The sequence below is a fragment of the Gopherus evgoodei genome, chromosome 5 (assembly GCF_007399415.2).
Source record: "Gopherus evgoodei ecotype Sinaloan lineage chromosome 5, rGopEvg1_v1.p, whole genome shotgun sequence".
NCBI classification, from domain to species: Eukaryota; Metazoa; Chordata; order Testudines; family Testudinidae; genus Gopherus; species Gopherus evgoodei.
The window spans coordinates 70664277-70897791 of NC_044326.1; the positions used below are offsets into that span (position 1 = coordinate 70664277).

Sequence of the window (233515 nt, forward strand, 5' to 3'; positions counted from 1 at the left end):
GCAAGGGCCACATAAACTCTTTATGCTCTGAAGAGATGGATAAGGTAGTGGGAATTGCCTGGCACGTAGTGGAATGGTAGATCAATGGTATCTTTTCTAGAGATGGAATATAAGAGGTGTTCCTCTTAGTCTTTCTCACTGTAAGTGTGTCAGTAGCTGAAGTGTTTAGATCCCAAGGCCGGAAGGGACCATTGAGAGAGTTGGGGAGAGTTCATGTCTGTGTTGGAGGCCAGAATGTGATAGGTGAGATTTGAATAGATATGTGTTTCAGAATAAGGGTGAGGGTGTGTGTGGTTTATTTTAGAAATGCAGAACATATACAGAACACTGAGAAGTCACAAAATAGTTATAGAACTAGGTCATTCACTGTGGAATCTGAGCACGTTACACAATTTACTGTAATCCACAAAACTAGAACAGGCCAACCAAGTAGCATGCATCAGACATGAAAGGAATGCATTTGGCAGGCGTGTCATGCATTCATGCAGCCCAGCTGGATCTTTGCACATCCGGCATGGGTGCAGGAACAAAGTAGAGTTTTCACTATAATTAGTCCTTCCTGATACAAGGTGACAGCACTGAGGACAGAAGGCACTGTCTCTCCTCTGCTCATAATACTCCCTCTGCTGGCACCCAGCCAACCTAGCACTGGCAGCATGAGAAAGAAAGAGCGAGCTGGTTCCAATTGTGATTCACCTGAGGAACTAGAAGAGGATAAGAGTTGAAAAAGGAGAGGCACAGACTGTGGGATGGGCAAACAGAGGAACAAAAGGGGCAGCCAGCGGGAGGATAGGGGAATGAGACAAGGACAATGTGGAAGTAGAGGCTCAAGGAGGGGTGAGCTAGAGATCTGTGGATAAATTCGGGAATGAGAAGTAGGGAAAGACATGGGATGCCCGTTCCATGCCTCACTCTTCCCCTAACAATCCTCCCAATGCTCCAGACTCTCTGCTCCCCACTCCAACCATCTCACTCTCTGGCCTGGTCTACACTACGTGTTTAAATCAATTTTAGCAGCATTAAACCGATTTAACACCGCACCCGTCCACACTACGAGGCCCTTTATATCGATATAAAGGGATCTTTAAATCGGTTTCTGTACTCCTCCCCAACAAGAGGAGTAATGCTAAAATCGGTATTACTGTATCAGATTAGGGTTAGTGTGGCCGCAAATGGATGGTATTGGCCTCTGGGTGGTATCCCACAGGCACCATTGTGACCACTGTGGACAGCAATCTGAACTCAGATTCAGTGGCCAGGTAGACAGGAAAAGCCCCGCAAACTTTTGAATTTCATTTCCTGTTTGCCCAGCATGGAGCTCTGATCAGCACGGGTGGTGATGCAGTCCCAAATCCAAAAAGAACTCCAGCATGGACCGTACAGGAGACACTGGATCTGATCGCTGTATGGGGAGACAAATCTGTTCTATCAGAGCTCCGTTACAGAAGATGAAATGCCAAAGAGTTTGAAAAAAATCTTCAAGCTACACAGTGCTGCATGACAAGCGTAACAGAAAGCCAAAGAATCAAATGGACGCTCATGAAGGGAGAGAGGGGTACTGAGGACTCCAGCTATCCCACAGTCCACCGCAGTCTCCGAAAAGTATTTGTGTTCTTGGCTGAGCTCCCAATGCCTGTAGGTTCAAACACATTGTCCGGCGTGGTTCAGGGAATAGATCGTCAATTTACTCCCTCCCCCCCCACGTGAAAGAAAAGGGAAAAAAATCATTTTGTGACTTCTTTGAATGTCACCCTATGTCTACTGAATGCTGCTGGTAGACGCAATGCTGCAACAGTAAAGAGCAGTATCCGCTCCTCTTCCCTCTCTGGTGGCAGATAGTACAATATGCTTGATAGCTGCTGAATACTCCTGGCTGGCCTCAGGTGAGGCTGGCAGGGGGCGCCTGGGTGAAAATAGGAATGATTCCTGGTCATTCCCAGTAGATGGTACAGAACGGTTGATAACCGTCTTCATCATAGCAACTGGGGGCTGAGCTCCATCAGCCCCCTTTCTTTCATGTGCAAAGAAAAGATTCTGTACTGCCTGGACTATCATAGCAGTGGGATGCTGGGCTCCTCTCCCCCACACCGCTTAATGTCCTGCCTGGACTATCATAGCAGCTGGAGGCTGCCTCCCCCTCATTTTATCTCACTAAAAAGTCAGTGTTTCTTATTCCTGCATTCTTTATAACTTCATGACACAAATGGAGGGGGGACACTGCCATGGTAGCCCAGGAAGGTTGGGGGAGGAGGGAAGCAATGGGTGGGGTTGTTGCAGGGACACCCCCCATGAATGGCATGCTGCTCATCATTTCTGAGGGATCTGACACAGAGCATCTGTGCTCTCTGGTTCTCTGATACATTGGTTCTCTAGTACACTTGCCCCATATTCTAGGCAGGATTGACTCTATTTTTAGATACCATAAAGGAGGGATTGACTCAGGGAGTCATTCCCATTTTTGCCTTTGTGCCCCCAGCCAACCTCAGCCAGAGGCACCATAATATGGGCTACAGGATAAACATGGGGAATTCACTCTGTGGCAGACGGTACAGAACAAAAGATAACCACCATCTCATTGCCAATTTAGAATGGCAGCAGACGGTACAGAATGACTGATAACCATCTCTGCTATCATGCAAAAGCAAATTAATGCTGCTGTGTAGCACTGCAGTATCGCTTCTGTTAGCGGCATCCAGTACACATATGGTGACAGTGACAAAAGGCAAAACAGGCTCCATGGTTGCCATGCTATGGTGTCTGCCAGGGCAAGCCAGGGAAAAAGGGCGCAAAATGATTGTCTGCTGTTGCTTTCCCGCAGGAAGGAATGACTGACAACATTTACCCAGAACCACTCGTGACAATGATTTTTGCCCCATCAGGCACTGGGATCTCAACCCAGAATTCCAAGGGGTGGTGGCGACTGCGGGAACTATGGGATAGTTATGGAATAGCTAACCACAGTGCAACGCTTCAGAAATCGACGCTAGCCTCGGACCATGGACGCACACCACCGAATTAATGTGCTTAGTGTGGCCGCGTGCACTCGACTTTATACAATCTGTTTTACAAAACCGGTTTATGTAAAATTGGAATAATCCCATAGTGCAGACGTACCCTCAGTTTAACTGCCTGCTCTACTGCCCCTCCCCAAACAAAGGCTCAGAGCTTCACCTCCCTCCCACCCCCCGCCAATCTGCCCTGACTCACTCCAATACTCTGCTCCCTATTGCCCTTTCCAGGTTCTCCAGAGCCCCTGCTTTCCTCAGCCCCCTACGCTGCTGCAGGCTGAGCTTTGCCCGCTTCCCACCCCACCGCTCTGGGGCACGATGAAGAGTAATAAGTGATCATTTCTTAATAACAGGCAATGTCACACATGGAGCTATGCAAAACTTAGCAGCTATGCTACAACTTTCTTTTCTCTTTCCCATTCATAACCCTATTGTGAACCAGACACTACTTGGCAAAGAGTCATCGGTTCTTTGCAAAGCATGCTCACCTCAGACCAGACAAATTGCCTGCACCCAACAGGTCTTACAGGATATTTATCCATAAATAACATGTAACACGTAAGGTATCTGCAGAAAGCTCGTAACTTGCCAAGATGCATAATTTTGTGAGTTGTACATACAAGTAAAACTTAAGGAATATGACATTTATATTGAAAGTAAGCTTTATGAATTTGGAATAGAAATTGGTCACCAGGGATAATATCCATTTAGGCAGGGGGGATGATGGCCCTTTTGGATTGGGGGGCAGCTGTCATGCCGCCCTGTTTAGCCAGTGATGCAATGCAAGTCTCAATTGTTTAGCCATGCTCAGTTCCAAGTTTTTCAATAGAAAACCATCAGAGGCAACTGCAAACAATCAAATGACTTGAAGGTAAGAGAGTATGTTCCAGAAGTTTGGACCCTCCTTTGAGAACATACTGCTACCAACACAAGAGAACTGAACCCCAGAAATGGAGCAAAAAGATCTCATTACATTTTTATTTCTTGTGAGAGCACATCAGAAAACGAGGTGCTCTCTTTCAAAATGAAACCATTCATAACAAAATTACTCCAACTGCACATAGAAGTGACTAGGCAGTCAGTGTGCAACAATGGCATTATGTGCACATACAAGATCTTATTCTCTTCTCAATGCAGTATTACTGCTATATAATTCCAATGACTTTAGTGGTGTTCCTGTTGATTTATAGCAATGTAAGGGAGAGTCAGGTCCATAACATCTCACTGCATTAAAAAGAGACAGGTTGGTGCATGCTACATTTGCTGACACTAGCAGAGCACTGGGAGGGTAGCCTCAAATAGAGTGCATTACAATAATCTAGTTTAGTGGCATCGAACACTGTGATGAGCTCCACATCAGAAAATAAAAGAAATGTTGTAACCTCTGGGCTAGTAGTAGATGAAGAAAACCCACTGACACCTAAAGCTCAAAAACAATACTAGAGCTAAAATGGAAAGACTAAAACATGAAATGGCTAAGGTGGATTAGAAACCTTTAGCAGAAGGCACACTCATACCTGCCTGTGAGCACCAATTCCATCTTATCTACCCTAAGCTGACACCCAGCCAGCGTCAAACAGCTAGAAGACAGAAATTACAGTGGCAGGATTTGATGAAACCACAAAGAAGAGCCAAGATGTCCATAGAAGCTGATTTGGGACTAGAATACAGGAGTCTTGACTTAAAGCTAGAAATCTATTCCCTAAATTAGTTATTATTAGATGATAACGTAAATTGTATGTAAATCTCTTTCCATTTAAATTAACTACTCACCTGAATACCTCAATTAAAGGGTTTTAAGGGCACCATTGCACTATTCCACAATATGCTTTTCTGAAATATTGGCTAAGTAGTTGTTTCACCATTACGATGTGATTAAATGTTTTGCCAGTAGCAAACTCAATACAATGAAGGTGTGGCAGTGCATCTATTACCAAAAATCCAGTTAAAATAATTACCACGGTTCTCAGTCAGTTCAATTTCAGAACAAACAGAACTCTGAAGTCAAAGGATGACCCAAGCTATTTCATGTGAACGTTGCATAGGTTTCCATTGCTGGGTATTCCTGCCTCATCATCAGTGCTGTTTATGAAACTTCTCCCAGAGGGAATTTTTATGACACAATGAGAGAAACAAGAGAAGGGCAACTAGAAAATATGCTAGGACAATGCATTCGTTCACCAAACTACGCTCTCCTACCAATCCAGATGATCTTGGCAGCTTCGCTCACCCCACCTCTCTATACACTCTCTCTCTCTCTCTCGCTCGCTCTCACTTACTTACTTTTCCAATCATACTTTACTATCACAGAGAGGAAAAACACTTTCCAAGAAGTATTTTTTTTCCTGCAGGTATTTTACTCCCTGAGGAGGCTTCCTCTCTTTGAATCCTGTATGGACTAGTTGTTTCCAGCCGGAAAGGAGCTGTTCATTTCTTTCTTGTCTGGGTTGGAGTTAGCTGAAAGAGGTAGTCCTTGAAGCCCACCCCCGGGTCCCTGGCTGGATAAAAGAGACTGTCACTCACAGACAGGAGCCAGGGCAGACAAAGGGGTATTTGTACAGCACCTCCCTTCAGCCCTCCCTCTCCTCATCTCCTTTAGCTCCAACTCTCAATTTGTACATTTAAAAGGATACAGCTACCAAGAAAGTGAGAAAGAGAGAGAGAGAAGCAAAAGAGAAAGGTATGTCTTGCTCCTGCAATTATCCTCATTTATTTGTTCCCCTTCATGCTCGTTACAGGATGCAAAGCTAGATAAATTACATAAGATGAATGGCATGTACAGGAGGCACTTTGGGAAGGTTGACATTCACTGTGAGCAAATGATGCGTTGCAGGACAGATGTGAGGAGATAAATCCAGTTTAATTAATTCAGCTAAAGAAAAAAAACAATACTTTTTAACATGTTACTCTTCCTTGTAAAGTTGGATGTTACCACAGTTCATAGTAAGTTTTCCACTATCACCCACTATTTACATGCATTCAACCTTATTGCAAAAACTGGTGGATGTGAAGAGAAGTGTTTTCACAATGAGCTGCTGTCTTTAGGGAAACTAAATGAGTCTTCATGAAAACCCAATTCCTGGAAAGAAACATGGTATTGATGGGTTTTACAAAGAGGTAATTCATTGAATTCATCCTCAGTGGAATAGCTGCGGTCCTTACCATGGTTCACAATGTTCTGACTGTTTAGGCAAAAAAAGTCAGTTTTTTTGTTTCTTGTTTTGTTTTTTTAATTTTGATAAACGCTTCTTCAAACTTCTTTAATTCTAAACCTCACACATATGTCATATATCAAGTGATACCCCAATTCGGCAAATGTTGTTTAATGTTTTCCTATGGCTGCATCTAACAAGTTGCAAATTTGAACAGTAAATGTCATCAGCTCAGCCTTTTGAAGGTATTTTGGACTAGGAAAGTTTGACAGATGACTGCTAAATGATGTGAAGGGAATTTTGTATTTTGAATGGTGTTACTAACAGAGTTACTTTTAAATCTTGAACTGTACACCCATTGTGAAGATATCTAAATATATTATCTGCAGAGTAATAAAACTATTATTGCACTTTGAACTTAATTGATTAGTCTGTTAATGTAGGATATACCTCCTGTATGACTGTAAAGGACCATAAGAAGACAGAGACCCACTTACAATGATGTATCTTTCATTTTCAAAATGAAGCAGCTAGAGACGCTATAGAATTCTTGACAACTATAAATATGTGTACATTTAAAGTTCAGTACATATATAGCTTACACATTTGTTTCCAAATATGAAAGGCCAAGGAACGGATTTAAAGGAAAAGATATTGAACTATATTTTTAGTTTCATTCACTCACACTTTTCCATATTGCTATTGCCTACCTGTAACACTAATGCTCATTACTGACAGCAGCTGCCTGCATGGAACTTACAGCAGTATGAATATTCTCAAGAAACATAGCTCTGTTTGTCTTGGCCATTGAGGCAGAGAATTAAAAAAAAAAAATCTCCCTGTGGATCTAACTATTCCAAAGAATATGCAGTGCCAAATTGCCTGGCAAAACAAAAATTTAGGAACTTCGCTGTTAACTTTAGCAATGATTCCTTACTCATCAGGGGATCTTCCCCTCAAACTGTCTATTTTCCAGTCATACAGAAAACTAAAGCTATTTTTGTGACACTGAAATTGTTTCCCCATCTTAACTTCTTTCACCAATGTCATGTCAAATGCCATCAATGGAGTATTTTATCAAAAAGGACCTATGCAAATGTGGGCAGTTTGCTTCAAATATTTTCAGGAGATTTTATCCCTGTTGGAACTTGAAACTGAATAGGCTTGATAGATTGCACCTATTTGAGCTTGGTGTGATTGACATTGGTGCCTTTTAATAAGGCAGGAAACACAAGTATCACAGAAAGAAAAGTTACTTACTGGTAACTGTTCTTCAGCTCATCTGTGTGACATTTGTTCAGCAGATTTCACTGGCTGGATAGGTATCAATGCAATTTTATCTGCACTTGGTGATGGCAGAGAAAACTTGAGTATCTATATTTTGTAAAATGCACACTCACACACACCCCACATACTTGTTCTCTCTCTCTCTCTCCATCCAGCAACTCTTCCTCAGCTAGGCAACTTTCCACCTTCATGGATATCTCAACAGTACTAGTTTAGTAGCATAAGGAAAGAGCTCATAGCAGTAGCTGGTGAGTCAGAATATATTCCATATATTGCGCTGCATAGAAGCTCCACCAAGCCACTACCTCTCTTCCCTTATCTCCACACAGTAGGAGTGCTATATTGACAAAGCTGTAGTCTCCATGATCTTGGACAGCCTTCAATCTGAAAATAGCCTTTCCTCTAGGACAAATCTTTTTTGAAGGAAGGTCTTTGATTATAAGTTTTATGTAAATTAATATCTGTGAAAATAGAAAGAGCATTTAAAGAGGACACACTTCAGTGCAAGAGAAACAATGGGCAAATGTTTGAATACTAGACATACCAGACAGGTTATAAAATAAATAAAATGAGGGCACTGGCACTGCATGACAATTCTAGTCCACTATTCTGTCTACAGTTGATCAGGATATTATGACCTTTCCTGAATGATGCTGAACTTGTCACAGTTATCCATGTCAGACTCCTCTCTATGCATTATTATAACAAACTGTAAAAGCAGCAAAGAATCCTATGGCACCTTATAGACTAACAGATCTTTTGGAGTGTGAGCTTTCGTGGGTGAATACCCACTTCGTCAGATGCATGTAGTGGAAATTTCCAGGGGCAGGTATATATATATGCAGGCAAGCTAGAGATAATGAGGTAGTTCAATCAGGGAGGATGAGGCCCTGTTCTAGCAGTTGAGGTGTGAAAACCAAGGGAGGAGAAACTGGTTTTGTAATTGGCAAGCCATTCACAATCTTTGTTTAATCCTAAGCTGATGGTGTCAAATTTGCAGATGAACTAAAGCTCAGCAGTTTCTCTTTGAAGTCTGGTCCTGAAGTTTTTTTGCTGCAGGATGGCCACCTTGAGGTCTGCTATAGTGTGGCCAGGGAGGTTGAAGTGTTCTTCTACAGATTTTTGTATATTGCCATTCCTAATATCTGATTTGTGTCCATTTATCCTTTTCCGTAGCGACTGTCCAGTTTGGCCAATGTACATAGCAGAGGGGCATTGCTGGCATATGATAGCGTATATTACATTGGTGGAGGTGCAGGTGAATGAACCGGTGATGGTGTGGCTGATCTGGTTAGGTCCTGTGATGGTGTCGCTGGGGTAGATATGTGGGCAGAGTTGGCATCGAGGTTTGTTGCATGGATTGGTTCCTGAGCTGGAATTACTATGGTGCAGTGTGCAGTTACTGGTGAGAATATGTTTCAGGTTGGCAGGTTGCCTGTGGGCAAGGACTAGCCTGCCATCCAAGGCCTGTGAAAGTGTGGGATCATTGTCCAGGATGGGTTGTAGATCCTTGATGATGCGTTGGAGAGGTTTTAGCTGGGGACTGTATGTGATGACCAGTGGAGTCCTGTTGGTTTCTTTCTTGGGTTTGTCTTGCAGTGGGAGGCTTCTGGGTACACCTCTGGGTCTGTTGATCTGTTTCCTTATTTCCTCATGCGGGTATTGTAGTTTTGAGAATGCTTGGTGGAGATTTTGTAGGTGTTGGTCTCTGTCTGAGGGGTTAGAGCAGATGCGGTTGTAGCTCAGTGCTTGGCTGTAGACAATGAGTCGTGTGATGTGCCCGGGATGGAAGCTGGAGGCATGAAGGTAGGTATAGCGGTCGGTAGGTTTTCGGGATAGAGTGGTGGTAATGTGCCCATCACTTATTTGCACCGTGGTGTCTAGGAAGTGGACCTCCCGTGTAGATTGGTCCAGGCTGAGGTTGATGGTGGGGTGGAAGCTGTTGAAATCGTGGTGGAATTTTTCCAGAGACTCCTTCCCATGGGTCCAGATGATGAAGATGTCATCAACGTAGCATAGGTAGAGAAGGGGCGTGAGTGGACGAGAGCTGAGGAAGCGTTGTTCCAGGTCGGCCATAAAAATATTGGCATATTGTGGGGCCATGCAGGTGCCCATAGCAGTTGATCTAGAGATATATATTATCATCAAATTTGAAATAGTTGTGTGTGAGGATAAAGGCACAGAGCTCAGCAGCCAGTTGTGCTGTGGCATCATCAGGGATACTGTTCCTCACAGCTTGTATTCCATCTGTGTGTGGGATGTTCGTGTAGAGAGCCTCTACATTCATGGTGGCTAGGATGGTGCTTTCTGGAAGGTCACCAATGCATTGTAGTTTCCTCAGGAAATTGGTGGTGTCACGGAGATAGCTGGGAGTGCTGGTGGCATAGGGTCTGAGTAGAGAGTCCACATATCCAGACAGTCCTTCAGTGAGAGTGCCAATGCCCGAGATGATGGGGTATCCAGGATTTCCAGGTTTGTGGATCTTGGGTAGTAGATAGAATAACCCTGGTCGGGGCTCTAAGGGTATGTTGATTTGTTCCGGTGTTAGTGTAGGGAGTGTCCTGAGTAGATGTTGCAGTTTCTTAGTGTATTCCTCAGTGGGATCTGAGGGAAGTGGCCTGTAGAATTTGGTGTTGGAGAGTTGTCTGGCAGCCTCCTTTTGGTAGTCAGACCTGTTCATGATGACAATAGCACCTCCTTTATCAGCCTCTTTGATGATAATGTCTGGGTGGTTTCTGAGGCTGTGGACAACATTGCGTTCTGCATGACTTAGGTTATGAGGCAAGTGATGTTGTTTTTCCACAATTTCTGCCTGTGCACGTAGGCGGAAGCATTCAATGTAGAGGCCCAGACTGTCATTTCGACCCTCAGGAGGAGTCCATGTGGAGTTCTTCTTCTTGTGCTGTTGGTGGGAGGGTACCTGTGTATCAGTGCGCTGTTCAGTTTTATCCTGAAAGTATTCTTTGAGTCGGAGATGGCAAAAGTAGGCTTTCAGATCGCCGCAGAACTGTATCATGTTTGTGGGGGTGACAGGGCAGAAAGAGAGTCCCCGAGATAGGACAGACTTTTCTTCTGGGTTGAGTGTGTAGTTGGATAGATTGACAATATTGCTGGGTGGGTTGGGGGTACCACGGTTGTGGCCCAATGAGGCAGGTAGGAGTTTAGACAGCTTACAGTCCTTTTTCCTTTGTAGAGAGTTGAAGTGAGTAATGTAGATCTCCTGTTTTATTTTAGCGAAGTCCGTTTGTATGGAAGTTTGGTTATTGATGAGAGTGTCCAGGTTGGAGAGCTCTTTTTTGATGTTTTCCTGTTTGCTGTATAGGATGCTATGTACATCGGCCAAACTGGACAGTCGCTACAGAAAAGGATAAATGGACACAAATCAGATATTAGGAATGGCAATATACAAAAACCTATAGGAGAACATTTCAACCTCCCTGGTTACACTATAGCAGACCTTAAGGTGGCCATCCTGCAGCAAAAAAACTTCAGGACCAGACTTCAAAGAGAAACTGCTGAGCTTCAGTTCATCTGCAAATTTGACACCATCAGCTCAGGATTAAACAAAGACTGTGAATGGCTTGCCAATTACAAAACCAGTTTCTCTTCCCTTGGTTTTCACACCTCAACTGCTAGAACAGGGCCTCATCCTCCCTGATTGAACTACCTCATTATCTCTAGCTTGCCTGCATATATATATACCTGCCCCTGGAAATTTCCACTACATGCATCTGACGAAATGGGTATTCACCCACGAAAGCTCACGCTCCAAAACGTCTGTTAGTCTATAAGGTGCCACAGGATTCTTTGCTGCTTTTACAGATCCAAACTAACACGGCTACCCCTCTGATATATAACAAACTTTAAGGGATGGCTTTGTAGGCCATTAGCTGATTCAGGCCCTCCCACACACTTCTGCTTTATAATCTGAACAGGCTGCCCATTCAATTCTGCAATTCAAGATGTAGTTATCTTTGAAATTTTAAAAGACCTGGGACCAATTTACCTGAGACCTCTTGCCATGTGTCCTGTGGCAGTTGAGAGACAGTAAAGCATTCTTGATACCCATACCTGGAAGTGTGAGCTAACTCTCCAGGATCAGCAACAGGGTATTTTCAGCTGACGTCCTCGGCCTTTGGAATCTGCTATCTTTAGCAGTCTAGCGACAGAGTCTGACAGAGTTTAGGACCCAGCATAAGGATTTCTTTAATAAGTTAGTCATACTTTTAATGGAGCTATAAAATACATTGTTTTTGAGTTGCACGCTGTCATAAGGGCCTAATTTTCACTCAGGATTTGGTCTAACTCCTCTTGCTGCAGGGGCAATTTTGCACAACATATAGCAGACTTATGTACCTGACTTACAGTAGAGTGACCAAACAGCAAGTGTGAAAAATCAGGACGGGAGTGGAGAGTAATAGGAGCCTATTTAAGAAAAAGACCCAAAAATCAGGACTGTCCCTTAAAAACAGGACATCTGGTCACCCTAGACTTACAAACACACATAGTTCAATAGTTAAATATCTATTTGTGCCTGCAATTTATAACAGATACAAAACATGGCACAACTAGTTACATTGGGCCTAGAAAAACAGAGGCCAACTCTGAAAATCAGGTCCCATATTTTTTTAGGTGTAGTATCATGCACCATCATCACCTTTAACTCTTTTTTCTTTTATGAAATGCTTAAATTATATAGTCAATGGAAAAAAAACAACTTGTACTACTTTGAGACTGCCCTTCTTGTTAACCAGGGTAGACTGTGTCCACACCTGTCCTCCTTAGACTATAAACTCATTTAAGCAGGATTCACTTATGTACTGTTTAGTGCTGGGGAAACTGATTTAGAATAAGAACTGTCCTACAAACATACACCATACTTGAGTCCAAAATCTAACTTTAGGCAAAGATGGCTTGATGTTTACCTTATTTGAAGGAAAGGGGAATTTATTATTTGGCACATTGTATTATTTTCACTAGTTCTAGCCAATCTTTTAAATATTAGACATGCTCCCTGAGGTCTAATGAGCACATTTTATAAATTAAAAGAATAATTAAGGTGAGTTACTCATTAAGATAAACGTGCATGCAAAATTTCATGTAAACCAGAAAAATAGTTCATTGAATTTCACAACTGAAACAAAGATAAATAAGCATTTGCTTTTATTTTAACTAAGCATACCTGTAGCGGGGTGGTCACCCCGCTCATGCCCTGAAGGGCTTAAAACAGCCCTAGCAGAGGGCTGGGATGGGGGAAAAGGCTAGGCTGATTGGGGGAAAGCAGCCACAGGTGGGGACACGCCCCAATCAGGCCATGGCTGGCCCTATAAGAGGGATGAGGGCCAGAAACTGGGGAGAAAAAACACGTTCTCTCTCTAGCCTCTTGAAACAGAAGGATCTGGCTGCCTGGGAAGCTGAGGCAGGTACTTAGTGTGGAGCAGTGCTGGGGAAGGGCAGCAGGAACTGGGGAGCTCCAGCCTAGCAAAACCCCAGGCTGCAGGCCTAGTTAAAGGCCTACAAAAGGTACTAGGGCTGCAGAGTTGCAGCCCAGAGATAGGCAGAGGCAGCTGGTCCAACCCCCCTTGCCAATGATGAGTGGTTTACAGACTGCAGTCTGCCCCAGGGAGCAGGGGCTAGATGATGGCTGGCAGTAGCTACTGAGGCGAGGTGGGGATAAAGCGTGGGGATTCCCCTGGGAGGGGAGACCCAGACAGAGGAGGTACTGTGGTTGGCAGAACCCCTGGACAAAGGGACCGGAATCTGGGAGGGACATGGGGCCAGCAGCAGGCAAGCCATCAGCCGGTAGGTGTTCCGGAGTTGGAAAAGAGCTAATTCCCTGGACAACCAGCAGGAGGGACAGCGCTGCTGAATCATCGCCCTGCCACAGTACCCATAGCAAAACGTATAAACCAATTTTTTTTATACATAATGTTAGCATAAGCATGTAAGTTTGTGTAAAAGACCAGAATAATGAGGTGCCCATGATGAGTAGCAAACTAATAATGTCAGTTTTATCCCTATAATGTTCGTGCTTTTTCTAAATGGGCTTAAGTCTCCAGAAACTGATTTTCTTAGGCAGTTATCTTTGATGTTTTGTGCAGATAATTTGTCAAAATGGCTGAAGGACTGGAAGAGCAGCAGGGTGGAAATATCAATGTAACTGTCTATGAAAATTAATTGAATCAAGAACGTGGTAAAGCAGTATGTGTGTCCGACAATGTTTTGTGTTTTAACATATGGTCCTTCTCTGAAAAGTGACTGTAAAAAAATGGCGTGGCAGGGTTACATGTTTAAGTGATTTCCATATCAAGCATGCTTAGTTTACAAAAGACTTCCCCTCCCCCACTTGCCTGCTATCAATCCTGCAACCTCGACCTGAGATCTGGGAGTCAAAATGGGATTTTTCTTTGATCATCATCATCATCATCCATTATAAATATTCTATTCTATTCAAATTGCATCCCCATTCCTCCCACAGTATTCAGGTTATGCATTCAATTCTCCAGCTTAGGGTGACCAGACAGCAAATGTGAAAAATTGGGATGGGGTGGGGAGTAATAGGAACCTATATAAGAAAAAGACCCAAAAATAGGACTGTCCCTATAAAATCAGGACATCTGGTCTCCCTACTCCAGCTACACAAGAAAGCCTAGAATCCAGCTCATAGTCTCTTAGCTGAGTTGGGTCTATAATGTTAAGACCAAAAAGCAACTAAATCCTATTTGACTGTAGAGCAGCTATAAGTAGGAATACATACAAAAATACAAATACAAATAAATACATATCTGTTGAATGAAAAGATGCAGTATTTGTCTAGGCTGGTTATCAGAGTAGAGCAACTCTTTGAATCTAGAGAGGGATTGGAATCTTTGTATCAAGCTAAAAGAAATGTAAACAAACATTGTCCCTCTACCCTTGAATATTCTGCTGCTAAAACCAAGCTGAGAAACAGCTCAGATCCTGGCCTAATTTATACATGAATGCAAGTTGGATGCTCTTCTCCAACACCCTCTGAGTAACACATTCAACAGTCTGTTTCATGGAAGTGCTGGATTAGAATAGCAGGCAGTGTTGGAAGTCAGGACAGAGGTGCACTGTTAATGCTGTGAAGAGCCTGAACTCCCACTGCTATGCTTGGCCCTTCACTTTCTTGAAAAGTAAAACCAGTCATGTCCAGAAGTCTGCACTTGGACTAAGGGTTTGGCTACACTTGCAGCTGTACAGCGCTGGGAGTTAAAGCTGTCTTTGAGTAGGGAAAGCGCTGCAGTGTGGCCACCCTGACAGCTACTAGCGCACTGTCGTGGCCACATTTGCAGCGGTGCTGGGAGTGGTGCATTATGGGCAGCTATCCCAGCGTTCAAGTGGCTGCAACGTGCTTTTCAAAAGAGGGGGGTGGGGTGGAGTGGAGTGTGACAGGGAGCGTGGGGGAGAGAGAGAGAGAGAGAGAGAGAGGGAGGATTTTTGGAGCTGACACTGTGTCAGCTCCCTGCCTTGCAAGTTCCGATCCCTTCCCCCATCCCCTCTCATTCACTAAATGCAAACAGCCTTCTTTGGTTTTTTCCCCTCACAGACCAGATGAGCAGCTGCTCTGAAGCGGACCCCCCCCCCACTGCCCACTGTGCTGCTTCTCTCCTCAAGCAAACACTAGCTGTGGACATTCCAAAGGGATTCCCCTGCCTGCCTCATTCACAGCAAACAGGAGATGTGTTTGTTTTTTAGATAAGCAGCCCCGGGAGCCCCGAGTTCACAACAAAACAAACAGAGGCATCACAACAAAACAAAGTGTTATCTTTCCTTAAAAGCATTATGGGAAGGTTCCGGAGGTCAGTTACAGCATAGTAAGATTAATCACTGTTTACACTGGCACTCCAGCGCTGCAACAGCAGTGCTGTTCTCTTTATTCCTCTCTTCGAGGTGGAGTACATGCAGCGCTGTAGCCAGGGCGATACAGCCCTGTATGTGCCTTGCCAATGTGGACGGGGAGTGAGTTACAGTGCTGGAAAGCCACCACCAGTGCTGTAACTCTGAAGTGTAGCCAAGGCCTAAGTCAACAAAATTCCTGTTCCCCTTCTGCACTTAGGACGGAAGAATTCCAATCATTGCTCCAGGCTGGGAACAGACTGGCTAAGTGGCAGTTCAGTAGAAAAGGACCTGGGGATTACAGTGGAAAAGAAGCTAGATATGAGTCAGCAGAGTGCCTTTGTTGCCAAGAAGGCTAATGGCATATTGGACTTCATTAGTAGGAGCATTAACAGCAGATCGAGGGAAGTGATTATTCCCTTCTATTTGGCACTGGTGAGGCCACAGCTGGAGTAGTGTGTCCAGTTTTGGGACCCCTACTACAGAAAGGATGTGGACAAATTGGAGAGAGTCCAGTGGAGGGCAACGAAAATAATTAAGGAGCTGGGGCACATGACTTATGACGGAGGCTGAGGGAACTGGGCTTATTTAGTCTGCAGAAGAGAAGCATGAAGGGGGATTTGATAGCAGCCATCAACTACCTGAAGGGGGGTTTCAAAGAGGATGGAGCTAGGCTGTTTGCAGTGGTGGCAGATGACGAACAAGGAGCAATGGTCAGGCCCTCTCAGAGGTCCAGAGAGGCCCAGGCTACTTCCAGCTTTTGAGGCCCCTAGTCATAATAAAAATAAAAAATGATGACACATGAAAACAAAATAGAGCACCAAAAAAAGAGAGACATAATCTGAATATTTTTTTATTTAACAAGTACTTTTCTAGCCTCTCTCTGTGCAACTGCACTAATTATTGAAGAAAAATCTAACTTTCATGCAATGTCACAGTTGATATTAAGCATGGAGAACCCATTCAAACGCTCTTGTCCCGTAGATAAACAGTGATAGTTCTTCATCTGCTTCAACATGTTGAAGTTGTGTTCACCAGGCAAACTGACAAAAGTATGCAATGCAATTGTGATAATAGGAAACACCTCAGAGAGTCCTAGTTCAATTCCTTTGGCTTGCAATCTAATTTAAAGTTAATGGAATATATTTGTTTGAAGAAGATGACCTTGTCACTGAGTTCTTTTGAGATTTCTTTGTTGTACTGTTGCTGAAATTGTTCAGCTGCAGAAAGTAGATCTTCATTATTCAGTCTGTTGAACTGCAAAAGAAACCCAAAAAAGTACAAATTACTCACAGTTACTCAAATTGACAAATAAGACTTGAGTGAGTAGAATCAATGATAACAAGGAAGACACTGACCCTATAATGCTGCTCGGCATCAGATTCAGTAGGTAAGTAGCAACTGGTGGAGAACTCAGCTGAAATGCCAATATTCTGTGCTACTAATTTGGACTCAGTCAGGATCGCATCCTATTGTCCACGAATCTGTTGACTGTCATTGATAAGACTTTCAGTGTTATCCGTCTCAACATCAAGTGTAGTATTGCGTACTTCAAATATCAGATTAGTTTGGTGGATCATTTTAAATAGCTTCATCCACAAAGATGACATCAGAATGCATTCAGATTTGGACGTGTGCTTCTGAATAGACTGAAATTCAGTTCGAGCCTGTGCAGTGAGATTCACACAAATGCTGTATGGTACACAAATGCTGAAAAGATTTAAAAAGAAGGAATACTAATTAAGAACACAAAATGAAACAAACAGTCAGACAGGTTATTATCGTTATCACTGAATCAAAACTCAAGCACACAAATTATAATATAACAGGCTGAGCTGAAGTCAAAGGGATGACATTTTTATAAACACAGACATGGATACAGACAGAGGGATAATGTCCAAAAATTTCAAACATGTGTCCTCAAGAAACTCACTGTACAAGATAGTCCTCTCAAATTTTCACCTTGAATCTGTGCCTATAGACTCCGAAAGCCTATGATGATAGCCAAGCTACCAACCTAGGGCTCACCAGCCAGTCACCTCTTTTAGCTACCATATGAAGATGATAATGAGGAATTCTCATACATAAATAATTCCTTAGTCAACTAGACATAAACTATAAAGATACTAAATGTAATAGTTCTCTACATTTCAACATGCACTTGATCCAGCATCAGCCATTAATAGTGGTTTGTTTATATAATCAGCTGATCTGAGAGGACATGTTCATCACAGTCTAATCTTGTGCCATCAGAACCAATATATTTTTATTAGTACTTATGAACATTTTTAAACACTTTAATATAGACTCATAGACTCATAGACTCATAGGTCAGAAGGGACCAATCTGATCATCTAGTCTGACCTCCTGCACACGGCAGGCCACAGAACCCCACCCATCCAATTTTATAACAACCCCTAACCCAGGACAGAGTTATTGAAATCCTCAAAATTGGTTTGAAGACCTCAAGCTGCAGAGAAACCACCAAAATCTATATCACAGTTAACAAAAAAAATTGTCTTTTACCAAATCACATCTCTTATTTGCTTAAATTTGCAGCGCTAAGCTGAGAGAGTCACATTTTGGTCCAATAGGGACGTGCATAAAAACAAGTTGTGAAAACTTATCAAATGCCAAAAAATTAACAAAGGTCTACATTTGAGGCCCTCTTTGAGCTTGAGGCCCAGGCCAGATGGCCCTCCACCCCCACCCCCCAATTGGCCCAGGCAATGGTCTCGTTGCAGTGGTGGAGGTCTAGGTTGGACATTAGGAAAAACTATTTCACTAGGAGGGTGGTGAAGCACTGGGATGGGTTACTAGGGAGGTGGTGGAATCTCCATCCTTAGAGGTTTTTAAGGGCCAGCTTGACAAAGCCCTGGCTGGGATGATTTAGTTGGGGTTGGGGTTGGTCTGCTTTGAACAGGGGACTGGACTAGATGACCTCCTGAGGTCTCTTCCAATCCTAATCTTCTATGATTATAATACATTAGTAGGTCATGCTAGCATGTAATTTCTACCAAATTTGGGAGACATAGGATGAAACAACTTCAGTAGAGTCATCATAATTTTGTAATGATTTAAAAGAGCCAAAAAGCATCAAGAAACTGGGGAAATGTATCTGAACATTTCCACACTGCTTTGTTAATGTTATTATGCTCCAAACATATACAACTACATGAAAGTAGACATTCATACCAGTGAGCTGGTCAAATTCTCTCAAAGCAATTTCCTGAAGGAGAAAAGCTAAAAAAACATCAAAACTGCCAGCAATAAAAGGCTCTATTATTGAGAAATAAGAATAGGGTGCAGAGAGGGCAGTGAAAGTTAACTCCGCAACGGTGAAGTAGCAATACCTTCTATCTCCTGGGAAATAATCCTCTCCAGCACAGTGGTCCAACTCCCAAAAATCCTCAGGATAAATTGGATGGAAGCTAGAGAAATGAGTTAATCAACCTGCACAAAAACTGATCTATTCAGCATTAATACATGTCTAATGTGCCTCTTTTCTCATTAGCACTCCTGCCAAAAGCAAGCTTTGGAATGATGAAAATGAAGATTCTATCAGCTCTTGTTTTGCTGAGCATGCTGCTTGGTACTAACATGATGCCTTTCAGTCGACTTTCTTGTTACAAGAAAGTGCTAAAAGATCGCAACTGTCACAGCATCCCAGAAGGCGTGGCCAGTCTTCAAGGCATTGATGGAAATCTTCAAGACCACTTCTGGGAAGGGAAAAGCTGTGAGGTGATCTGTTACTGCAATTTTAGTGAATTGCTCTGCTGCCCAAAGTAAGGCAACTTTCTGTTACACAGAATTTTACATATTTCTATGGATATAACAAGTGCTCATTACATTTCACTGTAGTATGGACTACTGCTTAAGGGACCAGCTTTCCTTTCAAATAAATGAAATATTTTATCAAGCTTAGAAGTTAGACCAAGACTTGGCCATTTTTCTTATAATTTCATTTGCTTTTTTAAAGTAAAGGGGAAGATTGACATTGTGTTTGCTTAAAGTATTAAATCACACATCCCACTACAGACCTGATGTAACATTATTTACTTCAGTGAGTTTATAGTAGGCTGAATTTTGTCCCTTGTTCTTTACTTAATTGACCCAGGACATATAAAAATTAGGCTCTTTGAACTAATCCCTTGATTTTTCAGCCAATAATTTCAGTACCCATTAGTGAAGACCAGTTTTTCAAAAAAGATGAGAAAGACCTAAGGTTCTTGCTGCATGGCAAAATATGTCATTGCCTCTCTATATTAGTGGGTGCAGATATTTCATCTAAATAAGTTGAACTACTGTAAAAGAGACATTTACAATAAAAAGTCTGCAGAAAAGTGAATGGGGAAAAAAACTGAATTGAAAAGGATTCAGAATTCACCTAAAAAACCCAACATTTCCCCCACCTCTATTTGTAGTGTCATAGACCATGTTGTACATTAACAGTGAAGGATAGTGACAAATACTCTCAATGTTCATTAGCAGAGTTTGTTGGAAAAACTTTAGTGCAACAATTCAGTCAAAATCTAAATGATTTGTAAAATCATGTCAATTTCCCCAAAACTTCATTTCAGGGAAAAATTCTGAAAATTTCCAAACATGCTGCTTCACCATTTTTGGAATGAAACATTTTATTTTTTTTTTGTTTGTTTTGAAATTACTTTGTTTCAAAATCTTTATTTTTTATACTATATAATAAAAATTTAAAAAGCCAAAATGGAAACAATTTTCCCCCTGAATTTTCTTTTGGGAGAATGTCACAGTTTTCAGACTGCCCCCCCCTCCCCAATTTTGAATGAAGCCAAATTTCAAAGTCCTTTTTTACACAGAATTTCCATCCTCCACTCAACTCTATTCATTAGGTTTATAATGGCATATTTTCCCTTACACTACCCGTACCCAATTTCATTGCTTTGTAAGAGTACTTCCTAACAAATATTTATTTCATTCAACGTTAAAGACCATACCCTTTGCTCCAGGTGCTCTAAGATAACTAAAACCTACAAAGAATAAAATCATATTAGCCTGTCCTTACTATGCCACAGTAACCTGGATGATCCCTGCATTGATCACCTGTATTACTCAAACTCACCCACTCCTGAAATGTCCTGAAGAGGAGCTTTTCAGCATGTCTGAAGGGTTAATTAATCAGGCTATGTGGGAATGAATTCCAAAGTCACTGTGCCAGCAACCCACTTCCTTTTAAACTAGGGGGTATGGTTAATAGCAACTTTCATAAATAAATAAGAGCAACGATTCGTATTTCCCATTCCCTCCAAAATCACTGCAGGTACCTAGATAAGGCACAATATTTGCTTGCTAACTCACAATAAGTCTTCTAAATCTTAGATAAAGAAAGATTTTACTAGACTACAATGCAAAAGATCTCTTTGCATACCACAAAAGACCCTCACCTTGGAGTTCAGTACAAAAGCCTCACTTAACTGTGTATATGCACATTTCCTATGCATTTTTTTTAGAATTTATCTCAATAAAACTGAAATTATGCATTCTAGCCCCACTGTGGTGCTTGGCAGTTTTGCCATTGACTTCACTGGAACTAGGATTTCCACCTGTCAGAAGTTTAGTTTCTGCTGACACTGAAGCTTGTGCACTTCAGGTTTGTATTTAAAAACAAAACAAAGCAACAGCAAAGCAGTTGTAGATGGGTTTCATTTTAGAGTTTCTGATAACTTATGATGACCTTACAACTGAAATACCTGATAATTTCTTTCAGAGATATTTTCTTTGGACCAAAGATCTCTTTTTTGATCCCTTGCAACAATCAATTATGAGCATCACGTGTACCAGTGAGAAGACACACACAGGACTTCACAACAGGAGATAAACAATGTTGTCATAGAAAATCTATTCCTTTCTACAGCATTAGAGTGCAGAGCCTTGCTATACCAAGTAGTATATGTTTCCTTTTCTGTATATAGAAGGAACCATGGTTTGAAGCTTTAATGGTAAAGCTCTCCTTTCTAACTTGGTAGCTACATTAGCTTTCATTAGAAGGATTTAAGAAGGGTTCAGTAAAACCTCCTTAATTCATTGTGCAACCCAGACAGTCTCAAAAAATCTGCTGTTGTCATTCCACCTCTCAAAGATCTAGGGTCAAATTCTCAACTGCTATAAGGCAGTATAGCACCTCACTACACTGTTTTACACTCATTGAAGCCCTTAGCAGCAGTTCACTGTACTGCAGTTTCACATCAATAAGTCTTCATCACTTTAACAAAAAGTAACATTGAAATCGGTGGGAGCTGCTGTGCATTCAGCACTTTTGAAAATCAGGTCACTTATTTAGGTGCCTAAATAAGGTTTGAGGATCCTAACTTTTACATCTATTTTTGAAAATCTTGGTCTAAAAAGCTTGTTAATCCCCCTGAGGTCAATAGCAAGACTCTCACTAGCTGCCATGGAAACAAAATTGAACTCTAAATTCGCAAAATAGTTATCCATAATAGGCCCTTATTTAAACTCCTCTTTGCACTTTTGGTGTTTAGTACACAGCTGCTATAATGTATATATTCAGTAAAACAGCTACTGGTGATGATCCTCATTCAAATACTTTGGAAGACAACAGGCCCTGAATCAGGCCTCGTTTGAACTATAGCGCAACTCAATAGTAACTTAAAATGCTAGTTCCCTATCTTTAATATAGCCTGTCATAAACAGATAGCTAAGGGTTAATGTCTCTTTCACCTGGAGCACCTGACCAGAGGATCAATCAGGAAACCGGATTTTTTCAACTTTGGGTGGAGGGAATTGTGTGTCTGAGGTCTTTGTTTTCTGGCTGCCTGCTTCTCTGAGCTTTGGAGAAGTAGTTATGTTTTCTAATCTTTTGTTTCTAAGTGTAAGGACAAAGAGATCAGATAGTAAGTTATATGGTTTCTTTTCTTTGGTATTTGCATGAATATAAGTGCTGGAGTGCTTTGATTTGTATTCTTTTTGAATAAGGCTGTTTATTCAATATTCTTTTAAGAAATTGCCCTGTATTGTGTCATCTTAATACAGAGAGACCATTTGTATTTTTTCTTTCTTTTTATATAAAGCTTTCTTTTAAGACCTGTTGGAGTTTTCTTTACTTCAGGGAAATTGAGTCTGTACTCACCAGGGAATTGGTGGGAGGAAGAAATCAGGGGAGATCTGTGTGTGTTGAAGTGGCTAGCCTGATTTTGCATTCCCTCTGGGTGAAGAGGAAAGTACTTTTGTTCCAGGACTGGGAACAGAGAGGGGGAGTCACTCTGTTTGGATTCACAGAGCTTGTGTCTGTGTATCTCTCCAGGAGCACCTGGAGGGGGGAAGGGAAAAAGGATTATTTCCCTTTGTTGTGAGACTCAAGGGATTTGGGTCTTGGGGTCCCCAGGGAAGGTTTTTCAGGGGGACCAGAGTGCCCCAAAACACTCTAATTTTTTGGGTGGTGGCAGCAAGTACCAGGTCCAAGCTGGTAGCTAAGCTTGGAGGTTTTCATGCTAACCCCCATATTTTGGACGCTAAGGTCCAGATCTGGGACTAAGGTTATGATATAGCCCTTTAGGAGAAAACAGGTATGTAATTAGACACAGAGACTAGCCTTCTAAGCATGTACACCAATGAAAGCTGTATGCCATAAGTATTAAATGTTTCTTTTTTTTAACATACGGTAATTCCTAGAGCTACAAAGTTAATCAGATGGAAAAGTGTGAAAATATCTACTGCAAAATATGAAACTTCAATATAGCTATCTTGTGCTATTCTTTTTCAATGACACTTTCTGCAGTAGTCATTTTATGTAAGCTACATAGCATTAAAAAAATCACTATTGCCTAACAGACAACCATATTTCACTTACATGACAACTTTGTATCAAATACAAAATATGTTCAGAAACTTTGTCATCTATAATGGTTGGATTATTGTAATCTTGTACCTAGTTGGTCAGAGTGTTTGCTGGACTATATGCAAATGATAATAAATGTGTATTCAGTTAATCATGTATGTATGTTAAGTGACTTGCACCAAATAGTTTCACAATGACCAGCTGCAGGACAGATGCAATTTTTTAGAAAGTCTCAGTTTACCTGTTCCTCATTCACTGGTTTTCCCAGAGCCTGATCAAACTATGCAAAAGAGAAGCTCTGAGCAGAGTCCAGAGCCAAAAAACTGTTAATCTCTGCAGATGCAAATAAGACCTGCTGAAACCTAGGGATTTCTGGAAAGCTTGAAGGCCTTGTCCTGCCATCTATCAGCAAGGTGTGGAGAGACAAGCTGTCTCCTTCCTCTTTCAGGTTCTACCTGAATTACACTATGCTTGCCTCTGCTGCTCACAACTTTCCAAAGAAGTAGCAGCAAAACTGACAATTGTCACCTTCACATTGCCATACAGCATTCTGAATGTGGCAGTAAAATTGACCAGTTCTGTGAAATTCACCAATTTCCTTCTTCTACTGCTGGTTGGGAAAGGCTCTGCAAGCTGCAGATTCAAAAAGACAGCACCACATTCTCTCTCATGCAGGAGGTTATAATTGACACAGTATTAAGAGCCAGAAACAATGTTTTGTTTTTTAAGAGAAGCTTAAGACTGAAAGTTTAGATTCTGTCAAAACTTGGGCTTTTGGCTCCCTCTTGCACCAAGGAAAGTTTCCACTCACCCCTGTCAAGTATCCAAGAGGATATTTCATGCCCTGTCATGTGTAATGTGATTAAGAAGCAATAGAAGCTTAAATACATCCACATTTTGGGCATCCTACTTATTATCTTACTGAATTTAACTTACTCTATTTCCATCAGTAGGATGGTGCCACTCAAGGTAATACTTAGTTTTCAAAGCACTTTACAAACATTACAATGAACGCTCACATTAGAAGAGAAGGTCCATGAGTATGAGTACTGAATTCAGGCAAATAGCTATGTCTGATTGTACAGTGGTGACCGAAGTTTGATCACAAGTGTGAAAATTCATGGGACATTGCAAATGCAAAAGAAATTCCGTGGCTGCTAATTACTGGGAAAACAGCCAGTTTGAGCGTGGGGATTATTTCCATCAACGAAGGGCTACATGTAAGGAAAAACAAAGAACCACACAGGAATAAAAGCAAGTTTTTGAGGACAGCGAGAACCTGCTAAATCACCACATCTAGAAGCATGTGGGACAGGGTAAACAATGATAATATTTCTTTCACACATTTTTCTTAAAGTGAAGGTAGCTCATCATTGATCAAAAAGTAATGTTCAGAGTTTTAAATCAACCATGCCTCAGTGAACATAGAGAGATGCTGCATTCTTCTCAGTTTTAAGATGCCATCTCACTTGTTTCTCCTCACAGCTCAGAAGACAAAGCAGAAAATTGCATGTTATTCAGAACTTCATTGTTCTGGTAAGGGTTCAGTGGAAATACAGGAGGTTTTGTGTTGTATCATAGCTGTCACTCAAATGTTGTAAATTTTACTAAAATATATACATTTAGATGCAAGTGCTATATGTAAAAGTAACAATTCTTTAAATTAATGATCTTTATGCATTTTCCAGCCATAAGTTAATGCAGACCTCACCAGAGCAAAACATAGTATGTTTATTAAATAATATTGAAACACAGCATGAGTTCCGCAGCCTTCCTTTTTCCAATGTGATTTCTGGATAGTAGCATACATAGATCAATAGAGAATCATTGTTCAAAGAAACAGAAGTTTTCTATTATAAATGGTGATAGTCTTTTCATCTTCATGTGGATATTTGAGCACTAAATAGCTGCCATCATTTTTATGTAGTAGCATGATGGTCCTGAGGCATTAGCAGTGCATATCCCAGAAGTGAAGAAACTAGAGATCTCAAAAAACCCTCTATTAAGATCTTTGCATACCAGAATTCTAAAAGAAAATATAAGTGCAGCCATTTGTACTTATGACTTATAACTACAAGTGTCATTGCTATTCAGGAAGCCAAGAGCAATTCTATTATGGCCCTTCAGTTTGGAGCAACTATGTTTAGAATTTATCACAGCAAAATTTTATACTATATAGAACTCATGTTGTAGTGTGATGATTTCAAAACACATTTCACAAACTAATCCTTAGCATACTTCTATAATTGAAAAAAATACATTTTTTATAACTTTAAATATATGTAGGTAAAACCCCAAACTATTATTAAGTACAAATAACTCACTAAATAAGGTACAAACAAACACACATGAACACTTGAGCAACAGTATTAATAATATTTATTTAAAATACTTTTGCTGAGGAAATTTCATTTTAGAGGAAGTTGTTTTTCAGTGAGTCAGCAAGACCATGAAAAATAAAATCAGAGACAAGTTCTCTGAAAAAAAAGTTACAAAGAAAGCTTCTGCATGTCAAAAACAGTCTTTAGATCTGCAACTTGAGTATTAGTCCCATTTTTTCCGTCCTAGTGAACACCACTGTCCATCTTTAGATCTGGTTTGTTCTTGTCATTCTTCACTGAGTAGATGAAATATGTTAAGGTATCCTTTTCATTCACTGGAATAGTCCTGAAATGGCAACCAATTATCTATAAAGAGAAAGTTTAGGAAATTAAATAGCCATTTGGTTATATACAATGAACAAGTTCACATTTTGTAGATAAGGGAACTAAAATTCAGAATAAACACCGAGTTGACCTCTATTCCTTTTTTAAAGATTTGATCGAACAGATCAATACTAGCAGGGGTTAAGACATTTGCCTCCATCCAACAGTCTGGATCACAGAAGGATTAGGCATTGAATCATTTCAATACTCTAAAGTATGAATTGCAGCAGATTGACCTAATCCAGTGAAATCCATGGGTTTCTCAGCTACACAAAACTGACCTTTCAGAAGAGAGGTAAGAGTCCACAAAAGGTATTGGGGAGTTTGTACAGTGCTTGAGTGTAGAATATAATAGTAGAAATAGGAAATCCCAGATCATTATTATATTGGAAGGGCCCTGCATTTGATCATTTTTGGAGGGGTTAATGAGCTTGTCCATGGGTTTTTTAACCTGATTATAAAGAGGAAGACGTAATAACTGAGCAGTCAGCCAAGGTGAATTTCAGCTTTGGTCATGGCCATTTAAACTGGTCAAATTTTTCAAAAAGGCTCCTACATCACTTAATTGCTTTTGAATGTTTTTTTTACCTTTTATGAATTTAAGACTGTTGGTTAGAAGATGTACCTAAGTAGGGAGCAATGGTAGTACCTGAAACAATTCCCCCTGCCAGTTACTGTGGATTTGTAATATCACTCTCTCCCTTGTTGCTGTGAAAAACACCTACATGTGCTGGGGAGGAGGAGGAGGAGGAGGAAATGACTACACAGTTTAGTCAAAGGCACAAAGTAAACCAAAAAAAAATCCCCCCTAATCTCTTTTAGTTACAGTAATCTTAACAGTTACTTGTGAAGACAGTAAATGAACCATTTAGAGAGGTGATTTTTTTAAGTGCTAGTGTACCTTTAAAGTTCAATTCTAGCTGACCAACTAAAGCATCCATACTGCATTAGGACATTTGGGGACTCAATGAACATGCTCAGAATTTCCTGGCATCATTCCCAAGAACCAAGTCTGCTATAAATGGTGATCACCTGGGGAAATCACAGATGACATCTCTGGGAAGAAGGTGGTTCTAAAACACTGAATCTGGCACTTCATGGCCACTGGATAAGCAACAAAAGCTAGTTTTAGCTTGCACTGTTCTTCCCAGAAGTCTGGCAACACAGAACAGTACAAGTTGGTTGTAGACTAGCTAGAGTTTTATAGTAGCCTATAGTTTTATTCTTCCCGTATAAAGTATTTTATACTATGCAACTAAATCAGTTATTTCAAGTCACATATCTGCCAATTTAATAAGTGCTCACACTTTGTCTGAAGTCGCATATAAAGAGAAAAAACAGTGCTGATTTTAAACTCATACTTGCAGTTGCAAAAATGTTGGCAACATACTGTTCTTTTACAGACCAGCCTCTTGCATACATTTAAGAATTTTGGCTTTAATCCACACTGATTAGCTGAGAGAGCTACAAAATGCCTACACACAAATGCAATTCACCATAACATTTCATAAAACTAGACACAACACAATGAAGATTCAGATAGCATTCCAAATCTGTGTGTTTGCAATGCAAAATGGAGTCCATTTTTTAAAAAAAAGTAAAAGCTGTGCCACATTATAAATGATTTGTTTTGACTAAAATACTGACCTTTTACCAAGTAAATTATATTTTCAGAAGACCGAAATTTGCAAAAATGCTAGCATTCTGCCGTACCTACAGATATTTCTGTATTTTTATGGCTCTTAGTTTGGCAAATTTACACACTTACAAGAAGAGACATGAAATCAGATACCTAGATTTTACATTGTTACTATTACTTGTGCCCATATTTCTATTAATTGCACTTTTAAAACTATACTAGAACTTTACTGCAAAAATAAAAGACTTAATTCTGCCTTTAGCTGCAAAGGTGCAGTGTCATTGAAACCTATAGTTTTGCAGTGAGGTAACTGAGTGTAGATTTAGGCCCATTGTTTGTCTTCAGCTACATGTTTCTGAATAGCAGTGTTGCAATTCTATAAATTACTTCAGGATTCTTTCAGAGTACATACTTCTAAACCTGACTTCCTTCCTCTAACCTGAGCTTTTACTTTTGATTTTCTTTCTTAACTGAGTGCTCCTGGCTCAGGAGTTGGGGACAGAAAGACTGGATAATTGAGGGTAAACTAGATAAATAAACTTCATTTTATTTTCCAATCCAATCCACATGCTTCCTTTATGCAAAGAGAAGAGTTTGTGGCGCAGAATACAATCTGATTATAATGCAGTGGTATATTAACTGTGGCAATTATAGATAACTTTTATAGTTGACTAAAGACAAGAATATGCTACTAATGCTAATATGTTGGTAAGGATCACATTTTCCAGAGCCACAAGTAATAGTAAAATTACATTGTTTGCTACTGAACAGACATTCATACGTACTTCAACAAGCTGTGCTTTGTTAAGTCCTGGTCTGGTCTGTAACTTGAAGTGTCTTTTGTATCTTCGAAGTGTGTTTACTTGCAACTGATATAAGTCAACCTAGAAAGGAAGAAGAATATCATTAAAGGTATCTGGGCTAAAGAGAGGATTAATTTGTTATTAATCGTAATGTACTTGTGATTTAAAAGGTGAAGTACTAAACAAGTATGGAAACGAAGTTGAAGGCAGAAGCCTAGTTTCTTCACTTCAGGGATATGCATATGATAAATACTATCCTGCTGACCCAGCCAGCTGTTAGTAGACATTCAGCATAGAATAATGTTTTGAATTCATCTTCCCTCCTCTACCCTAAAGATACTTAAAAGTACAGTTATGGCTTATTTCTGTGCTGAATGTCCACCACACCTTTTCTCCCTCTTAGGGGGGAAGAGTCGTATTTGGCACTAATTTGTGAACTCAGCTCAGTTTCATTCATAGTTCGACTTTAATATGACCAAGCAAAGGCATAATACTAGTCAATCATTAATGCAAGGTCAAGAACTGTGCTCACAGGATGCCCTATAGTAGTATTTCAATAGTCAAAACTTTGCAGAGAGGATGTACAAGAAATAGTACAGCTGTGCCATAACATCTGTGCAATAGGAGGCTGAAGAAACCTAGCATGCTACAAGTTTCTTTAGTTTTGAGTGGCAGAAGAGAACAGTTGCTCATGATCTGTGAATATATTGCCTCCGCACAGCCACAATGCAAGAGCTATGTGCATAGCCAGAGCCCCACAGAACTATTGTCCATCAAGAGGTAGCATCTCCTTAAGTCCTACATTTCACAGGCCACAGATACAAATACCCACACCTCATCCCAATTCTCCCTCAGTTTCTCTATTCCCAGGTCTATTTAGAGGGCACCACCTGGAGAACAAACATTACTATTAAGAAACCCCTTTTTCCTCTTTTCTGACTTGATCACCACACAGCCCCACTGTAAGAGATTAAGTAGCAGTGACCTCCCTGAGATGGTTTGACTGAGAAGACCTAGGTGAACAGTGATTGCAACACTGCCCTTCCAAAACCAACATCTTGATGTCATGAGGATTGTGAAGTGATTATTTTAATACTATGAAGCAATGTTAATGATAGTTTTTAGGTGAAGTAGGCAAGCTATTGCACACTTGGAAACCTGGCCAAGCCTGGAATGGTGCCAGCCTCACAGCTCCTCCATAACCAAAGAATGGTGAAGAGGTGTATCATTTGCCCTGTCTTCCCAGAATCAGATGCCTGTGTGTTATATCTAGGGCCCTACCAAATTAACGGCCATGAAAAACATGTCACAGCCCATGAAATATGGTCTTCTGTGTGTTTTTACCCTATACTATACAGATTTCACAGGTGAGACCAGCGTTTCTCAAGTTGGGGGTCCTGACCCAAAAGGGAGTTGTGGGAGGGTTGCAAAGTTATTTTTTGGGGGGGGTCGCGGTATTCCCACCCTTACTTGGCCAAACGCCCAGTTCTGCAGGCAGCAGCGCAATAGTGTACCATGCTATCCTTACTTCTGTACTGCTACTGGCGGTGGCTCTGCCTTCAGAGCTGGGCTTCCAGACAATTACACCACCATGAAATTGCAGATTTAAATATATGAAATAATGAAATTTACAATTTTTAAAATCCTGTGACCATGAAACTAACCGAAATGGATCATGAATTTGGTAGGTCCCTAGATATATCTGATTTTCTCGGGGAATCCCATTCCCCAAACCAGTATTTCATTTGAGAAGCCTTTACTCCACCTGAGTAGAAAGGCAGATTAAACTTTCCACAAGGTTCCAGAAGCTTCAAGTGCTGAGGATACCTTTTCCATCAGTGAGAATGTGCAGAAGCCACTTCAAAGAAATACTGGTCCTGAGAACTCAGATGGAGGCCAAGCATCCTTGCAGGACCCTTCTTCTTCGAAGGAGACCTTGATCTCATATTCAAGAGGCCACTGATGCAACAAATGGAGCAACATACAGCCACACACATCTAAGATGCATGATAACCACATGGAGGAAAACCTGGGTAAGAAACTCTGGTGTTATCAAGAGTTGACAACTGAGGCTCTTCCTGAGCTAGGCTTCTTTTGGAAGTGCAGCTGCAGCAGTCTGGCAAGGGTCTTGCTTTTTTATGATCCAGAGAAATCTATAGCACAAGATCAGTTGCATCAAGAACTGCAGATCCCACAAGAAAAAAAATATCAAGTTTCTGAGTATATCAATTCTATGGTTCCATAAGCACTGTGGGGTCATCTATGTGATGCAGGAGTGTGGCTGGAAAGGCAATTTTAGATAAAATTTTCTATTAACTGATAAATGGATCTTACGAGGAAGAGAAACAGGACTCAGCAAAAATGACTATTCTGAGACCTCAGACATCCTCTCCATCAGAGCCTTCAAAAGGGAGCTGCCCTCTCCCAGTCTAAGGTTTTTGCCATACTACTAATGCCTGAAGACACCTTGGGTATGTCTACACTGCTATTAAACACCTGCAGCTGAACCATGTCAGCTGACTTGGGCTTGCAGGGCTCGGGCTATGGGGGTTGTTTAACTGCAGTATGGATGTTGGGGCCCGGGCTGGAACCTGGGCTCTGGGACTCTCCCCTGAGCCCAAATGTTTACATTGCAATTAAACAGCTCTGTTTAAGTGAGGGCCAGCCACAGGGGTTTAATTGCAGTGTAGACATACCCCCTCAGGACATATGGAATGCCAACAACACTTGAAGGAACAAGTTCTGAAGCAGAGTCTTAAAAGTGCTTTTGGGGGCCTTTTGGAGAAAGTCTCACAGGCATCACAGCCTCCAGCTGAGTGCATTTTCCCAGGTAATGCCCATCTAAAGGATAGCCAGGGGAAAAAGGGAGAAGGTGTTGCCTTATATATTAATAATGTACACACTTGGACTGAGGTGGAGATGGACATAGGAGACAGAAATGTTGAGAGTCTCTGGGTTAGGCTAAAAGGGGTAAAAAAAACAAGGGTGATGTCATGCTAGGAGTCTATTACAGGCCACCTAACTAGGTGGAAGAAGTGGATGAGGCTATTTTTAAACAACTAACAAAATCATCCAAAGTCCAAGATTTGGTGGTGATGGGGGACTTCAACTATCCAGATATATTTTGGGAAAATAAAACAAAGGGGCACAGACTATCCAATGAGTTCTTGGACTGCATTGCAGACAACTTTTTATTTCAGTAGGGGGGAAGCTGTTCTAGATTTGATTTTAACAAATAGGGAGGAACTCACTGAGAATTTTAAAAAGTGGAAGGCAGCTTGGGTGAAAGTGATCATGAAATCATAGAGTTCACAATTCTAAGAAAGGGTAGAAGGGACTACAGCAAAATAGAGACAATGGATTTCAGGAAGGCAGATTTTGGTTAGCTCAGAGAGCTGATAGGAAGGTCCCGTGGGAATCAAGGAAAAACAACTGAGGAGAGTTGGCAGTATTTCAAAGAGACACTATTAAGGACCCAAAAGCAAGTTATTCCACTGGGCAGAAAAGATAGAAAATGTGGCAAAAGACCAGCTTGGCTTAACCACGAGACCTTGCATGATCTAAAAAATAAAAAGGAGTCAGATAAAAAAATGGAAACTAGGACAAATTACAAAGGATGAATGTAGGCAAACAACACAGGAATGCAGAGGCAAGATTAGAAAGGGAAAGGCACAAAATGAGCTCAAACTAGCTATAGGAATAAAGGGAAACCAGAAGACTTTTTATCAATACATTAGAAGCAAGAGGAAGATCAAGGACAGGGTAGGCCCATTGCTCAGTGAGGAGGGAGAAACAACAGGAAACTCGGAAATGGCAGAGATGCTCAATGACTTCTTTGTTTTGGTCTTCATTGAGAAGTCTCAAGGAATGCCTAAAGTGAATGCTAATGGGAAGGGGGTAGGTTTCGAAAATAAACTAAAAAACAAAAACAAAAATGAACAAGTTAAGAATCACTTAGAAAAATTAGATGCCTGCAAGTCATCAGGGCCTGATAAAATGCATCCTAGAATACTCAGGGAGCTAATAGGAGGTATCTGAACCTCCAGCTATTATCTTTGGAAAACCATGGGAGACAGGAGAGATTCCAGAAGCCTGGAAAAGGGCAAATATAGTGCTGATCTATAAAAAGGGAAATAAGAACAACCCAGGAAACTACAGACCACTGAGTTTAACTTCTGTGCCAGGGAAGATAATGGAGCAAGTAATTAAGGAAATCATCTGCAAACACTTGAAAGGTGGTAAGATGATAGGGAATAGTCAGCATGGATTTGTAAAGAACAAATCATGTCAAACCAATCTGATAGCTTTCTTTGACAGGATAATGAGTCTTGTGGATAAGGGAGAAGCGGTGGATGTGGTATACCTAGACTTTAGTAAAGTATTTGATACAGTCTTGCATGATATTCTTATCCATAAACTAGGCAAATACAACTTAGATGGGGCTACTATACGGTGGGTGCATAACTGGCTGGATAACTGCACTCAGAGAGTAGTTATTAATGGTTCCCAATCCTGCTGGAAAGGTATAACAAGTGGGGCTCCGCAGGGGTCTGTTTTGGGACCGGCTCTGTTCAATATCATCATCAACGACTTAGATATTGGCATAGAAAGTACGCTTATTAAGTCTGCAGATGATACCAAACTGGGAAGGATTGCAACTGCTTTAGAGGATAAGGTCATAATTCAAAATGATCTGAACAAATTGGAAAAATGATCTGAGGTAAACAGGATGAAGTTTAATAAAGACAAATGCAAAGTGCTCCACTTAGGAAGGAACAATTTCACACATACAGAATGGGAAGAGACTGTCTAGGAAGGAGTATGGCAGAAAGGGATCTAGGGGTTATAGTGGAGCACAAGCTAAATATGAGTCAACAGTGTGATGCTGTTGCAAAAAAAATCAAACATGATTCCAGGATGCATTATCAGGTGGGTTGTGAGCAAGACATGAGAAATCATTCTTCGCTCTACTCTGCACTGGTTAGGCCTCAACTGGAGTATTGTGTCCAGTTCTGGGCACCGCATTTCAAGAAAGATGTGGAGAAATTGGAGAGGGTCCAGAGAAGAGCAACAAGAATGATTAAAGGTCTAGAGAACATGACCTATGAAGGAAGGCTGAAAGAATTGGGTTTGTTTAGTTTGGAAAAGAGAAGACTGAGAGGGGACATGATAGCAGTTTTCAGGCATCTAAAAGGGTGTCATAAGAAAGAGGGAGAAAACTTGTTCATCTTAGCCTCTAAGGATAGAGCAAGAAGCAATGGGCTTAAACTGCAGCAAGGGAGGTTTAGGTTGGACATTAGGAAAAAGTTCCTGTCAGGATGGTTAAACACTGGAATAAACTGCCTAGGGAGGTTGCGGAATCTCTATCTCTGGAGATATTTAAGAGTAGGTTAGATAAATGTCTATAAGGGATAGTCTAGACAGTATTTGGTCCTGCCATGAGGGCAGGGGACTGGACTCGATGACCTCTCGAGGTCCCTTCCAGCCCTAGAATCTATGAAATGAAGAACATAGCAAGTCAAGATGAATGCCTTTTAAATTCTATTTTCCTATATTAATCTGCCATCTCCTGCAATGTTAGGAATCACAGGAATTAAGTATGCCTTCTAACTGCCAATTCCTACTCAAAAATAGTTCTGCTACTGCATGGCTAAGCACATGGCTCCTACACTGGGAATCTGTGGAAAAAATTTCATGAAGGAGAAATCTTTATCAAAGTTAAAATTGGTGTGTGTATATATATATGTATATATATATATATATATATATAATTCCAACTTTCCTTTCTGGGAAAAATACTGTGTGTAAAACAAAATGAAAACATATCTATCAATTAAATTATATATGATAATTATATATCCTCAGTTATTAAATTGCAACTAATACAGAAACACTAAAATATTACATAAATATTAATAAAGTGAGTGAAACAGGAGCTCTCTCTCACCCTTTGAACAAATTAACATTGGAAAAAATTGCATTAACACAGACTTGGTAGCAATTAAGAACAAGCTTTACATGACAATAGCCAGGACAACTATTCAGCTACCTCTGGAGTGTCGATGTCTTGCACTGGTGAGTCACCATCATCATCACTGCCTTTTCTCTTTCTTCTGTTTCGCACACTCTGAATTAAGTTTTTGTGGAAGTCACAAATATAAAGATGCCTTGCCTAAAAAAGTAGCAACGCATATTTTAAACACAATTCCACACTAGTCTAACATCCAGGAAATACATGATAATGCAAATTACACATTGATGGATATACTTCATGGTAAATTACTGCAAGAGGTTCTGGTGACATTAACTATGAGTTTAAGAATTCTGCTTCTACCAGAACCCACAAGATAAAATTTGGTATGCTGTAACTTACTGCATCCCATTTCGCCTAGAAAACTCCTTGTATCACTGTACTGCTGCTGTGAGCCAATTCAAAATTGATATTAACAGGCTGTAGAGAGAGCCAAGTACAGCCCTCTTACATTACTCATCAGAATGCAGGGAATGGGGTATGAAAATTACTTTGCAGTTCAGTTAAACGGACAAAAACAAAAGCAAGATTTCACCGATCTCACTTCACAGCTCTTTTCCTTAGTTTTACTTCCACTGTCCATGAAAAGTCATTGTAAATAAAGGACTTATACATCTATATTTTGAAATTTCCTTTTTCTAGGAATCAGCTCATTTTGAGATTAGAGGCCAGTAGTTAAGTGCCTAAATACCTGAAAAAATCTGGCAAGAAGTTCTTTTATAGAGGAAATGTATACATACACATAGGGCTACTGTGCACCAGTAGCCCCCATTGGCTTCAACTGGAGCTGTGGGTGCACAGGGTGGGGGTGGGAATCAAGAACTTAGAAAGTTAAATTTGAGAGGCCTAAATGAAATTGGAGGCATAAATGAAAATCTCTTTACACATATAAACCCAAACATTGGAGTCCTAAGCTTTCCTTTTGTTAATGCAAAAAAGAGTTCTCTTTGCCCATTTAGAGTTCGCTTAAGTTTACTTCACAAGAGCTCTCTCATAAACCAGGATTCAAAGAGAAAGCTCACAACGACCAACAGAAGCACAAATACAAATTAGCAACCATTTTTCCCACGAGTTTACACAATCTATTGAGGGTGGAAACTGTAACAAGCATATTAGAAGCCCCTCTTTGGGCCAGCATCCCCTAACACTTCTGCTGTGTCAGGTAAAAATAAATCGCCTTTTCCAATACTCGTGCATTTCTCTTCTGAAGAAACAAGTATTCCTTCGGGAAGGAAACCGGCAGACATTTGCTCTGCAGATTAACACTGCTCCGAATCTTAGAAACGTATCTGCTACCAAAGGGTGTTTCTGTCTCAGCAGACTGGGGAAGGGAGACAGGGGCTCGACCTGCCTGCGCACAGTGACACAAGCTTGTGGCGATTTCTCGGACAGACAGAGGAGCACTGCGAAGAGCCTGATGGCTGCCAAGCGGAAGACACGGTGGCAAAGAGAGACGCGCAGCATTACAACACGCGGCGGAGCGGCCAAGTGTGCTGCCCTCACTAGAGTCAGCCACACAAACATGCAGAGTCCCTGCTCTGGAAGGGCGGCGGGGGGGGGGGGCGTGCAGCCCCCAGCTTCTCCTGCAGTAGGTGGGCAGCCGGACAAACAGCCTCCCGCTGGACTACCAGCCTGACTTTTATGGAGGGAGAAGAAGGGAAGAGGAAGGAAGAGCAGGAGTCTCCCCCATTACACTGAGCAGAAGCAGTTTAAGCTTCACTCACTCTTCCAGCGTCCGCCGACCGTACCAAGGGCAAAGCCCAACCCCGTTTAACGCAGAAGTCTCACACTCGCTGCGGCGCGGAAGGGGGAAGTAGCTGAAGCCTCTGTGGGGGTGACTCTTGAGGCCAGAGTAAGGCTCCGGGGAGGGGGTGAGCGATGGTGCAGTGCGCCCTGCGCGGAGAGCTGCAACGCGGCGCCTCAGACACATTATCCCGTCAGTAGCGACTACAGAAACTCCAAGGCGCTTCCCCGATACCCCCACACGGGAGGCTCCCATCAGCCGCTGATCTCCTTGCCTTGGGGGCGCTCGGGGCCAGTGACCCCGCAGGAGTAGCCGTGACCGCCTGGCACGGTGAGCGCACTGCAGGGAGAGCGGACTCACTCACCGGCCGGCCCTCCCCGACTGCCCCTCACGCCCGCCCCCGGGCACCCTCCCTCTGCCCCGGGGCGCGCAGCGGCTTTGGGGAGGGGGTTTCCCGTCACTTACGCTCTTGTCCAGCTCGATCTTCACTTTCTTCTGCGAGATGCTCTTCTGGATCCTCTTGCTGAAGCTGGCGTTACCGGCGGCTCGGCTGCACCTCTCACCTTCCTCTCGCAGACAGCACAGCTGCCCAGCCCCAGGGCCAGCGCCACCGGGGGGCCCTGCGGAACTGGCGGCGGCGGCACCTGCGGCAGCGCCGGGACCTAACCCCGGCGCCGGCACCTCCACGGTGGCAGCTGCATTGGCCACAACAGCAGCAACAACGGTGGCAGCAACAGCATCCCCCCCTCTCTGGGTCACCTCTTCGGGGGCGAACCCGTTCATTGCCCTAGCAGAGTCCCGATCCCAGCAGAGGAAGCCACCGACCCGCCCGGGCTCCTCACCCGCCTGCGCCGCCCCTTTGTCCGGCAGAGGAGCAGGATCCGTCCCTGCCGCCCGGACTGAATCAAACTTCCCCGCTGTCTGTGCGCTTGGCTGCAAGGGAGGGATTTAAATCTGCCCCATCAGCAGCCGCTCCTGAGAGAGGCAGCGTCCCCTGCAGGGGCACGATCCCCCCCTTGAGGGTCACCTCCGTGCCTCTGGCCCCCGGCAGACAGAACCCCCGCAACAGGGGGCACAACCCCTCCCCCAAAGGCAAACAAGGGCTCCTTCAAGGGGCACAGCGAGATCCTCGCTCGGCCCCCCTCCACTCGAGTCGGGGCCCGAGGCTGCTGGGGGACTCCCTGAAGCGGCCAAGCGCCTCACTCTGTAAAAGCCACGTCCATTCCCCGGGTCACCCCGATTCCTCCTTCCCCCACTGTCATGTGGGGACTTTTCAGCTGTTTCCTATGTAACAACAGCAGCACCCAGCCTGCGGCTCTGCTCCGCAATGCGCATGCGGGCTCCCGCCGCAGGGGGCTCATGGGAGCTGTAGTTTCTATCATTGCAGCGTCAGCAAAGGCGGGGAGGGCTGGAAAACTACAGCCCCCGACATGCACCGCGCGAGTAGGGCTTGCGGTCGGCCTGGAAGGCCGCTGTAGACGGTTATGAGGCCGCCCCCCTCCCGCTCTGATGGCGGGACAAGATTAGTAACTGCGTTCTCCTTCGCTGCACAGGCAAGAGTCCCCTCCTCGGTCCCCGTCAGAAGGGGGCGCAGCGCTAGGCCCTGCTCCTGCTCCGCTTCCTCATTCAAAAACTGGCCGAGCAGCAGCCGTTAAGATTTGAAACACGTCTGTGTGCAGAAGCTGAAGCGGAGCCGTTAGCTGCCTTCCCAGCCCCTCCTGTAACGCCACTTCTCAGCGGCGCTGGCTGAGAGCGCTGCTGCTGCCAAGGCGGCTCAGCCCAGTCCGGCCCGCCCCATCTCTGCCCGGGGGTGTGCGCGGCGGGTTATTGGGGGGCGGGGGTGAGGGCTTGCGTAAGGCGGGGAAATGACCCCTGAGCCCCGTGGCGGCTGCCGCTTGGTACCATCAAGCAACAGGCAGGCAGCTCTGTCCTTCGGGGGCGTCTCTTCACCTCCCCGCGCCGAAGGCGTTTCCCTGGCCAGCCACGGCCATGTTTGAGGCGGCCGCCGCAGCGGGCTGCAGAGCTGCCTGCTGTGTGCGCGGTGACTAGCTCCGTGTGGAAAGGGGCTCGCTTGAGTGAGGCAGCCCTTGCTGCAGCGCCGCGGCGCGTAGTTATTCCCGGAAAAGGCAGGAGCGCTTTTGTCTCCCAAACGACACAGCACTCGCGTGCCAGGCCAGCGGCGCACACAGCAACTGCAAACCCGAGAGCGCGATTCCCATGTCTCAGCGCCTTTTTCTCTGGTCCTGCCGTCGCGCACAGATGTCATGGAGGGGTCGCGCCAGGGACGGGTTTTAGAGCTTTTTTCTGCAAAACCCTTTTCCCGACCTGTCTTCCGCTCGCCTTTAATTTTTTTCTCTCCCCTCCCTACCCCGAGGTCTCGGGGGATAAAGGCTGGAGTATGTCTGGTTTGGGCGGTGGCGGTAGAACTAAGGAAGTTGCAGTGTCACTTCTTGAAATGAGATCAAGCTGACAGCTCTAAACTTAGCCTATGATTTTGCCTGTGTTGATGGAGAATTATTGGTCCTTGCTCTTTGTGGCTGATAGCTTTAAACTATATGTAATTTTAGTTAATTTAGAGAGCAATTAGATAACACTATTTAAGATGAGGAATAAGGGTCAATGTAGTTTTTATAATTAAAAGAGACTTTAATTAAAGAAGATTTTAACAACAAACGTAGTCCATTTCTTGGCCTGTCATTTTCCTAGCTCTCCCTTGCCGCTAGTAGGAACATTTTTATTGCAGCAACAGTTTTCTCTATCAGTACATAGTTTCTCTTTCCAGAACTTACAATTAAATTAAAATTTTATGCTAAGTGTATTGTCAAGCATGATGGAGAGGTCAAAATTCAAGACTGACTTCAAAAGGAGGAACAATTAAAATGGAGGTAATGAGCAGTAAGGGTAAAAGCATTTGTTCAAAACAAATCTAATATCAAAACTGTACAAAAGTACATAAAGGTTAACTAACACATAAGCATATAATAGTTCAGTTTTCCTTGGCTAAGGGATAGAGTGAAGGGTCGGACTTTGACCTACCGTTTTTCTTCATGTGTTTGCATAGCCCATGGTAATGGAGTTTTCCTCTCAACAAAATGGGGATTTATATTGACCATAGTTAAAGAAGTGTGAGTTTAGTCATTGAAACATTAATTCAGTTGTATTAATTACAGAGTATTCAATAGTTACCAAATCAAAACAAGTAGAGGGGATCGAGAGGTCAGAGAGTGATTTGAAGAAACAGGTCTTGTGTACACTACAATTCTGAGTCAGGGAACCTGACTATAACTATTCCAATCTATAGTACAGATGGGATTTTAATCTGATTATATAACCTGGTATTATAGAACATGGCTAAGGTCCCCCCTAGACTGGAATTTTAAACTGTTGTAATAATCACATAACTGATATTCAGTTGGGCATGCAGACATGTCAATTACATGGAAGAGATGTGTCAAAGACTGAAGGTGAGTTAATAGAAAGCAGTTAGGAAGCTATGGTTTAGTCAGGCTAGTGGGCTGATATAAGGCTGGAAGTCAAAAGACCTGGGCTTTATTCTATACTCTGCCACTCTATGGACTTGGGCAAGTCACTTAACTTTTCTGTGCATCAGTTAGCTTATCTGTAGTATTGGATAATAAAGGTAACATTTGTAAAGTTGGAGCACAGAGAGCCCCTTATTAAGGAAAAAAAAGTAGGAATGTATAGGATAGCAAGCATATAAGGATACAGGTGGGTTCCAGGAATCCTCCCTTAGCAAATTTTGGGATATTAATTGCAATTTCCTGCATTTTAGACTGTGTTCAGCAATAAGTGGCCAATATGCCATTGTGCTGAACTCATTTACTTCATGAGCATGGAGAGGTTCAGTCAGGTTCAACAGTGGTTGAGGTACTCTCTGGCACCAGTTCTGAGACATGGTGGAAAAAAATCAAATCTAGCATAGTCATTATTACTCGACATGGTTTTGCCTATGTTAATTGCCAAACCATATCTGAAACTGATTTAGCTGTAACAGTGTTTAAAATTACTTCAACTTGGAGTCCCAATCCAGTAGTAAGCTCTATATGACTGGACTCATGAGCCTGCGCGGAGCTCACTTACTCTCGACTGATGACCCTCAACCGAATGCTGTCATACAGAAGCCACCTGAGCAAGATAGCTGCAAAGGTCAAGACACGCAACAACCTTCTCAGCAAACTGTCTGCTTCTTTATGGGGAGAAAGTGCTCCAACACTGAGGACCTCAGCCCTTGCCATCTGGTATTTAGTAGCGGAGTACTGTACACCAGTATGGGGTCAGTTGACACACCAAGCTTGTTGATGTGCAGCTCAACTCAACAAGGTGCATTATCACAACTCTCCGACCAACTCATCTTCCATGACTTCCAGTTCTGAGGCACATTACTCCCCCTTACATCAGGAGAGATTGCAACTGGCGAGCTGCTTGAGAATGTATGTTCAATGACGTTTTTAACCCACCAGCTACACGTCTTTCATTGCAACACCATGGTGGTTGAGGCTGCCATTAAAGGATGTGACAGCAGAGTCCCTGTGGTGGGAAGACTGGTGCTTAACACCAACCACCAATCAGTTCCTCATCATAGACCCTACTGCTCACCTTCCAGCTTTGACCTGCCATATCATCAATGGGTCCTTCTTAACTGATTCCAAACTGGGCAAGGATTTTGTGCAGCCAGCCAACACCACTGGGGTCTTTGAGACAATCCACACTGTAGCTGTGATGCAGATCAAATGATGCACATTGTTGAGGAATGCCCGCTAACCAAATTCAATGATGGTTTCTGAGAGCTCCATTTGGCCTCTAAGAATGCTATTGCTTGACTCTGTGAATATGCAAATGCTAAATAAATAAATCAGTGAAGCTCGCTGCAGGATTAGGGCTTTGGTTTTCAAAACAGTTCAGAGTTTAGCATTGTGTCAAGAGGGATTCCATTAGATAAAAGTTGGTCCAAAATTTTATAAAATTATGATCTTTTGCAATACTTGAGACTAGTAGTAATATTTCCATGTAATTTAAAAAAATTCTGTGGAAATTTTTTAAAATAAGCATCCGTAACAAATTATACATATCAAACACTGCAGCAATCTGCTAATGCATAGAAATTGAATAGAAACAAGACTGAACTGGATGAGCCTGATTGGATAGTTCACCGCTCATAGTTACACTGCGGCACCTGCACCCCACCCCTCTGAGTTCAGTGTTGTTCTGCAGGGCAGCAGGAGCAAGGTGAGTTGCAGGGCTGAATCTTAAGATGATACTGCTATCACAGGCAAGGAAATTTGTTTTTGTAAAAATATATTATTTTTAACCTGACAGGTTATCCTTTTAAACAACTAGAGATTAATGTCTTCCCTTTTTAGGTCCTGAAAAGTTTATTTTTTGGAAGCCCACTCATACATTATGCTGTACCTAAGGGTGCCACAGAATGTTACTGGAGGGTGAAACCAGCCTATTGGAGAGTGGTTAGGATAGGAAGGGAAATCAAGAGAAGTTTATTTTTGCATATATTTATTGCATTCGTTATTTTCTAGTATTGAGATTATAAAATTGATTTTTTTAAACCCCACTCAAAAAAAAAATGCAGGGTCCTATGGTGACCTGTGGTAAGTAACATGACAACATTGAGTGGAGTGTCAGGTGTAGTCTAGTCTTAATGGGCTCTAAAACAAAAAAGTAAGTTTATAGACTGAATTCCCTTTTGATATAGGACATTCAGTACCCAACACAACTTTTGCTGAAGTAGTTTTAAAATATTAAGTGTCATCCCTTCTATGCCATCACATTCCCTTCCTCCTTCCCATCCCATCCCTCCTCAGTGGGCTCTCCTTCTTCTAACTTTTGAGCTCCTGATCTTTCTCCCAAGTGAGCCTGACCCCTATGGGGTGGGGATTTACCCTGGCCAAGTTAGAGACCCCAAGTTGAAATAACCCTTAGCATTTGTCTACACACAGTTTTTGTGCCACTTTCACTATATCGGTTTGAAACCAGTATAGTTAAAGCTGTACAACCTTCCAGTGTGAAAAATTTAGCATATACAGGTGCAGATACCAATATATCTTATTCCAGTATAATTTAGCTATTATTGTTAAAATAACCCACATCCTTATCTAAAATAGTTAAATGGTTACAATAAAAATGTGTGTAAACCAGGGCTTTGTGAGTGATCCAGTTGATCTGATGTGTTCCTTTTTGTTAATCCTCTGCCTTATATTTTGTAAGTTAACAGTGTTTATGTAAGATATGGTTTTATTAAAAAAGATTGAAAGCTGTAAACAAAGTCTAAAAATCAACATTTTAAGAATAATCTACGTGTTAGAGGATTAAAACTGATAAGCCTGAGTACTGTAAAACCTTGGAAGATTTGTGTACATACCCATTACTATTTGTAGCAATTCAGTCTTTGAATGTGCCATTATATTTTGTCAAAACAGTCTCCAAGGTCCTTCTAGTAAATGGCTTCATTTTTATGTGCACAGAAAAGTAAAATAGTTACCAGTTGATGTGGGGAAAAAAAAAAAAAAGGAATAGTCACTTGCAAGCAAAATAAGACTCTTCTCCTTTATTCTTGTTTGGAAACTAATTGAATGCAAAAGTGTCAATTAAATTTTGTATTAATAAAGGATGACAAATTACTTTGCTTTATGAAGCAGAAATAGAAGCTAAGGGGTGTATTTTCAAACATAACACCACAGAAATGTGGGCAAACCTCCAAATTTCCATAGAGTGTCCAGGCTAAATTTGATATATTCTCACCCTAAGAGCCTTCAAAGTGAAAGATTACTTGATGCACATCAATTGATATTATAGTGCAGGACTTTGAGGTTACTATTTCAATGGTCATTTGCCTATCCATTTTCCTTGACATTTTGTTACATGCTGTTATGTTCTTCCTAAGGCCATGTAGAGTCACAGAAGAATACCAGAGAAGACTATTATCTCCATTTCTTTCAATTACAGGGAAACACTATCTGGAGCATATGGTGAAAATACTACTATAAGTTTCGTTACACAATATAATTTGGCTGTTAATATTCAATATAAGGTACAACAAAGTCTCTGTCCAGCAATCTTCTTTTTTCATTCCCTTTTTTCCAAAAAAGTTTATCTCCCAGCTATTTTGCTAGTAATGGAAACCCTACCATATCTTCCCAGCAAATATTTGCAGGTCTTGACTTGGATGTGTTTTCAAACACTGCAAAAACTAGCTGTGCTTCACAAAATTTAATTTAGCTGCCAATAATCTACAATGTGGATTTTGTTCTTTTGAAACCAAGAGATAAATTCACAACTGACACACTGTCCTTAGCTTACCCACTCTGGTTAGGTGTTTCCTCAGACTAATGCATGATGTTCCACCTTTGCAATTTTATCCTAGAGGTCACAAAAAAAAGATGATCCTCTGTACCTTCATTACATCTTGAAATGTAGATTTTCCTTGCCCAAAATAAAGTGGGAAACTTTTGCATCCTTCAATGTAAGTATTACAAGATAAATAACTGTATTGCAGAAATTGAGATGATTGCATCTCTATATCTGATCGTACTCATACTGAAGTTAATGGCAATATCCATGGACTTCAACAGGAAGTCCATTCCCCTTCTCTGCCTAGGCATAGTAGAATTTATTAAGTACAGAATATTACATTTAGCAATTAATTTACTTAAAGGTAATTTAGGCCCCAAATTTAGGTTCTGTTTATGAAAAGCTTAACAAAACACAATATTTGTTGAAATAGTTTCATGAAATTAAGATAAAGTGATTAAAATTTTGTTTTGTTTAGTTTTAAATATTTCCCTGTAGTGTTTTGCTGCAGTGGGAGTTCTGGATGAATAAGAGGTGCTAGATTGGACCCTAATCCAAAGAGAATGACATGCAAAAAGTAATGTTTTTATAAAATGATTTCAGCTTTAATGTTCTAATCTATAAGTAACTGATAAAATTTTCTTTTTAAAGTATGGTTTCTATTGTGGCGATAACCTTTAAAATGAAAGGGTTAGGGTAGGGGGAAGATGATGGAAGGCTTTGCACATTTACAACAAAAGTCCAGAGTCCAATAATATTTACGGAGCATTGATAGGGGACCATGTCTTCATATGTTTATTAGCTACACAGAGTTGCCAGTTCTCATGAGCTGTATCTTAAAGCCCCACCTCACATAGACAGGTGATTATGTAAGTCTCTGTTCTCTCTCTTTTTAAAGTAAGTTTCTAGCCCTCATGATTGCAAAGGAAAGCAGGGCCAAAGATTACACCGATGGCTCAAAAACAAGAAAGCAAACAAAAATAAATCCATTTTTTTTTAAGTCATGTATCTCAAGATGCTTGGGTTAGTAATACTGCTACTATAGACAACATGTTTGGGACCTGGTCTTGCAGATCAGATCAGTGGGGCTCTGCAGACGCACAGAGATCCACCTACATGAATCTGTAGGATCTGGCCTTAGGAGGCATTCAAATACATTTAAGGATATATATTTTGTATTTGTTTTATATTTATTAGCATAACTAAAACAATAAAATGCAGCATTATATTCTCTTCTGTTATGTATATTTACTATTTGTGATGGACTTTTATCTTTACTGAATGTAGTCTTTACTACTACGATTTGGTAATGGCAAATAGGGTAGTCATGGGTCCCGTGCCACCAACAGTTAATATTTCCAAAGCTCTTTGAACATAGTGTTGAGGTGCTAATTATCATCAATATAAAATTCATAGCCAGGAAAATCATAAAATCCAGTCTAAACCTATTAAACAGATAATACCCGATCCAACAATTAAAAAAAAAACTATTCATCAAGACAGTTTCTCTCTTAAAGGTTTAAGTCCCACAGGTTGTACAATCTAGTTCTTTAACTACTGGGTCTATACGTAGAGGTGAGCAAAGAGTTTACTCCCTGCTTGCTGTGTTCAGCTAGGGCTTCTGTCCAATGTAACATACATGGTCAGATTCTCTTTGTGCAAGCCTGGCCCTATGGGGTGGGGATTAACCCTGAAGGTGTTTATTGTCACGCTTGGTTAAGATTTTCCATCAGAGCCTGGGGGGTAAGCTATGGATTGCTACCGAAGCTTCATAGTAACCACATCGGCAGTGGTCGCTAAGACGTTGTGATGAAGGTGCGGCTCCCCCAGTTGTCTTGGGCACACCCTCTTCTCAGCTAACACTGCCACATTTCAGGCTGAATTGGTCCGTTGGAGTCTAGGTACACTTCAACTCCACAAACTCACCCTGATGGCCTTCTGCCTGGGGATCTCCAGCACCTGGCTTTATCTGGGCTACATCTGGCCCCCAGTGTCCACAATATCAAGGGGTGGTATTTTCAGAAGACCCTAAATCACTTAAGACTGCACAACACATATTAAAAGTCAGAGGGATTTGTGCTCCTAAGCCACTTTGTTCTTTTGAATATCTAATCTAAACTATTTGTTGGGCTAGCTGTCAACCACCTGTTTTCACATGGAAGGGAGATGTTATATGTGGTGTATAGTTTAAAAAAAAATGTATGATACAAATAAAATAGCATCTCTACAGAATGTTATGGACACAGAAGTTCTGGTCCTTTAAAACTGCCAATTCAGTTACTTTACTGTAGTAAGAAGAACAGGAGTACTTGTGGCACCTTAGAGACTAACACATTTATTTGAGCATAAGCTTTTGTGGGCTAAAGCCCACTTCATCGGATGCACGTAGTGGAAAGTGCAGCAGGAAGATATATATATACACACAGAGAACATGAAACAATGGGTGTTACCATACACGCTATAAGGAGAGTGATCAGTCAAGGTGAGCTATTATCAGCAGGAGAGAAAAAGAACTATTGGTAATGAAAATGGCCCATATCCAGCAGTTGACAAGGAGATGTAAGGAACTGTGTGTGGGGGGAGGGAGGGAATAAGCATGGGGAAATGGATGGACAAAGTAAAACTACTTCCAGTCTTTATTCAAGCCTAGTCTGATGATGTGCAATTTGCAAATTAATTCCAATTCAGCAGTCTCTTGTTGAAGTCTGTTTTTGAAGTTTTTTTGTTGTAATATTGCGACTTTTAGGTCTGTAATCAAGTGGCTAGGGAGATTCAAGTGTTCTCCAACTGGTTTTTGAATGTTATAATTCTTTATGTCTGATTTGTGTCCATTTATTCTTTTACGTAGAGACTGTCCAGTTTGGCCAATGTACATTGTACTGTAGTACACAGCACAGCAAAACAATATTAAAATTGTAAAAAAGTGACCACTGATTTGATTTTTCCTCCTTCCACGTAGAAGATCAAGATGTCATCAGGCATTATAAACTCTGTTCCAAGCTCCTTGAGATGACACGAAGTGATAACATGGTACAGGCAGTACAGTCAGCCAGCGGGGGAGTGAGAATTGCATGTCATTCTCCAATGCCCTCCTCTGGCTGACTCAACGAGTGGCAAGGGTAGTGTCCAGAAGGAGAAGTTGGCATCTCTGTTCATTAGGGGACAGTCACTGTTATGTACTAGAGCTGAGAGAGAAAATCAGGACCAAAAAAACCCCATACTAAATACATAAACCAACATTACAGTAATGTTAGCTCACTAACTATTCATGTACTGTATTATAGCTAAGACATGGGCAATGGCTACACAACAGTATGAAAACAATTACTAGACCCCTATTAATCTATGGATTGAGCCTACCAGCCAGGGTGAAAGATACCTGTGCTGTCATATACCAAGCCATTCCTCAACCGGGCCCCTTTATGCTTCTCTACTGAGAGTGTCTATACACTATTTTTTATGTAGAATAGAGTCCTACCTCATTCAACATACACTTCAGGAGATGTATACATTCACTATGTGCATAAATGCACCTTTGGGCATTTATCCCTGCAGAAAAATTTTAATCAGTAAAGATGAAAGCACTTTGTCCAGAAAAGGATGATGATAAAAACATTTAGGCAACCTTAACCATAGCTAGGATCAACCTAGGGTAAAGAACAAATAACTATAGCCTGGAATAAAACTGGGGAATGTCCATATCAGCCATTACAAATATATTAAGGTTCAAAAAAGGGGGCGGCTAGTGAAGACAAGTTTCAGATAGAATGGATACACTGGGTATGTCTTTACTGGACAGTTAGCCTGAGCTCTTTCCATGATGATGCCCTTAACCCCCACCTCCACTCCCATCCACACACAGAATTCTCTCATCTAAGTTTAGTGGTACTTTGAAGCCATGCCAGCTGGCTCAGCTGAGCAAAAGGGTTAGAGTCTAGCTTTCATGGTCACTTGGGCTGATAACCCACTCACTCTGCAGTGATGACAAAGGTTAAATCACTCAAATGCTAATAGTCTTCCAGTGCCTTTCCACAGTTCCTTCTTTGTGCCTAGAAGGACAAAAAAGTTCTCCTACAATTAAATGAGGAAGACTCAGAGCGGCTCAGTTTATTGCAGCACCTAGAACCATGGGATATTCCACCCAGAACTCCTAGAGACATGTGGAAGTACAGCACCAGTGAGGCCAGAGTAATTCAGGTATGGCATTGCAATGTTACAGCTCACCCCAGGCTAGGCTAACCTGGGTGCCGATCACCCAGGCTAATCCTACAGTTAAGACATAAGAAATATAGGAAATGCTATATAGAGTGAGTGGTTACAGACCCTTGGCTTTGCTATACTCATGGTGAGAGTGTATTCTGCTGTAACTACACTTTCTTATGTTATTGCTCACTTATTAAAGGTCAGGTAATCCCATTAAAATTATTAAATCAAGCATATGCTTTCTTACCTTTCATCATACATGTTATTTTAGGGTTGGTCTACATTAGTTAGGTCGTTGTAAAGCAGCTTACATGGACCTAATTATCAGTGTACACACTACAGCTTTGTTCCAGCTCTTATAAGGGCTTATCTACACTACCGCATAGGGTCGATCTAAGATACGCAACTTCAGCTATGTGAATAATGTACCTGAAATCAATATACTTAGATCTACTTACTGCGCTGTCTTCACTGCAGTAAGTTGACAGCGGACACTTTCTCGTCGAGTCCACTTACACTCCTCATTCTGGTGGAGTACCAAAGTTGAAGCGAGAACATTCAGCAGTCAATTTATTGCATCTATACTAGATGCGATAAATGGATCCCCGGTGGATCGATCGCTGCCCGCCAATCCAGCAGGTATAGAATCAGAAGGTTAGAAGGGACCACAAGGGTCCTCTAATCTAACCCTTGTATGGGCAACAAAGGCCCATTCCAGCAATTATTTGCAACTGATGACAACCTCTGCCAGATCTAAATGGTTTAAGGACTTTACACCACTAAGGAACAGGTCAGTACTGAGCCCAACAACTCCAAGAGAATTACATGCTTTAACAGGGAACAGCATGGGAAGCTCACCAAACCAGCTCAGCTATTTTGGCTGGAGTGAAAGTAGATGGTTCTCTCCCTTTTTCTGGTTACTAGCAGTTAACATTGCCAATTCACACAGTGTTCCTTTTCTTAAAGTCCCAGGTCTTGGAGTCATGTCATTATTCAAGAATCTCAGTTTTCATTTAAAAAAAAGAAGGGCAGTTTCTAGCCCTCCCCATTTTAAAGAAAGGCTTGAAAACATGAACCCTTTAAGGCTTTAAATCAGAAGGCAATCCTTCCCCTCGCCCGTTTTTAAACTTTCATCACTTGTAAGCCAATCACGATTTGGGGTGGTCGTGAGGTATGATTTTTTGAACACGGGTTTGGCAAAACTGTGCACCGGTACTAGTCTATCCAGGTGCTCAAGCTACAGAAGGGCTGGGATTGTGACGAGAGTCTCCTTGCCTCCCTCTCAGTATTAGAACAATAATAAAGAGCCCTAGTAGAATAAATGAGAATCAGGCCCTACAGAGAAAAATCAGAAGAAAAATTGTAAACAGTGTAAATAGCAAAACTACTATTTTCTTGTTGAATGGAATTTGAAAGAAGTTCAGTTAAATATAGATAGAACAATCATTGTGACCAAGAACAGCTGGTGTTCCTAATATTATCTGTGTTAGCACGAATATAGATTTGTTGTATTCATTTCCCATCATATGACCACTTCAGTTTCACTCTGCTCTGCAGCTGTCCTTAAGAGTGTCTACTGTAGGTTGTCTTTATTTCAGATATTTGGTACACAGCAAAGTCAAAACAACTCACTAAACTTTATAACTCCCAGTGTGACAACTATACCTCTGTTTTAAGATAGAGCCACAGTAAGAGCGGCTTAACTAGTTATGCAGGCTTTACATAGCATGTGCAGTAAGCATGTGATTTTGTGAAGGAGAACATTGTTTGTTCAGAATAATACATTAAAAATAGAGAGATGTTCCTGTTTTACAGAGTGGGTCAAAAATGGAATAGTTTTCACAATTTTTTTTTTAAGTCTTTCCTTCAAAAGTTTGACAATTTTTTTCCCGAAAATTAGGAGTTTTTAAAATTGAGCAGCTGTACTATATTACCTAATTTTATCAAACTCAAATACAGAGAAAGTACATACTTACAATTTCAAGGGTACAGTAAATTATTCAGTTTTTTAAATTCATTGCATCAACTGTTAAGATAGCTCTGCTTTTTAAAAATGATGATGTCCCAAACATAGTTAATACCACAGATCTGGTATGGAATAGGTCAAAATTATATATGGTTTCTTCCTTCTGTTGTAGAATTTTTAAGTCATAGTCTAATAAGGAGGTATCATGGGATGCACAGCTGGCCCCCCTTCTTCAAGGTCCAGTTGCCCTCCCAAATAAGTCCAGGGAGACTTCAGCTCTGTGCAACACCTTTGTCCGTTATTCTTTAAGTGTTTTCCCACCACCAGTATCCAACTATATACAATCCTTACAAGTTTCTCGCCTACCGCGGGCTAGGTCAATAACCAGCTAGAGAGTTTCTACCTCCCTCCCAGACTGACCTCTCTCTCTCTCTCTCTCTCTGGCTGTCTCCCTCCTTCTCAGCCTTTGTAGCTCCTGCCTATCAGGCTGGTAGGTGTTGCCAATTGCCAGGCAGACATAAGAGTTTTCAGCCAGCCCCAATCTATCTACCTTGATTGGGGCTGGCATGGTAGGGGTTGATTAAGTGTGTTTACAGCAGCACCCTGCCACAGCGCAAGTAGAGGAGGAGTGTTAGGGGATGAAAGCTGAGGAAGCACTACGCTGATGACATCATCATCTGGACCCATGGAAAAGAAGCCCTCGGGAGGCAGGCCAGTCCTCGCTTACAGACAACCTGAAGCAAATACTCACCAGCAACCACACAACAAAAACAGGAACCCAGGAAACTATCCTTGCAACAAAGCCCATTGCCAACTCTGTCCACATATCTATTCAAGGGACACCATCATAGGACCTAATCACATCAGCCACACCATCAGAGGCTTGTTCACCTGCACATCTACCAACGTGATATATACCATCATGTTCCAGCAATGCCCCTCTGCCATGTACATTGGCCAACCCAAACAGTCTCTACGCAAAAAAAATAAATGGACACAAATCAGACGTCAAGAATTATAACATTCAAAAACCAGTCGGAGAACACTTCAACCTCCCTGGTCACTCAGTTTCAGACCTAAAAGTTGCAATTCTTCAACAAAACTTCAAAAACAGACTAACAAGAAACTGAAGAACTGGAATTAATTTGCAAACTGGACACCATTAAATTAGGTTTGAATAAAGACTGGGAGTGGATGGGTCATTACACAAAGTAAAAACTATTTCCCCAGGCTAATTTTTCCCCTACTGTTACTCACACCTTCTTGTCAACTGTTTGAAATGGGCCATCCTGATTATCACTACAAAGGTTTTTTTTATTCCTCCTGATAATAGCCCACTTTAATTGATTAGTCTCCTTAGAGTTGGTATGGCAACACCCATTTTATATGTTCTCTGTGTGTATAGATCTTCCTACTGTATTTTCCACTGCATGCATCCAATGAAGTGGGTTTTAGCCCACGAAAGCTTATGCCCAAATAAATGTGTTAGTCTCTAAGGTTCCACAAGTAGTATTCGTTCTTTTTACAAAAATTGTTGTTAGAGTTAAGTTTGCTCAAGTGCATTTCCTTTCAATGCAATCAACAAAAATCAAGTTAAGGCAACATTTTTCAACTGTAACATATAACAAACCGATGAACTGCAATACACATTGAATCAATCACAATCACTCTGAAATGCATAACCTTAACTCCAGCTACAGCTACATTAAGATATATTCCCTAGTGGTAAACACATAATGGTAAAGTCTATGGGGAATATGTTGGCCCCATTGAAGTATATACCAAAACTCCCATTGACTTTAACATGGCCAGCATTTCACCCTACACTGTGATATTTGAATAATTTTGAGGTCAGGGTTAAGGTCAGGCATGAGTATTTAGGATGTTTGTATGATTATTGATGTGAGCTGAGGTTGGTCTGGATTTTATTGTGGCCTTAACTGGGGATTTTGTCATTTTTTTATGATTATGCTTAAAAGGAAATTCACTAGAGCAATCTTAAATCTAAGATAAACAGGGTTTTTGTGTGTGAATTTCCCTGTTTTTCCCCCACTTTTAAAACATCAGTACTGATCAAGAGCAGTGTTTAGATGTGGAATAAGGGAGCAGGATTGGGAAATTGATTAGCTGAGCTGGTATGGACAGTAGGGCTTGAAAAGTAGGCTTGGAAAACAGATTACTCAATCTAGAACCATTTTTTTCTGGCCCACTGTGCACCTTTCTTTAGACCAGTTCTCCAGCTCAGGCTGGCTCCTTTGTTCTACGCCCTCCCCTCTCCTCAATATTCCCTGTATTCTACTGTTTTTTCTTTTCTTCTTAATTTATATTTTACTGACGATTTTAATCAACATTAGCAAAAAAAAAACGTTTAATTGTGGTGTGGATTAGGGACTAAGAGAGGGGCATGGAACTAGGGAGCCATACAATTTAAACAATAACTTCATGACCTAAATTGTACTTGATCCTCTCATGCTGTACAGTAAAAAGTAAGTATGAAGTCCTGGGATCTACACACCCTCAACTGATGTAGTCCATGTGTTGCTTGCAAGCTGAGCATGGACTGATAGACACTGATGCTAGAAGTATTGCATAGGAGAAGAGTGCTATGGAGCTTCTAAGTTCTATAATTCAGCTTTAGGAAAAGCAAGGACTAGATCCCTGGGAGGGAATATGGATCAGAACACAAAGCTTCTTTTTTATAGTTTCCTCTGGAGAGAGGAGTAGCTGCATCGAGGAAAGGGAGGACAGTCACAGTTTAGTGGAATGTTTGGTAAAGTCCAATTTTGTAGGAGTCAAACTCACTCAGAAAATGTTTCCTTTACCTTAGCATGCTGGCAGGGAAAGATTTACACACTAGAGTTTTGAAGCAGAACATTTTCCACACACGAATGCTCATATTGAAAATGTTTAGCATCAACACTGCCATGGAAAGTTTTCAGCATCAATATTCAGGCATAGAAAATTTTCAGTACTGGTTTTCTATGTTATGTTGGAGGATATAGTGGAAGTTAATGACTACAAATGTTTGGGTTTGAATGCTGTCTGATGCACAAGAATATAATATAGCCATCCACAAACAAATTTAAGTGTGTAAACCTATTCTGAAGTTAGAAGGGGCTGAAAAAATATTGTTCAGACTTGCAGAGGCAAATTTGTAACCAACTGTAATTTCTAAACTACCTAATGAAACTACTTGATGCTTATGCAAAACACAATTCTACTCTAATAAATAAATAAATAATAATAATAATAATAAGATGATTAAAGTTTCATTTCGGTTTTTTGGTGTTAGAGCAGGGGGAAAAAAAAAAAAAGAAAAAAAAAAAGCATGTAATGGACCCTGGTTGAAATTGTAACTATGATAGAGTGCAGTGTCTCTTAACCTTTCCAGGTTCACAACACCTTATTCAAAGTCAAATTTTTTCATGCCTTGCCTTACATTTAATATAAAATTAAAAGTAAAACAAAAGTATCAGTGCTAACGATAAGCCTATATAAAGTGTGTGTGTGTGTGTGTGTTTCTTGAGAAGTCAGCAAAGAATATTTGACTTTGAAGGGTAAGGGTCGGCAGGAAGTGGGGGAGGGACTTTTTCTTTGCTTTAGATTGTAATAAATTTTTCAACACCTCATGACCACCTTGGTTGCCTTTTGTAACCTCCCTTGGGGTCAACAATCCACTAGTTGAGAAACACTCATATAGCAAGCCGCCTTTATAAGCCAAATTCTGCTTTCAGTTACATCAAAGTAAAACTTGATTTCAGCGGTGTTACTCCACATTTACATTGGTGTAAACTGAGCAGAATGGGCCCCTCCAAAGTCATAATTTGAATGGCCTAGATGTGAGGCCTGCAATGCTTGTGATACCTCTAGTGACCCAGGTAACAGTCTTACAGGAGACGTACTGCTGGTTATATTATTATTGATGATCTGCAACCGGACAGCTAAAGGCTCCATCTCTAGCAAGCGTGGTAGAGAAGGAACTGAGGATAGTTAGCTTGTGTGTGCTGGATAACCTAGCGGCATAGCATGAGGGGAGAAAGCACATGTGCAGGCCCAACGGATACTGCTACCGAAGTTCTCCGATCAGCAGCCCAGGGATGCAGACACACCTACAGTGGAGCACCCATGGGGACACTACTCAAAGAAGAAAACATCCTTAGGGAAACTATCACATAGGAATGTCTCATCTCATCAGTCAATCAGATTCCCAAAACAAGATAATTGTGCTTTACAAATAAATATGTATAAATAATAACAGCAAAGCAAGGTAAAATCAACTTCTAAAAATGCGTAAGGATTAAGAAAACACTCCTAACAAAATAAATTAATAGCTCCTCACAGCACTATTAAAAGTCAGAAACCTGATTTGCTAGTCAGAAGGAAATGGTTTATAATAATAAGCCTACCTTAGGGCACTATAAAATATCCACAATTTAGACTTAAAAACCATAAACTGAGTAAGTGTGCCAACATTTTGAATAGGCACAGCCATGGAGGTTAGGCAACACAGAAGATTTTGACTACTGAGGTTTCTTTTAGGACTTGTCTGTGCAGGGAAGCTTTCTGGAAGAACTACTGAGATTGTAAGTAGGGCAGGGACTGTCTTTTTGTCTTGTGTTTGTACAGCACCTCGCATAATGGGGAACAGATCCATGACTAGTGCTCCTATGGTAGCATGACTAGTGCTCCTATGGTAATCCAAATAATAAGCCAGTATAACTCTTTGTGGACACTGTTGGGATCTAGGGTCCCTTTTTTCAGTTCAACTTACATCTGTTTGGAAGTAGCTCAAACTAAACTTAAAAAAAAGCAGTCAATCCTGAAAAAGTGTCCACAAGGGGATTTCACCATACAGATCTGCCAGTAAATTTCCCTGTGTAGACAAGCCCTTGGTACAGGGTCAAAGTGAAGTTGAGAGACTAGGCAGCATACTCCTTGATGGATATGTCTTTTGGGTGCTTGGAAATGTCTGGGCAGGAATGAATAGGAGGATCTCTTGTGAAAAAATTGTAGAACACCTGACCAATTATACATGTACTATCTGCCACTGACTGCAGGCCTTGTCTAAACTAGGAAAAAGCATCAAGGTAGCTTAACTCAATTGAAAACTGCAATGTAGACACAGTTTAAGATCTTGTCCCTGTTGAGTTATTACTTACGTCTTGCCTATGTTATAACATAACCTGCTAAAATCCCATGAACCTAAGCAACCATCTTTGCTGTCCACCATCTCCAACAGAAGCAAGAAACCTGCCCAGCTCTGCACTATTGCCATGAGTGTTGCAGAGCTGCAAAAAGAACCAAATCAGTAGGGAACACGACAGTTTAATGTAGGACAGATTGCAGAGGGACATAAAAACCAATTGAAGGCTGTTGGGGGCATTCACAGAACAACTGCAGCTGGTGGAATGCCACTTCTGGGCCCTAGAAATGAACGCTGACTAGTGGGATTGCATTATAATGCAGATTGGGACTACGAGCAGTGGCTATAGATCTTCTGGATGTGAAAGGCCACATTCCTTGGTCTGTGGCTCGAGTTCAACCAAGCCAGCACCGGGACACCAGAATGCTGCACTGAAAGTGGAGAAACAGAGGCCACTGCACTGTGGAAACTTGCAAAACTGGATTGCTACTGGACAGTGGGAAATCATTTTAGAACTGGCAAATCCACAGTAGGAGCTATTGTCATTCAAGCATGTAGGGCTAATAATTGTCTTTTGCTGTGCAAGGCAGTGATACTCAGCAATGTGCAGAACATAGTGATTGGATTTCCAGCAATGGGGTTCCCGAACTGTGGTGGAGTGATAGATGGTAATGCATATCTGTATTTTGGCACCTTGTCCCAGAGTACTTCAACACTGGGAATGCTTCACCAACGTTAATGGTGGCTGGTCAGGAAAGGAATATGATGCATACATCTTTGAGAACACAGAACTGTTCAGAAAGCTTAAAGCAGGGACTTTCCCAACCCCCCCTTACCATTGACAATAATGCCAATAATGACCTAAGGGAACCCAGCCTGCCCTTTGCTACCCTGGCTCATGAAGCCATAATCTGGTCACCTTGACAGCAGCAAGTCAACTTCTGGTTTGGCAGATGCAGAATGAGGACTGACTGTGATTTTGGTAAATTGAAAGTTGTTTAGTCACATGACTGGATGCTGAAAGAAAAATATGACAACTGCCTCCCACGTTCTGCATAATCTGTGAGGCAAAAGTTACCATGGTGGTGGAAGCAGAGTGGCTCTCTGCTGAGCGTGAGTAGCCAGAAACAAGAGCCATTAGAAGAGTTCAATGCAGAGTTATGCTGCTGAGGGAGGCCTTGAGAAAGCACTGTACCTGGCCTTGCAGTTTTGGGACCGGTTTGGAATTGTGTGATGCTTGGTATACATCTATGAATATACTACTATCAATGCACCTATTGATTTTGTGGTGTCTGCTTTACATTATCATTACACTGCATTTGTCACTGATCCTATGATTTGTGTCACACTGTACAGTAACAAGTAAGTGAATGCTTTCAGTACTGCTAGGCATTCTGCAGGACATAGTGGGAATTAATAAAGATGAATGATTTCCCCCAAATTATAGTTTAATTTAACAAGACTAATGCAAAAAAAAAAATCAGTTAAATTTAAGAATACATTAAAAACTTAATAAATTCATGGAACAGAAATTAACAAGCGGGGGGAGGGGCGCCTATCTGTCTATTTTGGCTACACGTACAGCAACAGTGACTCTCAAGGTAAGGGTATGTGAAACTGTGATTGTACTTACTGTCCCCTGGTGTGGAGTGGGGAGTGTGGCCCCAATGCCACATGGAATGTTATGGGAAGATGGTGTAGTGAAGTGCTAAAACTAAGTTCTCCAGGAACTACAAAGAGAGGTGATGTTTATCCCTATGTGCATAAACAAACTACTCTGCATAAGCCCCACCTAACTACAGGGGAATGAAAAACAGATAACTCTTCAAGATAGTTAGTGCGATGCTGTGACTAGGAAATGGGAATCTTGGATGCATAAACGGGAATATCAAGCAAGAGTAGAGAAGTTATATTACCCCTGTATTTGACACTGATGAGACCATTTCTGGTATACCATATTGAGTTTTGGTGTACTGCTTGTACAAGTAAATTAATGAAAAGAGGATAGCCGTATCCTGCTAAGTTGTGAGTGCCATCAGTACATCCCTGTAACAGGGGACACATGTATATGTTTGAGCCAAGGTTTCTTCCCCTGCATCAGGCTTGTCCTTTCTAAACTGCCAGGACTGACTGGACTGCAGTGAAGTCTCAGACAGGTCATGGATTGCAACAAGCTGGCCCCCTAGAGGCATGTTTCCTCATCTTCCTCTTTCTCCTCACAGCAGGCCTCTGTCAACACCGCAGAGGTTTTCATGGAGATCTGTAGGGTGGCAGTGGGTCTCCACCAAGTATGGCATGCAGCTCTTTTTAAAAATAGCAGGTCAGCACTGGATCGACTGTTGGCTTCCCTGGCCTTTTGGTATACCTGCTGTAGTTTCTTTGCTTTCATGCGGCACTGCAGCTGATACCCCTTCTACAAGCAGGTTATACAGGAAAAGCAGGAAATGTCCACATTTCTATGGCTGGTCCACAGCTGTGCCTTCACAGCCTCTTCTCCCCATAGTCCCAGGAGATCCAATATCTCCTGTTTACTCCAGACCGGAGTGTCTGGAGCATATAGCCAGCATGGTCAGCTGGGCATTTGCATACAACAATAGCGAGCACAAACAGCAGTTCTCTAAGCTGGGCAATGAAGAAAATTAATTTCAAAAATTCAGTTTTATAAGGGTGGGGTGCAGTCTTCTAGTCTCCTTGATCCCACAGCGGTCAGCGTTGGGCATTGTGGGAAAGCTGCTTGAGAACTGTTAGGGTCAATATAGGTAACTGTCTACACATGCACTGTGTTGACCTCAGTACATTAACCATGGCTCAACACCACTGGGCAAGGTGGTGTTACCGCATCGCCATAACAAGGCACTTACACTGGTGGGAGACAAATCTATGAACATGTCTACGCCACAAAATTAAGTCAACTTAAGTCATCATACTGCCACCACAGTAACTAAGTTGATTGTCCACGTCCGCACTATGCTTCTTGCGTCAGCAGAGTGTGTCCATATTAGCAGCTTATATCAACACAGAGAGCAGCACACCATGAGTAGCTATCCCACTGTGCGTGTCTTGGGAAGGGGTTGCAAAATGCAAAGCACAGAGGAAAAGGAAGAGGATATCATTCTGAGATCATAGCAAGAGATACATTTGCAGAGGATAGCATGCAACTCCTTGTAAAAGTAGCATATCTGCAGCTCCACACTAGAATAACTGCTTTGGGCAGCAGAGTTGAAAATGGTGACCAGCGCGGTCATAATGGGCATTATTGGACAGCTCCTGGAGGCCAGTTCAATTAACATAAGTAATGCAGCGTCTGCAATGCCACTATGTTGACCTAGCTACATCAGCAGGAGAAATATTGTATTGTAGTATAGACATTGACATTATGTCGCTGTAAGATGCCTTACATCAACTTAACTCTTTAGAGTGTACCAGGTCTAAGTGCTGCTTTTACAGGTCTAAGTCTAGACCAGGGATAGGCAACCTATGGCACATGCGCCAAAGGTGGCACGCGAGCTGATTTTCAGCAGCACTCACACCGGCCGGGTCCTGGCCAACGGTCTGGGGAGACTCTGCATTTTAATTTAATTTAATTTTAAAACAAGCTTCTTAAACATTTATAAAACCTTATTTACTTTACATACAATAGTTTAGTTTAGTTATATATTATAGATTTATAGAAAGAGACCTTCTAAAAATGTTAAAATGTGTTACTGGCACGTGAAACCTTAAACTAGAGTGAATAAATAAAGACTCGGCACATCACTTCTGAAAGGTTGCCGACCCCTGGTGTAGACACACACACAACTAGGTTGATGCAAGGCTGCTTACGTCAACTGTACTTTGTAGTGTAAACCAGGCCTTAGTGACAACAAAACAGACTAAGCTAATTTCAAAATAAAAATGGATCTAGAGTAGGAAGAGGAGAACAGAAATAAATAAAAGAAAGTACAAGTTTTAGCACCTAAACGCTGAGGGCAAAATTTACCCCCTGGTATAACATGATGCTCTGATAAGTACTAACTATAAAAGTTAACAGTTTGTAGAAAGAGCAGATTTACTGTTACTGAATATGGTCTCTAGGCTTTTAACTACAGCTTTCTCTACAGGGAAGAAAACCACAACATAACAACCAGATGACCACTCTTTTTGTTGAAACTGGCTTCTTTTATCTTTGTGCAAGAGAAAGGGGAAGCCTACCAGCCTCTTCAATCACAGACTGCTGTCTTAAACTGGGATAGTTTATATGAGGATGATGATTAAAAAAAAGAGAAAAAAAAACCACACAAAAGTGAGAGATTGCAAATTCGTCATTGAAATATGTATTGTAAAAAGCATCCTACATTCCCAAAGGAAGGGGTTGTAAAAACTGTCTCACTTACCAAGGAAGGAGGCTCGCTCCAAATGAGAAGGAACTAGGCAGGTCAAAACTTCTAGCTACACAAGTTCCAGGCTTTGATTCCATGATGAAGTTGTTCAGCTATCACAGAAGAGTTGGGAAAGCACAAGAAGGAAACACATCATAAAGCAAAGCTTGAAAAGTAGTACGCACAAACATCACCCATGTTACCTTTAAGGACTAGCTGATGAGGGAGACTCGCTGTATGGAACCAGACCTATACAATTCAGAAAGCCTGAAAAGCCAGAATTACTGATACAGAGCAGCTCCTGGGCATTATAACCCCAATCAATTACTTTGGGGGGCGGGAAAGGCGGGAAGAAGGGGCGACTATCAGACATCACCACCCAGGAATAGCCATTAATCCTTCCTCCTGCTCCAAAGCAGGAGCTGCACCTTCCTTCTGATCTGTAAACTCTAACCCCTGCCACAGAGCAAAGCTAAGCGCATCCCGCTTTCAGCTTCATTTAACAATGAAGACAGTGAGAGGGGACTTGTGAGGGTTTGAGGAGATGTAGAAGTGAAAGTTAAAACATGATTTTGCTATTTACCACACGTTGTTAGCTGGATCAGCAAAACATAATCGACCTCTGGCCCTGCTGCTGCCAGCCCCCACACACATGCTCTGGGGAGGAGAGCAGGCTGGCTCTCGGAGCTGCTGTTTAAGGCAGTGTTTACAGTCACTCTCGCTCAGGGTGTATGCCGCGTGCATTTCAATGAGAGGTTTCCACAGTTCTCTGAAGTTTACCCGAGTCGAACTGCCCAAGCTTGACAAACAGCCCTGCAGCTCCTCGCTCCCCACCAAGCCATTGAGCCTGAACTTCCTGCATCCCCAATCCTTCCCTCCAGCTATACCCTGACTCACACCAACCCTCAGCCAGCCCCTTCGCCACTCTTCACATCTCCCATCCCTCAAGGCAGGGCCAAACACACTCGCCATTGAAATCCGCCCCCACTGATACCATGCGCAGCGTGAAAAGCCGGGGGGAGAAGGGAGCCGGGTAAGCAGCCGCAGCCAGTCACTGGGAAAAGCCCTTTTCCTTTAACACTGGGAGGGAGGGAAAAGGAAGGCGAATCAGAGAGAAATATCACAAGAGGGGAAGGAGGAGGGACAGGGATCTTAGATTTTCCAGGTTACAAAAGCTGCGCCTGTTCCCCGCGCCACTCACTCCCAACAACGCCTAGGTGTGAAAGAAATCCCCGACCCTCCTAGGGGACGCTTCAAGACAGGTGCCGACTGCTGAGCACATTCTCTCAATAGAGACCTACAACTCCCAGCACGCTCTACCCTCTCTTGCACCGAGCTGCCGCCTTAGAGACGGAGCAAGGCATACTGGGAGCAGTAGTCCCCAGGAGCCACCCCGGGCTCCACACGTCCCCGACAGACTGCAGCCCCTAATGCCAGCCCGCGTTACCCATACGAACGTGATGTGCGTTCATAAACCCCGCTGGCTTTTAACGGCCTGTAGGCTGTAAATAAGAAGTTTCGCAACAAACCCGCCCGCCCTAGTTCCTTTCCTCAAGCCACAGCCGTCTCTACTTTCAGACTGCCAATCCTGTCCGCCTCCCGCACCTTTTTCAGACTCCTCTTGTTTTTCTCACTTAACATCCCTCCCCCTCCCTTTGTATTTTTAAACCACGCTACTCCGCCCCGCTCTATCCAATCGCAGCTCGAGTATTCCATTACACCCAATGGCAAACATCCCCGCGTTTTTTTAAACTATTGCTCGCCTCCAATCGGCGCCGTAGCTCTTAGTCCCGCCCCCGTCCTCTCCCTAACCGGTTCCAACGAGTACAGCAGCCAACGAACCCCTGGGACTCGACCTAACTTAAGCACTGCTCTTTGGATGACGTCAGGAGAGCGAGGAACCAATCCATTGTACTTGCAAGCGTAGGGGCGTGACCGTATCGGTTCAAAAGGGTGTGATAGCCAATCGGATGACGCGGTAGGCGGGACCGTAGGTGCTGTGGGTCAAGTTGCTGTGCCGGGTAGGACTGTGGAAAACAAGAGACTGTAAGTGCGTCGGAGAGAAACCATTTGGCTGTGGCAGACGGAGCAGATCCCAGCACCAGAGCCCGACACCCCGCAGCCGCCGTCTCCCACCGCACCAGGCAAGGCCCCAACAACTGCAGCCTGCCCTGAGGAGTGTCCGCGCCGCTCCGTGCTGGTGACGGTGCCAGTGGGAGTTGGGACGGGACCAGCCATAAGTTGGGGCGCGGCGGCGGCTCCTGGGCGCAGTGGGTGGACGGCCCCGCGGCGGGGGCGGTGGTTTTGTGGGGACTTCTTGGCTCTCCAGGCCGGCTGGGCAGGACCGCGTCCGCGGGTTGGGGCGCGGTGCCATCGGGAGAGCGCGAGCGCGGTGGCATTTCGGGAGGGGGGTTTGTGGCTTCGCTGGGGCCGCTGGTGCGGTGGAGGCGCCTGTTGGGCCCGGGGAGGCCGCGCCGCCCCGCCCCGTGGAAGTTTACTCGGAGTCGGATGCCGCTTGGCTCCTCGGGAGAGGGAGGGGTCGGGCCCGGGGGATGGTTAGGCGGGAAGCCGCCGCTAGGGGATAGGCGGGAGTGGCTTCAGCCGCAGCCCCGCCCGGCAGGCGCCGCCGTCCCTTTCTCACTCCGCCTCCTCCCCAAGGGCCCCGTGACCGCTCCCGCCATGGGCAAAGGCGACCCCAACAAGCCGCGGGGCAAGATGTCCTCGTACGCGTACTTCGTGCAGACCTGCCGCGAGGAGCACAAGAAGAAGCACCCGGACTCCTCAGTCAACTTCGCTGAGTTTTCCCGGAAGTGCTCGGAGAGATGGAAGGTGAGAGGGGGCCCGGGCCCGCCCACTGGCCAGGCCGCACCTCGGGGCGGGCGGGGCTTCCCTGCTAGCTCAGTGGAGAACGGTGCGGGGTCTCGTGTCTGGGAATCGTGACTCCCCTCCCCCACCGCCTCGTCAGCCTGTTTCATGGGTTTATGGGAAAGAAAAGGATCCTCGGGTGCAGCTGCTGTTAGCTGTTAATGAGTCACCAGGCCTTTTAGCTGATCTAACGCCTCTTTTTGCAATGTGTCTGCAGACAATGTCTGCAAAAGAAAAATCAAAGTTTGAAGATCTGGCGAAAGGAGATAAAGCTCGTTATGACAGAGAGATGAAAAATTATATTCCTCCTAAAGGCGAGAAGAAGGGAAAGAAAAAGGATCCCAATGCTCCTAAAAGGCCACCGTAAGTGTCTTCATCATGGAATGAAAAGTATATTTTCAGTTTTGGTCAGTGTGACACCTTTTATTGTTCTTTTTTTCTTCCTGATCAGATCTGCGTTCTTTCTCTTTTGTTCTGAACATCGTCCAAAGATCAAAAGTGACCATCCTGGCTTGTCTATTGGGGATACTGCAAAAAAACTAGGCGAAATGTGGTCTGAGCAGTCAGCCAAAGATAAACAGCCATTTGAACAGAAGGCAGCAAAACTAAAGGAGAAATATGAAAAGGTACAGTGAAAACATCCAAGAATGTATATGTGGTCCAAAGTTTGAGCAGTTACAAATGAAATAGTGGTGGCATGCTCTATGCTTTACACAAGGGGAAAAAAACCATCGCTGCCTCACAATCCTGAATAGACTACACAATGTGATGGAAAACTGAAGAACATTCAATTTCTATAGAGATAGGATAGACAAGGCCTTACTGTGTAGGAAAACACACCAATGTAAAAATATTCAGGCCGGATATTGCAGTGATTCTCAGTTTGCTCCATACCAAAGTTGCATCTTAAAATAGGACAGAAAAAGCAGGAAGGCTATAAGCCCCTGAAATCTGATCTGGGGATTCCTATGGGGTGGGTCATAAGTACCAGGTTGAGACCCTTTCTCTTAAAGCATCTAATCTGTATGTTCAGCTCAGTATAACGCAAACAATTGTTAAATTAACGTTAGTCTCAGGATTTACAGGGATGTAATTCATTACTTGAAACTTAATGACATCACTCTTTCAGGATGTTGCAGCATACCGTGCCAAGGGCAAGAGTGATGCAGGAAAGAAAGGTCCTGGTAGGCCCACAGGATCTAAGAAGAAGGCAGAACCTGAAGAGGATGAAGATGAGGACGATGAAGAGGAGGAAGAAGATGAAGAGGAGGAGGATGAAGATGAAGAGTAAATGGATATCCTGCTGTAAAGATTTGTGCTCGAAGTCCAATATTTTGCTAAGAATGTGAACTCAAGTGCAGCTCATTGTTAGCTTCAGTATAAAAAAAAAACTGTACAGAATTGTGTATAGGTAATGTGATTCTTTGTAGGGAGACCTATATTTTTTAATGTAAGTAGTAGCTGAGGGCCGCTACAGTTAGGTTCTTAAAAACAAAAAACGGATGTTGTGGAATGTTTTTGCATATTTAATGGTTTCTTTAAAATTCAGTGACTGATAGTTTGATGTTTTTAGCAGAGTAAAACATAGGAAGTAGCAAAATAGTTGATCTTATATTTTGTAGAATATTGCATTGTATTACTTTTTTAACAATTTTGTAATAAAATGATGTACATTACTGTGTTCTGTTGTTACTGTCTTGGAGCATCTTCTAAAATACTCTTTATGATCATAAAGCAATAAATGGATACACTTAGGTATTTATAATTTGACACTTTAAACTTTCTTTACTTGTAAGCTCTTTTTGGGGTAGGACTGCCTAATCTAAATACATTATAATAATGGGGCCCTGATTCTAAATAGTGATTGTGGATACTTCTGAAATGCTAATAAGTGGCACGACTAGAATTCAGATTTTTCTCACGAGTTGATTACATCTTACATCATTGCTTGCTTGAAACTGGCTTCCTATTCTGTTTCTATTTATAAGTTAACAACTTTGGCAAAGTAAAATCCCTGAATGGAGATTGGTAAATATTTTGTTTCCAAAGGATGTCTTTGCTGCCAAAATATATATTTTTGTAAGATAAAATAAAAGCCTTCTTCTGATGAAGACATAGCTTTAAAGTTAACATGCATCCTTGTTAATGAGGATTTATGATTTTTTTAATCACTTTGAAATAGGCCCTCCTTAACGAATACTATTAAATTACATTTAACAGTGAATTCTGCTAGCATAGGAGAGGTGGTGTGTTGTTTAAAGGAAGGATTGAGGTCAGGGCCTAAAGCTTTGTCTCAAGATGTTCTGTAGTTGCCAATAGGTACAGTGATAACAGCTTTGCCTTACAATTTTGCTTCTGTACACAATCTTAAACCCTCTCTCTATGCTTTCACTTATATAGGTTTGACTATACTAGTGCTTAACTGGTGATCTGATCCCTTCCCCTTAACAAAAGGGAATTTTACAAAGTAATTTTGATGGTACTGGGAGCTGTTAGGACACTGATTCAAACAAATGAGACTCTGCTTTAAATAATCAGGTCCTTGATCCTCCTGTCAGTCTACATAGGCTTAGAAACCTTTTTAAAGCATATACCTTAATATCTGTTTTTAGGGTTCTAGTTTTCCAGTTCAGTATTCAAGAGGGCTTGTAGGTGAACCCTATGCACTAGGTCAGCAGTTCTCAAACTTTGTTGCCTTGTGGCCCTCTTCTGACAACAAAAATTACACAACCCCATGAGAGAGACTGAAGACAGCCACCGGCAGGGGCCATGTTACCTTATCCTTGATGGTAGGGCTTGGGCTTCCAACTTGCTGGGGCACAGGGCAAACACCACCCTTGGTGACCCCATTAAAATGGGGATCATGACCCACTTGGGGGTCCCAAGCTACAGTTGGAGAACCCCACTGAAATTTGGTGCTGGCACCCCTTTATTAGACAGTGGGGACAGATAGGCTAAATTTCAGTGAGTGGCAGTGTGACCAGGCACTTGTGGTTCCACTGCCACAGAAACCTAGCCTGGCTGGGAGCAGCTGGGGCAAATCTCAGTAAGTGGTAATGCATCCTGTTGCATGGGATTGCCCACTAGTGTTCAATGCTGAAATTGTGGTATATGGCCCTGAAAACAATTATTTAAAACACTGATTCCAATAAATGGGATTCTGTATTGATAGACCCAGTTCCATCAAGATTACATTGGAAAGTCTCATTTTGTTAAAGGGGAGGGGTAGGTAGGAGCCACTTTTTTTTTTTTAAATGAAAATGGATGTGAGTGAAGGTTGAGAGCCCATGGTCTAAAGCGGGTGGGCAAACTATGGCCCATGGACTGCTTCTGGCCTGTCAGATGCTTTTATCTGGCCCTCGAGTTCCTGCTGGGGAGTGAAATTGGGCTCTTGCCCTACTCCAGCCACCCAGTGATCCCCAGTCCCCACCCCATCTCTCAATTTCATTGATGAGCACCATCTTTTGACATGCAGAGCCACACTTCACTGTGCTGTTTCTGGGATTGGAACCCCATCCCTATGCAGCAGGCTTGGCCTCCCTATGCAGCAGAGCACCTAATGCCCACCCAGTCTACAGCCTGACCCTCAAGAGCCTCAAAACCACCCTGAGGCTACACCAGTCTCAGCTAGGGTATTGCTGCCCATGCCAGTGCCTGGTATGCCTCCCCCCTTCGAGTCACTGCTGGCAGGGACCCTGCGAGTCTCCAGTACTGCCCCTGTAGAGCTCCACAGAGTCCCTCTCCCCCACCAGGCATTCATGCCTGCCCTACAGTTTTCATACCCAGATGCTGCCATCAGGCCAAAAAGTTTGCCCACCCCTGCTCTAAACCTTTAACTCCCCAGGCAACTAACCCACTTAAGCCCTAATCAACACAGGGGCCTAGTCACTTTATAGCATAGCTGCAGCACAGTTAACTATGGACATTCTTTTACAGTGCACTCCCATTTAGAAGAATCATTGCTGTAAGAATCAAGGGCATATAGTGATCAAAACAGACAAAAATCATTCGTATAGGCTAAATATACTCTGCTTATAAGAATCAAATAATCTAGGAGGGATGTTAGGCTTATAAAAGACATTTACTGTAGCTACAATCCAAAATTGGTAGTTTGGGTGGGGGGGTGTAAAAATCACCCCTTTCCCCTAAATTGGGGCAAATTCTTTTTACTCTGTGCCCCCCCCCCTCCATTTGACAACTTGTAAAATGCCAAGTTTGTACATGCACATCAACCTTGGTGACATTACTGTCCAAAAATGGAAATGATGGGTATTGTGTTAAAAGTGGAGTAATAGCCCAGTGAGGGAACTAGTTGTCATAACCATTTTACATGGAGGCATACCGTTAGCTACTGGAAAAGATGTGTAGGTAACACCACAACTGAGCACTATAGCAGCAGTCTCATCAAGTACATACAGTAACTCCTCACTTAAAGTTGTCGTGGTTAACATTGTTTCGTTACATTTCTGATCAATTTGGGAACATGCTCATTTAAAGTTCTGCAATGCTCCCTTATAATGTCATTTGGCAGCTGCCTGCTTTATCCATTGCTTGCAGGAAGAGCAGCCAGCTGGTGGGGGCTTTGGACTGGCAGCCCCCCCATCAGCTCCATCAGCTCTTCGCTCCCCTAATTTCCCTGTGCAGCAGCTGCCCACCAGGCTACCAATTGCCAGCAGTTCCGCTGTCCCTCCCCCCACTGCCATGTGTTGCTCCTGCCCTCTGCCTTGGAGCTGCTCCCCTGAGCCTCCTGCTTAATCTGTGGGGGAGGAGAGGGGCTAATGTCAGGATGTCCCCCTGCACCCCACTTACCCCATCTTCCACAGAGCATGGGGGACACATGACAGGGCTCAGGATGGAGGGAGCTTCCTGGCAGCAGCTGCCACTTCAGCTTGCGGATCTACTTAACAAGGCAATGTACTTAGAGTGGGGTCAGCATAGAATCATAGACTATTAGGGTTGGAAGGGACCTCAGGAGGTCATCTAGTCCAACCCCCTGCTCCAAGCAGGACCAATCCCCAGATTTTTACCCCAGTTCCCTTAATGGCCCCCTCAGGGATTGAACTCCCAACCCTGGGTTTAGTAGGCCAATGCTCAAACCCCTGAGCTATCCCTCCCCCAATACTTAAAGGGGCAATGTGCATCTCTCTCTCACACACAGAGTGCATGCCTCTTTTTGCCATGCTCTCCCCTCCCCTCCATTCGTGCTGCCTTGTAGAGTGTGAGGCTACATTAACAATGAGTTAATCCTGGAGGGCTCATCCAACTGCTAGTTCATCATTCAGCACTAAGGCAGTCCCTGGGAAATATCCTACCCTCTAACTTAATCATCTCAACCAAGCCTCACAATCAACATCGCTGTGTACCAGTATTAAATTGTTTGTTTAAAACCTATACTGTGTGTATATTAAATATATGTCTTTTGTCTGATGAAAAAAATTTCCTTGGAACCTAATCCCCTCTCCTATTTACATTAATTTTTATGGGGCAATTGGATTCACTTAACATGGTTTCGCTTAAAGTCATGTTTTTCAGGAACATAACTACAACATTAAGTGAGGAGTTACTGTACTTTGCTGAGGAAAAAATACTGAAGCTTTAGTATTGTGATGTGGTAAGTTTAGGACTAAATCCTGCATCCTCCTCCCCTTAAAGTCCAGTAGCTATATTCCTACACAAACAGAAGAAGGTGAGCTTATTAAAAAAAGAACTAGCTTGGTAATGTAATGTTGTTAACACCAGGTACATTTTCATGGCTGCTGTAGGTGAATACATACTACTGTTTAATTCTGGGGAACAACGTTTTACATTGTAGTTCAGAGATTCAAGTGACAGCATAGCCAACTGGGCTAAGGCAGTGGATGGAAGGGGCCAGTGATTAGGGTGCGAGTCTGGGATTTGGCCTGGCTCAGGTTGAATGCCTTGCTTATCATAGCCATTCTGTTCAATATCTTCATCAATGATTTAGAGAATACACTTATAAAGTTTGTGGACAATGTCAAGCTGGGAGGGGTTGCAAGTGCTTTGGACAATAAAAGTGTAGCAAACCCACAAGTTAAAATATTTGTTTTAATTTTCCTCACCTAGAAAACACGCAATCCAGCATTAAGATGCACATCGGCTCCCCAAATATTATCCCTAATAAAACTTTTGAAGATTTATACAATTTCTACAGAAACATAGTGTATCAAAATCTGCATAAATCAAATTTATAAAATGTGTAGAAATGCATAGTGATATCAGTTTACAAAGCAAGATATGGGACATTTTTCCCCCCCAAGCAGGCTACAATAGGAAAAGTCATTACAGCAACAGCTTCTGATGTTCTCATGTTTTGCAGTTCGCAGTTTCAGATACAGATTCATATGCACATACAGTATCTTTTAATGAATTGCACAAAATACCCATTTAAAATACACATCTGCACAATTTATATGCCACCTTTCTTTCACTAATGCATAGTAACATGATTAATCTACCCAACACAAAAAATGGAGTCAGTTTTCATACACACAAATAATAAAGTTACCTATACTCTTATTCTCCTTTTTCCAGTTTCTCCCTCTTTATTTTCTAATTCTATTTTTCACACCTTTTAAAGGACAGCTGAGAAATTTAAAGAAGCCAGAGGAGATCCCAAATCATTGCCAAAATATGCATAGATAGATAGCTTTATAAAGGTCAAATTCTGCCTTTAGATATGACACACAACCCTTTCTAACTTCAATGGACGTTACATGGAACACTAATCTGCATTTGAGGGCAAAATTTGGTTCTAACACAAATACTTTCAGGGTCTGATCCTGTGAGGTGCAAGGGCTCAACTTTTGTTGGTGAAACTTATGTAAGCCGAGGTGGGATTTTTTTTCACTCATTGGACTAACTAAAGTGCTAGTGTAGACAAAGCCTAATATAGCAGGTGTATCCAAGTGCTACTCAGCATACCTGGTTCAGCTTACTTAAAGTTCCAATGAAATTACAGCACCTAGCTGCAAAAGGGACATTTTGCAATATTTTTGGAACCCCCTACAGCATTTCTGGTGTGGTCTGTACCTTTATTTGCCTTACCAGTATGTAGTAAATACAGAAGTCAGATTGGCAAAACAGACTTGTCTTCAGTAATTATGGGGGTGGTACAACTAATCCTTGTCAATATGACTTATCAACATATCCATACTGTACATTCCATCAAAATGTTTTTCTTGTAAAATATATAGAGAAATGAAGGAGGCACTAATGTTGAAATCTACCTTTCCAAAAAAGCAGCATGACTGTGAAAGAAGGCCACTCTGGCTAATAACCCGTGGCAGTGCTTGGTAGGATGTAAAATAAAATAAAAAGATACAACAGGTTGATAATCACCACATTATATGAAAGTCTGGGTACTCCAACCTTTTCAAGTGTGTGTAAAAAAACTGCCTTCAGACCCCTGAGTGAAATCCCAAAGAAGACCACAGTGCCTTTAACTTTGTTCCTATAAAACATAGCTAAGAGCACATTAAACCCCCAACATCTTAAAACAAAAAGATGTAAACATCTACAAAGTTTAAGGTAAAAGCAGTTTTGTAAACATTAACTGCAGATGATAATGTTATTGTAAAATCACAGTTCATCTATGTCCTTCATCCAAGTCAGGAGATTTCAGGCTTGCAGCTGTACAAAGTTAATAGTTGCAGCAGTTTTCAGGTTATTTTCAGTCCTGTACAAATTAATGTTTCAGTAGGCCAGGTTTTTGTTTGTTTTGTCTATACACTAAGAATGTTGTTCATTTCCCATTTTTGTGTTGCTTTACTGGAGTCACATTCAGTGATGAAGACTTGGTGTAAGACCTCTGAGCGATCTAAGCACTTCCCTGAAGGAATATGGGTAAATCTATGTAGATTCTGGAAAACAAAACAATCAGAAATAGATTTAAGATCTTCCCCATCTAATATGTGTAGCTGTCTGAAAACAAATTACCCAGGGTCCCTGTGAAAGTCTCATTTCTACATTAATAATTTTATCACTTATTAGGCCTATATTTTCACATCTTGAAATGTTACATTATAAAAATGTAAATAGAGGCACTTGGTCCGTTTGAAAAACCTACACTTATTCCTCATAGGAAACAGGCTACTTCTGCATAACTGATCCTAAACTATGTTTAATAAAAAAAATTGTCTAGCCTAGTTATTTTTTTTTTAAAGACAAATAAATGCTTGAAAACAAGACCTTTCCTTTTTAGGATTGCCATCTAATCTGGCTGTTTATGCTTCACCTAAAGTTATAATCATAATGCCGACATTACAGCAATGCAAATATTTGGGGTGAAAGTGATGATTTGCCTCAGCTCTTCTCCCACATCATCTTTTTCCAGTGGTAGCAGGGAGAAGTGGGGTTATGACATAGCCATTGTCCCCCAAATCAACAAGTCAGCAAAAGACAAAGGGAATATTCTGACCAGATCTGGCTATACTCTCTCTCTGGGATACCTGAGTGCCTGCCTATAGGAGCACTGCTACTGAATCCCTATAGTCACATAACTGATTCACTAGAGTAGGCCAAATCTTGTGACTGTTTGACCGACACTGAAACACTCCTCAAAAAATGTTGCTGTTCACGTCTGCACTGGGCATCACATTTCTTGTACTGGTTATAACTGTTATATTCTTACTGATGGGGTTGGACTGGGGGAAGATATTTTAAAATGGGTTGCACAGTAATTAAACACTGAAAATCTGTCTCACAAGTGCACCAAGTTTCCAGTGTTTGTTTGCTTACCCACCTTCAATAGTCTTTTATCATATTTATTTGGAAATAAACCAAATGTTTTGGTCCACATTCTGTGCTGTGCCTACTGGGCCATGCTCTTCTAACTTCTAGTAACAGAAACATTGAAGCAAACAATTGCGCAATTGGCACAGCTACTGTGGAAAGGGATTTAACTTGTGTAAAAACAAAACCTAATGAAATGGCAAGTAACATGCTGAGCCACATTAGAATTGGTGGAGACCAAACAAGTTGTACATATACACTACAGAACAAAATAGACACCAAAACAGTGTGTATTGATTTTTATCTACATTGCTGAGATTTAATGGTCTTGTCTGTCTCTTCCCAGCTTTTTAGCTCCATACAAACAGCTTTTTGTTATTCAGGACTTCACAGCTGTATGCAAATATTACAAAAACTTGCGTGTCAGTGGAAGGTAAATAGACTTTCACCACATAATGCTTAACAAAGAATCTAGCTGCTTCAGGCAAATAGAATCCAGATACCAACAGACTAATGAGTGAATTGATAAATGCACAACAAGCTAGATGGTAATGATTCAGAAAACAAGTGGGTAATAGCAATCTGGCATTCAACCCTGTTAGACCACATTATGCCCTCAAATACATAATTGAGGTGTGTGCGCGCGCGTATGTATTTAAAGCCAAATTTCCTTATTGGTGTATTCTATCTTTATCTCTTTTTACTGGAACAAAAGTGTAAGCTGACTCATTAAATATAATAGAGAAGTAGGATAAAAATGTTTTCAAAGTTAGTACTTATTCCAAAATACATATTTACTTAATAGCTGTTACAAGCTATGAAATCAATACTTCATTTAAAGATTCAGATCTTTCACAACAGCATCACACAGTGGCCACATGCATCATTTAGAAAACACAAGACAATATTTACCGAGAGAATAGGTAGCTAACTCAAAAAAGAACAAAACCAAATGCTGAACAAGACATAGGACAACACATATAAATTACTAAATTTAGCAGAAATAGAACTAGCATTGCTGTACTTCCCCTCCCCTCTCTCAGTACTGCTGAAAAATGTAATTTACATGGAGCACTATTTCAGTATAGATATGCAATGTAATCAAGTTACATTATTTGAGCTGCTAAATTCACCCTAGCATCTGTGCCAGCTTCTGGCAGTACAGACATTGTGGAAGACTCTCTTGGTGGGAAGGGCATTAGCAGGAAGGTTGCTGTGAGCAAAAGCTGCTGCAACCTTCACTGGGGTGTGCATGCCACCACAGTGCGAAAAAGGGGGCAGCGGGAATGTGCTGATTCAGCACATACCCATAGAATCATAGGACTTGAAGGGACCTTGAGGGGTCATTTAATCCAGTCCCTTGTACTCATGGCAGGACTAAGTACTATCTAAATCATCCCTGAGAGGTGTTTGTCTAACTTGCTCTTAAAATCTCCAGTGATGGAGATTCCACAACCTCCCTAGGCAATTTATTCCAGTATTTAACCACACTAACAGTTGGGAATTTTTTCCTAATGTCTAACTGAAACCACCCTTGCTGCAATTTAAGCCCATTGCTTCTTGTCCTAGCCTCAGAGGTTAAGGAGAACAATTTTTCTCCTTCTTCCTTGGCAGCAGCTCTCCTGGTGGAATTTAAAGCTGCTTTTCTGCAGTGGAAATCCTGGGAGAGGGTGGGTAGTGCCAACAAAATCCATCTTCCCTCAGAGTGAATTCCTCCCATAAAGCAAGAGGAGAGCCTGGTACAGGAAAGTGAAATTTACATTTTGCCACACCAAGTTCACTGAATCTGGTCCTACAGCTTTACTTCCAGATGTATGCACAATAAAAAAAGTCTTAACAAAATGGGGTGTAAAAAAAATCTTAACAAATCATCTATCCTTGCACCATATGCTGTCACATACCTTGAAGTATTGCCATTCCTTGTATTCATTTAGATTACAGTGCGTAATCATAACTTTTGATCCATCAGGTCCTTTAGTCAAACACTGGTCATACTGCATTAGTTGATTAGCTTCATTTATTCGAAAAAGCTAAAAGAAAAATATTGAGGCACCTTTTTGTTACTGTAGACACAAAGGGTGAACTTTATAAGGTAACTGAAATTTCAGAAGCAATACTATAACAATTAATTTACATCATATGGAATATTCTTTTGAAATTATCATCACACCTACCTTTGCTTAAATAGGACTGATTTATTTTAGGTGATGCAATATATTAGCTTTTCACTATCAGACTTAGCATACGAAGTACTTTCTTTCTGAGCTCAGAAAACTAAATATATACAACTACTAAATTAAGTTAAGAACACAGGGGATAAATGCAAAAGATTTTATTTGGAGAGGCTCCTGAGAACAGCTGGATAAATCAATCGGTGGGTTGATGGCTATATAATCACTGTCTTTCAAAGAGCTGGAAACCAGTGAATTTTTGTCCTCACCAGTATTTTCAAATGAAGACCATAATAAATTTAAGAACTACAGAGCACTCGGCCAGAGGGAAAACTACCAAATTGAAATACAAACAGATAATTTCTGCTACTTCTTAGATCGGCATTTAATTAAGGTAAGATTTTACAACGGAAAAAGAATGATTTTTTCAGAGGCTTTCTAGAGTACTGTATGCTGAAAATGTATTTTCACAGGGTACTGTATTATATTTTAAAACTACAGTTACAATAATGACATTTTTACTTAAAAAATCATATTCAGTTGGCTCTTAAACAGGGACACCATCCTGTATGACTGCATAAGATTAAGTCCTATATCTATCTATCTATCTATCGAGAGAGAAAAGATAATTTTTTGTTAATCTCTTCATTCTGCTTTGAGCCATTTTTCAGTTTACAGACTTTCAAAACTTTAAGTATCAAATTCAAGAAGATAAAGCTGACTGCCTGAAGTAGGTCTGTCTTTGTGGTGGTGAGATGGCAAAATTGTGAAGACTTGGGCCAAATTGTGCAATAGTTTTATTACAATTATCTGTTAGGAACTAAGCTTTTTCCAATTTAACTCAGCTTCTCTTATGAATTAATTTGTATTTTATTCCTTGCTTCTGGTAGTGGAAAGCCATTTACTGCATCAGTGCATTGCACACCTATATCACAATTCTGAAAAGTAGTAACTAAGGCATCACAGTGAGTAAAAGGAATATTTCCTGAGTGGAAACAAATCCCAAATTCCCACCTATAAAAGCTGGCACAGTCAACAACTTTTTCCCCACATTTAATCTACTTTTTGGTAACCACAGTAGTTTTAGGGACTTTATCAGAGAACAGCTTTATGATTATTCATTGCATCAACTGTCTCTTTCAAATGTCTTGCCTCAAGGTTACTTACCTGATTACCTCCCATTCTGTGGCATGGTCCAAGTTCTACAAAGCCGCCATTGGTGTGCCCCATGCTATCTATGCAGTAAGCAGTTTCAAAGCCTCTGATCTGTGGGGATAGAAGGAGAAAAGGGCTTTTTCCACTTCAGTTTAGACTTTGGGAAAATATGATCTCTAGTGCAAAGAAGTTAAGTAATATCCTACTTATCGTCTTCCAACGAATAATATACACGGATATTTGAAGCAAGACTGCAAGAAATTTGAATCAAATGAGATAAGGTTGTTAAATTCTCAGGAGAAAGTTTTATGAATCCAACTGTCCATACTAATTTGAGAGCTATTGTGAGATAACAGACATAAATATGCTAGTGAATATACTGTATGGAAGTTTGATTTCAAATTTACCATATTCATACAGAACAGGGGCTCTTTCAGATGTAGGCCTGGTTTCTTATGCAGTTAATCCCCCATGAAAGGATTCTTCACGTTCCTGAATGGTGTGCAGCAGGGGCTTGCAATTAGGGTTGATCGGGCTTCCCACCTAGGAGAGGATCTGAGGGATGAGATAGGTGGTTGTTTTGTTCAGACTTAAAATGAAATGGAGCTTGACCTGAATGTCAGAAAATTACTATGATAAAGCTTCAACATTGTAGAATTCTGGTGTCCACATTTTAAAAAGGATTGTGAAAAGAACCACAAAAATGATTTGAGGTATGGAGAAAAAGCCTTACACATTGAGAGACTTAAAGAGCTCAATCAAAAAGAAAACTGAGAGCTTATTTGATATAGTATATAGGTACCATGGGTGGGGGTGGGGGGCGGGAAATACCGAGTACTAAATGATTACTGATTGGCAGCTAAAGTCAGACATATACAAATGGGAAATAAGGGGCGGAGGGGAACCAAACAAACAATGAAGGTGATTAACCATTGGAAAAAAATGTCTCTCTTGTATCTTCAAATCAAGACTGGATGCCTGTCTGGAAAGTATGGTTTAGTCAAACAAGTTATTGAGCTAAATGCAAGGGTAACTGGGTGAACTGTAAGAGCCTGTCATATACATATCGTTCAGCTAGTTAATTGTCACAGGATGAATGGCCAAAAAATCCCTTTTATGGGAGTTGGGCCTAGTTTCACATATGAGCTCTGGGAGGTAGCTGAGCTGAAACATATCAGCAAAGGATCAGGTGATTATTAAAAGCCAGAAAGTGACTCAGCTGGAACAGAGCTGCCAAGAGCCTGAAGGCAGTAACAGGAAGGAGAGCCAGAGCTAACAGTAAGTAGTTGGACTCCTGTAGGAGGAAGCAGGGTATGGCTGTCAAGCAAGTGGCCTGTAGAATGGAAACCTGTAGTGAATAGATAAGCCCCTACAGAACACTCCAGGTTAGGGCAGGGAAGGAGTGCTCAATGTGCTGCACTAATTTTATGTGGAAGAAATAAAACTGAAGCCCTGAGAAGAGGGTCTGAACCAGATTCTGAATATGGTGTCACTCCTTCCTGGGTTGAGGGGACTGGCCAGTAGTCTATAGTGATCTGGCCCTAAATTCTATGAATCTATGGGTATTTATCACAGCTGTCTTCCCAAATAGATAGAGTTTATCACCAATCTTTACACATCATGAACAGCAGTGATTAATGAAGTTTCCAGTGAAATATTAACCCAGTTGTAGTAGAAAGAGAGAGCCTGAGTCACGAGCCCTTGTATAAAAGGCCTGAACTAAAGCAGTGGTCAAGCCTTGCTAATATAAAGCAAAGTTAGCAAAAAAGTCAGGCTGTGAGCAGAAGTCAGGTCCTGTTATAAAACATGCCTGCTTGCAGGTTTGCAGAGCCTGGCAAGAATAGGCCTGGTACTGCAAAAATACACACCTTCTTGAGAAGTACTAGGCACAGGACACTCATGAAAACACCTTCCAGAAGGGTGGTACCAGTACACCCTGATACCAAGTATGACACAAACACGCTTCCCAAAGATGATACAAGGACACACTGACCTCCCCTTAAAGATAAGGTCAGGATGACAGGGTGATGAATAGAGATGTTTTGATTGATAAGCCCAACATGTACAAGGTGAAAGGGTGGTAACTAAACATGTCACAGGGGCAATATGTAACTTTTTTGTATAAAGAGGAGTCTCAGCAGGTGTGTCTTTGACTGGCCTGGGGGCAGGAAATCGAGAATCCCGCCATACACTGAGCTGGTCCATTGTTACAGGCATACATGTGCTAGCGTAACTAGACACTGGTCCGGAGAGCTAGAACTGTGCTTCATCAACAATAAACCTGGCCGGGTGTTTTTGCTACTAAACCAAGTCTTGTGGTCTTATTGAGCAGTTCAATCGGAGCCTAATGTACAGGCTATCTGGCCAGAGCCAATGCAGCACGTAGAGAAAAAACACACACGCAGAGCCAATGACTAACTGCATCAGTGACATGGTTGTTCACCAGCATTCTATTCTAGTAATTCCACTAAGAAGCAAACAAGGAGGGAGAACCTACCAGCAAGTTAGGGTGTTTTAAACAGCTGGAAATTAGTGGAGGGTTGACATGAACACTAATCCAAGAAGCTACAATAAAAAGCAGCCATCCACTTAGTGACGGAATCCTTTAAATATGAGAAAAATAGGACTGGAAAGAACTTTGTATCCAAATAGTAGAGACAAAAAGGTTTTGGCCATCCAGAAATACAACTGAGGCAATGTTATTAAAAGTGCAACAAAGGAGCATTAAAATCCTGTAAACATTGTGTAATGACTGCTGGCCATTGTTTAAGAGAGATCAAAAACATTTCAGAGAAACCTGAGGACATAGCACTCTGATTCATGCCACACTACTTCAAGCTTCCCTGTCACTTCATCCAAGGGGCTGCTGGCTTCAATTCCTTTTTTCAAGGATGCTCCCTGCCTTTTTTCCAGACACTATTATAGTGATTCTAACAGCTCAGTCAGGAGCTAGATGTTGACATATTTTCCCCACCTTAGGTGGACTTCGGAACAGTTCTAAAGCTGATCAACTAACTTACTGCTTTGTATTAACTCTTGGACAAGAAATCTGCCTTGATGGAGATAGTCTTGTTTCCCTGGGCTCCCAGATGCAGGACTGTTTGTCCATCTTCACATGCACTTTGTACAACCAGGTCCAAAGGCCTCATAATAGAGCCTGACAGATTCCCAACATGCCTGTTGTGCACTGGACAACTCTGTACTCCACCACAGCTCTCTGGAGGTCACATAAGTAGATCCTTCATACCTATAGAAGAGTAAGTTCTTAAAACTACTCCCTTGCACATCTAATGGATTAGCCAATTGACTAAGAAGTAGAATGGAATACAGGGCTTATTATTCTGCCAGTTAGAACACTCACTATCTCTGCCTCCAGGTTCTGCAGAAGTAGGTTCAGTACACTCATAGCGGAGATCAGGCAGAGCTTCTGGGGGACTAAAACAATCTTCATAAGCCAAGGCATTTCCCTGGCTTAGCAGGGAATCCTACAAAGGAGTATGTAAAAAACCCAGCGAGGATTGTCTATGAAAGAGAATTCAGTTCCTGTAAATCATGCACTGAATTTAAACCCTGCCAAGTTGTTTTTCCTGCAGTTAAATGAGAATGCTGAATCTGTGATGTCCCAGTAATTTTAAGTCTTCAAAGTCACATTCAAATGCAAATATCTTGATTATTCTGCATAATTGTCTCCCGATATGCCTTTTCTACATACACCAGTGTTCTTCATTGCAAGGCCTGCAAGCCAGTGGCAGCTCCCATCGACCCTAAGTGTGGCTCCCTAAGTTCCCTCTAAGCTGTGCAGCTGCACAGCAGGCTATTAATAGCCCTGCAGCAGCTCTAAAGGGCCATGCAGAGGAGAGGAGAGAGGTAGTGGGTGGGTGGGAACCAGGGAGGGGAGCAAGTTGGGACTTTCAGGGCTGCTCTGGGCCTCGGCCCCAGAGCTCCCTGCAGATAGAGGGCCCCTTCCCTCATTGCTCCTGTACTGCTTGCCAGCACCCAGCCCTGGGGCAGCCTGCCTGTATCCCAAACTCCTCATCCCTGCACCGCCAGCCAGAGCCCTCACTCCTGCCCTGTATCCCACCCCTCCACTCCTAGCCCTGAGTCCCCTCCTGCACCCTGAACCCCTCACCACCGCATCCCCTCTGCCCGGGCCCCCTCCTGCACGCCTCACCCCCGCATCCCAACCCTCTGCCCGGGCCCCCTCCTGCACCCCTCACCCCCGCATCTCAACCCTCATCCACAGCTCCACCCTAGAGCCCTCAACCCCAGCCAGAGCCCTCACCCCCACACCCCACCCTGGATCATCTCTCACACTCCAAACCCCTCGGCCCCACCCCATGTGGCTCTCACATTGAAGTTTTTTTTTTTTGCCAAAGTGGCCCTCACTTCAAAAATAGTGAAGAGCACTGAACACCATATCGTGATTCCAAGTTTCTTCTCAAAATACATTCTCACTCTGAAAGGCGGACTCGGGATTATAATCATCGGTGAAGAAGAGTACACACAGACAAAAGAATTCTCAACAAAAATGCAGAAGCAATAAAAAACATGTTAAAACATCATGAGTTAGTTACTTACTGTTGCATTTGATCTCCTGTCGTTACTCTATAAATACAGTATTTTCATACCTGTCTGTCAAGTGTTATCCAGACCCGCTATTTAGTGTCATGGTTACTGGGTAAATTGTGCCTTAGAACACTAACTCCCTCTCACATTCACCCCATGAGACAGGCTTTGCTACCTTCCTCCCCTCTTGGTGGAAGCACATGGTTCTGCCACTTTTTAGACTGGATCTCTGGCCTGCAGCCTCCCTATTTACCAAATGGGTCAACCTGACAGACTCAAGTGGGTTTAGCACTTGAAAGCACATTATCTCTGGAAACCTGTGACCAGCAGCTAGTTAAAGTGACACAGAAAGTAGCTTATTCAAAACAAAGTAGTATGATTTGCCAAAAGGAACACAGCATCTAAGAAAATGGGTTAGAACAGGGGTAGGCAACCTGCGGCACGTAAGCTGATTTTTAGTGGCACTCACACTGCCTGGGTCCTGGCCACCAGTCCAGGGAGCTCTGTATTTTAATTTAATTTTAAATGAAGCTTCTTAAACATTTTAAAAACCGTTTTTACTTTACATACAACAATAGTTTAGTTATATATTACAGACTTATAGAAAGAGACCTTCTAAAAACGTTAAAATGTATTATTGGCACATGAAACCTTAAAATTAGAGTGAATAAATGAAGACTTGGCACACCACATCCGAAAGGTTGCCGACCCCTGGGTTAGAACAACTACATGTTGCATACACGTATTAGTCTGCCTAAGATTACTCTCTCTATTCATAGCTTGGGTAGGTTCAGTTTATTACCATCTCTGGAGAGCCAGCCTGCCTGCCGCATGTCTGTCTGCCAGAGCCTCACTATGGTTGCTGACAGCCCACTCATCCCCCTTCTTCTCTAGGACAGCATCTTGAAGGTTTAGGATCCTCTATGATCTTAGCCTTTTAGCCTTGAGAAGAGTAAAACATGCCAACTAGGCTGGAGCCCGGCAGAGACATTCCCCCAATTAATAGCTGCACCCATTGTTCACTTAAGGAGCCTTATCTTTGTCATTGTTTTGTTTGCATGCCACTTAACAGCCTCCTTGGATTTAACTCTCACACTCAGGCAGGATAATATTAAACATAAATTGAGGTGCATGCTATACATGTAAAAAAAAAAAATATACATATTCCCTCATTTTCCACATTTAAAAACAACAGTAACCAAAATAAATTCTTTGTTTTCTGTTTAAATATTAAAATATTTATCAGGTACAAGAAGTTACAGTGGCTTCATTGTGGACTCCCAACTTTAAAAACCTATCGCATGTGCTGATTTTAGATGCATTCACTGTACATACCTCTCCCCAGTCCACATTTTTAGATGGTAAGGGATAGTGTGAAGTTATATCATAGGCTATTTCTTCCATAAACCATTTAAAACTTTTGCAGTTGTGATCTTCACGGAACTTTTTCAGCTCAGATATATCCCCATATGGTAGTGCTTTCGTCTCTGGACGACTGGCATAGAAGTAATCTTTGTACTCATCCCACCAAACTTCCACCACTCTGACATAGTTCTGTAGGGAGGGAAAAACATCACTACTGCAAAATAAAACCAATATCTTGTATGTATGAGGAATTTAATCTCACAGATTTAAGAATTCTTAGAAACATGTTAATACGTGTTATACAGCCCTCAACTTGCCACCTTTACAGAAGATACAGCACAAAAATAGCCTTTTTATATATTTTGGGAGTAAGACTAGCATAATTAAGTGAGCTTAGTGAAGGTTGTAATTATAACTAAATCTAGGGAATTCTCTTTTTTGAAGAAAAAGTTGCCTTAGTTAGGAGTACAATGAAAACAGTGCTGTTCATTTGATTGCAATACTCTAGAAAATGTGATGTTTCATCTGGAGTTTATTTTCACCTTCTACACTTCGTAGCATTAAAATAGAGTGACACCTTTTAACCCCCAACTGGATTTCACAAGTGTAACTGATCTGGATCTTAGGGCTTTGTGTACACTACAGATGCCACTGCAGCACAGCTATGTCACTACACTGCTGTAGTGCAGACACTTGCTACAGCCAGGGCCGCCCGGAGCGGGGGGTGGGAGGCAAGTGGGGCAATTTGCCCCAGAGCCTCCATGAGAATAATATTGCAACTTTTTTTTAACGGAAGGGGCCCCCAAAATTGCTTTGCCCCAGGCCCCCTGAATCCTCTGGGCGGCCCTGGCTACAGCAACACAAGGAATTTTTCTGTCACTGTAGTTAATCCCCCCACCTAACCTCTTGGTAGCAGATAGGGTCACAGAAGAATTCTTCCACTGAATTAGTGGTTTTGATACTGGAACATAGGTTGGCTTAATGACATCTCTCAGGGGCATACATTTTTCAAACTGAGTTTTAAGTGTGGATCAGGCCTTAAACAGTTCAACAGATACAAAAGAGAGATTCTATCTCCTCTCCATGCCTGCATTGGCTCAGCAGTACTACCAGGAATTATGATTATAAACACACATAAATAAAATAAAAAGTGTAAAATGATCTTTAATTTCACACAATCTTATCACACACGGTCTTATTCCCCTCTTCCCCAGTCTTCATCTTCCTTGTAGTAAGCTGTCCAGCTCACATTTTTATCTAGATCTTTATATGGATCTCATCACTGTAGTATTTGAATGCATCTGCCACAGATGGTTCGTTCTTTCTTTCAGCATGGTACAGCCAGTGTTAACAGTATGCAATTAAAATATGCTTGTCATTGAAGCAAGCAGATATGACTGAATACACAAGGGAGTAGACCTGTTTAGTAAGAAGGTACCAATTTAACTTTGTCACTTTCAGAACAAAACTGTACTTTAAACTAGAACAGAATATTAGTATAGCACAGGAGTGCATTTACAAGTATAGTAGTGATGTATATTTTATTCAATAGGGAGAAAATGATTCCAGATGAGGAATTTTCATATAAACAAGTGCTTCAATCAGATTTATCAGACTAAGGCAGTTGGAATAAAGTACTTACTGACTATTCTTAAAGAAAAATGATGTTTCTTTAAATAAGGAGAGTACGGTTAATGTACAGTAACTTGATTTCTTCAAGATACTTTGTTTCTGTGGGTGCTCCACAGTGCCAGTGCCCTCTTGACCAGAGAATGCAAAGTGATGTCTCCGGGCTCACGCCTATTCACAGCAGTGCCTGTGGCTTCCAAACAAGGGCATATAAAGAGCCATGGACCTACTGTCATTCAGTTCCTTCTTGACTGTGAAGCAGAGCCTCCAGAGCAGAGAGAAAGGAGGACAGGAGGTGGAGCACCCATAGGAACAAAATATCTCCAAGGATTCCAGTTACTGTAAAGTAAGTAACGTCTCCTCCTGTAAGTATATATATTCCACTTTAGGAGACTCCCAAGCAGTAACTCAACCAGGAAGTTAGTGCTGAAGAGTCAAGTCCAAAATGTTTCAGAGGACTGTGTCACCAAAGGCAGTATAATCCTTGGAAGCAGATAAAATGGTGTAATACTTGGTTAAGGTGTGAATGGAAGGCCAAGTTGCTGTACTAAAAAAATCTGTTATAGGAACATCCTTCAACAGAGTACTGGTGTGGACTGAGCTCCAGTGGAACCAGCAGATTCATAGCAGGTTAAGATGCAACCCAAAACCCACTCTGACAGTCTGAGCGGAAACAGGCTGACCCTTCATCCCCTCTGCAAATGATACACATAGTTTAGGATTATCTTAATCCTGTCAACAGGGCTGGCTCTACAGTTTTCGCCGCCCCAAGCAGCGCACCAAATTGCCGCTGCGGACGCAGTCCATGTACCCTTAGGGCGGTAGGCGTGTTTCCGCAGCAGCGGCAATTCGGCAGCAGCTTCTATGTTCAGAATTGCCGCCACTGCGGAAACACGCCTGCCACCCTAAGGGTACACGGACTGCCCCCGCCGTCCGTGCCGGCAATTCGGCGCACTGCTTGGAGGCAAAACAACAGGGATTGCCACCTCTTGCAGAATGCCGCCCCAAGCACCAGCTTGGAATGCTGGTGCCTGGAGCCACCCCTGCCTGTCAAAGTAGAAGGCGAGGATCCTTCTGACATTTAGTCTATGTTGGCTGATCTGCTTCTCTAAAGGTATGAGGTTTTTGGGTAGAACACAGGCAGGTGTATCTCTTGCTTAATGTGGTATTCCAAAAAGACCTTCAAGAGGAAGCGAGGAGGGGGATGTAGTGTTACCTTATCTTTATAAAAGGTGGCAAATAGTGGGTCAGCCATAAGAGCACTGAGCTCTCCCATTCACTGCCTGAAGTGATGTCTATGAGGAATGAAGTCTTGGAGATGTGGAGAGGAAACAGGTCACCATTGGTTCAAAATGGAGGTTTCCTCAGTGCACTGAGAACTAATCTGAAGTCCTACTGGGGAGCTGGGTTCCGTAGGGGGGAAACAAATTGCATATGCCCTTGAGGGATCTAGCTGTAGTAAGGTGGGCAAAGACTGAAAAGCCTTCAACAGATGAGTGGATGGCTATTACAGCAGCCAAATGTACCCCAATTAAGCTCAATGACAGACTGTGCGTCTTTAAATCCAACAGGCAGTCCAGGATTTGGAAAGCAGAAGCTCTGAGGCTCAGGAAGAACCAAGGGGAACATCAGAAGAATTTTCACTTCTGAAAGAAAGTTTTGAGAGTACTAGATTTCCTGCTTGATAAGAGAACTGACTGGATCTCATCTGAAACAGGTTAGCTCCATGCTCAAGAACCATCCAGGAACCATGCTCTCAGGTTCGAGGAGGGGTTGAGATGGATCAGGGTCCCTGAGTTCTACATCAGGAGATCCTTCTTGACTGGAAGACAGAGAGGTGTTGTCACAGAGATGGCACAAGATTCTGCTCTATGCAGGCAAGTGCCTGCAGACACTGTTTTGCATTCTCTGGTTTTAAGAGCATGGGTGCATGTGCCTCCTATGGTGGAGCACTCCCTAGAGACATATACTCAAAGACCTGTAATAAAGAAGAAATGTTGTATGTGTACAAGCATTGTTATTTAAGTTAAACTACTCTGCAGTTTTAAGTAAAGCCTCACCTTCAGCGTAGGAGAGGACCCAACGTACACTGGGGGCGGATTTCCTTGCCAACCCTGGAGACGATAGATGTGTCCAACACGAGAACAAGGAACAAACAAGAGCTTCCCTCCACACTGCCAGATCTATAAGTTAAAGAAAAGAGTGGTGGAAAAGTTGATAATACACATGTAAATTAAACTTAAAACAACAAACAAAAAAAAACAATTACGAACTAATTTACAATAGATTAAAAAATTAAATTACTTTAATTGGATAACATGCTGAGATCATAAAATAAATTTATGCTTAAGCCTGAAGTAAAATTAACAATGAGAGCTTGAAATAAAAGTCCTGGGCTGTATCCAATACATTCTTCAGTTCTACAATGGACATGTTTACAAACACCATTTTATAAATCATGTTTGAGAGATCCTATTCCATGACTATTTGCAAAGACAGGAATAAATGGGTATACAGAAACTGGAGCTGGTCAGGATTTATTTTATTAAACATCAGCTCATATCTCATCATAATAGGCAGTGTTCTTGCATTTATACTCACCCCAAATATTTTTCCCAATGGAAGTTATGGGGACACAGAACCCTTGGGTAACTCACAGGACTACTCTATTCTGGATAGATTTGTTCATCCCAAAGTACAGTAGCAGTCATTGAGAGAGAATCTTAAGAAAATTGCACCAAAACTAGGAGATAATCCTAATCACACATTCATAGAATCATACAACTGGAAGGGACCTCAAGAGGTCATCTAGTCCAGTCCTCTGCACTCATTATCTAGACGAGGGGGTGGGCAAATTTTTTGGCTTGAGGGCCGCATCTGGGTATGGAAATTGTATGGTGGGCATGAATGCCTAGTAGGGGAGGAGGGCTCTATAAGAGATGGTAGTGAGGTGGGAGGAGGGTGGCATGAGGGGATGGGGCTCCACAGGGGCAGTACCAGGGACTTCTAGGGGCCCTGCCAACAGTGACTCCAAGAGGGCTGTACCTGGCACCATCATGGGCGGAGAAACTCTTGCTGGGATGGGTGTGGCCCCTGGGTGGTTTCAAGGCTCTCAAGTGTAGGGCTGTAGGAGACTGGAAGAAGATTGGGGGCCTGCCACATAGGCGTGGGGTTCCGATCCCGGAAACAGCACAGTGAAGTCGCATCTGCGCAGTGTGGCTCTGCATGCTGGAAGATGGTGCTCATCAAGGGAACTGTGAATCAGGGGCTGGGGAGCCACTGACCTCCCACCCCGGCTGCAGTGACAGAGTGGGACAAGCCCCCAACCCCCCTCCCTGGCTGGAGTGGCAGAGCAGGGCAAGCTCCCAACCCCACTCCCTGGCAGGAGCTTGAAGACTGGATAAAAATATCTGATGGTCCAGAAGCAGCCTGTGGGCCACAGTTTGCCCACCCTTGATCTAGACCATTCCTGACGGTGTCTTTTAATGGGGTTTGTTGACATCCTGAAGAGATCAAGCCTCCAGTTAATAGAAACCCATTTACCCATCAACATTACTGCTGTAACACTAAAACCAAAAAAAGAGGTGAAGAACACCAAAAGTGAAAAAGTAACGCTGAAACAACACCACACACCACTTTAGGGTCATCCATTAAATTTAAGAAAAAAGAAAGTTTAAATGTAGTCTAAATAATGCTGCTTTTAAATGTTTATAATTAAAGATGGGCCTGAACTATCACATGTGATCTGAACCCATTAAAACACTGGGGATGTTCCAAATCACATCTAATTCCAGATTAGGACTGCATGATTTGGGACCATCTATTCATAACAGATAGTAAAATATTACGAATAATACTTTCTTCACTATGGGGATCTTATTATCCTACTGGTTTTCTTTCAGCATTTTGTTTAAATGTTTACTAAAGAGGTTTTCTTCACAAATGTTGATATTACATAATACTTTTATATTTGTAAGCTTGAACACAACATCAGTTAAAGCGGCTTTCAGTTCTTCTGAAGAGTTGTGTTCAAGTTCTGGTTTTGTCCAGAAGTTAAACTAGTTTAAATGTTCATTACAGGACTATGGAATGACCTCCATCGTCATTTCAAAAATCACTACACAGAACATTGGTTACTTTCTAGACACAAAACTAGTCCTTGCTCAAGCAAGACCCAGGATTGGAAAAAGAAAGATAGATGTTGCAAATGAGGACTGAGGCTCATTAGGAGAGATCTGATTGCAACACCTGATTACAAATGTGCTCTGTTACTTTACTAAAACATAGCCCAAAATTTAAGGGTCATTGTTCAAGGATGTTCGATAGAAATTCTGTCTAAAACATTTGTTCCTGTTTTTGGGGACACAGCTCTTTGTTCTGCTCGTATCTGTGTCCTTTAGAGTCTAAAGGGGCATAAGAAACTAATTCTTATGATCTTAATGTCTTGCTAGATGGAAGAGCATGCATGTGTCTAGCAATCAAAACAAAATTCTGTGCCCTGGTTTTGCTGGTGATGAGTCACGTCACTGGGATTTTTCCATTTTTATAGTCCTTGTTTTGGGAAGCCTATTTTATTGTCCATAATTCTGAAGAACCACAGTGTCATTTTTCACCCAGAAGTGTGATAGGGAAGGGGGAAAAGTATCACCAGGTTAGTTTTCTTGACAGCATTCTTTAAAGTCACATCCATCTATGTTAGTATTTCTAGAACTAAGTTAATTTTTCATTTTAAAAGGCAGATCAATTTTGCTGTTACCTTGTAAGAAATTTCAAAGTTTTCACCACCCCAGATTTGAAGACCTGGGTCATAGAGACCCAGTTCAAAGAAGAAATCACGTTCAATGGCAAATAATCCACCAGCCATTGCAGGGGACCTAAGAGAAAGAACAAACAAAGTAATTCCTTTCACCAACAGAACGTGACTCCTCTGGGGAAAAAAAAAAAGTTACTCTTAATATAAGAAGCAATTTCTTGTTAATGCGTGAAAAAGATTAGACTGATGGCAATACATTTAGAAATTACTTGGCTTTATTATTGGTTCATTACAAGCTTTCAATGATTCTCTGAATTTGATACTTGTGTTAGTTTTAAAGAAGTCACTTATTCTGAATTACATAGAGCATTGGCCCACACTTTTCAGCCAATCTGCATCTGAAGTTACATGCCACTTATTGCCATGACAAGAACCATTGTGGAGACAAACAGAAAAGGTCTATTCATTTCGTGATGCATATGAGAGCATGTAAAGTGGACAAGACTCTACAGTACACAAATTGTGTTCTGAGAAGCTGCCACCTTGAAATCTCACTGTGCAACATTCTACTTATACAGGTTTAATCCATACTTAAAAAAATATTTTTATTAATGTGAAACCAGTGGGAGGGCCAGGCATGGAGGATAAATCATTTAGAATTCTTCTCAATAAAATTTTTTTAGATGGGCAGTGTACAGGCTTCAAAGCTAGGTTTTGTTTAATAGAACAGTTTTGTAAAACCTATATGCCAAAATTTTGATAACATTAAAAACGATTAAATGAAAAGATGTTCTAGTTTTGATTTAAGAATTTGACTGCAATGATTGCAAACAAAATTCTTTACCAATGTGCTAGGCACATGAAAGTGAAACTAGCTAGTCTATTTTCATTGGACTTGTACTGTATCGTCCACCTTGGGATCAAAAAGCACTACAGAAAAATTAATGAATTAAGCCTTATCCAACTCCTGTGAGGTAGGCAATTATTAAAAACAAACAAAACCCAACCCCACCAGATAAGGAAACCGGGCTATAGAGTGTCCTGGTCACCAAGATGATCTGTGGCAGAGAACAGGAACAGAACCAAAGTCTCCAGCCCAACCTTGCTGAGCTAAGTAAAATACAAACAAGTAAACTAGTAACATAAAATGTGAATAGATTTTAAAAATCTGCTTTGTTTCATGGTGGTGTCATTAGTAACATTAAGGACTCCTTTCATATATTGAATTTTGAACTTGATGATTTCCCTTTTAAATATTAATGGCTATATATTCCTGTCCTGCACAGAAATGCATGGAAGGGAACCATTTAAACTAAGTTGTAGAGTTAGCACATATTCTCTGAGCAACCCAGAAGAGTGGCAGGTGTGCAGAGAGGAAGGCCAACAAAAATCAATCAACACTGTGGATCTATCACTGTAAAAATCTCTGATCAGATGTATGGTGGGCTCTTTCTGCATGTTCCCCTTGACTACACTATTTAATGAAGTTGTTTTTGACATTCCCTTATTCCACATAGTTGTATTACATGGATCCTTTTCAGAGTCCAAAAAGCTGCATAATTCAGGGATGTGGAACATCATATGGAAAAAGCAAATATGCAGGAAGAACAAGCACCCCGAAACTAAAGGAGAGCACAAGCCTGAAACGTTCAATTTTCAATCTTGGCCTCTGACAAGAACAATGTAAAATCCACACAAGCTCAGCAGTTTATTTTACAAGGTCTGAGGTGGTGAGCACTAAGATTTCTGAGGATCTTTCCACATTACAAAATGTTTAAGAACTATTTTATTCTGCCTAGACTACTATTTTCAGCAAAATGATTAGCTAAATTTTAATTGTTTTAATATTACTGCAGTAAAACGTGTGTATAGCTTGGGCATAACGGGATATGGTCCTTTTTCAGAAAAAGAGCTAACGGTCAATAATTCAACTATTATAGCTGTCACCTAAACCATTTTTTAAAAATTTTGATTCTCAGAACTGTTCTGAAAACAGTTTATAACGTTGTGGACAAAGAATGTGATAGCAACCTTTGAAACAGCTTAACACTAAGTAGTTTAGTGCTGATAAAATTCCAATGTGGACAGCCTTCTTCTCTACGACAGGATATTGTCTATATTACATAAACTACTGAATAGACCAAAGCTTCATAATTTCCTTGAACATGTTTTGCCATTTTTGCAAAGAAGAATCACAGGGTGAGGGCTAAGTGAAGCATAACATCAGCTCCTGCAATTTGTTTAAACCACAAATAAAAAGTGATATGAAACACTATTTTTTAAATATGTGAAAGTGCTTTCAAGTAAAAAGTAATTGGTTACAAGATTATAGTAGTATAAGGGAAAATACAGAGCAGAACCACAGCCTCCCAAGTCCCAAAAAAAGTCCAGTAGCACTAATGTTTAAGCAAAAATTTGCATGTATTTTTGATAGAAAAGAAAACGTTCCATTCACAAAGCAAAAGAAATAGAATGGAATACATGAAATTCATTAAAGCCCTCCACCAAGACAGACTGGAATTCTTTTTAGTTAAGTACATTACAGAGAGCAAACTTAGAGCTAGTGGGTTATCTTCCTAAGATTTCAAAGTAGTGCACTTGTATTGGTCAGATGGGACTTTCCATAAAGCAAGTGAGAATGATCTGACACGAAAAAGAGGGCTAATATTGCTCTTGATACACTTGCATTGATCTATTAACAAGGAATTGTACACATGCATCCATGAGAGAAAACAGCCTGAACATTTTATGTATTATGAATTCTTTTGAACATCTGTAGCATGCTTATTATGGAACAGTTAAGTAAGCAATTTTTATTGTTCCCAAAACCATACCTGAAAAGAGCCCCCATTAATAGTTCCATGAATTTTGCTTGAAAACCAAATAAGAACATGTTTTTCCAAATGAAAATTATTATTCTGAAATACATCCTATATTTTGCTTGAAGCGTTAAGTACATAACAACAGAAATAGAGAGGCACAAGAAGTTAGTGAAGCTACATTAGCAGCGTTTGACCAAAATAATTAGTAATAGTAAGATACTTTTTCTTTTGGACAAAGTATCTTCAGTTGTTAGAGTATTAAAAATATGTGCAAGTATTTAGTAGATCAGTATCTCCTTCAGAAGAGAAATGGGTAAGTGATTTAGTGATTACCGATACGGCTCAGTTTGTGTCTTTCTCATTTCCTTCTCTCGCTTGGTCAAAGGCACCCTCTTCCATAGCATACTCCAATCCCATGCACCTCTAGCAAACCCATCTTCGTCACCACCCCCTTGGGGTATAATAGTGTAAGTGTTGCCATCTACGACATCTATGAGCGGCACAGTGCATGTGGTTCTGCAGGGTCGTGGATGGTGGCAGTGAGGATGAGGTTAGGTACAAGGAGCCACATGTCACATTTACACGGATCGTAGTTCATGGGAAAAGAGGGGGAAAAATGAGATGATTTAGATATGCATTCAAAACAATTCACAGAATAAAAACAGCACTCTTTACCGATAAGGCTCAGTTTTATGCTTTCTTTTGGCCTTTTCCTTGTGGCTTAACGGAATTCGTTTCCACAGCAAACTCCAGTCCCAGGCCCCTCTGGCAAAACCATCTTCATCCCCACCTTGCTGCGGCTCAATGGAATAATCATTCCCATCTATGTAATCTATTAGAGGCACAGTACATGTAGTTCTGAAACATTTTGGAAGGGGAAGAAGAGAGCAAAATATAATTTAAGAAAGATATGCTGTCTAATCTAATACATCTACCATTTTATTTTTTATTGAAATGTAACTTAAATGAAAGGTCAAATGTAAATATGTATCATCTCAAAAATTTAAAGCTCCATTCTAATGGAAGAAAAAAATATGTACTTTAACAGTCCACATGTCGATGCCAGAGCATCAAATTACACAATCCAATGGTCAGAAGTTAAAGCTAGCCAAATTCAGACAGGAAAGAAGGCATTAATTACTCTCACTGTTAAAAATTTACCACTGGAACAATTTACCAAGGGTCATGGTGGATTCTCCATTGCTGGCGATTTTTAAATAAATTGTTGTTTTTTCTAAAATATATGGTCTAAGAATTATTTTGGGAAAGTTTTCTGGCCTGTGCTATACAGGAGTTCATACTACATGATCACAATGGTCTCTTCTGGGCTTGGAATCTATGAAATGCATAGTGAAAGCAGACAAGTCAACATTTCTGTCATAACACACCAATCTTAACACTGGCCTTCTGATAAAATATTGCCTGGGGCAATGAGGGGGAAAAAATGGGAGACCTGAGAGGGTTAAAGGAAAGGGAAAGTGCAGATCTCACGATTTTATAATCTTTCCATAATTGCTGCTATTTATGTGGGATCTCAGTGGGTAAAAAAACAAAGTTTTAGCTCTTCCTGTTGCAAATGGAGCCTTTCACTATTCAAGTCTGTACAGTATACTGTTGTCCTATAAAGCCATTCTTTTGGGGTAAAAACAAACCAAACTTTGCTGCTGTTGGATCAGGCATTTCTTAGCACTGGTTTTAAACACAATGGCCAAACAGTCCATCAGAAGATTCTACATTTGCTTTTTACAAATACACTGTTTGCTGCGATCCATCAGACACAATATGTAATGAAGATAAACATTCTCTTGTTTTTTTCCCAGTGTTTTCATAATAGGCTCTGCTGATGCACTGACTGAATTGAAAGTGCAAGTTTTTCCTTAACACTTTCATTTTAGAGGCAAATGCTATATACAATGAGAAAATCAAAACAAGGGGAAATGACATCATAATCTTTACCTCCAAACAGGAGGCCAGAAAAGTAGCTCTTTCATCTAACTCTTTGCAAATTTCCATTTCAGGGCTTTGTACAATCGAGTAGCAACTATCAGCACCCCTCAATACTGTGGCCTTCAGCACCACTCTCTCTCCCTAAGTTTTGTCTTTGAAAATGTTTCTTCAATGTTCTCCACAATCTGCCTCCCCCAGGTAAAGGGATTGAACAGGAGCAAGAGAAGTGCCCCTATCCCAAACAACTGAAGCACCTGGAGACCTGGCCTATCACCAATGCAGTGGCCTTGCAGGACTTGTTTCCTGGCACTTTTTAAGCCTCTGACATACTTGTAGTTAAGACTCTTGTGGTACAATAGGCTGAGGGATTCAACAGCTTTAAAATAAAGATATGCCACACTTCCATACTCCTCCTTCAACTACTGAATAAGCCAAGGGTCAGCAACCTTTCAGAAGTGGTGTGCCGAGTCTTCATTTATTCACTTTAATTTAAGGTTTCATGTGCCAATAATATTTTTTAACCTTTTTAGAAGGTCTCTTTCTATAAGTCTAAAATATATAACTCAACTATGGTTGTATGTAAAGTAAATAAGGTATCAGAATGTTTAAGCAACTTCATTTAAAATTAAATTAAAATGCAGAGCCCCCTGGACTGGTGGCCAGGACCCAGGCAGTGTGAGTGGCACTGAAAATCAGCTCGCGTGCCGCCTTCGGCATCCATGCCATAGGTTGCCTACCCCTGGAATAAGCCAACTAAAGCTAAAACAACAGCAAAGAGCAACTGCAGCAGCCAGGTGGTTCAAAGGATCGGAGGCAGGTTGGGTCCATGCCCTCTTTATAGGCTCAAATGGAGTTTCGTGGACATAGTTGCTTGTGGTTCCAACATTAACTACTAGCACGTCTGGGCATGCAGATAAGGCACACACATCCCAAAGGCAAGGATTTGTTTGAAACAATTCTCTAACTTTAGAATTAAGAGAAACAAATACTTTTTTGTAGTACTACCATAATTATTGCAATCCTAAGATCACAGAGGCTTTAGTAGTCTGAAAATTTCCACTAAATCAAAGTTGAGGTCCTTCTCTCTCCCCAATTCCTACCTCCATTTAAAATATAATATTTCTGATTAATAATAATCTTGTTTAAGCAGGCTGCTCATTCACCTAGTAAGACATTTTCACAACAGGGGGCCTAGATAAAGTCATTGAAACAGACTGGATTGTCCTTAAATGTAATCCACATTTGAGTACCTTCATTAAAATAAACTAATTAGAGATTTATTTGCATGACTGTCACTTGTTACATGACCATATCTTCCACTCTGGGAGACGATACAATAGTTGTAATGTGAACAACACACTAAGTATGGTTTAAAACATGAAGATTGTTACTGTAACTATTTTTTCTTCTTAGGAGGCTTTCTGAGTTATAGAAAAACAGGATAGCGTTACCTGTCCTTAGATATAGGAGCTACAAGTGGTGCATACCAGTTAACTGCCACCTCACAATGGGCATCAAGGTAAATCAAAACCTTTAAAAACAAAAACAAAAAAAGGCAGGGAGATATAATATCATTTGAGATTTCTGTATACAAATCACACATTGATTGAATTATCATGTCTTAAATTTTGACACAAATATATACAAGTTTTTTTATTACACTATGGTGTAATACCTCACTATAGTGAGGTTTTAAGAATTTAAACCATTCTTATTTCAACAATGTTCATAATAAAATAACCATTTTAAGATTTGTTAAAAATATTTTAATGTAAAGAAAATACAAATGATTTTATTTATCAAACATTTTCTACCTGTCCAAGTTTAGCCTTCTGAGCTCCAATGCTTCTAGCTTGAATTAAACCTTCTCTCCTCTCATTTCGAAAAACCTTTACAAGGCCATTCCACTGCTTAATGTACTCGTCTAGTCTCTCTTTTAAATGCGCTATCAAATAATAATAAAAAAGAATTTTTTCCATGTTATAACAATTAGCATTACACTTTTAATGCAAACTAAATATAACTGACCAGATTTACTAAAGAAACATAGATGTTCAGAACTAAAAATTTCTCAAATACAACACTGCCTGATCTTTTATTGATAAAGTGCTCATAAGTGTGATGAAAGCTTGATTTGAAGTTCTCTGATTTCATAGCAAGAATTCTAGCTTTAATACAGAAAAAGTTAATAGCTGCACTATACTAAGGGATTGCAAAAGTAGATTCTGAACTACCTTTCAGCAAAGACCATAGTCAATGACACTTCACTAACATGCCTCATGATTTTGACTTGATATCAAATTATTTCGGGAAATTTGCATGATGTCTTTGTTAAGTTATCTGTTTTTGTCACCTAAAACTGCTGGGAACTTGAGGCAAAGTTCTGCCAGACCTGGATCCCTCTATCCCTTTCAACCCCCGCATCTCTGGGGTCAGTCAATGCTTCCCATCCATCTCCTCAATGAGTATGTCCTTATAGTGGCAGCTGTATTCACTAGAAGGAGAGACAAGGTAGGTGAGGTAATTTCCTTTATTGGATCAATTACTATTAGTGGAAGGTACAAGCTCTTGAGCTCTTCTTCAGGTCTGGGGAAGAAAGCAGAGCTAAATACAAGTTGGGACAGATTGTTAAGTAGAAGGGATAACATGTTGGAGGCGCTCACTTGAAATGAAGTGGTGTTAAGATTGTTATGCATAAAGGGTTTGAAATGGGCAATTAAGGGTAGCAGATAGCGTGTGTATTACAAATTGTTGTGATGAGCCATAAAACCAGCATGCCTGTAAAGTCTATGGACTTTGGTGTCTAGCAGAGTTACGAATTTAAGTTCTCAGGCTCGTCTTTTGAAGGTGTTGGCAGGTTTCCCTTTAGGGCAAGTACTGAAATATCAAAAATGGAGTGATCACTTTGTGAAAAGTGTTCATCCGCGGGTGATATGGTGTGGCAACATTTGGTACCACTTTGAGTTGGTGTGTCCTGGTCTGTGAGGAGCTTGCTTCTGATGATGAGCTTGGTGAGGCTGGGAGTTATTTGGACGCCAGAAGAAGAGGTTTGGGAAAAATTTCTTTCAGGATGAGGTCTCAATCAAATATGGGTTGTAATTGTTTGATGATACCTTGTATGGGTTCCAGTGTGGGGTGGTAGATGACAACTAGGAGAGTGCAGTCAGTAGGGAGGCCACTCATCTGGTACTAAACCGGAATGTCCTCTTTTTGAGAGGTTTGTCCCTGATATGGACCTGGGACAAAACCAGACATGTCTGGTTTGGTCCAGTATCGGATGGGGGATACCACTCCACCCTTCCGCACTTAAAAATAGCGTCCCCTGTGCAGCGTGACTTCATACGCGCCATGCCGAGAGTGACAGAGCAGGGTGCTTTAAAAAATGGCTCCCACTGTGCAGGGTGACCTCACATGAATGGTGTGTATGAGGTAATAATGCCAGTGGGGGTGCACCCAGGCTGTTCCTGGAAGTACTGGAATTTACAGTATTCCAGGAATATGTGAGTAGCCATGTAAGTGGTCAGTGGGTTTCCTTTTTCCTGTATTGAAGCAGGTTCTCCCAGGGCATTTGGATGGCTCTTTTCATGAAGCAATTCCAGGGAAATCTGCACACTTTGAAAAAGCAAACTTGGGAACTTATATTCATAATTCTGCTAGAACAAAAAGCCATGGATTACAGGGACATTGTTGTAATGAGCCATACAACTAATCTGCAATATACCACACTGCCTGCTATTCTTAATTGCCCACTTCAAATCCTTTATGCATAACAATGTAACCTCCAATTGCCCATTTCAAGTGACTGTCTCCAACATGTTACCTCTTTTACTTAACAATCTGTCTCAACAGCTCTATGAAACTCAAAAGATTGTACCTTCCACTGACGGAAGTTGATCCAATAAAAGAAATTATCTCATTTACATTGTCTCTCTCATATTCTGGGACCAACAGAGCTACAGCAACACCTCAATAAACAGAGCAGCTGAAGGACGATGACTGAGGGGCATGGACTGTGGTCCATCACCTGACGATCATATCACAAAGTAATACACAAAATGATAAAGATGGAGAATCACTGATATTAGGCAGAAAAACTCTGAGGCAGAGAGAAAGTTTCAGGGAGGATGGTAGGAGACAGGCTGGACCATACTTAAAGGGCTCAGTTACATATTTAGCAAAAATCAATCAATCGATTCAGGTATAAATATATTCTGATGTGGAAATCACATCCCAGTTATGGAAAAAGTGCTTCATTCTTGCAGAACAACTATGCACAAATGATTCAACTCAGAAAAGTCTGAACATGCACCAGAACAGGTATGTCTTGTCTCCATGAAGCTGCATTGATTTAAATAAAGGTGTTAATTTAAGATTTCCTTAAGCCAGTGCAAATCCCATTGTGGACTCCTATTTTGATTTAAGACTAACATATTTCAATTTAGCGTAAGTCAATTAAGAACAAGTTTAACCTACACCAAAATAACCCACTTAAACCAAAATAGGGGTCCACACACTAGTTTTCACCAGTTTATTTGAACCAGTACAAGTTTATATATAGAAAAGGCTTAAATTTTAGTCTCAAATTATTACAATTTTACCTCACCATTGACAAAACTACTAATAAGATGCCAACTTCAAAATATAAACTAATGAGCTTGTGCGTTACTCATTGAAATAAAAATGGATTTTTAAAAACCAAAAGACATCCAAATTTATTTCAGGAATCGTGCACCAAAAACCAGGAATTTTTGTTGAACCTGCTTTCTTCCAAAGCCACCTGAATACCAAATACTATTTAACCCTCCATTAAAAAAAAACAAACACAAAACAAAATAAAAAAATATGATTGTCAAAATCAGTAGGGACAAAATCTGATCTACCCTCTTCTCCCTTCCTTTACATATGTCGCAGGTTTGAAAACAATTATTTGAGGGTTACAAATATTTCACATATACCTAAAGACTAAGTTAGAAAAAGGACAATTATTTATATACGTCTTATGCATTATATAGAGGATACATGATAGATGCAGGATAGACATTTTACAAAATGGATTTAGTGTGGATTCATAACTACAAGAAAGTTATGAAGTCATCCCACACAAATGTCAATAAAAGCTTTACACAACACCATTACTTATATGCCTCATACATTACAAGAAGACTCAGCTGTCTGTAAAGCATTCCTGATTATTAAAAATTGAATATATTTCTAACACTTTCTGCCTAAAAAGGCAGGTGCTTTAGTTATTATAAAATTCACCTATGCAGGGCTCAGGCAGAAGTGGGCAAACATTTTGGCCTGAGGGTCACAGCTGGGTGGGGAAATTGTATGCAGGGCTGGGGCAGGGGGTTGAGGTGCAGGAGGGTGTATGGGGTGTGTGGAGGGGTGCGGTCTGCAGGAAGGGGCTCAGGAGGGGTGCGGGGTGCTGCAGGGGCTCAGGGCAGGGGCTGGGGTACAGGAGGGGTGTGCCAGGGGGCTCAGGGCAGGGAGTTGGGGTGCAGAAAGGGTTCGGGTTCCGGCTCGGTGCCACTTACCTGGAGTGGCTCCGGGGTGGCAGCAACGTGCACCAGGGCCAGGGCAGGCTCCCTGCCTGCCTGCTTGCCCTGGCCCTTCTCCCAGAAGTGGCCAGCACCACATCCCTGCGGCCCCGGGGGGGGGGACGGGACGGGACAAAGGGCTCTGCGTGCTGCCCTCGCCTGTGGGTACCTCCCCTGAAGCTCTTATTGGCCGGTTCCCAGTTCCTGCAGAGACATGGTGCTGTCCGCACTTGGGGCGGCAGGCCGGATACAAAGCCCTGAAGGGCTGGATCCATCCCGCGGGCTGTAGTTTACCTACCCTTGGCTCAGAGGGAATTATAAAAATCTCTAAAACTGATTATGGAATATTTTTCAATGGTAAGTATTTCAGAATTTTGAAGTCTATTATCTAAGGCCCTTCCAGGCCTAGGAAGTGAGTGCCTGTTCCCATTGGGAAGCTGTGGATTTCCCACTTCCCAACATTATACAGTTCCAAGGTCTAGCCTTGCAGGGATGTGAGACAACAGAATATAAAGCCCTGATATTTTATGTTTAGAAAATCCACCACTGGCCCAGTGCTGAATTTTGTGATATATTTTGTTTCTTAAAAAATATATATATTAATTTAAAAACAAACAAATCTTTCCTTTCAAACCACCTTTTATATTATATATATATATATATATATATATATATATATATATATAAACAAATCTTTCCTTTCAAACCACCTTTTATATTATATATATATATATATATATATATATATATATATATATATATAAAAGGTGGTTTGAAAGGAAAGATTTGTTTGTTTTTAAATTAATTTTAAATTAAGGGTGTAATTCCTGCTATTTAAAAAAAAAAAAAAACACCTTAGAAATATCAAGAATGGTTAGTCTGGTTTCTCTCGATTTTGCTGAAGAACCTCCTATATGTTTCTAAATAGTGAGTGCTATCAATTAATGTGATTAAATATTCCTGTGCCTCTCAACTGTTCAGATTTTACTTCTTTAGTTCCCAAGTTATCATAGGTCTTACCTACACCAGCCATTGTTGTGAGCACTCTCACGGTGATGCTATCAGTGATGCAGGTCTACTGGGGCCATCAATAGGAGTATAAGCATAGATACAGCAACAACATTAAGTGAGGTTTGTACCACTGTTTCATCTATATATGCTCTGAGCAGGGTTAGACAATATATTGATAAAAACAGTGGTATATGCTAGCTCTCCCTCTGCTGCTACCTCCTGTGGAGCTGCACCAGTGGCAGTAAAACAAGATTTAATAAAATAAAATAAAATAAAATAAAATAAAATAAAATAAAAATGGTCAGTGTAGACAAAGCCTATGATAACTTGAGAACTAGTGAAAAGCTGAGATCAGGAGCCCTTAGCTGATGTAAATCAGCATAACTCCTTTGGATTCAAACAGAATTGTGCCAATTTATACCAGATGAGGATCTGATCCCTTTTCTTTACGAAGGACATTAAGACTTCGGTTCAGCAAGGTATTTAAGCATTAGCCTAACTTTAACCACAAGTGGTCCCACTAACTTCAATGGAACGTCATAGCATTTTGCTGAGTCGAGGTCTAAATGCAAAAAACGTTAACGCAACATTAAAGTGTACAGTTAAAACAGAAGGATTCAGGAAATATAAAAAGTAAGGTACCTGCAGCAATATAAAGATGAGCTATACCCTCCTTATGTCTGATATTTGGCAAAATAAGAATATATATTAAAAGCTACACCTACACGAAACAAAAGGAAAGGAAATATTCTATATGCGCGCACAATGTGGCCAACTTGACATTGATATAGAAACTTTTGCATTCTTTAATTTTTGGATTTTAAACATCCTAGTAATGCACACTTTTCCATTTAAGATATCAGAATTGTGATGATTTTACTAACTTGGCACTGAATTCCTGTCATTGCTATTCTCCTGTGCTTCTGACAAAACAAGTTAACAACGAAACCCACTCTGGAAATTCTCTGTAACCAAATATTGTGCACAGTAGAGAGTGGAGGGAGAGAGAGAAATGTGCTGTTTATTATAAAATATTGTTTTGAAAATATGAAAGATGCATAAACAATGCCATTTCTTTCTAGTAACTAGAAGAGAATATTATTATTAATGAATACAAAAAAAGATATGCTAATAGATGCCCTTAATAACCTTTTAGCATTTTGAATCTGGCATTTAGGAGCACTGCCAACAGCAAAAACATCACCTTAACCTCAAGCTACTCAATCTGCTCTCATGTGGGGAATCAGAGCTCCATTCTTCACTACTAAGATGGCAGTGCAGCTAAGCACCTGAGCTGAGGCTCAAGCTTTTCAGGCAACATTGTCTGGTAGTTGCATTTAACCAGTTCCAGACACAGAAAAGGAGAAAATGCAAAATTAATTTTGATTTAACTGAACCTGTGAAAACTATATTACTGTATGCACATGCACACTAACAATGATAGCATGTGTGAAGCATGCAGCTAAGGATGGCAGAGTTGTACATATACCTGACAGCTTTGTAAGCACACTTCACAAAATGTTCATGTGCTAGGACTAGGGCCTCTCAGAAGCCTTGGCTTCACTACATGATGTATAATAGCTCCATGCACCTTGTAAGGAGCCCCATTCTGCCAGCCTGAAAGCAGGAGATTCCCAGCTTCTAAGGTTCACAGAGATGGGCCGCATAAGATGCTTGGGATATGGCACTCTGCTAGTTTCTAGCCAAATGGTGTCAGATTATGTTTTGGTTGGTTGATTTCCTCCCACCCATAAAAAACATAGGAAATGCCATACAAAAACTAACTATGTTAAAGTTGCATGCTTAAAAACACTGAAGAGAGTTAGGAAATATAATACCACCAAGTTCTATACAATGCTTTTCATCTGTAAACCTCAAAGTGCTTCACAAAATAAATAATATTGCCACCTCCTTTTTACAAATAGGGCAAATGAGGCAGAGAGAGATGAAGTGACTTGCTCAAGATCACCCAGCAGACCAGTGGCAGAGATGGGAATAGAACACAGATCATCTGAGTTCCAATCCAGCACACTATCCACTAGGATACATATTATATATGTAACAATCAGAGACTATAATTAAGAGTCTATATATTTTATATGACAATACTAATTGCATAGTTATGCTGTTTCTCAGGTAATAAAATTCACATTTTTCATTATAATCTTAGATACACATATACCAGAGGTGGCCAAACTTTCTGACCCTCCAAGCCACATACAACAATCTTCAGAAGTTGAAGAGCTGGGTGCACCTGCTCGTGCTCGGGGCTTTAGCCCTGTAGGAAGCACCTTACGGGACTTGGAGCTTCAGCCCTGTTCCTGATGAAACCCTGAGCCCCAGTATGCATGCGCCACAGGACTAAAGCCCTAAGACCCCTCTCTCCACTGGGCAGAAGCCCCTACCCCACCACCTTGCTGCAAGGCAGAGGTCTCAAGCTCCCCCCTCACCCAGTCTAGCAGACTAGGGGGATGGGAGGACTCCGCGAGCCTGTGAACCACAATTTGGCACCCCAACATATACTATTATATCCTGTAGTACAGGGGTTGACAACCTTTCAGAAGTGGTGTGCCGAGTCTTCATTTATTCACTCTAACTTAAGGTTTTGCATGCCAGAAATATGTTTTTAAAAGGTCTCGCTCTATAAGTCTATATTATATAACGAAACTATTGTTGTATGTAAAGTAAACAAGGTTTTCAAAATGTTTAAGAAGCTTAATTTAAAATTAAATTAAAATGCAGATATCAGTTCAGTGCAGTGGTTCTTAACCTGGGGTGCACACACCCCCTAGAGGTGCGAGACGCCCTTTGGGGGGTGCAAGACATGAGATTTGTTTAGAAGATAAACCAATGAAAACACAAATTAAGCACAGACACATAAGTACAACTACTTTGTTTCATCAAACCAATGTATTTATTAACATGATACATTTTTTAACGATTACTGTAATATACAAACCAAGTTTTTAATCTAATTGTAGTGTAATTTTTGATAAGGGGGGCGAGAACATATTCTGAGAACTCCAGACTGTCAGTGCGCTGAGCGGGGCCAGGTGTAGTGTATTAAATTGCTCCTCACAGGAATGTGCTACTTATGGTGTACTACTTAGGGCTGCCAGTCCTGATGCTCTGAGCGGCATGATAAGGGGAAAGGGAACAGGGGTGGCTGGATAAGTGTGGGAGTCCTGGGGGGCCTGGATAGGGGTCGGGGCAGTCAGGGGACAGTGGGGATTGGATGGGGGGGTCAGGGGACAAGGGCTAAGTCATATTTACAAATATGAACAGTCCTATTAATTCAGATTGGTAAAAGTTTGTTGGTATTTAAATAGGCTATCTAATTTTACAGTGATGTTAGCTTTTAACTGGGTCAGCAAGTCCTTGAATTGCACATGAACATAGCTGTGATGCCAGCTAAAAAGTCTAGTATATGGCTGCTGACTAAAGTATTTAAAAAAAAATCTCTCTTAGAGAAATATTTACATATAATACAAAAGTCTAAACCAGCTCCTCAGATGGTATGATTCCATTAGGAGTCAATAGGAATATAGTGGACCATTCTTTGACAGCACTACTGGTCTAATGGATGCAGGGAAACAGTACTTGTGAAACATCCTGATTTTAGTAAGGCTTCTGACACAGGTCTACATGGCATTCTTGTAAGCAAACTAGGGAAATGTGATTCAGATGAAATTACCATAAAACTGGATGCACAACTGGTTGAAAGACTATACTCCAACAATAGCTATCAATTATTCGCCGTTAAACTGGGAAGGCATATCTAGTGGAGTCCCATAGGGGGTCAAGTCCTGAGTCCAGTACTATTCCGGTCCTTAAATTTTCCTACCTCATAGGGATGTTGTGAAAATTAATGTTTATTTATCATTTTAATAATGCTTTACATGCAAAAAGTCTAACCTGCTTTTAATACAATCATTTCAGCTTTAAAATTAAAAATTCTAGGATTCATTCTTTATCAATATACCCCTGTGACATGGGGACAGGCAGAGGACAAGTATACTGTGTGCCAGACTGTTTAACAATACAAAAGGAGAACCACTTCAGTGCTGGATCCCCACACAGCCAGATGCCCTCCATATCTCCAAATTAAACTATTCAAAGGGAAAAAGGAGTGTAGGGAGAAGCATATCCCAGATTCCAGGAGCAGCTCAGACTCACCTACGATCAGCCATGCCTTGTCCTTGCTATATACCAATCCAAGGACAGACAGCATAGAAATGCTGTTGCATCAAGATTTGGTAATACTAGATTTGCATAGGAACTGCCATACTAAAAGCAGACCAAAGGTAATCTTCACACTCTCAGCTACCCATACCAGATGTTTCAGAGGAGCATGCAAAGATGCCACAATAATAATGTATACAACAACTTGCCTATAGAGGAAACTTCTTTCTAATCTCAGGTTTATGCACCTTATAAATGTTTATCTTATCTAACTTTTCTGTCTGAGTACTTATTTTGCCCCTCATCACTGTAGCATCTCAAAGCTGTCCCCCACATCCCCGTATTTCTGGATTTAGCTGCATGATAACCCCATGAGGTAGAGAAGTATTGTTATCTCCATTTTCAGATGAGGAACTGAGGCACAACGAGATTAACAATTTGCCTGAAGTCAGAACGGAAAAGGTACCGTAACTGAGCCTGGTACGCCTGAATCCAAGTCCAGTGCCATAACCAAAGATTATCCTTGCTGCAGAAGCAAATATTTTTTTATTCACACAAATGTCTAATCTCTTTCTGACCCTAACTAGGAATTCTGTCTCAACAACATCTTGTGGCAGTGAGTCTTTCAGATTAATTATGCATAGTATAAAACAAAGTATTTTCTTTGATTAGTTTTAAATTTAAAACAGACATCGGACTGACCCTCTCTCTCTATCATTCATTATCTTATTTACATGTACATTAACATGCCACCTCTTGCTATTCTCTTCTCAAATCAGCTTCCCTTTATATTGCCAATGAGCACTAGACCTGCAGATTTCAATATTAGGAAAACAGTCAGAGAGAGCGAGAGAGAGAGTGTTTTATAATGCAATTATATATTTAAAATCATACATATGTACACATGGCATTAAACATTCCCATCTTGGTTCACATCTGAGGAAAGGAAGAACAGGGATGATGAGCACAGGCAGGAAAGACTATAAACATCTGGAAGTTTTGATGACATGCAGCTGGAGCCCATATGCTACCATGAAATAAAGAAAATATTTCATGTAAAAATGTGTGGGTAAAATTGGAAGAAAAACTATGAAATATAAGCAATGATAAATGCAATACTGCAAAGAATCCTGTGGCACCTTATAGACTAACAGACGTTTTGGAGCATGAGCTTTCGTGGGTGAATACCCACTTCCTCAGATGCATGTAATGGAAATATCCAGGAGCAGGTATATATATGTGTGCTAGCAAGCAAGCTAGAGATAACGAGGTCAGTTCAATCAGGGAGGATGAGGCCCTGTTCTAGCAGTTGAGGTGTGAAAACCAAGAGCGGAGAAACTGGTTCTGTAATTGGCAAGCCATTCACAGTCTTTGTTCAATCCTGAGCTGATGGTGTCAAATTTGCAGATGAACTGAAGCTCAGCAGTTTCTCTTTGAAGTCTGGTCCTGAAGTTTTTTTGCTGCAGGATGGCCACCTTAAGGTCTGCTATAGTGTGGCCAGGGAGGTTGAAGTGCTCTCCTACAGGTTTTTGTATATTGCCATTCCTAATGTCTGATTTGTGTCCATTTATCCTTTTCCGTAGAGACTGTCCAGTCTGGCCGATGTACATAGCAGAAGGGCATTGCTGGCATATGATGGCGTATATTACATTGGTGGATGTGCAGGTGAATGAACCAGTGTGGCCAATCCTTGCCCACAGACAACCTGCCAACCTGAAACATTCTCACCAGTAACTGCACACCACACCATAATAACTCTAGCTCAGGAACCAATCCATGCAACAAACCTCGATGCCAACTCTGCCCACATATCTACACCAGCGACACCATCACAGGACCTAACCAGATCAGCCACACCATCACTGGTTCATTCACCTGCACATCCACCAATGTAATATACGCCATCATATGCCAGCAATGCCCTTCTGCTATGTACATCGGCCAAACTGGACAGTCTCTACGGAAAAGGATAAATGGACACAAATCAGACATTAGGAATGGCAATATACAAAAACCTGTAGGAGAGCACTTCAACCTCCCTGCCCACACTATAGCAGACCTTAAGGTGGCCATCCTGCAGCAAAAAAACTTCCGGACCAGACTTCAAAGAGAAACTGCTGAGCTTCAGTTCATCTGCAAATTTGACACCATCAGCTCAGGATTGAACAAAGACTGTGAATGGCTTGCCAATTACAGAACCAGTTTCTCTTCTCTTGGTTTTCACACCTCAACTGCTAGAACAGGGCCTCATCCTCCCTGATTGAACTGACCTCGTTATCTCTAGCTTGCTTGCTAGCACACATATATATACCTGCTCCTGGATATTTCCATTACATGCATCTGAGGAAGTGGGTATTCACCCATGAAAGCTCATGCTCCAAAACGTCTGTTAGTCTATAAGGTGCCACAGGATTCTTTGCTGCTTTTACAGATCCAGACTAACACGACTACCCTCTGATAAATGCAATATTGTGTTTTAAAGAATCATGGGTGGCTCCAAAAAACATTAAGACAGTGAAAAAAATAATATGGTTTACTGAACAGTTTTAGTCAAATTTCAACTATAGTCAGAATTAAGATAGGATTCCCTTGTGAGGGTAAGATGAAAGACACTTCTTACGTCAAATTTAGCAGTAACTCTTCAGTTAAAAGAAGAGAAGCAGTGAAAATACGAAGTTAGATAAGTACTTTGCTCATGGTCACTGGTTTGGCAGTTACTGATAGGGCATAGTGCTGGGTGCTGTTTCAATTTATCTCTAACCAGATTATCCTTTTAAAAATTCCTAATGACAAAATGTGCTAATTAACCGAGACATCCATACTAATGTGCTAACCAAACTGTGGGGAAAACCTGCCACTTATTCTATGCATAGAACAGAAATGTATGCATATAGACCAGTGTTTTCTTTTCACTACTGTCCATGGAGATGTAGCTTGTGTTTTACTGAAAGACGAAAATGACCATATAAATACCATTTTGTTTTTCTTGCACAGTTAAATACAATCCATATTGTATAAATAATAAAATAATAATAAATCCACGAAGCTAATTTTTAAAGTTATTTTAATACTCCCCCGCCCCTTTTCTACAGATTCAGTGTTAATAGCCTGTGTATTACCTTTGTTACTGAAATCATCAATCATCACAATTTCTGCCAAGTATTTCCTTGGTGTCCTTTTTATTACACTGTGAACTGTCCTCATGAGTGTGGACCATCCTTCATTATGGAAGACAATGACAACACTGGAGGTGAGCAGGTTCTCATCATAATGCCAATACTTGCACCTGCAAAAGATTTTATTTTGTTACTGTAAATTTGCCAGCGTCTCTCTTAATGTGTGTGAATGAAGTTTTACTTAATGTCTCTGCTTCACATTACAGATAAATAGCATTATCAAAAATAAAATACAGCATTACTATTTCATAAATTCATAGGATTTTAAGGTCAGGAGAGACCATTACGTGTCTGACCTCCTGCATTATACATTTATATTACTGATTTATAAAAAGCAGCAACCAGTTTGTAATGTTCCTGTAAACCACACTGTTACAAGTAAAAAGAATAGTTTATTAAATGTTTCCATTTGTGTCACATATTTAGGATACAAAACCTGCAAAATCTTGTAAGTTACTACTATAAACATTAGGTGGACTGTTTCTCACTGTGTCCCAAAGCCCTGGTTTATCAGTCCTTTCATATCTAAACACATTTTTAAGCACACAGATATTAAGTGATAGATGTGCAGAAGCTGCACACATATGCTCATTTGCCACTGATGCATATAAAACTTAATGTGCTATATAAAATCTGACAGAAAAGCATAGCTGCTTATGGAGAAGATTTTATCTTTACAAATTTTATTAATTGGTAAATCACTGATGCATAAACTTTCAGCTATGATGAATGAAGGCAAGAAGTGCCTTGACATCCATCCTCCCCCGCCCCCCTCCCCATAACAGTAAAAGCATTGTATCCAATCTACTGAGGATATATCTTTTTGCAAAATTCTGTGTAGATATACAATTTTTTAAAACAGATAAGTCAACAACGAAGCTCAGACTGCTGACAACAAATTTCAGCCACAGCCCAACTTCAAAGGCTTCCTATTAAAAAATTTATCAAACAAGAGACCAAACAAGAACTGCACACAAAATCCAAACAGCCTAAAAACGAACAGTATGAAATTTCACACTGATAGACCATCTACATTTAGGGGGGAAAAACCCCAAGAGCTGGTGGCCACTTTAGAACGTAAACTATCTACGATATTGCTACCAGGCATCACCATAATAAAAAAGTAATATTCAAAATTCTGAGCTGAGTAACCTTTAAATGGCTGCCATTCCCTCATACATGAACAGAAATTCAGCTAGGACAGTGGTTCTCAAACTTTTGTACTGGTGACCCCTTTCACATAGCAAGCCTCCAAGTGCGACCACCCCCCCCTTATAAATTAAAAACACTTTTATATTTAACACCATTATAAATGCTGGATGCAAAGTGGAGTTTGGGGCGGAGGCTGACAGCTCACAGCCCCCATATAATAACCTCATGACCCCCTGAGGGTCCTGACCCCCAGTTTGAGAACCCCTGAGCTAGGACCACAGGAGGTGGCACATCAATAACAGTATATCCAACTGGTAGTCCATACTTCTGACATAGGTCACACAAGATGGTGCAAAGTGCAAGGAGCCCCCTAGCAGACAACTTTGGAATACCCTCTTCAGAGAAAATTTTTAATTCCCAGTAAGTCCTTGTGACCTGAAGCATGCGGGTTTATATCCAATTTAATGTAATGATGGATGTTCTCATTATCCATATAAAAGGTTTAAATATTTTTAAAATACTACTAAGTTTTTGGGCTCTAACATCGTGTGGCAATGAGTTCCAGATGAGGGATGCTGTGTAAAAGTATTTTCTTTTATCAGTTTGAAACGTGTTACCTTTTAACTTCATGAATGTTCCCTTTATCTTCAACGGTTAAAAAAGGAAAACAGGATTTACTACAACTTTGCCCTTTATTATTTTTAATGCTTTATGTCCCCTTACCAAACTAAACATTTCCAATCTTTTCAGACTGTCCATGTCTCTAAAACCCTTCTATTAGATCGAGGTAGGCAACCTATGGAACGGGTGCCGAAGGCAGCACGCAAGCTGATTTTCAGTGGCACTCACACTGCCTGGATCCTGGCCACCGGTTCAGGGGGCTCTGCATTTTAATTTAATTTTAAATGAAGCTTCTTAAACATTTTAAAAACCCTATTTAGTTTACATATGACAACAGTTTAGTTATATATTATAGACATATAGAAAGAGGCCTTATAAAAATCTTAAAATGTATTACTGACACGCGAAACCTTAAAGTAGAGTGAATAAATGAAGACTTGGCACACCACTTCTGAAAGGTTGCTGACCCCTGTACTAGATCATATGAGATAAAGGGTGATGCAGTACATCAAAGTGCACTACAGAACTTTTAGTGCATGGTAACAGGATCCAAAGCAGCCAGTCAGTGTGCTACAGAGTCACACCCTGGCTTGCTATGCACTAAATCATTGTGCAGACAAGTCATTAGAAACCAGCAATGTGTTTAAGTAGTTCAAAATATTCCTTCCAATACATATTATGTCACATTTCTCAGTAGTGAATTTCATTTGCTATTGTGCTGCCCATTTACCTAATTGCATTAGATCCCTCTGAATTTGCTTAGTCACCTTACTTGTGACCAACCTAGGCAAGTTGTGTCAGCTTCAAATTTTATCACCTTACTGCTCACTCCCTGTAAGAATCTGCAGGATTGTAATTTGGGACAATGGAGGTTCTGGGCTGATGCTTCCGCATCCCTATTGGAAATATAGGCTGGGTTTCCACTGAGGGACTGCATAAGGCTAGACACTGCAGAAAGTACTGCTCAGGAGTGCCTGAGTGGTGACCCCCCTCCCCCCGCCTACTGATTGGCTCATGCTGGTATATAAAGCAGGAAGCCATCGTGGTGAGCTGTGTGAGCAACATAAAACACCTGCTTGCTTCTGCTCCAGACCTTGCCTTGTTGTGGACCCTAGACTCTGGCTTCTGAGCCTGGTTTGTCCCTGACAGCTACTTGCCTGCTGTTTGTAACCTGATGCCTGATCCTGACTCTCCAGTATCCTGACCTGGCTCAAACCCGAGTGTGCTACTTGTCTCCCATCTGCAACTTGGTGCCTGACCCTTACTTCCAGCTCAACTCCAACCCCACTATTTGTCTCCTGACTGCAACTGGGTAATTAACCAGTACACACAGGCCACCCACAGCCTGGCCCTGGCACTCCTTTTCCATAGAATCATAGAGTTAGAAGGGACCGCAAGTGTCATCTGGTCTAACCCTCTGCAAAGATGCAGTATTTGTTGGGTCTAAGCCATCCAAGACAGATGGCTATCCAGCCTCCTTTTCAAAACCTCCGTGAAGGAGCTTCCACAACCTACCTGATGGTATCCATACGATCAGTCCTACTACAGAAAATTGGAGGAACCTACTGTTAAGTTAATTTTCAACATGGCAATAGGTTAACTGTTAACTACAGGAATGTCTATAGAACAGGAGAGATTCTGATCTTGTTTTCCAGCATTATCTAACTTGTGTTTATTAGGTGTTAAAGAAAAACAAAGAAAGACAGAGCAAGCTCACACCTTATTCCTCATTTTTATATTTCCCTATATACTGTATCAGCAGTTATCTGTAAAGAATCCTGCATCTGACTGATAAACAGAACAATTATGTTCATCATGCCATTGGATGTTTCAAAAACAAAATTTAGAAAGCAAGCAGACATGCAAATAGTTGGAGTGTTGTGGATGACTACAGACATTTGTACAAAAGGAGGGAAGAGTTTTGCTCTTTTAAGAAGGAGATGTGATTCAGTGCTATTCTATATATCATCAAAGCAAAGCTGAAATCTGGTGGACATAAATTAGTCTCACATTCCAGAAACCAGTTTAGAATGTGACTGCAAAATCTATTAAGATTGTCCCTAATGAGGCCTCTACTCTCAAATGAGTTTGAAATACCACTTCTGAAATCAGAAGAGCTCTTTAAAAATATGGATTAGAGACTGTATATTTTGTATCTTGCTATTTTATAGCTGGAGATAGAAAGAATAAAAGACAATCACTTCTGACTATCAGCTAAGGACATGCAAGTATCTGTGGACAGATTTTCAATTAATCATACATTCAGACACTGGTTTTTCACCCAAAGTCTGTGTCACAAAAATTTTGTCTGATTTCAAATAGGAGTAACTCCAGTCTGAAGCAGAAACCTTTTCTGGTATTCCTCCACTATGATACGAGTTGTTGGCAATATAGGTACTATACTGTGTGCAGACTACACGCTTAGCTATTGTGTCCTTTTAAAGTTATTTATTAGAGGAAAGTTTTTCCACTACGTATTTACTCAAGGCAGGTTATGTATTTGAACTGTGTTCTGGTTTTAAATATGCATTTATCTGGATCAAGTTTGGAGTTTTAGTTACACTTATTTGGAAGTATTTCTACCACCCCATTATCATGCACTCTAATATATCATGTTCTAAGACAGAAAGGCAGCTGAAATCCATTCAAAAATTCAATTTAAAGGTCATGGAAAATATCTGTATGTTTGCCTTATGACAGAAGGAGGTATCTGATCTAGATTGTATTGCCAACTTTTGTCTTTACGAAGTTTAAGCACCGTTATCACATAACTTGTGTTCTTCAAATAGGGAAAGACATTGATAATTAATAAGATATAGAGATTGCATCCTGATCCCAAAAAAGCCACATAAATCACCCAAAAAATGGGAGTGACAGCCTTGTTTTAAAGCTAAAAAACAAATGTTCTGCTTGTTCCTTTGTTCCTGATGGTACAATTTTCAAGAGGAAAAAAAATCTAATAGTAAATCATGTTCTGTTCCTGTAATAGCTTTAAAAAATTCTTAAAAATCGGATTACAAAAGCCGACCATCATGAAACATCTGTGAGCAATTTAACAGCATGCTGTGCTCTAGTATATAACAGACCTATCCCATTGACATAAAACCAAGGAAGGCCTAGACTTTTTTTATTATACAAATCCAACCTAATCCCTGCAGATCTAACAGTCAGTAGACATTACACTTGTAGGTTGAAAGTCGTTTCTGGATAAATGTGCTATTTGTAAGCTATAACACTACAGCATCTATATGCCTAGTAAGAGCTTACTCCTAGCCATTTCCAGAGACCTGATCTAATTTCTTGGACAGTCAGTGTGGTGACTCATCACCAACAAGTCTGTGAATGGCACTCAGAGTTTACAATAATTGATGCATTCAGTCTGCTCTCAGAATTCTGCACTTGCCAATTGCAGTTTGAAACAATGTGTGCGTCTAATGGCTTCAAACGTATGCTATGAATCGTCAACGTGAGCTATAATGTGCTAATTTTTCTGAGAAGCGTTAAATTAAACAATTTCAAATAGTTTTAAGTGCCAAATGATTCTCCCTCCTACTTTCTCTCCCAACACTTGATAAATCCTTTTCCTGGCTGCATTTAGGTGGAACAGTGGTGACATCCAGTGGTAGACTAAATAAATACCAGGTACAAATTAATTCCAAGAAACAGCACTGAGTAAGTTTTCCCTATAGTTTAAACTGATTTTACATAATTTCACATTGAACTTAAAAATTATGACTGGCCAGACTAAAAATAAAATAATAGATTAGAATTTATTTTTATACAGCACCTTTCACACCTCAGGTATAAAGTTAACACAGACAAATACAGGAAGATCAGGCACAGCAGTTCCAATTTAAATTTGTCATCAAATTACACATATCCCACCTGTCCCCACAGGAAAGGCAATCCTTTTAGGGTGGGGGATGGGAGGGGAAGGGACAAGGTAAAGAAAGATTGATCATATTTGTTTTGTGAAGGATAAAAGACATTTTAACCCACTGATACCACAGTGAAACTAACATGCAGCTAGTCAGTTTCTCTTTAGGTTTTCTTCACTAGTCTACCCCGAACATTTTGTCTAAAAGCAGAACAAGTAGAATCTTCCACTACTGTGGGTGATCTATGTGAAATGAATTGATGATCTCAGTTTCTGGCAGCAGGTCTTCACATCAGACAACAATGGGTACTGCTGAGTGACCATCCTTAATACAAAAATTGAATGATTGTGGAAATAGATTTCAGAGTGGTAGCTGTGTTAGTCTGTTTCAGCAAAAACATGAGGACTCCTTGTGGCATCTTAGAGACTAACAAATTTACTTACTTGTCTACTGTATTTTCCACTCCATGCATCTGATGAAGTGAGTTTTAGCACACAAAAGCTTATGCCCAAGGACTCCTCGTTGTTTTTTATGGAAATAGAGTTAGTTTCTCACTCTGGTAGGTGTACGCACGCATTTCCCCTCCAGAAAACAGGCATTATCCTGACAACATGGAAAAATGCATATTCCGGATGAAGTACAGTATCTGTCCTGTGAATGCACGGCTATCGAGATGGCAACTTAATACTACCATAAATTCATAAAAATAATAAAGTTAGTATTCAGAAATGCATACCCACCACAATAGCTATTGTCCCTTCTGATGACTGCAGCTAAAAATAATCATTACAGACTTCCACAATATGTAACATTCATGGAACCTCTACAACAATCTGAGGATTAGAACATATCATTTGAGTTAGTGCTCAAATCACTGCTCAGAAACTACAACTCACAAAGCAGTAGGGGAAAAAAATACAGTGTAGGAAACAACCCTGAAGCAACAAAGAGACAAAACTAGATAATCTCATGGATCGTTTCCATTTTTACAACTCTTGAATACCAAAACCAGAAAGATATAGAATAGGTATTGTGGTCAAGTTGAGTTTCCCCCAATATAAGAGGGAGAGAAGCAATTATAATGGGCTATTTAATACTGGATATCTTAAGAATAAAGTTTTCATCTATATTTTAGTTTTTTAATTCTTAAGAAATCTGGTCTCTCTTGCTTAAGATATTATGTTTTCTATTTCGACCAGAAACAGGAATGTGGCCATTTTTTCTTGCACACAACTTTATCTATTTATATTGTAGTCATTTCGACCTATATTTTCAAAAAAGTTTCTACTCATTTAGAATGTCTTTTTTTCAGAGGTATTAAGTACTTATATTGACTTCTTTGAGAGCTGTGGTAGCTAAAAATTTCAGGCTCAGCAGAGAACCAAAAATTAAAGAACAATTTTGAAAATGGAGGCCTTACAAACTTAGCATTTACATTACTGAAACATATTCCAAGTGTCATTCAGACATTAAAAAATAACTAATTTACTGCTAAAATTATATTAAAAAAGAGATCAAATCAGTATCAAACCCTTCATAAACAAATTGCATTTTCAAGCTGATTCCAATTTCAAAAGATTTGTGATTCATCATGCCACCTAGTGGTAACTATTTTGTACTGCTCACTTTTCTGATGCTTTGCTCAAAAGTGATATGGTACTGATACAGTAACTGCAATAGTCTTTTCTTAAAAGCACATTTTTTTCATTCACAATCATCTTTTGCAGTCAGATCGGCTCATTACCTCCCTCCAACAGCCTTTCACTGACCAGCATACTGGTATCATAGTCAAATTTTGAATTCAAGCCTGCCAAGGACATATTTTTGTTATCAAGTTTTGTTAGGAAGAATAGTTAAAACAAAACATTTATTTTTAAGAGTTGCACTGCCATTTACAAAATATCCAACTAAAATCCCCACACAGCATTTTCAGATATTCTGCTGACAGCACTAAAATCCTAAATTTGTAACTGCAAGACTTTCTGCAAGTCAGAAAACATTGCATAGATTACTGTTGTCACCTCAAAAGAAAGAAAAAAGGTCCATGACCTTTTGGAAATAACCAACAGCCATTTAATACTGTGAAATCTTAACAGCTCACCCTCTTACCTGATATACCACGTCGACCTAAAATAATCCAGAAGTGGGCTTGAGGATTGCTACTATGATGCATCATTTTTGTTGTTAACTAGACGTGACCAAGTAAATTTAGCATTCCAATTTACATATGGAAAATATTCTATGCAGTTTATAGGCAATCCACATGTAAACGACAGTAATGTAAATATATATTAAAACAGGAAAATGATTGGAGAGGAGGTGAACAGACAGTCCCCAAACGGATCATTTCAGTCAATTGGGTTTACCACTTTTTCCATGACTTAATAGGGGATAGCATCCCAACAGCTATTTAGTCAAGCTAACAACTGGAGACTGCTGCAATGGCTAACACTCCACACCACATCCCAGCTTTGCCTACTTCCAGCCCTACTGTTGCCCTTCAGTCACCAAAGAACAAACTTTTTTCAAAGTAATGGCTATATTTATTAAAGCGCATGGAAGAACGGGTATCTCAGTCATATCTCTTAATCTGCCAGTACCCAGATGTGGAATACAATTTGTGCAAAAATCCCAAATATGGGATTAAATAAATAAAATAAAAAGGTTAATGCAGGAAAGTTAAAACAATGCAGAATTCATTATTTTTCATGTAAATAACTCTTGCTATAGCACCAGTTTTAAGATTATTTCTGATGTAAATAATTTTCAACAATAAAGGGGACACAAATTGTTATGAGATGGTGGTAATTTTGGGACAAAAATTGCCCTTGAAATAAGGTATTTTTCAGACTATGGTCCCAATAAATATTTTCTGTTTTACCACAAACAGTTTCATATTTCGGATTCTGTTGCAGTCGGTAATAATGCTGCTTTTTCACACTACGCTTTGATTTCTCTCATGCTACTCTGCTGTGATAAAAGGTGAAAATGTAATGTGCACTAGGGTGCCGATTTTATAGGGGCAGTCCCAATATTTGGAGCTTTGTCTTATATAGGCACTTATTACCCCCCATCCTCATCCCGATTTTTCATACTTGCTCTCTGGTCACCCTAATGTGCACTTACATCATGGACTTTATGCTGGAATTTTTCTGCTTTACATTGCTCTTCTATCTGTATTCCTAAAGATTTTGTAGTTAGTTTTGAAAAGGTTTTGACCTCCCAAATGCAAAAGGAGTAAAACAACCTCCCACTCTATTTGCCTGGTTGTCTGGAAAAAGAAGAAAAAATGATGTGAAAACGAGGATCATGAGACCTATATGAACTAAGGTATTTTTAAGCATGGTTATTTTATTATTATATATTGTTTTGCAATGGGGTGATTTTAAAAGTGTATCTGACTTTTGGAGAAGATTAATCTTAGCGTTAACATTTATTTATCTTATATGCATTATTGCCTAAGATTAAGAGGCTATATTAATAAATTTCATGCTGACTTGATTTCTTAATCATAACAGTTCTTGTGTACACCAAATGCTAACTTGTGTTTAACATCATATTGCTAACTTGTGTTCTAACATCATATTTTTCTCTGTAACAAGCCTGCTGTGGAAATGATACTGAGCAAATAGGGTCAATGATGGTACTGAGTTTCTTGTTTGTGCTACTGAACATCTGACATGGGTGAGCAACATTCCATTTGCCCAAAAGCATTTAGAACAAAAGAAAAAACACATGATGAAAGTGGACAGGTGAGGACTGGGAAGTCTTGCATACAGCAGATGGAAAAAAGCTGCAAGGTCTAGTGGAGAACTTGAATACAGAGCTCTGAAAGTGTTGTGCTATATTCCCATTTGATTTTTGGAATCTAATGTTCTGTTTACAGCTCAATCTCCCCATTTCGGACTAAGTACACGTACAAATAAATTCACTTACAAATACCTATGCCTGTGCCAATGTCTCTTTCCCCCCAGGAGGGGAATAACCCACATTTGGAGTGCATCTACAATGGGAAAATATATAATGGCAGCAGCACATAGTGTTAAAGCTCACTGGCTCAGTGTACACTCTTCTTCTGTTAGTGACACTGGTAGAGATGGACTGGTACAGAAAAATGCTTTCACATTTTCCTGCTACACACAAGACCTTGGAGGTCTGATCCACCAAACACTGCTAATTATATTTTAAAACAGCTATCTTTTCCCCCTCCTTCGGAGTCTTGCCAACAAAGCAGCTGAGGACATGCGGTAAAGAGTATAGCCTTCTTCAAGTCTGATCGCTATAATTCACTTGATTCTCATAAACTTAAGTCTCAGGAAAACACTGTTTTAGTATGCTTTTTGCATAATAAAACCTCTTTTTTGGTAGTTCATGGAATTATTATAGTGTGCCATATTACAAAAATTGATTTTTCCCTAGGCTTCGTGTATAATGAAAGCAAGTCCTTAATGCTTGGTTTCCAAGGAGACATATCAACTGTAATTTCTAAAAGCTTATTTAATTAAACAGTTATCATATGTGTAATTAGTACAACAATGCAATTAAGCAAATCACGACCTTTGTGAAGTAAGCAAGCTTTGGCATTGAGTCCTCCTGTGGAATCTCCTTTGTTATACAGTGGAGCTGACTGAAAAATTAACAGCTATTTAGAACAGGGATTCTCAACCTTCTTCTCTCTCTGAGGCCCCCCCTCAATATGCTATAAAAACTCCAGGGCCCCGCTGGAGGAGAGGGGCGACGGAAAGAGGGCTCGGGGCAGGGGCCTTCAGCATAGGCGAAGTCTGACTTCTATTTGGGGGGCGGGGAGCAGAGGCCACTGGTGCCACCTGATTCACCTCAGCAGGCCACCTGCCTATCTGGCTTTGGGGCGGGGGAGGGCACAATCAAAAATTACAACTCACAGGTGGGAGGCTTAGCTCAGAAAGTTTGAAAACAGCTTAGGGCACAAGAAGGTGGTAGCTAGGGGCTGTGTGCAGGCAGTGGGGTAGCTCAGGGAGGGTGTAGGGGGGGTAGCTGGGGACGTGTGCACACGAGGTGGCTGGGAGTGTAAGGAGGGGTGTTACTGGGGCTGTGTGTAGCTCAGGGTGCAGGGAGGGGGTAGCTGGGGCTGTATGCAGGCAGAGAGCAGCTCAGGGGGCAAAGAGAGCGGCACTAGGGGCTGTGTGCAGGCAGGGGGTAGCTCAGGGTGCAGGGAGAGGGGGTACTAGGGGCTGTGTGCTGGGAAGGCTCCCCTATAGTCCTTGTTCCCAGAGCCGAGTCTCCCAACCCAGACAGCTCTTACCGGCTACCTCTGCAGGAGCAAAGGGGCCTGGGACTTGGGAGATGAGGAGCAGAGGAGGGAACACTGCAGCTGCCTGCTCTATGGCACCAATCAGAGCATCAGCTGCCCTGCAATGCCCGGTGTAATGGCAAAAACAGCAATTGGCACATTTCCTCACCAATAGCAGTTACCTACTGAGCCTCAGTTTGGGTGAGCATGCTCAGTACAACCTAGATAGGAAGTTCTGCCAGGGAGCTGTTTGTACCACTACACCGGCGAAGTTTCGGCCCTGCACCTCCCAGGAGTCCCGACTTGAGCCCTGTGAGGGGCGCTAGGGCTCAGGGTCTGGGTTTCAGCTGCGGAGCCCCACAGCCCCCTTGAAAGGGCTCGTGGATCCCCAGGGGGCTGTGGACCCCGCATTGACCAGCTGATTTATAACATATTAAACTCGCTCTGTGTGCTCAGTTTAAATATTGTCCCTCTCTGGTTAGCAGCGGCTTCCTCACAAAATCTGTCATTGGCATTGGATGTTGATGTGATAGTTTCACATTATTATGATGACTCTGACCTAATAAAGGGCTATTTTTCACCAGATTGTTACAGGGAAGATGGATACTTATACTTCTATATTCCTACCAAAACAGGTTATTTTCTACCTTTAATAATCTAGGAATAAGGAGAACCTCCCTGCCCTCCAAAAACTATAGGATTTAAGGGGAAAAAACAAAAAAAAGTCTTTGCACTTCCACTTTTGAGACAACCATCAAAATGGTTGACGGTCTTGCTCTTATCAGTTCCTAAAATGTTAGGGAGCAGGGAAAAGGAGAACTCCACCCTATTGCTAAACCCTTATAAATTTAGAAACAATACTTTATTCCCTACAATTTTTCATAATTTGTCAAAGTATATTTTATTGTAAAAGTGGAATTATACACAATGCTGCAAAAATATATTGAAGGAAGTATTTTCTTCACTTTGGTACACAAATAAGTTGTGTTTGGCACATGATAAGCAACTGTGACACTTCTGAAGTGCAATTTTTAATTAAGATAAACAAGATCAAAATGGATTGATTGTTCATTTATAAAAACTGATCTTGAAAAAAATTAAACTATGTTATATTTAGGTGACCAAAAGAACAGGAGAAGAGAATCTTGATTTTTTTTCATTTCTGATTACTGAAAAGAAATTTAAAATCAGCAAAAAGTGTTTGTTTAATAAATTATCCATGATGACAGTACCCCTTCATTGAAAATATACAGCTGTATATAGTCAGAGGATATACCCTTTAAGGGCTATAAAGTAATTAAAGGTGGAAAAGGGAGGGGAGAAACCCTGAAAGAACTGGGAGGAAGAGCAACAATAAATTCAAAGGAGCAACATAATTAAACATCTGGGTCTTACTGGTTTAAAGATTACTGAGAACAAGTCTATGATAATTTTGTTTTATCTTCAACTAATAATACACACACAATTTGCTTTGATGGAAAGTCTTTTTTTTTTTAAGTTATATTACAATGAATATTTTGTTGCCAGCAAAATAGCCTTGCTCAGTTTATAACTTTAAAATGATAACATGCTGACCAAAGTCAGATTTTAAGAAGTGTAGCACTTACACAGCAGCATCTGAGGTACACAAGCCTCGGATCTATTATTATGTATGAGATGATTAACCTAATTCACTATGTTATGTCACAAACATTCACACAAATACTTTAATCTACCAGCCACCAAACTACTCAATTTTTTCTCCTATAACTGAAAAGTCATATATTGGTAAACAGTAGGGGAGAGGGAGAGAGAAAATCTAGCATAAATAAAATCCTAACAAAGCCATCACATTTGTAACCACGATTTCTATTGGTTATATAATAAAATGGCAACTAGAAGAACAATATGTTGAGTACTCATTCTTTCCTAGGGCCAACACAGTTAATTATCCCGGTTTATTATCCTGGCATATAATCTGATCAACAGTATGAACATCTCTGGCCTACAGGCTCTAACATAAGATAAAAATTAGTAAATAGGACAGACAGGGAGTTTCTAAGTATTATTTATTCACAGAAATAATTCACCCTAAGAGAAAATTTCTTGATTTAAGTTTCTAATACCACATACACATTTTACAGTGAACTCTCTCTACCAAAAGGAGACCACATATGGATTTAGGTTATTCTATCAAATATATCTTTTTAATAGGAGAACTTTTTTACCTCACTGACAATCACAAGAGTAAAAGTTGCAAGCAGTAAAATTACTGCTATACTTAATGCCGTGTGTACACAGCGTTCTTAAGGACATGAAATGTCGAAGTCCTGTTGTTTCGGTCTTGGATACATTTTGCTGTCTAGTTTTATATGCAGGACTGTTAGCATCACCTATTGTTAAGTTTGCCAGACATTTCCCATTATAAGATTTTGTATTCATTTGCTTATAACTTTTTTGCTGGAATTTTACATGCTGAATATATTTCTCTTTCAAACTTTTTTTTTCTTGGAAAAATTTCAGCCAAAGTGGTTCAGCCATTTCAGAGAACGAGGTTAGGGAAAAATACGTTGTTTTTCCCCATATTAAAAAATTCTGGCAACTTTCTCTAAGAACTCTAGCATCCCAATGCTTGGGAGCAGGGACTTGAAATTTCACAGAGGTTGTAGTCATTGTAGGATGTGGCTGGTATCCGTCACCATAAAAATCCACCTATATTTGGCCAAGTTATAAACTTTTTGGGAAAAAAATTGCAGTTCACATATGCTCAGTAGATATTACTTAGATTTTAACTGCTTTAATCTCTGAAGAATCCATCCTCACTAAGCATGCTTGAGCCTCTCTCAGCTCCTACATTGACAAGACTGCATACGCCATCCCCACAGAGTAACGGTGGATGCTTCCTCGAGACCAGGCAATCTTAATTCTGGGATGTCCTAACTTCTGAGCGCATGATTTTATAAGGTTAGTAATGTTTTTAATGTAGGTTTGTGTGTGTAATTGGAAATAAAACTAGAGCATGCAGCTCCAATTTCAATTGTTTCTTGGGGATTAAGACACAGTTAAAAAAAGTGTGCTTTATACTAAAAAAGCTAGAAAAGCCACACATTTGTTTTGCATGCGAGACACATCTGCATACTGAGTAGTTTTAGAAACAGCTCCTATTATACAGAAAATCACCATGTGAAGTAAGATGAAACAATGGTTTGCTTAACCCAGGTAATAGGAAAATTCATCCATGCTTACCTGAAATTTTTTTTCTTCAAGTACTAAGGTCCACAGATCTGTGACAATGGGTACTTCAGTCTGCTTTCAGTGTGGGGGCAGGAGAGACCTATCAGGCACTAGCAGCCCAAGAATGCCTCACATCCAAAAGCTCCCTCCAGTTGAGAAAACTTCCACCGCCAGCATAATTCAAATCTATCTTCCTAATTTACAGATTGGATTAAATATGCTTTAGGTAAAAAAGCACAACAACAATTTCTCCTACTTCAGGGCAAGGTGAATTCCATCTAATGACTGCAAACCTAAATCCTTGGATATCAGTTTCTGTAGCTATTCTGGATGATCCATTTGTTCTTAGAATGGACTGCATTTGTGGATCCTATTACTTGAAGAAAAATTTTGAGATAAGCACTGATAAAATTTTCCAATTCCTCTTCATGCTAAAGGTACACAGATCCATTACAATGGGATTTTCAGAGCACCATAGCTTCAGTTTGGGAAGCAGGATTATGCTTTAACCATGGACATCCAAAATGAGGCAGATTATCTATAAATATTGTATCCATTCTCTCATGCACTAAGGCATGAAGAAGACTTTTGCAAAAAAGAATGTAAATGGCATTGGTTAAGGCTCGATAACCAATATGCAGAATTTGGTGAATTTATGTATTGATAGCCATCTGCTGTCTAGCAGATTTCAATACTGGAGAGATGACTACTCTGCCCTGAGATTGTCAGTTCTTATAAGACCTTGAGTTTGATGCTTAATTGAAGGAAGACTATTTCTTGAATTTGCGTAGAGAACGAATGCAATGATTGTAGAAAGAACTACCTGCCAGAATTAAAAGTATAATATTGCCTTTCATTAGAGAAAGCTCCATTTCAAATACCCCTCCCCCCAACTTTGATTGGATTGGAGATAGGAGCCATCAGGAGGCCTTCATTAATGGATAGAAAGTAAAAAGAATCTTTCTGCAAGGGTTCAATCTGAGTACTGCTGCAAAGTGCAAAATTAGTTTCCAAACACTGATAGTTGAGTTTCTCTTTGGTACAGATACCAAGTTAAGTTTGATGTGTGCAAACCAGGCAACTTTCCAGCTTTATAAAATGGAGGCTGGTGAGAGAGTAGAGTAAAATGAAAGAAATGGTGAATCAAGCAGCTGCTTACAGCCTACCAGTTCTTTCACATCTGTACTGCTGTCCCTCTGATCACTTCATAGCCATCAGCTGAGAGGAAGTGGAGGTGATGGTGACACATGGCAACCTATAACTCAAGTTGGGAACAACAGCCTGGACCTTAGGGCATGTTGAACCACAGCAGCAGCTGGAGATGCAAGCCAGATACTTTCCGCATCTTCTGGGGGCAGTAGGAAACCTCTATCCCTCCACTACATTTTCCCAGGGTGCATGAGGAGGGATAGCTAGCTATAGCTTGTCTAAGACAACAGTAGACTTCCTAAATGTAAGTTGCACAATATTTAATACTCTCTTGCCTGAAAGAGGCTCAATTCTTTTTTTCATATTTTAAATATATTTTACTATTTGATTCTCAAACTCTGATTTTGGCACTTAGAAGGAAGAACTGCCTCTGTGGGATTGCATGTTTGCATGCCTAAAAGAATCAGCACATCTATAGCCTGTCCTTTCTGCACTGATCGACCATGCTGCACTCTGAAGTGAGCAGGAGAACCCAGCACTGATTCTATTACTCATTTAATTTCTGCCTTTGGGAGTTTGTCCCCATAATCCTGCTTCAGAGGGAGGATGAAGTTGGCCGCAGAGGAGAGGGAGCTGAACCAAAAGGCCCACTTACTGCATTCTCAAGTGTTGGTAGCATCTGTGTGATATCCAGTGTCTCCATCCCCAATCCAAGGGGACTGAGGATGGGGAAGGGAGAGGAGAGGACAGTTTGTGTGTGGATGGGGGACAACCAAACTCTACAGTCAGAGGTGTAGATGTTGGTGGGGGCTACTGGGACTCAAGTGCATTGCCATTCTGGCTTCACTCCCTTCATAGAGATGGGAGCTGCTTGCCCCGATGCCACCTTTTTTCCAGTCTCCTCAAATCCTTTCCCACACAGAGAGAGAGTCCAAGGTGACCCCACCCAACCTGGGCTGTGAAGGGAACTACACTCTTGCTCCCCAGCAAGACACTTAATGGCAGGGGTAGAGCAAGGAGATACAGACTCTTCCTTCTGCCTCCAACTTTTCTTGGTATAGCGCTTTCCCTGAAGCTTGCAGGGGGAGCAACTGCTGCAGACACCTCAGAAGGGGAAGTGAAGCTGATGGGTCAATCTCTGCATAAGTCAAAAGCAGGCCTGGGATATATCTGGGAATTAAACCAATTATTCAGCTGATCTTATAAACACTTGAAATAACAACATTTGGAAATTTCCTCAGAAAAGCTGTGTGGTAAGGAGGTCTGGCTGAGCTGCTGGCCACTGTGGAAGCAGAAAAAACTGCAGAGAACTGTCCCCAAGCTGCAAGCAGGCAGAAGTACCTATTGTACTGAATCTGTGGACCTCAGCACAAAAAAAAAAAAAAAAAAAAAAAAAAAAAGAATATAAGGGGAAAAAATGCTGTAGTGTCTAAGCGGTTAATTCAGAATATGCTCTTTTTCTTTTTTAACAAGCATGCAGCAGGCAGTAAATTCAAATAACAGAAGATATAAAAAGTATGAGTCAGGTTAGCAGATGGCTGATTGTGTCCCAGCTCCTGGAGTGGAAAACACTCATCAGAAAATACAGGGGTGGTGCTACAGTAACCAATCACTCAACCAATGATTCAAATGCCACAGCTGGAGACATACAATCTAGAGCTTGGCTTCAAGCCCTGTGGTTGGTACAGCTCCACATATGGGAATGGCAAGTGAATGAGATAGACAAGTACCATATTTCACATAGCAAACAGAAACAAATAAAATAAAATAAAATAAAATAAAATAAAATAAAATAATAGTGGCAAATGATTTAGCAGTGATCAATATATTGAATTCAGAGGAGCTTTTCTTAACAGAGATTTAAGAAGGAAAACGTGAAGATTGAACACAATCCAGCCTTCACAAGCTAATAGAAAGAGTATCTGTAGAGTAATTGAAAGAAATTGTTAAGAACTCTCAAGCCCCGTCAAAATATACCTCCAAACCCCCACATACTAGAGTAAGAAATTTAAATCTCTAAGGCGGTTTTCTTCACTACAACATGCAAGAAGCAAAGTGGTTAGGATTATGCTGATGTCAGCTTTCAGTTCTAAACATCTCTATGGCAGATAAATAGTTTTGTGGATGTAGGGAGGTAATCAGAGTTATAGGTGCATACGTCAAGGGAAAGAATATATTTCTTAGTTTTGCTTTTCTATTACAAAGAGCTCTCTTTAGAGGGCTTGCGGAGTGATGGGAAGAGGAAGTGTTGTAATGCTCTGCGCAAACTTTAAAAAGGACATAAAAAGGCTTATTCACAATATTAAAAAAATCTTGATGAGAGATTAAAAATAAAAAGGATAATTAAAGAAGTGGCTGACCCAAGACATCCTAATTCAAGTGACTGGGCAGGAGAATGGACTACTTCAGAGGGGCAAGCAATTGAGATTAATAGTCAAGAAAGGATTAAGTAAAATAAGAAGACAGGAAAAAGTGTTCGATATGATGCAACAGGCAGTCTGCTAACACAAGATATCTTATTTAGTTTCATCTATTCTTTAGTTTTAAAGATGTGGTTAAAACTTGTAAAAAAATTATGCAATCTTTCAACAACAAAACAAGAACAAAAAATAAGAAGTCTGCTTACTCTTCTTGACGCAAGTCATTAATGCTCCGATCTAGTGAGATCATATCACTTGCCACCATATTAAACCCAAACTCTTTAATGCTGGCTTGAATGGATTCTTTGTAGTCTGGTCCTAATACATATGCCTTGCCTTCCTCTCCAGGACCACCAGCAACTCCATGAGGCTCAGGTTCTTTGGGCTCAAAATTACCAAGGACTGCAGGTCGTAAAACAGGATCATGGTATGTAAATGTCTGAGGCTTAAATGTGAGATATTGCCTCTCCATGATGTTCTGCTGATTGTTATCACCAACATGATGTTCTAGTTCATTTTTGGCCTTATTTTTTCTTCGAATAGATTCTAAGTCCACTTCCATGCCTTCAACATGAGGCCAGGGTACCACAGGTTTGAATTTCTCATTTCCTGGAGCTAGTCCATGGTTTCCTTTGTCTGGCACGGGATTCTTAGCTTCTTTGTCCTCCTATATGTGTATTAAAAAAAAACCAAAAAAAACACACAGTAGGAAACCATTACAAGCTATGATAAATGTAGAATTCAGTTTTTTAATCCTAAACCTTATATGCTGATACTCAGTACTAAAGTAGTAAACAAGCAATAGCAAGCAAGTATTGTTTACAGATTGGACTCTAGGTTCTACTGTCAACCGCCACATGCTTGGAGAGAGTGTCACTGGGGACTTCTAACAGGACTAGTACTCCTAATTCTCTTAGGCACTTCCACAAATCCCACTTATTCTCTCTGGCTGAATTTCTCCCATTTATAAAATGGTTTGGTAAAGAACACCGAGTTATTTAATAATGCCTTACGATTCTAAAGCACCTTTTAAAAGGGTCTCAATGTTTACACTAGATACAAATAGCAGGATTTTCAAGAGTGTTCATCATTGACCTAACTCAATGAATTCAATGCGAGTACAATTAGGGTAATGTTGAGTGCATCTGAAAATCCCACAAAGGCCATTAATTTAGGACCTATTGTTAAGATTTCTTCAAATTGTGAAGAAAACAGGAGTAACGGTAAAGTTTAATTTTTTTTTTTAGAACACTGATGAAAGCATTTAAGCCAAGGTGACATCTGGCAAACAAAGTAGAAATTTTGATCAAGAGTCTGTTGAACCAGGGTATTTTAACGCTTGCAGAAATTATGAATGAACCAAGTTGCTAAAACAAGTTATGAGATTACTACATCCACACTTTCATCTATAACTGTTACTTTTTAGGAAATCTTGAAAGACCAAGAGAACAGGAAGTAGCTCAGCATGTGTTGGGGCACATTTTACAAGGAGGTAATAAGCTACCATGGAAGATAATAAAGCAAAACACAAATAGTAAACAAACAACACAGATACATACATACACCAGAGGGGACTGGTGAAAAGAGTAAGAGCTAACAGGAAAAATATCCTCTCACGACTACCACTGGAAATCAAGAGGGAGGTCCTACTGTAGACAGAAAAAAATTTCAGTGTATAACCAACCAATGAAGGACTGGTTCACAGAGTGAAGAAGCCTTCAAAAGTGACAAAACTACAAAAAAATTTAAAAATTCCTCCGTTAGTTAACAATGGTATAAAATATCTTACTCCTTTCACTGTATTTTGATCACCTTGTAAAACAGAAGTTCTAGGTGTTGATGTAGCAGGAACCTACATGATACTCTTCATATTCACTGCATTCTAGCCATTAAAAAAAAAAAAAAGGCTCATCATCTACCAAAGTTAATAATAATAGGAGATATACCAATCTCCTAGAACTGGAAGGGACTTTGACAGGCCATCAAGTCCAGCCCCCCCGCCTTCACTAGCAGGACCAATTTCTACCCCAGATCCCTAAGTGTCCCCCTCAAGGATTGAACTCACAACCCTGGGTTTAGCAGGCCAACGCTCAAACCACTGAGCTATCCCTTCCCCTCTTTAGTGGTCATCACCTACTAAAGTTGCTATTAAATTCCCAGATTTTGAGAGCAACAATTTGAGTGGTGCTGAGCTAAAGGATAGTCAAATCTGTTGTTAGAGATTAAGTACACCAATTGTTTCTAAAGGCAGTTTCTAAACTTCCACATGATTTATTGTCAGTCTAGGACATTCTTCATCTACTTGATCTAGTCTAAGACTTGGAAGCACGTTACAACTAGGGTGGATAAAAATCAATGATTTAAAATAAATAAATAAATAAAAATTGGATATTTTTCTTAAATTGGATTTTGAGGGAAAAGCCTACCTAAAGATAGTTTTAATTAAGATACATTATAGCTCAAAGATATCTCAACATTGAATAGGGATTATAAATTCTAGTTCTATAGTATTCATGTAATGTTTATGAAAAGTTTTGTAAATGAGTTCCAATAGTTCATGGATTAGGGACCCAATTTTATGGGGCTCCTGTATAGATTGTTTAGGTTAATCTTTCTATCTACCCTGTGGGACTCAGTGCTCCATCTAAAAGACAGTGAAAAATATAGTTGTTACTTTATGGTATTATCATTTTTGATGCAGTAGTGATAAAAAATAAATAGCTGAATCAGGCAGATCTTCCTTTTACAATTTCACCTTTAAAGTAGTACTGTCAGTGAATGCAATGAGTATTACTAAATGAGCAGTATGGTAATAATACTTAAATAACTGCACTGACTTATTTTGTTAGAGAATCTATCCTCAATATACATGATTCTGAAGACTATCCGCCTTCAAGAGCACCATCATTTTCTATAGTTTCAGAGTTATCTGCCAATGCTAGTGTCACATAGCCACAGTATATCATCCATAGCAAAAACAAAAACAACCAAAAAACTCCATCATCCAGAAACAACCATAGATAAGTTTGTGATGAGAACCAGAGGATTACAAAAAGAGGTAATTGATGAAAAAATTGCCCGGTTTGTTTATGCAACAAACTCTCCTTTCCATAGGATTGAGAACCCACACTTCATTAACATGGTTCAGTTATTAAGACCAGGATATAGTCTACCCAAGTGAGCAGCTGTCACAGGCAAACTGCTGGATAAAGTGTATGAAAGAGAAATTGAGCAGCATGTAAAAGGTCTGGGTGAAATTGTTAACCTAAGTCTTGATGGGTAGAGCAATGTCCACAATGATCCCGTTGTATGTGCTTGTGTGACAGAAGAAGGGACTGTCTTCCTTACAGAAACAACTGATACATCAGGAAATGCACACACAGCAGAATACTTACAAATAGCAGCAGTAAAAGCTATAACAAACTCTAGAAATAAAATTCAAATGTCTAGTATGCAGCTTGGTCACAGATAATGCTGCAAATGTATCCAAGATGAGAAGAAATTATTTAGAAGAGAGTCCCAAGCTAATAACATACAGTTGCAGTGCTCATTTGATACACCTCCTTGTCAAAGATGTCAGTGTTCCAGAAATAAAGGCTAATGTTGTTGAAATAGCAAAATACTTCTGCAACAACCACTTTACAGCAGCTTCTCTGAAAAAAGTGGGAGTAACCAAGCTAACTCTCCCACAAGACATGTGATGGAACTCAGTAGTGGGCTGTTTTGAGCACTATATCAAGAACTGGCTTAATCTGATGACAGCTTGTGAACAAAATCATGAAAAAAATAGATGGCACTGTCACAGTTAAAGTTATCAACATTGGTCTTAAGAGAAATGTTGAACACATGCCGAGTACCCTGAAGCCTATTTCTGTAGCCTTGAACAAAATGTGGGGAAATAGCTATTTTACTGCTGACGCAGTTGAAATTTGGAAGGAACTGAGTGTATATTTCTCTTCTTAAGATCTCAATGACAGAGTTAAACTACAAGCATTAGAAAAACGAATGGGACAAGCACTATCTCCTGCTCATTTTCTTGCAAATATTCTCAATACTTGGTACCAGGGTTAAACCTTAAACAGGAAACTGAAGGTGAAGGCGACTGAGTTAGCTGAGGAAGCCAATATTTTAAGTTTCTCAGGTTGACCTGGCTGACATAGTTGATTTAATTTTTGTTTTTTTTTAAAAAATGTTTCATTTAACTATTTTAGTTAAAAACAATTTTAACAAAAACAAACATTCAAGTTTTTTAAAATCAGGTTTAACTAAATTCAAAAATTCATATGTTTGTTTTGTTAACATATTATATGTTTGCTGGTGAAGAAAAAAATCCAGAATAAATAACGTTGTTGTTTTAGTAAATTAAAACAATTTAAATGTCTGTCTGGTGATATTCTCCTAATACAGCATAGCAAGAAAATCCTCCAAATATTAATGATTAATCTGTTGAACTGGAGATAGTTCACCTCTCAATGACTTCATAAATATCTGCTTCAATTATCTTTGGTAAATGAAATAAAACCAAACAATCAATCATTCATTTTCTGATATAGTTGTAAAACTAATCTGAAAAGTTTTCAAAATAAATCACTTAAAAATATATAGTGTGTACATTCTAAAAATGAAACCTACATCTCTCTCTTGAGTTGTGAAGAATATTTATTAAGGTTATAACAACCAACAAAAATTGCACTTTTAAGTAGAAATCCATGATTAAATTAAGTCTTCCTGACTAATGATTTAAATCAAATCCACCCTGATTACAACTAGTTTGAACTTTCCTAAATCCATACAGCGTAGTTTTGTTAAGTTGTAAATTAATTTAGTGATACACATATTGCTAAAATGAACCTCCAGATGTCAATGGAGTATGGTTGACTGAATAGGATACAAGTATGGTACAGGACCAAGGGAAAAACCAAGAGACAGTGTGTGTACGAGTACACAATTTGGGATTATTTAAAAAGGAATTGTTTTACAAAAGATATTTACAAGCAAGTACACAGGTTTTAGGTGGAACGCATCAGGTATCTGATGTACAATTCAACACAAGAAAATGCAAAAGTACATAGTGTGAAATTATATCACAACAATATGTTGCAATATTGTTACATTATAAACTAAAAGGTCAACTAATAGTTTGTATAGCATTTGCACAGTTGGCTATGCAAATATTTTGGCCATAATACAATAAAATACCAAGTATGTGCTTAACATATATGCTTAAGTCCCATTGACTTTGAGACTTAAGCACATGCTTACATGTTTTCACAAATCAGGGCCTTAATGCAGAGTTCTGTTTGGTTAGTAGATAGGTGTTACTTATTCAGAATGTACAATAAATAAGAAAAAGCTACCTTTCTAGATATAGTACAGAGCAGATACAGGTCAAAGTGATAGTGGTGTATTTATTGTGTTTTAGAATGAGTTCACAGGCTGAAGCACAACAATCTTCAAATCAGTTCTGGTTTATCATCAGAGCTGTTCCATATCTTGTATTTCATTTAGTCATATTGTAATTGGTGGGTTCTTTTATGAGAAAGTGTTGTAATGCATTTCCTTGATGCTTTTTCTAATATTCTAAATATTTTTGTACCTTTGGGGAGTACTATCTAGAATATAAATAGGCATGATTTAAACATAAACTTGGATTTCAAGTTTTTTCTAAGGATTTATGTATGCATGACAAAAATATATAGAATGTAAGTAGACTCAGAAGAGGTATGGAGCAAGTGTGATTTAAGAGAGGCTGGTTGTAAGGTAGCAAGCACTCTACTGGAATTATTTACGGTTATTCATATAAAAAGAGGGAATATTATCTACTGTGCATGCCACAGTCCAACCCAAATCAAGAAGTAATAGACTTGCCTTGATGCAACAGTTATGTAAGATTCCAAAATAGCAAAACACGTGTTAACTGAGTGACTACTTTTGGCTGTCATCTCAATAATTCCACCTTAGTTAGGAATTCTTCAGAGTTCAATTAATCTGATCAATGAATCTGGCTTGCCTGAACCAAAGAGAAATGTACTGTCAAAGTCACTTGAATGTTTTTTAAAGTGTTCATACCAAACTTGGAAGGCACAGCTGTGAGAAAGCATCTCTCTGTTTTTGAGTTATGAGTCTCTCTTCTCTTCCACATCAAAGGAGAAAAAAATTGAGGGAAAAGCCTGAGAAGAAAGGGAGGAAAGGCTACATTGTTAGCTCCCCTTCTGCAGCATCCTCTCTCCCTATTCCACAGAATTGATAAGAGGGCAGGTAAAAATCAGAACAGTCTCTGTGAACTGTAAAAACAATCGAACTCCATGCATTAGAACTCCATATCTGACAGCCACTCAGATGAAGAGTAGCACAGAGTTGTGGTCAAAGGGAAGAACAGCCAAAATGTGAAGTCACAGAACTCAGGCTCTTCAAATGCATGCCTCAAGAGGTGTAGGACTGGGGACCTGGATTCCTTGCTAATCCTGTGGCTCCACATGAATGCAAGCCCTTCATGTCTCTGCTGTTGTTTTCCTGATCCCCTTAAAGGGAATATGAATCAAGATTTCAGCAAGTTGAAACTGAGGAGTCTTTTTTTTTTTTAAACTTAGTTTTTCTCCTTCACATTCTTTCCCCACAAAAGGAGACTGTTTGGCTCAAAATTAGCAAAAACGACAGCCTAATGTCCTAACTGTAAACAAGACCCAAGATGCAACACAGAGGTGCTGGTATCCAACAGTAACCTGTGAAATCTACAAGTGGCTTTACTCACTACTAGAAGACTCTCTTTTACAAGCACTTTTATAAATCATCCATGGTAAAACAAACAAACAAAAAACCTGGCATGACTTTCATAAGGCTGAAAATTTAGCCAATTGGCTAAATGTGGCTTAATACGATGGCTGCAAATAAAGATATCAAAAATAGAAATGCTAACTAAGAAACAGAGTATGTAAGTCAGTCTGAGAATACAGACTACTTAGAGACTTCTGAATTAATGTCCGAAGTACTAATTTAATCTTAAACAAAACCAGAAGCCTTTTGTTTAAAAAGAGAGGAGAGGAAAGGTTTATGATATTTAAAAAAAAAACAAGGTTAATTGAAAAGAAAGTATAGCTAGATAAAATTCTTGAATGTGTAAAAATGAAAGGGAGAGCAAACTGAGAGGAAGAAATTAAAAGTGTGTCAGTTGGTACACTCAAACTCCAAGTTGTAGTGAGACAGTGTGGTTCCCTGCCGCCCGAGAGGAGCCCTTCTAGACACCAGAGTGGGCAGAGCCATGGAGCTCTGAGCCCACCCCGCAAGAAGGTCAGGCATTGCCCCGGAATTATAAAGGCCCAACCTCAGGACTCACTGGGAAAGCAGCTGCCGGGGAGGCCAGACGCATCCGGCCTAGCTTGCAACTGGGAAAGACCAGCGGCCTACGGAAAACCCAAGGACTGGCCCGACCTGCCCTGTGCCAGCTACCCAAAGGAGCTGCTGAGCCTGCCCTGCCCCAGCTACCTAGAGGAGTTGCTGAGCCTGCCCCTGGCCAGCTATCCCGAGGAAACCATGGTACTGGACCCCCTGAGGACACCACCCCAACCCAGGTACCTTAAGAGGGGGAGTCTGGAAGTAGTAGGGTGACCAGATGTCCCAATTGTATAGGGACAGTCCCTATTTTTAGGTCTTTTTCTTATATATGCTCCTATTACCCCCCACCCCCCTCCTGATTTTCCACACTTGCTGTCTGGTCACCCCAGGAAGTAGCCCGGGGGCAGCTGACCCTAGTCTGGCTGCAGCACTGCCAGAACCCATGTCAGTGTGTTGTGGCTAGGATCCCCACTGACTAAGCTGCGGGTCTTCTGCCTCTGCCAAGGCCCCGGGCTGGGATGCAGTAGAGAGGGAGGGCCTGTGTCGCGGGTGGCTGTCTCCCCCTCTCCCAGGCCCCTTGGAACCTAGGGCCTGGGCCTACTGTTTATATCCTGTTATTGCTCAGCCCCTGCCTGAGCACCTGACACACCAGTGACCCTAAACCCTGCCCCTAGGGCCTGGGCTCACTGTGTTTATTTGTACCTTCACTAAGGCCATAGAGGACGACTCCCATGGCTGGACTAATTCGCTGCAAGAGCTATTCCCAAAGGTAGTGAGGTGGTGTGGTTTCCTGCCACTCCAGAGAGAAATGAGCCCCAGCTAGCTTCTCTACACAAGTATACAAACTCACAATGTATAAAAATAGATTCATCCTTAACACACTGGAATTTATCTCAAATTCGTTAAGAGAAAATTACTAAGAGGAATATCTAGCAGATATTAAGGTTTTTGTTTTGTTTTTGTTGTGAAAACTTTGGAGGCTCCTCTGCTTTTTGTAGCGTAGTACCTGTGGAACCTATTTCTGATTTAGAGAGTTGGGAGCAAGGGAGTTTAACAAAATGTACTATCTTTGTCAGCCACTAATCCCTTAATTCTGGCTTCACCAGCCCATAGTGTTAAAGAACAATACACATGCTGCTTGATCTCAGTCTGTATATAGAATAGGACACATATGGAAAGGTTTTACAGTACAACTAAGCATGCACCAAGCAAACTGTAGCTCTCAAAGACCTACACACAATTCTACTACAAATTACAATATTTAAAAATAACCTCCCACACCCACCCCGGCTTCTTTATTAGTTTAGTTTATTAGTTTTTGAGGTTCTAAAAATGTGCGTCCATAAAGACCACCTCAGGATATCATCAGTTTGCTGAGTCAAGACACTTCACTACACACTTCAGCATGCATTTAACATATTAAAAGTTTAATTTTCCTACACTTGCCTATGCCACATACAGTCCAGATCTTAGTTCATGCAAAATACAATAGAGTAACAGATTAACTTGAAGCTGGGTGGGTGGTGTCAGGATGTAGCATATTGACAAATCTTGGGAAATGGTCAAAGATTTACTCTGTTTCCAGTGCAGGTGACTGGATAAAGTGAATTAATGTACATTATATATATACAGCCTTGTGGCTATACTTACAAGGCACACTTTGTTTTAAACTCCATTTCTTAACCATGTTTCCATTAGGATCTTGTTCTACCATCAAAAATTTTAACAATTTTCTTTTTAATTAACATATTTACATTTTATTATTCATGCAGCATGTTCTCATTTCGCATTTTTGTCTGTTTGCACAGTGAAATTGCACCAGTCTCTTACTATTTAAGTTTTACTTTTTGGTCTTTATTCACTAGTACAGGGCTATAGATTGCAGTGGAACGTTTAACCTTGAAACTATCAAAATAAGGACCTTCCATTGTGTTTGAATAGTAAAATATTAATAATTTGCTGCATAAGACTTTTTTGAATTTACATTTTGGGTCCCAGAGAGGAGACTGGTGCTGCTTGGATGAAAAATGAAATGAAATGATGCTCAAATAACCAAATCGAGCACAGGATACACACACACACACACACGCACGTTGGACCCGAACTACCAGACTGACATTCAAGAGATTAGGATTTTTTATATATTTCACTTGGCCATCAGCACACTGTACTCTGTAGAAAGTGCAACACAAGAAAAACAGTTATGACAAGAATATGGAAGACTGCTCAAGAGGTAGGCTCAAAACAGGCATAGGAGAGAACCAACTTACGTAACAACTCTGATATTTGGGGATAGATTTCATTGTAGACACCTATTAATTTCAGAGAAATAAAACTTATAAGCTCCTCAGCTACAGTGAAAGGGGGTAACCTGTGACAATCCAAAAATAACTTGTATGACTGCAGATCACTGGATTAATCATCATCATCATGAGATCCAGTATAAAAGCAGAATTTAAAGAAGTCTCCAGTATCTTCACAGAAACTCAACCCTGACAACCATTACATGCAAGCTCTTAAGAGTCAGTGGGATTGTACAGGGTGTAAAATCAAAGCAGAATTTTTAAGCAGAAATTAAGACTATTTCAACCAAAGAAGAACGTTGCCACTGCAACCTATCTAGGTTTTTCTATAGTTGTCCATCACCATGGTATCTGAGCAAACCCTGTCTGCACCTTTCACTCTCTTCCCATGATGTACATTGATAAAAATCTGCCAACTCTAAAAGCTAGATCTGTGACCTTTCAGAATTTCCACAGAAGACAGAATATACAAGCATTTGTGTTGACTAGATTCTTCTATAGCAGGGGTAGTCAATTATTTTTTGTCAAGATCCCAATTTCTTGGTCGAGGTATTATCAAAGTCCAGACTCCAGAGAAGAAAAAAACAATAATGATAAGTAAATAAAAAGATTTCTTGGTTCATTCAAAAGCGTCTGGCAGTCTGGATATGGCCTGCAGTCCGCCTATTGACTAAATCTGTTCACAAGTTCTAAGATTTACTATAGAAGCCTCATAACTATAGTTTTAAAAAACATGTATACATAATTGCAATTTTATTCTAATCTTGCCTGATGCTACACTGTGGTTTTTGTTAGCCAGAATTTAAGTTCAAGTTTACATGCCTATCAAAAACACACAGAATGCTGTCACTGTGCTAACTTGGTTACTTTGTGATGTGTGAAGCACAAGAAGTTAAACAATCCTTACAAAGAACTTTCTGGTGCTTACCCAAGTGAGAAACCTTAGTGTAAGAATCACAGAGCAACTATTTGTGAAACAAAAATGTGTTCACATAGAATATTTCAATTATATCTTTGCTGGAGAAAGTGCTTCACAAACACTCACAAAGATAGTCATCTTAGCCATGGCAATTAAAAATCTTAAATATTAAATCATATTAATTTCTTCACAACAACTTATACAGTTGGAGATGAATGAGATTCCTGTTGTAAAAATACAGCATACGATTCAAAAAAACCAAATCCACTAAATTTAAAGGATATAAACAATACATTACTTGTGTATACCATTGTGGAACCAAGAAAAATAGTTCTAGATCTACAGAAATGTAAATACCTTCTGTTCCTTCTAAAATATTTGCAACATGCCCCATATCCACACACAAGCGTTCTAGATGGTTTACAACTGTACAGTTTCAGAAGGCAGAATGGATCCAGCCTCAGTCTCGTTCCACAGATACATTTGTAACTGCCAAATTGCAAATTGTCCTCCTATTACTATCTCAAAGTAAGCTGGCTTCATTAGTCTACTACTTTCTACACTCCACTAGGATCAACTTGGTCAGAAGCTACTTCTACATACAAACATTACTACATTCACCATAGACAACAGTGAGCCATTTCCAGACTTTTAAAAAACAGATCTGCAACAACTTGTTGATAACTGAATTCTCCCCCTCTCACACTGAACAAAGAACATCTTATGAATGTCCCTCCAGTTGGGTAGAGACAGACATTGAAGCTCCAATCATGTTATATGGTGAGGCGGACATCCAAAAAGAGTGAGTGGACTCTATAAATATACTGGTGTATAACTGGATGCCCAAGCTGGTTGCTGAAGTTCTCCATAGTACAACGCATTGGTGAGAAACTTATAAGCTTAAAAAAGCTTTCAAAAATAAATCAAAAAAACAAAAAACACCCCCCATCCCCAAGAAGATCCAGGTCTGGGTAGGAAGCCTAACATTTCCACAATGTGCTAGACAAAATACTCAAGTATTTTCCCTCTGCCCGCAAGACCGTCCTGCCCGGCCCCTGAGTTCCCAGCTGGGGAGCCTAGTCCCCAGCCCCTCCCCCGCAGCCACGCGGGCAGCGCTCTGGCCTGCCGCGCCCACTGGGCAGCATAGGGAGCGCAGCTGGGTCTGGCTGAGTGTCACGGCTGCGAGCTCCTGCTGCTGGTAAGGGGGCAGGGGGCGGGTTGGGTAAGGGAGCAGCGGGTTCTGGGGGGCAGTTGGATAGGGCCAAGGTTCCGGGAAGTGGTGGTGGTCAGGGGATGAGGAACAGGGAGGGTTGGGAGTGGGAGTCCCGGGGGGCTGTCAGGGGTCAGGATAGGGGTCGGGGCAGTTAGGAGACAGGGGGTTGGATGGGAGTGGAGGTCCCAGGAGGGGGCAGTCAGGGGATAAGGAGCAGGGGGTTGGATGGGTTGGGGGTTCTGAGGGGGGCAGTCAGGGGGTGGAAAGTGGGAGGGGGTGGATAGGGGGCGGGGACCAGGCTGTTTGGAGAGGCAGAGCCTTCCCTACCTGGCCCTCCATACAGTTGCGCAACCACGATGTGGCCCTCAGGCCAAAAAGTTTGCCCACCCGTGTACTAGAGAGAGTCTGGCTAGCTGATCATCTAAAAGTACACCACAAATAGCTGAAAGGACCATGGGTGCAGGACCCTAGCCCAAAGATGCCAGGATTATAGTTCCCTTTGCAGAGAACCAAAGACGTAGAGAGCCAAAGACGGCCAGAGACTGAGCAATGGAGATGGGAGACCTTTGAGGCATGTAAGCAGCTTTTTAATGAAAAATTTCCAGCTGGGGCTGATTTGGTAGACTCAGGCAAATGAGATTTCTGGGTTCCTAGAGCTGCATTCATAGTTTATTATTGGGAAAATATTTATCTTCATTTAAGAATGGAAGTGTTGACCTCTCTCCCTGCTCTGCCAGTACCTGCCCTCTGCCATTCTGCATGCACCCTATCTCTGTAGTATGAAACGCAGTAGTTGCTTGACAATCCATCCAGCTGAGTTCCCCTATGATTCCCCTTGACACACATGCTCACTTTGGCTTCAGAGGCCCTATTCCAAGTCAAGGCTAAAGTGCCTTGCTCAGTGTTCACAGCAGTTGTCTATGTCATCCCATGTAATAATAAGCACAATAGCTGACTAGCAAAGGAAAATAAATTCTAGAGGTCACAAAAAATAAAAATATTCTACGAAAGATTATTGGTACTGTGGGCATACAATCTACATCACATTTTATCTGTTGCACATCGACCAGCCTGCAGTATATAAAAAGCAGGCTTATGCAATCATAGTATAGACCTGAAGAAGAGCTCTGTGTAAGCTCAAAAGCTCATCTCTTACCAACAGAAGTTGGTCCAATAAGAGATATTACCTCACCCACCTTGTCTAATATGCTGGGACCAATAAGGTTACAATACTGTACAGTACAGTCTAATTTTCTATTTAAGACAAAGAAAAACAGGTAGAATCATGACTTTCTGTGCAATGCATTTCAAACAACAGTATGGAAGCTGAGTTATATATCTGCAAACACATCCTGTCACACAATAAGCACAAATTTGGAAAGTAACTGGAGTGAAAGTACCACAGGCAGCCTAGTAGAATGACTTATTCTAACTGAGATTTTACATCACTACATTCAGCTACAATGCCTGAAAAATACTCTCATAGGTTTGGATGCTGGCTATTAAACAAGGAAGAGGGTTGTGTTTTTTTTAATTTAAATTAGATCTGTTTCTCTCAACTCTCACGGTAGCAAACAATGTCTGTCTAAATGAAAATAAATTTGTAGCACTGCTACCCAGCTTGCCTTTAACTCACTCAAATACTTTGTTTAATTCCCTGATGGATTCTATTTTCTCCAGTGTATGGTGGTTTATAATCAGTTGTGTCACTATATTGGCAATAGCCACCATACAGATTTTTCCTTCTCTCCCACCCACGTCCTGTGGGCATCTCTTCTTTTCCCAGCCTGGGGGGTATTTTGCCGCCCCAAGCACGACAGGCAGGCTGCCTTCAGCAGCTTGCCTGCGGGAGGTCCCCGGTCCCGCAGATTTGGCAGCACGCCTGCGGGAAGTCCCCGGTCCCGCGGATTCAGTGGCACGCCTGCGGGAGGTCCGCCGAAGCCGCGGGACCAGCGGACCCTCCACAGGCTACCTGCCTACTGCCCTCGCGGCACCTGCCTACTGCCCTCACGGCACCGGCAGAGTGCCCCCCGTGGCTTGCAGCCCCAGGCACACACTTGATATGCTGGTGCCTGGAGCCACCCCTGCCCCCAGCTTATCATGTAAGTAACATTCAGACTACTTCAGTCTACTTGGTTTTCAGGTATACATAAATCCTATTTATAACAATGTGCCAAGTAACCTTGCTCAGTGCACACCTAATCAATGCTCAAACAAAAGGGATCCCAAAGTTGCCAGTGCTGGTAGAGCTAAACCAATACTGGAAACGATAGCAAACGTCTATTCCATTTTTGAAAGTTGATCAGGGTGGAAGGCATTCTCTCTAAAACAGAGTTGGGCAAACTATGGCCCGGGTGCCGCATCTGGCCCTCCAGATGTTTTAATCCAGCCCTTGAGCTCCCGCTAGGGAGCAGGGTCCGGGGTTTGCCCTGCTCTGTGTGGCTCCCAGAAGCAGCAGTATGTCCTCCCTCCAGCTCTTACACTTAGGGGCAGCCAGAGGCCCCTGCTCATGCAGCTCCCATTGGCCAGGAACCGTGCGTGGCCAACGGGAGCTGCAGGGCAGTGCATGTGGACAGGGCAGTGCAAAAAGCCACGTGGCCGCGCCTCCATGTAGGAGCCGGAGAGGGGACATGCCACTGCTTCTGGGAGTGGCTTGAGGTAAGCGCTGCCGAGAACCTGCGCCCCTACCCCCTGCCCCAGCCCTAATCCCTCTCCCACCTGCCAAGCCCCTCAGTCCCAGCCCAGAGCACCCTCCTGTACTCACAAGCCCTCATCCACAGCCCCACCTCAGAGCCTGCACCCCCAGTCGGAGCCCTCCTCCCCACGACATCCCAACCCCCTGCCCTAGTCCGGAGCCCCCTCCCACATCCTGAACTCCTCATTTCTTGCCCCACCCCAGAGCTTGCGCACCCAGGTGGACCCCTCACGCCATCCAACACCCCAACCCTCAATTTCGTGAGCATTCATGGCCTGCCATACAATTTCCATACCCAGATGTGGCCCTTGGGCCAAAAAGTTTGCACATCCCTACCATAGATCCACTGAGAAACAAATAGCTTCTTTTGAAAATGGTCATGCCCCATGATCCCCTATTTTATTGTAAAGCAAGTTATTTTTCCTAAATACTATCTACATTTCACAATACTTGCATTATCATTTCAAATAGATTCCTGGTTGACCAGAAGTAAAATTTTCAAGAGTACTTAAGAGATAGACTCCTAAATCGTATTTTCAGAAAGGGCTTAGGCATTTAAGGTCTCTTGAAGAAGTTACCCACACTCCTCCAAGTCTTTTATAATGACATAGATAACTTGATTCTTCAAACGTTTGAATGCTGAACATCTTGCGATAGGGACTGACCTGGATGCCTACAGATCAGTCATCCAGAAATCCAACTTTCCGCAAACAAGATCTGCTTTTAACCAGCACTAGCAGTGCAACAAAGAAAATAGAGCAAAAGGATACTATAAAACTGAAAATAAAGTTGGATATTGTGTAAACAGGACTACTGTCAAAACACACACCCATCAGGAATTCATATATTCTGTCTATTCATACGGACAGATTCTTCAGGACTTCAAGATGGGTAAGGGTTTACCCGTCTGTCTTTCATTAAAGTTTCTCTGATTCCCCAGTTTTGCAGGAAACTGGTTACTCTTTTCTACTCCAGAAGTGGCTGCATTTTAGTAGTGCGGCATGAACACATATATTATATAAAGCTCTTTAGGGGCACAAAGTGCTTTATTTTACATCTTATCAAGACCAAACCTTGTATCAGGGCCTTGTGTGGACTAAGGAAGGAATGCATGTAATTTGAAAATTGAGAAACCAGCATTATCCTCTTTAAGACTTATCTATTTCAAACATTAATATTCTGTAGAATGTTAGGTTTTGGAGGTGTAAGGGTCAAAAACAGACAGATGTTTTTGCTTGAGTGGTAGGGAGCCATACTACAAATCAGACAGAACTTATATTTTGTGTTTTTTTGTTTACTTTCAATTACAACACATGAGATCCTTATATCCATCTGCATCTCTCTGAGAAACACCTCATGAAGTTTTCAAGATGAAATGAAACACTCCTATCTGCCAATATAATCTTTTTAATTGCATGATAAGCTGGTGCAGCTGCTCTGGCCCTCCAGGCTCGGAAATCAGTTAGCAACATAGTGCTGATAAAAGTAAATAGAGGACACTGGAGGAATAGGGATGAAGTCTCACAATCATCTGAAATACACGAAACTACTTAAAACCATACATCTGTACTCCAGCTATAAGAAATCAGAGCAAGGAACTAGTAGCTAGAATATACTAATTGGATCCATTGAGAGTGGTCTCAGATAGGTTTCTGGAGGGGAATGCAATTACACCTTGCATGTTTCAATATTCTTTAGATGAGCTTTGTCCATATTTATTACTATTAGGAGCTACGTGTACTGCAGACAATTATCAAGATAAACGAAAATGCACTGCTCTGTCTTTACACAGCCCTCCATGCATATGCTACATTTCAAGACTTTATCATCATTAAAGTTATGAAAGAGCATTGTAAAAAGCTTTGAGAAACTCTGCTTTGAAAAAAAAAATTACAAAATTTGCAGACTGTTTCAATGGATTTACCACAGAGTGCAAAACAAATCTGGGACAGTCACCTGAGTATTTGATATTCACTTGGTCACCTCAAGAAGTTATTTATTTTGATTTGCTAAACAGAAATAAATAATTCACTCTCTCTCCCAACCACTCCTCCATGCCTTTTTCTCTCTCTTTTTTTTTTTGGGGGGGGGGGAGGGGGACAGAAAGAAGGAGAAAAGTCTTCATGATATTCAGTGAAAATACACTGAGTATCATATTATAATACTGAGGAAAACAAACTTCTCATCTGTCCCTTTTAAAAAAAAATACTTTTTTCTTTAAAGTTAATGCAGTAAGAATATGCATTCCAAATAATACGTGAAAAAAGTGTTTAGCAACAAAAGTAAAGTGGTATTGTAGTTCCCATACTGAACATAGAAGGGACCTTAGCAACTTGCCTATTCACCTCATGACAAATAAAACAAGCCACACTTCAGCAGGCTTACTGCATTTTGCTATTAAGTATAGAAGCTGAAGCTCAGTGCATTTAATCGTTTTGTTATAGCAGAGCATGAGTTTTATTATGTCTTCTACAGCAGGGGTGGGCAAACTTTTTGGCCCGAGGGCCACATCTGGGTATGAAAATTGTATGGTGGGCCCATGAATGCTCACAAAATTGGGGTTAGGGTGCAGGAGGGGGCAAGGTCTCTGGTTGGGGGTGCAGGCTCTGGGATGAGGCCAGAAACGAAGAGTTCAGGGTGCATTTGGGGGCTCCAGGTTGGGGCAGGGGGTTGGAGTGCAGTTGGGGGGGGTGAGGGCTCCGGCTGGAGGTGAAGACTCCGAGATAGGGCTGGGAATGAGGGGGTTGGGCATGCAGGAGGCTGCTCTGGGCTGGGATCAAGGAGTTCAGAGGGCAGGACGGGATCAGGGGTGCAGGCTCGAGGCGACATTTACCTCAAGCAGATCCCAGAAGCAGTGGCATGTCCCCTCTCCAGCTCCTACACAGAGGCACAGTCAGGTGGCTCTGTGTGCTGCCCCGTCTGCAGGCACCACCCTGCAACTCCCATTAGCCCTGCAGTTCCCAGCCAACGGGAGCTGCGGGGGCAGTGCTTGGGGCAGGGGCAGCATGCGGAGCCCCCCTGGCTGCCCCAACACATAGCAGCCAGAGGGGGGACATTGCTGCTTCCGGGAGCCACGCGGAGCCCTGGCATGTGGAGCTGCCTCTGACCCAACTCCCCAGCTAAAGCACAGGAGCAGGGAAAGCCCCAGATCCCATTCCTCAGCAGGAGCCCAAGGGCTGGATTAAGTCGGCTGGTGGGCGTGACCTGCAGGCCACAGTTTGCTCACCCCTGCTCTATAGTTAGAGTCACCAAGCACATTACTGTTTGGTGCTCTATAGCCAATTCTACTGATGAAGTCTCTAAAAGACAATATTAACATACAAGGTGTGCAAATAACTCCCCCTCCACACATACTCTCCTCCATTCCCTGGTCCCCTCCCCCCCACCACTTCCCACATGATGATGGACTCCTTTATTGTCTTAAAAATAAAATTGAAGTTTTAAGCTTTTAGAATCTTTTCTGGCAATATCTGCAATGAGATAAAGAGGTATCCCCTTCACTATGAAGCCAGATTGCTCATAAGTCATGGAAAACAAGAACATGGGTGTGCACATCAGCAAACACTGGTATATAAAGTAAAGATGTCCACAATATTTTGGAATGATTTATTTATACAATTTGTACGATGATCAAATCTTTGAAGAAGATGTCAATAAATACAATACCAGACATTAGACATTTGGCAGGTAAAAAGCCTCTTAACCTTTGCTGAGCGTCTCATGTCTTAAAAGTGCTTAAAGGTTCTTATAGCCTTCAACAGGAGTTAGAATACAAGTCACTTTGCTAATGCCTGCTGGAAACGCTTGCATTTAATCAGTAGTACAGAACTTTAAGTCACTTACGCTGCTGCTTTCAAACTAATTTGAACAATAGACAAAAGCAAAGATGCATGGATTTTGCTTCAAGGAATGAATAAGAGTCAGGACTCTCAACAGCAGGTCTAACTGCATGATATACAAATTCTACAACTACATGGGAATAATTACTTGTATTAATACATATAATCTTACTAATAAAGTTTACTGCTTATAAATTTTTTTTCTTAAGAACTCAAATCTTTGAAGTTCAAAGCTCTTCACCTGAATAAGTGAGCTTTGAGGTTTGGTTAAAACCCATCCTCCAGAATTATTCAAGTCCTTTCCTGAATGGATCCATAAACTCATTAAGCCTATTTCTTCAAAGCCCACTTCTATCATGCTGCCTATTAAACATATATTTTTAAATCAGACAATTAAGTGGTTTCAGGGGCAGAGGACGACAGTGGGCACAAAGTAATTTTCAAAGTAAAAAATTGTAAATATATGTAAAAAAATCAGGGCTTTGGAGCAGAGCTGGAGCGTGGAACTGCAGGATTTTGCCCAGAGCTCGAGCAGAGCAGGAGCACAGAAAATCTTGACTGCTCCAGTTCCCCCCCCCTACCATTTTCAATCCAAAATGAACGCTATTTAGCAAGAAAGTTCTAAAAGTGCCAAAAAGTTTCAGATTATATAATAACTGATACTAACATCTAATTTACCACTTTATGCAATATGTCACAGTTATTCTCACTTCAGGCAAAATCAAGATTTAATGTACAGATGCAAAATTAGAAAATTTTTTGGAGACAGGTTTTATTAAAGAATCAGATAATCATCAGACATCTGGCAACAGTGCGGACTGCTCCCACCCCTGTGCCAAGGTTAGGCGAGTACGTACTCGCGTAGATTAATTAGATTAGTACGTGTTGATACTACTTTTGTAAGGGTTGATCAACAAGACGTGCTGAGTGCTGTGATTCAGTAAAGTGTGACGCAAGACGCAACATGTAAGATATCACAAACAGGTATATTGCAAAACAAATCATGTTTTTGTTTACTGATATATTAAGATATCGCAAGAGTTAGTCACTTAAGCTCATTTCTCACACAGGCTCCCGTTACCAGTACATTTGTTCATTTGTATATGCGCCCATATCACTCTGGCAGACTTATTTTATATGTCATCTGTTCAACAATCTTTTGGTAGCATTATTTGTAATTTTAAATTTACTGAAAAAAAGTCACATGCGGCATACATAAATATACAGTAAACATTTTTGCATAAATTAGTAGTGATTTTTGTGATATATCCAGAGTGATTGGAAAATGTCCAACACAACTTTGGGGGTGAATCCTTCGGTCATTTTAAGAAAAAATGTTTTTTTAAACATGTGTCCTAAAATTCTTTTTAAGGGAGCTACAGTCCCTTCAAGGAGGTGATGAAAAGTTAATTTCTGATTAATACCTCAAAAACGCTTTAATATAAAGTAATGAAATTAAGTCTGTGTCTTAGCATTAGTATGTGCTACCATATTACATTATCCAAAATTATTTAAACCACAGGCATCCCGAACTGGCGGTTGGTCATTTTTATTTCATATTTCAAGAAAGGCTTGTCGTCAACTACCCCTGGCTACGAGCAGTAATGTTATGTTCTATAATAAGTTAATAATTTTTGATTATTTATTACATTTAAAATTTATGGTTCCAAAGTTGAAAAATAAGTAAAATTGTTTGTATCATTCTAAGCCTTTAAGCAGATTAAAATTTTTAAAGTTTTCTCAGAAACGGTTAATTATACAAAATAAATTAAGAGTACCATTTTAGTGCAGGTTTTAGCATTAAAATCATATTCCAGGGTTGTATCTGTTAATAGTCAAAAATTAAAAAAAAAATTCAATAAAATTGGTCCAGTCCTCCCAGTTCATGACGCCTGTAGTTTAAATAATTTTATTTGAATGATTTTGTATGATAGAATGTTGGAAATAAACTTTAACAGGAAAGCGGATTCAAATTACAAGCACAGTCCTTTTAGTAAGGAGAACAAATTTTTGGAAATATGTTTTTGCTTCATCAGCCTGAATAGATTATACTAGATAGAGTAATAACAGCTTCTATATTGTATAATCTATTCAGGCTGATGAAGCAAAAACATATTTCCAAACATTTGCTCTCTTTACTAAAAGGACCGTGCTTGTAATTTGAATCTGCTTTCCCATTAAAATTTATTTTCAACCTTGTAACGTTTATCTCCTTACTTCCCAAAAATTAATGTTGTAGAACAGCGACAGCACATACTAACCCTATGGCACATACCAAATTTCACTGATATATCTATATTAAAGCGTTTTTGAGATATTAATTAAAAACTTGGAAAATATTTTGAATAATTTTTACAGCAAAATTTCATAAGAAAAACTTGCAATTTATACAAATTTATATTATGTACATTAAAATACTTCTTACTTCATTAGAACTGCAAGAAACATGTTAAAATATACTTCAATAATAGTTTTGTGTAAAAAGAAATTGCGATCATTTTTGTCCAGAAAGTCCAAAAAATTGGAAGTACCTTAAGTGGTTAAGATATCATAAGCAGGTACGTTAAAAAAAATGTAATGCTTTTGTTCATTGTTTTTCAAATATCATAACAAGAAACAACTGGATGTGGTAGCAGCACAAGAAGATTTAGCCATGGCTTCAACAAAAAAAATCTGTCCCCCATGATTGATAGCCAATTTATGGAAAAGGATCTCAATGACATCTTCACTTTTGAATTCGAGAAGCCCACATTTGGGCTTTTGGGAAAAGTAAAGAAGAAATCATCAAGGTGGAAAAAGGAAGTGAATGGCGAGCTCAAACCATGTAGCTTCAAGACAAGTGAAGCAAGTGCCGTGAAAAGTTTCAGCCTTTGGTGACATGTAAAACGCAACCATCCTGAAAACTATGCGGCTCTGGTTACAAAAAAAGACCAGGAAAAGGAGGCAAAACAGAAAGCTGACACAGCTAAACATTCATCTGGCTCTTTGAAAATTCTTTGAGAAGATTTTTTGCGGAGCTTCATTTGAAAAGAAACCCAAAATTAAGCAAACAAAACTTGACTCATATTTGAAGTCTTCAAAGGTTACAGTCACCGTGGATGCCAATACTTTCCGTGAAGGGCTGATGGAAATGGTTTGCTTGAGTTCAATACCGCTCACTACCTTCAGGCTAAAGAACAAAGGATTCCAAAAAATTGCAGGTGAAATGGGTCAGCAGCTTGGCGTTTTGATGGGGCACGATGCGGTTGGTCATTTAGTTGTCAGCACAGCTGAGTCTGGTCGCGAATTGCTCAAGAAAGCTTTGGGGCAAAAATTGTGCTACCTGAAAATGAATGCGGCAACCTGTGGAAACAGAAATTTCCTTGCAATCAGTGCTCAGTACTACAAAGAAGGAAAAGATAAAGCTGTGGTAAAAACCTTGGACATAATTGACACTGAAGTGTGTCACAATTTCGTCGTTCGTGAAAAGCCAAGTAAAAGCTATTTTAGAAAAATTTGGGATCAGTGAAATGCAAGTGCTGAGCATCTGTTTTGACGATGCAGCAAACATGACATGTGCCATCAAAAATTTCAGTGAGGACAATGAAACCATTTCTACCTCTGAGAACAGGGATGTGGACAGAACTGAAGCTATTTTGCCTGATGAAGGAACTAAAGGAATGAATAAAATCGAACTCAACATGGATGATGCTGCGCAATGGGTTAATGACCCTAGCCTCATATTTCCAACATGGCTTCATGAGGACAACTCAAAAGCCCAACTGATGAGCTGTGGTATTCACACTCTTCAGTTGGCAATCTGAGATGGACTGAACGAAGAACATGCGAAGAAATTTCTGGCAAAAATTCGACAAGTCATTGTCAATCTACGAACCCCAAGTATTCGAAGTGTTCTGCTTGATCTACATGGGGTAATTCAATCATTGGATACTGTAACTCTCTGGGTTCAACATTTGCAATGATTGATCCGCTTCTCGTTTTTCCATCTTACTGTGAACAAGTGGCTGCTGCTGGAACAAGAGAACTCAAGTTAACAAAAGCTGAATGGGACAAAGTGAAGAACCTGCAAGACCTCTTGGCAAAGCCAAACCAAACCACCATGAATCTTCAAACTGTTGATGTAACCCCTGGAGTTTTAATGAAGGAATGGTGAAAACTGTCAACATTCTTGCAAGAAAATGGTGGACAAATTGCAGAAGAAATTCTATCCTTCATGCAGAAACATGAAGAGAAGCTTTTTAATAATATTAATTTCCTTGCTGGAGTTTATGTTGACCCATGGTATCAGATTCTTCTTACCTCAAGGGAAATACGAAAGGCAAAGGAAGGGCTCCCTGATATTGTTCGACAACTCGAAAAACAATATCTATTGCTACATTTTAACTCAGCAAAAGAGGTTGAAGAAAACGAAATAACAAAAGGAGTCAACAATCAAATCTGCAGTTTTGGAACGTTCACATCCTTCAGAAATAGCAGGCTGTTCTCAAACTTCCATCTCCACTCTGAACTTGTTCGAGCGTCCATCTATGAGACATCTTCAACCATCATGGGACAATGGAGATAATTCAAGTATCTGTTCTTCAGTAGATGACAACTTCGAAAAAGAATTGGATAAACAAGAAAAACGCCGGCGAGTTTCTGTGATTCATAATTGTAATGAAGCATTATTCGAGAGAAACTTTCGGGAAGATTGTGAGGCGATAGAATCTACTAGTAGGCTAAAAGTTAAGTCTGTTTTTGAGGCCATTCACAGCTACCCACACCGCATTCAGGCTGCCTGTAGAATGCTTCAAGCATGCCAACAACTCAAGCTAGTGAAGAGCGACTGTTTTCAGCTTTAAAGTTAATTTTAAATGATTTGCAACAGGCTATGAAAGACTACTTGATTGCTGCAATACTTTTTTACAGAATGAATTATGAAGGATTCTAGTTTCTATCACTGATGACATTTAAATTGTTTTAAAAGTCAAAATAAAAAATGTTTTTTCAAAATTACAGTATGCACTTTTTTATTTAGTTAAAAATTAATTTGAGTCAGAGCACAGAGCAGCGTCAGAGTGGAGCTGGAACGGAGCAATTCAAAAATTTGATTACTCCAAAGCCCTGGTAAAAACAGTATATACCTGTACTAGATTGTTTCCCTCTCTCCCCATCCTTCATTTGTCACTTGCCATCTTGTACGGCAAGCTCTTCAGGGCAGAGACAGTCTCTTCACATGTTTTTGTACAGGGCTTAACAAGCACACGTGCACGTGCGCACACACACCCACACACCAATGAAGTCAGTATACAGGAAGATTTTAACCAAAGCTTTTTGTTTCAGATCTATCAAAGTTTGTCTTATTTTGCAGGTAAAAACTGTTTTCTATCATACAAAAAGACAGGACCACACTTGGGGCTTAGTCAGGCAGCCCTGCCAAGAGAAGATGCAAGGTTCTTTAAAAACTTGCCTTACACTTGCCCGCAGCATGATATTAAAAATAAAAAAGCATACAAACTTTACTTTTAAACTAAATAAAGCATTAGATACCCAGACTAATCAATATTTTCTCAATGTGTTGCCTGATCACACAGCTCAGACTTAGGCAAGCCTGCCAAAAAAAAATCAATGGGAATTTGCCTGAATCAGGATTACAAAATCAAGACCTATGAAGGACAAGAGCAAAGCAGGTAGCAGGGAACAGTGAATTAAAGATTTTAAAAATAAAAATCACATACACACAGAGCAAACTAACCTGTTATTTCACTTTGTGCTTTCCTCCATGGCTGAAGATAATGTGTGTGTGCGCCTCCTAATCATTTATGGAAGCTGACTGATTGAAGGTATATAATGATAGGCCCAATGTTTTAGCTACCTTAAACTAAGGTTGCAATAAGACCTAAACCCAGGTGGCTCAACACACAAGAGCATCTCTCATCTCTGGAGACTATTACAGACTATTTTTTCTTAGGTCAAAAATAAAACAAATACATGTTCTTAACCTGATGCCACATGAAGCTCCACTAAAAGAAGCTTGTGGCTGGAATGTTAGGGGTGTCAGAAGTAAGTAGTATCAGAAGATCTGTGTGGGGAAGCTTACACATAGTGTTAGCTTGCTCTCCCATAGTTCAACCGATTACTTTATTCTTGAAAGGAGAGAGTAAATAGAAATTTACAAGATGTAATGTTTCTGTTTACAGTTTATGAATAAGCACTGAACAGAGAGATGCAGTTGGGCTTCTAATATATGCACAGGAGCATAACATTAGGTAAAAAGCTGAGGAAAAACTGGGGACTCTACACATGACAGTTCCTTTAAATTAAACTATTATTTACCATACCTTGCATTTATTCAGAATCATTAAAAACAAAATTAGCTAATGCACAACCTTCCATGTCTTAAGAGCTTTTAAAATAAGCAACATTGTTTATATGTTTCTGCAATAAATATTCAGATATCATATGGTGAGAAGAACCGTGACAAGCAAAAACAAAAAGATAAGGGACACAAATCTCAGTTATTGTCAGTCATAATATTTTGTTTTGGAAACAATCTTTTTCTATGCTTTAGTAGTTTTCAGCATTATAGTTTCTGACTATATGACACAGTTGGATAGTCACAGATCCCAAAAGAAGTGTGGTTTTGAAAAGAAGATAGGACAAACATCCAGGATTTGAAAAAAAAAATCCAATTGCCTACTTGTTACTGACAAGAGAGAGGTTTTTCCCTACTAAATGAAGCAGCCAAAAACTTAATTTCCAAAGAAGTTGATTTTTTTAAATGAAAGTTCCTGACTTCATAGTTTACAGAAAGATTTCTAAATGTGACTATAATACTGCAGTGATTTAAACTATCTTCCCAAGATGAGAGAGAGAGACAGGTTCACTGGCACAGTGAAACTGACAAAAAAAATCATGTTAATTTCATGACATTGCAAGGTGAACTATGAGAAACTACCCCCAGTGCAGCATCTGGTTGAGCTAAGAACATAAGAAGGCCATACTGGTTCAGACCAAAGGTCCATCTAGCCCAGTATTCTGTCTTCTGACAGTGGCCAATGCCAGGTGCCCGAGAGGGAATGAACAGAACAGGTAATCAAGTGTTCCATTCCCTGTTTCCCATTCCCAGCTTCTGGCAAACAGAGGATAGGGACACTATCCCTGTCCATTGTGGCTAATAGCCATTGATGGACCTATCTTTCATGAACTTATCTACCTCTTCTTTGAACCCTGCTATAGTCTTGGCCTTCACAACATCCTCTGGCAAGGAGTTCCACAGGTTGACTGTGTGCTGTGTGAAGAAATACTTCCTTTTGTTTGTTTTAAGCCCACTGCCTATTAATTTAATTTGGTGACCCCTAGTTCTTGTGTTATGAGAAGGACTAAATAACATTTCCTTATATACTTTCTCTACGCCAGTCATGATTTTATAGTCCTCTATCATATCCTCCCTTAGTCATCTCTTTTCCAAGCTGAAAAGTCCCAGTCTTATTAATCTCTCCTCATATGGCAGCCGTTCCATACCCCTAATAACTTTTGTTGCCCTTCCCTGAACCTTTTTCCAATTCCAATATTTCTTTTTTGAGATAGAACAACCACATCTGCATGCAGTATTCAAGATGTGGCTGTACCATGGATTTATACAGACGCAATGTATTTTCTGTCTTATCTATCCCTTTCTTAATGATTCCCAACATTCTGTTAGCTTTTTTGACTGCCGCTGCGCACTGAATGGATGTTTTCAGAAAACTATCCCCCATGACTCCAAGATCTCTTTCTTGAGAGGTAACAGCCAATTTAGAGCCCATTATTTTATATGTATAATTGGGATTATGTTTTCCCATGTCCATTACTTTGCATTTATTTGCATCAACACTGAATTTCATCTGCCATTTTATTACCCAGAAACCCAGTTTTGAGAGATCCTTTTGTATCTCTTTGCACTCTACCTGTGACTTAACTATTTTGAACAATTTTGTATCATCTGCAAAATGTTGCCACCACTGTTCACCCTGTGTTCCAGATCATTTATGAATACATTGAAAAAGATGGGGCCCAATACAGACCCCTTGGGTCTTCAGTCTGAAAATTGACCATTTATTTGTTTACTATCTTTTAACCAGTTACCAATCCATGAGAGGACTTTCCCTCTTATCCTATGACAGCTTACTTTGCTTAAGGGCCTTTGGTGAGGGATCTTGTCAAAGGCCTTCTGAAAATCTAAGTACATTATATCCACTGGATCCTCCTTGTCCACATGCTCGTTGACCCCCTAGAATTCTAGTAGATTGGTGAAGCATTATTTCCCTTTACAAAAACCATGTTGATTCTTCCCCAACAAATTACATTCATCTACGAGTCTGACAATTTTGTTCTTTACTATCGTTTCAACTAGTCTGCCAGATTCTGAAGTCAGGCTTACTAGCCTGTAATTCACAGGATCACCTCTGGAGCCCTTTTTAAAAATTGGCATCACATTGGTTATCCTCCAGTCATTTGGTACAGAAGCTGATTTAAATGATAGGTTACAGACTACAGTTAGTAGTTCTGCAATTTCACATTTAAGTTCCTTCAGAACTCCTGGGTGAATACCATCTGGTCCTGTGACTTATTACTGTTTAGTTTATCAATTTGTTCCAAAATCTCCTTTAATGATACCTCAATCTGGGACTGTTCCTCAGATTTGTCACCTAAAAAGAATGGCTCAGGTTTGAGAATCTCCCTCCCATCCTCAGCCATGAAGACCGATGCAAAGAATTCATTTAGTTTCTCCACAATGGCTTTATCATCCTTGAGTGCTCCTTTAGCACCTCGATCGTCCAATGGCCTCACTGGTTGTTTAGCAGGCTTCCTGCTTCTGATGTACGTTAAAAAAAAATTGTGATTACTTTGAGTCTTTGGCTAGCTGTCCTTCAAAGGGATGCTATGATCATCAGCTAAAGCAATGGAATTGTGGTCTCTACATATGCAACTTAATGACAATATTGATGTAAAAATTCATCTTTCACATTTCATGAGCTTATCCCTCATCCACATCAGACATCTATGAACACTCAACATATGCATCTCAAGCGTGTAGAGCAGGTCAGAGATAAGTTTGAGAAATGTGTAAGGTGAAATTTAACATCAATATTGTCAAAAGCTTGAATGTAGAAACTGTAAAGGTTACGAAATATTTACCTAAGTTACCTTTGTTGGTGCAAAGACATATTTAGGCTTGACAGAAGCCTATTATGGATTTTAAGAATCTGTTCTGATAAAACCTAATGGCATAAGTAAAACTGTAAGAAACTGCAGAGTAATCATGTTTGTAAGAACAAGAAAAGTTAAACTAACTTAAAAAAAAAAAAAAGGCTAGAAAAGACCAGTTTGAACTAACTCTAAACCTGTACTGATGGTGAAGGGGAGTTAACATGGAAATGAGAGACTAAAAAATACATATCAGAAAAAATAGCAAAAAATTATAAATAAATTTATGCAATAAAGAAAGATTGAAGGTGTACTGTCTGGTGCTGGAGGCAACCGTGATCAGAGTGTCCTGATAAGCTTCTGATATCACTACTTGCTGCGTGTTTTGACTTAATAAATATTTGTTTACCCACCTGCTGAGTAAGTGAATCTCAATCCAACAATCTTCACTTATTTTCACACTCCAAAATGCTCTGTGTTTTGGAGTAAGTATAGTAGAAAGGATATTAAAAATTATTGAAGTTTTTGTGGGGGCATTTCCTACACAGAGTTGTTTTTTTTTTAAATAAAGTATAAAGGAGAAGCCAGTCTCTCTTGCTATAGACCTTAAAGCTTATTGTTTGTAAAAGGAAAAGTAGCTTGCCACAAATCTTAGCACTTAATGGTTTAGCTGCTTATATTTTTAAGAGCACAAGCATTTCAGCAATCCAACTACAAGTCAGTTAGCTAAAAGTTTGTAGTTCTAGAACCAATCTCATCTGAGAAATCTTATTGCTTATTCCTAACTCTGCAAGATCCCTTGGCTCCAGATTTCTCAAGTCTGCAGGTCAGAGAGAAGAAAAGAAAGGAGGGGGAAATAGACAGGCAGCTCAGAGGCCGCTAATACCACTGTTTCAGTTATTATGCAAGTACTTTCACTACTGGTCATTTTGGGGAGCCTTGGAGGCAAGAAGGAAAAGACAGATCTCTCACTGAATTTTCGTAGTTTTTAGACATTTATTTCAAGCAGCATAATTTTTTTATTGCATTGATCTGACAAGCATCATGTATTTTGCGTGTGGCAACACTTTATTTAATGCAAGTAGTACAGTAAGATTCAAGAAAATAGTCCAAGTTGTTAGAAAAAACAGTTTTAGCATTTCTCACCAACATTCACAGTGGTGAGCTATTTGTAAAAATTAAGATTGCTGGGATTAAGTTACAAACCTAATACTGTATTTGGACAAGTTTCCATGCAAACTAAATTTCTATGATTATTCTCAGCTTTTCAAAACCTGTCAAGTCATTCTCCCTTTGCTGCAATACTAACTAAACCTATCACTTCGATCCCCTTTGTGTAGTATTCCAGGCTGTAAACTATATCTCATTAGTGTCCCTGAACATGAACTTGATCTGCAGAATTAAAAAAAAAAAAAAAAAAGTTTCTAAACATATGAAGAAAAACATAACAGCTTTAGACTAAGAAATAAAATATATTGCTTTTCCACATATTGGGCTAATAGATTTCCTAAACAAGTAAAAAAAAAAGTAACAGTCTGCATCATTAATTTTTTCATTATCTACTGAGATTATTCTTCAACTATCTGGCCCTGGAGGTTTTTCGCCTTCCTCTGCAGCGTGGGGCCTGGGTCGCTTGCTGGTGGATTCTCTGCAGTTTGAGGTCTTCAAACCAGTTTTGAGGATTTCAATAACTCAGTCCTGGATTAGGGGTTGTATAAAACTGGATGGGTAGGGTTCTGTGGCCTGCCTTGTGCAGGAGGTCAGACTAGGTGATCATATTGGTCCCTTCTGACCTATGAGTCTATCTAGTTTAACTTCAGCGCAAGAAAACTGAAGGTCAATTGTTGAGCAGCAGGTTCGAAAGTGACTATTTTAATTAAATTTCTTAAATTGCCCAACAAATATGAGCAAAGAAATCTTTAACAAAGTTATAATTAAGTACTGTATGGAATACATGAGGTGTAATGGAATATAATCGTTTTAATGGCACAAGTTTGTGATGGCTGCAATTAATCTTAAGTGGCAAATCTATATCTATATAGGTACTCCCAAATAAGTACCAAAAACTCTTATATTCCTCAACACCATCGCAAGGTCTCTCTCTGTGTGTATATATTATATAGCTACAGAAAATATTTTTTAATTTTTTAAAAAATATTCCCCCCCCCCCAATCAGGAAATTCCAATACCTTAGTTACATGACTATAACTGTACATGGCTCAGAAGGAAACAATGTTTTAAATATATCATTAAATAATTATGCTACACATAACACCATGACTTTGAAGTCCAATAATTTAAGACCTGCAGGAAGGGAATGAAGTGTTGTATGCCCCATTGTGAAGCTGAGAATCATCCCCTTATAATGGTACAAAAACTCTGTTTCTATCTTTCCAGAATAAGATATTGGTTACTTAAAATCAATCATTGGTCCAGGCCTCAATCTGGCCTTTCCCTGAGCCAGAGACCAATATACTTTTCAGAGAAGATATTCCATATTTAGGAGAAACAGGAAACATTTTGCAGCAGAATGATTAAAAAGCAACAGCTGTTTGAACCTGCTCAGGGCTTTGGAATGTTAGAATAGTCCTGGGGGAGATGTATTAAAGGACAGAGGGTAGGTGAAGCAGTCAAAGGTGCATGGTAAATGCAATTCATCACAAGGCTATCACCACCACATATGTTGCATGTTACACACACACACACACACACACACACACACACACACACACACACACACACCCCCGCTTGAAGAATTTAATTTTGAGGTCTTATCTGAAGATTTTAAACTACAAATTAAATATAAGTATAGCAGGACATATTTCAAGAGTGGAAAAGACTGAAAACAGGATCTCCTTTCTCCCTGAAGAAAACTGTAACTCAATCACCGTCTTTCTTGTTATCCTTTCATCGACAGGATTAATAAAAAAAAATTATTCGTTACATCATCTTCCCAGCAGCTTTAAAAGGATTTTATTATTCCTGGTAGTTTTTCCATACTCAATTTACATATTAAAGTAAAATAAGATTTGGGATGTTTTTAGTTCAGTAAATAGAGACCTTACTTGTTTCTCACATTCAAATATTGTTAAGCATCACCAACCCACAAAAGGCAGGATTCAGTTTCATTCCTCCATTTTTTGTTATGACTTGTGTTACAGTCTGAGCTGAAGTGTCACCTTACTGATAAGGGTCATCTGGAATACCTAGTAAAAACAGGTGAAGACAAGCAGAGAGTTCCTTCCAGAAGACTGAGTTTTAAACAAGAATAGCCAAAATGTTCAGTTCCTTAAAAGAATGTTGCCTCTATATTGTTCTACAATATATTTTTTAATGTCTCATAATAAGAATTACTTCTGTCTTAGCCAAAAAAAACAAAAAACCCTTCATACTGTGTTTCAAGGCAACAAGGTTTAAAAAAACAGTATTATTTTATATTGAATAAATCAGACAAGTTCTTGCTAAATAGAAATTTTCATTGGACAAGAGTTACAAAGGGCTTAAAACACACATATTAAATATGGATTCTTTTAAAAAGGAAATTGCTATCAGCTTACACTTTACTTTCCTTAAAAGGTTTTGAGATCTTTTGAATATAAAGAAAATCTTTCAAATGTAAGCAGAGTGTAAACTGGTACACTGTTTCTTCCAAAATTTTCAGACAATTCCAGTACTTTTGCTGTTGCTCATGGCTTTTCCAAGCAGCAGTGATAACTGCACTATTTATATACCGGTGAGCAGCAGTGAAACTACCAAGCTGTCAGGCTAGTTTCACTCTGCTGCAGCTTGGAAAGCCAGGCACAATACCACAGGAGCTATTGACTAGAATGGATAACTCAAAGAGCGGCTGAGAGAGAGGTAAATTAAGTGGACACATTCCTGATCCATGCAGCAACCAAAAGGCTCTGTATTGAGAGGAACAAAGATAGTTCTTCCTTCATTCCAGCAGCCAAATGGTGTGTGCACACACAGAAGGGAAGAGTCTTCAAGATGGTATGATTCCTTCCAGCTGACAGGGACCAAAAAGGGACCAGAGATAACAATCTGGCAGAAATCTTAGCACCCTTCTCCTGCTCAGCAGTTGGAGGCATCAACCTGTTTCCAGGGAGACTCATATAAGCCCAGGAAAAATAAGAACTCTTTTCTGGAAAAATAAATTTTACTTAGGACTCAGCAAAATCAGTATTCGAGAGACCATTCTGCATTTGCGGAATCCCAAGAAAGAGCGAGCCAGCATGGAAAAAAACATTATCCATTCCACATATGAGAATGTTTGAGTTTACCTGAAAAAGTGAGAGCACACCTTTATGCTACCCCACCTGCCATGGCTGTACTGTTTTAAAAACATCACAGGATGCAGGAACATTAATCCTATTGCTTAGCTAAGGAAATCTAAACAACAAACTAATAAATCCTGACCTACAAGATTTTGAATTAATAAGCACTGGCTTAACCTCTGTTTGGAGTTTATTCAAATCTTTATCATGAGTTTAAAATCCTCTACTAAATCTACATTAGGAGGAGGATTGAGGGAGGAGTGGCGAGAAGAGAAACAAACCAGTAGACCAAATAGGTTGCAAGGACTTGAAGAAGCTCTTTGCTTTCATTTGATGACAATCATTTAAAATGGCTATGTGGCCAGAGGTAATACAATGAGGGGGGAGGTCACTATCCAAAATAGCTTCTAAACATAAATGCTCCCGATGCCCCAATATTTTGGGGTGTTAGATATAGTTCTAAATAAAAAGGTAAGCTTTTACATTAGTCATCTTTAATTCACACTTTGATTATGGAAAACCAACAGAGGGGAGGCAGAGACCTTTTAAGCAGTATGTTTAGGTTTTTTTAAAACTAATCACGCTTAGCAGATGCTTGCATTCTATAATCATGAAGGAAATCTAGTGATAAAAAATAACTTATTAAACCAGGTGGGCGGTTAGGGGCAGGGGGTGGTTGCGGTGGTGGGTCCCGGGAGGGGGTGGTTAGGGGACAAGGAGCAGGGGTGGGGGTTGGATGGGCTGTGGGTTCTGAGAGGGGCAATCAGGGGGCGGGAAGTGGGTGGGGGTGGATACGGAGCAGGAGCCAGGCTGTTTGGGGAGGCACAGCCTTCTCTACCCAGCCTTCCATACAGTTTTGCAACCACAATGGGGCCCTCAGGCCAAAAGTTTGCCCACTCCTGTAATAGCCTATTTTAAATGGCCCTCGGAATCTGGAAAGAATTCAAAATTAATCAAAAAAGCACCTGATTCACCATCTTTGATGAGCGCTAAATACCACAATGCTCACTGGCCCAGACTTCCACGTTTATAAAAATAATCAAGTTTTTGATTAAACTGATATTTTAAGATGTCCCATTGTCTGACCACTGAAAAGCCACTACTGCACAGAACAGTGATGTTAAACATTTTAAAAGCTTTCTAAAAATGACAGCCTAACAAACCTGGTGCAGTGACTGTACTTGAAACTTTTTGGCCCGAGAGCCACATTGGTATGGAGGGCCAGATAGGAAGGCTGTGCCTCCCCAAACAGCCTGGCCTCCGCCCCCTATCCACCACTGACTGCCCATCTCAGAACCCCAGACCCATCCAACCTCCCCCCGCTCCTCATCCCCTGACAGCCCCCACAACCCTAACTGCCCCCCCAGGACCCCATCCCCATCCAACACCCCCGCCCTTCCCTGTGACCCGGGACTCCCACACCTATCCAACCCCCCTGCCCATTCCCCATCCCCTGTCCGCCCCCTGCCCAGAACCTCCAACCCATCCGACTGCCCCCAGGATCCCCTGCCCCTTATCCACCCCCTGGCCCTCTTACCATGCAGCTCTGGCAGCCACGCCAGCCAGCCGGAGCCAGACATGCTGCCGCACTGCCCTGCAGGAGCGCGCAGCCCCACTGCCCAGGGAGGAGCCGAAGACTAGCCTCCCTGGACAGGAGCTCAGGGGCCGGGCAGGACAGTCCCGTGGGCCAGATGTGGCCCACGGGCTGTAGTCTGCCCGCCTCTGCAATAGACAGTGTGGAATAGTAGTGACATTTTATTTGCCAAATATCTAACAGATTTTTTTAAGTTCCTCTTTAGTCACCCTAGCAAGTGTTTTAATAGGCATGAAGATTTTTTAAAAGCTTTTTCAAAAGGGTATTTAGAGGGAAGCATACATTTAAAAAAAATACATACTTTTGTCTGAAAATATTTAACCTATTATTGTAAGGAGCAACAATAGAAATTACTGTAACTAAAATTTAAGACAAAATTCTGCCATTTACTTTCCGTATTTGGCTGCGCTTTGGGTATAGCAAGCTGTCATAAACAGATAGGAAAGGGTTAATGTTCTTTTACCTGGAAAGGAGTAACCTGAGACAGCTGACCAGAGGACCAATCAGGAAACAAGACTTTTTCAAATCTGGGTGGAGGGAAGTTTATGTGTGAGTCCTTTGTTCTTGTCTTCTGCCTGTACTCTCTCGGCTATGAGAGGATTTTTCTGCCTCCTGCATTTCTAATCTTCTGTTTCCAAGTTGTATGTACAAAGATAGGAAGACCATAGGTTTTTTTTTTTGTATTTACATGTGTGTAGTTGCTGGAATGTGTTAAATTGTATTCTTTGTGGATAAGGCTGTTTATTCATATTTCTTTTAAGCAATTGACCCTGTATTTGTCACCTTAATACAGAGAGACCATTTTTATGTATTTTTTCTTTCTTTTTACATAAAGCTTTCTTTTTAAGACCTGTTGGAGTTTTTTCTTTAGTGGGGAACTGCAGGGAATTGAGTCTGTAGCTCACCAGGGAATTGGTGGGAGGAAGAAGTCAGGGGGAAATCTGTGTGTGTTAGATTTACTAGCCTGACTTTGCATTCCCTCTGGGTGAAGGAGGGAGGTAGGGGGGAGCTTGGCTCTCTCTCTCGGTACCTATTTCCAGGACTGGAAATAGGGAGGGTGGAATCCCTCTGTTTAGATTCACGGAGCTTGCTTCTGTATCTCTCTCCAGGAACCCAGGGAGGGAACACCTGGAAGGAGGAGGGGGAAGGGAAATGGTTTATTCCCCTTTGTTGTGAGACTCAAGGAATTTGGGTCTTGGGGTCCCCAGGGAAGGTTGTTGGAGGGACCAGAGTGCCCCAAAACACTCTAATTTTTTGGGTGGTGGCAGCTTTACCAGGTCCAAGCTGGTAACTAAGCTTGGAGGTTTTCATGCTAACACCCATATTTTGGACGCTAAGGTCCAAATCTGGGAATATGTTATGACACAAGCTCACTGTGTTTTCTGTATAGTCAGTCAATCTTTGCTTAAGATACGCAAAATTTGTGAAAACTTCTGAAAATCTGGTTATAAATGTTTCCTCTTTCCTTTGTTGAGGGTTTCTAACACAATAGGTGAAAAGTAACTAAGGCCTTGATTATAAAACAAGCTCCATGCAGGTCAAATGCCTTACAGAGCCCAAATGACATCAATAAATCTGAATGCCTGCATGGAGCTCATGGACCCTGAATTGACAAAGGATCTGACCTACCGTCCATCCCATTCAATGAGCAGTGGGTCAGGCTCCATATGAGTACATGGAAACGGTGAAAATGACCATAAACAAAACACTTTCAACTACAAAACAAGTGAAAACAGATTTTGTTCTTTAATCCCCCACTGGGAACGGTGGGTCCTCAGTGCCTCTGAAGAATCAGGCACAAGGTATCTATGGTTGGACACCCAAAGACTGGGGGCTTGACTACACTTGACAGTTACAGCACTGGTGGTGGCTTTACAGTGCTGTAACTTACAGCACTGCCTGTGCCTTGCCAATGTAGACGGGGAGTATCTCCCTGGCTACAGCGCTGGCTGTACTCCACTTCGACGTGGGGAATAACGACTATAGTGCTGCTTTTGCAGTGCTGGGGTGTCAGTGTAAACAGTGATTAATCTTATTATGGCTGTAACTGACCTCCGGAAGATTCCCATAATGCTTTTTAAGAAAAGATAACACTCTGTTTTGTTGTGAACTCGGAGCTCCCAGAGCTGCTAACCTAAAAAACAAACACAGCTACTGATTGCTCGAGCAGAGGCAGGGAGGGGGGATCCCCAAGTGTTTGCTTGAGGACAGAAGCAGCCCGGAGTGGGGGAATGGGATCTGTTTTGGAGCAGCTGTTTATCTGGCCTTGTCATAACTTTAGTCCCAGATTTGGACCTTAGCGTCCAAAATATGGGGGTTAGCATGAAAAACCTCCAAGCTTAGTTACCAGCTTGGACCTGGTACTTGCTGCCACCACCCAAAAAATTAGAGTGTTTTGGGGCACTCTGGTCCCCCTGAAAAACCTTCCCTGGGGACCCCAAGACCCAAATCCCTTGAGTCTCACAACAAAGGAAAATAATCCTTTTTCCCTTCCCCCCTCCAGGTGCTCCTGGAGAGATACACAGACACAAGCTCTGTGAATCCAAACAGAGTGACTCCCCCTCTCCGTTTCCAGTCCTGGAAACAAAAGCACTTTCCTCTTCACCCAGAGGGAATGCAAAATCAGGCTAGCAAATCCAACACACACAGATCTCCCCCTGATTTCTTCCTCCCACCAATTCCCTGGTGAGTACAGACTCAATTTCCCTGAAGTAAAGAAAAACTCCAATAGGTCTTAAAAGAAAGCTTTATATAAAAAAAGAAAGAAAAATACATACAAATGGTCTCTCTCTATTAAGGTGACAAAATACAGGGTCAATTGCTTAGAAGAGATATTGAATAAACAGCCTTATTCAAAAAGAATACAAATCAAAGCACTCCAGCACTTATATTCATGCAAATACCAAAGAAAAGAAACCATATAACTTACTATCTGATCTCTTTGTCCTTACACTTAGAAACAGAAGACTAAAAAGCAGAAACTACTTCTCCAAAGCTCAGAGAAAGCAGGCAGACAGAAAACAAAGACCTCAGACACAAAATTCCCTCCACCCAAAGTTGAAAAAATCTGGTTTCCTGATTGTCCTCTGGTCAGGTGCTTCAGGTGAAAGAGACATTAACCCTTAGCTATCTGTTTATGACACGCCCCCCAAATTGCAGACAGTGGGGAAGCTCACTGGCGGCGATTTCCTTCTAGAACTTTAAAATAAACAGATTACTACAACACATGCACCTTTACATATACTACTAAGTATATAACTAACAGACTTTTTCATTTTAAGAACACTTTTTAACTACTGAATTCTGGGAAACTCTCACGGGAGAGTGCATCAGCAACTTTGTTAGAAGCTCCTGTGATGTGTTGAATTTCAAAATCAAAATCTTGGAGAGCTAAACTCCAACGAAGAAGTTTCTTGTTGTTCCCCTTGGCAGTATGAAGCCACTTTAGTGCAGCATGGTCAGTTTGTAGTTGGAACCGCCTTCCCCAAACATATGGGCGTAGCTTTTCCAGGGCGTACACAATGGCATAGCATTCCTTTTCACTGACTGACCAGTGACTTTCCCTCTCAACAGTTTCTTGCTCAGAAACACGACAGGATGGAAGTTGTGATCTGTTGCTTCCTGCATGAGCACTGCTCCTATACCACGCTCAGATGCATCCGTGGTTACTAGGAATGGTTTGTCAAAATCCGGGGCCCTGAGCACAGGGTCAGACATGAGCGTTGCCTTAAGTTGGGTAAAGGCCTTTTGACATTCATCAGTCCACTTAACTGCATTTGGCTGGGTCTTTTTGGTCAGGTCGGTCAGTGGGGCAGCGATTTGGCTGTAGTGTGGTACAAATCGCCTGTAGTATCCGGCCAAGCCTAAGAAGGATTGGACCTGTTTCTTTGACCTTGGGACAGGCCACTTTTGGATAGCATCCACCTTGGCCTGTAGGGGGTTTATGGTTCCTCGACCCACCTGGTGCCCCAGGTAAGTCACTCTGTTTTGGCCTATTTGACACTTTTTGGCCTTAACAGTTAGTCCGGCATGCCTGATGCGCTCAAAGACCTTTTCCAGGTGGAGTAGGTGTTCGGGCCAGGAGTCTGAAAAAATGGCCACATCATCGAGGTAGGCAACTGCAAATTCTCCCAGTCCAGCTAGTAGACCATCTATCAGCCTCTGGAAGGTGGCGGGTGCATTTCGAAGGCCGAAAGGAAGGACATTGAATTCATACACCCCCGCATGGGTGACGAATGCTGACCTCTCCTTGGCAGGTTCATCTAGCGGTACTTGCCAGTACCCCTTGGTTAAGTCTATTGTAGAGATGAACTGGGCACGTCCCAACTTCTCCAATAGCTCATCGGTGCGTGGCATTGGATAGTTGTCCGGACGAGTTACCGCATTTAGCTTACGGTAGTCCACGCAAAAGCGTATTTCCCCATCTGGTTTGGGTACCAGAACCACTGGAGATGCCCATGCACTGGTAGATGAGCAGATTATACCCATCTGTAGCATGTTCTGGATCTCCCGTTCTATAGCAGCTTGGGCATGAGGAGACACCCGGTAGGGTGGGGTTCTGATTGGGTGAGCATTACCTGTATCAATGGAGTGGTATGCCCGTTCAGTCCGTCCTGGGGTGGCTGAGAACAATGGGGCGAAGCTAGTGCACAGCTCCTTGATTTGTCGCCGCTGCAGACATTCCAGGGTGGTTGAGAGGTTCACCTCTTCCACGCCACCGTCTTTTTTCCCGTCGTAGTAGACACCGTCAGGCCACTCAGCCTCATCTCCCTGGACTGTAAACTGACAAACCTGTAAGTCTCTGGAATAGAAAGGCTTGAGAGAATTAACATGGTACACTTTAGGCTTTAGTGAGGAATTGGGAAATGCTATGAGGTAGTTTACAGTTCCCAGGCGCTCTTGGACCGTGAATGGCCCTTCCCATGATGCTTCCATCTTATGGGCCTGTTGCGCCTTCAAGACCATAACCTGGTCTCCTACCTTGAAGGAACGTTCTCTGGCATGTCTGTCATACCAGGCCTTTTGCTCTTCTTGAGCATCCTTTAGGTTCTCTCTAGCAAGGGCTAAAGAGTGTCGGAGGGTGCTTTGTAGGTTGCTTACAAAGTCCAGAATGTTAGTTCCTGGAGAAGGCGTAAACCCCTCCCATTGCTGCTTCACCAACTGTAATGGCCCCTTAACCTTGTGACCATACACAAGTTCAAATGGTGAAAACCCTAAACTGGGATGTGGTACAGCCCTGTAGGCAAACAGCAACTGCTGCAACACTAGGTCCCAATTATTGGAGAATTCGTTGATGAATTTTCGTATCATGGCCCCCAAAGTTCCATTGAACCTTTCCACCAGGCCATTGGTTTGATGGTGGTACGGGGTGGCAACCAAGTGATTCACCCCGTGAGTTTCCCACAGTTTTTCCATGGTCCCTGCCAGGAAATTAGACCCTGAATCTGTAAGGATGTCAGAGGGCCAACCTACCCTGGCAAAGATGTCTGTTAGGGCCAGGCACACAGTGTTAGCCCTGGTGTTGCCTAGAGCTACTGCTTCTGGCCATCAGGTAGCAAAGTCCACTAAAGTCAGTACGTACTGCTTTCCTCTGGGTGTCTTTTTTGGGAAAGGGCCCAGAATATCCACAGCTACTCGCTGAAATGGGACCTCAATTATGGGGAGTGGCTGGAGAGGGGCCTTGACCTGGTCTTGAGGTTTACCCACTCTTTGGCATACATCAGAAGACCGGACATACTTGGCAACATCCTTGCCCATCCCCTCCCAGTGGAAGGACTTCCCCAACTGGTCCTTGGTTCTGTTCACCCCAGCATGGCCACTGGGATGATCATGGGCTAAGCTTAAGAGCTTCCCCCGGTACTTAGTTGGAACCACCAACTGTTTTTGCGGCTGCCATTCTTCCCGGTGTCCACCAGAAAGAATTTCCTTGTATAAAAGTCCTTGGTCTATAACAAACCGGGATCGATTAGAAGAGCTGAGAGGCGGTGGGATGCTCCGTGCCACCGCCCAAGCTTTCTGAAGGCTGTCATCTGCTTCCTGCTCAGTCTGGAACTGTTCCCTTGAGGCTGGGGTCACCAATTCTTCCTCAGACTGTGGACTTGGGCTTGGTCCCTCTGGAAGCAATGTAGGTGATGGGGTTGTTTCCGGTGCTGGTGAACCGCTCTCCGCTGGTGCACCTGAGGTTATTTCAGGCTCTGGCTGAGCCTTTTGGGTATGGCTGTCTGTTGCTTCTGCCAGTTTTGGCTCGCTGGCGCCCTCTGGCTTTGAGTTTGAAGATGTGGTTGCACTTGCTGGTGCTGGTTGCTGTTCCAGTTCCGGGCCTGGGACTGGAGGTGCTGTGGCTGTTTCAGTGGTTGGCATGGAATCTGGATCCACTACCTCTGTCTGGGTCTCTGGTAACACAGACGGGGCCTCTGTGGACGGCTCAGGAACAGGAATAGGTCTGGAAGCTTGCCTGGTTTGGCTACGGGTAACCATTCCCACTCGCTTGGCCCGCTTCACCTGGTTGGCCAAGTCTTCCCCCAGTAGCATGGGGATAGGATAATTGTCATAGACTGCAGAAGTCCACATTCCTGACCAGCCTTTGTACTGGACAGGCAGTTCAGCTGTAGGCAAGTCTACAGCTTGTGACATGAAGGGGTAAATTGTAACTTTGGCCTTTGGGTTGATGAATTTGGGGTCAACGAAGGATTGGTGGATAGCTGACACTTGTGCCCCCGTGTCTCTCCACGCAGTAACATTCTTTCCGCCCACTCTCAAATTTTCCCTTCGCTCCAAGGGTATTTGAGAGGCATCCGGGCCTGGGGATCTTTGGTGTGATGGTGTAATGAATTGCACTCGCATGGTGTTCTTGGGACAGTTGGCCTTGATATGTCCCAATTCATTACACTTAAAGCATCTTCCATCTGATGGGTCACTGGGCCGAGGTGAGTTACTGGAGACTGGTGAGGTGGAAGAGTAGGGCGTCTGTGGCTTTACTTGGGTTGTATGTGGGGTCTTTGGCTGTCCTCGGTTGTAGGGTTTATGGTCGGTGTGCCCCCTGGGGTATTCGCTCCCCTTGACAGTAGCTTTCTTGCTTTCTGCCACTTCCATCCATTTGGCTCCAATCTCCCCCGCCTCAGCGAGATCTTTGGGTTTTCCATCTTGTATGTACCGTGTAATGTCTTCAGGAACACCATCCAAGAACTGCTCCATTTGTATGAGGAGATGCAGTTCTTCCAAGGTTTGAACGTTGTGTCCTGTTATCCAGGCCTCATAGTTTTTTGCAACGTAGTAGGCGTGTTTGGGAAATGACACATCTGGTTTCCACTTTTGGGTTCTGAAGCGCCGACGGGCATGATCTGGGGTTATCCCCATTCTGTATCTGGCCTTGGTTTGAAAAAGTTTATAGTCATTCATTTGCTGCTTAGGCATTTCAGCTGCCACCTCTGCTAAAGGTCCACTGAGCTGTGACCTTAATTCTACCATGTACTGGTCTTCAGGGATGCTGTACCCAAGACAGGCTCTTTCAAAATTTTCCAAGAAGGCCTCGGTGTCATCACCTGCCTTGTAGGTGGGAAATTTCCTGTGCTGTGGAGCAAAAATTGGCGCTGGGTTGTTAGGGTTGGCTGGCACATGCAGCCCAGCTTTTGCCAAGTCCAGTTCATGTTTTCTCTGTTTTTCCTTCTCTTCATTCTCTTTTTGTTGTTTTTCCATTTTTTTTTTTGTTGTTTTTCCATGTCTCGGCGGTGGGCCAACTGTTCTTCTGCTTGTTTCCTTCGGTGGGCCACCTCTTCTTCTTCTAGTTTTCTTTTGGGTGCTGCCTCTTTGGCTGCCAGTTCTCTTTGGTAGGCTGCCTGTTCTCTTTGGTAGGCTGCCTCTCTGATCTGTTCTTCTCTTTCTTTCATCTCATCTCTTTTAGTTTTATTTCCAGTTGTCGCCTGTGTTCAGCTTCTCTGAATTGTTCTTCGGCCTCAATTTTTGCCTTAGAAGTCATGGTTCCTGTTTTCTTGTGTTGGGGTGCCCTCCGGTGTTTATCTTCTGAACTGCAGGCTCTGTTGCCTCCTGGGGTCTTCCTAGCAACAGGGGTTTTTAGCTAATCTTCAATGTTAAGTAAACCTGAAAAACCACTTTATTTGCATGTACATAGTGCTGGTAATGACTCTTAATGGGAGTGCTATTGTGTGACAAAAGACTCTTAATAGCACCTTAATGGTTTCTTGCTTAAGATGCAAGCCACAAACTGCCAGAGAGCAGAAAAAAAAATTCTCTCTGGTTCCCTTTTAAAACCAAACTGTTTCTCTCTGCTAAAAAGCCCTTAGCAGAGAAAAGAAAAATATAATATTCCTACTGGATTCTGGATTTTGTCTATCCCGTAACCGCTGCACACCATGTCATAACTTTAGTCCCAGATTTGGACCTTAGCGTCCAAAATATGGGGGTTAGCATGAAAAACCTCCAAGCTTAGTTACCAGCTTGGACCTGGTACTTGCTGCCACCACCCAAAAAATTAGAGTGTTTTGGGGCACTCTGGTCCCCCTGAAAAACCTTCCCTGGGGACCCCAAGACCCAAATCCCTTGAGTCTCACAACAAAGGGAAATAATCCTTTTTCCCTTCCCCCCTCCAGGTGCTCCTGGAGAGATACACAGACACAAGCTCTGTGTATCCAAACAGAGTGACTCCCCCTCTCCGTTTCCAGTCCTGGAAACAAAAGCACTTTCCTCTTCACCCAGAGGGAATGCAAAATCAGGCTAGCAAATCCAACACACACAGATCTCCCCCTGATTTCTTCCTCCCACCAATTCCCTGGTGAGTACAGACTCAATTTCCCTGAAGTAAAGAAAAACTCCAACAGGTCTTAAAAGAAAGCTTTATATAAAAAAGAAAGAAAAAATACAAATGGTCTCTCTGTATTAAGGTGACAAAATACAGGGTCAATTGCTTAGAAGAGATACTGAATAAACAGCCTTATTCAAAAAGAATACAAATCAAAGCACTCCAGCACTTATATTCATGCAAATACCAAAGAAAAGAAACCATATAACTTACTATCTGATCTCTTTGTCCTTACACTTAGAAACAGAAGACTAGAAAGCAGAAACTACTTCTCCAAAGCTCAGAGAAAGCAGGCAGACAGAAAACAAAGACCTCAGACACAAAATTCCCTCCACCCAAAGTTGAAAAAATCTGGTTTCCTGATTGGTCCTCTGGTCAGGTGCTTCAGGTGAAAGCGACATTAACCCTTAGCTATCTGTTTATGACAGGCCTGAAGGTTATTTGCATTTAGTGAATGAGAGTAGGGTGGGGGAAAGGGTCGAAACTTTTAAAATGATTGAAGGTTGGTGCTGTGTGTCTTCAAGTCCTTAGAACTTGCAAGGCAGGGAGCTGACACAGCGTCAGCTCCAAAAATCCACTCTGTCTCTCCCATGCTCCTTGTCACACTCCACCCCCCTCTTTTGAAAAGCACGTTGCAGCCACTTGAACACTGGGATAGCTGCCCATAATGCACCACTCCCAACACCACTGCAAATGTGGCCACACTGCAGCGCTTTCCCTACACAGCTGTATGAAGATAGTTTTAACTCCCAGCGCTGTACAGCTGCAAGTGTAGCCAAACCCTGGGACACAAAAATCTGTGAGAAGGTTGGCCTTACATAGAAAAATGGAATTGTAAAACCACAGACTGGCAGAGGGACTCATGGGAAGTACACCATTACAAACTCTTTTTAAATCATTTTAAAACTGATTCAATTTCAAGTTCACAGGATCACTAACATTTTCTATAACAAGCAATAAATGCTAATTACAAAATAATCAACAGAAACAGTTTGAGTCTTTATCCAAAAAGAGTACTGTAATGGTAACTCATAATTTTCCCAAGTTGCACAAAAACAGTGGTGTGATTTTCCCTTATATTCCCCCAAAACCAAACCACCACCCCAGTGAAAAACCAAAGGCGTAAGAATATATATTCTTCCTACATAAAAAGGCACATATTTTCAGAATTGGAACCTTTTCATTTTGGATTACAACAGACGCTCACTACAACTGAGCTCCTCCCCGATTTACTACGATATGTTAAGCTTGCCATTTTTCTTCCTTTTAAATTTCCCCTTAGACACAGATACCTTACTGAATATACTAGCTTTTTCACAACTAGACTGTTACACAGTTTTGGCCACACCCCGAAGAGGAAAAAAAAAAAATCCTGTTCTGATTTATACTCCAAGTGGGCCCAAAGAATCTCAACTAAGGCACCCCAGCCCAGCCACCAGCACCTGCTTCCCCACAGAGCCCAGCCACGGGAAGCCCCTAGCCCAGATACCAGCACCCCCAGAGCCTTTACCCCTCCCAATTTCTTTACTGTCCCACTGGGGTACATGGTGTGGTGTGACCCTGCCCTTCCTCACCCTTTGGCAGAGCTGGGACTCCCAGGCCCTCTCCTGTCCTTGAGAGGACGAGGATCATATAGCATTCACCTCCAGCCCTGCCAGGCTGAACACTCCACTCACTGTGAGCTGGGCTCTGCAGAGTCCAGTGGTCCATAGAGGCAGCCAGAAATTCTGCGGGGCAAACAGGGAATTCTGCAAAATTCTGCATTCTGCAGTGGCGCAAAATTCCCCCAGGAGTAAATTACTATGTCTTGCAAGTAGGTGTCTCATAAACACATAACTTTCTCCCCTTTCCAAACATACAACTTGCCATACCGGTGGCCCATCTAGTGCAGCATTCTGTCTCCAGCAGCAGCCAGTACCAGCTGCTTCAGAAAAAAGTTGCAAAAATGCCACCACAGTAGAGCCTTGCAACTCAACAGGACCCAACTACAAAGTGTTGGGTGAGTCAGGTCTGATGACAATCTGACCCTCACAAGCTCAAGCTGAGCCATCTCTAATCACCTCCTCCTGCCCGTGGGGTCAGCACAGCACCACCTGTGTGCCTCCCTCCTGCCAGCTGTTGCCATCTCGCTGCGCTCATGTGTGGTGCAGAGTTAGCATGATGACAAGTTGCAGTGTCTCTAACTCCCCAGCACATGCAGTGCGGTGAGATAGCAGTGGCCAGCAGGAATGGGGCATGGAGCCCCTGTTGTCGTGCTGACCCCCACAGGCAGTAGGTGGCTAGAGATGGATTGGGGGCACAGGGAAGCCCCAACCAAGGTCATTCCCCAAAGAAAAGGCAGCGGTGCTAGCACAGATTTGGCAGGTGGGGACGTGTCAGGGTCAGTTCTGAAAACACCACCACTCTTTGGTCGAATTCAGGTCAGTGCTGCTTGCCTTGGGTTCGGGCCCAGCTTGGACTTTAAAATTAATCCAGATCTGTCCTTTACACCACAGTAGGCAGTTAAGGAATAAACTCCCCATATGGAAAGTTTCTTCCTAACCCCGCATTAGTGTACAGGTGGCTTATGCTTTGAGCATGAGTGCTTGCATCCTTACCCAAACTTTTGGCTTTTTAATTCTGATCTCATGATACCGGATATTCTTCTTATCCATACAAAGGGACTTTTTTTTTGTTTTTTTAAACATGCTCCATGAATTGAGAGAATATATTTTGTTTGGCTAGTCAATTCTGATTACGTTTGTTTTAGACCGCAAGCTTGTGAAACTTTTCAGAACAAGGGATTGTCTTTTATTGTCTCTGTCCAGCACCTACCACAACAAGGCCTTGATCCTGAATGAGACCTCTAGGTGTGACTAAATACAAATGTTAATAGATGTCCATTTTCTTTTTTAATTCTGCTAAACTCTTTGCCTCAATGATATCTTTTGGAAGGGAATTCCATGGGCAAATTATGTGAAAATTTGCTTCCTTTTTTCAGTTCTGAATTTGCTCCCTTTCATTCTCACTGAATGTCTCTTTCAACCTGCACCATGAGAAGGAACCAGAAAATCTCTATCTTTTCTATACTGTTATTTTGTATACTTTTTAATGTCACCTCTAATTCACCTCCTCTTTAAAGTAAACAGTTCCAATTTTATCTCCCACCCTTTCTCCATATAGAAGCTTTCCATGCCTCTAACCATTCTCATCTGTCTTTGAAACCTTTCTATTCCAGTAATAATTTGAGATAGAGCAAGAAATGAATACAGTATTCAAGGTAAGAGAGTACCATTGATTTATAGAATGGCATTATAATATTTTCACAATTATTCACCATCCTACTCCTGGCTGCTCATGCAGGGTGCAAGACTTTTAAAGCAGAAGGGGTCTGTGATGAAATGTAACCCTGTATTCACACGGTACACACTACTGTAACTCTTTGTACAAAATATGCCTTGTGAGGTAGTATTTGAAAATTAAGAACTCACTGATGAACAATATCATGATCAAATGTGTGTAGTAATATACGTAAAGTTATAAACATAAGGTGAAATTATGACTGAAGTGTGTTTACCAGACATATCTGGGGAGTGGCCAAACCACGTTTCTCAAAGACAAAGGACATGCTGACATGCAACTCTACTGGTGTAAAAGTTAATGGGCAATCACCTATCAAGTAGCCATTCTTTGGCAGGGAAGAGGGCAAAGAGAGGAGAGCAGGAACAAACTGATCTGCATCTTAGCAAACAGCATGGAACCTCTTTCACCACAAGACTCCATGATCCAACCTCACAGTAGGAACAAACTTTATCTAGGAGTAAACCTCAGGAAAACACATTTCAAAAGGAGGACAGGACTATAAAGTGAGGTGCAAAAACATTCCAAGTTCTCTCTCCCCACTCCTATCTTTCATTTTCACCTAAAAAGACAAAAGAAAAAATGTTTGGACTTTGGGAGACATTTTGACCTGAAACTGGGGCAGCAACTATTGCATGGAGCATGAGGTAAGAATTTTACCTTTAACCAAGTCTAGATTGTTAAGTTTTAGCACTAGAAAGCATTTTATTTTTATTTCTCTTGTAACCATTTCTGACTTTAATGCCTTGTACTTACTTAAAATCTCTCTTTGTAGTTAAATAAAGAATAAAATGAATTTAATTAAAACCAATCCAGTATTGTCTTTAAACTGAACTGTGTGGGTAACTTCATTTATGGTAATAAATTGTTGTATACTGATCTCCTTTGAGGAGCAATGGATCTGAGAGGGCTGGACAGTCCAGAACATATATTTTTGGGGGAAATCTGAGACGGAGTGTGTTGGGGTCACCCTGCAAGTGATAACCGAGGTTGGTGGACACCAGAGTGTGACTGACATGTGGCTGACAAGCTACAAGTTATGCACAAAAAACCCTCAGGGTATTACCTGCATGTTGCATGGCTGTGAGCGGCCCAGACTGGAGCTACCTCAGCAAAACAATGTGAGGCACCCAAGGTTGCAAGGAACTGGTAACACAGCCCCTCACTGCTCTGGATGGCACCTCAGAATGTCATACAATTCCAAACACTTGTTTCTTGAAAGCTTATAAGCTTTATTAGAATTTTACTCCCTGCTGTGCCTACGTGTTTATAATGCTTAGTGGACAAGTGCATTATTTAGCCTTAGCAGTAAAATATTAAATTCTTCCCTATTTTTAGATTGTATGGCTTGAAAAAGGCTTTCAGCAATCTGGTCTTGATTTTTTCTTCTATTGAAACAATAATGCAGTTTCTATATAGGAAGCACAATGTAGAGTAATGCCTAGTGACAGAAACAATAATCAGTATAATTGAACATAATGCAGACAAAGCCATTTCAGAAAAGTAGTAACAATTATAAAATTCCTTGCTACACTGTTTAGAAACAGAAGTCAGATAAGACTAATCTATTAATACCCACCCACAGCAATCATTAGAAATAGAATGTGTGAAATACACTTGTTAGATATGTGCTTTGCACAACATGAATACATGAGCTGTTTTTCTATTGGATAAAGCTGCCTCATAGTAGACAAGATATGTTGCTGCAACAAATACTCTAACACAGACCTGTGTTTAATCTGGAAACAACTCTGCAGAAGTGCAGTTTGAGAACTACTAGTCAAAAGCATACTAGCTTCTGAAAAGGTTAGACTGCTAATGTTCATTAAAACAGAGAGGATGTCAAAGAGTTAAGTATTGTTAATTAATTGTAAAATAGCGTATTAGTAGGTAACATCACCCTCTTCATCCAAACAAATGATCCTTGATGAGTGCTCCAAACCCAAATACCAACAGCCACAGAAAAATAAGGCTCAGAGACCTATAGAGTAAGTTTTTATCGTCAACCATACTACATATACAAGATGGTAAAGTATTAGAAAATGTGTTGTGCTGAACAAAGACTGGTTTTTAAGAGAGGTGTTTAGAAGTAAGGGCATCCACCGCTTTCCTTGGGAGACTATTCCAGTGTCATAATCTCCCCTTCCTGATATTTACCCTAAAATTGTACTTCTAAAAACTACATTCCATCACTTCTCACATTACTCCACTCTAATCTCTAATGATTCCTCCCGTCTTCGAGGTTTACACCATTCAATCACTTGTGGACTTATGTCCTCCTTCCTCTCCCCCACCCCAAACTGTTCATTTGCTGGATTTTGTATAGTTAGTTTTTACTTTTACTTTGTAAATCCATCTCTGCTGATATACTCTAGGAGAAAGTCTTGCCTTCCCCCTAAAACAGTCAATTATGTTTTAATGTGTATGCTATTATATAGATATACCCCAGAGGCTGATGTGTTCGGTACACATTGTAAATTCCAGTATAAATAATATAAGAACAAGAAATTTGCCATAGTTAAGATTTTAATCCCATTTATACCCCAAATACCAGTGGTGAGACAAGCAATTACTTCTTTTCCTAGAATCTTTAAAATGTAAATTCCTCCGTTATTTCTAAAAGCAAATAATTTCCAACGTTGACTGCCTTTTTACAATGATGACAGCTCTCTGGGTATGGCTACACTTGAAACTTCAAAGCGCTGCTGCGGGAGCGCTGCTGTGGCAGCGCTTTGAAGTGAGAGTGTAGTTGCAGCACCAGCGCTGGGAGAGAGCTCTCCCAGCGCTGCACGTAAGCCACCTCCTCATCGCATGTAGCTTGCAGCGCTGGGAGCCGTGCTGTTTACACTGACGCTTTACAGCGCTGTATCTTGCAGCGCTCAGGGGGGCGAGAAAGTTGCAGCGCTGTAAAGCACCAGTGTAGCCAAGGCCTCAGTGTGGCCACACTGCAGTGCTTTCCCTACACAGCAGTACGAAGACAGCTGTAACTTCCAGCGCTGTACAGCTGTAAGTGTAGCCATACCCTCAGTCTTCTTATATGTGACCTGAGAGAGAACTAACAGCTTGAACCAAGCAGCAATTGTGCATGCACAGTAAACAAGCAGCTTTCTGCTAGCACAGCGGTTCTCAAACTTGCATACTGGTGACCCCTTTCATATAGCAAGCCACTGAGTATGACCCTCCCTTAAACATATAAAAAAGTGTTTTTAATTTATAACACAATTATAAGTGCTGGAGGCAAAGCAGGGTTTGGGGTGGAGGCTGACAGCTCACGACCCCCCATGTAATAACCCTATGACCCCCTGAGGGGTCCTGACCTCCAGTTTGAGAACCCTTGTGCTAGTGCTTAAGTTAAGGGTCTGTCAGCATTTCCAAGTTTATAAACTCTTGTTTTCAGAGCTTTATAATTGGCAGTAATCATTCATTTTATGACTAACCAACCCCCGCCTTCATCACAACTGCAGAGGTGTTAATGGGCCACTTCACTTTGAATAGTCCAGTGAAATACAGGTTAACTAGTTATGCTAAACAATCTGCTCCTCCTTGTATTTAGCTGCAACACTCAGAATACATTTCCTAAAGAAGACGAGCACTGTTCTAAGCTCAAAAGCTTGTCTCTCTCACCAACAAAAGTTGGTCCAATAAAAGATATTACCTCATCCACCTTGTCTGTAATCATTCACTTGAGGCAGAAACTTGGCCACAAGGTTTCAGTTCAGAAGCAATTTTTAGTTGAGTGAATTCAGTGTTTGTGAAAGGTGGCAGTTTCATTACACTACAGTCCTTATTTTAATCAATACAGGCATATAGAGACAGTGCAAGATTCTTCACATCAGGAGTGCACCTCAAAAGTGACCAGCAGGAGCCACCTCAAACTGCAACTAGACAGCCTGTGCCAACTGACTCCAGCTCACAGAACTCAGCCAGTGGGGCTGTTTTATTACTGTGTAGACTTCTGGGCTCAGGCTACAGCCCAGGTTCTAGGAACCTCTGAGGCAGGAGCGTCCCAGAGCTCAGGTTGCAATGAAACAGCCCTGCAGCCCAAGACACACAAGCCCAAGCCAGTGGGCACAGCCCAGCCATGGGTTTTTCCTTGCTGTGAGGATATACACCTCTACCCCAATATAACGTGACCAGATATAACATGAATTAGGACATAACACGGTAAAGCAGTGCTCCGGGTGGGGGAAGGGGTGCACACTCCAGTGGATCAAAGCAAGTTCGATATAACGCAAATTCACCTATAACGTGGTAAGATTTTTTGGCTCCCAAGGACCGTGTTATATCAAGGTAGAGATGTACTCTGCATTTCCTCTCAATAACTACTACCCATGATTTGCCTACTCTTTTAGGAGACAAGTTTCCACAGCTGTCAAATCTAACACCCTTCATAAGCACTAAAACTAAATGATTTTAGTGAATTTAAACTGAAATGTCATAGACAAGAAAATTCACATGCAAGTAAAAATTCTAAAGATTTTAAACATGGGTTTATTGTACAGGCAAAACACATGTTTTTGGAAGGACAGATCAGAAATTAGAAAATGAGTTTTCTAATCAACCATGAGAACTCCAAAGGAGTCATTATAATCCATCATCTCAACCATATCTGCCAAGATTCAACTAACTGTACAAGTTTCAAAAGATAGCAACATCTCTTGAAAGAGCCTATTAATTTTCACAAATTAAGAACTATACAAACTAACTTTCTCTTGGTTATTATGCAAAATGTTCAGCTATAAAAGCCAAACACTGCATGAGTGAAATTCAGAATGTCATTTCAGATTTTTAGTTTTAACTATGAAATTTCCTTGCTTGCTTTTGTGGGTTAAAGTAAGATCTCCAAGATCACTTTAAACTTAGCTTTTGAGCCTCAGCATGATGAGCAGCACTTACAAGATATGATCTAAATAGAAATACCTACTGAGAATCCAGTCAAGAGCAGGTCAGTTTATTCTCAACTGTAGTAATGCCGTGTAACAATGCTGTTGGAAAGCATGCACATTGGTTTCTCAGACCTCTTAAGTATAGCATTTTTACAAGCTACCGATAAGAAATATTTTAATAACAAAATTCTATTAGAATAGCAGTCAGTTGTTCTAGATATCAAAGGCCATGCTACTGTTCCACTGTGGGGACTTGTAGCCCTGAACAAGCTCTGTTCTACTGCCTCCAACTACTACCAACTACTACCATGCCAACAGCAAGAGCCTTTTATGTTAGTCTTCCTGCTGGATCTGCTCCTCTTGTTTCCATCACAAATGCGCCTCTGTTTGTAGCAGGTGGAGCACAGTGGGGGCCCATTGAGATAAGAGATACCACATCACAGGGGAATGAAGAAAGTTTGTGAAAAGGAGGAAAAGAAGAAAGCATGTATTGTTTTTTACTATGTGGTAAAACATAAGCATTATGGGGTATCTGGACACCTTACAAAATTTAAATTGAGACATTAATTATCTTAACATGTCAAAACGTGCCTTTAATCTAGCCAGTCAGTTAGGAATTAGTTCAGTTGGGAAGGCCTAGGCAAAAATGGTGCAATCTATAGCTTTTACTAAAAGTGGCCAGGATTGTTATGTGCATTTTCCCAGGGAGCGAATACAGAGGTGCAAGGCCTCTACTAGAAGTACCGAGGCAGAGATGCATATCAAGTGTTTGACAATTAGGAGATCATGGTTCAAGCTATTGTTTACTGCAGTGAAAGCATATACCTGAGCCAGTGCTCTCTTATCCAGAACGAACAAGGTTACGGCATTGTTTTTGAATATAAAAGACTGCCTCAGACAAACTGATTAACTACAACTACCCCTGACTAACTACAACTAGTCCTGTACACCTGTGCAGCTCCTGCTTCTGCCACTAAAGGCGGCAGGGCATTTCCTACCACCGGCGGCCGCAGGACAACATAGCCCTTCCCCTCTCGTCCAAAGCCTGTGGGCGGTCAGTGCCCCTCTAATGACCCCGGTGAGTGCAGGATACACCCACCGAAGCCAACCCCTCCTGGGGCTAGGCTGCCGCTGCACCGGGGGGCTGCACGGGCCGCAGCCTGGGCCCCTCCCCGGTATTGGCCGCCTGGGGGCGGGCGGGACTCCCCCTCCGCGGCGCCACAGGGTCAGGGCAGGCCCGGGCGCCCAGCGGGACTCGATCCCCGGGGTAGCCGCCATGGCGAAGCCCGCCCCACCCGTGCTCTGCAGCGGGGCCGGCTGGGCACGGTGCCCGGGCGCTGTGAGGAGCCCGGCTGCCCAGGCCGGCCATCGCAGCCTCTGCCCGGGGCCGCAGCTCCCCGGTCGGGCCTTCAAACGCCACAGGCCGCAGCCTGGGCACCAGCCGCCGCCCGGCGAAGGGGGGGCCCTGCCGGGAGCAGCCACCTCCTACGGAGGGGGCTGGGCGGGCCGAGAGACACCCTCACCCCGTCCCCCGCACTGGAGAGAACCACCGCCCCGCCCCGCCGGAGCGCTCACTCACTCGCATCCTGCCCTGCGGGCTCGGCTCCTCGGCGCGGGGGGCCAGCGAGGACCAGAGCAGCAGCAGCCCCAGGAAGCTGCCCGCCAGCAGCACAGCGCGCAGCAGAAAGCCCAGCTTCAGCCGCATCCTCCCCCGCCGGGCCCCCGGCGCTAAGCCCTGATACTGCTTCCACTCCCGCCGCCGCCCGCCTCGGCCCCTCCTGAGCTATTCCCGCCCCAGCCCGGAGCCGGGCTCGGCTCCCCCACGCCGCTCCCTGCCCGCGCCTGGCTTTGCGCCCCCGCTGCTGCTCGCTCCAGCCCCCTTCTCCCAGCTGCTGTTGCTGCTCCTCTCTTTGCTCTACCCAGATCCCTGGCTGCTGATCCGCTGCCTTCCCTCCACCGCCGGCTGCTGCCGCCCCCTGCTCAATCCGTCACTGTGCTGCAGGCACAAACTTTTTCCTCTCCTCCTCTACCCTTTAAACTGCCCCGATTCCTCTCTTGCTCGCCTCGTTTTTTCCCTGCTGAGCTGCGCCCAACAGCTCAAATGATCTGAAGCAGGAAGTCACCGTAGCAGCAGCTCCACGTGGCTGATTTATAGCGCTGAGGGTTTTTCATATTGACTGCAGGTTGCCTTTTCACACGTCTCCCTAAGAAGGTGGACTTATACGAGTAAAACTGGGATGTGGTGTGCAAACACCAAGCTGCCGCGCCTAGCTTGGTGAGGTGGAAGAAGGAATGAGTTCCGGGTTTACGCGTTTGCCTTGGCTTGGAAAGACAGACAGAGTCCACCGTGGTTTTGTAACTGCATTTTTTAAAACTACCATCATACCATATTTGGACCCTGATTGAACCAGACTCAGGGCTACCCCGGGGGGTGCACACAAGTGGAGCAATTTGCCCCAGACCCTGCAGAGGCTACCTTGAGACTATAGTATGCTATAGTATTGTAACTTTTTTTTAATGGAAGGGGCCCCCAAAATTGCTTTGCGCTGAATCCTTTGGGTGGCTCTGACCAGACCTTTGTCGCAAAATACTACTTTTACTTTTTGTTTCCCCCTGCCTGTTTGTAATGTTATATAGGGGAACTCTGATATGTGCACCTGCCACCTCACAGGTGAAAACTTTCAAAGAACCAAGTCTAGGTTGTCAGGCCTTAAAAATGATTTTGCATGTGTGTGGCAGATCTTACTCCTTAAGTACTGAAAAGAATGAATACCTTGCAGTTATTTTTACTTTAAAGATTAAAGTATATTCTCCTACACAATGCTAGCTATTGCAGCAATAAGCAAAATAACTTCCCAACTTTCTGTATAACTAAGTTCAGGTCAATACCACTTAAAGTATATGTTTCACTTGGTTCATGTTGAGTAAACCCATTGAAATGGAGTACTGTTTTTGTCCATAGTATTAAACTAGTGTACCAGAAACAAATAGTATGCAGTCTGAGCAAATAACAATGGTATAAATTCAATATAGTTCCTGAAGTCACTGACTTTTCTTAAATTTTGGCTTGTATTCCTGACAGCAATCATTCCACAGTTGCACTCTTCTGATAAAAATGAACTGCACTGAAAGTTAAACATTCTGTTTTTATCTTCTGCAACAGTTGTGAAAAATGAGCTTAGTAGCTCAAGTGCAGTTATCAGGAAAGTAGTCATGTAGAAACAGTTATTTATTTGTTTAACAGTTCTGCTTTTGTATAATTCAGTAAGAGTCAGTTTACTGAGTTTTTTTTTCAAATTCCTGTTCACCCTGCAGGAATCATCTAGATCCAACAATCCTGATCATTGCCTTTTGAGTGATAAGTTACTGTAGAACAAGATATTGCATATGAACAGGATTCCCCTTGGAAGATTTTTCTTTTAAATAGGAAATGTAGTGCTTTACACACTTGGAAACAGAAGTCTTTGTTAATGCACAAAACTAGTACAGCACTGTTAGTGGCATTAACATTTCCCCCATTCTAATAGCTTGATGCAAAAAACTAAATAAGTTAATGCTGAGTTAAAGGTACAGTTAAATACTCCAAACCTGCAATTACCTGCACAAGTGCTTAACTTTGTGTGTGTTTTCCAGTGAGAGTTATATCTAGAATTTTAAAAGTTTACTGGATATTCACTTGCCAGAGATAAATATAAAAGACAAGAGTGAAGACCCTCACTGAGGAGCTCATTCTAAATTTGAAGTTCTAGCTCTTGGAAGGGTGAAAGTGGTGGGATATCTTTCTTTGCCTTTCAGAGCCCCATGGTGGCTACTGCAAAAAAGAAAAAAAAAAGTAGGTTTTCCCTACTGTCTCTTTTTGCTAATGTCCATTTTTTTGGGCCCTCCTCTTCTATGACCAACTCTAATTCGTCCTCTGTTGTAACTCATAGCTTTCTCAAGGAGCAGCAGAAGAAAGAAATGATTTACAGTCTTAGTGCAGGCCACAATGTGATTGTAAAATTGACTGGAGTCTTGTAATTTCACTTTCCTGCTGCTTGCTCAGTAACTGAATCATTGAAGCTGGCTGTCAGCAGACTGAGGAAGACACTACTGCATCAGTTCCAGGCCTCCTGACAGCAATTGCAGGGCAGAATAGTCAATGTTCCCCCATGCAAGCCCAAGCTGTGTCCACATGGACAGTCCTCCTGACATTAGGGCGATGATGCACCTGTGCTGGCAGGTGCCCAGCGAGCTGCTGGGTGTGGTCTTCTGGCATGGCCAGGGCTTCCACTGTCCTTGCCAACTGTCTAATTGCACAAACCCAAAGACCCTTACCTTGCCCTGCCCCTTCCCTGAGACCATGCCCCTGTCCAGCCCCCACCCTCATTCACTAGCACCAGGCTGCAGCAGGGGGTTGGAGTGCAGGGGCTGGGAGGAAGTTTTGGTGTGGGTTCTGGGAGGGGATTTGGGTGCAGGAAGGGGTGAGGGGTGCAGACTCTGGGAGGGGGTGCAGGCTCTAGGCTGGGGCAGGGAATTGGGGTGCAGGAAGGGATCAGGGAGTTGGCATTTACCTCAGGCAGCTCCTGAAAGTGATTGGCACAACCTTCTGGCAGCAGCTTGTGGGGAGGGGCAGGGGTTCTCTGCACGCCACTGCCCGCAGGCACTGGCCCCACAGCTCCCATTGGCTGCAGTTCCCGGCCAATTGAAGCTGTGGAGTCAGCACTTAGGGCAGGGGCATCATGCAGAGACACCTCCTGGGCCTGCAGGGTCATGCGAGTCGCTTCTGGGAATGGCACAGTGCAAGGGCAGGCAGGAAGCCTGCCTTAGTGCTGCTGCACTGGGCCCTTTTAAAATCACCCAAGCACCTGGGCAATTTCTACCCCCCAGTCAGCAGGCCTGTTCAGTTCACATTTGTAAGGTCATTGTAACAAGTAATTGTTTTAAAATGAAAGTTTAAATTCTGCAGAAACTGATGGAAAAAGGCTTCACGCTAACCCCAGGCAAATGCATTTTTCAAGCCCTGCACCTGATTAGCTAGCCTACAGATTGCCTGAGGACAGCAGGCCCTATGTCAGCCAACTTGGCAGATAAATATGCTTTTTTCCCCCTCTCACAAAAGAATTATGGCTTCATTAGGCTGCTACAAAGCAGATGCCCTTAGGAAGCAGTGTGGTCTAGTTGACTGGGCATTTGAGTGGGATCAGGAGACCCCAGTTCTATGTCTGGCATTGCCACTGATCTACTGTTACACCTGGGGCAAGTCACTTCAATTCTCTGTGCTTCTGTTTTTCCTCCTACCTTTGTTTTTTGTGTTTGGATTGTAAGCTCTTCAGGGCAGGGAATGTCACCGTTTATTTGTACAGTGCCCAATAGAACGGGGTCTTTATCTTGATTGGATCGCCTAAGATTCTAAATAATAATGAGCTTAGAAGTGATTTCCAGGTATTTATAATTTTAACTATTTTTCCATGTTATCAAAGGCATTACTAATTTTACCTTTTTTCTACCAGTGAAGCTATGACCATACTAAGGCTATGTCTACACTACAGAGCTTTTAATGACATAGCTGTGTCACCACAGCTGTGCTGCTAAAAGTGTAGCTCTCGTGCTGACAAAAAACGTCTACCTCCAATGAACAGCATTTGCATGTCAGCAGGAGGGTGCTCCTGCTGAAAGACAAAAGTTTTGTTGTTTGCTTGCCAGTATGGATGTAGCCTAAAAAATTACAGATAGTGGCTTACACCCCTTGACATATTGCATAAACCTTAAGGGCTCAGTTCCATTGTCCTTATTCAGAGAAGAGTCCTAGTGAATTTAGTTAGGAAACTAACTTCCCTGTCAACATACCTCAGGGTAGGTAAGCCACATCCAGTATTTCTATGCAAACATTTTTAAGAAGGCAGCTAAACATTTCTTTTTTGAGCATTGATACATGTCTACTAAGCATTGTATTAAGATCACCAGTTCATTTCACATAGGCCTCCAAATAGCTGTCAGATAGTGTTATTTTTAGTCATTACTAGCCTATGCTGTACTTGAACCAATGACCTACTGTGACCTAAAGGTGAAGTATCCTATTACCAATCCTTTAAGCCACTCTGTCACCTTCCTTCTAAGGACTAGAGGGGATGGTATCTGCGCCAAGGCTGCTAGAAAATGTCAGTCTTATGCATTTTGCTAGAATCTGACAAAACAATATTTGGATATATTTGTTAACTGTATTAGTCTTTACAGACTAACATGTCTACCACTCTGAAACTTGTTAACTGTTGTCCTAAATACCTATTTTCTCTGCAGTAAAGCACTTTAGAGTTACATTACCACAATTATTGAAAAGCTATTCATGAAGTTTAATGACCATAAAAACAAAATTCCTGGTCTACTAATAGGATATAAACATAAGGTGCTTTAAAAGTTTCCCTGTATGTAAAATTGAACAGGTGCCTAATTGATCCTCTTTTCAGAGGGACTGATGGGTTGTTTTGTTTACAACCTTTCATGCTTGACTAGTACTTATGGTTGTACCAGGACTTGTTTAATCTCTTAGTAGTTTTAGGGCTGTTTTTATTTATTTAAGCTGCTGTTTTAATTTGGCACAGGTCAAAACCAAGTCCCCCCATTCCCCTCATCAACTCCCCGCTCCCTCCAGCGCATCACTTCAAAATAGCAATGAATTGTAGGAATTCATCAGAATAATTTTTATCTTGAGCAGAACATTATGCCTAGGAATTTTTTTAATTCAGCTGCCAGAATTTTCATTGTCTGATATTTCACTATGCAAGGTACTGGGGCTTTAGTATATGTGCAACCTTGGAGCTGATGTCTTTTTAAAAAGAAAAGTTGGCAAATGTCAACTAGTAGACACTGACTTACTTTTTAAAATATCCTGTACACTGATTCCCCCCCCATTTTATTGTTTCCTGAAATAAGATTTATAAACATTTTAGCACTTTAGTAAGTGAACTGAAAGTTTATCTAGCTTCATTTTAATTCTGATATCAATACTCCTAACTTTTGTTGAAACAACCTTCTAATTTACACTTCAATAGCACCTTCTACCTGAGGAGTTCAAAGTACTTTATACAAGTTAAATCTCCCATGTAGAAGAGTAACATGGCTATCCTCATTTTACAAATGGGGAAGCGGGGAAAGTTTGTGTCACACAAGGAGTGTATGGAACAGAATACATATCTCCTGACTCCTAGTAGTATGTTTCAATCATTTGGCTATGCCTCCCGCTAATGCTGTTTTGAATCTTATTACAAATCAGTCATCACCCTTGAAAACACAAAAACAATTTGACTTTTTTTGGTAGTGTTGGTTTTCAGTGAGTCTTATCACATATTGCTATGAGTCTTCCATCAATTAGCGAGTGGGAGTGAAACTATTTCTGTAAAGAGAGCTATTTGCATTTTTAATTATTGTCTGTGAACCAGGTCTACAAAATTATTCATATACTACACTTAATCCACAGCAATGGATTTCAGTGGGAGATTAATTCATCTCCCACTGAAAATAACAGGTTTACCTGGCCAAGAGGAGATCCATATGTCAGTGCCACTAACACCAAGGAAGATTTCAGAACCTTGACAGTACTGAGGTAGAGTTGGAGGCAACCCTTGGCGAGTTTCTCAATTACACAGGTTGTGAGGTTAGATACTAGAGGCAATAGATGGAAAGATTGTTGTATCAAAGGATGATTTCTTAAATACGGGCCAAATTGTGACTTGCTTTACAGAGAATGGTGAATTGCCCTAAGGGTTGATGATCTCAGTTATTAGGGATCCTGTTGCTCTCAATTCATTTTTCCTAGCAAAAAGGAGACTGGATTGGTCAAGGTTGTAGCTCAGTTTCTCTGCAGTGCTTTTCAGACTTCCTATTGTGTAAATAGGTTTGAGTTCAGACAGGGGAGAGTATCTTGTTATCAGGCCTAGGATCATTGCATGATCTCTGCTATGCAGGAAGGCCTTCTTACATGTATGTGACTTTCTTTGAAAAACATGCTATAGTTCCTTGTAGCAGCAGATGCTGAATTCTAGAGTTATGTGAAGGCATTCCAGATTAATAAAGCAGTTCATGGTTTGGAATAACTCAGCAGACTTCATGTTGGCATATGGAATGATAGGGGAGGTAGAATGTCTGTTCATAAAAATAATAAAAAAGTCTAAAACTAACTGAGCTACAGGCTTTTAATTTCATATTACTTTAAATGGTAGGTGGTTTTCTGGAAGATACCTTGGCAATATCAGGAGCTCCAGCTCTTGACATTTTATCTAATTCACAAGCACTTCATTTTACCTACCCTGTCTTCCTGATTTAATAGTATGTAGCAGACACTAACTTAATTCTTATTATTCTCATTCTAATCCATAGAATTTGCATTGCAACTCACACCAAAATTATCCATTATTTCACTACTTCTGTGAATGTTCTTGACATATAATGCATCTTGCTACCTTTCTGTCACTTCTAAAAATATATATTTTTCAGTGTCAACACTGGTCATGAAATTTAGCCCAACATGCTCCTGTCATACCTAAATCATAATTTCCTTCCTGCAGCATCACTACTAACATCTTATATTTCAATCCATCACAACAGAAAGTGAGCCTAATATATTGTGGAGTGCCTTGCTTTATACTACAGTACAATCTTTAGAATGTACAGGAAAGAGACTTCAATTCAAGCAATTTAAGTAATTTAAAGTATCCTAATTATTGCTCATTAATTACCAAGCACTGATGGCTATTATATACTTTGTAACACCTATTACATTCCTTTCCTATAAGGAAAGTTTCTCATGCTCTAACATAGCGGTTCTCAAAAAAAATTTTGTTGGGCCCCCTCTTTGAAAATACTTTAGATTGCAGTGACCTCCCTCTCTCCCAAAAATGGCCCCTTACTACTGCTGTGATACTAGTAGCTGCACTGTCTTTGCTGCTCTCCAGCTGCCCAGCTCTGAAGGCAGTGCAGCCACCAGCAGTAGCACAGAAGTAAGGGTAACACCATGAACCCCCTACAATAACCTCGTGACCCCCTTTCGGTCTGGACCCCCAGTTTGAGAAACGCTGCTTTAACACATCTATGATGTTTATAGAGTGCCAGTCAGTGTATGCTATTTCTAGGGTTTATTGTTTCACATATTAAGACTAGCTTTTGTACTTTGATAATTCATTATCCTGTTTTCCAGCCTTAGTGGCTGTTGGGTAATTGTTAGCCTTTTAATTTAAAATGACATTAACAGAATACATTATGATAAGAGGAAAATAATTTTTTAGCACTTACACTGTTATTCAGTCTTAGGATAACATTTACTTTTGTGATGCATAACTCCTTATTTTGCTGGCATAATATTAACTTTTGAATACACTTTTACAATCAGTTAGACTTTAATTTTTGAGCTTCCACCCCCAAATGTACACTGTGTGTTCCAGGAGCAGTGGCTTCACCATCTTCATTTCATAGGGCTTGTTCTTGGCAGCACTCTTATAGGATAGGGTTACCATATTTCAGGTTGCCAGAAAGAACACTGTGTGGGGGAGGGGGAGAGAAGAGCTGGGGGTGGAAACGGAGGAGAGAGATGGAGGTACCTGCGGCAGGGGCACTCAGTGGAGGTGAGGGACAGTGTCACTCCCTGTCACAGTGGTAGGGTGGCTGGTGCAACCCAGGATGTGACAATCAGTCAGCATCTTCCTGCAGGACCCTCTCCCCAGGGCTAGGAGCTGGGGTCCAGGTCAGTGGGATCTGGCAGCTGTGACTGCAAAGGAATGAACCAATTAGCTATGGATGCAGGGGAGGGACCAATCATGAAGCAGACTAGTCAGGGCTCTTTCTAAGCTATAGCATTTGCTCTGTAAATCCAGGACATTTCCTCTTTGAGAAATCTGCCAGGACAGAGGATGGAGGCTCAAAAAAACAAAACACACACAAAAAAAAAGACACAAAAAAGAGAACTGGAAAACTAGGATGTGACCCTAGTGTAGTGCCATTGAGGAGTTTACCCATGGATCCAAGCCAGGACATTGCCTTAAAATGGATTATTTTCCTTTAGTTTCAGAAAGCTGAACATATTTTAAAGAAAAAAAAAGTTAAACGTTTGTTGCCATGTTTCATACTAGTGATGAAACAACAACTGATTTGAAGAGTCTTACTATGCATTAGACAATCAGTAAATGATCAGTAATGACTGGTGTTTCAAACACTCTAAAGGAATGTGAAAATCTAGACAGATTTAATTGGAATTTAAAAAACCTCAAAACATTCATTACAATTTTGTTTCTCTTAACACGTCTTAAATTCTGGATCTAAGGAAGCTAACAAAACTACCTTTAAACTTATTTGTTGATTTAGCTTTTACAGCTAAACTGCTTGTTCAGTCAAGCTTTGGTGGAGAAGCTGAAACCATATCTGAAATGCTGATGTTACACACCTCTTTACCTCCCTGGCATGCATAATAAATTGCTGTAACAACACCAGACATTTTGGATGCAAAAATTCCCTCCTGTTCAATATTCTCATGCCTGATTCAGAAGAGCACTTAAGCATGTGCTTAAGTCTATCTCTGTTCTGTTCACACACTTAAGAGTTGTCCTGAACAAAGATGTTTTCCTCAATCAAAGCCTCAGTAGTGGTATAAAACAGTTAAAACTATGCACATTTTGGTCACTCTGAGGTGAGCAATTTCCAAAATATGTAGTGAAGTATATTGCTACTTCATATCTTTTAAATTTCTCAATTCTACTTTGAAGAACAGCAGAAGAGTTTTACTCTAAGTAACATGAAACTTAGGGGAGCAGGATTATTTATATATTTCCTTTCCTATATTTATATGTAAACCTTTCAAGGATCATCACCAACACACATAATATAACATTACTACATTTACTGAAAAAAGTCAGAAGCTTTACATTAATAAAAATTAGGCAAAAAAAATGCTCCTAGATGACTTCTTAACGATCTGCATATCTGGGGTGATTACAAAAAGTAAGAGCCTGATCCTGCCAGTAGCTGAGCACCTCCACCTGAATGCTGAGTGGCTTCCACTCCTATAGTGTTACCATATGAAAAGAATGCTTAAACAGTGGAAGGTTTAGTTATTCCAGTTAGTATGCTTTTACACCAGAAATTTGATTAGACTTTCACTCTGTTAGACATGGGACAGTCAGTGGGAATTGCAACTGTGTAACTTGGAGCAGCATCAGCTGAGGGAGCACAGATGGTCTGATCATGCAAGATGCTATTACTAGTTTTAGATTTGTCAGATTTTTAGGTAGTAAAGTACAAAATCAGTAATGTGGTGCTAAAAACCTCCCCTTTTTGACTCTTTTGGAGTTTCAACATATAAAACAAAGCCATCTGGATGCGAATTAACCCTGTTTTGAGAAAATGCCATGTTCCCAACACTCCCCGTTTTATATATTTGTTTTTCCAAAAGCTTTCACTTATTCTAGCCTTCATGGTTATGGAAAAAGGCTTGAAAACCTGAGCCTTAAAGGCACAAAATACAAAAGGCTTTTTTTTTTTTTTTTAATTCTCATGATTTTGGGTTGTGGGACCCAACTCATGATGTTTTAGCACATTAAGTCAGTAATACTGATGGCACAATCTCACAAATCTCAATTGTAGCCCAATCCTGCAAACCTTTGAGTAATCCTGCTCACATAATTTGTTTTCACAATGGGGCCAAAACACTGCTTTTCACAAATGCCCAAGTACAGATTGGAGGACAGAAGCCAATCTTTATTTTGTACTAATAAATACACTGCATAGTACAACTCAAAGGAAAACAGTTATCAATCAACCGATGAACCTTCTTTTAGAAAAAGGGGATTTACAGTGAGTAGATATTAAGCTATAAGCCTAATTAATTTTCCCCACTTTGTAAAATCCTTGCTTTTGAAAACAATTTAATTTTTTCCATCTACTTGTAACATGAAAAGAACTGGGAAGGAAGTTACTTGTAGTTGCATGACTTCAAATAAGAACAGTAACAATTACACATTCATTCTCAAATCTGTTCTAAATACTCAAGGGGCTCCTCAATGGGAACTGCCCCAATAGAACTTGAGGCAAAAACTGATCCCCTTACTGTTTTTAAATTTCAACAACTTCAACATCATAATGGAAAATATGTTTAATTGTTTGTAGAACATAAACATAATATTGATGAAATTGGTGAAAGAAAAATTTGTTTGAAAATTAGGCCCCTGGTAATAAAGAGGGCTAAGGGCAAACTGGGGGCCACAGAAAACGTGCATAATGTTAAACAGCCTCCTTTCTCCTCCGCAGACGCATTCTGAACCACTGTTCGATTCACAGCCAGGCCAAGTAAAAAGTTGGTTGGCTCCATATCAGCTAATAAAATACACTAAGATAAGGTTCAGGTTTTAAATTAATTTTTTGGGGGATGGGGTGGGGGGAGGGTCTTTTATCTTCAGGACATCAAACAAGCAGGTTTATCATATAAATAAAAAAGAATGTAAAGTTATCTTTCTCTCAGGCTTTACAAAAGCTCCTCTTCTGAGTCATAGGGCTCAGCTTTGTAATAATCAATTCTGACACTCAAAGAAGGGGAGAGAGACACACTCTTCCCCCCCACTCCCTCTCTAATAATTAGGTCAGCTCTGATACTCTCCTTAAGTATATCGTGGCCAAATCTTTAATTAATCCCAGAAGATTCCATCATTGCTGGGTTACCTCAGTCTGCCTCACCTACAGGAACACCTACCTTCATTCCTGACAGTAGAGATTTTACCTCAGGGAACAGACAGCTTCTTATTTTTTTTTACATCATTTATGGTGGTGAGAAAGTTAAGTCTTCCCTGGAGTAATGTTTATGCAACTCTTCACGCAATCCACCTGGCACCTCTCACTGAGAACAAACTCAGGTGGTGTGGAGTGTTGTTGGAGGGACACAATAACCCTTAAGGAGCCTCCTTCTATTTGGCCATAATGTCACTGGGATTCTTGGGTCCATCATCTCCAGCTCCAGGTTGGCTGTAGCTCAGCCCTATGACCAAGTCAAAGTTCAAACCTCTTCCAGGGTATTGCAAACATGTCCAAATTAATCTGAATAAATTTTCTGCTCCTTTGGCTGCGGAGGTCTTCTCCTTGGAACACCCTATCTCAGGGCTTCCCTTTCACTACATCTGTAGTATATACTACATCATTATATCTGGCTGTCACCTTAACCTTATCTCAACTAGACAAACCCTGGTCTCTCTGCAATCTCTCTATCAACTGAGTTCCTTCAATCTACTTATTATGGCTGAGCTCTGCCCCCTCTGGCTGGGAACCAATTAGTTACTCACCTCCCTTGTGCAGAACATGACTAATTGGATGTTTGTTGCCTAGTAGGTGATGGGAGTTAAGCCCCATTGCACACACACCCCTTCAAGGTAGTACCCATCAAGTTACTCTCTCCCCATCACTGTACAGGGCCCTGCAGTTGCTTCATCTCTTCCTCTAACTCATATACTTGAGTGAACTAACATTCTAGCTTAATCTAGCACATCAACATATCATTCCTTCCAGTATTCTCCATCTTGGGTGTATTTGTAGGGCCTCCTCTACAGCAGTTAATCTCTCTCAAAACTCCCTGATTTGTGTACTCTCTTTGACTGGTCTGGCTTCCTGTGGTCAGCCTTGGAATGGCAGGTCAGGGACTATGATCAAGGCATCTTCTCCTGTCTCCTCACTCAGGATATCCATTCCCTACGAACTCACACAATTAGTTTCCTCTTCCACTGGAGCCTGTTCTTGGCTTCTAGAGGTCAGGGTTCCCTTATCATGTTTCCATGGTTCGCAGTGCAGTGCACTCTCCTTCAAGTTGGCTTCTGACAATTCTTTTCATATACCAGATCTAGTCTTGTCTGAATCAGTTCTTGCTCTTCTTTTGCATCCTTCTCTGTTATTTTCTGTTGTGAGGTCTTTGCTTCCTCCAGCTCTTGGCTTGCTTCTGTAACTGTCGCCCAGGTTTGTAGTTGACCTGGCATCTCTTGTTCCACTCTCAAGTAACTTCCCCCAGTCCACTGAGTTTGTGCACATTGGTCTCACCTCTGGGCTGCCTGGCCCAACAATGCATGTCTAGGCGAGGGTCGCCTTTCAGTCAGTTTGTCCACAGAGTACTGTTTCTTGAAATAGGGCTGGGAAATTAGGCCAGTCTGTGTCTATAATTATGGGCCAGGGGAGGTTTCTTACCATCTATTTCCACAGTTCCTAGACTTCTCTCTCAAACTAGCATCTGCCCACATCAGGAGTCAATCAGTCCCCTCATTTTGCATCCAGTCATTTTAGCAATTATCTGGCAGGCTGGAGTGCGACCTCTACTGAGGGAGCATCCCAAGCCCCAGAATTGGCTGTAGTAGCAGTTCAGATATTCTTGCTCCATAAGTGGGCAGTCCTTTCTTATATGACCCAGTTGGCCAAAATGAAAGCACACTACAGTATTCTTCTGATCAGTTCCTGGGTGCCTGTCCCAGGTATCCGGTGATGAATTAGGTGCTGCTACCTCTTCCGGTTTCTTAGGTACCAGATTGCTTAAGAATATATCTCCCTGTATGTCCCCCTGGCTATCCCAGGGTCCAGGATTCTGTATCAGGTTGCTTTCCTTGGAATAGTTCCCTTGAACTAAGCCCTCGTCTGAGTGGTCAGCATTATCAGCTTCCATATAGGCCTCTACCCTAGAGGTAGAAGTCAGTCAAAGCCTCTGGACCCAACTTTGGGCCCCAGCAGGCAAGACCCTTACAAATTATTCTAAGACTACAAAATCCAGTACCTTTTCTAAGGAATTTATGTCAGGCTGCAACCATCATGTTGCCAGATCCCGTAAATGCTCACCCTCCCCCCCACAAAGGAAAGACTCTATCCTAAACCAGTGATGGTATGCTTCAGAGATCAGTCCCAAACCATGAAGAATGGCTCTTTTAACAATTTTGTAAGGCTGTGCCTGCTCATTGGACAAAGCTTGATGGGCCACTTCAGCTGCTGCTAAAAGGGATGGGGCCAGTCAGGCTGCCCAAGAGAATTAGGCCCACGGTGCTCCTGTTGCGACCCTCTTGAAAGTGCACAAAAACACCTCTGGCTCATCACCTGGACCCAATTTTCCACGGTGGGTACTGGTCTGGCAGAATTTTCTTCTCACGAAATTACCCAGGTCCTTGGGGTCCATTTCCTAGGCATTGCAGGAAATGTTCTTGCTGTCCTTGTAATAGATACAACAAAAGAGCATGCAGCTGTTCCTGTTGGGCTGCCAGCATGCAGACTATATCCTCCATGTTCCTCAAAGGAAAAAAAATCCTTAGTGTATCCAACTGCTCCTGCCCCTAAAGTAGTTGGTATTTCCCTTCTTCCTTGGGGTCCCCAGAATCCTACTTCTGGTATGAATATGTGGGGGCACATTCACCCTTAGACTGCCCCCTTGCATCCAGGTGCAATGTCACTGGAATCCAGTGTCTCTTGCTGGACATCTGTCTCAGCATTCTGGTCAAGTCACAAAGTTCAAACTCCTTCCAGGGTATCACAAACTAATCCAAATGAATCTGGATAATTTTCCTGCCCCCTTGTGCTATTGAAATCTACTTCTACTTCTATCTTGAGACTTCTCTTGCAGGAGCCTATGCTCCCCTATAGCGTGTTACCCCTGTTATATCTGTCTATTACCCTAATCCTGGACTTCTCTCAGCTGGAGAGAGCTGTCTCTTCTGCTCCTTCAGTCTACTTATGAGCTATTTTGAGATCTAGGCTGCTGTGGGTCCCTCTGGCTCAGAGCCAATTAGCTGCTCACCTCTCCACATGCAGAGGCTAAGTGGGTGCATTTGCTAGCTTTGCCAGTGATAAGGGTGGGGGCAAGGTTAAACACCATCACAAATCTACTTTACATCCTGAGGTCCCAGGTCATTTTACCAATGTGGGTCTCCCTGCTGAATTCATGACTCTCCCCACTGGTGATCTGGGGAAATCAAACTGCTACTCTAATGCTGGTGTCTCTTGGGGAAATAATGAGTAATCCACCCTAACAGTTGATACTTTACTCCCTTCATAAATAAGTACACAATTCTTAAATAACCAAACAATTCCAATAATATTTATTTAAACAATAGAAATTATATACACAACAAATGCAAGAACAAGTTATACTCTCTCTGCTCCCCACCCTGGAGATGAGTCATTCAAATGAATTCCTTTCATCAGCTGAGTTTGCAGCTCAGAGCAAAAGGTGGGGGATAGGGAAATTAAAATCTGTAATAAAAATGAACAGGATCTTTATGCTGCTTGGACTCTTGAAGGGCAAGGTTTTCTAGGCATAAGCAAGAGAACCAAAGTGCTTAGCCTGGGTTTACCTTAAAGAATGTATAGCATTTGCTTATTGTAGAAACTTCTATTACCCTTTGAAACTTAAGATTGTAACTCATTTGCATATGTATGTTTACCTGCTTTAACCTTGTAAATAACTCTTGTTTTCTTTTCCTAGCTAATAAATTCTTGGATAGTTTACTATAGGATTGGCTACAAGTGTTGTCTTTGGTGTGAGATTTAAAATGAAATTGACCTGGATTATGTGAATGGTCCATTGGGAGTGGGACTAACCTGAATATTGCTGTGATTTGTTGTGTAAGGGACCATTTATCACAATAATAGGCTAACCTGGATGGCAAGACACAATTGAGTAGGCAAGGAGACTGACTGTGACTCAGTGTTAAAGGTGTTATATTTGTCTGGGGAATTTACACTTAATAAATGGTTCATGAAATCTAGAACTCACAACCCATTTAGGGTTTCTGCCCTGATTCTTAACAGTTTGTCATTGTTAGTATTCATGCTCTCAAGTCATGGCAGGCAGCTTTACATATACAAATATGGCTAGATTTTTAAAATATATATACATGCCATAAATCTTTGTTTTGTTTTTCTGTTTTGATCACTTTACATAATCACCTATTATCTCTCTGACTTTAGTTGATCGTCAACCCTCTGACATGTCAGTCCCAAGTTCAAGTACTGGTTGGTGTTGCAGTTGTAGATGTTGCAGGCACTGTGTGGTCCAGTGTCCATCATGTCAATCTTGTCACAGGGGCCCAGAGCAGTCTAGATCTCAGAATAGCTTCTTAGTTCCAAGGGGTAGTCTGACTCCTGCTCACACTGGGGTAACAGCTTAGCTATAAGCTTTCTGCTTTTCTTCCTGGCTGAGGTAACTGTCAATGATTGGACTGTAGAAGGTAGCTGGGCTGAACCAGCTGTTGGGCAGTCCCTTCGCATTGGTGTAGTAGGTCCTTAGGTTCCCAAACTTGATGGTTTTGCAGTTGAGAATTGGGAAAACTGAAAAAACTGTCTCTCACTCTGTGAGGGGAACTGGATGTTCCCCCATATCTCTCTCTCTCTGTCCCTTTTCAACTGACACCCCAGAGGGAGGGACTACCTCCTCTCTCCCAGCCATATGGTCCATAGGGTAAAGAACCAATCAGAGCCCTCCTCTTTTGGAAAATCTGGGGCTGCTGCTTTAGTTCCTCCATCCAGCCTCCCCCTCGCTTAGGTGAGGGTCTCTTAGCAATGGGACAGCAATGCTTCTGGGATGCAATCTTTGGCCCTGGCAGTGCCCTGGTAAGTTTTACAGCCCCCCTTATGATAAGGTTTGTGTATATGTGTATAATATATTGCAATTGCAATTGCAACTACATAGACAATCAAGTCAAATGTATTAGTCTAACTGTCTCTCTGGCAGGGTTTGCCACTCATGGCTGGGGTGCCTCCTTGTAATCCTCTGGGGATTAGCTCTACACCAGTCTGACAGTTGCTTGCCCCATCTCTCTTCTCCTTTCTCTCTGGACACAGTTGCTCTATCTTAACTCAGGATCCATATAATGCAAAGTAGACGCTGGAGACCCAGGTTGGGACCCAAGGTTCAACAACCTGGGTTACAAATGAGCAGACACTCAAGCCCTAAAATAACAAACCCAGGGTCTGCTAACTTGAGTTTTACTAACCCTGGGCTTATGCTGCAATGTAAACATATCCACAGTGTCTGTCTGTGCATTGGCTTCCCAAATAGAATCAAATAATTTGATGATCAGGTTGATCCTAGTCTTTATTTTCAGCAAGCTTTTGGTAAAATGTTCTTTGAAAATCAAGATGCACTCCAGTGTAACACCTAGGTACACAGCAAGTACACACCTAGGTACAGAGCTTGTGTTTGTCAGTCTGTTTGGTTTGTTTGTTTGTTTGAAGGACCGTGTGCTGTAGCTGGCAGTTGGAGGTGGAGCTACTAGGAAGGTTTGAAAGCTAGAAGCCTCTGGTGATTGGCTGAGCCTTAACCAGTGGGCGGGGCATTCACTCAGGCCAGGGCTTTATAAAGCTGCGCACAAGCGACCAGAGAGCTTAGCGACCAGGAGCTGCTAACAGGGAGTTTTGCAAGGGAGTTTAGGAAGGGAGGGGTCCCTTGTCGGTCTCATCTGTGACCCATTGGTGCCCTGAACATATAAACTGAGCCACATCCAAAACCTTTCTGTTTACAGCAGAGCAGAGCAGACAGGGAGCTGTAGACGGGAATTTGAGAGAGTTTGACAGAAGGAGGCTGACAATGGTGAGGAGGACCCGCAACACCTATGCCAGCACTGCTTCTGTCTCCTCCACCTGCGCCTGTAGCCAGACAGAGCACCAAAGCATGGATGCTTTTACCCAGATTCTGGTGTGGGCTTGCAAAGACTGTAATTTGCAATTTCCACTTACTGATATCCAGGCTGGGGGTGGCATCCAATGTGAAAAGTGCCTACTGGTGGAGTCTCTCAGGCAGCAGGTGGGAGAGCTACAGGAGGAGGTGGCTAGGCTGAGGAACATCCATATCCATGAGCAATTCCTGGATAGTATCCATGTGGAGACAGCTGACGGTGCTGTCCCAGTTGACAGGACTACCGACACACCAGTGGAGGAGGAGATGCCTCAGGGTGTATCTGACACACCGGTGGAGGAGGAGGCTCAGGGTGGACACAGCCAGCTGGTTACTTCTAGCAGCAGGCAGTGCTCCACCGCTGCTGCGAACCCTCCTGCTGTGGTAAAAGATAACTGTTATGCTCTTCTTGATACAGGAGAGAAGGAATCACCCCCAACAGTTAAGGAGGTGAAGCCTCGTACCCCTAAGGCTGGGAGGTCTGCTGCCACCACTGATAAGAAACGTAGGGTAGTGGTGATTGGAGACTCTCTGCTGAGGGGGACGGAGACACCCATCTGTCGCCCTGACCGTTCATCCCGGGAGGTATGCTGCCTGCCAGGGGCCCGTATCCGAGATGTTACAGAGGCATTGTCGAGGATTATCCAGTCTTCTGACTACTACCCCATGCTACTCATCCATGTGGGCACAAATGATACTGCGAAGTGTGACACTGAGCTGATCAAGAGTGACTACAGGGCTCTGGGAGTACGGGTTAAGGAGTTTGGAGCGCAGGTGGTATTCTCTTCGATTCTTCCTGCTGAAGGTAGGGTCCGGGCAGAGACAGATGCATCGTGGAGGTGAATGCCTGGCTGCGAAGATGGTGTTGCCAGGAGGGCTTTGGCTTCCTCGACCACGGGATGCTATTCGAGGAAGGACTGCTAGGAACAGATGGCGTTCACCTTTCGAAGAGGGGAAAGGCCTTATTTGCGCACAGACTGGCTAACCTAGTAAGGAGGGCTTTAAACTAGGTTCGACGGGGACAGGTGAGCAAAGCCCACAGGTAAGTGGGGAACAAGACCTGGGAGATGGGTTGGAAACAGGAGGGAGCACGGGCTATAATGGCAGAGAGGAAGGAGGGTCAGGGCGAAGCTGGGAGGCAAGATCAAACCAGTATCTTAGATGCCTATATACAAATGCAAGAAGTATGCGTAATAAGCAGGAAGAACTGGAAGTGCTAATAAATAAATACAACTATGACATTGTTGGCATTACTGAAACTTGGTGGGATAATACACACGACTGGAATGTTGGTGTGGATGGGTATAGTTTGCTCAGGAAGGATAGACAGGGGAAAAAGGGAGAAGGTGTTGCCTTATATATTAAAAATGTACACACTTGGACTGAGGTGGAGATGGACATAGGAGACGGAAGTGTGGAGAGTCTCTGGGTTAGGCTAAAAGGGGTAAAAAACACAGGTGATGTCATGCTGGGAGTCTACTACAGGCCACCTAATCAGGTGGAAGAGGTGGATGAGGCTTTTTTCAAACAACTAACAAAATCATCCAAAGCCCAAGATTTGGTGGTGATGGGGGACTTCAACTATCCAGATATATGTTGGGAAAATAACACCGCGGGGCACAGACTATCCAATAAGTTCCTGGACTGCATTGCAGACAACTTTTTATTTCAGAAAGTTGAAAAAGCTACTGGGGGGAAGCTGTTCTAGACTTGATTTTAACAAATAGGGAGGAACTTGTTGAGAATTTGAAAGTAGAAGGAAGCTTGGGTGAAAGTGATCATGAAATCATAGAATTTGCAATTTTAAGGAAGGGTAGAAGGGAGTACAGCAGAATAGAGACAATGGATTTCAGGAAGGCGGATTTTGGTAAGCTCAGAGAGCTGATAGGTAAGGTCCCATGGGAATTAAGACTGAGAGGAAAAACAATTGAGGAAAGTTGGCAGTTTTTCAAAGGGACGCTATTAAGGGCCCAAAAGCAAGTTATTCCGATGGTTAGGAAAGATAGAAAATGTGGCAAAAGACCACCTTGGCTTACCCTTGAGATCTTGCGTGACCTACAAAATAAAAAGGCGTCATATAAAAAATGGAAACTAGGTCAGATCACGAAGGATGAATATAGGCAAATAACACAGGAATGCAGAGGCAAGATTAGAAAAGCAAAGGCACAAAATGAACTCAAACTAGCTATGGGAATAAAGGGAAACAAGAAGACTTTTTATCAATACATTAGAAGCAAGAGGAAGACTAAGGACAGGGTAGGCCCACTGCTCAATGAGGAGGGGGAAACAGTAACGGGAGACTTGGAAATGGCAGAGATGCTTAATGACTTCTTTGTTTCAGTCTTCACTGAGAAGTCTGAAGGAATGTCTAGTATAGTGAATGCTTACGGGAAGAGGATAGGTTTAGAAGAGAAAATAAGAAAAGAGCAAGTAAAAAATCACTTAGAAAAGTTAGATGCCTGCAAGTCACCAGGGCCTGATGAAATGCATCCTAGAATACTCAAGGAGTTAATAGAAGAGGTATCTGAGCCTCTAGCTATTATCTTTGGGAAATCATGGGAGATGGGGGAGATTCCAGAAGACTGGAAGGGGGCAAATATAGTGCCCATCTATAAAAAGGGAAATAAAAACAACCCAGGAAACTACAGACCAGTTAGTTTAACTTCTGTGCCAGGGAAGATAATGGAGCAGGTAATCAAAGAAATCATCTGCAAACATTTGGAAGGTGGTAAGGTGATAGGGAATAGCCAGCATGGATTTGTAAAGAACAAATCATGTCAAACTAATCTGATAGCGTTCTTTGATAGGATAACGAGCCTTGTGGATAAGGGAGAAGCGGTGGATGTGATATACCTAGACTTTAGTAAGGCATTTGATACAGTCTCGCATGATATTCTTATAGATAAACTAGGAAAGTACAATTTAGATGGGGCTACTATAAGGTGGGTGCATAACTGGCTGGATAACCGTACTCAGAGAGTAGTTGTTAATGGCTTCCAATCCTGCTGGAAAGGTATAACAAGTGGGGTTCCGCAGGGGTCTGTTTTGGGACCGGTTCTGTTCAATATCTTCATCAACGATTTAGATGTTGGCATAGAAAGTACGCTTATTAAGTTTGTGGACGATACCAAACTGGGAGAGATTGCAACTGCTTTGGAGGACAGGGTCAAAATTCAAAATGATCTGGACAAATTGGAGAAATGGTCTGAGGTAAACAGGATGAAGTTCAATAAAGATAAATGCAAAGTGCTCCACCTAGGAAGGAACAATCAGTTTCACACATACAGAATGGGAGGAGACTGTCTAGGAAGGAGTATGGCAGAAAGAGATCTAGGGGTCATAGTAGACCACAAGCTTAATATGAGTCAACAATGTGATACTGTTGCAAAAAAAGCAAACATGATTCTGGGATGCATTAACAGGTGTGTTGTAAACAAGACACGAGAAGTCATTCTTCCGCTTTACTCTGCGCTGGTTAGGCCTCAACTGGAGTATTGTGTCCAGTCTGGGCACTGCATTTCAAGAAAGATGTGGAGAAATTGGAGAGGGTCCAGAGAAGAGCAACAAGAATGATTAAAGGTCTTGAGAACATGACCTATGAAGGAAGGCTGAAGGAATTGGGTTTGTTTAGTTTGGAAAAGAGAAGACTGAGAGGGGACCTGATAGCAGTTTTCAGGTATCTAAAAGGGTGTCATCAGGAAGAGGGAGAAAACTTGTTCACCTTAGCCTCCAATGATAGAACGAGAAGCAATGGGCTTAAACTGCAGCAAGGGAGATTTAGGTTGGACATTAGGAAAAAGTTCCTAACTGTCAGGGTAGTTAAACATTGGAATAGATTGCCTAGGGAAGTTGTGGAATCTTCATCTCTGGAGATATTTAAGAGTAGGTTAGATAAATGTCTATTAGGGATGGTCTAGACAGTATTTGGTCCTGCCATGAGGGCAGGGGACTGGACTCGATGACCTCTCGAGTTCCCTTCCAGTCCTAGAGTCTATGAGTCTATGAGCACTGGAGTGCGATCCAGCCTGTGTCCATTCAAAAAGATGTCGAGCTGCTTATTGGCCTTTGTGTGATATAGATGGAAGCAGCTGGAAACTGTCTCTTTGATACTAGGTTTAAGTATTCATCTCTTTCATGTCAGCATTCAGGACTTCTTCTAGGTGACTGAAATCCTGGTCCGGTACTGCCAGACAGATGTAATCTGCATAAATTAAACACCTGGCAGGGGTCTTGAGAAGGTCATTTTTCAAAAGGCTGAAAAGTGTTGGTGTTAGAAATGAGCCCTGAGATAGACCATTGTTTTTGGACCTCCAGGAGCTGTTTCTTTGTCCAAGTAAAACTTGGAACCAGTGGCTATGACAGATATTTAAATTTCCTGCTTTATCCTTGGGAGCCCTTATTTAATTAAGTTTAAGTATCTTTGAGGTCCATTGTATTAAATGGAAAGTTTATGTAGAATTGTGTGTAACCTCTCTAGGTGGGGAGATGTGTTTTCAAAGGACAATATTGAAAATATGCCAGGCCAGAAGGGACTTTTGGGACAATAAGTGTGAAGCTGATTTTCTGGGGCATAGCTAGGGAGAGGTAAATGCAAATTCCCCACCTCCAGTTTTGCAAAAGCCTCACCTTTTGGAGCAATGCCCTGAGAAGTGAAACATTGTCTGCTGATTACCTATTCCTTAAAACTTGAGATCCAAGGCCTGAGCTGTATAAAGAAATAGCTGATCTGTCCAGCCACTGTTCTGGTTCTGAATCTGAGACAGTGATGAACTTGTAACCATGCGGAAAATCCAGTTGTGGGTTTTGAAGGACTGATACTTACTAGAGCCCAAGGATGGAGTTGGGCTGGCCTCACGTAAGCATTGTAGCATATGTGTAGGTTCTTTTATTTTTTTAAATATGTTTTCTCTGTAATGTATGTACCTCAAGAATACAGATACTGGATTAGAAAGAGCTGCGTGGTAACTTACAACTGTGGTAAATACACTGGTCATAGCCCTTGGAGAGAAAGCAAAGCTGTCTCCCACAGCCAGAGCCTTTCCCTGTTGTGGGGAAAGGCTCGAGCAATGGGGAGCTGCTGGAACCTTTGCCGGTTGCTGAAGCCTTTCACTTCAGTAGGGAACGGCTCCAATTGTGAGGAGGCGATAGAGCCTTTCCTCACTGCTAGAATCTTTACCTATGGGGAGGAAAGGTTCTGGTGGAGGGAGGCAGCATGAAAGGCGAGGCTTTCTCAGATGCCTCCTCCCTGCCAGAGCCTTTCCCCTCTGAGGAAGTCTTTTCCAGCAGCAGTGAAAGGTTCCAGTAACAGGGAAACAGTGGGACACTACACTGCTATTTTTAGCAGTGTAGACAGCAAGACATAGCTTGGGCAAGTAGAGCACATGTGGGTATGTACTCACATACATATCCATGCCCTTCAAACATGCCTTAACTCTACTTGCCTAAGTCCTGCCTCACCGTTTACACTGCTATTTATACTAGTACTGGGGTTATGCAGGTATGTACTCTACATGTACTCTACATGCCACCAAAAGAAACATGCAGTGTAGATGTCTTCCAGTTGGTATGCATACTTTCACCTTTTCATGTTCTCTGTATGTATAAATATCTCCTGTCTGTGTGTTCCATTCTATGCATTTGAAGAAGCTAGCTGTAGCCCACGAAAGCTTATGCTGAAATAAATTTGTTAGTCTCTAAGGTGCCACAGGTACTCCTGTTCTTTTCATTGAATCAGTGTGACTTGCTGGAGATATCGCAGTGTAATAGGGAACTGCTTTAAAGAACCCAGTCAGGAGCGAGCGAGACCTGGGTCTCTCCCCAAGAGAAGTGATAGCTGGGAGCCAGAAGGCTTTAAGCAGGAACCACATAAAAGAAAAACAGATGCAGTTACCCTGAAACTGTGAGAGTGGTTTCTCAGTAACAGCTACACAACCAGGACAACCCACTTTGGTCAGATGTGTTTTCAATGTTTAGACTGACCTTTCTATTTCATCTGTGGTGAAAGACTGGAAGTCTTCTGTTTAAGGTATGCACTCTATATAGTGTGCTGCCATTTCTTCTTCACTTATCCTTCAAACTTTTTGTCCTTGTCTGCCTTTGCGACATTTATTAGTTGGGTAGCAATACTATTTGGAGAAAAGGGTGCTGTGCTGGAGGCTTCTGGACAGCATAGAGTTTTCTGATTATGCCCAGGCTTTGTGGCTGGATCTTTACGTTTTTATTTCCACTGTGACCTGCTCTCATCTGGCTCTTCTAAAAACATTCAAGCTGTCAAAAAGATATGTGGTGATGTCTGGATCACCACTCTTAATATTGCTTGAGCAGTTCTGCACACTCCTCATCTAGGCAGGAAATACAGGTCTTATAATAACCTTAGAATTGACTTAGTGGCAGCTTCATAAATGGCTATTGTGAATAGTATGTAAGCTTCTTCCGCAGACGTGTGGGATACAGTGATGTAGTGGTTGGTGAATTGTGCAAAACTGGGCATGTTTCGGATAGTTCCAGTGAGAGTTTTATTACTATTCGCAATAGGCATAGTTACTCCAACTTCAGTAAGGATTGGACAATGTTGACTATGCAGGATGTTTTTCAGTACACTATTCGTAGCTTGAAGTAGATGATTGCCTTTGCTGGTAATCCAGGCGAGGTCATGGGAGAATCACAGAAGTCTGAATTAGATGGGAGTGGTGCTCTGTCAGCAAGTTATATTCTAACATAGGTAGCTGTCATAAACAGATAGTTAAGGGTTAATGTCTCTTTTGCCTATAAAGGGTTAACAAACAGGGACCCAAACACCTGACCAGAGGACCAATCAGGAGACAAGATACTTTCAAATCTCGTGTGGAGGGAAGCCTTTGTTTGTGGGTTTTGGGTTTGGCTTTGTTCTCTCTGGGTCCTGGACGGGGCTAGAGGTGCAACCAGGTTTCTGCCAATCTCCCTGCTATAGTCTCTTATCTATTCAGAATTGTAAGTAAGAAAAGGCGGTCACAGTCTTTTAATTTGTTTTTTTCCATTTGCATATGTGTACTTGCTAGAAGTAGCTTAAATTGTGTTTCTGCTGGAGAAAGTTTCTTTCTATTGTTTATAAGTTGAAAGACCCTGTAACTTTTTACCATCTAAACTTTTTTATTAAAAGTTTTGCTTTTAAGACCTGTTTGATTTTTCTCTCCTAGTTAAGGCTCAAAGGAAGTGAGTCTGTATATACCAGGGAATTGGTGGGGAGAAGGGAAGGATAAATTTCCTCTTTGTGTTAGATTCACGCAGCTTGAATCTGTATTACCTCTGGATGAGAGGGAAGCAGGGAGGGAAAGGTAAATTTCCTCTTTGTGTTAGATTCACGGAACTTGAATCTGTATTGCCTATGGGAGAAGGGGAGAGAGAAACTTGATCTCTCTGTGTTGTGTTTCAAGGAATTGAATCACGGTATCTCCTAGTGTACCCAGGCAGGAAAGATCTGGGAGGAGGTAAAGAGGTGGGAGGGAATGGTTTATTTCCCTTTGTTGTGAAACTCAAATAATCTTGGTCTTGGGGTCCCCTGGGAAGGTTTTGGGGGGACCAGAGGGTATCAGGCCCTAGAAATTCCTGATTGGTGGCAGCGCTACAGAATCTAAGCTGGTAATTAAGCTTAGAGGACTTTATGCTAGTACCATATCCTGGACGCTAAGGTCCAGATTTGGGAATTATACTATGACAGTAGCCGAGCCATATTTACTATGCAGAAAGTAACTCACACTCACCTTTGATGTTAAGGCAACTGGCAGAAAAGGAGTTAATGTGTTTCCTGGTGGCAGATTTTATCCATCTTATGTTTGGAGGCTAGGAACTGAAGAATGGAGTGTTTAGCAGCTGAGAAACCTTCAATGTTTGGCCCATTCCTGAAAATACTTTAGCTAATGTCCAAGGCTAAGATCACTGAGATCACTTGAAAGTCCATCTGACTAAGATCTGAAAGATTTGGCTTGCTTGTTGCTGCTTTGGCATATATGATAGGAATGCACAAAACCCATAAGATATGAAGTATATATCAGGGGTGGAATCCTGACCCATTGAAGTCAATGGGAGTTTTGCCACTGACCATAATGGAGTCAGGATTTCACTCCAAGTTTTATCGGAATGGTTTACATCAGATATGATGCATAACTGTTCATGGGGGTGGGGAGGGGGCACAATTTAAAGGTGGTATGCAGTGGGGTTCAAGGCAGGGCACATAATCCTTGGCAGTAATCTGGGGGAGCACATGACCCTGTGTACCCCTCTCCCACACATTGCATCTGGATTCCATTAGGTATCCCCAAATCATAAAGTTGTTCTAGTTCTTTTTATAAACAGAACTGGTATACAGGATAAAATGTTTAATCGAAATATAGGCCAGAGATTTCCAAATATACAAGGGACAGTTAGTCACCTAATTCCAGTTGAAAGTCAGTGGGCATTGGGGGCCTAAATCCCAACTATGCTTTTGAAAATCTACCCCATAGTTTTCTCTGTTCACTTACTAGAATTATGTAAACATTCTGTTTTGGGGAATAAGTTGATCTGTTCTGTTCTGTGATGTGCCTGAATCAAGCGTGGAAGTGCTATAGCTGCTATGAAACAGTGGATAAACAAAAGGTTAGCGGAGATGCAAAAAATGAAGTCTTATCCCCAAATCAAAAGTGACCAAGCATGGAATGGGACTGAACTAGGAAAATAATATATCAATAATCAGTTACCAAAGTCCATACATGTCTTGGAAATCATAACACTAAAAGCAGCATAAATAGGAAATGCTCTGAGTGGTACCATGTCTCTACAAAGCAACTCTCTAGATTGTGTTCAAAAGCATAGCAATATATTGCAACAAAATCTTTTTCAATCATTGATTTTTATGAACTTGGTCCTGTAATATACTGTACATACAGATGACTGTTTGACACAGAAGTATTCTGTTTAAAGACATGCCACATTTTATAACTTATGAGGAACAAGAAATACCTGTTTTTAATATTTACTAATAACCTATTAAAATAACAAACATTTTTGTAGCTAATGAGCTTTTCATTTTTCCATCCCACCCTTAGTTTTGAAGTATGTCATTGAAATCTCAAGTTCTCATACATCAAAGATTTTTGTTGCATTTTATACAACACAGTTATCGGGAAAACTTTTAAATAGCTTCAGCTAATAGCTTATTGAATTTCATAATGTTATAAATGTAAATAGGATACAAATTGTTTTACATAATACTTATATTTTACCCACGTGATTACAGAGACAGGACATTCTATGAATAAATGCTCAACACCTGCATATTAAAAATATTCATTTTGAAAACATGCCCTTTTAAAACTAATACACTGTCAAAAGCCAGGAGGGATCAATAAAAGAAAGACCAACCATACTGTGTATTAAGAAGAGTTTTGCCTGAGTAAGTGGAGAAGTATCTTTTGATCTGAAGGATCTTCCCTCACTGATTTTTTTCATAAGTAAATTACTGTATTATCATTCATATCATAGTCAGTTTCTTTGGAAACCTTCATTCAGTGACCATCATCCATCTTTCAAGTTCTGCACAATTCTTGTGACAATTAATTTTTACCTTTGATAAGCCAGCCTTCACAGCAAACTGTTTATAACTCCCATTGCTGTTAAATCACTTAGTTCTCCAAGAGCCCTAAGAACTGAATACATACAACTGCTCACCAATATTTATATGTAGTTTCAAGTTAAAAAATGCACATGTTTTTGCCACATGAAACATTGAACAGCATCTTTTCTGGTTTTTAAATAAGCTTTCAGCACTTTTTATTTGGACCCATTCAGATTTAAGCATCATGGGCTCAGCTGGTGTAAATCGAGTCACTCCAGTAAAGCCAAAGGAGCTATACTGATTGATACCAGAATCTGGCTCTCTTACATTACTGTCAGTTTTACCAGCCTTCACTCCAACTAATCTCCCAGCTGCCTTAACCGCATCCACATCCTACTGTACCCCCTGAATCACTTTCAATTACCTCCTTCTTAATACATAACCCTCAGTAATTCTTTCCTTCCAAAGCTTTCTAAATCCTTATAGATTTTTTTTTAAACATAACTAATTGTTAGAAGCATTTGTAGCTCTTTGAAATCATACTTCAGAATGTATTGTGGTATGTTGACTCTGAGGGCTAGAGTTTCTAAGCCACTTTCAAAATAATGAGATTTGTGTGCAAGGCTCCCATGGACTGCTTTGAAGATTTACTCTTTATAGTTAAAAGTTTTTAAAGAATCAGTTCCTTTGTGATGTTCTCTTGTAAACGATGTGCCAAAGCATGCAGTCTTTACAGTGAAGATTTCCCCCAAGATATTCCATTTTTTTGTCATATATGCTGCACTTTTAGAACAATTCTGCTTTTTTACATAAGGATGTAGAGCACCTTTTCATCTGATACACTATGTAGTTTTGATGGCAGACTTGCCTGCAGCCTGCTTTCAGCCTTGTTATATACATATTCCAAACAGGAGTCTGATTCTGCTTTCTCTGCACACCCAGATTCCCCAATATCTTTGATAAGAATTTGGGCTATACAAGGAATATGTGAGGTATACGATGTATTTCACATTGGCAAGCACTTGGATGGTGCAGGTTTTTATTATTTAACACTGAAAAGTAGTGTGCTTATTGCACGATGATATTTTACATTTATAGTGTATCTTTCATTTGCAAGATGTTTTATAAAGATTAAGTATCGCTCCCATATTAAAGATGGGATGGGGGGGGGGGGAAACTGAAGCACAGAGGGGTTAAGTGATATGCCCAAAGACAGAGAAGGTCAGTGGAAGAGCTGGGAACAGAATCTATTTTCCAGACCCCCTGCTGTAGATATTAGACTTGCTCACTCAATTGAAAGTTGCATAGTAAATTTGAATGTCATGCCTGTTCAAATGACGATGGGCCACATTGTACCACTGTTACACCAGTTCATAAATATCTTACTTTACAAAACAGTCCCACTGACTTCAGTGAACTACTTATGAAATGTGGTACTGCTCAGAGTAAGTCAGAGAACAGCCATTAAGACTAAATGGATATCTAATAGGCCTGATTATGCAATGTGCTGAGCATCTCCTGAGATATGCTTAGCACTACATCTACTATTAAATGTCAATAGATGTTGAAGAGGCCAAGCATTTCATAGGGGCATTTGATGGGTTACAGGAACAGAGCAAAAGATCAACAGTAACAGTGCAGGGACACAAGGTAAGACTGGTAGAATCTGGACACAAACACTAGAGTAACTGAGATGTGCAGGACAAGGAGGTAAAGGGGGAAAGTTGGCAGAAAGACACCTTTAATAAACACTTTTAGTGACCATCTACTATATATGGCTACACACACAGAGTTACAGTATTGGTAAGAGACAGTAGCTAGGTACCCAAGAGCTAACAATGTGGAAACAAATCATTTTGGGGAAAAAAAATACATGTAGAGGTCTGATTCTGTGGTTTGATACCCACAAGATGCATCTGTGACACTTCTGAATTTCTGCCCTGACTTGAGGAGAGTTGTGGTGCCAACCACACATGATACTTCCAAATATTTGATATGACAAATGAATACCCCTCACAATTAATTATCTCTATTGTGCTAGATCCAGCAGTTTGCACTTGATTTTGGAACTTTTGTGTTTGGCTAATATTGTTTTGCTATGGTTTATTTGCTTTATTAGTTTTTCACCTTTTTATCCATGCTTTAGCAAGGCTATTTTTCAGCCTTGAAGTCACACTGGCCTATTATGCCAAACAAGGTTTGTTATTGCTGTTGATTCTGTCAGTTGGTGGCTAGGTACTTGAATGGATTTAATTAACAAATGATGACTCCGCCATCTCATGGCTGCTGTTCTGTGTGCACCCGCAAATTACTGCAGGCAAGACTTGAAACTTAAATCCCTGAGGCAAATCAGAAAGGCACCTCTTTATTTGTTTCAGGACTTTGGCTATTCTTTTTGGAAAGTACTTGTGGTTGTAACAGGACCACCTGCCTCTTTAAGAGGCAGGAAGCGTTGGGCCAGCCAGTTCTGTTCTGAGGAAGAGCCCCTTAAAGAACAGGTGTCTTGAGCCAGACAGACCCAGTGAGGAAGGGATCAGGTGATTACAGGTGAGAAGCACCTGATTTCTATAAAGGCTAGAAGAGTTCACTCAAAGTGGAGAGTTACAGGAAAAAGGTTGGGGCCTATAAAAGGGTTACTGCCAGAAAGGCATGCATGAGCTGCAGAGAGCAGAAGACCCAGGCAGGGCCAGTTCTAAAAGTAGGGGCTTGCCTTTGATCATTGTGCTGTGCTGCCTTTTCCCCTCTCTCTCCACAATTAGCATTGTCCATCCTAGATGGCAAAACTGGCCAGGGCTGCTCAAGCAGGCTGTGGGGAAAGAAGGGAAGCAAGGGATGAGTGATGTGCTGAATTTGTATTATTTGGAAGAAATAAAGCTGAAGAGCTGCAGCAGAAGGCCTGAACCAGACTCTGGGTGGGGTGTCAGTCCTTGAGGTGTGGGGACAGTCTACAGTACTGTAACCTCTTATAGCTTTGGGGGGGAAGAATCCAAAAAAGAGCTAAATCAAGGTCTATGTCCAAGCAGTTTGCATGCAGCCAATTACTTTCCTCTGCAATCTCACATCTAAAACTGTACACTTCTGTCTACTCAGCAGTTCTAATGTGAAATTGTCAATCCTCTTACAGCTAGATTTCTGAAGGGGACTTAGATGCCACTGGCTGCCTAAGAGCCTACCTACCAGATAGGGCTCTGTGTGAAACAAAGCTGGGGAGGTGGTGAACCCCTTGATAGCCAGTGATAGTTACCAGGAAGTGGGAGACCCAGGTTCAAATCCTGACTGTCTGACTGGGAGCAGAGACTTGAACTGGGGCTCTCCCAGGTGAGTGTGCTAAGCACTGGGTTATTGGGTATTCTGGGATAGGACACGCTAAGTCTCTCCTATTGTATGTAAATACTTAAATATTCACTGAGCTAGAGACTGACTCTGTAGTCTAGGGGCTAGTGCACAGGTTCCAGTCCCTGCTCCAATAAATATTTAAGTATTCTTACAAAATGGAACAGCTTCAGCAGGAGTGATTGAGAGCCCCACCTAGAATAACCTCTAGCCCAGTGTTTGGGGCACTCTTTTCTGAGATGGGCAACTGATTCAAGTCCCTGCTCTGAATCAGGTAGAGCAACCATTTAAATCCAGGTCTTCCACATCCTGGGTGAGTGCTCTAACAATTTGGGGGTAGGGGGAGAGAGGTGCCTCTTCCTTCTCTGAAACTTTTCTTGAGAAAGGACTGATCTGCTTTAGGTGCCTGTTTCCAGGTGAGGGTTCAGTTGTGAATCCTGAGCAGAGAGAGGTCCAGAATTAAGCATCTAACTCCCTTTGAGGGGCAGGGCTTAGGCCACACCCCTCTCCTAGGCATTGTCTACTGGCTGTCTTAGGCAGCTCCCTGTTCAGCGTGATTGCTTCTGTAAACCATTTTTTAGGTGCCTAATTCTCACCAGGCATTTTATAGAGAGCTTGGGTGCCTAATTTGGAGTTGTGATTTCCACAACTGCAGGATGACTAAAAGTCAGGCATTGCAATGCTTAATTATTCCCCCTTGTGAATGTAGCCCCTTTTTTTTTCACCCAGCTGGTTTGATTACTGACTTTAAAGACATAACTTTGAATTTCCCTTCCCGCTATTTGGTATGAATATACATTTGGCAGCTGGGAGGAAAGTAGAAAGAGGGTATGAAATTTAGGGGAAAAGAGAGTCTAGAGGAGATATCTTCTTATATAGCTCTTCCTCCAGGGCCTGAATAAAAACAAACAAACAATGAGACAACCTTATCTCACTCTCACCAAAGAAGTGAATCTCATCAGTGACCACACAAACTAGAATGACTTACTTTTAATTGTATGTTGTTTGCATTGACTCAAGCCTCCTTTATAACTATATACTGTAAAAAGAAAAATCCTTTAAAAAAATTCCTTGTTTGATAACTAGATTACTGAAGGAAAGCGCACACTACTCTCCATTAAGATTTATACAAAGAATATTAAGGATAATGCTAGTGTAGTTATATACACACACACTTCCTAGGCTCTAGATCCTGAAATTATAGCTCTTATATGTAAAGGGTATTGGAGTGACTAAGCATTACACTTAATAATGGACACATATGAATGGAACTAGTTATAAAAATCAGTGCACTGTGGGGCACATTTTCAATACCACCTCCTACAAGCTGTTCCAGTACATTGTCTCCGCCACATTTAAGATGTCTGTAACCATTTCTTTCAGCCTTAATGATCTTCTGATGGGAGGGGGAGACAGTGAAGGAAAATGGGAGGATGGCAGTGGTACAATCACTCTACTAGTACAATTGCGTCTCTGCATACTACTTAAGGTCTTTGTAAGGTATATAATTTTTTGCATCAAAAGCATTTTCCAAAGTAGATATTACAGGAACAAAGGAAAGATGGGAAACTGGAGTCTCTGAGGACAGATTTAAGATTGTTTGGGTGACCATTACTGTGCATTTTCATGCTTTCAAATGTTTAGATTTTTTTTAAAGTTTAATCGTTAGTCAGAATTGCTGGGTTCTAATGCTTGGGTTTTGTTTTATTTAATTTTGACAACATTCTCAGAAGGTTTGTTTTGCTTTTTATCCTTAAATTACTGTAATGTAACTTCCTTTAAGATTTTGGCTGGGAATTTAATAATCTTAGTCATTTTTGATTTCATTTAAAAGACCTGCCGTACTCAGATATATCTGCTTCCTTATATTCACAAGGAGTAGAGAATTCTGCAACATTGCATTGTTATATTCTCACAATCCAAATCCCCATCAGGTTTCTCTCATTTAATTCTCTTCAAATGCTGGCAAGCAGTCTTTGTTGCAAGATCTGACAGTTTAGTAAATAGTTAAGTTACTTGGCACGCCCCTTTAACAGAGATGAGCCAGCAAGGACCTAGAAACATGCTTTTGTTCCTGTGAATAGTTCAGTAAGCAAGGATGTGTCTATTTGATGTATGCGTAGAGCCTCTTGTATGTGTATTAACCTCAGCAATCTTAACACACCTCTCAGGGAAAAAAAAATAGCATTCTCCCAAGAAAATGGAACTTAAGTTAGCATATGTTCAAAGGTAATTTCTACACTCAAAGAAATATACTGAATATATATGTTTTAAATTATTATGGCTGTCCAGTACACCAATCCCCACGGATGTCAACAGCAAGCCAGGTGTACTGCAACTTGGAGACAAGCACAGTAGGTGCTTTATCAGGATGGCCTTGTAGCAACTAACCTTGGTGCATCCCCATAACCACTGAGACACATGGCTAAGGGAAAGGGTGTTTTCCTAGGGCTGGTGGGAAAAGTTGCAGATACTCTAGTACAGAGGCTAAGGGCATAGGTGCCAACTCCATGGGTGGTCTTGGGCTGGAGCACCCATGGGAAAAAATTAATGGGTGCTCTGCACCCACTGGCAGTGAAGCTCCCTGCCTCCCTCACTCTGAGCGTGCTGTGTCCCTGCTCCTCCACCTACCTCCCAGTGTTTCCCACCCAGCCAACACCAAACAGCTGTTTGGCAGCATTAGCATGCTTCGGGGGTGGGACGAGTGGGAACATGGCACATTCAGGGGAGGAAGTGGGTAAGAGGTGGGTCCGGGGTGGGGATTTGGGGAAGGAGTTGGAATGGGGGTGAGGAAGAGGTGGGGCCTCATGGAGGGGGTGGAGTGGGGTCGAGCACTCACGGGAAAGAGGGGAAGTCGGCCCCTATGGCTAAGGGTATGTCTTCACTAGCAACATTAAAGTGCTGCTGCGGCAGTGCTTTAAGATGGCTGTGTAGTCACAGTGCCAGTGCTGGGAGAGCGCTCTCCTAGCGCTGTAAAAAAACCCATCCCCGTGAGGGGAGTAGCTCCCAGCGCTAGGAGCGTCTGTTTTTCACACCCCTGAGCAAGTAAGTTTCAGTGCTGTAAAATGGCAGTGTAGACAAGGGCTAGGACAGTTACAGTTCAAAGTGAGTAATAGCAGTTATTGTTTGAGCTCCTGGCTTTGTCAGGGCTCTTCAGGCCTAGTGCCTGGGGTGCCCTCTGCAGTCCAGGCTCTATTTCAGCAAGTAGGCACTTGCAGTGTTCCAGGCCAGGCTCAGTTAGTGTCTCTCATTGGACTCCCTATCCAGCTGCTGTTACTTCCCAATAAGTCCCATAATGACCTGCATCCAGCTGTATCATCTGACAGCCACAGCCTGCTCCACATGTAGCTCTGTCAACTTCCTCAGGCTTCTCTCCAGCTTCTTGCTGTCATGAGGTTCCCACTCCACTCTTGTCTCAAATGCAGCCAGCCACGTCCTGTTTCAGGACCTTTTTCCCTACCCGGCCAAGGGAAATGCAGTTGGGATGGGGCTGATGGGAACTGTAGTTCTCTGCTTTGTTGATTCATCACAATTCACAAAAGTGCCCAAGAATTTAACTTTTGTAATCATACACAACCCTCACCATTACAAGTGTTGTCATCAGCGGTCGCATACTTAAAGGCTTTATAATTAAGCAGGGGTTCCTTCTTTGACCTGGGAGACAGACTCAATTTGGGAAAAAAATCTCTTTAAAACAGTTTAACACCAGCTTGCTCTCATTCTTCCCCTATACAATACACAACGCCAGCTTTTGTCTCTCAATCTCTACCATCTTTAAAGTTACCACTGTAGAGGGACGTCATGTCACCTCTTTTCCTGGGCAGGTGTGCCAGTTTGTGGGCAGCAGTCCTTGGACATTAAGCAGGAGATGTGGTTCTACTAGCCAGGAGGATAAGTGTGGCACAAGAATAAAAAATGAGATTCCTCATCCCTCCAACTCAAGAAACAACCTTCACCGCATGAGCACAGCCTTTTGTCCTTAGCAGGCAAACTGAGCGTAACCCACTTAACGAATGGGAGCAATGCTTACAATCCAAGGGGGTCCACTTAGCACAGGATAGTAAAATCAGAGTGTGGGCAGTCCACCCTGAATGGCTTCATTTAAACTAACAAGAGAGTAGACAAGCTGAAAAGAGAGTCTGGTTAAATAACTCTAGTGCAAACAGTCTAATACTATAAAATCCCACCACCAGACCTTTCCCACAGAGACCTCCCCCCCTTCATTCAAAGACTAATTTCTAACACACATGAGGTGGTGGGCTCATTGCAACAGGTAATGGACTCCAGTGATAGGATGGAATGGAGGGGCACAAAGCAGTGATAGGGTGCAGATACCTCTGCAATCATTGAGGCTGAGTGTGAGACTGAGGCTGTAGCACCTACTCTAACCCTGGAAGACTACTTTCAAAAAGGTGAGCTCTTGTTGCTGTGGCAATTGGAGCTAAAGCCTGTACTCCAATCAGAAGGCCTGGGGCTGGGTTAGTGGTCCAGGAGTCACTGTTGCAAGTTGGACTGCAATTACATGAACCCCTGAACTCTACAGGGCTCACAGAAATATGGTAAATCCAGCCCTGGTTACATGACACAGTGCTCCCACTATGAGTTTTGCTTACTGAGGTCATATAGAAATGTTACATATAGCACTTTCTGTCATCTTTAATTTCCAAATTCAGAAATTCTAGTAATTTTTTCTATGCTTGTAATAGTATCCATGGCTTGCTTGCGAGACCTAATTCCTAGTGCTCCCCTATGCCTCCTCCATTCACGATTCTCTAGAAGCCCATGCTTCTACTCCACGAAGCTATTATTTACAGCTGTTTTAGAATAAAGTTTCCGATCCTAAATAGATGGTGCTTTTCTGCACTACAATTTGCCCACTCAGCATCCCCACCTCTTCATATTGCTTACCTTTGATGCTAGATTATGAAATATCTCTCGCTCGCTCTTACAGATCAATTACTGACAATTTTAGCATCCGCTAAAGTCTTTGTGTTTATGGTTTTCACAAACTCACATTGATCCTTGGTGCTTGAATCTTCAAAGAAGTGAAATGTCAGGAGTAGAGCAGATGTCTCCATCTGTCAAGGTTAAGTATTTTGTTTTTATTCTTTGGCACCTTGGGAACCTTCTCTGCATGCCTTTTTTATGCAGCCAGAGGAACTGAGGGCCTCTCCCAATTTGCCTGTAAAGTTATATATGTTTTAAATAAAAATCAATGCACCCTATTATGTTGTTTACCTGCACTTGTATTTCCCTTGATACAGGAGCTCAACCAAGTAATTTCTATTCATTAGCAATAAAATCATAAACTGTAGTTGATTAGTTTTTCCTTCACCTTACAGTAACCATATGTGATAGGGAGAGAGCCTCCATTGCTTAGGCTCTGTTTCACATGTGGCCTTTTTGTCACACTTTGCACAGCCTTCAATCTGTTTGTCCATATCAATGTTCTTCAGTAGCAATTATTGCTGATAAGCGGCTGCATAAAGGTGATTTTGTATCAGACTCTGCAAATATTCAGGCTAGGATTCTTTCTGATCACCTTAGGTGGTGTTCAGTAATAAAAACCTAGCTCCAAGAATGTCACATTCTGGTTCCTGAAAGTTTCACACTTAACAGTGAAGGTTTCAAATATCTTCAGTGAGACTTACCCAAAGGACCTAATTTCATCTCTGTCCACCATTATACAAATTTGGGGAAACTTATAATTATCTATACGTGTGTTGGGTGGCCCCATCTAGGCAGTAACAAAAACAATAAAACAAACCTTTAGTTACACAAGATTTTGCATTCAGAGTATTTGTTAGCCTTAGCTTCATTTAATTGCATCTTGACTAGCTGGGCTAATGTTTCATTGCTTAAAAACTTCTTGATAAGTGTGTTTCTGTGGATTTTTACAGTAATAATAAATGGAAAACAGGCGTAGAAAGGAATCTTAAGAAATTAAAATAACATGTTAACAGTTCTAATGACTATGCAATTAGAGTCTACATTCCTGGCCCAGATATGTTGTTGTTCAAAGGTCCCTGGTGTAAGGTAACTTTATTATTCAGCTGCCAACCTGAATCCCCTGATCACACTGATATGTAACTACTGGACATGGTTTGTTGTCTTCTGGTAGGGTATTTCTAGGGATTTTGCTAGGGTAAGGGTTAACTTCTGTAGAAAGCTTGGAAGATTATTATTTTTAATAAATGTGTGGCTCAGTTTACCTACCTATTTTTGTACAGGGACTCAAAGGGTTAACTCCTGCTCAGCGCTCTCTGCCCAGGATACCAGGAAGAGAGGCAACGATCTAAAGCAGAGCCTGCTTAACTAATCATGGAGAAGCTAAAAAGTCAGGTAAGAGTCATGTGTACATCCTTAATTACTTCAACTCATATCTGACTCCTATGTTCCTGTTGATACATCATACATTTTTTCTGAAAAGCCTGAAGTGTGTCACTGCATACATTTTCTGAGTACTAAGCTCCCAAATACTTAGTCCTGCCATGAGTGCAAGGGACTGGACTAGATGACCTCTCAAGATTCTAAAGAAAGAAGACTCTTTCAGGGAACCAAACCTGTCCTTGCTGCAGGAGCCGCAGTGTGAAACAGGGATGCTGATGCCTAGTGACCCAATCTGAGAGTGGCAGAGTCACAGGACTCTCCCTTTAATGAAGCAGAGGCCAGGATTTATCACCAGGAAGGGTGCACTCATGAGAGATTGCAGAGGAGTACAAAGAGTATTGTGTTCTGTGATCTGTGACCCTTTCCAATTTGAATTTCTCAAATGGCATTTGTTTTAACTCATGATATCATATACTACTTGCATAATCTTTCTAACCCTTTTTCTTAGCTCTCCTGAAAGAATTATCACTGTTGATGGTATGAAAAATACCTTAATACTTTCAGAAGAGCTAAGATGCAACTCTGTTTAAAAAAATTGTGAGACTGTTCTATTTTGCACATCATGCCAAAATCACTAATGTTAGAAGTTAAGTGCCAATAAGCTTTTAGTTGCATCTTTCTTTTATTTTGTTTTTAAAAAATTCCAACAAATTGGATAAAATTTCTGTCCCACATACCCTGGTCTTGATTTCATTAAAGCCTGCATTTAAGCCTTTGTTTTCACTGATTAAAAATCATGTTCTGGAATTAACTAATAGCCAAGATATTGTTATAAGTGGTGCTGGATGTAAAAAAAACAGTGATGAGATAAAATTACTCTTGACTTTAGTAAAATAAACTGTAAAACATTACAAAACAAATTCAGTTGAAAAGTGGGTAGGGCATGAAATATCAATCACTTCCCCAACATTCAGCAGCAGTGTGCCAAGTTCAGAGAGAGACAAGGTGAGTGAGGTAAAAGACGGTTACTCACCTTTGTAACTGTTGTTCTTCGAGATGTGTTGCTCATATCCATTCCAGTTAGGTGTGTGCATGCCGCGTGCACGTTCGTCGGAGAAACTTTTACCCTAGCAACCCTTGGTGGGTCGGCTGGGCGGCCCCTGGAGTGGCGCCGCTATGGCGCCTAATATATACCCCAGCCGACCCGGCCACCCTTCAGTTCCTTCTTGCCGGCTACTCCGACAGAGGGGAAGGAGGGTGGGTTTGGAATGGATATGAGCAACACATCTCGAAGAACAACAGTTACAAAGGTGAGTAACCGTCTTTTCTTCTTCGAGTGATTGCTCATATCCATTCCAGTTAGGTGATTCCCAAGCCTTACCTAGGCGGTGGGGTCGGAGTGAGATGTGGTGGTATTTAGAACTGCTGTGCCAAAGGCTGCATCATCTCTTGATTGCTGGACCAGTGCGTAGTGTGAGGTGAATGTGTGGACCGATGATCAGGTCGCTGCACGGCGTATCTCCTGGATAGGTACGTGCGCCAGAAAGGCGGCTGATGATGCTTGAGCTCTAGTGGAATGCGCTGTGAGGTGGCCAGAAGGGACATGAGCTAGATCGTAGCATGCGCGAATGCATGCAGTCACCCAGGAGGAAATCCTCTGAGAGGAGATTGGCAGGCCTTTCATCCGCTCCGCGACCACCACAAACAGTTGGGGAGACTTTCGGAACGGCTTTGTTTGCTCGATGTAGAAAGCGAGTGCTCTGCGTACATCTAAGGAGTGTAGCTGCTGCTCCCTCCGAGAAGAGTGGGGCTTCGGGAAGAAGACCGGGAGGAAGATGTCCTGGTTGGTATAGAAGGCAGACACAACCTTAGGGAAGAACGCTGGCTGGGGTCTCAGCTGTACCTTGTCTTTATGGAAAACAGAGTAGGGTGGGTCCACTGTAAGAGCTCTTAGCTCAGAGACCCGCCTGGCCGATGTAAAGGCCACCAGGAAGACTGTCTTCCATGATAGGTACAGGAGTGAGCAAGTCGCTAGTGGCTCAAATGGTGGGAGCATGAGCCTGTTTAGGACCAAGTTAAGGTCCCAGATAGGGGCCGGGCGACGTACGGGGGGATAGAGACGCTTTAGGCCTTTAATGAACCAAGCGACCAAAGGGTGGGAGAATACGGAGCGGCCACCTTCTCCTGGTCGGAAAGTGGATATGGCCGCTAGGTGTACCTTCAGGGAGGAGGTCGCTAGGCCCTGCTGCTTAAGGTACCAGAGGTAGTCTAGGACCGTGGGGATCGGAGCCTCCAAAGGGGTAGTGCCCTGAGTTGCACACCAGCAAGAGAAGCGTTTCCACTTCGCCGAGTACGTTAAGCGGGTGGAAGGCTTCCTGCTGCTAAGGAGAACATGCTGAACCGGCGCGGAGCAGCTCAACTCCGCCGCGTTCAGCCATGTAGGAGCCACGCCATGAGGTGGAGGGCTCGTAGGTCCGGGTGACGGAGCCTGCCGTGGTCCTGTGTGATCAGGTCTGGATGGAGAGGGAGGGGGACTGGAGAGTCCACAGACAGATCCAGCAGTGTGGTGAACCAATACTGTCTGGGCCACGCAGGTGCGATCAGGATTAGACGCGGAGTTTCAACAGGACTTTGTGCACTAGGGGAAACGGAGGGAAGGCATACAACAGGTGGTGCCTCCATGGAGGAGGAATGTGTCCGTGATCGACCCGGGAGAGAGACCCTGAAAGGAGCAAAACTCTTGGCACTTCCTGTTCGAGCGGGAAGTGAACAGGTCTATGCGGGGAAATCCCCACCTCTGGAAGAGGGAATGTATGATGTCCGGTCTGATCGACCATTCATGGCAAAGAAAGGACCGGCTGAGCCTGTCCGCCAGTGCATTCCGGACCCCTGGAAGAAAGGACGCCACAAGGTCTATCGACTGGGCTATACAGAAGTCCCAGAGTCGAACGGCTTCCTGACATAGGGGAGACGAACGGGTCCCCTCCCGTTTGTTGATGTAGTACATGGCCATTGTGTTGTCCGTGAATACCGAAACACAGCGGCCGTGTAGGTGTTGTTGGAACGCCTGGCAGGCGAGGCGGACTGCCCTCAACTCCCGGACGTTGATGTGAAGTGTCAACTCCTGGGACGACCAGAGACCCTGGGTACGCAGGTGCCCTAAGTGGGCCCCCCAACCCAGGGATGATGCATCCGTTGTCAAAGTCATCAACGGTGGCTGTGGATGGAACGGCATCCCCGTGCATATGAGGGATGGAGTCAACCACCAGTCGAGGGAGCGGAGGGGGCCGGGGGGGGACTGTCACCAGGTCGTCTAGGTGGTCCCTGCCTGGGCGGAATACCGAATGAAGCCACGTTTGGAAGGGTCTCATGCGGAGTCTGGCATACTTTGTCACATAAGTACATGCGGCCATATGTCCCAGTAGTGCAAGACAGGTGCGAGCTGAGGTGATCGTGGAGGCCTGCAAGATCCGTATGATCGAAACGATTGTCTGGAAGCGGGGCTGAGGTAAGTAGGCCCTGGCTTGAGTAGAGTCCAGGGTTGCGCCTATGAAGTCCAGCCTCTGCGTGGGGACCAGGGTGGATTTCTCGGCGTTGAGGAGCAGGCCTAACAAGGAGAAAAGGTCCGTAACCACCTTGACATGCTGCCGTACCTGCGACTGGGAGGACCCCTTGAGGAGCCAGTCGTCCAGATACGGGAACACATGAATTTGCTGCCGACGGAGGTGGGCGGCTACGACAGCCATGCACTTCGTAAACACCCTCGGGGCCATGGAGAGGCCGAAGGGGAGGACTGCAGATTGGAAGTGCTGGTGTCTGACCGTAAAGTGAAGGTACTTCCTGTGCAGTGGAAAGATGGCAATATGGAAGTATGCGTCCTTCATGTCGAGGGCGGCATACCAGTCTCCAGGATCCAGGGACGGGATAATCGTTCCCAGGGAGACCATGCGGAACTTCAACTTGAGCATCCATTTGTTGAGGCCCCGCAGGTCTAGGATAGGTCTGAGACCTCCCTTTGACTTGGGAATCAGGAAATATTGGGAGTAAAACCCCTTTCCTCTCTCGTCTAGAGGTACCTCCTCTATAGCTCCTGCTGCGAGGAGAGATCGGACCTCCTGCAGGAGGGTTTGCTCGTGAGAGGGGTCCCTGAAGAGGGACCGGGAAGGGGGGTGGAAGAGTGGTGAAGAAGCAAATTGTAGGTGCTTCACCGTGCGCAGAACCCAAAGGTCTGATGTTAATTGGGACCATGCCAGGAGGAAATGGGAGAGACGGTTGGAGAAGGTAGGGGAAGGATCCTGTCCTGAGGCTGGTACGCCGTCCCCGGGCGTACCTTCAAAAGCCGGACTTGGGGCCCGGTGGTGCCTTAGAGGGCCCTTGGTTTTGGCCCCCCTGGGAGCTGGACTGGCGTCTGCGGCCCCCCCATCCATGCCTTCTGCTGAGGTCCTGCCTCTGGCGGGGTGGGAAATATGGGCGGCGTGTTTGGGGCCTGAAGGGTCTACGCTGGGTCGCAGGGGTATGCATCCCCAGCGAGCGTATGATCACTCTATTGTCCTTCAGGCTTTGCAGCCTGGGATCCGTTTTGTCCGAGAACAAACCCTTGCCGTCAAAGGGTAAGTCCTGGATGGTGTGCTGCAGTTCTGGGGGTAGGTTGGAGACCTGAAGCCAGGAAATGTGCCTCATGGTAATCCCCAAGGCCAGGGTTCTGGCTGCTGAGTCGGCCGTGTCCAGGGAGGCCTGGAGAGAGGTCCTGGCCACCTTCTTACCCTCCTCCAGGAACGCTTTGAACTCCTGGTGTGAGTCTGAGGCTAGTAGCTCGGAGAACCTACCCACCTCCGCCCAGGTGTTATAACTGTACCGACTCAATAGGGTCTGCTGGTTGGCCACACAGAGTTGCAAGGCCCCTGCTGAGTAAACCTTGCGCCCCAGGAGATCCATCCGTCTAGCCTCTTTGAATTTAGGGGCCGGTGCCTGCTGGCCATGTCGTTCCCTTTCGATGACCGACTGGACAACTAGGGAAGAGGGAGGAGGGTGGACGTACAGGTATTCGTACTCCCGAGAGGGTACCATGTACTTTCTCTCGACTCCCTTAGCCGTCGGTGTAATGCAGGCTGGGGACTGCCAAAGGGTATTGGCAGTGGCCTGGATGGTTTTGATAAATGGTAGCGCTACCCGGGTAGGAGCATCCACAGTAAGGATGCTCACTACTGGGTCTTCAACTTCTGGGACCTCCTCCACAGGTAGATTGATGTTAAGGGCCACTCTGCGCAGGAGGTCCTGATGGGCCCTGAGGTCTATTGGCGGGGGTCCTGAAGATGAGGTCCCTGCCACGGCTTCATCCGGCGAGGAGGAGGAGGATATTCCAGGGATGAGTGTGTCCTGGATGGCCTCCTGCTCCTGGGTCGGTTCCTGCTCCAGCTGCCCCGGGGAGTCTGGTGGTAACTGTTCTTCTGACTCAACCGCGGGGGAGCGGGAAACGGTGGCCTCTGGTACCCGATGTTCCGAGGTAGCAGAGCGGGTCTGGACCAGTGGAGCACCCTGGGCCTGATGGTACGCCCAGGGTGTCCAGAAGGCCCACTGTTGGGATCCCACGTCCTGCAGACGGGGGTCCTGGAACACACCCACCGGTACTTCCGGATCCCGGTCCCGGTCGTAGTAGCTGCCCGCCTGGGAGGATGCGGACGTGTCTCTGGACAGCCACGGTGGAGCAGCGAAGGTTGGAGCCGAAGTCCCAACGGACCTCACACCCCTCGGTTGTGGCGACCGGTGCCGGTACTCGTATCGGTACTGAAAGTGAGACTGGGACCTGCGACCGGCTCGGTGCTGTGAGGTTGACCGAGATCTCGAGTCTCTCTGTCTCGACCTGCTCCTGGAGGTGCGGAGCCTGGTACGGTGCCGGGAGCTGGAGCGGCACCGCGAGTATCGGGTTGACGCTCGAGATGTTGACCGGTGCCGGGAGCCTGAATGGTACCGAGGTGAAGGCCGGTGCCGGGAGCCCGAACGGTGCCGAGTCGGGGAACGGTACCGAGACTGGGATCACCGTCGAGAGTGGGAACGACGTCTCTATCTGGAGCGTCTGCGGGATCGCGATTCGGAGCGGTGCCGGTCCGCCATGCTGACGGATGATGATCTGGTCAGGGTCGGCTTGCCCATTGATTGCAGTACCCGCACCAGCGGTGCCGGGGGTAAGGGTGGTGCCGCATCAGTGATCGCAATCAGATTTCTTGCTGCAGAAAACGTCTCCGGGGTAGACGGCGAAGTAAGCTCTACCACAGTGGGTATCGGGGAGCCGCCAGGCACCGGACTCGATGGCCCTCGTGGGGCTGGAGTCGACGGTGCCGGCTTAGGCGGTGCCACGGCAGATATCGGTGCCGGGCAGTCCGGCTTCGGTGCAGGCTCTGGCTGCGAGGCGGGTGTTGGCAGGTTCACTTGGGTCTTCGACCTCGGGGAGAGGGAGCAGCTCGGAGTAGGTTTCGGTGCCGGCGGGAGCCGGTGCCAGGAGTCCTTGGTGGCAGCGCTTGGTGCCATGGGGGTGCCTTTGCTTACCGGGTGGCTTGTGCTCGGTGCCGAGGACGGAGGTGTCAGGGCCACTTCCACGAGGAGCTGCTTTAACATGATGTCCCGCTCCTTCTTAGTTCTCGGCTTGAATGACTTACAAATTGAGCACTTGGCCGATAAGTATGACTCCCCGAGGCACTTTAGACAGGAGTCATGGGGATCTCCTACCGGCATAGGCTTGTGACAGGCCGAGCACTGTTTGAAACCCAGTGAGCCGGGCATGAGCTCCGTGTGCGGGGAAGCCCTGATCCCCTCAAACAATTACTAACTATACTATTAACACTAACTAACTAACTAACTAATATATATATATATATAACAACAATTAACTACAACTATGGATATAACAACAATAAGAAAAACTATGAGCTGCTAGGGAATGTGGAGGTCAGCTAAGCCGCGCTCCACTGTTCCAATGACCGACACGGGAGGTAAGAAGGAACTGAAGGGTGGCCGGGTCGGCTGGGGTATATATTAGGCGCCATAGCGGCGCCACTCCAGGGGGCGCCCAGCCGACCCACCAAGGGTTGCTAGGGTAAAAGTTTCTCTGACGAACGTGCACACGGCACGCACACGCCTAACTGGAATGGATATGAGCAATCACTTGAAGAAGAATATCTTTTATTGGACCAACTTCTGTTGGTGAGACAGACCAGCTTTCAAGCCTACACAGAGCTCTTCCTCAGGTCTGGGAAATGTACTCAGAGTGTCACAGCTAAATACAATGTGGAACCAATTGTTTAGCATAAGTAGTTAACATATTGTGACAAAGTTCCTCCTTTACGCTGGTGGGTCCTGCACTTATTGGTGGATTTGCTAGCCTCAGAGATTCACCATATGGGTCAGGAAACAGCCCAGAGACCTTCCCCTCTGGTGGAAGCCACAGCCAAGGTCAATTCCTCCTGTGTCTGATCAGGAGTTGGGAGGTTTGCAGGGAGGACCCAGACCCACCCTCCACTCCGGGTTCCAGCCCAGGGCCCTGTGGACTACAGCTGTCTTGGCTGCCTCCTGGTACAGTTGTGCGACAGCTACAACTCCCTGGGCTACTTCCCCATGTCCTCCTCCCAACACCTTCTTTGTCCTCACCACCGGACCTTTCTCCTGGTGTCTGATAATACTTGTACTCCTCAGTCTTCTAGAAATATGTCTTCTCACTCTCAGCTCTTACTGCCTCTTGCTCCCAGCTCCTTGCATGCATGCTACAAACTGATGTGAAGTCCTTTTTAACGCAGGTGCCCTGATTAGCCAGCCTGTCCTAATTGATTCTAGCAGTTCTTCTTAATTGGCTCCAGGTCAGGGGTGAAAGTAACTTAAAGGACTAATCAGGTATGCCAGAGTCCTGCGCAGGGGCGTGGCCTCAACCGGAAGAGGCGGGGCCTTTCAAGATTTAAAGGTCCTGAGGCTCTGGTCCAAAAGGCCCACTGTTGGGATCCCACATCCTGCAGACGGGGGTCCTGGAACACACCCGCCAGTACTTCCGAATCCCGGTCCCGGTCGTAGTAGCTGCCCGCCTGGGAGGATGCGGACGTGTCTCTGGACGGCCATGGTGGAGCAGCAAAGGTTGGAGCCAAAGTCCCAACGGACCTCACACCCCTCGGCTGTGGCGACCGGTGCCGGTACTCGTATCGGTATCGAGAGCGAGACCGGGACCTGCGACCGGCTCGGTGCTGTGAGGTCACCCCGGATCTACCAGCTGCAGAGGCAGCTGGGAGCCCTGGAGGTCAGGGACAAATTAAAGGGTCCCGGGCTCTGGCCACCACAGAGCTCTGGGCCCTTTAAATCACCATGGGAGCCTAGCTGCCAGAGCTCCAGTGGTGCTTTAAAGGACCCAGGGCTTCCCGCAGCTGTACTGATGCAGCTGCGCCACTTTAAGATGTCCCATTTAGCTGCTCTGTGCTGACAGGCGAGACCTCTCCCATCAACATAATTAAACCACCCACAATGAGTGGCAGTTGCTAGGTCAGCAGGAGAGCATCTCTTGCCAACATAGTGCTGTCCACACTGCTGCTTCTGTTGGTGTAAATTGTATCACTCAGGGTTGTTTTTAGAGGATCTCTTTCTATAAGTCTATAATATATAACTAAACTAAACTATGGTTGTATGTAAAGTAAATAAGGTTTTTTAAATGTTTATGAAGCTTCATTTAAAATTAAATTAAAATGCAGAGTCCCCTGGACCGGTGGCCAGGACCCAGGCAGTGTGAGTGCCACTGAAAATCAGCTTGCGTGCTGCCTTCAGCACGTGTGCCATAGGTTGTCTACTCCTGCTTTAAAGCCTACCTGCTGACAAGGTCCTGTTACTGGGTGTCTCTATATTGAACATGGAACATATTGCAGCTAATGATGAGTTTTGGAGACATTTTTTTAAAACATTGATCTCCTTCAAGAATTTAAATACAGATATGTTTTGTTACAATAGAATTTCCACCTAGCTTTTTTAGCTGCTTTGATTGCAGGATGATGGAGACTGTCACTCACTCAGATATGGGTAGCATCTTCAGATCAGACCATGTTACTGGAAAGGATCACCAGGCTCTGTTTTTCAGTTTTCTCAATTTCTTCCTTATCAATTGAATTTAATGTCAGTTAGACCCGTCCAAGAGCAGCAGCTATCTGGATTTCCTCCTCCAGTGAAATATACCACTCATTGGCCCCTCTGTGGCCCTTTCACAAAATGCAATGCAATGTTTCTTGACCTGCCAAACAGAGAAAGGAGAATGCAAATCAGCCTGCCTGTTGAATTGTGGACCCTGTTGTCTTATGGCAGGCTACTTTGCCTTACTGCATAAGGGGCAAATAGTATGCACCAAGGCAATTCTATCAAATAACCTAGAACAGACTTTGACAAGTCCAAACCAATATAAGGCATGAGATACCTGTTGCTGTCCATAAACAATCTTAGTTAATTCAGTAAACATATTGTTTCATTATACACCAGAAGGGAAATCCAAGTGTTTAACAATTCTTTACTACTTTCTCTGACGAAAACAGTAGGCTTGTAGTTTCTAAGTGCAAGTCTACAGTACAGTGCTACATTGGTGCAGCTGCACCGATGCAACTGTGCCGCTGTAGGGTGTCTGGTGAAGTCACACTATGCTGACAGGAGAGCGCTCTTCTGTTGGCTTAATTACTCCATCTCAGCGAGAAGTGGAAGCTATTTTGGCAGGAGAGCATCTCCAGTTGACATAGTGCTGGTGTGGACAGCACAAAATTTGCGTCGCTTGCTGGGGAGGGGGGACTTTTTCACACCCCAAATGATGTAAGTTAAAGCGACTTAAGCAGTAGTGTAGACTTGCTCTAAGTAACACATACCCCACGTATCTCAGCTCTTTGCATTGTCCAACCAGCTTTACTTATTGCCACATTCCTTTGTATAGTGTGTTATAGCTTCCTATTTCCCTTCCTCAATAGGTCCCACCTTTATTGAATGGAGGCCTTCTGTTAGTGGGTGTTGTCCTGTGAACTGATATCTGTTATTTAAAAAAAAAAACAAACATTTCAGTTGTGTGAGCAGGTGCTGTTCCCAACCAGTTCTACAAACATAGTGTGTACACTGCAAAGTCCAAGTTCCCTTGGTAGTGTAACCCTTCTGCCCCTCTGAGTTGGCAGCAACAAGGGCCGGGTTCAGTATCCAGGGGTTCCGTTTCAATAACCCAATGCCAAACCAGCTCGAGCCCCCACCCAGTGACCTGGGAAAATCTTACACACACCCCTAGGCGCCTCAAAGAGGCAATGCTTCCCCTCTCGCAAGCACAGAGTCTCGGTGTAGCAGAAAAGATTTAATACATGAGATAAACAACAAACACTAAATTGGGAAAAACACCTCAACTAGAGTTCATAGACCAAACCGTGAGCAAAGACCCACCCCAGGAAATTGGGCTGTGTCCTCTTTCCTGGGCTCTTGAGTCCAGCAACCCCCAAATCACCCACAGTCCCAAAAGTCTCTGTCCTGGGTCAGTGCAGCCCCAAAGTTCGAGAGTCTATCTGCAGAGGTCTCCCCCCCCAGCCTGGTAGAAAGGGGCACCTTACGTGGTCCGGGGCCAACTGCCCTGCCTCTCCGTGGGTTCTGCTCCCGCCTTCTCCACGAACTGCTGCGCTTTACCAGCCGCTCCACTCTGCTCCTCCAGCCATTCTCAGAAACTGCTCCGCTCCGCCAGCTGCTCTGCTCCACCAGCTGCCCTGTGAGCTGCTCCAGTTGTCCCTGCAAACTGCTCAGCTCTGCTCGCTCTGTGGGCCGCTCCACCCGTCTCACAGCTACTCCGCTCTGCCAGCCGCTCCGCTGCCACCAGCTGTCCCGTGATCCACTCCAGCCGTCCCCACAAACTGCTCCACTCCGCCAACAGCTCTGTTCCACAGTATAGCTTTGGGCTCCCCACTAGTTAGCACTGTACTCAGTGCTCTCAGCTCAGTGATTTTAGCTTTTTAGTGATTTTCAGCTCTTAGTGGTTCCAGCTCATAGTAAGGGAGCCCCAGTGCTAGTGCACCATTAGCCCAAAGTGATTTCAGCTCAGTAACCTGTATTTAAATTCTTAAGGAAATAAAAAAATCAACTCTGACATTCCACTGTGGAGAGAGGAGGTGGTGCAACTGGTGCTTCTGGCTCCACAAGGAGACTGCACCACCAGGCACAGATACCTGTCCCCAACCTCTCTCAATTCTCTGGGTTTTGGAACCCATGTCTAGCCAGTACCACCCAACTGAGGGTGAGCAATTTGTCACCAAGCAGTCCCACAGCTTGGCAGTCTGGGATAGGGTGGGCGTGCCTATGCAAATACACTCTCTGAACTTCTTTCAACCAGATGTCAGTGTAGAGCTTATCCTGACTCTGCTTACAGTAGGTTTAGTGACATCCCACCCCCCATAAAAGGCAACTTATACCTACTCCTAGGAGTCATAAAACTTTGAGATAGCAACCTTTCTGTCAGACTTTGCCCAACTGCTGCCTCTTCACCTGAACCTTCCTATTCTCCCATCCAGCTTTCCAGACACCTTTTCTCCCCTCAGTCTCTGCTTGGTGTCCCTTTCAGGTTCCATGCTTTTGACTCTTTGACCTTCACACTTGTCCTTGCTTTCTCTTTTGTTGTCTCCCATACTTGAGCCCTGGGCTCAATGGCCCCTCCCCTTAGGCTAGAGAGGAGCAGGCTTGTGCCCTGTGGGCAGGCTTGTGCCTGTCCATTTCCTGGAACCCAGCAGGTTCTTTTCTCCCCTCAAGCTGTGTTGATCGGGTAATCATCAGTTCATTTCATTCAATTTTCATAAACTTTCAGGTTTTGAACCTCAGATTCTTTGAAAATTTGAGCTAGATGCCTGAGGCATGGGCCTCTTGCTACATTTAAGTATAGTTCCTACTCTATAGGCATCTTTATAGCCTTTTCTTACCCATATAATCCATAGCTTCAGTTTTGGTTTCATTCATTGTATGACTTCAGATATTCCCTTTTGGGGTCAAGTAAACTTGGTATAGAGACAGTTGTTTGTAAAATAGGATAAAATATAACCTGTAGAGAGGGATTTTGTGTGTGTCATAAGTGATCCCGCTGATGTCTTATTTGTGGATTTTGTTAGCCAATAGTTATAAGGCCATGCAAATAACAAAGGTGAGAGACATTAGCCTGCTCTTGTAACATGCTGTAAACTGAAAACATGAGTTTGAATTATTAACCCCTGACTTAACAGAAAGGAAAATAACAAAGAATCTGTTTATTGCAAATGCTTAGTCTATGGTCTGTAAAAGACCATGCACATTTACAGAATGGTATGCTTAACTGCTCAATAATAGTTAGATATATCACATTTTGTATATATCTAGTCTCATCCATCAACAGATATTATGAAATCTAATCACAGCTACACATTTGAAACTGCTCAAATGGTCAAAACCTAATCTGAGCCCTAAAAATGTTGTTTGGTGAGCATATGAACAAAAAACTGCACTAAAAATTTAGCTGAAAACTTTCAATATATGTATATAGCACAGACAAGGATCTCAAACTGCTGGAACACTGTTCATATTAATTTCTGCTCTTTTGGTACCAGTAATTATTGTTTGTGATTAATTGTAGTGGCTTGTTGCTTCACCATTTGAAATGCAAACCCTGTTTCCATATTAATAATGTTGTTTAACCTAGCTCTGTTGCTTTTCTTTATAATTTAATTAGATAGTTTTCTAAGACCTGAAAAATACTCCTATTGTCCATCAGCTTATGTATTTTTTCATTGGTTGTATGGTAGTCTCATTTCCATATGCACAACTATGCAATCAAACACTACACTGATAAGTGCCATATAAGAATCTCAAAGAAACCTATGTAGTTCATATTGTTCTGGATTTGTGAAAGAAAATCAAATTATTGTACCATGTATCCCCACCTTGATGGTGTGTCTCAGGGTAACAGAGTGGATGTTCTTAGCTTAAGCCAAGCCTGGACTTTCTTGTCTTGTTTCACTTCATCATCCATCCATTTTTGACAATCCTGTATTTCCCATGAAGGAATTATTACATCTTCAATCCTTTGAAAAAGGTCTTGGAGGAAAGTCTTGATAAATGGTCAGATGAATCACCAGTTCAGAAAGGAGAGGGTTTCTTGCAGGGAGCAAAGACTCAGCAGCAGCATCAGGGCATGGGGGAAGAGGATAATTGGACCCCAACCACGTGTAGCCAGTATTTTAGGGACACATGGCCCAAGGAGCATCTCTGTCCCTTCCAAGAGCACTATACTGTTGACTGGAGCCCTCTGTGGAACTCATGGGAGGATGGTTCTTTAAGGATAAACTCATTTGTAGTAACAGCATGGGGATGAAGCTAGCTGAACACCTTCTTTCCACTACTCCACCTGCAGAGACAGGAATGTGGAGGCACATGGGGCTGGCATCTTTACAGAGTAGGAGTCCTAATGTCAGCAGTTCTGAGTTCTGTGAGCTGTCTTGCAGTGTTGAGAGGCAGACTTTGGAGTGGTAAGGGATATAACTGAGCGAGGTTAGGTTATGGGCTCACCAAGGTGATACCTCCAACAGCCTTGGTTGCTGTGACATCAGAGTACAGGCTCCAGGATCAATGTGCCCTCTTGTACCTGACACCCTGGGTGGTGGAAGTGGCCTGGGAGAAACCTGAGGACAAGGTGGCTTTCCAGCCTCCCCGTAGAACCAGCATCTTAATGGAGGGAGCCTAAGGCAGAGTGGGTGGGTGGGGGGGAACACAACCATGTCAGAGTGTTGTTGAGAGAGTTGTTTTTTTGTTAAAACAATCTAGACTATAAACTCTTCAGGACAGAGGCTGCCTCGTACACTGTTTTTGTGAAATTTACAATAGGGACCTGATTTGACTGGGGTTTCTGGCTTGCGCTGTGATATGACTACTAATCACTACTTGCTAGGTAAAGAAATGATTGGGGATAGTCTACATGGAAAGGAGAAAGCAACCAAATGGAACATTGTAATTGAACCTACCTGGTGGGGATGCTATGAGTATCATGATGCACCAAACTCCTTCAGGTACGTGGTAGTATGCCGAGCGTACGAGGAGCTCAAATGCTAGGCACTTGGAGGCCCTACAACCTTGTAGGTCCTCTCCCCACAATGCACTCACCTGTATTTCTAGAAGGAAACAGTAGATCAGTTCCTGAAGGGCACAAAAGGAGAAAAGGATAACTCTGCCCATGGTAGCTCCTCAGGCCTAGTTCCTAGAGTGCATTCCCTAGCCTAGTCCATCCCTTTGTTGAGGACAACTTACTAGTGGGGTAGATTCCAGTACTAGGGTTCAGTTCCATTAGCTGTGCTTTCTTTGTGAGCTCCTCTGCATTGTCCTTCAGTTGTCTCTTCATGCTTCAGGCTTGCAGGTGGCTTCCCTGTATCCTCCTTCAGCACTTGCTGGCCTTCTGCCAGAATGAAATGCAAACCTCATCTCTTTGTCTTGGTGTTCTCTCAGTCTACACATACTTACACACAAAATAATTTCTGCAGGTTGTGAAGGAAGAAAGAGAGATTATTTCTACTTTTAATGCAGGAAAGGTGCTCAGAGATACTGCAGCGATGGGAGCCATATAAGGATTGAGCTAGGCATCTACAAAACGAAAACCAGCAGTTTCACCTCATCTCCAAACCAAAAAATAACTAACCAAAGACAAATAAACCCTGCTTCCCCCATGGTCACCATCACTTATTGTATCCCTCACTCCCTAAGAAGCTAGTCATTGCAGTCTGCCTTAAAGGATCGTGATATTTCAGACCAAAGGGAGGAGTCCCTCAGTGAGAATACCCTGGTGGCAGCATCCTCCTTTTTATATGAAGGGAATTCCATTGTGAACTCCTCTGTTGACTAAAGCTGTGGTATTAGCAAATGGGACAGAGAGGGTGATCACTCAAGAGAGATGACCTCTTAGATGGGAGTCTCCAACACATTTAGGAAATTATAGGTCAAAAATCAACCTGACAGCCAATGCAGAGCATGGAGCAGTGGTTCCCTATGTACCTAGCACCATATACTGTCTACCAAGTGGACTCTTGCCTTCTTGACCAGCTCAGTTTCTAGATTTGTTTAAGGTGCACACATTGAGCATGTAGACCCATAGACTTTAAGGTCAGAAGGGACCATCATGATCATCACATTGCAGGTCATATAGATGGGAAGTGCTAAAGAGAGCTGATTGGAATTTTTTGGTCAAAAAACAAGATTTTCAACTAAATCAAAACATTTTGGAAAATATTTCTAATTTTGATGAATATTCCTGCAGGAAAAAATATTTTGAAATGAACAAATTGTTTTGGAAAATTTTTGTTTCAGAAGTCCAAAGTCGCCTTTCAACCTTTTCTTCATTTTTATATTATATTTACATCATTTCATAATATACACTACTACTGACAAGTCATTATAAGACAAAATAATTATTTTAAAAATAGAGTATTTCAACTAAAGAGCAGCTGCTACTTAGTAATGATTTTGACAAGTGTTTTCACTTTTATTGTCTTAAAACCATTTCTAACTTTTGTCTTATACTTGAAGTCACTTAAAATCCTATCTCATTTTATTTTAATGTAAACCAATCCAGAGCAGTGTTTAAATTGAACTGTTTAGTAACTATAGTTAAAGTAACTAACATACTGTTGAATATTGACTCCATACTGAGGCAACAAACCTTAATATATGAACAGACTGGGAGAGGGCTGGATGGTGCAGAACACACATTTTTGGGAAACCTGGTGTCAGGGTCTTTTTCCCACTTTGAATGTTAGCGTCCAGAAAGTGGGGACCTGCATGTACTCCTCTAAACTTAATTTTTAGCTTAGATCTGATAATGCTGCCACCAACCAAAATATAGTGTTTGGTACTCAAAAACCTTCCCTGGGGAAACCTGAGATATACCCTGATCCAAACTCCTTGGATTCTAAAACAGAGAGGAAATAATCTTCCCCCCACTTCTCTCCCCCTCCCAGACTCTCCCTGAGAGAGAGACACTGATCCCAACTCCTTGGATTCTAAAACAGAGAGAAATTAACCTTTCCCTCCTCCTTCCCCCTCCCAGACTTTTCCTGAGAAGTACACTGATCCAAACTCCTTGGATCCTAAAACAGAGAGGAATTAAGCTTTTCCTCCCCTTCTCTCCTTTCCCCCACCAATCCCTGGTGAGTTCAGACCCAGTTCCCTTGGGTCTGACACAAGGACAAAATCAATCAGGTTCTTAAAAAGAAAAGCTTTTAATTAAAGAAAGAAAAAAGTAAAAATTATCTCTGTAAAATCAAGATGAAAAAATGTTTACAGGGTATCAGCTTTACACAGACCAGAGAGACTCCCTCCCTCCTAGCCTAAGTATAAGTTACAGCAAACAGAGGTGAAATATCCTTCCAGCAAAATACACATTTGCAAATAAAGAAAACAAATATAAATCTAATCCGCTTTCTATCTATTACTTACTATTTTGAACCTGAGAGACTGTTTCAGTAAGATTGGAGAAATCTGGTTGCACGTCTGGCTTCTCTTAATCCCAAGAGAGAACAAACCAAAAAGCACAAAGACTTCCCTCTACCAAGATCTGAAAGTATCTTGTCCCCCGATTGGTCCTCTGGTCAGGTGTCAGCCAGGTTCACTGAGCTTGTTAACCCTTTACAGGTAAAAGAGACATTAACCCTTAATTATCTGTTTATGACACCTGGGTTTGGGAGTGTGTTGGAGTCATCCTGCAAGTAGTAACTATGTCGAGTGGAAGACTGTGTATGACTGGTGTATTGTTCGCAAGCTGCTGGACAAGGGCTGCAGCTATACACAGACACTAGGTGTTACCTTCATGCTGTAAGCTGTTTGTGAGTGGCCCAGGCTGGGAGCTATGGCAGCAAAGCATTACAAGGCACCCAGCGTTACAGGGAAATTGGTGACATAACCCCTCACTGGTCTGGATTGCACCCAAAATGTGATGCGTTGATGTTATGTTAATTGAACAGTAAGATCACACCTACCAACCTCAAAGGGGTTTTAACCAAACCCATGAAAAGGTTTCACCCAGCTCATAACAATAATATGTAATATTACTTTCAACATGCTTATCTTAAAGCCACAAAGCAAGGCTAAAATAAAATGAAATTGGAAACCTTTTTAATGTTCCTGTCCTGCTGTCTATATTTACATTCTGCATCCTGACCTGAGAACGAGATATAAGGTAACAACTAGAAAACCGAGAACTTTTGAATTATGTTAGTCAACTTACCCTTTAGTCTTACTAAAAATGACTCACTGCCTTCCAAAATTATAGCTGTATGAATTTGGGCTGTGCTTACATTTGGAGCTAGCAGTGTGATTCCTAACTCACATAGACATATCTGTGCTAACTCTTATCAAGCTAATGCATTAAAAGTAGTAGTGTAGCTGTGGTAGCATAGGCACAGGCTAGCTGCCCCAAATACAAACCTGCCCGGAAATCTGTGGCTAGGTTATTATTTTCAGTATGCTAGTGTGATGAGACCTAGCAAGCGTGTCTACACAAGCTGGAATTACACCCCTAGTTCCAGTCATATTGCTAATAATGTTATAATGGAAGGTTTACAGTATAGGGATTTCTAGCCCTGTATCTAATAAGATTCTTGTTGACTTCAGTGGGTTTTGGACCAGGTCTGATGCTATCTATGTTTTGTGTGACCACATACTCACTTTGGGCATGTCTACATTTGTGAATGTAGAGCACTTTGAGTTAAACCAGCCTTCGGAGAGCACAGCAGGGAAAGCGCTGCAGTCTGTCCACACTGACAGCTGCAAGCGCACTGGCATGGCCACATTTGTGGCACTTGCAGTGGCATTGGGAGTGGTGCATTATGGGCAGCTATCCCATAGAAAACCTCTTCTCATTCTGGTGCTGTGGCTTGTGGGAAGGGGAGAGGAGGTGCGGGGAATTCTGGATCCTGTCCCAACGCTCTGATGCATCGGGTTGCATCCCAGCAATGCCTGTGCTTCCATCCACATTTGGTGCCATCTTTCAACGTTTTTTGTACTGCACACTCAGTCTTCTCTTTTGGCCTGTGGGTATGGATCCTGAACTGCTGAAAAATATGTTGAGTCTCGCCAGCACGTCACGTTTGGCAGTCGAGTTACTCCTTAAGATCCAAACTGCCAGTGAGGACTCTGACAATTATATCAACTCGAGTAAATCATACAACACGAGATTGCTTGTGGCATTCACAGATATACTCACCACCGTGGAATGCTGCTTTTGGGCTCGGGAAACAACCACTGAGTGGTGGGATCACATCGTCATGCAAGTCTGGGATGATGAGAGTGGCTGCAGAACTTCTGGATGAGAAAAGCCACTTTCATGGGATTGTGTGATGAGCTTATGAACACCCTGCAGCGCAAGGACATGAGATTGAGAGCTGCCCTGATGGTGGAGAAGTGGATGGCTATTGCAATCTGGAAGCTGGCAACAGCTACCGATCGGTTGCTTACCAGTTTGGAGTGGGAAAGTTGACCATTGGTATCATGTTGATGCAAGTTTGCAGGGCCATTAATTGTGTCCTGCTCAGAAGAACTGTGACTCTGTAACATGCATGACATTGTGGCTGGCTTTGCACAAATGGGTTTCCCTAACTGCGGAGGAGCGATAGATGGAACGCATATTCCAATTCTGGTACCAGGCCCCCTAGCCTCCACGTACATTAATCGGAAGGGGTATTTCTCTATGGTTCTCTGGGTTCTTGTGGATCACTGTGAGCGTTTCATTGACATTAACGCAGGCTGGCCTGGAAAGGTGCATCTTTCGGAACACTGGCCTGTTCAGGAAGCTATAAGCCAGGACTTTTTTCCCAGACCAGGAGATCAGACCAGGAGATAACCATAGCGTAGAGGAAGTCGAAATGCCCATTGTGATCCTTGGAGACCCTGCTTATCCTTTAATGCTGTGGCTCATGAAACCCTACACAGGGAGCGTTGACAGCAGCAAGGAGTGGTTCAACAACAGGCTGAGCTGGAGCAGAATGACTGTGGAGAATGCTTTTGGCCATTTAAAGGGCCACTGACACTCTCTGTATGGGAAGTTGGACCTGGCTGATGACAACATCCCCGCCGTTATATCCGCATGCTTTACTCTCCATAACATTTGTGAAGGGAAGGGTGAAAGATTCACTCCGGCATGGTACTTGGAGGTTCAATACCTGGAGGCTGAATTTGAACAGCCAGAGAGCAGGGCTATTAGAGGGGCCCAGCACAGGGCTGCAAGGATGAGGGATGCCTTGAGGGAGCAATTTGAGGCTGAAAGCCACCAGTAATGTCTGGTGCCCTGCACAGGAGTGAAGTGCAGTGGGTCCCATGTTAGTAGGAATCTGTGTTTGCTATGCTGACTTGCAGTGCCTATTGCTTTCCTGGGCTAAGGTATCTCTTACTTTATGCAATAATAAAGAATATTTTCAAAGCCAAAAAATCCATTTATTGAAAAGAAACATAACTGCTTGGGAAACACAAAGGGCAAGGGGGTGGGGTAGGGAACGGTACAATCACAGATTTGCCTATGTCCTGTTATCATACACAGCCTTCCTGTCTGGAGTGCTGTGCAATGAGTGCTGCACTTCAGGATGGCTATAATGCCTGGTGATGGAGGTTGAGTGCAGTGGGTAAGGGTCATAGTTTTCAGGGCTGGATGGTGAAGCTACAGGTGTTGGAGGCAGCTGGTGGTGATAAGAACCCAGATGCTGGGGAGAGTGGGTTGGAGGTGACATGAGGGCACAAGGGAAAAAGTTTTTGGGACAAGGGCTGCAGTGGGGGGTGGGCGCGGTAGTGCTCCGCCTGCATGGCTACGAGTGCCTGATCGAGTCCTCTTGGAGCTCCATGATGCTTATCACCTGATCCATGCTTTGTTGTCGGAGCTCTGTGCTTTTGTGTTGGTGCTCCTCATTCTGCTGGGAGATCCTCCTTTCACTCTCCTGCTACTCCTGAGCTTTCAGATTCTCGTTAATGGACTGCTGCATTACTTCATGCAGCATGTCGTCTTTGCTTCTATGTGGCCTCTTCCTAATTCTTTGGAGTCTTTCGGCCGGTGATAACACTGACCATAGGCGCCAACTTTCCCCGCCTCCGGTGAGTGCTGGCACACCCCTGACCCTGCCCCAACTCCACCCTTTCCCTGCCTGTGTCCCACCCCCATTCCAACCTCTTCCCCAAAGTCCCTTCCCCAACTCCGCCCCTGCCCTGCCCCATTGGACCCTTCCCCAAATCCCTGCCCTGGCCCTGCCTCTTCCCTGAGTGTACTGTGTTCCCCCTCCCAGCTGCACAAAACAGCTGTTTTGTGGCAAAAGCGCTGGGAGCTAGGGGGAAAAAGTGGGCACATGGTGCTCTCAAGGGAGGAGGTGAGAATGGAGTGGAGGTGGAGGTGAGCCGGATGCGGGGGCAGGGAGCTGCTGGTGGGTGCTGAGCACCCACCAATTTTTCCCCATGGGTGCTCCAGCCTGGAGCACCCACAGAGTTGGCACCCATGACACAGATGGCCGAGATCTCAAGGTTGCATCTGTAAAGACAAAATGCAACACTTAACAGAGGCACCAGAGAGAGCAATGATTCCCCCATATTTAAGGGCAAGCACAGTCGACACAATAGCACAATTTGCCCATCCCAAAGCGAGTGCGCACAACCCACAGGAGCCCCAAAATGGTGAGTAAGCACAGGGTCAATGGGGACTGATTGTTTCATGGCTGTACTGTCCTCTGGGTTTCTGTGCCTTGGGGAGAGCCAACAGCTGCAGGGGGCCCCTATACGGAACACTGTCCCCACATTTTCCACAGGAGTTCATCCTGGAAGATATCTCGCTTCTCAGGGTGACCTGGGAAGCAAGGGAGGGTCTTCTACTACAATGCGGCTTCCACGCAGACCCACATGCAGCTTATCTGTGTGCAGTAATGCTCCCCCCGCCCCACACGGCACAGTGGCACGGACATGTTAGCCTGACTGGGACAAGTACCATAGTGGCTCTCCCAAGAAACCTGCGCAAGTGCATTGCCCAACTTCTGGATGAGACCTTTGAAGAGATAATTGAGGCCACTTACCGCGATGTGAGAGAGCACATCAATGCCGTATTCTGCATCTAGGCATGCATGCAGCCCTAATTCTCCTCTCCCCAAAAGCCTGTACTGATAGCTCAGCGATTTGAGCATTGGCCTGCTAAACCCAGCATTGTGAATTCAATCCTTGAGGGGGCCATTTAGGGATGTGGGGCAAAAAATCTGTCTGGGGATTGGTCCTGCTTTGAGCAAGGGGTTGGACTAGGTGACCTCCTGAGGTCCCTTTCAGCCCTGATATGTCATGATTCGATGAACTTCCTTCCCAAAATAAAAGCTGCTTAGCGGGAACCTCCTCTGGTGTTTGTCCTTCCCCAAGCACTGGCCACTGTGACTGGCTACCTTCCTCCTGGCTTGAGAAAAGCTCCTGGCTGCATGTATCTAGGGATTCCAGGGTGTTTTCTTCTGCCTCAGCACTCTCACTCCCACTTTCCTCCTCATTCTCCTGTCTTGTTGAACTGGGCTCTGAAGTGTCTATGATGATACTTGGAGTTGAGGTGAGGTTGCTCCCCAGTATCGCGTCCAGCTCTTTGTAGAAACAGCAGGTCTCAGGGGCACCACCAGAGCGACAGTTTGCCTTGCAGGCTCTGCAGTAGGCATTCTGCAGCTCCTTCACTTTAACACTGCACTGCACTGCGTCCCGGTCATGGCCGCTTTTCATCATGTCCCTTTATCTGCGCAAATGTATCGTAATTCCTACAGCTGGAGTGCAGCTGGGACTGGACAGTTTCCTCCCCCTAAACACTGATGAGGTCCATGGCACATGGTGGCATGGTCACCCGGAAAGATTTGCTAAGAGCACTCCACATTTGGCTGAGCAAACGGGAAGGGAATTTTCAAAATTCCCAGAGAATTTAAAGGGCAGGTCTGATGGTTGGTCACCTGAGGGCAGGGCAGTAGAGTTCAAAGTGATGACCAGAGTGGCTAGAACAGGCATTGTGGGACACTTCTGGAGGCCGATCAGAGTGCATTAACAGACTAGGGTGTTCGCATTGGTGCTGCGGTGCTCCAGCGGGGGCACATCAAATGTTATTCCACTTGCCAAGGTGAATTACCAGGAGTGTTCTAGCCACAGAGTCCAGGTGCTCTACGTGCCTTGCCAGTGTGGACATGTCACGAGTTAGAGCACATAAAGCAGACCCGGGCACCGTAACTTGCAAGTGTAGCCATGCCCTTTGTGTCTCGTTTTCAGCTTATGAAGTTGTGCAAAGAAGGACTGACCAACGTTGTTTCTCATATGATCCAAAAGTCTGGTGAGAAGAGAGGCATGTATTCCTCTTCCCTCCATCTTCAGACAGGCATGTGTTCCCCTTCCCACTCCAAGTCTCATCGCCTTCCCCAGACATGCCCTTGCCTGCAAAATGCTTTCAAAAGCATTTTTCATAGAGTGTCCGCATCTGATACAATGTTCAGATAAGCCTGTCTTGTATTTCTACAAGTGCTTTCCTCGGGCTGTGAATTCCTGACAATAATGAGGATAGAAACTTTAATTATCCTCT

General features: G+C 42.2%; 4 protein-coding genes across 8 annotated transcripts; 2 read left to right on the plus strand and 2 right to left on the minus strand.

The window, feature by feature from the left end:
• Positions 1-5610: 5610 nt before the first annotated feature.
• On the plus strand, positions 5611-21974 carry SCRG1 (stimulator of chondrogenesis 1). The gene is made up of 3 exons (XM_030563154.1): positions 5611-5688; positions 18822-19092; positions 21051-21974. The coding sequence occupies exons 2-3, from the start codon at positions 18848-18850 to the stop codon at positions 21106-21108; spliced, it is 303 nt and encodes a 100-aa protein (XP_030419014.1). The 5' UTR covers positions 5611-5688; positions 18822-18847; the 3' UTR covers positions 21109-21974.
• Positions 21975-25386: 3412 nt separating this feature from the next.
• SAP30 (Sin3A associated protein 30) lies at positions 25387-38720 on the minus strand. 2 transcript variants are annotated; one of them, XM_030563150.1, is made up of 4 exons: positions 36526-38720; positions 34335-34457; positions 28268-28366; positions 25387-25825 (listed from the first exon to the last, which is right to left on the minus strand). In XM_030563150.1, exons 1-4 carry the CDS (start codon positions 36841-36843, stop codon positions 25703-25705), a joined length of 663 nt encoding a protein of 220 aa, XP_030419010.1. In that variant the 5' UTR covers positions 36844-38720; the 3' UTR covers positions 25387-25702. The 2 variants fall into 2 exon arrangements, with proteins under 2 accessions (XP_030419010.1, XP_030419011.1); XM_030563151.1 differs by lacking the exon at positions 36526-38720 and adding an exon at positions 35613-36025.
• A 22326-nt stretch (positions 38721-61046) lies between these two features.
• Positions 61047-63599, plus strand: HMGB2 (high mobility group box 2). 2 transcript variants are annotated; one of them, XM_030563152.1, is made up of 5 exons: positions 61047-61197; positions 61712-61882; positions 62136-62281; positions 62370-62544; positions 63048-63597. In XM_030563152.1, exons 2-5 carry the CDS (start codon positions 61733-61735, stop codon positions 63207-63209), a joined length of 633 nt encoding a protein of 210 aa, XP_030419012.1. In that variant the 5' UTR covers positions 61047-61197; positions 61712-61732; the 3' UTR covers positions 63210-63597. The 2 variants fall into 2 exon arrangements, with proteins under 2 accessions (XP_030419012.1, XP_030419013.1); XM_030563153.1 differs by lacking the exon at positions 61047-61197 and adding an exon at positions 61232-61293 and having other exon boundaries at positions 63048-63599.
• A 4348-nt stretch (positions 63600-67947) lies between these two features.
• On the minus strand, positions 67948-175499 carry GALNT7 (polypeptide N-acetylgalactosaminyltransferase 7). 3 transcript variants are annotated; one of them, XM_030563587.1, is made up of 12 exons: positions 174648-175499; positions 122895-123355; positions 104930-105096; positions 92892-93022; positions 92529-92608; positions 89806-89988; positions 86312-86429; positions 83616-83738; positions 79897-80115; positions 74008-74106; positions 72571-72699; positions 67948-69798 (listed from the first exon to the last, which is right to left on the minus strand). In XM_030563587.1, exons 1-12 carry the CDS (start codon positions 174771-174773, stop codon positions 69661-69663), a joined length of 1974 nt encoding a protein of 657 aa, XP_030419447.1. In that variant the 5' UTR covers positions 174774-175499; the 3' UTR covers positions 67948-69660. The 3 variants fall into 3 exon arrangements, with proteins under 3 accessions (XP_030419447.1, XP_030419446.1, XP_030419448.1); XM_030563586.1 differs by lacking the exon at positions 89806-89988 and adding an exon at positions 89464-89646 and having other exon boundaries at positions 67953-69798; positions 174648-175495; XM_030563588.1 differs by lacking the exon at positions 89806-89988 and adding an exon at positions 89464-89646 and having other exon boundaries at positions 67956-69798; positions 175192-175493.
• Positions 175500-233515: the final 58016 nt, after the last annotated feature.

Coding starts and splice junctions, on each gene's coding strand:
- SCRG1 (XM_030563154.1), top strand. CDS start 18,848: ATGATGAAAATGAAGATTCTATCAGCTCTTGTTTTGCTGAGCATGCTG. Junction 19,093..21,050: donor GAATTGCTCTGCTGCCCAAA/GTAAGGCAACTT, acceptor AATTTCTTTCAG/AGATATTTTCTTTGGACCAA.
- SAP30 (XM_030563150.1), bottom strand. CDS start 36,843: ATGAACGGGTTCGCCCCCGAAGAGGTGACCCAGAGAGGGGGGGATGCT. Junction 28,367..34,334: donor AAGACATCGACACTCCAGAG/GTAGCTGAATAG, acceptor CTTCCTTTCTAG/GTTGACTTATATCAGTTGCA. Junction 25,826..28,267: donor ACAAAGCACAGCTTGTTGAA/GTACGTATGAAT, acceptor TTCTCTTTATAG/ATAATTGGTTGCCATTTCAG.
- HMGB2 (XM_030563152.1), top strand. CDS start 61,733: ATGGGCAAAGGCGACCCCAACAAGCCGCGGGGCAAGATGTCCTCGTAC. Junction 61,883..62,135: donor AGTGCTCGGAGAGATGGAAG/GTGAGAGGGGGC, acceptor ATGTGTCTGCAG/ACAATGTCTGCAAAAGAAAA. Junction 62,545..63,047: donor TAAAGGAGAAATATGAAAAG/GTACAGTGAAAA, acceptor TCACTCTTTCAG/GATGTTGCAGCATACCGTGC.
- GALNT7 (XM_030563587.1), bottom strand. CDS start 174,773: ATGCGGCTGAAGCTGGGCTTTCTGCTGCGCGCTGTGCTGCTGGCGGGC. Junction 74,107..79,896: donor AAAATGTGGACTGGGGAGAG/GTATGTACAGTG, acceptor CTATCCCCACAG/ATCAGAGGCTTTGAAACTGC. Junction 72,700..74,007: donor ACAGAATGGGAGGTAATCAG/GTAAGTAACCTT, acceptor TTTTTCTTTTAG/CTTTTTCGAATAAATGAAGC.